Source organism: Sciurus carolinensis, chromosome 4, assembly GCF_902686445.1.
Source record: "Sciurus carolinensis chromosome 4, mSciCar1.2, whole genome shotgun sequence".
Taxonomy (NCBI): Eukaryota; Metazoa; Chordata; class Mammalia; order Rodentia; family Sciuridae; genus Sciurus; species Sciurus carolinensis.
Genome location: NC_062216.1, coordinates 78,601,789 through 78,870,514, shown reverse-complemented (window position 1 = coordinate 78,870,514; position 268,726 = coordinate 78,601,789). Strand labels below are relative to the sequence as shown.

Below are 268,726 nucleotides of genomic sequence, written 5' to 3'. Positions count from 1 at the left end.
CTCAAGTTTGCAACATGCAATAGAACTAATCTAAGTCTGTCTTTAGATAACACTACAGGACTTGATGTGTAGTATGGCCAGTTTATAACAGTTACCCCGATTTTTCCCTTTCACCTCATACATCAATGCCATTCCATTTATCCACATGCTATAATCATGCAATACATCACTACTATTATTTCTTTAAACCAGGAGTTATCTTTTCAGATCAGTTAAGAATAAAAAAAATAAACAATTTTATTTTATCTTCATGGTTTCTATCTCCTGTACTGGAGTATGCATTGACATTTTCAATACTGTCTTTCACCACTATTTCGTTTTACTTTTTGTTTGCATGTTTTCTGATCAGAAGTCCATTATAATTCTTATCATAATGCCTGTGCCTAAGGCATTACTTTCCTTCTGCTTTTTTTAAGAGTTCCTCTAATTACTTTTAGTTTTTCAGCAGCCTAAAAATGACGCTTCACTGGGGGAGGGGACATTTAGCCTGCTTGATGATCCTGAGCTTTGTGAATGCAGGGTTTCATTTCTGTTGTTAATTTTGGAAAATCGCAACCATTATTACCACAAATGTTTCTTCTGGTCATTATCTTCCCCTAATAAACACAATTATGTTTTTGTTGCAATTTCTCAACTCATTATACAACATTATGTCTATTATGCCATATTTTTCATTCTCTTATCTCTTTGTACCTTTGTTGGCAAAGTTACTTTGGACATATCTTCAGGTTCTGATTATTTCGTTGGCTGTGTTCAGTGTACTAATGAGTCTATCAAGGCTGATAGTTATATCTATTACAGTGTTTTTAATTTTTAACACCTTTGATTCTCTGAGTTTCCATCCTTCCTATGACACTCATTTGGTCTTGCAGTTGTCTATATTCCATTAGCTCTTACATATTAATTATAATTGTTTGACATTCCCAGTCTCTGTGTGTTTTTGAATCTGTATTCTGTGTCTTATGCTAGGTCATGGTGGAAGAGACAGGGCCTTCTCCATCACAGTCCATGCAGTACAAGGGATGGAAAGAATATACACAAAAATTGAAAGAATGTCCAGAATAAATTTTTTATCAATAACAAACTTGAAAACGAATAGCAAAGGAAAGAATCAACAGAGTCAAGAGAAAAATTTTTATAAATTATTCATCTGGCAAGGATTAATATACTAAACATATAAGGAAATCAAACACCAGCAGAAATAAAAAGCAATTTGATTTAAAAATAGGAAAATGATTTGAATAAATAGATTTGAATAGATATTTCTCAAAAGAAGATAGACAAATGCCCAACAAGTATATGAAAAATGCCCAAACTCACTAATTGGCATGGAAATGCAAATCAAAGCGGCACTGAGATTACACTCCTTGAAGAGTGTGGTATGAAATAAATCAATGAGCCTATTAAAAATGTTGTGTTTGTCTTGTGAAGATCTTTTACTTGTGCTAAGGAGTTTGAATGCTATAGTAAATAAGTGTAACAATGCTTCTATTTCATGATGAACAGAAAAGTTTAAAGATAAAACATTGATAAGAAACCCATATAAGACTTTGCTCAGACTCCTAGGTTACAGATTTAAGAGTGAACAATGGCAATAACTCAAGAGATATTTTCACTCCAATTCTTAGAACTTGAGGCTGTTTTGATAGGGAATTGAAGAGGAGGGAGGGGGGTAACTAACCCGGAAGGTGAACACTGTTAAAATTAGAAAGGACAAAATAAGCATAGATGAAGGGAGGATATAAATTTGGTATATATTAAGTAGAATCAAACTGCAGTACAACAGAGGTGATTGTCAGTTAATGGAAATACTTTGGTCCCTGGAAAGTAGATATGGATATATATTTGGGAGTCATTATAGTATATGAATGAGATTTATTATCATGGACATTGATATAATTACATGGGGAAACAATTTACAAAAGAAAGTTTCCTGAGTTGCCAACTTGGAAAAGCTATTTGCTCAAAAAGTTGTATCTGAATGAAAAAGAACAGACATTGTCCTAAGACTTCTCTGGAAAGTCTGTCACGGCCCCAAAGCGGTTTCATTAGACTTCTCAGAAGAGGCTTTGAAATTTCAGTGACTATTTTGACAAACTGAGGAGAATGCTGTCTCTAACTGAAGAATGAATCTTTGTTCTGATAATGTAGCCAGGTCCTAAATGGAACCATCAGAAGCTCTGGAACCTTCCTTCAGAAGACTTAATGAAGAAATACTTGGAATTATTTCAGATTCCTAATGGTAGGGCTGCCACCAGTCCCTGTAGCCATCTTTGTGTGATGAGAACAGAATCTCCTTCTCCAAGCAGAAGCAGATCAGTACCAAAGCACATTGCTTGCTCAGTAGAGCATAGGCGTACTTTCTGGGCCTTAAGGTCAATTTTTTTTTTTTTTTTTTTTTTTTTTTTTTTATCAATAAACACATGGCACACTTCAAATTTTCTGGTATTATAAATGTTCCATTGGTATTAAATTTTAACCTGATTTTTTTTTTTTTGTCATTTAAACATAACTTTTTCAGTGAAACTTCTAGAATTCAGTGTTTTCTGATTCAGTGTTTTCTAACTGGGTGTTCTTGATACAAGTAGTTAAGTATCCTTGGCTAAATTTTGGATGTTAAGTTCCATCTATTTTGCTGTAATTGTTTTAAAAAATATTTTTGTGAAATGTGCATGTGAAGTTTTCTTTTTCATGGTATTATACAAATTTCAAAGTGAATATCAGTGTATTATTTATTTAATCTATATATATGGATTAGTGTTGAAGACCATTTAATATATATTTCGCTTAAGAGAAGAAATAGATGTCTTTTTTTTTCATTTTCCCAGGGCTGAGTATTGAATCCAGGGACTTGCTCATGCTAGGCTGGTGCTCTACCAGAGTTATAATGGACATTTCTATTGAAAAACACTTGTTTAGTAAATATTTATTGTGCTGTTTTTCTCTGAAGACATGATCCATTTGGTTGTTCACAAGTATATTATTCCAGATCAGAGCACCATGTCTCAAATAGAAGATCAGAGCACCATGTCTCAAATAGAGTAAGCATTCAATAAGTCCATGTTAATTAAAGTTATAACTAGAAATTTCATTAATTGAAGATGATTCCTAAGAATAACAGGCCTCCTCAGCCAAGGAGACTTTCTCATGCCCTCCTTTCCTCCACCCCTCCAATTCTTCTTCACTCTGCTAAGCCTTGAAATCATAAAGCACATGTGTTTCAAGATGCTCTTTAATGCTGAAAGTGAAATGTTAAGTTATGTTAGGAGCAGCCTCCCTCATTACAGACCTAAAACCTGGCTGTTGCCAGAATTTCCTCTCTCCCTCTTGGGAGATGAGGAGGAGCACGGTGTACATGCAGCAGAACCTTTCACTTGCTGTTTCTCTGCATGGAACAATCTTTTGCATAGATCTTCAAGGTTCACACCCTCACCAGCTCTGGGTCTTTTCTCAAATGCCAACTTCTAGTGAGGCATTCTCTTACCACTGTATTTTAAACATTCTTCAGCAACTCCAATTCCTATTCATTGTTTTATTTTTCTTCAACACATTCCCATATGACAAACTGTATATGTATATTTGGTTTACTTCTTTGTTTATTTGCTTTCCCCACTAAAATGAGGGCAAAGAATAAATTTAGGAACTAATTTTGTACTTTCCTCGCTTTGACCTTAAAATCAGTTATTTCTCTGAGGAGTTTTGGTTTCTTTAGAAGAGGACAGTACTTAGCAGTTCTGGGGGCTGTATGTGTGCATTATTACTGGAATACCATTGTTTCTAGGGCCTATCAGTGAACAGAGAATCAGAAAAGGTAGATGATCATGAAAGAAAAGAAGACAAACAGAAAGGGAGAAATAAACATGTACACATCTATAACTATGAGTTCACACAGATAACTCATTTTAATCCAATACTTTAGGGTTATTTTGTGTACCTGTTTGTAAGTACATTTTGCAGTTGAGAGAAACTCAATTCTAATTGTCTGCAATGCTTTTATTAATTTGTTCACTAAATTATTTACTCAAGTTAATAAATCCTCAAGCCACCTTAGAAATATCCTCCCCCTCCAGTTCCTCATTCACCTCCAGTGTGCTTCTGTCTGGCCCTCCCTGCCTCTGCACCTGTGTGCTTCCAAGAAGAAGCCTTGATGGTTCTTCCTCTACAGACAGACCCTGACACCTCTATAGTAGGAGGAAAAAAAGAGGAAAAATGGGAAAGGAGGAAACAATTGGAATGTTGTATACAATAGAGCTGTTATACATTTTTTATTTTTTCCAGGAGCTTTAAGGATCATTTTTGCATGACAAATTATATTTTTTTCCTACTTGTCTTTGTAAAATGTAGGCATGGTTGTCTTCTAAAATTGTAATTTGGGTCACAGTGCTAAACATAAAGAAACAGTAAATGCTGGACACTTTCATGGAAAAGGTAAGGAAGAGTGATTTCCCTATATTGTAGAAGCTAATCAAGGTTGGGAGGAATTGAAAATGGAACCAAGTTCCTGATGAGGCCCTGTAAGACTGAATACTGCCTGCCTCTGTTACTCTCTGCAGGAGAGTTAAGTAAAACTTAAAGCATCATCAGGAAATTTGCTTCAATTCTACCTTTTACTTCTTAGCACCTAAACATTGACGGTTGGAGACTTTTATTCCTCCCCATCTGCCTACTACTTGGGTGACAGCATTTACCATCAGACCCCAGGAAGTGTTCTCATATTCCCAACCCCAGCTCATGAGGATTCTTGTGTGTGCTTCTGTTGGCACCCCATTTCCAGCCCCCAAACTGTCAAGAACTGTGAAGAATTTGAGTTTTTTTTTTTTATCTTAAGCACAAGTAAGAGTTAAACTGACTATTTCTTGACTACTAGTAGAACTGACTCAAGTCAGAGACAGAAAAATGGATAGCAGGAAGTGTGAATTACGTTTTGCTTTAGTTCCTCTTTTTCATTCAATTTCTGAATATTCATTTTATATTTCACTATCTTGTTGTATAGGAACATTTTAAAGTATTGAGTTTTCCTAATATGCAATAAAGTTATCTTGAAATAATAACAGTTTCTGATAGATATTTTCCATTTCTGTTTAGGGAGAAATTTTTCCAAATTGTAATTGCAGAATAGGAAACTCAGATTCTAATGAGTTGCATGAATTTCCCTTTTCCCTTGATTCATTAGTTCTAAATATCGGAGTGTCTTCTGTGTGCTAGAAATGGAGAAACATTTTAAAAAGTAGAAGGGGAAAAAAGCTGGAGTTTTGTAAATGTCTCTGGGAGAAAAATCATTCATTTTAAATTAAGGTTTATTGGTATCGACTGACTAGAAAATGGGGAAAATGTAGTATCAAATTTTTAAAAAAATACTTGTTGCAAATTTTGTGGTCCAATATATTTAATGTGTTTAGTGTGCAATATTTTATAAATACATTAATGATGATAACAGACATGAGAAAGGGATTAACCATTTCTCACTGATACAGTATTTATTACACTAGAGTAAATAAATTATACTGTAAATTATGTTGATAAATAAGATATTTAAAATATGACTAACAATTATGTTGATATAATGAAAATGTATGCAGTTTCACATGTTTGGGTAAATTGATTAGACAATATTTTTGGCTATAAAGTCTTAGAGAATAAGAACACATTGTGTTAAATTATGGGCTCTGAAGTCTGACAGGTTTCAAACCTGGGCTCCCTTAATTACAAATTCATATTGGGCAAATTGAAACCTTTCAGCAACCAATTTCTCATTTGTAAAATCAGAAAAATAGTAGTATCTACTGCATAGGTTCTTAGAAGGATTAAACGAGTTATTAAAGTACTTAGAACAATGCTTGGCACATTTTGAGAACTCAATACATTTAAGACCCATAAGGTCACATAAGAATTTGAACTTAACCTGGCTCCATTTCTGTTTGTGTAGAATGTGACCATTGTGCAAGGTGTAACTTCTACGATTCCATCTTGTGTTTATACATCCTGTCTCTGTGGTTAGCTCTGACATTTCAAGCCAGAGAAAGGATCAATTATTGAGAAAAGCCAGTGGTCATTGTCCTGTTACCAGGGCAGTGATTTGCACTGTTCCAGGAAGAAGGAAGAAGCATAAAGATTTTCCCATGTGTTGAACTCTCTCTAATTGTTCTAGCATTGTGAACATTATTAAAATAATATTTGGTTAATTTAGTCCAGCACATACATTGGAAAACTGCTATCTTGCCTACTTACTCTTTCTGGGTCCAAAATAAAGGCAAAACAAAAGCAATTAAAAATAAAACAAAACAAAACAAAACAAAAAACAAACTCCAAACACGAAATCCAAGTGTTACTCAGCTCTTTTAAAAGTCAGGTGTTTTCTTTTATGAACTAAAGATTGTACAAATAGGAAAGTACTTACTTGGAATTACAAAATAGTTTAGAGTCAACATAATGATAAGGTCTTTATTAAAAACCTTTTAAAGATCTTAACTGTGTTGATTTCCTTTTGATCATTGACCTGTGGCATCTTCTGTGCTGGCTTTCTGTCACTGTGACAAAATACCTGTGAAAAAACAACTCGAAGGAGGAAAGATTTATTTTGGCTCACAGTTTTAGAGGTTTCAGGCCACGGTCATCTGGCTCTAGGCCTGAACATCATGGAAGAAAGGCATGTTGGAGTAAAGCTGCTCACTTTATGGCAGCAGGGAAGCAGAGAGATGGGGGCTGGGGACAAGATATAGAGCCAGGGGCATGTCCCCAAGGACCTACTCCTTACAAGTAGGTTCCACCTCCTACAGTTTCCACCATTACCTCCCAATTGCCCTGCAACTTTGAATCCCTCAAGGGGTTAATTCATTGACAAAGTGAGGCCCTCATGATGCAGAGTCACTTCCCCCAAATCCCACCTGGGAACACGCTGCGCTGAGACCAAGCCCTCAACATAGCAGACAATTTATATCCAAAACATAACATCTTTAAAGTGTAATAGAGTAAAGGGAAGGGTTACCAGCACCATTATCTGATACAAAGGAAGAAAGAGAAAGAAATGGAGCTATCTTGAATAATAATAGGCTCTAATTTTTAATCATGATCTAGTTTTGAAGAAATAACACAACTGCACAAATGAATACTTTGTAAAGAAAGACTTCTGGCGACCCAGATAGGTAAGTTACTCCACATCACCTGCAAATCTTTTGACTTTTCCCAAGTTTAATTCTATTAAAAATTCAATAAAACAAAGAAGATGACATGATTTCTGTCCACTACTTCTCACAAACTTTCACATATGTTTGAATACATTTTTCATGAACTCCATTTAAAAACAAAAAATTATAAGGACACTTAATATCTATGCACTAGAGTACTCGTTAGAACTACCCCCTTATGAGTGCTCTAGTGTATATTGTATTATAAGCGCAATGTTGATCATTGTAAGTGTGATGTTACAGAGTCCATCTCTAGAACAACTCATAGTGTATTACTGAAACTTATACCCATGAACGGCAAATTCCCCCTCTCCTCCTCTCCTCCCATTCTACTCTGTTCTAAGTTTTACCTGTTTGCGTGCTACATATACGTAGAATCATGTAGCTTTTGTTTATAAGATAGTTCTCTTCTTCCCTTAAGGCCAATTTGTCCACTGGCATCCCATCCATTTCTTGAAAGTCTTGTTTCTTAAATGATCCATGGCTGAAAAAAGCTAACATTTTAAATCAATTAGTTTTTGTCTCACCAGACCTATGGTAATGCTCTTTCTTGATGGCTTTGCAATGTGCAATGAAACATGAAAGAAAGCCAAAAATAGATGAAAATCCTGTTTCAATAATTAAGTCAATTCACTTTCCTCTGTCTTACAATGCATAGAACTACTGACTTTAAGCTACTTAATTTATACTATCAGCATTAAACCTGAGTCAGGAGGGGCTGATTTTACTTGGGACCTGTGGAATTGATCAGAGTCAAGATTCTAAAACTGCAAAGGCTATCATTTTTAAAGTCATGAAGAACTAGTACTATATAAGAATTTCATTTACACAAGTTAAGAGTAACATGAACTTTCTACTTAGACTTTCATTATTCAAGCCCTAGTTTACAATAAGAAAGTTAAAGCCAGGAATGATGGTGCATGCCTATGATTACAGAAGCTAGGTAGGCTGAGGCAGGAGGATTGTGAGTTCAAAGCCAGCCTCAGCAACTTAGGGCCTAAGCAACTTAGTGAGAGCCTCTTTCAAAATAAAATACAAAAAAGGACTGGGGATGTGGCTAAGTAGTTAAATGCCCCTGAGTTCATTCCCCAGTCCAAAAAACAAAAAACAAACAAACAAAAGTTTAACTTCTGTAACAGAAATAGATACATAAATAACAAATGTTTAAAAAAAAAGCACACTTGCCTCTCTTCAGACCCAGTGATCTAATGGACTTTTATTTCTTAAATACAAAAGTCTTCGTTATGACAAGTTTATACCCATGCTCTGATCTATGATTGGATGCATTTATCTCTCATTTTCTTGGAAACTCCTACACTTGATTCAGGCATAAAATAATATGTTCTTAAACTTAATCTGCAAATTAGTATAGTCTTCCTCCTGTCATCAATTTGTAAGTTTTCCCTTGGTACCACCTATGATTTTTCCTCCATAATGCATTGCATTTGGAGTGCTGATTTAATATTTGTCTTTTTTATTTTAATGTGAGCTTGGTGAGAACAGAGACCAAAACTATGTCTTCTAATGTATTTTATATATACAATACATGGTAGTTACTCATGAATATTTTTCAATGACTTAATTATATTCTGGTAGAAATGACCAGGCATCAGTTATTCAGTTAATTGATATGAATAAATTTGATTTTTAAGAATTACTTTAGCTTCTTTGATAAGAATAGGTTTTAAATAATTAAAAATGGAAGCACACCACTGAAAGAGGCTGTGGAGGAGATAAACATGAGAGGCTAGGAGAGTTTTGTACTGGGACAGTAGCTGGAGAGTTAAAGAAGCAATATTCAGAATATTATGAAAGTAGAGCCACTTGAACTTGCTGGACAGAATAAAAAAATTAGTGAGAAGTCAAGAATTGTTGTTGTTAGTGGTATTGAGTGAATAGGTAATACCAGTTTTGTTTTGTTTTGTTTTGTTTTTGGAAGTACCAGGGATTGAACCCAAGTGTACTTGACCACCCAGTCACATCTCCAGCCCATTTTTATTTTTTATTTTGAGACAGTTTCCCTTAGTTGCTTAGGGCCTTGCCAAATTGCTGAGGCTGTCCTTGAACTTTCGATCCTCTTGCCTCAACCTCCAACACCACTGGGATTACAGGCATGAGCCACCACGCTCAGTTGTAAAATATCAGTTTTTTAGTGGTGTGTTAATGAGCACATCAAGAGTTCCACTTTACATATGTTATATATAACATGTAAACACCTTTCCTCAGACATCTTTTAGCAGGGTCAATTAAGCAATTAGAGAAATTGGTCAACCCAGTCTACATTATATTTGATAACAACTCTCCCTTCCCTGTTCTCAGATGAGAAAATCCTCAACTGTCCTCTCTCACTTCCCACCCACGTGCATGTCTCAGGAAACTCTGTTTGTTCCACGTGCAGTATATATCCAGGATCCAAGCACCGTTCACCATCTGCACTGCTATCACACTGCTCTGAGCACCCTTGCTTCCTTGTTTTATTACTGTGGATCCTCCTGACCTGTTTGCTGGCTTCTGACTTTACCCTTCGTGGCCTTTTACCAATACAGAAACCAAGGTGATCCTGAAAATCTAAAATGTAAGGCAAGTCAAGTCTTTGCTCTGAACACCATAATGACTTCCCATTTCTCACAGAGTCAAAGTCAAGTCCCTGCAGTGGCTGACAGTGCTATGTGATCTTGCCTTGCTATCCTGCTGACAATTCCTACCACTTGCCTTTGTTACCTTGTCTTCAGATGTTCTGCTCTTGTTGTTACTGGAACATACCAGCCATACTTCCTCCTTCCTGGGTCCCACTTCTTGTGGTATTCTGTTGGCTCTCATCTCCTTGACAATTATTGGCCAAGTCTTTCACCCCCTTCAAATCTTTGCTCGGCATATTCAACTTTCAACACCTTATCTCTGTCACCACCACCTCTTACATATTTTTTACTTGCATATATTTTCTTATTTTATTTTTTGTTGTCAATCTGACCAACAGAGAATGTGAGCTCTACAGGGTCCAGGATCTTTGCCTATTTTGATGACTGATGTATCCCAAATAACAAAAATATCACTGGGCATTGTCAGTCAATTGCTAGGTCTTTAAATTATTAGTCTTGAACTTTAAGGTACCACAGATACATTAAGAATATCTAAGGAAATGTTTTAAAATATATTTGAAATGTACAGAAACAAATTATAGTGAGAAGCTTTACCAGATCATACTCTATACTTGCTAGGTTTATTTGACCAAAGACCCATTAGGATATAGGAAACTATAAAACAGGCAATAGGGCAGATTCATGAGCTACTTAAATTATGTACCTCAGTGAATACACAATTTCTTTCTCAAAAAGTAGTAAATATTTTGTCATTATTTTAGAAATTATATCAAAACATTCTAGATAAAAAGAAAACCATTCTTGGAAGAAGGAGAATCAGTCTTCTAAATAATTCTTGCACCGAAAAATTTTTCAAACAATAATTATAGAGCATTTTTAACAAATGATATTGACAGTATTACATATATACATGTACAAAATGTTGCCAAAGTCCTACCCACCGAGATTGTCATTGTCTTTAGTGCTGTTGTTTTGGATGAGCAAATTAAACTTCCAGAGGATGAGCCACTTATTCAAGACCACACAATTCAGGTAGCCAAGCAGGGCTCTAGCCTATTCGATTTTTCATTGCATATGCCGTATTACACTCCTGTTACAAAAAACTTTTTTAGAATAAAGGAGTAGCTAACCAACGGACTTTCAGAGCTACCACCCCCATCATCTCTAAGGCAAACATAAGAATAAAATATAAGAAAGGAATTGGCACTAATATTAGATATCATATAGTAGTCACTTGAACACAAAGAAAAGATTTCAATGACTGACAGATTTTGTTGAAAACATCAAGTACTATTGAAATGAAAAAAAGAACCAAGTAATGCCATTTTGTTCTGACCTGACTCTGTTTTATTGCTTGCTTAAAATGTTTTCCTTTCAGCCTCCTGAAGCTGTATCTGTGTGACAGTAAAGTCCCTGACTATGGCCCTGATATATCACACAATGACTCTGAAATGTATAATCAAAACAGTTCTGTCATGTAATCAAACTATATGTCTCAACAGGGTCTTTCTGACCCACGTGAGACTCAATCGTTCTTGTGGTTTTCGCCTTTATAAACTCCGTACTTCCAAAATTCAGGTGTTGGGAGTTCTTTGGGGCTTTAGCCTGTTTCCAGCCACCATTGCCTGGCGTGCTTATTAAAGGACCCTTTGTTCCCTTTCAGTTTGGCTCAATACGCATGGTGGTTTGTAATTCTTGTGCCCTCCATAACACTATAACAAAGAATTAGGGTCATGAATCCCTTTGGAGCAGGAATTTCTCCATTCATTTTGTTTTATGAAAATGAAGATAATAGGTGGTTGTGATGAAGCATCATGAGTGCTACCTGCCTTGTCACCTGGAACTTTGGCTTAGATTGTTGACCAGAATACCTATTCATAACATCACTTCTCTTAGCTGAACTCTAAGAGCAAGCTCCCCACGAGGACCAGGCAGAAACCACACTAAATTTTGTGATCTGTCATGGATTTCATAAAACATTCTTCCCTCTGTACTCCCTTTTTATTTTTTAAATTATTATTATAGATGTTGTTATTGTTATTGTTATCATACTGGTATATGCTTTACCACTGAACCACAGCCCCAGGCTTTTTTATTTTTTATTTTGATGCAAGTTCTTGCTAAGTTGCTTAGGGCCTTGCTAAGCTGTTGAGTTTGGCCTCAGCCTGGCAATCCTCCTGCCTCAGCCTCTGGAGTTGCTGAGATTATATGAAAGAGCCACTAACCTGACTTACTCTCCATCTCTTGAAGAAGCAAAACCCTAAGCACATTTAAGAGCTGTAACACAAGCTCCTCTACCCCATGGAAAACTGTCAAGTAATTGGGTGCTCACAGTTTAAAACTGACAGTAAAAATTGAGAAAACAATCAGAAAAAAATCAGAAAAAATGCAATAAATTCTATAATGAAATTGGTCTAGACTTCATAAATGAATGCCATTGGGAAAAAGAAAGGATGAATGCTTCTTGATTAAAAAGAAACAACTGTGGCAGTAACCAAATGCAAAGTGTAAATTTTGATTGGATCCTGGATTGAAAGGGGAAGGCACTCTAAAAGATATTGTAGGAAAGTTTGGAAATTTGAATATAAAATGCATCTTATTTTAATTTTCTTAGATTTACTCCCATGTGTAAATTACTTTCAAATCATTCAGAAAAAAAGATAGTTGAGAAAGAGGTAAAGTATTTACAGAAAAATTCTAATAGTTATTGGATATAAATAGTGAAAATACTGGTGTTCAAGGTCAGGCACTGTAGTGCATGCAGAATCTCAGCTAGATGGGGAGACTGGGGCAGGAAGACCCCAATTTCAGGTCAGCCTTCAACTTTAGCCAACCCCTGTCTCAAAATAAAATAAAATAAAGGTTGGAAAACTAGTTCAATTGCAAGACACTAGGTTTAATCCCCGTACCACAAAGAAACAAAAACTGGTGTTCATCCAATTCTTCTTCTTCTTTTTTTAAATTTCTTTTTAATTTTTTACAGACTGCATTTTGATTTGTTGTTCACAATTGGGGTACATCATTTCATTCCTATGGTTGTGTACGATGTAGATTCATACCATTCATGTAATCATACATGACATAGGGTAATGATGTCTGTCTCATTCCATGATTTTTCATACCCCACTTCCTCTCATTTCCTTATATATAATCTAAAGTTCCTCCATTCTTCTCTCACTCCCCACTCCCCCTAAACCCATTATGTATCATCATTCACTTATCAGGGAAAACATTCTGCCTTTGGTTTTTTGGGATTGACTTATTTCACTTAGTATGATATTCTCCAATTCCATTCATTTATTTGAAAATGCCATACTATTCTTCTTCTTTATGGCTGAATAATATTCCATTGTGAATATATACCACAGTTTCTTTACCCATTCATCTGTTGAAGGGCATCTAGGTTGGTTCCACAATCTAGCTATTGTGAATTGAGCTGCTATAAACATTGATGTGACTGCGTTATTGTAGTATGCTAATTTAAACTCCTTTGGGTACAAACTGAGGAGTGGGATAACTGGGTCAAAAATGTGGGTCCATTCCAAGTATTCTGAGGATTCTCCACACAGCTTTCCAGAGTGGTTGCACCAATTTGCAACTCTATCAGCAAAGTAAAAGTGTGCCTTTTTCTCCACATCCTTGCCAACATCTATTATTGTTGTGTTCTTGATAATAGCCATTCTAATTGGAGTAAGATGAAATCTTAGAGTTATTTGTATTTCTCTAATTACTAGAGATGTTGAACACTTTTTCATGTATTTATTAATCATCTGTATGCCTTCTTCTGTAAAGTGTCTGTCCAGTTCCTTGACCCAGTTATTGATTGGGTTCTTTATATTTTTGGTATAAAGTTTTGTAAGTTCTTTATAAATTTTGGAGTTAAGTGCTCTATCTGAAGTGCATGTGGAAAAGATTTTCTCCCACTCTGTAGGCTCTCTTTTCACATTATTTATTGTATTCTTTGCTGAGAAAAAGCTTTTTAGTTTGAGTCCATGCCATTTATTGATTCCTGTTTTAATTTCTTGTGCTTGGGAGTCTTCTTAAGGAAATCTGATCCTAAGCCAACATATAAGGTGCAGGGTCTCTGGTCTGATTCCAAGGTCCTTGATCCATTTTGAGTTGAGTTTTGTGCAGGGTGAGAGATAGGGGTTTATTTTCATTTTGCTGCATATGGATTTCCAGTTTGCCCAGCACCAGTTTTTGAGAAGGCTATCTTTCTCCACTGCATGTGTTTGGCATCTTTGTCTAGTATAGAAAACTGTATTTAGTTGGGTTTGTCTCTGTGTCCTCTATTCTGTACCATTGATAAACCTGTCTATTTTGGTGCCAATACCATGACGTTTTGTTACTAGTGTTCTGTAGTATAGATTAAGTTCTGATATTGTGATACCTCCTACTTCACTTTCCTGCTCAGGATTGTTTGGCTATTTGAGGTTTCTTATTCTTCCAGATGAAGTTCATGATTGATTTCTGTAGTTCTATGAGGAATGTCACTGGGATTTTAATTGGAATTGCATTGAATCTGTATAGTGCCTTTGGTAGAATGGCCATTTTGGCAATATTATTCTGCCTATCCAGGAAACTGGGATATCTTTCCATCTTCTAAGGTCTTCTTCAATTTCTTTCTTTCGTGTTCTATAGTTTTCATTGTAGAAGTCTTTCACCTCTTTTGTTAGATTGATTCCCAAGTATTTATTTATTTTTTTTGAGGCTATTGTGAATGGAGTAGTTTTCCTAATTTCTCTTTCAGAAGATTCATTACGTATGATAGAAATGCAATAGATTTATGCATATTGATTTTATATCCTGCTACTATGCTGAATTCATTTATTAATTCTAGAAGTTTTCTAGTGGAGTTTTTTAGATCTTCTAAATATAGAATCATGTCAGCAAATAGTGACAGCTTGAGTCTTCTTTCCTATTTGTATCTCTTTAATTTTTGGTCTGTCTGATTGCTCTGGCTAGTGTTTCAAGGACATGTTGAATAGAAGTGGTGGAAAGAGGGCATTCCTGTCTTTTTTCAGTTTTTAGAAGGAATGATGTTGGTCATGGGTTTAGCATAGATAGCCTTTAAAATATGGAGGTATATTCCTATTATACCTATTTTTCTAGTGTTTTAAGCATGAAGGGGTGTTGTATTTACCAAACACTTCTCAGCATCTATTGAAATAATCATATGATTCTTAACTTTAAGTCTATTGATGTGAAGAATTACATTTATTGATTTCTGGTTGTTGAACCAAACTTTCATCCCTGGGATAAACCCCCCTTGATCATGGTACACTATCTTTTAAATATATTTTTGTATGTGATTTACAAGAATTTGTTAAGGATTTTTGCATCTATGTTCATCAGGGATATTGGTCTAAAGTTGTCTTTCCTTGATGTGTCTTTGTCTGGTTTTGGTATCAGATTGATACTAGCCTCATATAATGAGTTTGGAAGGGTTCCCTCCTTTTCTATTTCCTAGAATACTTTGAGGAGTATTGGTGTTAGTTCTTCTTTCAATGTCTTGTAGAATTTGGCTGAGAATCCATCTGGTCCTGGGCTTTTCTTGGTTGGTAGGCTTTGATGACTCTTCTATTTTGGTGCTTGAAATTGATCTGTTAAATTATGTATGTTTTCCTGATTCAGTTTGGGAGGATCATATGTCTTTAAAAATTGGTCAATGTCTTCCATATTTCTACTTTGTTGGAGTATAGATTTTCAAAGTAGCTTCTAATTATGTATTTCAATGTTGTCTTTCATGATCTTTCCTTTTTCATCACGAATTGTAGTAATTTGAGTTTTCTTTCTCCTCTTTGTTAGTGTGGCTAAGGGTTTATCAATTTTGTTTACTTTTTCAAAGAACCAACTTTTTGTTTTTTCAATTATTTGAATTATTTCTCTTCTTTCAATTTAATTAATTTCAGCTCTGATTTTATTATTTCCTGTCTTCTACTATTTTTGGGTGTTGATCTGTTCTTTTTCTAGGGCTTTGAGATGTAATGTTAGGTCATTTAGTTGTTGACTTTTTATTTTTTTAATGTATGAACTCAATGCAATGACCTTTCCTCTTAGTACTGCTTTCAGAGTGTCCCAGAGATTTTGATATGTTGTGTCATTGTTCTCATTTACCTCTAAGAATTTTTTATTTCTTTCCTATGTCTTCTGTTATCATTGCATCATTCAGTAGCATATTATTTAGTCTCCAGGTGTATGAGTAGTTTTTGTTTGTTATCATTGATCTCTAATTGCATTCCATTATAGTCTGATAGGATACAAGGTAGTGTTTGTATTTTTTTTATATTTATTAATGGCTTCTTTGTGGCATAGCATATGGTCTATTTTGGAGAAGGATGCATGAGCTCTTGAGAAGAAAGTATATTAACTTGACAATGGATGAAATACTCTGTAAATGTTCATTAAGTCTATATCATTGATTGTATTATTTAGTTCTATAGTTTCTTTGTTCAGTTTTTGTTTGAGGGATGTATCCAGTGGTGAGACAGGTATGTTAAAGTCCCCTACTATTATTGTGTTTTGGTCTATTTGATTCTTAAAATTGAGAAGGGGTTTGTTTGATGTACATAGATGGTCCATTGTTTGGGGCATAAATATTTAAAATCGTTATGTCTTGCTGATTTATGCTTCCCTTAAGTAGTATGAAATGTCCTTCTTCATCCCTTCTGACTAACTTATGTTTGAAGTCCAATTTATCTGATATGAGGATGGAGTCCCCTGCTTTTTTACTGAGTCCATGTGCAATGGTATGTTTTTCCTATCCTTTCACCTTTAGTCTATGGATGTCTTTTGCTATGAGATGAGTCTCTTGAAGGCAGCATATTGTTGGGTCTTTCTTTTTAATCCAATCTGCCAGTCTATTGTCTTTTGATTATTGAGTTTAGACCATTAACTTTCAGTGTTATTAATGTGATAGGATTCATATTCTTGGTCATTTTGGCTTATTTTTGTTTTTTACTTTACTTGGTTTCTCCTTTGATTTACTTTTCCTTTAAGGTAGTTACTCCCTTTGCTGACTTGAACTGTTGTTTTTCACTTCCTCCTCATGAAATATTTTGCTGAGAATATTTTGTACTGCTGGCTTTCTATTTGTAAATTATTTTAACTTTTGTTTATTGTGGAAAGATTTATTTCATCATCAAATCTGAAGATTAGTTTTGCTGGAATAGGATTCTTGGTTGGCATGCATGTTCTTTCAGAGCTTGAAATATATTGTTCCAGTTCCTTCTTGCTTTTAGGATCTGGGCTGAGATATCTACTGATTTCCATATTGGTTTCCCCTTATAAGTAATCTGATGCTTTTTTCTAGCAACCATTAAAATCCTTTTATTTCATATGTGAGTTATTTTTATTATAATGTGCCTTGGTGTAGATCTGTTATAATTTTGTGCACCTGGTGTTCTCTAAGCCTCTTGTATTTGATTTTCCATTTCATTTTTCAGGTTTGGGAAATTTTCTGATATTATTTTGTTGAACAGGTTGTTCATTCCTTTGTTTTGTATCTCTGTGCCTTTCTCGATCCCAATAATTCTTAAATTTGGTCTTTTCATGATAGCCATGATTCTTGGAGGTTCCATTCATGATTTCTTAACATCTCAGTTTGTTCAACTCTATTTTCAGATTAAATATTTTGTCTTCATTGTCTGAGATTCTGTCTTCCATGAGATCTAATCTGTTGGTGATGCTTTCTATTGAGTTTTTAATTTGGTTTATTGTTTCTTTCATTTCAAGTATTTTTTTTTTTTTCAGAATCTCTATCTCTTTATTGAAGTGTTCTTTTGCTTCCTGCATTTGCTCTTTTAACTGTTACTGGAATGATCGTGTATTGCCTGCATTTGCTCTCTTATCTCATCTTGTTCTTCATGCATGAGTTTTAATTATGCAGATTCTAAACTCTTTTTCTGTCATTTCTACTGCCATGCCATCATTGGATTCTATCAAAATAGTATCTTGGTTTGTTAGGGACACTTTTTTCCCCTGTTTTTTTTTTTTTTCATATTGTTTCTGTATATTTCCCTGTAGCAGCAAAGATCTGAGGTACTGAAGTTCCCCCCCTGCAGGCTTATTGTGACCCTGCATTTTCCAGTACCTCTCCTTAGAAGGGAAGATCAATATTAGCAGCACCCAACACAAAGAAAATGCAGCCCTGAACGAGATAGCCCTATAAAGACTTTAACATAATTGTGATAAACAGGATGAGTTCAATTATTATTTACAGTATTTCTAGTGGTGAACAAAGAAGATGGGGAAGGGTGTGTAGGATGTAAATGAATAAATAGAGGTACCTGTCAAAGGGCTGCGGTGGGGGGGGGGGGCGGTGTCTGTGGGTAGGCGCGGTGTCCCGTGTCAGTTACAGTCCACCCAATTATTTTTTTATTTTTTACGGTGCTGGGGACCGAACCCAGGGCCTTGTGCTTGCAAGGCAAGCACTCTACCGACTGAGCTATCTCCCCAACCCCACCCAATTATTCTTGAACCTTTGTTTAAATGTGAAATTCCTCCAACACTTTCAAAGTTGCGCCTGTGCATTATGGCCACATGGTGGCAGTAGACTCACTTTTGAACTTGGGTAAAATCACTCCTGCAGTCAAAGGAGTATTCAGAAACCAGTACTTCCTAAAACATCTTTCATCGTTGGCTGTAGGGCGAGAAATGTGTAAAACGTTTAGAAGTCAGGAATCATTGAGAAAATTTACAATTCGAATAAGTGGTTAACATTCAAATGACATAGTAAAACGCTAAAGAAACAAGGATTGGTAACTTGCAGAGATCTGGGTTCTAGACCTGGCTTTGCTGCAGATTAATTTTGTGACCAGGAAAACTGTGACTAAATCTCACATGTGAAATGAGGATCTTTGGCTTTCTTTCTACTTTTAAAAGATTTGCTTCCCTTTAATTTCTGCTTGCATGTGTTCATTGTCTAATAATGTGGTGTCCTCAGATGCAAGAATTAGAGAAAAAAAAAGGCTGATAAACATTTTATTAATGACTGGTAAACAATTTATACTCTGTTGCTGTAGGTATTTTATATATATAGATAGATAGATAGATAGATATAGATAAAATGTGTGTGTGTTTATAGATGCCTTAAATATCTCTATGAAATGAATCTACTTGCAAAACCAAAGATTTTCTACAAAAAAAAAAAAAGACAGTTTAATTAGTGAGTACTAAGTTCAGAGTAAGAAATCTGTTGTGCTGTTGCATAGTGGAGTGATTATAGATAAGGATAATATTCTGTATGTTTAAATAAAACTAGAAGAAAGGATATTGAATGTTTTCACCATAAAAATAATGCTTGAGGAGATAGATTAAATTTACCCTGATGTGAACGTCATGCAAAGTACACATGTATCTAAACACCACATGGCACTCCATAAATATTCACAATTTTTGTGTTTTATTTATTAGTTTAAAAATTACTGTAAAAATCCAACACCTGAATGTCTGCAATTTTTGAAATACAAGCCAGCTAATTAGGCTTCAGTAGTCTTGGAGGAACTTGATAATGCAGTGCTCTCCAAGAAAGCTGCCCCTCTAGGGTGGTGGCCTTCAGGTGGGGTATATTCCCTGCTAGCGGGCAGAGGCACCTCCACTTGTTGACCGATGGTCATCCAAAGGGGAACTAGGCTGCGGGCTGGGGCATGGCTGGTCTGGGCCTGTGTCTGGTCTTCCACCCTGGCCAGGGGAGCCTAGTTGTGCGCTGAAGCCTCTCGCTGGTGGGACCTGCTCCGAGAAGCTGCCTGCAGACCAGGCCTGCGCAGGAGGGAGCCCAAGCCAGCTAATTAGAACCAATTGCTCCTCCTCCTGCTGCTAATATCCTGGTCCTGTATAGAAAAGTGATGGGACCATGAGGGGGCAGAGTAGAGTTGCAAAGTAATGACAGATGAAGAGGCAGTGGGCAAGGGGACATGAGGAACCAGCGAGAATTAAAAGGATATGCTCCTTTGATGAGAAAAGGAAATTGCCCTGTGAACTTCATCTTTCCCAGGCCACAGGCAATTCATTTGTCATGACCCTCTCTCTCTCTACCCTGCCACTTCCAGGATCCTGCTGTCCTTTTACTGCCTTCTGGCAGCTTCAAAGACTTTCAGATCTTTCCCTCTTTTCTCAAGTCCCCTATTATAAAACTGATTTCAATTTCTTCTTAAAGTCCATTTGTAGTAAAACTATTTTCAAACTAGTTGACAATCATTTGTTGATTAAAATTCCCCTCCCTCAACGCCTCCTAATTTTTTGTGGGTTAAACGTAGAATTGTTGAATCTTAATATTGGAAAACATTTTTGAGGTCATGTAGTCCTAATGTCCCAATTAATAGATGAGATTTTTTCACATACATTATTGTCAGGGACCAAGAAGTTCTCATTCTGAGAACATTCTGACCTTTACAATAAGCAGCAGCGCCCCTCCCCCCTCCTGGCTGATAATTCTGACAGTATGGCGCCTATGGTGCCGTCCCTGCTTCTCTTCCGGGACTTCACCTTCCCGCCGTTGCGAACCTCACCTTCCCGCCGGCGCGAACTTGCAGCCTATCAGGAGCCCAATAGAAGAACACAGCCAACCAGGCTGCACCTCGTCATACCCCTCATTCCCTGAGCATATAAATACCCCTGTGTGAACAATAAAAATTTGCAGCTTGATCAGAATTCCTGTCTTGCTGTCTCTCCCTGTGTCTCTTGTCCCTTCATTCCTTCTCTCTTAGGTTTGCCGCCCGCGTTGATGTCCCGCGGGTCGGGACACATTATATGGTGTCTGATACAATAGGAAATATTTTGAAGGGTTTTATGTTGAGTTAAAAATTAGTTCCAGGTCTGCTTCTCTGCCCCCTCCTTGTATGTGGGTGCTTTGTAGAGACTTTGTGCCTAAAAGGCAACCAGTTTCCCTTGATCTGGGAAGACCTTTGGACTTGATTTGTTCAACAGAATGTGAGGAGAGTGAAAGTTCATTTGCAAGTCAAGGTCTTTCCACCCCTCTGAACTCTGCCCAGAGACCATGTGAACAACCTGTAATAACCAGATGGAGAATTAGAAATAGATGTTTGGTCAGCCACATGGCTAACTGTCCCCGTCTCTGACTCAGTCAGGCCTCAGAGGATCAGTCAACTGCCCACAGACATGAGTCAGCCTGGGAAAAATCACTTAAGACTTGACCAGTAGAAGTGTTGAGGTGATCTGTAGCCTCATGAGCAAAACTGAATCATTGTGATTTAAGCCACTGAATTTGAGGGTGATTAGTCATGCAGCAAACAACTAACCCAGATGGCAAAGTACAGTTATATCTCTGCTTATTTATTCTATTACAGTTCTATTTCAGCATTATTTTAATTAATTCCTTTAATTAAATCTGAAATGATTTTGAAGAATTTGCTACCAATTTGTTGGGTTTGATCCATTAGACATTTTGGAGGTTATTTGACTTTGCTTTAGCAATTATTCTTCTGGGTTGGTTTGGACTGTATTTAGATAGTAACTGCAATGAATCCTAATTTACAAAAGAACATGGATAAATGAAAAGCAGCTCAATTAAGTGCCAAACAAGTGCTTAATGGTGTAAACCCATGGCCCACAAACCTCAGATCAGCAAACTTTCCTTTATGCTGCAATAAAGTTAATTAATCAGACATAGGAGGGCTCATTTTCTGGGTATGGAGATAGCCCTCAGAGTTACAGAAGGAGTCTGGCTTTTATAGTTTACAGTGAGGGTGAATTAATCATTGGAGATTATGGATGTGCCATTTGGACAGTCAGGGACTTGATTTTGCAGGTTAAAATTTAAACTCTGGAAGGCAGTTGTAGAAAGTTTGAAACTCTTTGTCACTGGGAAAAGCTCACAACTCGGTGTTCACTGCTTATCTTCCTTCCTCTGAGACCCACTGATACCTAGAGCTTTACTATTTGCTTTTCTCCTTCCAGAACTCATCTGCAATAGGAAAGGGTAAAAGACGAGGGTCTAAAGTTTCAGATTTGCCTCTTCTCTTCAGATCCCATAGTGGTTGGGAAGGGGAAGATGTTTGCTTCGGGTGGAGGTGCTGGGATGAATCAGGGAAGGGATGAAAGTTTGTTTTTTCCCTCAGGGCCCTTTGTTACTGGAAAAGGAGGTACTGGGAGAGGTTTAATATTTGACTAATTTCCCCTCCCTTCATCCAAATCACACTGTCCCTCTGTTTTTCTCTGGGAGCTGTCTTGTAGGAATGTTATTTTCCATAACCCTTCAAGTGATGTGAAAATTTTAATATAAATCCAATAAATGGCTTTGAAGACCTGAATTTGTCTTAGTGCAGTGAAAATATTGATAGAGAATGAAATTGAGAATATATTTAATGCCAAAAGTATGACCAAGTTTGGAAGTGAAATAAAAGTTCAAAGAAAACAATATTTACTATAGTCTGAAACAATAACATGCAGCTCCAGAGAAACAGACTTAAGATTCTTAAAAATTACTGCAGTGGTCAATAAATAAAGAAGAAAATAAGAACATTCAGTCAGAAAAACAACACGAACAAAAGCATCTGGTCCCAAAATCATCTCCAAAAATTATCCTATTAATTACCGAAAATTTCCTACAGAGCTTAAACCCTAACATGAAAAAGTTAAAAGTTTTTTTTTTTTTTTTGTATATTCATTCATTCAATAATCACTGAGAGCTTACCATATGCTAGGCATTTTCCTGGGTTATTGTTATATATCAGTGAAGAAAAAGGCAAAGGTAATTATTATGGAGCTACTTCTATGTACATATGAATCCAAATATCCACTGTTGCTTAGAAAAAAGAAATACCTTATAAATTAATCATTTTAAATTATCTTGTATTCTTTAACCTAAGCCCCAAGCAAAAACTTTAAGTGCAATAGTAATAATTGGTATATTTTTCAAGTTTTAAGCCTGCAAATCGTGATGAATAAAAATATATGAACATAAATTTGTGAATAAAACAGTTTACCTAGAGAGCAATTTCAATCAGATTTGGCATTATATTTATTGGTCAGTTCCCAGTTGAATGCCTGTCTGGAAACTTTTAGCTATGTATAAATTTGGCAAGGTAGTATACTGAAGCATTTCCAGGAAATGCAAAGGACAAATCCAAAGTGCATTCTGACTTTACAGTATTCTAATTTTTATTTTGAAAAGGCCCTGAGCTGTTGAGACAGAGTGAAACTGAGTGCAGTCAAACTTGGGTTATAGTTCCACTAGCAGATTACCTCCAAAATGTTGACAAATCATTCTGTGCTTCTGTTTTACTGTTTGAGAAATAGTCCTTTTGGAAAAACCACTCTTTCCACACTGCTGAGGCTCCAGGCAAAGTCACATGTATGAGTGAGGAAAGTCTTGAGCCCGTCATCACCACGTGCTAACTGTATAGAGATCTTAAGCAAGAATCCCTGAACAGTTCAGTAGATAGATAAAACTAATTACATAACTACACATTTGTAAAAAATAGTTATTGAGCATCTATTGTGTGTCATAACCATTCATTGATAACAATGCTAAGAAGGACCTTATGTAACAGGAATTCGCTTCATGCTTTGACTACATCCCTTGTGACTTTGAAACTTACATGTTTTTTTTCTCCCCGCAACCTTCTTCTCCCTGAACTTTTACTACCTGATCTTCTTGTCCTTAACCTTCTCCTTCCTGATCTTCTCTTCCCTGATCTTCTTTTCCTTAACCTTTCCCCTGATCGTCTCTGATCTTTTCCCTAAACTTCTCCTCTCTGATCTTCTTTCCCTGATCTTCTTCCTGATCTCTCCTCCCTAATCTCATTTTCCTCTGAATCAACTTTGTAAACACCCCCCCCCCCCCCCCCCCCCCCCCCCCCCCCCGCTTCTTGCTGATGGCAGAATCACAGCCTTTGGGACTGGAGTCCCCTGTGTTTCTTCTTTGCTAGCAAAGCAACAACCCTTCTTTTCCCTTTTTCTCAAAATTATGTCCTTGTTATCGGATTGGCTTCAGTGACAAGAATCGAGGTTTTGGCAACACTTATTCTCATGGAAGTTACATTCCGATGGAGAGGATCTCATAATAATAGGAGCAGCAGCAATAATCAGAAAATAAGCAAATAAATAAGCAACTTAAGTTAATAAGTGATCCAATTGCATTTGCTGTATAGGCAGTAGATATTACAAAGGGCAAAATGGGTATACGGGTTCTGATTGATATTAATTTCTTTCCTTATTCTGTTTTGCTTTGGATGAAAAGGCACAAAAGCAGCCGCAAACAAAACAAAACAAAAATTAAAAAAAAAAATAAGCGAGTCTATAAGTTAGCAGAATGGAGTTCGTTACAAATAGCTGCAGAAAGTTAACTTAAATTGCTGCCAAAAAGTTGGCTAAAGTCTGACTTTTCCTATAATAAGGAAAAAATCAAATCATTTCAGAAAAAATGGGAAGAAATAGATTTTAAAAAGAGATTTAGAGAAAAATAGAATAAAAGAATTAACATTTAATTTGAGCCTTCTCCAATTATTAGCAGCAGTGGCTGGGCTCATGTGAAGGGATGGCTACCCGGCCATCCTGGAGTGGGGAGAGAGTGAAGGAACTTGGTGATAGAGGATCTTGGGTTTATGCATTACACTGTGAAATCAGAAAATGCAAGGATGTGTTTGGAGAATGATGATTCAGTGTCCCTGGACCATGTCTTTGTTGAATTCTTTACTGAAGTACTGTACAACAGTGGAAAGGGTCTCTATTCCTTTGAAAGGAAAATAGAGAGGTTCAGACTCCCTAATCTCGAAGCCAGAATTGAGGACAGGCAGTTAGTGTAGAATAGAGAATCTGGTCAAATGGAGGAATGAAGGTCATCTGAGTCTGAGAAGTTTGAGACCACCCCTGGGAGATTGGAATGTCAGTGTCTCCAATGCCTTTTTGATCACCAAGTTTACCTGCCTAACTACCCATCCCCCAAAAAGCTGCAGGCAGGGAATTGCTAATTAATGCCCCTTGGGCCCCTATCTGCCTGAATCCTTCCTGTGGCCCTTCCCCCTATCACCTGCTTCTCACCTTTTTGCCACGTCACCAGTGGGGCCTAGTCACATAAGCAGGAAGGAGAAAATAAGGCGGAAGAGAACAGAGAACAGAAGAACAAAGGAGATCCTAATCTATAAAAGATGCAGTGTGCGCTCACTTCTTGGGGTTCTAGAACATAGGCCATGGCCCCTTTCACCCTCCTGGGAGAAGTCTGTGTTACTACTTTTAAATAAGACCTTCTCTGATATTATTCTTCAACATCTGAGGAAGCAGAACTCATCATGTAAGAACCCAGAAACCACTCCAGACACGGGAACTCACATAAGAGAGTTTATTAAGCAAACAGGCAGAGTGTCTCCCTGCAGAGTAAGAGAAAATAAGAGGAACACAGAGAGAGAGAGAGAGAGAGAGAGAGAGAGAGAGAGAGAGAACGTGCAAGAGAGATAGTGAAAGCCAGGAGGAGAGAGCATGAAAGCCAGGAAGAGAGAGAGAGAAAAGGAAGGGGGGAACTATTCTTAAGTAGTGGAATTTCACAGGCTAACAAGGAACCAAAAACTGAGGATACTTGCAGGCTGACTGATGAACCGATAGCTAGCTAGGATGTGCACAGACTGACAAGCTACTTGGGAGGCGGAGAAATGGCTGCAGTGTAAAGGGTGGGGAAGCAGCTTTATATTATATTATATTCCCCCATTTATGTTTTTATAAGAAGATCTTTTGTTCTCCAGTTCTCTCCCCCCTTATCTCTCCTTCCTGCCTACATTATTAGGCCTGGTTTTGCAGGTGAGATGTAAAAGTAAGAAGCAGATGGGGGAGGGGGAGAGCCAAAGTAATTTAGCCAGGCAAGGGCCCAGGGGGCATTAATTAAAAATTGGGTCAATCAAGGGGTCCATGGTAGAAGTCTGCCTGGGGAAGGGCAGGTTGTAAAGGCATCTGGGGGTGGGTGCTTCTATGAGAGAAGAACAAAAAGACATGAGTATTGAAGTGAGATTAATACAAAATAAATATTGCAGAATCTGGAACATGTCAATGAATATCGTGAAGAAGATAGAAGTCAATAATCCCTCACCAGGAGGTGGAAGAACTGAGAAATTGTTCCCAGAACAAGGCCTAAAAAAGACTGGAGAGGACAAGGCCTTTATTTGGGAACTTTACCATTGTTCAGGTTATCGGGAATGTAAACACAACATTTAACTCTTAATGTCATTGATGTCCCCGGAAAATATAGTTAAGCTACTTAATGTCATCTGATTTTTGTAAAATATCCTTTTGTTGGTATAACCTGTGTTTAGTAGAGATCTCTATATTTCTGTTACTTAGAGCTGGATAATCATACTAGCAAACATAGATTAAGCCTACGTGTGTAGCTTAGGAAGGTCTGTAGGCCTTTAACTGACTAAAAACTTCTGACTCTGGCAGCTTCTCTTGATAGTTTTCAGGTACGTTTTGCCTAAGAATCTCTCTTTTGTAGCTTCCAGTCTTTATTCTAGCGTGTTAACACATGACTATATTTTAATTTAACTATTATTTCTTTTAAATGCCCAAGAATGGTTATATTTTGGTTTTAACTGTTTTGCTAGGTGTCTAAGATCAAGCTGGTCAAATTGACCTGTTCCTGTCTTGTTAAAGAGTTAGCTGAGTTCCCACAGGGGTCACTCATGGGGAACTGGAGAGCAGCTTCTTAGCTCCGTTAGTGCTGTCCATGAGGCAGGGTCTCCTTGATGAGGTGGGTTCCCTTGGAAGCATCAGGGATGTCTCCCTTTCCAATGACCCTCCTCTGCAGCATGTGCCCTCATTGACTTTCATCCTCCAGTGGTCTCATCAATCTCCCTGATTGGGAGGTTGTGTGGCCCAGAGTTGCAAAGCTCCTTAGAGAAGTTCTCTTGTTCCCTGGATTCAGGTTGACTTAGAGGGCAAGATCCAAATACTGGTTTTTCTTGGCCTCTGTATTTAATTTCAATCTCTAAGTTTGATCTTAACCATCCAGCAAGCCAGTCTTACCAGTCATAAAGTAAGAGTACTGGGCTTTAACTTCAATGTCTATAACTTTACAATTATTTACCCTTTTATTTAACTGGAGTCTGTATTAGTACTGGAAGTTACCACTATGTACTATCTGTTCTGTAGGTGATGGCTTATTATCACAAGTTACCTAGGTTCTGTGTTCTTGAAGTAGTACCTCTGTAAAACAGGTAACACTTTTACAAAATGAAATTAGCAAGAGTAAAAATATATTCAGCTTGTATAATAGCTATCTTGAATTTTTTGGCTGAGCTCTACACTGTATCCCATTTGAGATCACAGTAGTTTTACAACAAGAACCAATCTTTTGAATATAACTTTAAAGAAGCTGGAGTCTGGCTTATTTTGGAGCCACTCTAACATGCAGTAAGGTGGGAGGGGAGGAAGAGCCTTATCTCAGGTAAGGTGTGGCTCTTTACAAATCTTAAGTGAAGTGTTTTAATTCTGATGTTGATCTTTGCTTTTTTCTTAAATGTCATTTTAAGAAGTTTACATGTATTGATTCCTGAGTCTATATGAACATCAGTTAACACAATTTAACATTATATCTAACATGAATTAAAGAAAGGCTGAGATTCTTTATAAGTTTAAAATTACCATTACAGACAAGTTTAATTTGGAGAACAGCAGCTTGATAATGCTTTAAAGGCTTATATACCTGGAAAATATGAACACATTTAATATACAAAGAATAACCATTCTGCAATTACCTTGATCAGTTTTTAAAGAAAAATTTAGACTCTGTAATGCAGTACAATACTCTAACAGTTGTTGTTTAACCATAATGGTATATACCCCAATTTTTAAGACTAATTGTTCTAAAGAATAAAATTTAACAGAGACAATGTTATGAGTAAATTAGTGTTTCTATAGAATTGTACCTGTTAGGACATAACTCTTAGTAAATCCTTTTTTATTTACCAATCTATGAAAACACCAATAATGTTTAAGTATGTTACCCCATGGAATATAAGGAGTTAAAGAGTACTCGATGTTATTTAATAATTAGCATTTTAAATTTATAATTAATCAGATATCTCTAACAAACACATTTGAGTAATCCCATACTTGTCAACTTTAATTCACTCATCTTATTGTAAAAAAACCCAAGATATCAGACAAGTGTACCAACAGTATTTGCCATCTCTTTCCTGTTGAAGAAAAGTCCTAGAAAAATTGATGTTAGACATTTTATAAACATCAAATTTTAATAGTTTGACCACTTAGAGACTTGTAAGTTAATTTTAAAGACATTTTACTTTTATCAGTTTACACAATTTAAATTGAACCCTTTTAAGTCACGTGAATTAAAAGTATTTGGATCCATTTTTTAAATTTTAATTTCATACGCGCTTATATTTAGTTGCACACAGACAACACATAACAGAAAAGCAAAGGCCTTGTAACGTTTATCTCCATTGCAATATAAAAGATGTTCAAAAATAACCCTAGAGTTGGATAAAAAGAACTGATCAAAAATCATTAACCTAGGTATGTAGGATCAAAATTGTGAGCTCAAAAAATATAGCATTTAGGAACAACTCTTAAAACATTTAAGAGTCCTAGAAGAAAAATGATAATGGCCATTAATTATAGTATGAGAGAGTGAGAAAGAGAAGGGCAGAGAGAAGGGGTGAGAGGGAGAGGTAGAGTGTTCTGTGTTGCAGCCCAGGAGAAATGCAAAGTGGACACTTTTTTTTCCTTCAATCTCAGGTTGGTCCCTCACTGAGCCAGCTGCAGTCTACATTCCAATGTAGTTTCCAGCAAGACTAGGCAGGAGGAATTGCCTAGGGCTTTTAAACTATTTTCCTGGTTGGGAATCAGGTCAGGTTTGGATGCAGAAATTATGAAACGTTGTCTCCTGCTACTTTTGAGGAATGGGGCTGCTATATCATACTCCTTACTGTGACATACCACTGACTGTTGAGCTGGTTAGGGTTACTCCCTCCACACCGGCTACCTCCCATGGGGGGCTAGAATATGTGTGCGGGACCTCGTGGCAGGAGGACTGGGTAGACTGGGCAGGAGAACGGAAGCAGAAACAGAATGGGGCAAAGGAGTTGGACAAGCAGTGGCCAGAGGGGCCTCTGCTGCAGCGGACCAGTATGGGGGTGGTTTGCTAGCTGAGTTGAAGTTGGAGGAGGAGGAGGGATTAAGAGGGGGAGAAGAAGCCAAAAGGAGGCATTTGAGTTTGCAGGAAGAGCAAAGAAGCCCAAGAAAGAAAAGACTTGAAGATAAGGACTCCCTTTCCATCTGCCTGCTTGCTCACAGAAGCTGTGTACCATTACGTGGCCATTTTTGATTTATTACCTAGGCTGGGAGTCAGGTAAAGGGGTTTAAGATTGTCTAGTAGACACCCCAAGGGAGAATCTGCCAGAATGGAGGACCCAGATCCCATGTTGGAGACTGATACAGCCAAATCAGTGTCCAGGGCATCCCGAGGTCAGAGTAGTGGGTTGGAGATGAGAAGGCAGCACAGTGAAGGGGTCGTCACACAAGCATCAATGTGGGCCAGGCAAAAGCCGAGAGAGTAGAGGACCTGATAGCAGGATTTTCAAGAACAAGAGCGAGTGCTAAGAGGAGCCTCAACCCTGAGAGAGAATCTCCACCATAAAGATCAGGGTCCCACTGTCAGATAAGGTCAACTAAGGTGCCGGCCATAACTACAAAAGTCATGGATGGGGGAGCCCCCATCCCTCAACCACCTCGAGGGTACTGGACCATCAACGGTCACATATCAGGTCAGCAGAGGAGTGTTTAAGCTGACCTAGGGGAAAACTCACCAATCTGAAGGTTGGTGGTGGATGTGGAGAGCGTCCGGGTGAATGGAAGGTGAGACCAGTGTCTGGGGGCCTGGGGCGACAGATGGGATTCCACCCACCTAAGTGGTGGTAGAAGAGCCCATCCGGGCATGGCACCAATGTAAGAACCCAGAAACCACTCCAGACACGGGAACTCACATAAGAGAGTTTATTAAGCAAACAGGCAGAGTGTCTCCCTGCAGGGTAAGAGAGAAAATGAGAGGAAAAGAGAGGGAGAGAGCGCACATGCAAGAGAGAGTGGAAGCCAGGAGGAGAGAGCATAAAAGTGAGGAGGAGAGAGAGAGAAAATGGCGGTGGAGCTATTCTTAAGCAGTGGAATTCTGTGGGCTAACAGGGGACCAATAACAGAGAAGGATACTTGCAAGCTGACTGATGAACCAATGGCTAGCTAGGAGGTTCACAGACTGACAAGCTAGGCTGTTAGTTGGGAGGTGGAGAAATGGCTGCAGCGTAAAGGGTGGGGGAGCAACTTTATATTATATTACATCACTGATAAATGGAGGTATCAATCTGACAAAAAGTACTTACTAAAACAGGAACTGGTACCAGAAAATGGGGTTGTTGACCTGACCATGTGTTTCAGAAATCTTTGGAGCTTATTTGCAGGGGGCAGAGTTTATGGGATTTTGAATAGTTAAGAGATGCAAGCTGGCAAAGGCGAAGTTTTAGACTGTTGTAAGTGGAACTTAATGGGTGATTCTGGAGGGAACTCAGAAGACCAGAATATCTATAGGCCATACCATAAACAAAAAAAGTTGGGTTTGCGAGGTTTCAGAGGAGGAAGACTCTATTGGAAATTGGACAAGAGGCCATTTATGTTGTGTTTTGGCAAAGAAGTTATCTACATTTTGTGTGTGTCCTGAGACTTTCTGTGAGCTGAATTTAAAGGTGAGGGACGAATTCATTTGATAGAGGATATTTCAAGGGAGAACAGCATTCAGATGGTGGTGTGAATATTGCTGGCAGTTTTTTTTTTTTTTTTTTTTTTTTTTTTGCCAAGCTTACTGTTATATATGAAGCAGAGGGACTGGAGTTGTGACTCAGTGGTAGAGTGCTTGCCTAGCATATGTAAGGCACTGGGTTCAATTCTCAGCACCACATGTACATAAATAAATAAAAGTCCATTGACAACTAAAAAAAAAAAAAAAAAAAAGAATAAGAAGAAGCAGAGTAGAACAGAAAGATTTGAAAAAATTTCAGTTTGACCAGAAAAGTGTGAGTAAAACTGTGGCTAAAGAAGTCATAGTTTTCAAAGGTGTCGCAACCAGTAAAGAAATTATAATGTCAAAGTGGTATGTATATGTGCAGCAGCTGAATTTCTCAGGACAGATCCAATAGACAATAAAGATGGTCTCTTTATACAAGATAGCATTTATTCTAGAAATAATATGGAAGCAAGAGAAAAAGTAAAAGTGATAGATAAGAGAGAAAGAGAAGAAAATACATCACCAGATCAAGGGAAAAACCAACACCTCAAGTCATGCAGCTGGAGAGTCCTAGGCAACTTTTCAGGGTCCCAACTGGGCAGTCCTGGGCAGAGCATCCTCTGCATGGGTGAGACTCCAAATTCTTACTCCCAGTGGATCTCCTTAAATACAAGTTAGAACAAACAAAGCTCCATTCTAACAACATGCATGACCTAGTGATTCCCTCAAGGACACGTCATTCCTTCCAAGGACTGACCAAATCCCCAAGGCAGGAAGTGATAGCCTTGAGATAAGTGAATGACTAAATTCTCCTGAGTGAGAAGGCAGCATTCTTTAGATGTTCCATCAAGGCTGTGCCAAGGTCACAGCAGGCACATGGACAGGGAAGATCTTTACTATTTTCCTTAGACCTTTAGAAATGCTAAAGAATTTATCCAGAGACAACAGAAAAGATGGCTTGAGACCATCTCAGGAACTAAGACCACACCCATCTTAGGCTCAGTGATGTAAAACTTTGAGAAGAGATGAGTGGGGCACCCCGTGTGCACAGGGGAACTTAGGAAGCAGTTTCACTGTGCTCAGTTACCCAGGCACTCAGATCAGAGTCTCCTGCAGCCATGGTCCCAGGAAGCTTGGCTGCTGCTCCAGATGGTGAGGATCTTGGTGTCAACTTTGTGGTGCTGGTTCTTCAGAGTGCAGGATGCTGGAGTTACAGGGTCATGGAGACTTTACTAAGATTTCAAAGGAAGGTCTGGGAGAGCAGGAAAATTGCAGCAGGGTGGGAGTCCCTGTGGACTGCCTCTGAGACCATGAAGCCTGAAGATGTAGGAAGGAAGCCAAAGCTGCACTGGGGAACTCTGAGTTTAAGAGATGCCATTAACATGGGATTTCTCCTGAGGAAAGATGGGAGCCCAGGGCGCCAAAAAGACAGTCAATGTAGACAATTGGGTTCAATTGTGAAGATGGGGGTTGGTGGGAAGGGAAAGGAAATCAAATGCTAATGTCTCCAGAGCCCTTCCCCCTCCTCCCCTACCTGTTGTCAAAGTGACCTGCCTCTAGGGAATTGCCTTGCCTACAGGGGCTGCTAATGAACGCACTTTTCCTGCCTGGACCCCTGGGTCACTTCATTCCTGCCCTTGGGTCACTCCACCTTTGACCCACCTTTTGGTCATGAGGCACTTTGGTTTTGAGTCACTAATGCAGGATGGGGGAGGAAAGGCCATGAGAACAAGGAAATTTTAAAATGTGTAAAAGGGGCAGGACACCACCACTTCCTCTGATTCCCAGCTCTGGGGACCCTTCTCTGTGAAGTCTGTCTCTGTTCTATCCCTAAATAAAACTTGTTTTCTATGCATGCCTTGGCGTTTCTCAGGTGTTCAATCTTCACATCTGGAGAAAAAGAACTCAGCCCTGATTGATTTTCATCACTGATAAGAATTCAGCAGAAACAAGCCAAGAGAGGCCATGTGGGCTGCAACCAGCAAGGACATTGGGGCTGAGGTACACAAAGCCTTTGGAGAGAACATCACCATGTCGTGTGCCCCAGATGCTGAACTCAGAACTATAGGACTTGTTTGCAGTTGGATTTCAGTCTGCTTTGGTTCCATCCATTCTTTCTATGTCCCTATTTCTCCCTTATGGAATGGAAATATTTACTATGTACCTTAATATATTGGATATATGCAACTTGCTTTTGATTTTTACAGGGGCTTGCACTGAGAGTTTACCTTGAGTCTCAGCAGACTTTGGACTTGAATGTTTGAATAATGCGGGAACTGTTAAGACTATGGGAACTCTTGGAAATGAGTTTTGAATTGTGTATTTTGAATTGTGAGATGGGCATGAGGTTTTGGGGACCAGGGGCCAAATGTTATGGTTCAGATATGTGGTGTCCTCTCAAAAGCTCAGGTGTGAGACAATGCAAGAACATTCAGAGGTGAAATGATTGGGTTATGAGAGCTTTGATAGAAATGTTATGGGAATCACACAAGAAGCGGCAAAGGACACTGGAAGAGTGGGAGAAACCAAACCTTATTTTATGCAGGTGGGCCCAGAGGAGATTAGCATTCCAAATTCTGAGCACCCCTTACCAGTTTTTCACAACATTTATAGGCTATCTAGTGTTGAAGCCAGAATTGGGGACAGGCAGTTAGTGTAGAAATAGGAGATTGGGTCAAATCGAGGAAATGGAGGCCATGAAAGCCATCTGCTTCTGGAAGTCAGAGACTGCCCCTGGAAGAATGGAATGTCAAGGATCTCTGGAGCCCATTGATTACCAAATTTACCTGCCCTTATCAAGGACTGCAGACAAGGAGCTGCTAATTAATGCCCCCTGGGCCCTTGCCTGGCTGAATCACTCTGGTCCTCCCCCTGCCCATTCAATTCTCACTTTATGCATCTCACCTGCAAAACCAGGCCTAGTCACTTAGGCAGGAAGGAGAGATAAGGTGGGGAGAGAACTGGAGAACAAAAGAAACCTTAACCTATAAAGGATGTAGGGTGTGCTCACTTCTTGGAATTCTAGACCATCAGTCATGGCCCCCTTCTCCCTCCTGGGAGAAGTCTGTATTATTACTACTTTTAAATAAAACTTGCTTAATATGCTTGCCTTGGCATGCTTCTCTAGTGTTCAAACTTCGACATTAGAGGAAGCAGAATTTGTCACTGGTAAACAGCGGTATCAGTGTCATACATTTTTCTAGTCTAATATGGTACATAATTGGGCACAAGGTTTAATAAAAAACCACAATAAAAGATTGTGTGTAAGGGTTTTCAAGGCAGAGGTGTGTTTACAGAGAGTGCTGTAAGGTAGACTGGCTATCCTTACAAGGTCTTCAGTAAATCTCTAGCCTTGGGCCCAGAGCCTTCACAGGGGCATTTACACTTCAAAGGAACATGGTGAGATCCTAGGGAAAGTCCTTTACAATCCAAAGGTAAGGAGTGAATGGTGCTAATTAGGTTCCCTGAAACCCAACTGGTGGGAATGGGGAGGTGAACTCTTTCTACCTTTCCCAGGCACTAATTTTAACAGACAGCATCCTTAGTTTATAGCCAGGCTTGAGTCAGTTACCCACTACATAATCAGTGCATTAATCCACATACATGGATTCACTGAGCTGTAACTGTAGGCAGACAGGGTTTGGTTGAAGGAGGTAGGTCACTGGGGGCATGATTTTGGAGTTCATATTTTGTCCCTGGTAAGCAGAATGGTTCTCTCTCTCTCTCTCTCTCTCTCTCTCCTTACTGTTTGCCATGTCCTGAGCTTTCCTCCTCCACACCCTTCCACCATGATGCTCTGCCTCACCTCAGACCCAGAGCAATAGAGATGGCCATCTATAAATGGAGACCTCTGAAACTGTGAATGCAAATAAACTTTTCCCCCTCTAAAATTGTTCTTGTTAGGTGTTTTGGCCACAGTGGTGAAAAATCTGACTAAAATAAAGGGATAATGCAAAGCGGATAAAGTTTTGGGATTGGGTGGAAGTTCATAAGGAAAAGTAATTGTTGCTTCTGGTTAATTAGATTCAGTGTGGAAAGTTTATGTACAAACAATAGATGGTAGTTCCAGGAGTTGGCCACTAGGGGTCATTAGTCAAGGTTTTAACATATATTCAGGAAAGTGGAAGGTTTTTTATTTTTATTTTTATTTTTTGACTTTGGCCCATAGTTGTTCATTGATTAACATCCTTATCTCTTCCACCTTCTATCTTCCAACCTTTATAATTAGGTTTGGTACATCTCAGATTTTTCTGTTATATCCATATGTGGGTATTGCTGGATAAGATGATTGTTTATTTTAAACTTTTTTTTTTTTGTGCTGGGGATCAAACCCAGGGCCTGTGCTTACCAGGCAAGCACTCTACTGACTGAGCTATCTCCCCAGCCCTAACTTTTTTTTTTTTTTTTTTTTTAGGAAACTCCATCTTTTTTTAAAATAAAGATCCTATGAGTTTTCATTCCCACCAACAGTGTATAAAGCTTCTCTTGAATGACATACTAAGTATTGTTTTTCATCATGACTGAGAGTTTCAGTTAGTTCATATCAATAAACATTGACTTAAGTACTACAACCAAAATTTTTCCCCCTTAGACCTAATATTTTTTAAACCTCTCTAGAGATGGTTGGACATGACTTCCATGTGCAGCCTTTATTGTTTGACTCCCTTTGATGATTTAATCTCAGTGGTATCATATCTAAGTTTAGTTAATTATTTAATGCTGAAATAGAAATGACATTGATAAATTAATTAACTTCTTAGGGTTAGTTTCACTGGAAAACTTTCTTGTAGATGTGTACTTTAGGGGCACTTGCCTTCAGATCTAACAAGGAGGAGGACAAGGTCAATGTGTGGAATAAATGCTGAGCTAACTGGATGGACTTACAGAGTCTTATCCTGAATCATTTTAGAAGGTTGTTATGAACACATTCTAAGAGGTGTGACTATACATTGTCAGTTATGGAAATATTTTCTTCAGTTTCTATTCTGTTAGTGTCAGTACAGGTCTTTGCCCAGAAAAGTGTCGTATGCTTCAAAATATTGTTCTCCTTCATTCTTGCCTCACCCCTACCCCTGATATGTATCATCATCCACTTATCAGAGAAATCATTCAGCCTTTGGGTTTTGGGATTGGCTTATTTCAGTTAGCATGATATTCTCCAATTCCATCCATTTACCTGCAAATGCCATAATTTTATTCTTCTTTATGGCTGAATACTATTCCATTGTATATATAGACCACAGTTTCTTTATCCATTCATCTATTGAAGGGCATCTAGGTTGGTTCCACAATCTAGCTATTGTGAATTAAGCTGCTATAAACAGTGCAGTATCACTGCAGTATGCTGATTTTAAGTCCTTTGGAACATGTATGAATATGTAAACAGTGTGACTTTACTTTGTGTACAACCAGAGAAATGAAAGTTGTACCACATTTGTGTACTATGAATCAAACAAATAAAAAGAAGAAATTGGAAAAAAAAAAAAAAAGCAAAAGTTAAGAGGGTAGATCTTATGCAAAGTATTCTAGCACACACACACAAAATAATAGTAATAAAAAAAGTCAAGATGGCAAAAGGAAGATTTTGGAGGTGATGGATATGTTTATGGCATTGATTACAGGGATATTCCCATGGGGCAAGCATATCTCAATATCTGTCAATTTGTGTCTTTAAATATGAACATCTTTTAGTATGTAAATTAAAAAACAATGGATTAAACAAAAAATTTTTATTATGTATTGTTTTACAATGATGTTTTAATTTAAAATGTTTTCCTAGATAATTTATTTCCTATGTAATTTTCATGAAATAAATTATACTTAGATTTTTTTATATACTTATGGTATACCAGAACTTATATTAATAAGTGTTATAAATCTGGGAAATAAAAATTAAACTATTTGGTCATTATACTACTTGAATTTATATAATCCAATTTGACATTGAATGTTCAGGATAAGTATATGTCTACTTTTACAGAAATTTTATTATTATATAGTAAATTTAATATTATCACTTGTCTTCCTAGGAAAATTTGTCATATTTTAAGAAAAGTGGACATTCAAGAAATCTGTAAGAATACACACTTCTTTTTGGTTTTATTTTAATTTCCCCAACTGAAGAGCTAAAAAAAAATGTCATTTTTTTTCTATTAGAATAAGGAGAGGCTTATTTACATTTTGGGTATAGTTTCAGTGTGAGCCAAAGAAAGAGAAGGAGATGTGGAAGAAAAGCAGTATTTAGAAAATTAAAATGGGAGCCTGTGGAATGGTGAGAAGAGTCAAGGACCTCTCCTAGTCCATATTTTGTTGCTATAGCAACAAAATACCTGATGTGGTGGGCCGACAGATCTGGCTCCAGGAGAATGCTATAGGCCAGACTCTAAGGGAAATGACTAAACAGACTCCATTTTGCCCTGAGACTCCATGTTATGTAGGAAATAAACTTCTCCCATGGGAACACCCCACCTCTGTCCTCATCATCAGTTACTTAGTGTGACATGTTTAGCAATACAAAATGACAACTCTTATGTAATGAAACATTGCTCTCTTTTGATTCCTATTGCTCCTAAACAATGTACCATGTGAATGGTGATCGTGTAGATGTTAGTAACCATTCTTTAGTTTGTACCTAGGTAAGTGTTGTTTTGACCCACTTGCCCCTCTGTTGATGATCTTATGATGTTAGTTTGTAATTTCGAATCATAGCAACAGACACTTATGATTGATGTGATTTTTGGTATAAGAACCCCTACAACACTATGGTCAGGGCTGTTCTCCCAATAGCCATTTTTTGGGGCATTGTGTGAGATAGTCAGCCATCTGGCTTAACAAAGACGCTCAAATTTGAACTTCTCAGTGATGATCGGTCTGTTCTTAAGTTGCGCCCCATAACACTAAGAAGAAAAGAAATGTATTTCTCAGAGTTCAAAAGGCTGAGAATTCTAATACCCAGATTCCAGCGCCTGGTGAGGGCTTCTTGCTGTATTGTGACATGGTTCACATGCTGAGCTCACTTTTGGAATGGTACTGCTCTGATTTGTGATGGTGGAGCCTTCAGGGGCTAATCTCTCAAGGGCCTGCATTGTGGGTCCCCTGCTTGTGTCCACGAGCACTTTGGTCAGGCAGGAAGTGGACCTTGTTAGAAGACCCTCTCCATGCTCCTGTGTTCTGTACATCCCCCCACCTCTTCACTTGCCATCTTGCCCTGACGGCCTAAGCCCTTCTATAGCTACCTCATGACTGTGAGAATAATTTTGAGGTTTTTGAGACTTACCATTCATTCTAGAAAAGAACTGGGAATCAGTTACAAGTAATATAAGAGGATAAATGGAATTACCAAATATTAGAATAAGAAAATACCACCAAAATAAATAGCCACATCTTAATTTTTAAAACACTGAGGAACAGAAAATCTTGTTCAAATCCACCAGTCAGATAGTGGTAGAGTCGAAGCTGTTTCTCACTTTTCTTAAATTCGTCACCATGGTTTATTACACTAAATGGATGACAATATCGGATTCATCTAAAAAATGCTTAAACACAATACAAAATACAAAGTCAGTAATAATTTCACTAAATTCATGACAGATCTCAGACAAAGAAATTCTGAGTATGGAGCTCAGGCTGGGTCCTGCTCTGAGTTGCTTCATGATGTTTAAACCAGTGGTTCTCAGACTATGCCTGAGCCTGTGTTACTCCATTTTATAAGCTACCCCATTCGGAGTTTAAGTGCTGAGGTGGGATGACTCTATGTCTTGTGTGTACATGTAAGCAACCATCTGTCTAGCACAACCATAACATTTATTTATCATAAAGCCATTAAATAAATTAATCATGCTAATAAAAATGGCCACCTGTGGACTTACTGAATGAATCAAAAGCACATGGACGCATGGGCATGGCGAACTCATGGGAAAAAACAGGTCTGTGAACTTATCAAACACACCAAATGCAACCCTGTCACCCAACACCCATAAAGGGAGGAACTCCCTAAGACTGGACACAGTGGCACTTTGACTCTGTCATCTAGTCACTCATCAAGAGCCACAGCCAGGAAAATCACCATAGAGATGAGCTTCTGAATCTTTGTCCTAGGACTTCAGCACAGCGCATTGTCTTCTGCCAGTGATTTCTCAAACACACACACACACACACACACACACACACACACACACACGGCTCTCTCCAAGCTGACATCTGAAGATGACACTCCGAGATGACGCTCTAAATCTGCTGCCTATCTGGCCTTTGGCCTGGAATAATTCCTGCATTTTGACAACTCTGCAGCCTGCACAAGTTCTTCAGCAGGTCCATAAACTTACCTGATCCCCACCCTGACTCTGCATTCCTCTCTACGCTCTGCATTTGCTCTCAGTTCAGTCTCTGGAGCCCATGGGGCTGCCTTTACCCTTTCTTAGCCTTTCTGAAACCCATATCTACATATAAATATGTAGTTGTGTCAAGTGCGATTGCGGCTTGAATGTTGTGGATATTAGAAAGTAAGTTGGGAAAAAGAGTTTGTATTTGCCCAGATTATGACTACCAGGTGACCCACAAGTATTCAGCGAACTGCCACAGATAAAAGTGGTGTTTGTGAATTTATTGTTATTCAGTAAATTCTGACATTGGGGAAGGATAAACGTGTTTGGTCTATGTTAATGGCACAGCATAATCACAGTAATAAGAAAATTTCTAATTGTCAAATGATTTATTTGTCTATTTAATGTGACAATGGATAGCACTTTTAAAAAGGGAAAAATAACAGAATGAATCAAACACCATTACCTTATGTAAATGTATGATTACACAAATGGTATGTCTCTGCTTCATGTACAACTAGAGAAACAAGTTGTACCCCATTTGTTTGTAATAAAAAAAAGATAAGAAGAGAAAAAGAGACTATTCTGCATCTACTGTTTGTTTATGGAAACTCTAATGATTCCATAAAGGTCATGGTACAAAGGGGAGGAACATGTCGTATTGTATTTTTTCAGATTAAAGATTATTATGACATATTAAAAAAAAAGATTTATCTTCTGTGACAATGTGAATGCAAATCACATCCTGCCACAGTCACTCAACAGTAGTTGCCTTTAACAACACACTTTTATTAATACACACTAAAACAAATTTAATGCCACCACACATCAAGGAAACAAAATAAATAGTAAAGAATTCATTCTCATTATTTTTTTGAGTTTCTATTAATTTCAGGCCAAAACTAACTGACATGATCATTAAAAAGGTCAAATATTCTACTTAAATGCATATTTTGCTTTTTAACTTGATCTTTGATATTTAACTTTGTTTTTTTGTTTTGTTTGGTATTGGGTATTGAAGCCAGCGGCACTTTACCACTGAGCTACACTCCTGTCCCCTTTTATTTATTTATTTTTATTTCGAAACAGGGTCTTGCTATGTTGTTAAGGTTGGTCTATGAACTTGCAATCCTCTTGAGCTGCTGGTATTTCAAGCATGTGCCATTGAACACAGGTTAACTTAATAGTTTTATTACTTAACTTGATCAAATATGCCAGTGGCCTGGGGCAGCATGCCCAGAGGGTAAAGATCATAGGTTTTGATGTCTGACATCCTAAGGGGCCATTTCCAATACCATTTACTTTCTACACCTGTGACTCTCAACAAGTTGCTAATCCTTTTTATGCCTCAGTTTTTTCACACATAAAATCAACCTGGTGATAGTATTTTCCTGTGTGGGTTGTTATGAGACCTAATTCAGGTAACACATGCTATTTATCAAATATTAGCTGATATTCTTGGGAATAACACAAAATTAACTGTTGTATAATTCCTGTTCTCTTGAACATCCACACTGCTCTTTCTATTGGTGATTTTTGTGTTAAGGATATCACTAACAGAGAAGGGGGAAAACATGAAGAGATGAAGGAAACTCAACAAGCTAATGGGGACAGATGGAACCAATTGTAATGTGGTGACCAAGGGTCCTAGTTTGGAGACAGCATACTAAACAAACAAGAAAAAAAAAAAAAAAAAAACAGAACAAGTGGACTCCCACAGATATTAGGTTCCATATCATCTACTACCTAAGCCTGCTTAAGGGAATTATTTAAAACTGTTACATTGCTCATACTGTCGCCTGAACTCTCTCATCTTTAGAATGAGTATAATTACGCTATTTCCAAGGGAGGGTTTGTCTACTGCCATTGGAATTAAGTAGGTACAGAATAAAGTGTACATAATTAGAAATTTTAATTTTCTTTATCTTTTTTTTGTCTCACTTGTGACCTTTTCTTCTTTTAAGTCATTGGAGCACAGGTGTAATGCCCCCATAATGATGCTCAGAATAATTAGAAAGAGAAATGTGAAAGAAGTTTGAAATTTCCAATGCAGTCATGGGCTAAATGTTAAAAGTGCTGTCCTGTAACTTTTCATTTCATTGATCTTCCACTAAACTTGGAATAGCCAAGTAATCTTAAGATACTCCTATATTTATGTTGGAGATAGAGTAAATATTCTGAAGCAAATATCTTGCTTCACTTACCTAAAACACTCAACCCAATCACACTCAGAACAAGAAGAATTATCCCAGCACAGCCAAGTTTCAAAGCCAATTGGTGCCAAGGTGGACCCTGACAGACATCAGAGAATTAAAACAAACAAGCAAACAAAAAACTTGGTGAATTCAGTTGAGGACATCTGGCACAAAAATCAAAGGTGGTGCTTTGTATAATCCAACGTGCAAACAACAAGGTACAGCTTGGGGGTTTAGGGCAGGAAAGACCTTTATCAACCATCTTAAAAGTAGCAATCCACAGGATAGATTCTTAGATCCAACTGAGTGTTTGTTCATTGATAAAACAGGAATACTTATACACATTTTCTGTGTAAATGTTTAACATCAGAATCAAATAGGATAGATGTGAAGACATTTTGAAAATTCCCAAGTACTCTACAAAAAATAAACTGCAAATGCTATTGTAGCCAGTAGGTCAAAGTATTCTGTCTAAAGAGAGCATCCATTTACTCAAAATGTATTTTTTGAGGTTCCATTTTGTGCCAAGTACTATGTTAGGTGCTGGTGATATACAATAATTCTATTCTGCTTCACTGTTCTAGAACAGTCATCTCCAAGTTGTGCCAAATGTATGGCATTTGAGGGAGAATGTTTTGTTAGTGAGTTAATTATTTCAACTATTTCGACTACAGTAGTTCCCGCTTATCTGAGGGGATGTTTTAAGCCCCTTCAAAGATGTGAGGAGTAATAGGTTCTCTATTCACTGTTTTTTCCAACATAGACACACACACACACACACACACACACACATACACACAGAATTTTCCATGTTAACCAAGCCCTTACCACACATTGTGGCTGTAACTTTTGCTGTTTAGAATGAGACAGCAAAACAAGCTGAATTTCTTTTTCCTTCTTCACAACTTCATGGATAGGTTTGCTATTACACACGTCAGCAAACTCAGCACACAGAATTTGTTCTTGCCTTAAGTTGAGGACTTTCACAATTCCATTCGTAGGAGGCTCTTTATGTCTTGTCTTTAGTACAGCTGAATTGCCCACATCACTACTTTTGCATTTTGGGGCCATTATTTAGTAAAACAAGGATAATTCAAACACCAAACTCTAGAGACTAAAAGGTGGGTAGCAAAGGGGTGATTCGTGTCCAGGGGCAGGATGGTGGAAGATTCCATCCTGCTACTAAGAACAGCATGTAGTTTAAAACTTATGAATTTTTTATGTCTGGAATTTTCTGTTTAACATTTCAGACCAATGTTGGCCACAGGAAACTGAAACTACAGAAAGCAAATCTGCAGATAAGGACAGACTACGGTAGTTTGACAGGACATGTACTTACGTCTAAAACATTGCATGGTCTAAACATAATGCCAGTTGCCCTTGTTTTTCTCAGTAATCATATCAATGACTATCTAATAGTTCATGTTTATCAGACACTGAGATTGTTAATTAACTTATGAAATGAGGGATAAACTAATCATAATTTATTTTGCTCAAAGACAATGTTAAAAAGATGGATTTCATAGGGAAAAACAATAAAGAGGGTCCTATTTAAAAAAAAAAAAAAAAAAAAAAGGAAAGAAGCACTGGGTACAGCTCCCCAAATTAAATCAGGTTAGCAGAGAATAATTCTGATAGTTTACCTCTTAGTTACTCTGCTCAAACTCAGGCTTAAATACCTCTTTCACATGATTTAATTGTAAGGTCTCTTTTCTTCCTTTTGAGTTGTAATGTGTTACATGTGTTACTTTACTTATTGTTTTTTAAAACTATTATTGGGGCCAATGCCATTAGAAGTAAAGTTTCTCTAATTTATCTGTAGCTGTCAACATATACATTTTCAATATTTAAAATATTTTTCTAATATTTCTTAGTGTAAATGGTTACCTACTTTGAGTTAGTTGTTAAAAAATTTTAACATTCAATATGCTATAATACTTTTTTTTCCATTATATTAAATATTACAGAAAACCATATATGGCAAGTTCTACTTTTTTTATACTGTGACTGGGGAGAATTGAGTTGTATAACTCAGATTGTAGACAAACACTAATGATCTCTCCTATTAATTCTGACAGTCATACACATGAGTTAGCTCTTTTTAAATGTTCCTAAAGAAACAGAATTTAGTACAATCATCCCCCTTATCCTTGTGTTTCATATCTGCGGATTCAAATAACTAAAGATCAAAAATATTCACAGGTGGGCTAGGGTTGTGGCCCAGTGGTAGAGTGCTCACCTAGCATGCGTGAGATCCCGAGTTGGATCCTCAGTTCCATATTTAAAAAAAAAAAAAAAAAATTCACAGGCAAAAAATATCACACCCTTCCTGAAAATATATAGGTGTTTTCTCCTTGTCATTATTCCCTAAACAAAGCACCATAGCAACTATTTAAATAGTGTTTAAGCCATCTTAGTTATCGTAAGTAATCTGGACATTACTTAAAGTATACAGGAGTATGCACTTAAGGTATATGTAAATACTACAATGTTTTAAATGTGATTTGAGCATCCACAGATTTTGGTATATACAGGGATTCTCAAACCAGTCCTCTGTGGATGCTGAGGAATGACTGTAGAGTAAAATATGACAAAGGAATGCTACAGAAGGAAACAGTACATTAGACTCAAGGAAGTGGAATGTAAATTATCACCTGGCACTCTGGAACCTGTAGTATCAGTGGAGGGGGCAATAGGAATAGAAAACTGGAGGAGACCCCAAGACCCCAGGGATACATCTGCATATGAGGAAAGCAAGCATAACAGTATTGGTCTAGAATTTCTAGTCAAGCTTTAGTACACATATAAGAATCTTAAACTTTAGGATATATAAGAAACACCTGAAAACTTGAGTAATGCATAGTCTTGCTGAATAAGTCCATTCCCTTTCCCAATGTACTGTTATACTGAGGTGGAGAACATGCTCAAAATCACTCCCATTATTTCAGCTGGTTCATCAACCACACTTAAAAGAAGCAAGTGAAAATGGGGTCTACATTAGAAGTCTGATGATCTGATCAGGAGATGAAAACAATGCTTTTTGGGCACTGAAGTTAAACTTAAGTTTCTGAAGCATGATTGTGTCTTGTAGGAATTTAAAATGGACATATTCAGAATAACTAATGGGAGGTAAAATGTTCTTAAACAGATGATTCAGACAGACGATTTCTAATGCCTCTAAGCTCCAAAAATGTGAGCAAACTAGGAATATTAACCAATTCATTTGTCCATATGCAGCATGAAGCATATTAGATCATCTTGCCTTCTGCAGAATATGGAGAGCAACTATAACCAGAAAATTGCAGACCAATCTCCATGATAAATGGATATGTTACTACATTGTTATTACTACAACAAAATACCTGAGACTGGGTAAGTTTTAAAGCAAAGAGACTTATTTAGCCTATAATTCTGGAGGTTCAAGGGTTGCATTGGATAATGGTCTTCTTGTAACAAAGTATCAAAGTAGAACAGGGCATCATGTGATAAGAGGCAGGGAGTGTGCATGTGTATGTTTCTTCGGTTCTCTCTCCATCTTCTCATAAGCCACCACTAACAATCATGGAACCTCCACCTTGATGACCTTATCTAATTTTCATCATCCCCTGAATGGCCCACTTCTAAACCATAGTTGGATTAAGTTTCAATCCTCTTGCAATAGGTGTGAGTGAAATTTCAACCTACCAACATCTGAGGGAGCACTGAAACCATATCCAAACCATAGCCATGCTGATGCAAAAGTTCTCAACAAAATTCTAGCAAACCAAACTCAGTATCTTAATAAAGGGTTACACAACATGACCAAAATGGGATGTACTTCTAGAAAGCAAAGGTGTTCTGTCATGAAAAAGTTAGTGTAACACATGACATTAACAGAACAAAGAACAAAAATCACATTTATCTTGATGGATGCAGAAACACCATTTGACAAGATTAAACTTGTTTTCATGAGAACACTCAACAAACTCAGAAAATAACCACATATAAACATAATAAAGACCTTATGAAAGTCCAACAACTAATATTGATGGTAAAAGATCGATAGCTTTTCCTTTAAAAGCAGAAACAAAGTAAGAATGCCCCCTATCACTTCTGTTCAACCTGGCGCTGGAAGTCCCAGTCAGAGAAATTAGGCAAGTGGGGGGAAAAAAGACATAATATTGTAAAAGAAGAAGTAAAATGATCTTTATCACCAGAGATGATTTTATACATAGAACATGCTAAAGATTTCACTCACATACACATACACAAAACTTGTTAGAACTAAAGAAGAAACTCAATAATGTCACCAGTCTGCTTTTTCACTCCTGTGCCAAGAACAATTTTGCAGGAATAAAAGTTTATTTGGTGGCTCATGGTTTCAGAGATCTCAGTCCATAGACAGCTAGCTTTGCTCCTAGGGGCTCAAGGTGAGGCAGAACATCATGGTAGCAGAGTACAGTGGAGAGAAGTGACTTAAGACACCACATCGGGAAGGCGGGGGTGGGGGGGTTCCACATGCGAGATACACAATATATACCCCAAAGGCACACCCCCAAAGACCCATCTCTTCCAGCCACACCCAACCTGCCTTCAGTTAATCCCAACAGGGGATTGATTCACTGATGAGGTAAGGCTCGCATAACCCAGTCATTTCACCTCTAAACCTTCTTACGTTGTCTCACACATGAGCTTTTGGGATATACCTCACATCCAAACCGTAACAAAAGGACGCAAAGTCAACACACAGAAATTAAGTATATTTCTACACACTATTATATATAATTATAATGTATTTATAAAAAAATCAGCTAATGGATGAAAAAAAAAAAACCTAGAAGTAGAATTACCCCATGATTCAGGAATACCACCCCTGGGTATATACTCATAATAATTGAAAGCAGAGTCTCTGTGTTATGGTTTAAGTATACCCTGCCCAAAATTCATATTGAAATGTAATCCCACTATAGTAGTATTAAGTCATGAAGATAAAGTCATAAGGATCTTGCCTTCACAAATGGATCAGTACTTACATAAGGGCCAAAACTAGTTTAGGCCCTTTTTGCCCTTCTGTCTTTTGCCACATGATGTCACATTATTTATCCCTCATGCCTTTCACCTTTTCCATCAAGTGAGGATGCAGCAAGAAGGCTCTCAAAAGACACCAGATCCCACCACCTTGATCTTGGACTCATAAGTTTGCAGAACTGTAACAAATTAATTTCTTTTCTTTAGAAATTACTCATCTTGGAATATTTTGTTATCTGCAAAAAGAGACTAAGACAGTTTCAGAAAGGGAGTTTGATATCCTTGCTCATTGCAGCACTATTCACAAGAAACAAAAGGTGGAGCAACCCAAGTGTTCATCAGCAGATGAATGGATAAAATTTAGCATCTACATACAATGGAATATTATTTGACCTTAAAAAGAAAGGAAATTCTGACATATACTCCAATATGGGTGAATGTTGAGAACATCATGATAAGTGAAATGGGCCAGTTACAAAAAAGTCAAACACTGTATGATCCTACTTATATGAAATACCTAGAGAAATTGAATTCATAGAGACAGAAGGTAGCACAGTGGTTCCCAGGGTTTGGGTGCGGTGAAGAGGTATGGTTAAAGGTGCATAGCTTCAGTTTTGCAATGTGGAAGAGTTCTGGAGATGTGTTTTTAGCAGTGTCAATATACTTAATACTACTGTAGACTGAAAAGTGGTAGGATGGTAAATTTTAGGTTGTATATTTTTGACACAATAAAATACTTACAAAATAAAATTTTTGTAACTGAGGGAGATCTAGTGTTTAGTAATGACAAACAAGGTAAGACAGGCACATTCTCTGAAAATACTGAAGATGTAAGAACAGTGTTTTTGGTGGAATATCTTCTCTTTTCCTATCCACGTAATTGAAAAATGAATCATTGAAGGAATGCAATGGAACAATGGAGACAGGAGAGTGAGACTTTAATGATTAAGGAGTGTGTTGAAATCTCATCTTGCTCATGGCCTGCCTCATTTGACATTGACCAACGAGTCTATGTACCCCATAACTAGCTCATTCAAATATGGGATTATAAACAAATAATTCCTTCTCTGAATCCCGATATATTTTGCACATAAAACATAATATATTTGCAATATGGCAATTTCAATTTATATTCATTTTTGTTGTTACATGAAAATTTTCCCTTGACTCACATCTGTCTTTATAATGCCAAAAAATAATTGCACAAATCAAGTTGAAGGAGGAAGAATATGTGAGGGAATATGTGAAGGAGAAAGGAAGAAGTGAAAATATGAAGCATAAGATAAACACATATTATATATGGGGAGTGGATATAAAACATTTCTGGTTTCAGCTTGCTAGGACTTACATGAAAGTACCACAGATGGGCTGGCTCAAACAACAGAAATTCTCAGAGTTCTGGAGGCTAGAAGTCTCAAATCAGAGTGCTGGCAAAGTTGGTTTCTTCAGATACCTTTTTCCTTGGCTTGTAAGTGTCCATCTTCTCTGTGTGTCTCATGTGATCTTCCCTTTGTATGTCTCTGGTCCTGATCTCCTCCTTTTGTGTCAGGATGCCAGTCGTATTATGTTATAGCTCATCCTAACAGCCTCATTCTAATTTAGCTTCATTTTAATTTAATGAGACCATTAGGAGACAGGTTCTTTGAAGACTCCATCTTCAATACAGTCACATTCTGAAGCACCAACATAGAAATATGGGGGAATGTAACACAATTTGGCTCATAAAATATTCAAATAAATTTTACACACTTAAACCAGTCTAATGATTATATTTGTCTGAAAAAGCTGATTTCCTGTACATACATGATTGAGTATTATAACTGAATTTATAACTATTAATATAAGCAGATTTGTATAGCAAAAGTTCATGGTTTCTGGCTGGCTGTGGTGGCCACCGGCTTGGGAAACTGAGGCAGGAGGATTGAGAGTTCAAAGACAGCTTCAGCAAAAGCGAGGCGCTAAGTAACCCAGTGAGACCCTGTCTCTAACTAAAATAAAAGATAGGGCTGGGGATGTGGTTCAGTGGGGGAGTGCCCTATGATCGCCTACCGCCCACGGGGACAATCACAACGCGTACGCTTTTCTTGATCACAGGAACCAAAAGGGCTTTATTCCACAAGTCTCAGACTTATATTGAGAACATCAGCCTATCAGAGAGTAGACTACCAGGAAAGTCAGCCTATCAAGGAACAGTCTCCAGGCAGATACCAGGATTGCCTCACATACAACAGCCAACCAGAGTTACTTCCTAAAACTTGTATATGAGTGCAGCTATGTTTGGCAAGCTGCCAGGCGCCATCTTAGAGATCAGGCCACGGTGCGGCTCTGGGGCCCTCAGAGCCCGTCCCTGACAGTGCCCCTGCATTCAATTCCTTGTACCCCACCCAAAAGAGTTCATAGTTTCTAAACACCAGTTGAACATATTACCACAAGACTTCAAACTCTTACAAATTCTTTCAAATAGATGATCCTTCTTACACTTGTTCTGTAACAAATTATGCCAATATTCAGAACATTTCAAAATTATGATGACAGAAAAAAACATTCCCTAATTTTTTTTGCTGTTCAAGGTTCATAAGTTTGCAACTGTGAACAAAATTAGGTCACTTGCCTTTATGCAGGACAGGAAATACTTACCACAAAGGTCTCCCTAGAAGTCCCAGACCAAGGCACCAAGTGGCTTGGGTTTTCAACATCATGCAAGGCAGAAAATTACATAAAACAATTCTCTATGTTGTTTATCAGTAAATATTTATGGTAAATGCATACAAAGCAAGTCCACAAATAATATGTAAAAATCTCATATTAGATATTACTTCTGAGAAAAAGTAAAGGGAAATATCTTTATTTGGATCTATACATGTTATTTGTTCGTGTTCACCCTGACACATAGGAAACATTGGCAAGTGTGTTAATACATGTCGTATGGGGGAGCCATACTATTTTAAACCACTAATTTATCTGTACTTTATTTTTCTTCAAATCCCAAGTATGTACTTGGCCATAATTTTATTTTCAATATTTTTAGTGATTTGCTTAATGAGTTTTACAATCAATAGTGTCTGTTTGATATTAGCATCAATTTCAATTAATATGTGATTTTATTCCATTTACTGTTGTTGATATTTCAGCTTCCTCATTAATTTTATCACTATAGTTTGTGTGTGTGTGTCTGGGTGCATGTATGTGCTTGTGTGTGTGTGTTTTAGTTACCTTTGATGTATCATCTCTGTTCTAAATATGTGCATTGTGTGTAGGTTCCAAATACTTCTGGAAATTTGGAAAGTTTTGTGATCTTCTCAAGGTCTTTTAGTAGTAACTTTTATACCTTAAATTATTGTACTTAATCTTCTGTTTCTTGGTCTGTCAAACATGTCCATCAAGTGAATTTCCACCTGTCAGAGAAAAATTTAGCCACATTTACCCTTCCTTTAGTGTTCTTTTTTTAGGTAATGGTCATTTCAATCGTGGTTCAGCCTTAGTTCTGTTCTTCCTCATTACCAATGTACTATTAGTTGTGTGCTAGTCCATTTCATCCTCAATATCAAGTCAGCCCTTAGGCCTGGGGGAGAATGGGTAGATTCAGTTGTTCCATGGATGCTTTCTTTCCTGGGATATTTCCTACTGTCCGTTGGTTCACTAGATTTTGTTGCACAGTGTTTGATAAGTTCTCTACAGGAAGTGCTGATTTCACATTGGTCTGAGAACTGGATGGGCATAAGAACTTGGCTCACTCATTACAGACAACACTCCCTCTTTCCAGCCATTTCTCTGACGTGATGAAGTCTGAGGCACACCTGGTGTTTCCCCTGCGTGCAGCAGAGATTTTTATCTTATACAGAAAATAAGGAACTGCACCAGCGTCCCCTTCCCACACCCTCTACACTGGTCAAATTTAGTTGTCATATTATTTCTGTAACATTTAGCATTTAAATTCTGTTCTATTCTTGTCTAGTCTTCAGAAAAAACATTTTATTCATCTAGGTCTCCTTATTTCTTCCTCTCCAACTATTACCTTTTTAATTGTTTTTACTGTTTGGCAGAATCAATTTCATATTATACTTTTTCTAACAAAGTTTTTCTTTCTTTAGTCTTTTTGTCTTTGTCTGCTTAGCACTGCCAGCTCATTTTTCATCTATCACGTGTTATAATTTTAATTTCATCTTTTGTAGGAGTTCTTTGATCAGAATCTAAGCGTCCATAATTTGGGTATGAGGAAGTATTTATAGGAAATGATCTTCTTCATTTGTTTTTGGTTTTTCACCTTATATGGACACGGTGGGAAAGTCATGTGAGGTAGTGTCCATGCATAGGTCCCCCCATAAGTTATTTCTGGAAATTCCTCATTTTATATCACAACATTTATCCAGGCCAGAAAGTTCTTCAAAGATAGTTTGAGGAAGAATAGGTATAAAAATGTGGATGAGCCATACATTTTCAATTCTATACCAGGAGGAATACGAAACCATCAAAGAATTTTAAGAAGCGGACTGTATATGCGAACATTAGGAACAGTGTCAGTAGAATTAGTGTGAAATATAAAAGGAAAGATTATAAATTCACATGATACAATTTTCAAACAACTAATGAGCAGGAAAATCCATTATTTGACTTTAAACACACATGCAAAATCTTTGATTTCAACTGCTTTTCAGAAAAGACTTTTGTGATGAAATTGTTTCACCTCTCCAGATTACTTAGTGAATTCTTTAAGAATTAATATGTTGTCTATGAGAGAAGATCTTGAAGTAATAGTGATATTCTCATTATAATTTTGAAGCTTTAACAGACTAGCTCCTTACCGTCTATATTTAATCCTGTCCTAAACACACTCATTTCCTTCTATTGTTGATTCAGTTTTTTGAATTTTTTTAGTTGTCAATGGATCTTTTATTTTATTTATTTACATGTGATGTTGAGTATTGAACCCAGGACCTCGCACATGCAGGCAAGCCCTCTACTATTGAGCCACAACTCCAGCACTGTTGATTCAGTTTTGATGAATGTAATGGTTTTATTATTGTTGCTCCAAAATTTAGTGGTTTAATACAACAAACACTTATTATGTGACACTCTTTGTAGGCCAGAACTCTATCTGTAGCTTTTCTGGGCTCTGTGACCCAAGGATTCTCATAAGACCTCAGTCAGGCTGCTAGCTAGGGCTAGAGTCAACGGACAAAGAAGTTGGCAGGCCTAAGGTGTTAAAGGAATCCATCTCTTAGGGCTGGGGTGTAGCTCAGGGGCAGAGTGCCTGCCCAGTGTGTAGGAAGCCCTGGGTATGATTCTCCAGCACTGGAAAAGAAAAATCAATTTCTTGCCACATGTAAGGAAACTCACAGCATGACCTTGAGGTTTGCTGGAGGTTCTGTTTCGTGTCTACCTTTACTGTAGATCCAGAGACACAGGCACCAGGAACGCCTTTTGCTGTGGTAGGGGAAGAGAAAGTGGCAAATTACACTCTTAATAATAAAATTTAGTGGAGAAGAGCCCATCTGATGGCCATGCCTGAACTCAGAGAGGCAAAGAAGTATAACCCTATCATGTCCCTGCAAAGAGGAAAACAAGGACATGTTTTTGAAGAGTATCAAAACTTCTACTCCAAGAATTACAGAATGCAGAACAAGATAATACTATTCCTGAATGTATATTCAATAGATAACATTTTTTAACCATTAAGTAGAACGATCTATGTGCTATCTTTGAAACAAACAATAAATGGCTATTTTTTGGGGGTCAAAAAAATCTGAAAATTTTTAAGGTTCCTACCATCTTGCCAACTACTTCCCAAAAAGTTGCATTAATTTAATCAGATACTAAATACGTATTAACAATACCAATTCTTTTTATTTAATTGCAGTAACAATTACTGCAATTAATTACACATAAGATTACACATAAGATTACTCTTTGAACACATTTTTGAGAACAATATATTATTGTTGATGATAGATACAGTGTTGTACAGCACGTCTCTAGAGCTCGCTGAACTTTTGTTTGACTAATTTTATTCTTATTTATTAGTAATTCCCTACTCCTTGGGACTGGGGATGTAGCTCAGTTGGTAGAGTGCTTGCCTTGCATGCACAAGACCCTGGGTTCAATCCCCAGGACCACACACACACACACACACACACAAAAAAAAAAAAAAGAAGTAATTCCCTACTTTCCCCTTGCAAACTTACTGGTGACCACAGTTCTATTCTTTGATTTCACAAATTGAAATATTTTTGATACATCATAAGTAGAAGCATACAACATTTGTCTTTCTGTGACTGGCCTATTTCACTCAACATAACATCCTCCACATTCACCCATATTGTTCCAGAGGGTAGTTTCCTTCCTTTTAAAGACTTACTACTATTCCATTGCATGTGTATACAACATTTTCTTTATCCATTGACTGTTGATGAACATTTAGGTTAGTTCCCTCTTGGTTGTTGTGAATAGTGCTGTAGTGAATATAGGAATGGTGATATCTCTTCAAGATCTGGATTTCAATTCTTTTAGATAAATATCCAGAAGGAGGAGTGCTGGATCAAATGGTAGTCCTGGGTTTAATTTTTTGAATAATCTCCATATTGTTTTCCATAGTGGCTGTACCATCTTACATTCATGCCCACTGTGTTCAGTGGTCCCAATTTCTACACATCCTCTCCAACACTTATTGTCTTTTAAATTTTTAAAAGATAAAAACCATACTTACAGGTAGGAAGTGACATCTCGTTGTGGTTTAGATTTACATTTCCCTGGCGATTAGTGATGTTCAACATTTTTTTTCATATATCTATAGGATATTTATATGTATTCTTTGGTGAACTGTCTACTCAAGTTCTTAGCATATTTTAATTGGATCATTAGTTTTCTTTTCTTCTTTTTATATTTTACCATCATGTCATAGGAGTTCCTTGTGTATTTGAAGGTCAACCCCTTGTCAGATATATGGTTGGTGAATATTTTCTCCTATTCCATTTATTTTCATTTTACTCTGTTGATTACTGTAGCTGTGCAATATATTTTGAAAAGTGTGATATCTCCAACTTTGTTCTTCTTTCTCAGGATTCATTTGACTTTTGGAGATATTTTGAGGTTCCAGATAAATTTTAGATTTGTTTTTCTATTTTTATAGAAAATTCCATTGGGGTTTTGACAGAACTTGTATTAAATCTATAGATCACTTCCAGTAGTATGAACATCTAGCAAAGATAATTCTTCCAATTAATGAACAGTTGATATATTTTCACTTGTTGGGTCTGTTTACATTTCTTCCATCAATACTTTTCAGTTTTAAGTGTACGAGTCCTTCACCTACTTAATTCCTAGGCATTTTTATTCTTTTGGTGGTATTGTAAATGGGATCATTTTCCTAATTTTTTTTCAAATGGTTCCTTGTTAATATAGGAACACAAAATATATTTCTATGGAGATATTGAAGCAGTTTCACCAAATTCATTTATTAGTTCTGAAAGTTTTTAAATTGAATCTTTAGAGTTTTCTATGCACAAAATCATGTCACATCTCCAAAATTTATAAAGAACTTAAAAAACTTTACACCAAAAGTTCAAGGAACCCAATCAATAAATGGGCTAAGGAACTGGGCAGACACTCACATATGATATACAGATGATCAACAAATATATGAAAAAGTGCTCATCACCTCTAGTAATTAGAGAAATGCAAATCAAAACCACTTGAAGATTTCATATAACTCCAATTAGAATGGCTATTATCAAGAACATAAGCAATAAGTGTTGGCATGGATGTGGGGAAAGAGGCACACTCATACATTGCTGGTGGAGTTGCAAATTGGTGCAGCCACTCTGGAAAGCAGTGTGTAGATTCCTCAGAAAGCTTGGAAGGGACCCACCATTTGACCCAGCTATCCCACTCCTCAGTTTATACCCAAAGGACTTAAAATTAGCATACTACAGTAACGCAGACGTCAATATTCACAGTTGTTCAATTCACAATAGCTAGATTGTGGAACCAACCTAGATGCCATTCAACAGATGAATGGATCAAGAAACTGGCATACATACACTGTTGGGGGCTATGCCGTGCGGACTTGCCAAGATGGTGCCTGGCAGCCAGCCAGAAGCTGTTTTGATCACATGGGAGGTACACGTGCACAGGTGTTCCTGAGTGCTCCTGCTTGCGCCTGCTCATGATTGGACAGCTGGCTCCTTGCCTGATCCCAACTGGCGTGGCCCCGCCCCCTGCCTCCTGGAGGGAATATAAGCGGGCGGTGGGCGGGGGCTAGACGTTAAGAGCAGCAGCTAGCAGAAAGAAGCGGAGAAGCCATTAGCAAAAAGGAAGAAGAAGCGGCAAGCAGAAGCAGCGAGTAGGGGCAGCTGCGGAGGGCAGGTTGCAGAGTGGAGAACTGGGAACACATCTTTAGGTTGCAGATCACAGATCGCAGTGCGCGGGACACATCACTAAAGCACCTCATGATAAATGAACCCTTAGTTCACAGGATGCAGGACGCACCTTTAAGCAGAAGCAGCAAAACTAAGAAGACATGGATCTCTGAAAGTGTAGTCTCTCTCAAGCAAAGTCTCTCTTTCTCTCCGATAAGCAAAGCCTCTCTCTCTCTTTCCTCTTAAAGCAAGTAAACCTTATTTCCTCTATCCTCTATAGACAAGCAAGCAAGTAAGGAAGTAGCTCAGAAATAGAAGTGGCTCAGTTTCCAGTCCACCACCCATAGAGACCCGCGCAAATTGTTGCTGCAGGCGGTGGCAAATATCCGCGGATTTGGTACCGCAAAGAGCCAGTAACAATACACAATGGAATATTACTCAGTCATAAAGAAGAATAAAATTATGGCATTTGCTGATAAATGGATGGAGTTGGAGAATATCATGCTAAGTGAAATAAGTTGATCTCAAAAAACCAAAGGTCGAATGTTTTCCCTGATAAGTGGATGATGATACATAATTGGGGGTGGAGGGTGAGAAAAGAATGGAGGGAAATGAGATTGGGGAGTGGGCAGAAGTATGAAAGATGGTGGAATGAGACAGACATTATTACTCTATGTACATGTATGATTACATAAATGGTGTGAATATACATTGTGTACAACCATAGAAATGAAAATTTGTACCCCATTTGTGTACAATGAATCAAAATACAGTCTGTAAAAATAAAATTAAAAAAAGTAAAAAAAAAATCATGTCATGTGTAAACTGGGACAATTTCAATTCTTTCTGATGAGGAAGACTTTTATTGAGTTTTTTGTTTTTTTTGCACTGGATTACTATGATTTCCAGTATCCTATTTAATAAAATCAGCAAGAGTGGACATCCTTAGTTTTTTCTTAAATATAGAGGAAAACCTTTTATTCACCATTGAATATGATGTTAACTGTGGGGCTTCCATATATGGTTTTCTTATGTTGAAATAATTTCCTTCTATTGCTAGTTTATTGAGAGTTTTATCATGAAAAGGTGATGAACTTTGTCAAATACTTTCCTGCATTTATGGAGAAAATCCTGTGATTTTTGTCCTTTATTCTGTTAGGATGGCGTATGGCATCAACCGATTTTCATATGTTGAACTATTCTTCCATTCCAAGGTTAAATTCCACTTGGTCATGGTGTATGATCCTTGATGTGCTTTTGAATTTGGTTTGCTAGTATTCATTGACTATTTTTGCATCTGCATTCATCAAAGATATTGGCCTATATTTTTCTTTCCTTATGGTGTCTTTGTCTGGCTTTGTTAATAAGGTAATGACTACATAAATTGTTTGGCAGTACTCCTTCCTCTTCAACTTTTTGGAAAGGTAGGAGAAATATTGGCATTAGTTTATTAAATGTTTGGTAGAATTCACTACTGAAGCTGTTTCTGGAGTTTTCCTTGTTGGAAAGTTTTTGATTACTGATTCAAATGTCTATACTAATTGTAGGTCTGTTCTAATTTTCTATGTCTTCAAAATTTATTCTTATAGGGTTTATGCTTGTAGTGAGTTTTATAATTCTATGCTGCCTCAAGATTCTTTTTGGGGGGCCTTGGGGGGATTACTGAGGAATAATCCCAGGGGCTTCCACAAGCTAGGCAAGTGCTCTACCACTGAGCTACATCCCAAGTCCTTTTTTAATCTTTTTTTTTGCGGTGCTGGGGATTGAACCCAGGGCCTTGTGCTTACAAGGCAAGCACTCTACCAACTGAGCTATATCCCCAGCCCCTTTTTTAATCTTTTATTTTGAGAAAGGGTCTTGCTAAGTTTCCCAGGTTAACCCCAGGTTTGCAGTCTTTCTGCCTCAGCCTCCTGAGTAATGGGAACTTACAGGCGTGCATCACCTCACCCAGCTTCAACATCCATTTTAAAAAAATGTTTAACCTTCTCAGACCTGAAGCTGGGTTCACTCACTCTCCACACAGTTCCATGCTATGCCAATCCAAATGGCTCCATCTAGTGACCATAGATAAACAAACAAACAAACAAACTGGTGAATGTCTTCTACCTACCAGGCTGGGCTCCCCGCCTCTTCTCTGCTACTCCTTTAAAACAGACCATTCTGTCATTTGCCAGCAAACTTAAAAACCTCTGGATCACAGCATGATATCCTGGAACTAGTGACTGTCTGTTACAAACTCATCAGTTAGAGTGGGAAACATGTTTAGATAAGCCCCTGGATCCAATAAAGGTACTCCAATAAAGGACTGTCCTCTACACGTATGTGTGCACACACATAGCTGCATGCATGTCCTCTTTATGTGCTGTATACCCCATCTGTAAGGACTAAAACAAACATGAAAAGTCCTGTGGTGTGGCAGTGTCATGGAAGCCCCACCAGCAGCCTGACTCCTGACAGTGAGGCTGCTCTGAGGAGGTTCATATAGGTGAACACACTACCAATACTCTTCTCTATGGACCTCTGGTAGCTTCTGGGGACAGTTGCTATCAGCTAGATTGATAATGAAACTCAAAGAATTTCATTCAAAACAATGTTTCTTGGAATTTATCCATTTTTCAAAGTTATACATTTCATTGGCATATAATTTTCATAATAGTCTCTAGTGATTGCTTTTATTTCTGTGTTATCAATTGAAATATCTTTTTCACCTAAGATTTTGAGTTTTCTCTCTTCTGTTTTAATCTAGCCAAAGTTTAACCAAATTTATAAAAATGTTAATACTTGCATATTAGTCAGTTTTCTAACTTGTGTGGTAGTTTTTTTGTTACTATGACAAAATACCTGAGAAAATCAACTTAGAGAAGGAAAGATTTAACTTAACTCACAGACACAGAGGTTCAGTCCATGGTCAGATGGCTCCATTGTTTGGGTCTGAGGTGAGAGAGAATAAGAAGGTGCAGGAGTATGTGCTGGAGGAAGTTGCTCACCTCATGACATCTAGAAAGAGAGAGAGAGAGAAGGGGGGGCAGGAGGACAATATACCCTTCAAGGACACTCCCCCAGTGACCCATCTCTTCCAGCTAGCCCCACCTCTTCATGCCTCTCAATAGTACCACCAGCTGGGACCAAGGGTTTAGCACATGAGGGTATGGGGGACTTTCCACTTTTTTCCTTTGTCTGGAACATCTTTGCCTGGTTCTTAATTTTCCTTGATTCTCTGTGTTGAGGTCTTGCATTTGACAAAGCAGCACCTGTTCTGCTCCTCACAGACTGCCTTCATCAGGGAAGGCACCATTAGTCAGCCCAGCCAGAGATTCTGGGTCTCTACCAGTTCTTTCCCCAACTATAAGGAAGGACACAGCTGTGATTTTTGTCAGTTCATTCTTTACTGAACTGTAGTGGGGGAGGAGCTGTGGTGTCTAACAGCCCGAGATGTTGCTCCTTCTCTGTCTCGGGGTTAATATGTGCTGGACCCATGAGAACCCCAGGACTGGTGATACCCACACTTGTTCTTCACGTAGCCCCCGAGAAGCAGGAGTACTAGACACTTGGATTAACTCTCCCCTGGGGGTAAATTGACAGCTGGGATCTTTTCATGGACTTGCTCTGTGCTGAGCAAGGGGAAGGATCAATGGCATTTACCAGTTCAAGCTACTGCCTCTGTTCTCTGCAATATAAGTAGACTGTGCTGGAACTTTCTGAGCTCCAAGCATGGCAAGGCAGAAGGCAGTGCTCTAGGAAATTCAAAAGTGTTTGGGTCCTGGATGTACAAGTGAGCACCTTCTCTCTCCTGGATGAAGCTGTGGGTATGGAGTATCTTCCTGATCATGCAGCCCTGAGCCCTGGGCAGGGTTCTGGTTAGAAGGTGTTCTGAATTTCCATTCCTGCTTTGATGAGCCTGGTTATGCATTTTTTTGAGATGCAGGAACTTTTTGATTGGCTTCTAACTTCTCTAAAAGGGAATATGTCCATGAATTATTGCCGAACTGCTATATTTTTGGGTGGGGCAGGGAGAGTCCTGGGCTTCTTATTCCATCATGTTGCTGTTGTTACATCCCCTGGAACAGCATCAATTCTTATTACTTCTAATATTATGTTTGTATTTCTCTAGTTTTATAATTTAATCAGCAAAAATACTACTTACTAACTTTTGCATTTTAGTCCATGGAATCATACTTTTTTTAAGGTCAACTGCTTACATACTTTTGACTTGAACGGACTAAGCCATTCTAGGGCAAAGGAGTGAGCAGAGTTTTAGAAAGAGCCCTACACAATGGCTTGGGTTGCACCTTTTAGTGGTATCATAAGAATCCTCTGACCATGAATCTTCATAGACTCTAGAATCAGATTATATGGGACCAAGACCAAGTTTTCTCATTTACTTTTTCTGTTAGTTTGGGAAAGATATTAAAGTCCTTTAATCTGCTGTTAGTCAGAACAAGCTGAGGTAATAGTGCTCTGTGGAGACTGAGAATATTTGTAATAGGGTTAAGAGAGCTTCTGGTCTGTAGTAGGCCCATCTCTGGTAAGCTCACTGTATATTGGCTACACTATCTTAAGCAGTTGCTGTAAAATAATACATACATGAACAGAACACGAGGCACATTTTAGTCATTCAAAAATGTTAAGAAATTTGTAAAGTGGGATAGAAAATCATATTCTCATTTATTTTTTAATCTGTAAGGAGTTTTAGTTTTAGTTTTGTATAGGAAGCACTAATATTTATCACAGGACTTAAAACCTGGTTTGGACATTCAACAACTTGAGTCAACAACTTGATTTCTGTCTGCATGATATGGAGTCAAGGAGCTAAATAGACACATGGTCCTGGTTGCTAAAACTCCTGTCTTCTCCTGTAACCTGATCCTGGAGACACCATCTACTGAACATTCAGTAAACCTTTAATGCTCTCCATCTATTCTTGAAGTGAATTTCCCTTTATCTCTCGGCTACACCAGAGGCAGGAGGGAAGACCCCAAACAGTTTGCCACTCCTCCTGACCTAACGTATTTTCCTAAGAAACTCCAAGTCAGGGAAGTTTCTTCCCATATTTTAGTCATCTTTGAAACCATGCAGTTGCTCTGTTCCCTATCCCCAGTACCAGGCTCAGAAAAAGTCAAGTTTTAGGCAGAATAACTCTTCATCTTTGAGGAAATCTGAGTAAAGATTCTTCAATCTGTACCAGGTTGTTGGTCTGAGACCCTTCTTTGGCCTAATCATAAGCCCCAGGATGTGGGGTGTTGGGAGGGAGGTGAAGCCTAAAAACATGTCTTCATAGTGTGCTGTACCCCGTTTCCTTACCCAGAGCAAATTTCTACTGATCCCCCTTTCTCCTCCTGCACTGGGAGGTGATTCTTCTAGGGTCTATGGGAATTGGCCCCTTTTACCAATCTAGCTGCAAGTGTTTCTGTCTGTACTTCAAGATTGGGAGTTTTTGCAAGTTCTTACCAGCAGTATAGGCCTCACCTGGATGATTTTTTTGAAGCGTAGAGTTCCAAACTCCATGAATATAGATCTGCAGTAAAAAGAGCTCCAGGTTATTTGCAAGGTCAATAAACTTTCAGAACCCCGATGTAAATGATGTAAACAATCTGGCCCATTGTTTTCACATTTTCATTCAGCATATCCTCTGGCTGCTTATATGAGGAGGTGGGTGGGGGATAGAGGAGGAGATGAACACTGACATGCTTCTCAAGGGTTTGTGGTTGATGTTTGTCGGTCCATTTGAAAGTATTTGTATGTAGAGAAGTGGAGGAGTTATCCCCAGAATGAAATTTCTTTTATGGATATTCCAAAGATCTTTCTTTTCTTTTCTACAGAACATATATACCAATAGTTTCCAGCAGAGGGCACTACAATGCCCTTCTTTTTGTACACACACCTGTATACTGTAGTCAGAAAGTTGAAGTTATTGGTAAAACATTTAAATCTGCATACTTTTATTTCATGAACCAATATCTGCATTATTAATGAATTATTTTCTTGACTTTATCAGTGAGCAAATAACAACAGTAAATTCTGTTTTCTAACCCTAAAAATCTGGCTTGTTTTACAACCTACAGTACCTCCAAATACTCTTGGTTGCTCTCCAAATACCAGAAATACCAAGACACATGGAAAAAGAAAAACTGAAGAAAGACATTATTTACTTCTCAGATTTTCCTAAACCTGAGCTTAATGCTTAGAAAGGCATTTCTGCTTCTGGCTAAACAGTCTGCTTAAATTCAAGTAAATTAAAACAATATTCATTGTGTTGCTTTGCTAAGAGTCTTATGGCTTCTCACAATGCAGAAGGTAACCCATATATTTAGACTTTACAGACTTAAATAAAATACATCGCATCTTTAGGTAGAAACTTTGAGGGTCGTTAACATCAGGTTCACTCTGAACCACATTCATACATGTATGTGATGATCCGAATGGCCTGCGTGTACCCTTAAAGCTGACGTCATCGTAGACAGGTTTCCTCCTGACTACAGGCCTCTGAATCTCTTTTTTAAGAGAATTTACTTGAGAAAATTTGCTATTGTAAATTCTTTTCCTCTTATCCTTTGAGATGTAAATCTTCTTTAGCCTCTGGTCAGAAAGATTTCGGGAATCTTTCTCTGGAAGTCATTCCTTTGAAATATAATTGAACCAGGCCCAGCCCAGAACCAGTGGGTGAGATTCCCACGCTGGGGAGGCAAGGCCCAGAGACAGATACCAGGCCCAGGCCCAGCCCAGCACCGCCAGGTGAGACTTCCATGCCAGGGAGGCCTGGCCCAGAGAACCCGGTCCAGCCCAGCCCGGACCCAGCCCATGGCCCCTGTGTTGTGGTTGATCATCTATCAACACGAGGAGGTGCTCTTTCCCACTAGCAGGGACTATATCCCACCTGGAGGCCCCTCCCCTAGAGGGGCAGCACCCTTCTTGGGTTACCGCCTTATCAAGTTCCTCCCAGGCATCAGGCTAATGAAGAATAGGAGGTTTGAACAGTACTGTATAATTTTATTGTAGATTTTTTTATTAGTAGTAATATTATAATTATTCCTATTATACCTACTATTATTCCTACTTTTCTTTTATTCATATTTTTCTCATCCTATTTTCCTCTTATCTATCTATCTCCTTGGAGACTCTTTTTCCCTTTTCACATGCTAACAACCAATTTCTTTTAATTCTGCTTTCACTACTCCTATGACATAGTACCTCTTTAGATGTACTTCTTATCTCATTAACATTGTATCCTACACCCCTCTCCATCTTCTATGTCCACCATTAGAAATTGTGGTCCTTATTGCAAAACTATTGGCTAAGCTGTCAATAATAATTGAACTCATAATCTCTATTTATTAATAAAATATTATTAATATCTTAAAAGGGACTATTTGAGGTAAGGATGCATATTGTTTGTATGGTGTGCTGCTAATATTGATCTCTCACTTCAAGGTGAGGTATTGGAAACCTGCAAGGACACTATAAGTCTATAGGGGGAAACTGCAATACCTCAGATTTGCACTCCTAGAGGGGAAGATACATGAACAAAATGAGAAATCAAGGGAAGAAAGTGTCCCAAACAAACCTAGATTCTATATCAATAAAATCCAATGACAGCATGGCAGAAGAAATGTCAGAAAAGGAGTTCAGAATGTACATAATTAAAATGATCACAGAAGCAAACAATGAGATAAGACAGCAAATGTAGGCATTGAATGATTGCACCAATCAACAGTTAAAAGAGTAAATGCAGGAAGCAAAGGATCATTTCAATAAAGAGAGATTCTGAAAAAAAAAAATCCCTGAAATGAAGGAAACAATAAACCAAATTAAAAACTCAATAGAAAGCATAACCAATTGGCTAGATCACTTGGAAGACAGAACCTCAGACATTGAAGACAAAATATTTAATCTTGAAAACAAACTTGACCAGACAAGATGGTAAGAAATCATGAACAGAATCTACAAGAATTATGGAATATCATGAAAAGACCAAATTTAAGAATTATTGGTTTTGAGGAAGCACAGAGAAACAAACCAAAGGAATGAACAACCTATTCAAGGAAATAGTATCAGAAAATTTCCCAAATCTTAATGAAATGGAAAATCAAATACAAAAGGCTTATAGGACACCAAATGTACAAAATTACAACAGATCTACACCAAGGCACATTACAATGAAAATACCTAACATACAAAATAAAGACAGAATTTTAAAGACTGTGAGAGAAAAAATTCAGATTACATTCTGGGGGAAACCAATACTGAAAATCAGCAGATTTCTCAAACCAGACCCTAAAAGTTAGAAGGGCCTGGAACAACATATTTCAAGCTCTAAAACCAAATGGATGTCAACCAAGAATCTTATACCCAAGCAAAACTTGCCCTCAGATTTGACAATGAAATAAAATCCTTCCATGATAAACAAAAGATAAAAGAATTTACAAAAAAGAAAGCCAGCATTACAGAACATTCTCAGCAAAATATTCCATGAGGAAGAGAAGAAAAACAACAACATAAGTCAGTATAGGGAGGAAATACCGTAAAGGAATAGTCAAATAAAGAAGAAATCAAGTCAAGTTAAAAACCAAAAATTAGCCAAAATGACTGGGAATACAAATCATATCTCAATAATAACCCTGAATGTTAATGGCCTGAACTCATCACTCAAAAGACATAGACTGGCAGATTGGATTAAAAAGAAAGACCCAACAATATGCTGCCTGCAAGAGACTCATCTCATAGAAAAAGATACCCACAGACTAAAGGTGAAAGGATGGGAAAAAACATACCATACGCATGGACTCAGAAAAAAAGTGGGGGTGTCTATCCTCATATCAGATAAAGCAGACTTCAAGTCAAAATTAGTTAGAAGGGATAAAGAAGGACATTTAATACATAACAATCATAAATATTTATGCCCCAAACAGTGGATCATCCACGTACGTCAAACAAATCCTTCTCAATTCCAGGAATCAAATAGACCACAACACAATAATACTAGGTGACTTTAACACACCTCTCTCACCACTGGACAGATCTTCCAAACAAAAATTTGAACAAAGAAATCATAGATCTCATACCTGGAGATTAAATAATACACTATTATATGATGAATGGATAACAGAAGACATCAGGAGGGAAATAAAAAAATTCTTAGAAGTAAACGAGAACAAAGACACATCATATCAAAATCTCTGGGACACTATGAAAGCAGTACTTAGAGGAAGATTTATTTCATGGGGCGCATTCAACAAAAGAAGTAGAAATCAACAAATAAACGACTTAACACTACAGCTCAAAACCCTAGAAAAAGAAGAGCAGACCAATACCAAAAGTAGTAGAAGACAGGAAATAGTTAAAATCAGAGCCAAAATCAACGAAATTGAAATAAAAGAAACAATTGGAAAAATTAACAAAATAAATAGTTGGTTCTTCGAAAAAATAAACAAAATTGATAAACCCTTAGCCACACTAACAAAAAGAAAGAGGGAGAAAACTCAAATTACTAAAATTCGGAATGAACAAGGAAACATCACAACAGACACGAGTGAAATACAAAACATAATTAGAAGCTATTTTAAAAATCTATACTCCAACAAAACAGAAAACCTCAAAGACATCAACAAATTTCTAGAGACATATGAATTACCTAAACTGAACGAGGAGGACATACACAACTTAAATAAATCAATTTCAAGCAATGAAATAGAAGAGGTCATCAAAAGCCTACCAACAAAGAAAAGTCTGGGACCAGATGGGTTCTCAGCCAGTTCTACAAAACCTTTAAAGAAGAGCTCATTCCAATACTCCTCAAACTACTCCATGAACTAGAAGAGGAGGGAACCCTCCCAAACTCATTCTATGAAGCCAATATCACCCTGATACCTAAACCAGACAGAGACACATCGAGGAAAGAAAATTTCAGACCAATATCCTTAATGAACATCGACGCAAAAATTCTCAACAAAATTTTAGCAAATTGCATACAAATATATATTAAAAAGATATTGCACCACGATCAAGTGGGTTTTATCCCAGGGATGCAAGGTTGGTTCAACATTCGGAAATCAATAAATGTCATTCACCATATCAACAGACTTAAAGTTAAGAATCACATGATTATTTCAATAGATGCAGAAAAAGCATTCAATAAAATACAGCATCCCTTCATGCTCAAAACACTAGAAAAAATTGGGGTAGTGGGAACATTCCTTAACATTATAAAGGCCATCTACGCTAAGCCCATGGCTAATATCATTCTAAATGGTGAAAAACTGAAAGCATTCCCCCCAAAAACTGGAACAAGGCAGGGATGCCCTCTTCCACCACTTCTATTCAACATCGTCCTTGAGACAATAGCCAGAGCAATTAGACAAACCAAAGAAATTAAAGGGATACGAATTGGAAAAGAAGAACTCAAACTATCCCTGTTCGCTGATGACATGATTATATATTTAGAGGAACCTGGAAATTCCACCAGAAAACTTTTAGAACTCATAAGTGAATTCAGTAAAGTAGCAGGTTACAAGATCAATGCTCATAAATCCAATGCATTTTTATACATAAGTGATGAATCTTCAGAAAGAGAATTTAGGAAAACTACCCCATTCACAATAGCATCGAAAAAAATAAATACTTGGGAATCAATCTCACAAAAGAGGTGAATCCTCTACAATGAGAACTACAGAACACTAAAGAAAGAAATTAAAGAAAACCTTAGAAGATGGAAAGATATCCCATGTTCCTGGATAGGCAGAAAGAATATTGTCAAAATGGCCATACTACCTAAAGTGCTATACAGATTCAATGCAATTCCAATTAAAATCCCAATGATGTACCTTACAGAAATAGAGCAAGCAATTATGAAATTCATCTGGAAGAAAAAAACCCAGAATAGCTAAAGCAATCCTCAGTAGCAAGAGCGAAGCAGGGGGTATCACAATACCAGATCTTCAACTCTACTACAAAGCAATAGTAATAAAAACAGCATGGTATTGGTACCAAAATAGACAGGTAGATCAATGGTACAGAATAGAGGACATGGACACAAACCCAAATAAATACAATTTTCTCATACTAGACAAAGGTTCCAACAATATGCAATGGAGAAAAGATAGCCTCTTCAACAAATGGTGCTGGGAAAACTGGAAAACCATATGCAATAGAATGAAATTAAACCCCTATCTCTCACCCTACACAAAACTCAACTCAAAATGGATCAAGGACCTCGGAATCAGACCAGAGACCCTGCATCTTATAGAAGAAAAAGTAGGTACAAATCTTCAACTTGTTGGCTTAGGATCAGACTTCCTTAACAGGACTCCCATAGCACAAGAAATAAAAGCAAGAATCAACAACTGGGATAGATTCAAACTAAAAAGCTTTCTCTCAGCAAAGGAAACTATCAGAAATGTGAAGAGAGAGCCTACAGAGTGGGAGAATATTTTTGCCAACCATACCTCAGATAGAGCGCTAATCTCCAGAATCTATAAAGAACTCAAAAAACTCTACACGAAGAATACAAATAATCCAATCAACAAATGGGCTAAGGAAATGAACAGACACTTCACAGAAGAAGATGTACAAGTAATCAACAGATATATGAAAAAATGTTCAACATCCCTAGTAATAAGGGAAATGCAAATCAAAACTACCCTAAGATTTCATCTCACCCCAATTAGAATGGCGATTATCAAGAACACAAGCAACAATAGGTGTTGGCGAGGATGTGGTGAAAAAGGAACACTCATACATTGCTGGTGGGGATGCAAATTAGTGCAGTCACTCTGGAAAGCAGTATGGAGATTCCTCAGAAAGCTTGGAATGGAACCACTATTTGACCCAGCTATCCCAACCTTGGCCTATACCCAAAGGACTTAAAATCAGCATACTACAGAGATACAGCCACATCAATGTTCACTGCTGCTCAATTCACCATAGCCAGATTGTGGAACCAACCTAGATGCCCTTCAGTTGATGAATGGATAAAGAAACTGTGGCATATATATACAATGGAATATTACTCCGCAATGAAGAATGATAAAATTATGGCATTTGCAGGCAAATGGATGAAATAGGAGAATATCATGCTAAGTGAGATAAGCCAATCTCAAAAAACTAAAGGACGAATGATCTCGCTGATAAGGGGATGAGGACATATAATGGGGGATGGGAGGGGTTAGCATTAGGGTTAGGGTCAGGTTTAGGGTTAGGGATAAGGAGTGTGGTAAGAATGAAGGACTGTATAGAGGGAAAAGAGGGGTGGGAGGGGTGGGAGGGGTGGGAGGGGTGGGGGGGAAGGGAAAAAATAATGAATCAAACATCATTGCCCTATGTAAATTTATGATTACATAAATGGTATGCCTTGACTCCATGTACAAATAGAGAAACAACATATATCCCATTTGTATACAATAAAAAAAAAGAAACCATAGATCTCAATAACATAATTGGTAATTTAGACTTAACAGACATATATAGAATATTCCATCCATCAATGAACAAATACATTTTCTTCTCAGCAGCACATGGCTCATTCTCTAAAATGGACCATATGCTTTATGCCACAAAGCTACCCTTCGTAAATACAAGAAAATAGAAATATTACCTTCTATTCTATCAGATCATAATGGAATGAAATTAGAAATCAATGACAAAATGAACAACAGAAACTACTCCAATACCTGGAGATTAAATAACACACTATTGAATGATGCATAGATAACAGAAGACATCAGGGGGGAAATAAAAAAATTCTTAGAGGTAAACAAGAACAAAGATACAACATATCAAAATCTCTGGAACACTGTGAAAGCAGTACTAAGAGGAAAATTCATTGCATGGAGCACATTCCAGAAAAGAAGAAAAAGTCGACAAATAAACAACCTAACATTACAGCTCAAAGCCCTAGAAAAAGAAGAACAGATCAACACCAAAAGTAGTAGAAGACAAGAAATAATTAAAATCAGAGCTGAAATCAATAAAATTGCAACAAAAGAAACAATTGAAAAAACTGACAGAATAAAAAGTTGGTTCTTTGCCACATCTATTTCCTACCACTCCAACACTTGACACGGTTGGAGTAGAGGATTCGACACTTGACACGGTTCTGTTGAAAGATCATCCTCCCTCTTGGGGGCCATAGATGTGGCATGTCTCCATGTGCAGTTACTTTTAATACTAATAATCAATATATCCTTAGATTCAGATTATAGAGAATACTGGGGAAATTTCATGGTACTGGGACACAAAATAACATACAATAAAGTTTAATATTAATACTTAGATGAAAGCATAAATAAGCAATTATGATTTGCTCAAATTTGTAAGGAGCCTGTGATTTCTTTTAGTATACAAATTCTCTAAAAGTTATATGAGAGTGTATTCCTCTGAGCTTTTTTTTTTTTTCTTTTTGCGGTGCTGGGGATTTGAACTGAGGGCCTTATGCTTGCAAGGCAAGCACTCTACCAACTGAGCTATAACCCCAGCCCTCCTCTGAGCTTTGATGTGGTGTATGGTCTTCATTGCTTTCTTAGTGTTTATGATTAAGTTTAAGGATATTTTTACCACAATAAATAAATATGTTAATCATAAGTACAAGTTGTATACTTCCTATGTCTAGTTAGAGTTTTAGTCTGTCATTGAGTAATGAAATAGAATAAATATTAACTATAAGCTGATTCCTCTAGTCTCTGTTAGTAATAAAAAAAAATTCCATTGTTAATAACTAACATTAGAGTTCTTGGAAGGGGTAACTTCCACAGAAACTTAATGACTTATTCTTTCAGGGAAATTAAAACTAAACGGAACATGGTGCCCTTTACCTTGCTGGGAACTGTTTTTCTTTTTATTTAAGCTATCATACAGTAAAAACATGTTTCTTGAATAAGATCATTAATTGTACTCTTAAAGATTTTTTACTTAACATTTCCTTGTATTAATCATGAAATGATGTAATCAATACCAAAGAAAAAACATAAAAAGACTCTGTGTACAATAAAGATGCAGACTCAGCCTCAGAACACTTGGTGTCTCTGTGTGCTGTTTCTCCACAGTGCCAACGCCTCTCATCCACCTCGGACCCCTGACTGCTGCTAGGGCTGGACCCCAGCAGTTCTTTGAAAAAATAAACAAAATTGACAAACCCTTAGCCACACTAATGAAGAGAAGGAGAGGGAAAACTCAAATTAATAAAATTCGTGATGAAGAAGGAAAAATAATGACAGACACTATTGAAATACAAAATACAATTAGATTTTCAGCTGAGTTCTACAAGAGCTCATTCCAATACTCCTCAAAGTATTCCATGAAATAGAAGAGGAGAGGACCCTTCCAAACTCATTCTATTAAGCTAATATCAACCTGATACCAAAACCAGACAAAGACACATCGAGGAAAGAAAATTTCAGACCAATATCCTTAATAAACATAGATGCAAAAATTATTTTAAAAATCTTAGCAAATTGCATACAAAAACATATTAAAAAGATAGCACACTACGATCAAGTGGGTTTCATCCCAGGGATGCAAGGTTGGTTCAGCATTCAGAAATCAATAAATGTAATTCACCACATCAAAAGACTTAAAGTTAAGAATCACATGATTATTTCAATAGATGCAAAAAAAAAAAAAAAAAGCATTTGATAAAATACAGCACCCTTCATGCTCAAAACACTAGAAAAAGTAGGGATAGTAGAAACATTCCTCAACATTGTAAAGGCTATCTATGCTAAGCCCATGGCCAGTATCATTCTAAACAGAGAAAAACTGAAAGCATTCCTCCTCAAAACTGGAACAAGGCAGGGATGCCCTCTTTCACTACTTCTGTTCAACATTGTCCTTGAAACTCTAGCCAGAGCAATTAGACAGACCAAAGAAATTAAAGGGATATGAATAGGAGAAGAGGAACTCAAATATCCTTATTTGCTGATGATATGATTCTATATTTAGAGGAGCCAAAAAATCACACCAGAAAACTTGTAGAACTCATAAGTGAATTCAGCAAAGTAGCAGGATATAAAATCAATGCTCATAAATCTAATGCATTTTTTTATTCATAAGTGATGAATCCTCTGAAAGAGAAATTAGGAAAATTACCCCATTCACAATAGCCTAAAAAAAATACTTGGGAATCAATCTCACAAAAGAGGTGAAAGACCTCTACAATGAGAACTACAGAACACTAAAGAAAGAAATTAAAGAAAACCTTAGAAGATGGAAAGATATCCCATGTTCTTGGACAGGCAGAATTAATATTGTCAAAATGGCCATACTACCAAAAGTGCTATACAGATTCAATGCAATTCCAATTAGAATCCCAGTGATATACCTCATAGAAATAGAGCAAACAATCATGAAATTCGTTTGGAAGAATAAGAGACCCAGAATAGCTAAAGCAATCATTAGCAGGAAGAGTGAAGCAGGAAGTATCACAATACCAGACCTTTAACTATACTACAGAGCAATAGTAACAAAAACAGCAAGGTATTGGTACCAAAATAGACAGGTAGATCAATGGTACAGAATAGAGGACACAGAGGCAAATCCATATAAATACAGTTTTCTCATACTAGACAAAGGTGCCAAAAACATACAAAGGAGAAAAGATAGCCTTTTCTTTCTTTCTTTCTTTTATTTTTTTTTGTGGTGCTGGGGATTGAACCCAGGGCCTTGTGCTTGTGAGGCTGGCACTCTACCAACTGAGATTTATCCCCAGCCCAAAAAATAGCCTTTTCAACAAATGGTGCTGGGAAACCTGGAAATCCATATGAAGCAAAATGAAACTAAACCCCTATCTCTCACCCTGCACAAAACTCAACTCAAAATGGATAAAGAACCTCAGAATCAGACCAGAGACCTTGCACCTTATAGAAGAAAAAGTAGGTCCAAATCTTCATCATGTCGGCTTAGGACCAGACTTCCTTAACATGATTCCCAAAGCATAAGAAATAAAAGTAGGAATCAATAAATGGGATAGATTCAAACTAAAAAGCTTTTTCTCAGCAAAGGAAACTATCAGCAACGTGAAGAGAGAGCCTTCAGAGTGGGAGAATATCTTTGCCACACATACTTCAGATACAGCGCTAATTTCCAGAATCTATAAAGAACTTAAAAATCGTTTCACCAAGAATACAAATAACCCAATCAATAAATGGGCTAAGGAAATGAGCAGATACTTCACAGAAGATCTACAAGCAATCATCAGATATATGAAGAAATGTTCAACATCTCTTGTAATAAGAGAAATGCAAATCAAAACTACCCTAAGATTCCATCTCACTCCAATTAGTGTGGCTATTATCACGAATATAAGCAACAGTAGGTGTTGGCGAGGATGTGGGGAAAAAGGTACACTCATACATTGCTGGTGGAGTTGCAAATTGGTGCAACCACTCTGGAGAACAGTGTGGAGATTCCTTAGAAAACTTGGAATGGAACCACCATTTGACTCAGGTATCCCATTCCTTGGCCTATACCCAAAGGATTTAAAATCAGTATACTACAGTGATGCAGCCACATCAATGTTCATAGCTGCTCAATTCACAATAGCTTGATTGTGGAACCAACCTAGATGCCCGTCAATAGATGAATGAATACAGAAATTGTGGTATATATACACAATGGAATATTACTCAGCCATAAAGAATAATAAAATCATGGCATTTTTAGGTAAATGGATGCAGTTGGATAATATCATGCTAAGTGAGATAAGCCAATCCCCAAAAACCAAAGGCTGAATGATCTCTCTGATAAGCAGATGATGATACATAACGAGGGATGGGAGGGAGGCGAGATGAAGGAAAGATGGATTGTATAATGGAAAAAGAGGGGTGGGGAGGGGTAGGTGGGAAGGAAAAATAACAGAATGAGACAAACATTGTTACCCTATGTGTATGTATGATTACACAATTGGTGTGACTCTACTTTGTGTACAACCAGAGAAACAAGAGTTTTACCCCATTTGTGTACAATGAATCAAAATAAATAAATTAAAAAAAACCAAAAAAATAAATACATAAAATTTTGAATTAGAGAATACTATTAGTTTGAACCAAATGAATGTGATCATTTTGGTCATTGTTTCCCCTCCCACATTCTATTATGAAAATTTTCATATGTATAGCAAAAATGAAAGATTTTTCTTTTTTGGACAACATTATTCATTGGTTTTATAGTTACCAAACAAGAATTTCATTTTATTTACCTAGTGCACCTTGGCCAGGTGAACTTGGGCTGAGGGTGGTGACTGTTCTTTGGTCTCCTAAACACTACGAACTCCAGTGTCATGGCCAGTACCTGTGAATATGACTGGTTATGAAAATCACAAAGATAAGATCCTGAGGCATAACATAGGTATCCAAAAACATTTCATCCACTGTCACTATAAACCAGCAATAAAAATGCTTCATAAACAATGAAATACAAACCAAAAAAACAACTTGATTGTTTTGAGTGTGGATATATATTCTCTTATTCAGAAGTTCTGAGGATTTTATGAGAAAAACCTCCAGGAGATCATTACTTTAGACTTTTCTTCTTATTTGTATAGATCATATTCTTATCATTTTCACTTGTGAAAATGGTATTCCTAAAGGAAACAAATATAGTCTAACAATGAAATGGTAACTGATTTGAATGCAAAATAAATTTTGTGATTTTTCCCAAGCTGATAGATATTATTCAGTTTGGAGATTTTTGGCCCACAAAACTAGATTTTTGTATTTCTCCCTAGTCTACCAATCTCCCATATTAGTCAGCATTCTTTAAATCAGTTTAATCTTTTTCTATGCTTGCCTGAAGATGGTTGTTGAAATATAAAAATAATTAAAACATGACAAATAACCTGGTTTAAAAACAAAAATAAAGAAAAAAAATCACCCCCCCCAGAAAAAAGTAATATAATCTTCAAGAGAGAGAGTTTCCCTATCTGTCAGCTGTGTACGAGGGTAGGAATCTAATTTACGTCAGTCTCAGCCAGTCAACACAGATGCTCTAATCATGTCGACTTTCCTCTCCCTCTTAAGATTCTCCCAGACTTTTCCACTCGTAACCCCAGGGCTGTGAACTCTACTGTCGTTTGTCCAGTAGAGCTGAATTTCATCTTTCTCCCCGACTGCCACAGTCTTGACCTCATCACGACATTCTTGAATGAAGTCTTCCTTGCCTATTTAACCCTGTGCAGTGAAACTTTTTTGACAGCTGCCTAGATATTCTTCATGGCTCCCTATTGGAAAGCAGTAAGTGTAACTGGGGAATTTGGATAGTTTTCCCTGTCTTTCAAAGGGTGGAAGAGAACTGCAAAATAGCCCTGTCCAATGCTTTACCCTTATGGCTTCCCAAAGCACCACATTATTCTGCTGTTCTTTCCACTGGAAGGTCCACAGTTTTTTTTTTTTTTTTTTTTTTTTTTTTTTTTTTTTTAACTTATTGACTCTTGTTTTCCTCTAAATTTCAAAGAACTTGAAGATTTGATCCTTATTTGTGCATTTATGCACTCTAGTTGACAGTTCCCATTGTCCTCTACTTCCATCATTTCCCTTCCACAAATCATTTCCATCTAGCAGCTACAAATATATTCTACACTATAAAAATGTAAAAGTATCCTTTCTTTTTCTTTTTCTTCTTCTTCAAGTAAAACAAAAACAAACAAAACAAAACAAAACAAAAGAACTTCTCCAGTAGCTCCCTGCTGCAGTTAAAGAAAAAAAATTGTTCTGTTTCACAAGGTCCAACAGGATCTGACAACCTTTATTATAACCTCGGCATCATTTCTTATCACTCATCCTTCCCCACCTCTGCATCTACAGCTGTACTGATTGTACAATGGCAGAACTGTTTCCACCATGCTGTTTGACAAGGTCCGAGCATGGGGAAGGGTTTGGAAAGGCCACCATTCCAGGAAATTGCTGCTGTCATCTTTCCTAGGAATTGGGTGTTTCCTTATAATTATCATACTTATAACTATGCAACTGCAAATCATATTCCCTGGATTGTTGTAATACGAATTTAACCTCAAGGAGTCTGTGGAGCTTGGGGGAGGTTGAGGAGTGCTTTAAAAAATGTACTCTATCACACATAATAGGTCTAAAGGTACAGAGTTTGAGGGGTTCTTCAGAAAACTACAGTTACAGGAATTGCTTTCTCCTATGCTGACCACACCTGCCCCAGTTAATGCTTTACCAGTAAAATAGCCTGACAAACAGAACAGGAAACTTGTTGTCCCCACAGTGCAAGGACCACCCTACTTAGCTTACAGGATTGGGGGACATTTGTGGTATCCACCTAGAGGGAAACAAGCAAATTAAGTATAAGGACCCACTTCCCACAGATCCAGCTCTTTCATATACAGGAGTGTACAATGAAAATGGATAATTAGTATTAGTGGTAAATGGACAAATGTCCAACATTTATCCTTCCTTCAAAGGCCTGGATGTCAAGGGCCACCCTGAAAATGTAGGACTAAAGAACAAAGAAACAGCATATGCAAACAACTAGAAAAATATTACCTTAAGATCAAATGCCCTCATTGCATGTTAACTGGTTATGAGTAGTTTATGCTGGCTTAGGTCTCACATATGTATTGCAATAGGTAGAGGATAAATCAATAATAAAGAATATTAGGATAAAAATTAAGTACACTGATTGTTTGGCAGTAAATAACCTAACTTAGTCTTAACTGAGCTTGTTTAGGTAATAGAGTAGACCATTAAGGTTAAATAAAAAATATAATAATATGAGCTAAAGATTAAGTGCATGTTTTGCTTAACAGTTTAGTAAAATTAACTTAAAACAAAATAGAGTCATGCTGACAATAGGTCGGACACCAAAGGGTAAACAAAGGCCAGTAAGATGAAAAGAGGAAAATATCTCTCACTGTAATATGCTTATGTGAGTAAACTTAAGTAAATATAGGAAGTTGACCTTAATGTACCCGCTCTGTGTTAGACACCTGCTGGAAAGTGTGGTTAATGAAAAATCTTGTGGTAATTTTCCTATAACTTGTATCTTGTTTAATCCTGCCTTACTTAATACTATAAAAGAAGGTCTAAAATAAATCTGAGCAACACTTGCTTCAAGTTGCTCCAGGGGTTCATGTCGTTCCTCTGCAGTGCCTCCACCTATGCTCTGGGGGATCTGCAAGTTGCTGGGGCTGGCTCCTGGCAGTATGATATCCACAAAAACTTCTGTTCCTTGCACAGGACAACTTTTTCCTGCCTTAGGCCCTTTCCTCTAGCTGATTCTGAAGGATGGAATGCTCAGGCCTCCAAGCTTTACATTCTCAGGGAAGCTTTCCCCGGCCCTTCAGTCTAACATTGCTTCCAAGATAGTCTATCCTGTCAGGTTCATCATGCTTAACACTATCTGAAATCACCCTCACTTTGTTGTATTCTTTTTTTTTTTTTTTTTAGATTTTAATTTTTTACAGACTGCATTTTGATTCATTGTACGCAAATGGGGTACATCATTTCGTTTCTATGGTTGTACACAATGTAGAATCATACCATTTGTGTAATCATACACGTACATAGGGTAATGATGTCTGCCTCATTCCACCATTTTTCATACCCCCTCCCTCTCACTTCTTCTACATATTCTAAAGTTCCCCCATTATTCTTTCATTCCCCACCCACACCCCCATTATATAGCATCCTCCATTTATCAGGGAAAACATTTGGCCTTTGGTTTTTTTGGGCTTGGCTTATTTCACTTAGCATGATATTCTCCAATTCCATCCACTTATTTGCAAATACCATAATATTATTATTCTTTATGACTGAATGTGCATTCTTAATATTGATAATATTTTTGTAGGGGCTAGAATGAGAGTTCTAAGCAGCACATTTCCTGTCTTTTTCACAGCTCTTTAGAGCCTCGTGCCTAGCAGGCACATAATATAGATGAATCGAATAATTGAATTGCATTTCCAAGCAATGTGACAGCACATGATGCACAATAAGTAGTGTATTTTGTTCTGTGAGTGTTTGATATATTTCAGTCTAGTAACACAATTCTCATAGCTATCTAGACTTCTATTAACAAGAATCGATTTTATGAATGACCCATTTTTTTAATATATACATACAGCATAGTGCTCTGCAAAAGTTCTGCAGCCTCCAAGAAAACTATTCTTTCAGAACTAGTTTCAAACCTAATACACTAGCATGAAACTAAAGGAAAACAGAAGACTCCAATTGTGGTGGAGACAGTGAATCATATGACATAGTAGTGAATTCACATGCATTAGAGTCAGATAGACGCAAGGCTGAATCATACATAGCTGTGCTCTTAGTATCTACATAAGGAAGTTATTAAACATAAGCTTTAATTTCTTTCATAAAATGAGACTTTGTGTCATTGTTTTGAGAATTAACTGAGGTAAGAATATTATTAGGAACATCTAATAAAGACCAATTAAACTTCTATGTGTAATAAAAATCTGACCCCCCAATCCATCATTGGTTGACACTTTTATAAAATTCAATAAAAAGGAATTATTACAGAAATAAATTTTTCAAAAAAAGACCAAAGAAATAAAGATACAAATCCATTTTTAAATTAGATTCCACAGTCATAAAATTATATTTCAACAGATACCATCAGAATACACTAAAGGAAGAAAGGAATATGAAAACTATGTGCTCGTTGATAACTGTTATGAAGAATTACTATTACATTCCAGACATTGACATTCTAAAACTAACCGCTCCCAAGCTGAGGAGTAAAGTTTTATTTCTCATAATAAATGCATGTGTGTGCAGTTTGAATTAATTTATTTATATCAATAGGTGAAGTTTTAATGTGACAAATAAGTTTGCTACTTTGCATGGATGACAAGATTCTGCCCACAGAAGATAATAAAATTATTTTAACTTTTAAAAACTTTTAAAATATTTATTTTAAATTAAGAACTAAAACATGAAACTGTACATATTAGTGGGGTACCTTGTGATGTTTTGATACATGTATACAATATAAAATGTTTAAATCAGGTTCAACATACTTATCACATCAATTTTGTTGTGGTGAAAACTTTCGAAATACTTTTAGTTAGCTTTCTGAAACATCTAGTTCATTATTATTTTCTGTAGTCACTCTACTATGCAATGGCATCCATTTCATTTTAATACCACCCATAATAGAGGAACAAATTGCAAAGATATAAGTTCAAGAGACTAAAACAACGTTTTAAGGCAATTTCAGCAAGCTGAGCTTATTTATCTTTAAATCTAATTCAAAGTAATTCAAATAATACTGTGTATTCAAATTTTGTCTTGAATAACGCATCAGTTACCACTTCCGACAAATTATCTTTTGTGGGGTCCGGTTATGGACACATAGTGGGACCACCAGAAACTAAAGTAGGAAAAAAGTTTATTTTGGAGAAAGAGAAAAAAAAGAAAAAACAGACTGACGCGTCAGGACCACTACTCCAAGTGGGGCAGTCGTGGGAGTGACTTCAGTAAGCTCGTTTTTAAAGTGAAAACCATAAAAACATCCTGACAGGCTTACAATAGGGGCCTTTTTCCTTTTCTTCTCCAAGGAATGCAGCAGCCAGCTCCAGCTTATCTATTTCAGGCTGCACCTGGCGGGTTGGGTGGGGTGGGGTGGGGCGGGCGGAGTCAGCAGCTTCTGGGGCCTCCGAAGGGATGGGTTGCTTCACAGAAATGGTCACAATGTCCTGAACTCATGGCCATATTATTTTATCTTGGGTACTGTCCTTGTATTTTCCACAGTCAGCACAACTCAGTGATTTTATTCGCACCCACTGTGGTTTGGTCAGTCTTAACTAGTTATATTTGTTTTATATCAGAGGGTCTCTACCTTTTTCTTTTCATAAGGGGGTCTCTACTCTTTCACAATCTCTTAAATTTTATAATTAATTTTTACTGTCTTAAGAAAGTGAGAAATCAGCAGTCCGCGGCCAAAGCAGCTGCAGCCTGCGCCCTCACCTCCCCTTCCACCCGCCTGCAGGGCTGGGGTGGGGGAGGGGGGGAGCTGGGGGGCTCACCTTCCTGCCCACCCTGCCTGCCCCTCATTTGTTGCACCTCGCCTCCGGCCCTTCCCCTTCCCCTTTTGCCCTTGTGCCTGCAGTTTTTAGCTTTCGCTCCCATCAGTGACCAGAGACTTGACCACTCAAAGCCCAGCTCTCCATAACACTGCTCAACAAGGACATGGGTGTGATTGGTGGATTAAATGTCACTCTCACCATTCAGTTACTTATGCATGGAAAGGAAGAAAATATCATCCATAAAAAAGGAGTATCAGTTAAGAAGGTGCGGGAGGAGAGTGGTGCACGCATCCACATCTCAGAAGGGAATTGACCTGAGAGAACTATCCCTTTGACAGGACCCATTAATGCCCTTCAAAGCCTTTGCTATGATCATTGACAAACTGGAAGAGGATATCAGCAGCTCTATGACCAAAAACCAGCTGCCAGGAGACCCCCAGTCATTCTGAGGCTGGTGGTCCCCGCCAGTCAATGTGGCTCTCTCATTGGAAAAGATGGTTCAAGATTAAGGAAATAAAAGAGAGTACAAGGACTCAAGTTCAGGTGGCAGGGAATATGCTCCCCAATTCAATTGGGTCAGCCATCACTATTGCTGTCATTCCTCAATCCATCATTGCTTATGTCAAACAGATCTGTGAGATCATGTTGGAGACTCTCTTTCAGTCCCTCCCGAAGGGCATGACCATCCCTACAGACCCAAGTCGGAGACAGGCTATCAAATTCTCCAGTCATCTTTGCAGGTGATCAGACCTATACCATTCAAGGTTAGTATGCCATTCCACAGCCAGATTAGACGGAGCTACACCAGTTGGAAATGCAACAGTCTCATTTCCCTACGACGCACGACAACACTGGATTCAGTGGCATTGAATTTAGTTCTCCAGAAGTGAAAGGCTATTGGGTAGGTTTGGATGTGTCTGCTCAGGCTACTTGTCATGAACTCCCCATTTCAAATGACGAATTGGCTGCATAATTGGGCGTCAAGGCACCAAAATCAATGAGATCTGTCAGATGTCTGGGGTGCAGAACAAAATTGAAACCCAGTGGAAGGATCTTCAGATAGGCAGCTACCATCACTGGATCTGCTGCCAGCATTAGCCTGGCTCAGTATCTAACTAACGTCAGGTTTCCTGGGAGACAGGTGACCTGGGGAGCAGCTAGATCAACGCAGATTGATCCATAATCCCTTTCTGCTGTTCACCACCACCCATGATCCATCTGTGTAGTTTCTCAACAGTCAGTGATTCCAGGTTTTAAGTAGTTTGTAAATTTTCACCTTCTACACAGTTTATCATCCACTCGTGATTTTTAATTAAAACATTTAAATTCCTTTCTTTGTTCAGCTGTTAATGCTGAGATCCATATCCTTTTTTTGTTTTCATTTTTTGTTTTTGTTTGTTTTTTTTTTTTTTGCTCATGAATTTTTCTATTTGTCATGGAAATTTAAGAGTGAACTATTAATACATTTCAGTTTAGTTCTGTAATGTCAGGAATTTTTCAAAAAACTAAAAGATGGACTGGAGCTTCTTCTCTGTGAATAGAAACTGGAACAGTGAAAAGAAAAAGAAAATGAAATAAATGGACACCAGATTTTTGTGCATAGTTGGATTGCAGTTGGGAAAATAAGCTTAATAAAGCACACCTTTTAGTATGGCCTACTGCTCATGACTCATGAGCAGCTCATGCCCATGGTGATCCACCACTGACTAAGATGGCGTCAGTGAGTTGGTCATCATGTGTCAACTTGGTACTTAGAGTTTAAATAATTACTTTCAATTCTGTATTTAACTCACTTTAACTGGAAACACAGTTTATGGGTTGCTACTGATCCACAATGTTCAATTCAAACAAAACAAGAGAGACACAAGTTTTTCTTGCTGTGATGAAGATCTTATGATCAGAGAAACTCTGGATATGTCACTATAGGCAGATTGATAAAATTCCAGATTTTTTTTCATGCAATGAAAAACGTCTTAGTTTTTACTCTTTTGTAGGCCTTTTTATTGCCATGTCACCATCTAGCCCTTTACATAATGTATCACTTTTCACACAAGTTTGCAATTTGTCACTTAACTAGATCATAGTAAATAAAACAGATTTGAGCCATCTTCCACAACACTTTGCAAGTAATTATTTCACTCAAAATCCATTTACATTTTATGGGTCTGTCATAAAAAAACTATGGTCACATGCTTATTTATGTACCCTCCTCCTTGCATACAAAGGATTATAATACATGAGGAAGAATGTTGCCTTTCTTCTGAGGACAGGAGAATTCTGAATGCAGACCCAGGAAGTAATAGTGCTGTGCTCCTGAATTTTTTTCTGAATATATGAACTAGGCATTGATTTACATTGCCTTTCTTTCCCAATGATGTACCTAAGACATGTGATCAACATGCAAGGCTTGCAATCAGATCCTTTATGCCTGTCTTTTGGAGTTTCAAAAAGGAAAGAAACAAAAAGGGTTAACTTTAAATGGTTGTTATGCACTCAAAATCAGTCACTTTCCTTGGACACTCTCCTTTATAAAGGGTATATTATACTAGGTATACCTATCCAATTTCATTATTTTTACAGAGAAATGCATGAACTTTCCTATTTCTTGAAAAAAAATTCTTACTCAAAAATTGAAAAATCCCTAATAAGCAAGAAGTTATATTTACATGTATTAAATAATGAATAACTATCTTTCCTATTTCTAAAAACAACCAGAACAGAAAGAATAGCTAAATTAAAGTTTTTTATTAAAAACAGGGGCAAAAAAATCTATGTTCCAAGTAGCTAATGAGTTCAACTATTGGATAAAATTAATATTATACATACATATAAATAGTAAACTATTTCTTTTCTTTTTTTTCTTTTTGCAGTGCTGGGGATAAAACCCAGGGCCTTGTGCTTGCAAGGCAAACACTCTACCAACTGAGCTATACCCCCAGCCCAATAGTAAACTATTTCATAAGGAATAAACTAACAAATCTAGTTATTAACAGCATATTTACTTTCCTTTACCTCCTGGGAGAATCAATAATTAGAGGAACTCCTTGGGGTGCCACTTCTGAAATGTGACAGAAACCAATGCATCGTCACTGAACAAAATCATCACCTGACTGTACCCTGTGGCAGAGGACATCTGTCTTCTTTATTTACAAGCAGCAGTAAAACCACAAAGTGGTTTTACTGAGCTGAAAAAAACTCTCGGAAAGACATCTGCTTTTCTTTCTTGTTTAAAAGTTTAATAGGCTTAATTTAGAGCAGTGTTGTCGTTTGGATATGGACAGCCTCCTGTGTCGAACTGTCCCCAACACAGCAATTTTCAGAGTCCAGGAAGTGGTTGGATCATGAGGCCTCAGACTCCTCGGGTCTTTGCTCAGTGAAGACTATTAAGAGGGGCACAACTGCAGAAGGCATGGTCGGTTGGTCTCGCGCTCTCTCTCCTTCCTGTCAGCCACGAGGTGAGCAGCTGTGCTCCTCCAGACTCCTGGCTTCACTAAAGGCCCACAGCCATGGGGGCAAGAGGTTTCTGGTAAGCTAAAACAAAATTTTCCTCCTTTAAATGAATAGTGTCACGGCCTAAACATCCCTCATGCTCCCCCTATGCATCTTTCTCTGCCCCCAATTCAGAAATCTGGCCTGGGTCTAAGCTTCTGCCTGGTTTCCCTGATTTCCCGGGTTCTGCCCCCAAACTGGGACAGGGTGTCCCTGGCTCCTTATCACAGGGTTAGGGGGTCTGGCAGATCTAAGAGCAGGAGCTGCCCGACAGAGAAGGGTCGGGTCCCAGGCCAGCCTAGGAAGCATTGTCTTCCTGTTGTCAATCTCCAGGGTTTTCTCCTCAGCCCTTAACATTACAGAGAAACAAACACAAAGACACCTAACCCCAAACCCACCACGGAGTGCTGGTGAGGCTGGCAGGCTCAGCCCGGAGGGTGCCAGGCAGGGTGTGGACCAGGAGAAAGGTCAGGATGAGTGAGTGAGCTGGACACCTTAAGGCTTTCCTATGCCTCCTGCCCCAGGAGATGGTATGATACCTGTGCTTGAAAGGATACTTGTCCTTTTTCTGAAAGTTGATTTCAGTAGGAGAATAAAACTGGCCCTTATTATTTCATCTTGGAAGGAGAGAGGTCTGTGAAGCTAAAAAAAATTTAAAAACATTTTTAAAAAGTTTAAAAAATTTAAAAATCTTAAAGCATTTATCTGTTGAACTTATTTGTTTATGCTCCCCTTAATTTGGTTCCCTGATTCCCCTGTTTCGAAATGCTCTTTCCCTCAGGGGCCCGGATCTGTCAATTTAGTAAATCATTCTGAATATGTATGAATAGACAGTCCCGAGTTCACTCCCACAACTGAGTTTCATTTCTCAGTGCTCTTCAGCTTCCTGCTCAGCACTAGTGAACTCTCCTGTCTGAGCACCACGATGACAGAAGCAGAGACTTCAGTGGAAATGTTAAGGACAGACCTTGAATTCACAGGTGGCCTGGAGAAAGCAGGACGTGGTAAAGTAATTTGAAAAATCCTAAGAGGGGCATTTTTACTCCCCAGCCCCTGAATCACAAAGGGAGCTGAACTTCAGGCATATTAGTACTTTACAATCTCCACAGAAGGTGACATGTTCGGGGGATAGAGTGGGTGGGAGGATAGATAAAGAATTGTTACATTGGTTATTGTATTTTGGTATGTGTTACTTAAATATTTCTGGCGCAAGAGAAATGAATAGTGAATTTAACTGCAAGAGGGCGAGGGAACTGCTCCTTGCGTTCAGACGGCTTTTGCCCAAGTCTCTGGCGGTGTACACTCTGGCAAGTCACACTGTGACTTTATGTCCCAGAGTGATGGCAGACTCCAATGCCCAGGACTCTGTAATATGCTACTAAGAAAATTTACCCTGCAGAAGCTGGGCCTTTAAGTTTGCAGATCCTTTGTAATTAAAGAGAAATGTAGGAATTTCAGGGTGAGGGAGGGAGGGAGTCTGAACTGATCCACCAGCAAATCCTTTGTCATTTTTATTTTACGGTAATTGCAGGGGATGCTATGTGAGAAAGAAGAACAACATGTGGATATTTCTATTGTACAGAAAAAAGGACTTCAGAAAAAAGAAAAATGAAGTAAAATACATGTTTTTCTAAAAGCAGAAAATGAAGTACACATATGTATTTCCTTCTCCTCTCCCAGTTTAGCTTATTAATTTATTTTCTTTTTTTTATTTGGGAGCACAGGATATTGAATTTCCTGGAAAACAGGGTGGGTTTATATTTAAAAAAAAAAAAAGAAAATTCTTGAAGACCATTAATGTTTATCAGCTAAGCCCATAGTGTTCCCATAAGTAGAACTAAATATTTAACCAGCTGGCAAGTTGGTCAAATATTGAACTGGGTTAAACAATGCAAATTTGAAACTCATGTTTCCAAATACAGATGTTATAAAATTGCTACTAATTTGTAACTGCCCTATAACTAAAACTTAACTGCTTTTATAAGGTAAGTAAGTAATTTGGATCATGAAACTGAAGTTAAAATTAAACCAATAATATGGTGCATTTCTTTCTTCCTCTGAGAGATGAATTCTAATACTGTTTTCTAACTAAGAATTTGAAATTGTTAGCTACAAAGTATAATAGGCATATGATTTGGAGAGCGATAAGCAGAGTACACAGTAAAGGAAGGTAGAAGAAAAACGAATATGTACAATTACTATTTTATTACTTAAAATAAAAAGTCAGAGTCAAATATGAATATCAAGTGGTATAAATACCAAGTATTATAAATAGGTATCTTGCTAGCTGTTAGTAACATGTAAGAAAGTTCTGGTGTTGAGTCCTGTTGGATATTTGAAATCTCTAGTAGAAGACATTTTAGGTGCCTGTTTTTTACCTTCAAAGTCTCCAGCTTTTTGACTTTTTAGTTTTTTGACTGATCCATAATAATTATATGTACTTATGAGGTACAAGGTGCTATTTGATCCATATATACATTGGGTAGTAATAAAGTCAGAACAATTAGCATACCCATCACTTTATTTTTATTTATTCATTTATTTATTTTTTGTGGTGCTGGGTATTGAAACCAGCTGGGGATTGAACCCAGCACCTTATGCATGCAAGGCAAGCACTCTACCAACTGAGCTACATCCCCAGCCCATACCCATCACTTTAAACTTGGGTATTCTTTGTGGTGAGTGTATTAAAAATTCTCTCTTCTAGCTATTGTGAAATACACTGTGTGTCACTGCTCACTATGTCTACTCTGCTATGCCATTAAACACCAGCAGTTGTTCTCCTACCTGTATCACTGTACATGTTGACCACCCTTTTCCCATCTTCTTCCCACTGCTCTCCCCAGTCTCTGGTAAGAGACACCACCACTTCACAGTTTATTGCAGCATTAGTCACAATAGCCCAGATATGGAATCAGCCTAAACGTACATCAATGGATTAATGAACAGAGAAAATGTGACTTATACGCAACGGATTACTATACACCATCAAAAAAGATGAAATAATGCAATTTGTGACAATACAGAGGAACCTAGAAAACATTATTTTAAATGAAATGTCAGGCCCAGAAAGACAAACACTACAAGACCTTGATCATATGTGTAATATCAGACTATTTTGATTCACTGTACACAAATGGAGTATAACTTTTCATTTCTATGGTTGTGCACAATGTAAATTCATACCATTTTTGTAATCATACATGTGTACATGGGGTAATGATGTCTGTCTCATTCCACCAACTTTTATTCCTCACCCCTTTCCCCCTCTCATTTCCCTCTAAGTAACTAAAGTTCCTCCATTCTTTTCTGAGCTGTTTATCACTTTTGCATATAGTTTTCATCATACTGCTTATGAACATATTTTGATAGGTTTACATTTATTTTATCTTAACTGGTATTACTATAAATGGTACTGATTTTGCATTTTAATTTCCATTTGGTAATTGCTAGTATATAAAAATAGAAATGATTTTTAAAGATTAGCATTGTATCCTACAGATTTATAAATTCATTTATTACATCTAATAGCCTTTTGGTATATTCCTTGAAATTTTATATATAGACAACCATGTTATCTGTGAATAAAAATACTATTATCTCTTTCTAAGCTGTGTCCTTCTATTTCTTTTTCTTGTCTTAATATGGGATAGAACCTTTAACAAAATGTCAACTGGATTTGTGAGAACTGACATCCTAGCCTCACCCCAATTGGGCAAGGCATTTATTCTTTCACCATTCTGAATGAGTCTAGATACAGTTTATCTGTAGATGTCTTTTATCAAATTAAGGAAAGTCCTTCAGTTCATAATTTGTTGAGACATCTTATTATGGGTTCATATTAAATTTTTCACATGCTTTTGTTGCATTTCTTGAGATGCTCCTGTGTCCTGCTTTTCTTATTCTGTTAAAATGGTGCATTACATCAAGTCAGAATGGCAATTATCAAGAATAGAAGTAATAATAAATTTTGGTGAGGATATGGGGAAAAGGGCACACCCATACGTGGCTGATGGGACCGCAAATTGGTGCAACCACTCTGGAAAGCAGTATGGGGATTCCTCAGAAAACTTGGAATAGAACCACCATTTGATCCAGTTATCCCACTCCTTGGCATATACCCAAAGGACTTAAAATCAGGATACTATAGTGACACAGCCACATCAATGTTCATAGCAGCTCAATTCACAATAGCTAAGATATGGAAACAATCTAGGTGCCCTTCAACAGATGAGTGGATAAAGAAAATGTGGTACATATACACAGTGGAATATTAATCATGAAGAAGAATGAAAATATGGCATTTTCTGGCAAATGGATAGAACTGCAGACTATACTGTTAAATGAAATAAGCCAATCCCCACAAACCAAAGACCAAATGTTCTCTCTGCTATGCAGATGCTGACTCCAATAGGTGGGGCAAGGGAGTGGAAGTTCACTGAATTGGGCAAGGAAGAATTGGGGGAAGGGAGGAGAGATGGGAATGGGAAAGCAGTAGAATGAATTGGACATAACTTTCCTGTGTTCACAATCACTGTAACTGCACACCATGTACAACCACAAGAATGGGAAGTTCTACTCCATGTATGTATGGTATGTCTGAATACACTCTACTGTCATGTATAACTAAAGAGAACAAATTTAAAAAATTAAAAAAAAAGAAATTAGGCCATAAGTTGTTTTACTTAAAGGCATGTGAAAAGAAAATTTCTTTTTTTAAAATAAATATAACTTTTTAAATGGAAAAAAGGTGAATTACATTTGTTTATCTTCTAATGTATCCCTCCGTACTTCTAACCAGGTCATTTATTATGGAGGAAAATCTTGATTATTTATATGTCTCTTTTTCATCCTGATTTTTTTGTGTCTTATACTTTTATTGCCTATTATTCTAATAACTGGAAAATTCTGTAGAGGAAAATTTCCATTTCCCTTGTCTGTACACTCTTTCATGGATATTATTGATGGACAGGACCTTTTGTAAAAGAGACTTGCAGTAGGAGAGTGCAAACTAAGCTTGGAGTTGATTCTGTGACTAATTAAATTTTTTTCTCCTGAAGAGTTTCATGAGATTGTATTCTGATATTTATGTTTTGCAGGTAAAACTCTTCAAGGAAACTTTCCACCAGTTTCATCTCCTGTAACTCCTATCAGAGTTTATTATTGGTGCTTTATCATTATCTTAGTCCTAATTACAATTGTCATTGCACTTCCCATTATTTTGTCAGGTAAGTTACTTTTTCTCCAAACCATGCAATATTTTGTACACATTTATATTATCTATAAATATTCATTTAATTTTGAGCTCCATTATGCATCGGGCACTGTGTAAAGTGCTTGAGATGTATAAGCAAACAAAACACACAAAAAACAATCTCTGCTCCCTTCGAACTTAATTTCTAGCAGGCAGGTACAGGTAAGACTAAACAAGGTAAGAGTGGAACAGGTTGTAATATACAGAGTGTAGCAATGTGATCTTCCTTGGGAAGGTATTTAGCAACATTCTAAAGGGGATGAAAAAGTCATGGTTTCCTAGGGAAACTGTTCCAGACAGAACAAGAAAAGCAAAGCTCTAAGATTTCAGGAGCGTGCTGTAGATAGAGCAGAGTAAGAGTGGAGAAGAGTGATATAATAGTGACAGGGGAAGGTACAGCATCCCCCATTACCTATGGTTTCAGTAACACATGGTCAGCTGTTTTCCAAAAACATTAAATGGAAAATTTCAGAAATGAACAATTTATAAATTTTAAATTACACACTGCTCTGAATAATGTAATAAAGTCTTATGCCATTTTTCTTCATCCTGCCCAAAATTTGAATCATCCCTCTGTCTAATGTATCCATAACCTGCCCATCCATGGAGCTGTCTCCATTATCAGGTTGACTGTCTTGGTATCTGTGTTCTACTAATCCTTATTTAACAATGCCCCTAAAGCTCAAAAGCAGTAATGTTGGCGATTTGGATATACCAAAGAGAAGCCATAAAGGTTGTCTTTTAAGTAAAAGATCTTTTAAGTAAAAAGAACTTTATCAGTGGTATGTATGTATAGGAAAAAACAGGGTATATATAGGGTTCAGTGTTATCCATAGTTTCAGGCATCCTGAGGGCTTGGAATATATCCTCCGTGGACAGCAGGAGCCTTGTAAGTCATTTAAAAACTGGCTTTCACTCTACAATAGGAAGAAAGAAGTTGCCGCATTGAACTTTGATGACTAAAGAATTGACTTCCATAATGAGAATAGACTGTCAGGAGACCAGGATAAAAGCAGGAAGACTTTTTAGGGAAATCTTGTAGAAATCAACTTGAAGTGGTGATGGCTTAGACCTGATGATAAGTGCAGGTGTGGGCAGGGTGGATATTTTGGAAGTTGAACCAACAAATGGGATATAAAATCTTAGGAAGAGAAAAGTCAACAATAAAGAATTTTCTTTTGCGCTGTGGAAAAAATGTATTGCCATTCATTGATCAAGCAAAGCCATGAGTGTAGAAATTTCATTTATGTAACTATTTCCTGACATGTCCCAATCAGAAATGTCATTTCATTAAAGAATAAAGTGAGAAGTGTCCACTTGAAATATTCTCAGGTAGAGGCTTAGCCTTTGACCTAAGTATTTATATCTTATACTTAAGCAGATTGAAAATGCAGGAAAGTATAGGAGAACTACACACCTCTTTAAAAAATATTCAGCCTTTGTAGATAGAGGCAATACATCACCAGATTTCCTTGGAATATTAAAGGACTGCTCAGGTAGAGATGACTTAAAGCAAGAAAATATGTGTATTTTGATTTATAAAAGTGGTCTTCAAATTTTTGCTGTTCCTACAACTTCTATCCACTTTTTCAAGGAGGGGGAATTGAACCTGGGGAGCTCATCCACTGAGTCATATCTCCCTCCAGACATTATATATATAATATATAATATATATTATATATAATGTAATATATATAATATATATTGTTATTAAAATATATATTATATAATATATATTTCATTATTAAAAATGATGTTTTATTTATTATAATTATTGGCATATATGAATTGTAATGAATGGAATTCACCACGATAATTATCATACATGCATACTGCATTCATCAAGTCTTCTAACACTTCTTTATTTTATTTATTTAATTTAATTTAGTTTTTATAAAGAAACAATGTTTAAATTCTTTTTTAAAATATCTTTATTCATTTAAATTAATTATACATGATGGTAGAATGCACTTTGATACATCATATACAACAGAATATAATTTCTCATTCTTCTGGTTATATATGATATAGAATCCCACCCGTCCTATAGTTATATATGTACTAGGGTAATAATGTCTGATTACTCAGCCTTAAAGAAGAATGAAATTATGGCAGTTGCTGGTAAATGTATGGAGCTGGAGAATATCATGATAAGAGAAACAAGCCAATCCCCAAAAACCAAAAGCTGAATGTTTTCTCTGACATGTGGATACTAATTGACAATGGGGGTGGGGCTAGGGAAGAATAGAGTTACTTTAGGTTGGGTAGAGGGGACTGAAGGGAGGAGAGGGGGTACGGGGATAGGAAGGACAGTAGAATGAATCAGACGTTATTACCCTGTATACATAGATAACTATACAACCAGCGGGAATCTTTTATTTAGAGACAGGGTCTTGCTAAGTTGCTTAGGGCCTCGCTAAATTGCTGAGGCTGGCTTTGAACCTCACTGTCCTCCTGCCTTAGCCTCTCAAGTCATCCTACAATTCCTCAGCCTCCCAAGTCATCCTACAAGTTCTAAAACAATTTGAAAAACTATGTATTACCTGACATTTTTCATCAGATATTTAAATAGTTGTAAATGATGTAATTTCTAGCACATCATTAATGTTGGTATATTAAAATTCATCTATTATATTGTCCTACTGGAATATATTCCAATATATCTTTTGGAATATAAATTTTGTCATGATTTGAAACCCATCATTATTATTATTATTTTTTTTTTTTTTTAAATAAGGATGAACCATGTGTCTGGAAGCATAACTCAGTGGTAGAATGCTTGCCTAGCTTGCACGAGGACTTGGGATTGATTTCCCCACCAAAAAATTAACAAATGAATGAGTGAATGAAAGAATTAGTGAATAAATAAAAATTAACAATAAAAAAAGAATAGTTGGTTTGTTTTCTTCAAATGTATTTTCTACTCTAGAATTTTATTGTAGTGAAATATGAGACATCTTTATATTAAGTTGTGTATGTCTTCATGTTTAATATTTTTCATTTTTTCTTACCACTTAATATGTATATATACATTGAAATTTCATTTTTAAAAAATCATATGGTAAGCCCAAATAATTTTTCAAGATTATTTAGAATTATACTTTTAGTAATTCATATTTTAAAATAATTTAATATAAATTTTGATAATATCAAAAAAATATAATTTACATATTATCAAAATTTAAATTGTGATTTAATGCATATACTGCTTTAATAATTTGTCATAATGTAATTTTATGTATAATTCAAATTATGAGTATGTATTAGTTGGGGAGTATGACAAAAAGTATACTAATTCTTCAGTAAATACCTTCACATAGTATATTTAATTCTGGTATTCACCTGCTGCAGTAAATAAATTAAATTATTTAAAAAACTCAGAGACTTTTCCATTAAGAAAACTAATCCTCTGATGAAATTTTTTCTGTGAACAGGAGAGTTGTCTAATGTACTAACCCCTCTCCCAAGACTTAATTGGTCCAGCAGTTAGCATATAATTTTATTTTTTGTTAATAACAAAAGAATATATTAAACATTTTATGTGAGGAAATAAGATGAGAATTGACTATAGGTGGAGTGAATATTTCATAAAGCTATGTAATATGACAAACATATTATTTCATTAAATTAGCCTTAACTAGCTCAATTAATATGCACAAGTCTAGCCAGATAAATATTTTGCGAGAAACTTTTATTTAATGTCACCTAAAATACTTAGCAGTCTCTGAGAATAATTCTGTTATATTAAAATAAACCAATGATACTACTCTTTACAACTATTTGCTTTTATCCTCTTCCCTAAAGACTCATTCTAGGGAATGAGAATTAGGAATAGCTGTAAAGAATCATCTACTCTTAAATCTAAGGGTAAATAAGTCATTTTTGATATTCGATAGCTCTTACCTGATCTCTTTTTGTTTTGCTTTCACTAAACATTCCAAAAAGCAATGCATAATTTTTAGATGTTAAGGGAGGAAAAAGGCAGAGATATGGGATAAAAATATCTATTCTTCCAATAAGCTATACTCTGAAATCTTGTTGGTTTCAGGACATCTACCAATGGCCAATGGCCAAAATATTTTTACACACATTTAACAATACACACACACACACACACACACACACACAATCAGACAATACAGGAAGTCCCAGATCTTTCTTTTGGTATCAAAAGAAGCATTTTGAATGGTGTCATACTTTGTGTACTGGAAGCTTTTGCATCCCTCAAGAAATGCATGATATGCGGGCTGGGGAGATAGCTCAGCTGGTAAAGTGTTTGCCTCATAATCACAAGGCCCTGAGTTCGATCCCCAGTACTGCAAAAAATAAAAAAATAAAAAATAAATAAATAAGAAATGCATGATAGTAAAATATAGGACGAGTAAGGAGTTTTCCTTTCTGCTGTGAATAGCGGGGAGGACGACCCCAGAAAGGGGAGCAGATACCCACATGAATATCACTGGACAGATGATTATTATGCTTGAGATAAGACTTGGTGATGAGTCAGGAATGCAACAATCTATATACATACTTTAAAATGGACCACAGGATTATAAAATGAAAAAAAAGTAAATAAGAGAGATGAAAAGTTTACTTATTATTATTACTTGTGGTTGTCTCAATTTTAGCAAAAACGACCAAGCCAATCTTAGAGAACCCTGTGTTTGCTACCTGCCCAAAAGATTGGATTGGATTTGGAAGCAAGTGTTTTTATTTTTCTGACGATATAGGGAATTGGACATTCAGTCAGACCTTTTGTGCTTCCTTAGAAGCCAGTCTTGTTCAGTTTGAAAGCCATGAGGAACTGGTAAGAAAAGTTTTTGGATCACTTTTTTCTTTAGAATTCTTTGCCCCATGAGTGGTTTAGGCTGCATAAAGTTAAAGCTGAAATATGACAAAAGATTCCATTCAGAAAGAATTTGTGGCATAAGATACATATTAGCGTGTGCCATTTGTTGAGGGTATATTCTTGGCCTGGAACTCTGAGTCATTTCAGATACGTGGGCATACTAACCTGCAAGATTAGATATACTGTTCTCCTTCTACTCATAAATATGGTAATCAGATAATTTGTCATCTGCATTGATACATGTTGGATATTGAAAGTGGACACTAAAAACTTCGTGCTGGAATGACAGGCATTGGCTGTGATTTCCCCAAATTTGAATATATGGTCACTGACAAAGAAATCTAGTGTCATAGATATTAAATGACTTAACTGGGGATCGAGGACTAGTCTAACTCCAAAATCTATTCTCAATTATACCATGCTGCCACCTGCAAAAGAGAAGGCTGTAGGGAAAATAAACTCCAGAACTTTCTGAAATACAGAAACACATGTTTTCACTTTCTGTGTTTTATGACAGAATTTCCTGATAAGATATAAAGGCCTTTCTGATCATTGGATTGGCCTTAACAGAGAATCATCACATCACGTTTGGAAGTGGACAGACAAAACTGAATATAAATCCTCGTAAGTTTTCAGACTTCTTTTTCTTCTATCGTTTTCATGTGTGGTTATGTGTGTGACTTGTGTTTATGAGATGAGAAAAGGTATCCACATGGAAAGCGCATTGCACTAGCAGATAAGAAATATGAGTCCTGGACTCAGCAGTAGAGAGTGTGCTTAGTATGCTCAAGGCCCTAGATTCAATCCCCACTAAATTCCTAAATTCACCCCCCAAAAATATAAATATTTTTATGCTCTTCCTTGACTACCTGAGTCTTTAGAAAGAAGATCCCTTATTGTGATTTCACTTGACATCTTTAGCAGGATGACAGCATCTGGCATAGTTCTTGCAGTCACTTACACTGATTTAGAAATTTGCTGATACACAGGGAGGGTTGTAAAATCCTAGGAAGCCACTGAGGACTGATACCTGTAAAACTACACTCTTTACACTGCTGCATCCATTTATAAAAGCAAGTTTCCAGAGAAGCTTTGGGAATATCTTCTAAAATTTTATTGCCAGAAGGAAGTCAGTGGATAAATCCATTTGATGGGTTAATAATTTTAATGGATACTTGTTGGTAACTGTAGGCAGTTGGGGCATGGCTAGAGGAAGTAGATACACTGACATTCCAACCTGAGACATTAGATGCACTGTTATCCTTCTATTCAGAAAAACATAATCAGATAATTTCTCATCCACATTGCATATGTTGGATATTGAAAGTGGGCATTAAAAACATTGTGCTGAGTGACAGGCATAGGTTGCAACTTCCCCAAATTTGGATATATGGCACTCAGTGGGGGTGTGCCCTTGGGGACCCTACCTAGTTCCTGCCCCTTCCCTATGCGTGCCCCTGCTTCCTGAGTGCAGTGAGCTGAGTTTACCTCTGCCATGCCTTTCTACCATGATGCTCTTCCTCACATCGGCCCAAAGCAACAGAGCTAGCTGACCATGGACTGAAACCTCTGAAACAATGAGCCAAAAGAAGCCTTAGCTCCTTTAAATTGTTTCTAGCACTATGAACATTACAATGGTGGTATTTTGAATGTAATCATCTCATTGGAACAGGTAAAATATAGGGCCACGATCACTTCCATCAAAAAAGTTAAACTCTTCCAGGAACTTAGTAGTAAGTAATTTAAAAAACTTTTCATACATTTATGAAACAATTGGAGAGAAGACTAAATACAATCTTCAGGGAAGGCCACCAATGACAACAGTTTGGAGACAGCAGCAAGCATCAGTTAAATACCTAATCAATAACATAAATGGGTTTGGTATAGATGAATAATAAACCCATGTGATTCAAGCAAAGACCTTGAGAATGAAAGGAAACTAAATGCAAAAATAGCATATATTATCAATGACTGACACATTTCTCTTGTTCACATTAAAAAACATGGAGGGTTGATGCTGGACATTATAGTGGAGAAGTGAATGTCCAACCTATGCATATTTAATATTTTTGTGTCTGGTTTTAGGTTTTCCATCAAAGGAGATGGAGAATGTGCCTACCTGAATGATAATGGAATCAGTAGTGCCAGGCACTACACAGACAGGAAGTGGATATGTAGCAGACCAAACAGCTATGTCCACAAGTGTGGAATTATGTCAGGTTCTTCAAAATAAAGCAGGTTAGAGGGATGCTTTGTAACTTGTTATATACAGTTGCTGCTCCATTCTTTAATTTGCCCATCATTAAATTGTTATCTATATACATTCACAAATTTACTGACAACCAAGTTGCAAACTGTCCTGGCAATATCAAAGTACAGGAATCTGAAAGGGTATGATTCTAAACTAAACAGGTGTTTTGGTATGAGTTGATAACTTATATTTTGAACCTAGAGTATAATCCATATCAGTGAACTCCACTTCTTTGGACAGTTATAAAACTTTTCTTATATAGTCAGTACTTACTTTGAATGAATGGGACCATAGAAATGAGTAGACAACTGAAATCATGCAAATGATTTAATAGTCAATGAAAAATTATAATTGGCTTGAGACCGTTAACATTTTGTTAAGCCACCCCAAATTCTCTTAACAATAAATGAAAATTCAAAAAGTACTAAAATTAATATTTATTTTATATTCTAGAATATTACAAGCAGTGACAAAGTGTTTTTTACACTTTAATTTTCAATATTTGTGTTTTCGATTACAGAGTAATAAATAAATAACTACTATACTTTAAAAAAGGCCATTTTATCTTACCCTTTATTAGATTTAAAATCCTCCTTCAATTTAAGATCAAATGACAGATAATTACTTGAACTCTTCATTTATTGGATACCTAATCTCAATATGGCTTATTTATTATTGAGTTTTAAAAACAAAATGTTTAAAATTTTATAGCATTAGCTACACTGTACTGATGAGTCCCAAAAAGGACGAAATAACAAGTTACAATTCATCCCTTCCATCTTTCCTACTTTATTGATGTATTTGTCTATTTCTCCTTGTAATTCTTCTTTTTAAATTTTTTTATTAGTGCATTGCAATTATATATAATAGTGGAATTCATGATGCCACATTTCTTCAAGCATACACCACAAATGATCAGTCTCCTCCCCAGTCCCTTCCCTGCCCCTTCCCTCCTCCCTGTCCCTGGTTCACTCTCTCTACTCCAGGGAGCTCCCTTTATTGTTGTTGTGGTGTTATTATTGCTACTTTAGTTGGTGGTGCACTATAATCACATATAAAAGTTGGATTCATTGTGGTGTCATTGTATATGGACGTGACATACTCATTTGATTTCTCTTATATATGGAACCTAAAGGGAAAAAAGGAGTTAAAAAAAAGAGGATCATGAAAATAGAAGTGAGACCAATAGAGGAAGAGGATTGAGCGGGGAGGCGGGAGGATATGGGGAATGACTGGGGAATGAAATCCACCAAATTATGTTATATTTATGTAATCTTCATAAATGTATTTCTATATTTTTATAAAATATTCATTATATTTAAAATCTGCTATTGTTTATTATATGAAGGAAAGCCCATTTCATTCAGGAAACAAATGTTTCTTTTTTCCTTGTCACTGTAGATTTTTGCTTTGCAATTCATTTCATTTCAGGCTTCATAATCTAATGCGTGATGTACTTCTCTATCCCTAGAGACTAGCACAGTGTGTAAATAAAGATGTGTTCAAAGCATACCTGTGGAATGAGCAGTGCCTTCATGACTATGAGATTTTGTCCTATAGGCTTAGCATCAATCACTTTTCTCACAAAATAAGGTTAAGTTCCACAAAAATCCAGAAAGAAAAGATAAGCAGATTTTTATATTGATAAACTGTGTGTGACTAAGTCACAAATGAAATTTGAGTCAAATTATTACTCTTACTGACCTAGTATTCTTTATAAACTAGGTTCTAAACTATAAACTTAAAACATGGATTCCCTTATTGGCCACCTATGATCTTGGTAAATTGTGTAGCCCTCCTACCAGAGTTTTTTCATAAGGAAACTGAATATACTAATACCAGCACCACAGATTAGTTGTAAGAGTCAAATAAAATTGTACAAAGAACTCTCTTGCTAATCTGTGTATCTGACTTATGTAAAATTTTTGGTGAAAATGTTCTTCCATTATTGCTCAGTGGAAATAAAAGTAAAACTAACACCAAAAGTTCAGTCTTCAAAATGATCTTGCTATAAGCAACAGGAAGTCAGTGAGCTATTCAAATAAAATTTTATTACTTCAGGGAATTCACCACTAGTTGAATTAATCATTCAAAGCACATGTGGGAAATTCTTCTTTACAGGAGCTAATAAATGCTTTACAACATGTTACAGGAACAATGTCAGATAATTTGGGATTCACCCATTTCCCACATTAAATCCATTCTGATGTATTCTTTACATTGCAACTGAACCCATCATTCTAATCCAACATATAATCAGGTCATTCTCTGCATAGAACTTCAATGGCTCCAATTTTGCTTTTAGTGTGTACAACTTAAACCCCTAATGATAATTGAGGCCATATAATGACACTGCTTTCTTTTCCATCTTCTTCTCTCATTCACTCCCTTCATAATCTTCTAAATTTGACACAAAAAATTATATCTCTAGTTAATTTTCTGCTAGTGTACAGACTCCCACCTTTGGGAAGGGTCTCAGAAGAGGCAACTTTTTAAGTCAGAAACTCCATGGTGTTCATGTCCAATGAACCATCAAGTCTATTTTCTAGTGATGATTTTACAATTCTAAAAGCAATCAGGGCATGGCTATCCCAAAGTAATTGCATTAAAGCCCCATTAGCAGCTACAGTTTCAAAGACTTAAGTGCTAGTGTAGATGAGAATGGATGAGGGTAAGAGGGGTCAACTCTGGGTGTGGAAAATGGGTAGAGAGCTGCAAATATAGAGAAGTAGCTTGTTCTGCTCTGCTTGGTCTTTGTTTAATCAACAGTTCCCATGCATGTGCTTTATGACCTCTATGTTAGTTCATATTTCCCCATCCTTGTGTTGCTTCCCTAATCTAAACCTCAGTACATTGTTTCTCTTAATCAATTTCCTCATTTCCCAATCAGAATGCAGTTACAAACAGGAAGAGCCACTGTGGCTTTTCCTTCATTATGTTCTTAGTACTTTGTGTAGTCCCTGGGAGGTGGTAGGGACTCCATAAATGTCTAGTAAATGAATTAATCTATTTGTATACAGTTTTCTTCTGTCTTATTTTTAAAACATCATATGTAGTCTTAATAGTTTGTGGCAAGTTTTCTTAAAAAGATGTAGTTCTTGTGTGGCATGGAATATACTACATAGACTTCTGGGTGTCTTGCTTTGTGTAAAGGAAAGTACAGCAGTGGCACAAACTCTCCCCAAAATACCCAGAAATATTTAAGAGTTCCTGATATTGGGGGAAAGTTTCAGACTTCTCACCATTAAGTATGATGTTAGCTACAGGTTTTTATTTAACTTTTTTTTTTTTTTAACATATTCTTTGTCAAAGTGAGAAAGTTCCTCTCTATTTTTAGTTTCCTGACCTTTTTTTTTTTTTTTAATTGTGAATGGGTGTTGGGCTTTGTCATAGTTTTGCATTGGTATGGTTAAGTGATTTTGTTTTACTCAACTGTTATCATAGTTTCCGTTAACTAATTTTTGAATGTTAAACCAGTCTTGTATACTGGGGTAAATCCCACTTGACTGTGGTATATAATTCTTTCCATACATTTAATTTGCTAATTTGTCATGAGACCTGCTGGTTTGTAGTTTTCTTTTCTTGTAATGCCTTTGTCTGGCTTTAGTATCAGGGTAATGTTAAGCCTCACAGAGTTAAGGATTCTCTCTGTGTCTATCTTCTGAAAGTCCTCCTGAAGAATTCTATATTTTTGTGTCCTTTCTCATCCTCATCATAATTAAATATATAATAGCCCATCCTTTGTTAAATTCTGTTAGGTCACTAAGTTGCCAAATTCCATGCTAGTGATTATAGAGTTTAGCTTAGAGCACAGACTGAGTACAGAGTGAAGAGTGTGGATTTAGACTGCTTGGGTTTGAATGCCAGCTCTATTACTTATGAAGCCTTGGAACGTTGGACAACTCTAAATTGTGTATCACTTTACTGAGAGTTTGTTATAATGAATAAGCAAGTGTGTATATGGTTAAATTTTGGCAATATTTTTAGCATAGAAATAAATTTTATTTTTAATAAAATTAAAAAATTAGTTAAAATACAATATTAAAACTAAGATTATATTGCTAAAAACATCAAAATGTCCTGAAATATTTGTTTGTTGGGAGTTTCTTTTAAGGGAAAAAAATTTTCCCATGTTCTCAGTCCTTAGCCCAGTAGCTTGTACAAAGTAAGTGTTCTATAAATGATTATTGAGGTTTATTATAAAGGGCATATAGTCCAAAGGTTAGGTTCATAAACATATCACCATCAAGCTTTCTGAGCTTAAATCCCAAATCTGCTGGTGTGAGCTGAGGAACTGTGAGAAAATTGCCTCAAGTCTTGTTCCTAATTTCCTCATCTGTTACATAGACAGGATAAATCTACTTAGTGAACTTGTGAGGAAAAATAAGTTATTATACAAAAAGTATGTAGGCTATGACCTCTTTTCTGTGTCTTTTATATATTGTAAAACCACTGTCAAATATCTGAGGAACTACTTTTCAAAACCTCTGTGGTCCATTGTTTATTCTGTATTTTAAATTCTCAAAATATTTGGACAGAAAACTTATTTTAGGACTTGTATAAATCACTAAATATGAAGCATACATTAAAAAACTTCTTAGTAGATTTTGCCCTTGCCAACAACTTCCCTCATTCCCAATCAGTTGTGTAATTGGTTGACTCTACCCTCTGGGACCAAGAGATGATTTCAATGTTCTTTCACAACAGACTGCCTCATATGACCTGGGTTGCAAAAAGCCATGCATTATTGTACAAGACACACAGAATTTATACTTAACCCTATAGTGGAAAGGTCATAGAAAAATTCATTGCAAATTTACTGTGTAAAAGTATATTAAAGAATTTTACAGAAATAAAGTGTTTAGATCACATCTGGTGCAAAGGAAACCTTCACTATCAAAATAGGATTTTTTTATAACCAACATTATTGTCACCTTTATCATCCTTCATGGGAATGGCACCTATTACAGATATAGAATTCAAGGGTCAAAATTTAACCATCATGGTCACTCTGGGTTTAAATATTTCTCAGAGTAGTAATTGCTCCAAATGACCTCCTTTGAACAGAAATGCTCAGCAAAACAATAACTCCATTTCTCTACCTATGACTGAACTTTGCAAAACAAATATGAAGAGGAAAGAGTTGTTTGGTCTTAGGCAATGTTTGTCATCTGGCATTATTACCAGAATTGAATGTTTACCCTTTGCTGCTCAAACAAAACTCAGGAGACAAGTTAGTGAAATAAATAAAGCAGGCCTTAAGGAAGATGGGAGACTTTTCTGTCTCAGATCTCCATCCCTCAGGGACTCAGAAGAGTCAACAGATTTTATGAGATGATATGGAGTACTATGGGACAAAAGGCAAGAAATATACAAATGTAAATTTAGTTAGGCAGTGGAGCCAGAGAGTTGTGTATAATTCAGTTTTTTTTAACTGTTGTTGGTGTCCATCAGATTTTGAGAACAGTTTCATTTTCCATTCCGAGCAAAAGGAAACTGGGATGCATAAAAACAAAATACCAGGAAATCGGAAAGCAAAAAACATGTCCAGGTTTTTCATTTCTAAGGCGTCAAATTACAGGATGTGCAGTTCTTTCTTGTCTAATCTAGAGGCCTATATTTGGTTTTATTTGCGTAACACATCTGTTACCTAACACAGAACAGATGGTTCAAGGTATGGAGTATGAAATAGAACTAGATGTATTTCATGCTTTTTACAATGATATCAAAGTGGATTTTACTGTCATTTATAACTAAAAAGAACCAATTAAAAAATAAGAAAAATTACTAAGTGACTGTGTCACACTGCAGGCAGAGAAGGGTCAAGGACTCGTTTTCTAGCTATACTAGCATGTTTCAGTCTTTCTTTTTTTTTTTATTGTTGTTGTTGTTGTTTTTAACAAACTGATATACAGTATCAATTCTTGGTGAAAATTCCACAGAAGGACTTGAGCTGTAAAGATTCCTTTGGAGTTCAAAATATGTTTGCCATGCATCTAACTATGACATAGAAAACTACAAGAACCCTTCTCCCAATTCTAGTGCCAACCTGGGTAATAACCTGAAATCTACTCCCTGTTAATGTGTTCGGAATTAATATTATGAGGACCCTGTAACTACTGCTTACAAGTCTAAAAGTCAGCAATACTTGGAATATTCCATATCTAGATAATTCCCATTTCTCTGAAATTTTTATGATTCCACAGTCTTATCAGTCTTATCATTTCTTGCTATTTTGAACCTACAAACACTGTGCACATGTATATCTATATGTGCGTGTGTGGGTGTATGAGATGAAAATAAATTGTTAAGATTACAGAGATTTAAATCAATATGTATTTAAGAAAGGAAAAACTAGAAGGAGATTTTTTTTGTAAATGCATTTATTTTAATCAATAACATGAAACTTGAAAAATAATTTAAATTCACAGATCATAGTTCTTTAATTAATGCTAAGAACATAAGTGATAGTTATGACAGCCTTCCCCATCACCCCATTCTGTGCTTCTTTTTCTTTTAACTAGCATTTTAACTGAAAAAGTTTCCTGTCTGCAGCTATCTTCTAATTGGGACCTTATTTTTAAATTGGCTGCTATCAGAGCTGTGATAGCACAATAAATTGGAGGGTAGTCTGCCTTACGAACTACTCCCAGAAATCACAGTTCTCCTAGGGGAGGTATACCTAGGTTTGTAGTGAGTGCCTTTTTCCTGGTGTTAAACGATTTGACATCCAGATCACCACAGTTCTTATAGCCAGGAGCTGTTTCTCATCTCAGAAGTCAAATCTAGGGACGGTGGTGATCCATGGTAATGGTCCCGTGAACAGACCACATCCTAGTTTGTCATGGGATAGACATTTTGCCACAGATGTTAAGTTGAGGGGAGGAGTTGGTCATAGAAACTGAAGAGTCAGCGACTATTAGGCCAGTGGCGACCATCTATAGAATTTTTTCATTCTGAATCCTATCTTACCTGCGGAGATATGGGGAGTGGGTCAGAAAAGTCTATCCAATGAGGTACTGCTATCTTCAAGATATAGAGTATCTTACCAAACTTCAGAGTACATTCTCTTGACAGAAGAAAATTCAGAGCATGATTTTTTTTCTATCATCATCTGACTGTCCAGACATATATTTTGTCCATTTTATCTCAAAATTTTTTATACACAGAGGGTGTCTATACCCTGGCCCTCATTTGATTCATTAAGTCATCTAGAGAAGTTTTCCAAAACTTATCAAATGCTGCTATTGGTATATCTGATATTTTAAGGAAAGGTAATGATTGTTGAAATCCAAGAAGACAGGTATGTGACCCAGAGTTTATGGAATTAGTAACTCCTTTGAAAGTTGATCCAGTATAGAAGGTATTCGGTTGAATCTCAATTTTGCCATTTATTCTATAATGTGTGCAATGGTTTTCAGCATCATATTCCTCATCTGAAAAATAAGGATAAGTTATTAATACTTCACAGGAATTTGGAGGAGTATATAGGCACTTGGTATGCAGCACAACATAAAAGTAGGGTTTTTTTTTTAATTTTTAAAAGTAATTAGAAAGAAATTTCATTAAAAAGTAGTATGTCTTGAAGCTGCATGCCCAGAAATCTGGATTGGTTTCCAATGAAACTGGTTTCATTTTTGTTAACACGATGAGTTAGACACCAAGTCATAGATTTTGTGATTCACAAGATGATGATATTTCAGGTTGAAACCCTCCAGGAACTGGCAAGACAACAGCTCTGGCCACAATCAAGACCAAGCCCCACCGGGATGTGGTTCTATATGGGTATGTCAAAAAGACTGTTTTTGATACCTAAGTGCATACTGGTATTTTTTAGCACAGGGAGAGACGAATGCAGCATGTTTGTGGCAGAAACATGGCCAGAGCAAGCCAGAGCCTTTTTTGACTTTTGAGCCAGAACTATGCAAATAAGGATTAGAAAGTTACAGGTAAAAATACAACTTTAAATTTTGTATCAACTTAGTAACATTGTCTTAACATAAATCAAGCAGGAATGATGTCCAAGCAGGAAGCTTCAAGAATCTATACCTTCACCTAAACAACAATTGAACTGTCAGAAACTGTGAAGTAACTGCATATGCTCTTCAACTACAATGGGATTATTTTCCTAAAACTCATTGTAATTCAAATACCATAACCTGAATATGCATTCAATATAGCTTACCTATGGAACATTGCAGCTTAGCAACATAATATGCCCTGGAGTATTTTTTTTTTTCTTACTGTAAACAAAAGGGATACATGTTGTTTCTCTGTTTGTACATGGCGTAAAGGCATACCATTTGTGTAATCATAAATTTACATAGGGTAATGTTGTTTGATTATTTCTGTTATTTTTTTCCTTCCTCCCACCCCTCCCACCCCTCCCACCCCTCTTTTCCCTCTATATAGTCCTTCCTTCCTCCATTCTTGCCCCCCTCCCACCCGCCCATTATGTGTCATCATCCGCTTATCAGCGAGATGATTCATCCTTTGATTTTTTGAGATTGGCTTATCTCACTTAGCATGATATTCTCCAATTTCAACCATTTGCCTGCAACTGCCATAATTTTATTGTTTATGGTTGAGTAATATTCCATTGTATATATATATATATACCACAGTTTCTTTATCCATTCATCAATTGAAGGACATCTAGGTTGGTTCCACAATCAGGCTATTGTGAATTGAGCAGCTATGAACACTGATGTGGCTGCATCTCTGTAGTAAAGTTGATTTTAAGTCCTTTGGGTATAGACGGAGGAGTGGGATAGCTGGGTCTAATGGTGATTCCATTCCAAGCTTTCTGAGGAATCTCCATACTGCTTTCCAGAGTGGCTGCACTAATTTGCAACCCCACCAGCAATGTATGAGTGTTCCTTTTTCACCACATCCTTGCCAACACCTATTGTTGCTTGTATTCTTGATAATCACCATTATAATTGGGGTGAGATGGAATCTTAGGGTAGTTTTGATTTGCATTTCTCTTATTACTAGAGATGTTGAATATTTTTTCATATATCTGTTGATTGCTTGTACATCTTCATCTGTGAAGTGTCTGCTCATTTCCTTAGCCCATTTGTTGATTGGATTATTTGTATTCTTGGTGTAGAGTTTTTTGAGTTCTTTATAGATTCTAGAAATCAGTGCTCTATCTGAAGTATGAATGGCAAAGATTTTCTCCCACTCTGTAAGCTCTCTCTTCACATTACTGATAGTTTCCTTTGCTGAGAGAAAGCTTTTCAGTTTGAATCTATCCCAGTTATTGATTCTTGCTTTTATTTCTTGTGCTATGGGAGTTCTGTTAAGGAAGTCCGATCTTGGGCCGATATGTTGAAGATTAGGACCTACTTTTTCTTCTATAAGATGAAGGGTCTCTGGTCTGATTCCGAGTTCCTTGATCCACTTTGAGTTGAGTTTTGTGCAGGGTGAGAGATAGGGGTTTAGTTTCATTCTGTTGCATATGGATTTCCAGTTTTCCCAGCACCATTTGTTGAAGAGGCTATCTTTTCTCCATTGCATATTTTTGGCACCTTTGTCTAGTATGAGAAAATTGTATTTATTTGGGTTTGTGTCCATGTCCTCTATTCTGTACCACTGATCTACTTGTCTATTTTGGTACCAATACCATGCCGTTTTTATTACTATTGCTTTTTAGTATAGTCAAAGTTCTGGTATTGCAATACCTCCTGCTTCTCTCTTCCTACTAAGGATTGCTTTAGCTATTCTGGGTTTCTTATTCTTCCAGATGAATTTCATGATTGCTTGCTCTATTTCTGCAAGGTATGTCATTGGGATTTTAATTGGAATTGCATTGAGTTTGTATAGCACTTTGGTAGTATGGCCATTTTGACACTATTAATTCTGCTTATCCAAGAACATGGGAGATCTTTCCATCTTCTAAGGTTTTCTTTAATTTCTTTCTTCAGTGTTCTGTAGTTCTCATTGTAGAGGTCTTTCACCTCTTTTGTTAGATTGATTTCCAAGTATTTTATTTTTTTTGACGCTACTGTGAATGGGGTAGATTTCCTAAATTCTCTTTCTGAAGATTCATCACTTATGTATAAAAATGCATTAGATTTATGAGCATTGATCTTGTAACCTGCTACTTTACTGAATTCACTTATGGGTTTTAAAAGTTTTCTGGTGGAATTTCCCAGTTCCTCTAAATATATAATCATGTCCTCAACAAATAAAATAGTTTGAATTCTTCTTTTCCTATTAGTATCCATAGGATACTATTAGTATTTCTATTAGTATCTTTTGTCTGTCTAATTGCTCTGGCTAGAGTTTCGAGGACAATGTTGAATAGAAGTGCTAAAAGAGAACATCCCTGCCTTGTTCCAGTTTTTAGGGGGAATGCTTTCAGTTTTTCACCATTTAGAATGATATTAGCCATGGGCTTAGTGTAGATGGCCTTTACAATGTTAAGGAATGTTCCCACTATCCCTATTTTTTCTAGTGTTTTGAGCATGAAGGGATGCTGTATTTCATCAAATGCTTTTTCTGCATCTATCGAAATAATCATGTGATTCTTGACTTTAAGTCTGTTGATATGGTGAATGATATTTATTGATTTCCAGATGTTGAACCAACCTTGCATCCCTGGGATAAAACCCACTTGATCGTGGTGCAATATCTTTTTAATATATTTTTGTATGCAATTTGCTAAAATTTTGTTGAGAATTTTTGCATCAATGTTCATTAAGGATATTGGTCTGAAATTTTCTTTCCTCAATATGTCTCTGGTTTAAGTATCAGAGTGATATTGGCTTCATAGAATTGAGTTTGGGAGGGTTCCCTCCTCTTCTATTTTATGGAATACTTTGAGGAGTATTGGAATGAGCTCTTCTTTAAAGGTATTGTAGAACTTGGCTGAGAACCATCTCGTCCAGGACTTTTCTTTGTTGGTCAGCTTTTGATGACTTCTTCTATTTCATTACTTGAAATTGATCTATTTAAATTGTGTAGTCCTCCTGGTTCAGTTTAGGTAATTCAGATGTCTCTAGAAACCTGTTGATGTCTTTGGGATTTTCTGTTTGTTGGAGTAGAGATTTTCAAAATAGCTTCTAATTATGTTTTGTATTTCACTCGTGTCTGTTGTGATATTTCCTTGTTCATTCTGAATTTTAGTAATTTGAGTTTTCTCTCTCTTTCTCTTTGTTAGTGTGGCTAAGGGTATATCAATTTTGTTTATTTTTTCAAAGAACCAACTATTTATTTTGTTAATTTTTTTATTGTTTCTTTTGTTTCAATTTCGTTGATTTCGGCTCTGAGTTTAACTATTTCCTGTCTTCTTCTACTTTTGGTGTTGGTCTGTTCTTCTTTTTCTAGGGCTTTAAGTTGTAGTGTTAAGTTGTTTATTTGTTGATTTTTTTCTTCTTTTGTTGAATGTGCTCCATGAAATAAGTCTTACTCTAAATACTGCTTTCATAGTGTCCCAGAGATTTTGATATGATGTGTCTTGGTTCTCGTGTACTTCTAAGAAATTTTTATTTCCCTCCCAATGTCTTCTGTTGTCCATTCATCATGTAATAGCATATTATTTAATCTCCAGGTGTTGGAGTAGTTCCTGTTTTTTATTCTGTCATTTATTTCTAATTTCAATCCATTATGATCTGATAGAATACAAGGTAGTATCTCTATCTTCTTGTATTTGCTAACATTAGCTTTGTGGCATACAATATGGTCTATTTTGGAGAAGGATCCATGTGCTGCTGAGAAGAAAGTGTATTCACTCTTTGTTGGATGGTATATTCTATATATGTCAGTTAAGTCTAAATTGTTGATTGTATTATTGAGATCTATGGTTTCTTTATTTAATTTTTGTTTGGAAGATCTGTCCAGTGGTGAGAGCAGTGTGTTAAAATCACCTAGTGTTATTGTGTTGTGGTCTATTTGATTTCTGGAATTGAGAAGGATTTGTTTGATGTACATGGATGAGCCAATGTTTGGGGCATAGATATTTATGATTGTTATGTCTTGCTGATTTATGCTTCCCTTAAGCAGTATGAAATGTCCTTTATCCCTTCTGACTAGTTTTGGCTTGAAGTCACATTATCTGAAATGAGGATGGATACTCCAGCTTTTTTGCTGTGTCCATGTGCATGGTATGTTTTTTCCCATCCTTTCACCTTTAGTCTGTGGGTATCTCTTTCTATGAGATGAGTCTCTTGCAGGCAACATATTGTTGGATTTTTCTTTTTAATTCAATCTGCTAGTCTATGTCTTTTGATTGATGAGTTCAGGCCATTAACATTCAGGGTTATTATTGTGATATGATTTGTATTCCCAGTCATGACTCATTTTTGTTTTTTGACATGATTTGGTTTCTCCTTTATTTGGCTATTCCTTTAGGGTAGTTCTTCCCTTTGCTGATTTGCATCATTGTTTTTCATCTCTTCCTCATGGAATATTTTGCTGAGAATGTTCTGTAATGCTGGCTTTCTTTTTGTAAATTCTTTTAGCTTTTGTTTATCATGGAAGAATTTTACTTCACTGTCAAATCTGAAAGTAAGTTTCGCTGGATATAAGATTCTTGGTTGGCATCCATTTTCTTTCAGGGCTTGGTAAATGTTGTTCTAGGCCCTTCTAGCTTTTAGGGTCTGGATTAAAAAATCTGCTGATATCCTTATTGGTTTCCCCTGAATATAATTTGATTCTTTTCTCGCACAGCCTTTAAAATTCTGTCTTTATTTTGTATGTTAGGTATTTTCATAATAATGTGCCTTGGTGTGGATCTATTGTAATTTTGTGTATTTGGAGTCCTATAAGCCTCTTGAACTTGATTTTCCATTTCATTCTTCAGATTTGGGAAATTTTCTGATATTATTTCTTTGAATAGATTGTTCATTTCTTTGGTTTGTTTCTCTAAGCCTTCCTCAAGTCCAATAATTCTTAAATTTGGCCTTTTCATGATATCCCATAGTTCTTGGAGATTCTGTTCATGATTTCTTACCATCTTCTCTGTTTGGTCAACTTCGTTTTGAAGATTAAATATTTTCTCTTCAATATCTGAGGTTCTGTCTTCCAGGTGTTCTAGCCTATTGGTTGTGCTTTCTATGGAGTTCTTAATTTGGTTTATTGTTTCCTTCATTTCAAGGTTTTCTGTTTGATTTTTTTCAGTATCTCTAACTCTTTATTGAAATGATCTTTTGCTTCCTGTATTTGCTCTTTTAACTGTTGATTGGTGCGATCATTTAATGCCTGCATTTGCTCTTTCATCTCCTCCTTCAATGCCTGCATTTGCTCTTTCATCTCCTCATTTGCTTCCCTGATCATTTTAATTATGTACATTCTGAAATCCCTTTCTGACATTTCTTCTGCTGTGCTGTCATTGGGTTTTATTGATATAGCATCTAGGTTTGTTTGGGATATTTTCTTCCCTTGTTTTCTCATATTGGCTAGATATCAGTGGGACTCTGAGATATTGCAGATTTCCTCTATTGGCTTATAGTGTCCCTGTAGTTTTCCAGTATATTCCCTCTTAGCCTTCAGTAGCCTGAAGTCTTGGAGGAACTTGATAATGCAGTGCTTCTGAAGAAAGCTGCCCCTAGCCTGCTACTGGGTCCAGGGCTGGTGGTTGGCTCTGTGCGGAAAAGCTCTCACTGGGTGGTCCTGCTCTGAGAAGCTGACCTTTGGCCGGGCCTGCCGCCAGAGGGAGCCGGGCTGCTTGGGGAAGTCTCTCGCTACCCTGCCCTGCTCCAAGAAGCTGCCCACTGTCCTGGCCTGCCGCCTGGGCAGAGCTTCACCCAGTGGGGGAGACTCACCCAGCGGCTCTGTGTTGGTCAGTCTCTCTCAATACCTCCCATTCCTGAATCCTGAGTTCTGGAGCGACGGGAGATGCAGTCACCCTCTAGTCCGCCATCTTGGATCCCCTGCCCTGCAGTATTAGTCGGTTACTCTGGTGATCACATGACTGATATGAAGCTATGGCACAAAAGCACTGCCAGTGTCAATAAAAAGCCCAGAGGCAGACAGATCAAAGTTCAACACTTAAAGTGCAGTTTCTATTGTTTCTACACTGTCATAAAGTCAAAAAAAAAAAAAAGAAAAAAAGAAAAAAATCACTAAATCGAACCATCCTAAATGGGTGATTATCTGTATTTTGGAACTCTGAGTCTCACTGAACATTCACATTCAGAGGATCAAGCAGATAACTTGGTGAATCAACTAGAAAATTTTAGCCTTTTCACTCAGTAATAATGGCCACTGCACAACAGCTCATCATGAACTACTGAGACAGCCATCCATGTTTCTGGTGCAGTTTGCTTAAGCCAGAATGGTAGTAAGGACCTGTTCCTCCAAATATCACAGTTGTGTATCTGCTTGCTGATTGTTGCATTTGAAAGGTCAGGCACAGGCACAGAAGCAGGCTATCACTGTTTAGACTTCTGTGTGTTAGCTTTTTGTTGCTGTGACAAATACCTGAGGTAATCAACTTAAAAGAGACACTATTGAGTTTGGCTTATGGTTTCAGAAGTTTCAGTTCATGGTCCACTGACTCCATTTTATTTTTTTTATTTTAATTTTTACTTAAGGAAAGGCAGAATATTATGGCGTAAGGGTATGATAGAGGACAGCTGTCAGCTGGTGGTAGGAAGCAGAAAAAGGGAGAGAAAAAGAAGTTGGAGACAAAAAATACCTTTCTAGATCATGGCTCCAATGGCCTATTTATTCCAATTATGCCCTACCACGTACAGTTTCACCATCTCCCTCTTATTCATTCAACTATAAACAAATTAATTCACTGATGAGATCAGAGCCCTCATGATCCCCAAAGGCACAGGAGGTGTGTCCAACTAATAGAGGCCACTAAGTGAAGACAGAAAGGAAGGGACTGGGGTCTCAATAGCTCCTGAAAGGCAACTTCCCCACTGAACTAACATTCTCCCACTAGGCCCTACTTCCTAAATTTTCTGCCATCTACAACAGAACCATTAAATAACCAAACCTTCAATACAATGGACCTTTAGTAGACACTCCCAAACCACACCAAGTGTCAACTAAGAGTTTTATACTTGGCAAATGACCTTTATGATTTCTAAAAATACTTCACAAATGAAGGAGAAACAAAAACACATCCAGATAATTAGCAATTAAGATCATTTATTACCAGTAGAACTACTTAATAAGAAATGTTAATTACATTAAAATTCAGCAATTAAAATTGTAAAAAGGCCACTATATTGTAGTTATAGTTTGGATATGGGGTATCCTCAAAAAACTCATGTGTAAGATGTTACAAGAATGTTCAGAGTTCCAAGATGGCGAACTAGAGGGAGGCAGCATTCCTTGTCCCTCTGTGGCTCAGGATTCAGTCAAAGGAAGTATTATTTCTCTGAGAGACAACTGTTGCCGCCTACCTATACCCTGCTGTTTACCCCCATTCGTCTGCCGTGATTTCCCGCTGTATGCCAGCATATGGCCCGGCCTTTTGAGCACACATTGCTCACTGACTACCACCTATCATCTGCATTTTGCCCATTTGCTCACCTTTTGCCTGCCCATTACCAGCGTTTCATCTACCCATTGCCCTACATCCGCTGGGGTCCAGCCCCAGCAGTGGTCGGGGGTCCTAGGTGGATGGAGGCGTTGGTGCGGTGGAGAAATAGCACGCAGAGACACCAAGTGTTCTGAGGCTGAATCTGAATCTTTACTGTTCACAGAATCTTTTGTATATTTTTTCTTTGGTATTGATTACATCATTTCATGGTTAATATAAGGTTAATATAAGTAAAAAATCTTCAAGCATATAATTAATGATCTTATTCAAGAACCATGTTCTTATTTACTATGATAACTTTTTACTATAAAGAATCATTTTTTCAAATTAAACTGTGCTTGAAAAAGTTAATTTCAGAAGAGGAAATAATTTTTATTATTATTGAAAATGTAAATTTTATAATATATTTTATTAAAAATAAAAATGCAAAAATCTCAGCAAATTTTATAATATAACAACCTAAAGGGATATGTCTATTTTATATAATACTTTTTTACTCGGTTATTCTTATATTTGAAAATGAAAAACAAAGTGAAAATCTCACTCCATCTTTTATATAAAATACGACATACTTAATTCCATTATAGGTGTTCAATATGGGCATCATCAAGTATTGCTAAAATGTCTGAAATACACTGGTACCAAAATCAATAAAAATAACCAGATGGAATATAGAAATGATAGTCATAAACATTTGAGTTGTTCTTTGGAGAACACAAGTGCTCTGGTGAGTACTTTCTGTCCTGATGAGACTGTAGGTCTGCTGGTAATACAGTTTCTGCTTTGATATTTAATTATAACTATAATATCATTTCTCATATGTATCTTTCTATGATTATAAGAAACTAGATATATGAGGGGCCTTTTATCTATAGCATGACTCTGATTACATTCCTGCTTGTTGCCACAGAAACCCAGATCATGGTCATACATTTCTGTAAAAATAGGAAATACAAAGGCACTAAGACTTTTAGCTCCACTATTTAACTCTGGTTTTGTTTGGATACAAAGTCAGACCTTCACTTGATCTGAGGGCCTTATTTGTATCACATTTCAGATAGTACATCCTGATTCTTATTTTACTCCATAAAATGGGTGTCTTGGCAGTTTGTGCATCAGCAAATTGAGCTGAGCAAACGTGTTTCACAAATGTGTTGAATTTTCTTTTAAATATGTATGCTGGGCATATTCTTGTAAATCTAATGGCCATATCATCTATTGTAAAAATTATGGTGACTCTGTTTCTGATCTATTAACTGTATAATTATTCAAAGCTATCCGCTTAGCAGGTGTTTTTTTTTTTTTTTCCAAAAACTCTTATTGAAAATACCTTCAAATAGATTAAATTCATTTTTATTCCCCGTGGCAATAGTATGTTATGTAGGTCACAGTAACTGAATAACCTTTTCTGATTCATTTTAATGTACTTCACATATGCAAAAAAAAAAAAAGAAGAAAGAAAAAAAAAAGAAACATGTTCTTACTGTATGATAGCTTCAATAATAATAATAAAAAAAAAACCCAGTTCCCAGAGGGCACCATGCTTAGTTTAGTTTTAATTTCTCTGAAAGAATACGTCATTAAGTTTCTATAGAAATTACCCTTTCCAAGAACTCTAATGTTAGTTATTAACAGTGGAAAGTTTTTGTTATTACTAACAGAAAATAGAGGAATCAGCTTATAGTTAATATTCATTCTATTTCATGTACTCAATGGCAGACGAAAACTCTATTTTGATCTTTAAAGAACTAGACATAGGAAGAATACAAATTGTACTTATGATTAACCTATTTATTTTTATTAAGTGAGAAAAATGTCCTTAAACTTAATGATAAACACTAAGAAAGCAATGAAGACAAACACCACATCTAAGCTCAGAGGAATACATTCTCAGAAGAATACATTGCCCTAAGTAAATGTATGATTACACAAATGGTATGCCTCTACTTCATGTACAACCAGAGAAACAAGCTGTAGCCCATTTGTTTACAATGAATCAAAATAAATAAATAAATAAAATAAACAATTAAAAAAAAGAATAAAAAGTTAGACAAATGGCCTAACATTATATCTCAAAGCCCTAGAAAAAGAACAAATCAACACCAAAAGCAGAAGACAGGAAGTAATTAAAATATGAGCTGAAATCAATGAAATTGAAATAAAAGAAACAATTGAAAAATTGACAAAACAAAAAATTGGTTTTTTGAAAAAAATAAAATTGACAAACCCTTAGCTACACTAATGAAGAGAAAGTGAGAGAAAACTCAAATTACTAAAATTCATGATGAAAAAGGAAATATCATGATGGACACTACTGAAATAGAGAATATTATTAGAAACTATTTTGAAAATTTATACTCGAATAAAATAGAAAATCTCAAAGACATTGACAAATTTCTAGGGACATATGATCTACCTAAACTGAAGGAGGAGCACATATATAATTTAAACAGATCAATTTCAAGCAATGAAATAGAAGACACTATCAAAAGCCTACCAACCAAGAAAAGCCCAGGATTCTCAGCTGACTTTACAAGACCTTCAAAGAAGAATTAACAGCAATACTCCTCAAATTATTGCATGAAACAGAAAAGGAGGGAACCCTTCCCAATTTATTCTATGAGGCTAGTATCATCCTGATCCCAAAAGTAGACAAAGACACATCAAGGAAAGAAAAATTCAGTCCAATATCCCTGATGAACATAGATGCAAAAATTCTCAATACAGTTCTGGCCAATCACACACAAAAACATATTAAAAAGAGTGTGCCACAATCAAGTGGGTTTCATTCCAGGGATGCAAGGTTGGTTCAACATATATCACATCAATAGACTTAAAAACCAGAATGATATGATTATCTTAATAGATGCAGAGAGAGTATTTGGCCAAATACAGGACCCCTTCCTGTTCAAAACACAAGAAAAACAAGATAAAGTAGGAATATACTTTGACATTGGAAAAGCTATCTATGCTAATCCCAAGGACAACATCATTCTAAAAGGAGAAAAATTGAAAGCATTCCCTCTAAAAACTGGGACAAGACAGGAATGCCCTCTTTCACCAGTTCTATTCAACATAGTCCTTGAAACTCTAGCCAGAGCAATCAGACAAAAGAAATTAAAGGGATATGAATAGGAAAAGAAGATCTCAAACTATCACTATTTGCTGATGACATGATTCTATATTTAGAAGATCCAAAATATTCAACCAGGAAACTTCTAGAACTAATAAGTGAATTCAGCAAAGTAGCAGGATATAAAATCAATACCCACAAATCAAATACATTTCTATACATAAATGATGAATTCACTGCAAGAGAAATTAGGAAAATTACCCCATTTGCAATAGCCTCAAAAAAAAAAAAACTTGTTAATCAATCTAACAAAAGAGGTGAAAGACCTCTACAATGAGAACTACAGAACACTAAAGAAAGGAATTGAAGAAGACCTTGGAAGATGGAAAAAATCTCCCATACTCTTGGAAAGGCAAAATTAATATTGTCAAAATGGCCATACTACCAAAAGTGTTATACAAGTTTAATGAAATCCGATTAAAATCCCAATGATATACCTCATAGAAATAGAGAAAGCAATAATGAAATTCATTTGGAAAAACAAGAGACACAGAATAGCCAAAGCAATCCTTTGCAAGAAAAGTGAAGCAAGAGGAATCACAATACCAGTCATTAAACTGTATGACAGAGCAATAGTAGCAAAAATAGCATGCCATTGGCACCAAAATAGACACATAGGCCAATAGTAAAGAACAGAAGACACAGATACAAACCCACATAAATACAGTTATCTCACACTAGGCAAAGACACCAAAAACATACAGTGGAGAAAAGATAAACTATTCAACAAATGGTACAGGGAAAACTGGAAATCCATATGTAGCAAATGATAATAAACCTCTATCTCTCACCTTGCAAAAAAATCAACTCAAAGTGTATCAAAGACTTAGGCACTAAAACAGAGACTCTGCCCCTAATAAAAGAAAAAGTAGGCCCAAATCTCAATCATGTTGACTTAGGAACCAACTTCCTTAACAAGACTCATAAAATGGAAGAAATAAAATTAAGAATCAATAAATGGAATGGATTCAAATTGAAAAGTTTCTTCTCAGCAAAGGAAACAATCAATAATGTGAAGAGAGAGCCTACAGAATGGGACAAAATCTTTACCACATGCACCTCAGACAGAGCACTAATCTCCTAGATATGTAAAGAACTCAAAAATCTTAACACCAAAAAACCAAATAACCCAATCAATAAATGGGCTAAAGAACCACACAGACACTTCACAGATTAAGAAATACAATCAATCAACAAACATGAAAAAATGTTAAACATCTTTAGTAATTAGAGAAATGAAAATCAAAACTGCTCTAAGATTACATCTCGCCATGTTAGAATGACAAGTATCAAAAATACAAACAACCATAAATGTTGGCAAGCATGTGGGGGAAAAGGTACACTCATACATTGCTGGTGGAACTGTAAATTGGTGGCAACCACTCTGGAAAGCAGTATGGAGATTCCTTAGAAAACTTGGAAAGGAACCACCATTTGACCCAGCTATCCCACTCCTAGGTTTATACCCAAAGGACTTAAAATCAGCATACTACAGAGATACAGCCACATCAATGTTTATAACCGCTCAATTCACAATAGCTAAGCTATGGAACCAACCTAGCTGCCCTTTAACAGATGAATGGATAAAGAAAATGTGGTACATATACACAATGGATTATTACCCTTAAAGTAGAATGAAATTATGGCATTTGCAGGTAAATGGATGGAACTACAGAATATCATGCTAAGTGAAATAAGTCAATCCCCCAAAAAACAAAGAATGTTTTCTCTGATAAGTGGATGCTGATCCATAGTGGGGGAAAGGGGGTAGGAGAGAATGAAGGAACTTTGGATGGTTCACAGAGGGTCACAGGGAGGGGAGGGGCTGTGGGAATGGGAAGAACAGTAGAATGAGACAGACATTATTATCCTTTATACATGTATGATTACATGACTGTTGTGATTGCACCATGTTCAGCCAGAGGAATGAAAATTTGAACTCTATTTGTGTACAATGTGTCAAAATGCATTTATAACTAATTAGAACAAGTATAACTAATTAGAACAAAATTAAAAATTAAAAAAAAAACAGAAAAAGAGGGAAAAAAGACATTAAAAAGCAGGTGGAAGAAATTTGTTTGCTCTAAAGTATTAAATGTACACAAGTCATGTAATTAAATTACAAATCATTTTCAATGTAAATGCCTCAATTATTTATCAGGTTTTTGCGACTTACTTTTGAAATTCTATCTTAAAATAAGAAAGTCAGATGAATCACAGTATTGTACATCATCCTAGTTCATTAGACCATTCTATTTTGGGAGGGGTTAGAGAGATAAGAAAGCAATTAAAAGTAAAAATAATGAGAAATGGTAAATATTTTAGGGAGGTAAATATTTATAGCTGCTTACATAAAAAGTAAAAATAAATGTGAATACTTATTTTACTTAGATTTCACTAAGAAGAACTTTTTTAAAGTGTATGATTTGCTTTTTGTTGAAGGGCACAGAATTTAAGAATATATATAGATAGATAGATATATGAACATTCTTGTTAAAGCATTTGGAATTAAGATACTTAGCATTTCAGAGACTAACTATAGGTTAGTGTTAACAATATGTTCAGATGTTCATCAAGTCCTGAAGGGATTTCCTACATTGATGTCAATGTATTTCTGTGGAGAAATTAAGTCCTAAAAGCATGCAAACCACTTGAAACTAATTAAAGAATAACTGTGAGAGAAAAATGTTCAGAGGTGAAAAGATTAGATCATGAGAGCTATAATCTAATCACTGGATTAATCCACCTAAATGGGTTAACTGGGTGGCAACTGTAGACAAGTAGGATGTGACTAAAGAAAGGAGGTCACTGGGGTAAAGCACAGGTAGAGTTCCTCCTCCCTGCCAATTTGTATGCTACAAAGGATTTCTAAGTTCTTTTAACTATTCCAGGGCCTGTAATGGGAAGGGAGATGATTGAGATAAATTGACTTCAGTCACATCTACATCATTTATGAAGACAAATTATGAATTTTCTCACTTTGAGCAAGCCACACATCTTTAATCTGTTTCTCACCTCTACTACAATGTGAAGAAGGGGCAATAGCCTAGGCCCTGCAGTTTCATGGACCCAGGAATGAATGCTACTTTTGCTTGTATACAACATGGGGGGAATGAGTTTTCTTGACTATGAAAGGAGATAATAATTAAAGAATAAGTATTAATATTAAGTAGATGATGCACGTAATGAATTTCACATTTAGAGACTGAAGTATTGTTCATTTCCTTGTATTCTCACATTTGCTCCCTCTGCTTTTCCTGGCAGTCTTGAGTCCAAGTCAGTGCCTTAACATTTCCAGGCGCTGATAACACTGATAAGATCTTTAAATTGCTACCCAAAATACTGAAAGACACTGGTCCTGCTCAGAGCCAAAAATTCTTTCTTCCTTCATATAAACTCCATACTGACTTCCTTGGTGCAGTACAGCCAGGCAGAAAATCACTTTTCTCTTGCTATCCATTACAAGTACAGGCAAGTGCACTCTATGTTCCCCTAATGAATGCTCTGGCTGGTAACCCTGGAGTTGAGTGCTTCCTTCTTTGGAAATCCTACTGTATTATACAGTGTTCTTGAGAAGAAGAGAATCAACAAGAACTATGATTATAAAAAGGGGATTTATATTTATTAATCACCTATATGTCTTCTTCTGTAAAGTGTCTGTCCAGTTCCTTGGTCCATTTATTGATTGGGTTCTTTGTACTTTTGGTGTAAAGTTTTGTAAGTTCTTTATAAATTTTGGAGATTAGTTTTCTATCTGAAGTGCATGTGGAAAAGATTTTCTCCCACTCTGTAGGCTCTCTTTTCACATTATTGATTGTATCCTTTGCTGAGAATAAGCTTTTTTGAGTCCATCCCACTTATTGATTCTTGCTTTCATTTCTTCTGCTTTGGGAGTCTTGTTAAGGAAGTCTGATTTTAAGCAAACATGACAAAGATTTGGGCCTACTATTTCTTCTATTTGGTGCAGAGTTTCTGGTCTAATTCCTAAGTCCTTGATCAATTTTGAGTTGAGTTTTGTGCAGTGAGAGATAGTAACTAGAGAAATGCAAATTAAAACAACTCTAAAGATTTCATCTTATTCCAATTAGATTGGCTATTATCAAGAACACAAACAATAGTAAATGTTGGCGTAGATGTGGGGGAAAAAGGCACACTTTTACATTGCTGGTGGAGTTGCAAATTGGTGCAGCCACTCTGGAAAGCAGCGTGGAGAATCCTCAGAAAACTTGAAATGGACCCATCTTTTGACCAGTTATCCCACTCCTCGGTGTATACCCAAAGGTGTCCCGACCCGCGGGACATCAACGCAGGACAGTGAACCTAAGAGAGAAGGAATGAAAGGACAAGAGACGCAGGGAGTGACAGCAAGACAGGAATTCTGATCAAGCTGCAAATTTTTATTGTTCTCACGGGTATTTATGCTGAGGGAATGAGGGGTATGATGAGACACAGGCTGGTTGGCTGTGTTTTTCTTGTGGGCTCCTGATAAGGTGCAAGTTCGTGCCGGCGGGAAGGTGAAATCCTGGAAGAGAAGTGGGGGCAGGCCGTAGGCAGAACTATCAGCCAGGAGTGGGGAGGGGCGCGCTCCGGGAATCCGTCAGCCGTCAGCTGCAGGGTGCCTGAGTCAGTTGCAGGGTGTTTGCAGGGGAGGCAACCGCAAAATGCTCCCTGGGCTGCTGCTTATCTTAAAGGTCAGAAAGTTCTCAGAATGAGAACTTCTTCTCGGTCCCTGACACAAAGGACTTAAAATTAACATATCACAGTAATGCAGCCACATCAATGTTAATAGCAGCTCAATTCACAATAGCTAGATTGTGGAACCAAACTAGATGCCCTTCAATAGATGAATGGATAAAGAAACTGTGGTATATATATACACAATGGAATATTATTCAACCATAAAGAAGAATAATATTAAGGCATTTGCAGATAAATGGATGGAACTGGAGAATATCATGCTAAATGAAATAAGCCAATCCCCAAAAACCAAAAGCTGAATGTTTTCCCAGATAAGTGAATGATGATATATAATGGGAGTGCGGCGGGGGAGAGAAGAATGGAAGAACTTTAGATTACATAGAGAAAAATGAGAGGGAGGTGGGGTATGAAAATGGTGGAATTAGACAGACAACATTACCCTATGTATACGTATGATTACATGAATGGTATGAATCTACATTGTGTACAACCATAGAAATGAAATGATGTACCCCATCTGTGTATGATGAATCAAATGCAGTCTGTAAAAAATAAAAATAAAAAATAACTAAAAAAAGAAAAAAAAAAACAACAAAATAAACTTTCTTCTGAATATTATTTCTTAAAGTTAAAAAAAAAAAGTGGGGAATTTATTAGATTGGCTTACACAACCAGAAGCTGGATAGTCCACAATGGAGTAGAGGCTGGAGAGCTGGAAGAACCAGTAGCTCCACAGTCCAACAGGCAGAAGCCCCAGAACAAGAAGGATCAACAGTGCTACCCTAGTCCAAGACCAAGGCTAATGGAAACCACCTGGAGAATCACTGGCAGAGCCCACTCTGGAAGAGTGAAGAAGTGAGTATCTGATATCCTCAGATGATTGAAGCAGCAATCAATAACCAGATCAAGAAGTTCAGCTTGCATCTGCATCTGCTTCCTTGTTCTTCCAGCTTTTATTCCATCCAAGCCACCATCCTATTGAGTGGTGCTGCCCACCTTTAGGGAGGGTCTCCACTTTAGTTCACTATCCCATATTTCAGTCATTCCTAGACACGCCCTCATTGACACACCCAGAAGCCTCTTAATCTTAAGCACCTCTTAATCCAATCAAGTTGACAATTCAAATTGACCATTACACCCACCAATCCCATCTCAGGATAGTTTGAGGCAGTCCCTTGTGAGTATTCCCCTGCTGCCAGTTTTTTACGGTATTTTCAGCTTTAGGTTGTATGGGTAGAAACACCTTATTAAAGTTCAATTTTTGAGAAATATTCACAACTGTAAAGAATGTGAGTCTGTTTATCCAGATCCCAGTCTTCAGTGATGAAGGAAAAAGTTCAATCTAAACATTATTTACCTCAGACTGCAATACATTTGAATCTCTGAAAATAGGCCAAGAGAAACAGTGATAGAGAAAACAAAAATTTCTGAAAAAAGGCAGAGAAATCACTTCAGTAAACATAACTTGCCATTTAAATAAGTCCCTTAAACTTTCGAACTAAAAATCATGAATATGAAAAGAGAAAATAGTTTGCTTAACCCAGAACAATGACTCCTAGTTATAATATCCACTACCCTCAAGCAAGGCAACACAGTGTCTGTGTAATATTATTCGAAGACATTCATGCTTGAGATGGGAGAGGATTCTTTATGACTAAAAATAAAAGCTTCAAGAGAGCCAAGTTTTTTCTTGTTGAAAAACTTGGGAAAGATACATTTTCATACCCCACCTCCCTCTCATTTTTCTCTATGTATCACACAACCTCCTTCAGGGGCATGCCCCCAGTGGCTATATGTGGAAGTGGGAAACATGTGGAAGTGGGAAATCTCTAAGGCTGAGCTCTGGTGGGTGGAGGGGAAGTTAAGGAAACGGTTGTTGCTTTGCTGTAAAGGAACACAAAATGCCACATGGAAGATATTTCTAGAGAAATCATGCATCCTATACTGTGAGCCTCCCCTTCAAGCTTCTCTAGAAATCTTTGGTAGCATGTGTTTATGTGCACATGCTGCTGATGCTCTGGAATGAATCAATTTGTTATGGGAAATCAGATTGCTGTTGAGTCCTGCTTTGAGGATATCACAGGGTCAAAGTAAAAACTTCTCACAGGAATAGTCAAGAACCAATTTCAGTCAATATTTTGTCATAGGATCAAGAAGATACAAATATAAGCCCTGTGTGAAGAGCAGATCACTCCTTGATCGAGAAAGAAAAAATAATCTCCTAGACTTAAAAACAAATGTAAAGTGATACTTTTTTCCCTTTGAATAGTATACTTAAGCAATTTTGCTGACAGACTTTTGAAAGCAAAAGTTATTTAACATTCCTGCTAATAGAACCCTAGAAGACCTAGGAAAGACTTTTATGATACCTCTATTTCATACATCTGTGGAGTTAAAAGCTTGAGAATTTCCTTTCAAGAAAAAGAATGAAGGAGATAATTCTAGAGAAACAGTAATAAGACAGGAAGACAAGGAATTTTTGTCAGAGGAATATGGGGTAAGGTTATTTGGAAAAGGAGGTTGGGTTAGCTTTCTATTTCTATAACAAAATACTTGAGACAATTAACCTTAAAAGAGGAAAGGTTTATTTTGACTTGTGGTCTTAGAGGTTTCAGATTATGGTTGGGTGGACTTCTTTGCTTTAAGTCTTCTGTTAAGGCAAATCATCGTGACTGGGTGCTTGTGGTGGAGCAAAGTTTCTCGCCTCATGGTGGCCACGAGGTAAAAGAGAGAGAGCATGAGATCTTCATCACACAACCTCCTTCAGGGGCATGCCCCCAGTGGCTAACTTCTTCCCACTGGACCTACATCTTAATGTTCACCCATTATACCACAGGATGGGGACTAAGCTTTTAGCACTGGGTCCTTCAGAGATATTTAAGATTCAAACTATAGCAGAGGTTATTTGGAAACTACTTGACCTTCTTCTGACTGCAAAACCACTTCCAAACTCTTCTCACAGCTTTTTTTTCTTTTCATATTTAAAAAAAAATCTACTTGAAGCTAGATTATGAGTGATAAGACATAAATTCAGTTCCCACTACTTAGAAAACCCTCTTCTACTTGCTCTACGCCCTCAAACTTCCTCTCAAATTGTTCTGTGGCTAATATTCACTTGTTACGCTCATTTTAAATTCATGTCAGGCATTTCTTCTTCAGATAAACCTTCCATTCTAAGCACTTTGATTGAAGGAAACTGTCAGTTTTGTTTCCCAGAAACCAAGAGTAGCAAGGATATAAATCACTCATGGAATAATTCAAAATACCATTCTGTTCCAGGATAAACATGGTCCTGGGGAGTAAGAACCAGCTGACACAGGCAGAGGGTGCTTTGTGACTGAAGAAAGAGACAAATCTGGGACTGCTGAAAGTGCAATTTATTGTGGACTTATGGACAGAAGCATGTCTGGACATGGGGCAAGATACGTATATTCCTGCATCTCAAGCCAGATGGAAGGAATTTATATGCTAAGCTAAACATAGGTAAGCCTGGCTAACCAGGATGTATCTGACCTTTCTCAAATGTTATTAACAGATTCAAATGTCAGTTAAGAAACATTCCTGGCATTAGTTTCCAGGACACCAGGCTTTGCTGACTGTCTTAATGACTTTGTTTGCTTAATAGGGCCTGGGATAGGTGCCAGAGTCAACTGGAGGGCAAAATGCTTATTATAACCACTGTGGCTACAGTCATGTCAAGCTGGATTGCTATGCCTTTTACTAACACATTTTTTTTTTTTTTTTTTTTTTTTTTTTTTGCGGTACTGGGGATCGAACTCAGGGCCTTGTACTTGCAAGGCAAGCACTCTACCAGCTGAGCTATCTCCCCAGCCCTGCTATGCCTTTTAAAAATGGATTCTTTTTTATGTCACAGAAAGGAATAACATTAGAATATAAATGCCAAGAAAATTCCTCTTCTAATTAGTAAATGGAGATTATGGACATTTTCTTTGTGTAATCAAGTCCTCACCATCTCATTTGGATGGTAAGTAGCGATCACAGCTGCAAGTTGTTCTTTGCAGGTTGTCTGGCTCATATTTCGTTTCTTTGAAAATCACTATGAGGCTTCTCATAAACTTTATCTCTGACGGACAAAACTGAGCTCTAGAGACCTCTGGTGGGAAAAGGCAAATAAGGCAATGAGAAGACTGTCCGCATGTTGTGCCCTGGAAACTGTGAAGAGCGTTGTCTGTTTCTGCTGCCCTCTGCACCACCTTTCAGGGTCCTCTCCACCTCCCGGTCCATACCGGAAAACCTTGAGGCTTCTGACCTGATCTGTTGTCCTCTGCCAGGTTTGTCCTTTCTAACAATATCACACATATCATATTTTTCTCTATCACTTATTCCACCCAAACTCACTAGTCCTGTGTTCTTTTTCCTAAAAGCTACTCTAGAAGGAATAGAACAATCAAGGTTTTTAGGCTAATTTAAATTCTAACTAAATCAACCTAAAAGAAGCATCTAGAAAAGTTAAGGATTCCTCTGGGTTAAAGACACACAAGCTTTAATCATAATTGCACCTTAACAATTAAAATTATCAGCCATTTCTATGCTCCTTTTATAGCAAAGAGCAAACATTTTCAAAAGCATTGCCTATCATATTCCCCTTTTCACTTACTCTCCTTCCATTGTGTGTGTGTCGGGGGGTGGGTACTGGCACTTTACTGTTGAACTATATTTGTGGGCTGTTTTAAGACAGGATTTTGCTAAATTGCTGAGGCTGGCCTCCAACTTGTGATCCTCCTGCCTCAGTCTCCAAAGTTACCAAGATTACTGGTGTGCACTATTGAACCAGCTTCCTTCCATTCTTTGTTGAACAGACCTGGGTAATTGTTTATTTTCTTTCTACCACTTCTTCAGAATTGCACCTGTCAAAGTCACCAGTGATCTCCACTTAGTCAAAATAAGAATCAGAATGCCTCCTACCTCAGCCTCTTTCTGGCCTCTGCCTCCCTCGCTGAGAGGCAGCAAGCCTCACTCCCACTTCCAGATGAAGGTTGGGAGGAGGTAGCAAGAAGTCTGCACTCCAGGAAGGAAAATGGGTCACAGTTGGGGAAAGAATTCACAGCTCAACGCTCAGGAAACCCCACCTGCAGGTGAGGAGCAGGCACTGGATTGAGATGAGGCCATTTCCTCCTCTATTCACACCCTGGTCTAAAGGTCCAGTTGTCAGTGCACTGAGATGGGTAGGGACGAGTGGACAGAAACACGTGGGAGGGCTCAGAGCTTGCTGTGCTTTTGCTGCAGGGAGATAGAGCACTGAGTTCCCGGAGCGGGGGATGTGTGTGGAAGGGTCGGGGGTGAGGGGAGAAAAACAACTACAACTTCTGCACCACTTCCTCCAGCTTAAACCAAAGGTTTCTTCCGTTGACTGTTTTGCAGAAACCTCTACTTTCACATCGTGAAACAGAAATAAACGTGATGAAGGTATTAATATCTTGGTGGTACTGGGGGGACCGTTTTCGTATCTACCACAATCTAAAGTAAACTTCTGCTGGACCTAATATTCCTGTGTGCACAATACCCTTAAATCCATCGAGCTGCAAGTTTGATCTGCAGTCAGCTGTAAAGATGATACCATTACTTCAAAACTAAATTACAGCGGAGAAGATAATTTTCAAGATAAAAAATAGGTAATATAAAATCTACCCCTATAATAATAGAAAACTATTTTTAAGAAAACGCAGGGTTCTGCCTCTTGGGTGGATTGAGGTGGTGCTCCCTCCACCCAGGAGAAGGATCGCCTTCTGTAATTCAACATAGGATGGTGCCCTATTTGCCAAAAGTACCCTCCCAACACGCACACAGGCACCCAGGGGTGCTTTTTCTCATTTGTACAAAGGACACCAGAGGGCTAGCAGAGAGCTTCTCCCCACCTCTCAGAGTTCACGGAAGCAGGGATCCAATTCTCTTCAGTCATATCTGGCAAGACGCCTGCAAACCATAGGCCCCAGAGGTTTACTTGAAGAGGATGCCTAAATGACAGACTTTAAACTGTGGAAGGGTCATGGGGCTGGTTGGTTATATAAAGCTCAACTTTTCAAGCCTGGAAGGCCTCTTCTGACTTTGCTGAGAAAGGAAGTGAGTTTGCCAAGAGCATCCAGTGCACAGGCCTGAGGATTATGATGCAGGGCACAGGCTGCCTGGTGGGAATCCTCAGCTCTCTTTGACCCTAGGATGCTATTCAACTTCTTTGTATTACATTTTTGTCTTCTATAAAATGAGCCAAATAAATAACTGTAGCTATCATCTACAGTTTTGTTTTGCTCTCATGCTTGTCCAAAGGGCTGAAATCACCCAGGAGTCAGAGTTTGTGCTCCAGTGAAGGACTACCTCAGAGTCCCGTGGGAAAGGAGGTCACCAGTCACCTTAGACTACTTGCACCTCAAAGGCTAGACAACTGGATTGATAAAAATCCATTTGCTTCTTAGATAAAAAAAAAAAAAACATCCAATTTACAGATGATTACAAATCTAAGCAAAAACCCTCAACTGAAATTACAAGAGCATATATACTGAGAACTGGAATTACTCATTTTAAACAAAAAAATCTCACTATGGGAATGAAGCATCAGGGGCACAGAGCAATGGAGAGTTACATTATTAGACCATGCAGTGGCTGATCTTCTGGAATCTACTCCAGATGGATTAGAGATACTGGTACAACTCTATCTGTGCCAAATTTGTAGATACAACCAATACCTCAGAGCTAAAACTTAAAGATTTGAAACCTCCTCCTTCTGACAAAAACAAAACAAAACAAAACAAAACAAAATCCCAAAATTTAAGAACCATCTGCATCCACCAAGAGAGTCAACACTGCTCCTAATCCTGTGAAATACTGTGTAGAGGTAGAAGGTTATCATGCTGCTTCCTCCAAAGCAATCTCTGTCTCTTTTATGTGGAATAATTAACTTTGGTCCACAATCTCATTTTAAAAAAAACAGTGATGACATCTGTCAGAAACTTGTACACATTTCCACTCCTCCAATAACTAAAAATGGCCTCTTCTCAATTGTGCTAAATCTGGACACTGAAAATTTTCAGTTCCTCATTAGTGTACCTGGGTTCTGTTTCTTCTCCTTTTATTGTAGGGGAAAGGTCACAGTCTTACAACCTGTGGTGCTCCTTGTGAGTCACCCAGTGACTGCCAAGCCTCCTGTCAGTACAGAGGAAGGGCAGAGTAGTTCTGTCAATAAACTAAGAGACATCCCAAAACTCAGGAAAATAGCTCCTCTTATAATGAACAGTAATAGCAACCACTGCACCCTGCTGCTTGACCACCATTTATCCAAACTTCTTTTACATTCCCAAGGTCCAGCCCAGAACAGATGTGATAGTTTTCTGCCTGCAGTCCACTCTGGAGAGGTTGCTGCCAAACTGAGTACAGTTACTCTTCCTTGAAATATAGTATCTCTGAACCGATGATCAAGATTAATATCCTTTGATGCACAGGGCGGCTATTAAATGTTGACTCTCCACTTCCCTAACCAACTACACACACACACACACACACACACACACACACACACTGAATTAAAATATAAGAATTGGTGCTAGGTCTTTTAATACCTAAAGAGTAATTATCACTATTGGTAATTAATAGTCATCCTGCTTTAGAACTTCATGAAAAGGTATAATTGACTTTCTTTTCCTTAAATGAGAAATAATCACCTGTTGTTGATTTCATTTGCTGCTTTATTGATCACCTTGCATGTTCTACAACAGTGACTTCAACAAAAGGATAAAGAAAGATTTTAGTTGTAAGGTTCATTAATAGCTAAGTGAGCATACATCCAATGTTTGCTAACTCATTCCCATTCCTTAAGTACAAATGCTTATAAGTATGTTAAAGATTATTTTATGGTGAAATAAGGATCTGGAAAACCACAGATGCAAAATGACGGGTTTAGTTTAACTCTGTTTCAATGATGAATTATTTAGTGTGGAAGATTTATTTTATATTTTATTACCAAATTAATGTCTAATTAATGGAAGTTTTAGAGTTCTTTAAAATATTATTAGTTTGTAATATTTGATCTTTATAACTTTAGAACTTGAATTGCATAAGGAGAATTTCAAATTAGTATTTTCTGTATTTGACTTTCTTTTTGATAAATTCTATGTCAAAAGGTCTTAAAAGAAATGTCTGAAAATTACTCTATTACAATAATTATTTCACAGTTGATATGTAGAAAAGAATAAGGGTTATTTTTTATCCATCTGAAAAAATTAAAAGACTATTTGGGGTTTCAGAAATTCTGATTTTGATTCTAGTAAAATGATAAAGTAAAATCATTTTGTAGGTATACAATGAATACCAGCTCTTCCTGGCAAATGTCACAAACCTAGATATTATAAAGAACAAAGAGAATAAATGTTTTGCAAATTAAATTTTTTAATATTAGTATCTGGTCCTACATAATAATGTCATTTTATCACTTCATTAGAATGAAAACCAAATTTTTTGCAGCATATTTACAGACATACATTAAAGGTAGAACTGTTAAGAAAAACAATTCTTGGCTAGGGTTGTGACTCAATAGTGGAGCGCCTGCCTAGCATGTGGAAGGCCCTGGGTTCGATCCTCAGTACTATATGAAAATAAATAAATAAAATAAGGGTATTGTGTCCATCTACAAGTAAATATATTTTTTTAAAAAAGAAAGAAAAACAATCTTAATTGGTTGGTTTATAATCACTCTGGCATCTCGTTCATGCCTTGGGGATTGCATTGATTACCTAATGTCAGAGCTTTGGTCAAACAAGCAGGCTGGGAAGTTAAATGTAGTACATATACACAATGGAATATTACTCAGCCTTAAAGAAGAATATAACTATGGTATTTGCATGTAAGTGGCTGGAACTAGAGAATATCATGCTAAGTGAAATAAGTCACTCCCCCCAAAAAACAAATGTTTTCTCTGATAAGTGGTTTTATCTGATAAGGGGAGTAGGTAGGGAAGAATGAAGGAACTTTGAATTATACAGAGGGGAGTGAGGGGAGGGGTGGAGCAGTGGGGATGGGAAGGACTGTAGAATGAGACAGACATTATTACCACATTATTACCCTATATACATGTATGATTACACAACTGGTGTGACTCAGCACCATGTACTGCCAGAGGAATGAGAAGTTGTGCTCCATTTGTGTACAATGTGTAAAAGTACATTCTACTGTCATTTATAACCAATTAGAAAAACAGCAACAACAACAAAGAATGGAAAATATGAAATGAGCATCCCCCTTAGGCTAATGGGGAAACTGAGTCTTTGCCAATGAGCCCTTTCTGCCTTAAAGAGTGACAGAACTGGGATCTGATCCCAAGGCTCTGAGGCCGGTGGGTTCTACATGACAAGGGGGGAAAAACTCTGTGCCTTGGTTTGAACTTGTTGGATCTGCACTTCCAAGAAGCTTTGGCTCCTGGTGCCTGGAGAGGAGCCATGTCCTGCACACAGATAGGCTGGTTCTGGTTCATGGAGAGTTGGGGGTTCAGGATGGCCTATCTCCACCCAGTACCAGTGCAGGAAGTCTTGATGGTTCTCAGTGAGGGAAGAAAAACCACAGTTTGTTTTTTTTTGACAAAACATTACTGTTTGTAAAACCATGCTGTTGAGGCATGGGGTTCACAGTTTGAGGAGAGTAAGGAGTGAGGAGAAAATGCATGTATAACTGTGCAGGTGAAAATTTCCACTCACAATAGGAGACTTCTTTATACCAAGAAAGCAATGGCTTGTGTAAATGCCTGTCACGTGGCCTGCAGGTTCTGCATGAAGGTGCTGTTCTCAGCCATGGCAAATTTGAGCTTCTGTACAGAGGCTGTTAGGTGTTTCAGCTTGGTTTCCTTGATCCTAAGTCAGAGCACCATGGCAAGTTAAAAGGTATGATGGTGATGTGAGGGCCCACAATGACTCCTGTGACCAAAATCAAGTAACTCAATGCACTTTTCATCTTCCCAAAATTAAAGGCTTCCAACAAAAGGGGAAGTTGTCCCATTAATAGCTTTATATCTTCAATACTCAGTCTTCCCTGAGGTCTCCCATGTCTGGAGTCTGTCTCAGGATGGAATGAACTTCCAGGCATGAACAATGAACACTCAGACTTTTAAGTTCCCTTTCTGAGGGACATAGCAAATATAAATACAAGTAACATGAAACCCAGCTCCCATTCATTCGTAGGGCCAAAATAGGGAAGACAAAGCTTCAGTTTCAAAACAGCACAGCACTGGCCTGTTCCCACTGAGGCCATTTCCCAGGGTTCAGTTCAGAAGTGTGGCCACTGGTCCTGGGCCCACATCCCATGTGTCACCTTTAGCAGTAAAGCTCTTTTGCTAAATGCATGATGCTTTGGGCCAGGTATGGTGGCTTCTGCCTGGAGTCATAGTTACTCAGGAGACTGAGGTAGAAGGATGGCAAGTTCAAGGACAGCCTGGGCAAAGCAGCAAGGCCTGGTAAAACACATCAAAGTGGTGGGGCAGCTTTTTGTGGTAGAGCACCTCTGGATGAAAATCCCACTACCTCAGTAAACAAAATGAAGCAGAAGAGAGAGAAACTGCACTGATGCTTTGGGAAAACACACAAGCAAGAGTGAGAAAGTGGTAATAAAGAATTCATTCTTTATGAGTTTAAACTCATCAGAAAAGGCAAACCACTCTACACGGGTCAGCACTGAGTACACACCACACTAGGGCTGGGGAACAAAGTAACAAATGCTAAAAGTGAACAGATGCTGCCTGCGAACACAAGTCCCCATTTGACACAAATACTCTAACAATGATATTATTTTGAATGTTTCAGAGTTGACTTTCTTTTTAAATAAAGATCCAAATCTCGCGCTGGAAACAAGGTGAATCCCACTCATACCTATGTCCTCACTCACTCGTGCATCAGTCATGACAATCAGACCCTCATCAGAGGCGACTGCTTCAGCCAGAGGAGCCCTTGCCATTCAATGGTCAAATCTAACCTGAGGAAAAAGAGCTCTCAGACAGCAAGGAATCCCAGCCTCTGTTACTACATACTGCGCCATGTACAACTTCAACTGCCAGTCTTCATCAGTCTCCATCTGCCAAGATTTCTCTTGAGTTAACACAGCAGCCACCATTTCCATGCAGTCCATAAGAGGTCTTGGTGTTAATGTTTTTCAGACCAAGTCTGATACACTTTCTTGGGTACAAAGCACAGTTATTACCCCTTTCCCAAACTAACAACAACAACAACAACAACAACAACGAGAACAAAAAGTACCTTCCACTGTATGAAGAAAGAATATTCCCGTCTTCACCCATCAGTCATCACAACCTAGGTGTATCCTGGGAGTTGCTGAATTTTGCTCCAATAATGCAATCTTAGTGTGGATATAACTGGGAGTTCACTTTAATTCAGGGGATGTTTTTTCAATGTTTTTAGTATTTTTAAGTGACAGAAATGCCTTTGCTAAAGATGAAATTCTTCCTCCACTGCAAGACACTTAACACACCTAAGTCATGGGGACTCTGGTGCATTCAGCAGAGCACATTCCTCCTGACCTCAGCTCTCAGGATCAGCGTCACCTGCTGAGGTGCCCCAAGCTGCCTTAGCATTAGAGCCCAGGTTCGTTTTCTAGCAAGTTCGTTAGTGTGCTGACACATAATTAGAATAGGGAGTGTTCTCTCTTTGTGATGATCAGATTTGTACAACTGGGAGTCAAACAAAATAAACATTTGCTGAAGAAGAAAACAAGACTGATTGTCTGAGGTGATCACACTCAAGTCAACAGCATAATGTTGCCACATGAATAGGCAAATGCCTCAATGGTTATCTTCAAATCTCATTTTCTTCTACCTCCGGTATATTCACCCTAAAACAGCTTGTGACAAAAAACAAAGTTCATAAACAAGAATTTTGGTACTTTCCTATATTAAAGAGGTAAATGGACAAAAAATAGAGAATAGGAGGAAAAGGAAGTACCAGACCAATTCTCAGTGCTAAATGAAGAAAACCAGAGCTACAGCAAGCAGAGTTCATAGAACATCATCCAGAAAAAGAAAATACCTGAGGTAAATGTAACTTACTCTTCAAAATAACCAATTAAGTTCACTATTTTTGGAGAGCTGAGACCATTAATGTCAGTAATAAATTAGACTTTAACAAACTAGGTAGATGAGGCCTAATTTATTTGAATTATTATTTGAATTATTTGAATAATTATTAGAATTGTTATGATTATCATAACTTAGAGCTGGGAATCAAACCCAGGGCCTCACTTACACTAGGCACGTGCTCCCCCACTAAGCTACATTCACAATCATTTTATTTTATTTGAGACGGTGCTTCCCTAAATAGTGAGGATGGCCTCAAACTGGCAATTCTCTTGCCTCACCCTTCTGAGTAGCTGGGATTACTGGCTAGAGTCACTGAGTCCCACTTGCATGAGGCTATTTAATCTATAAGAAGAAAGAAATAAAAGACTATAGCCACAGAGAAAATATAAGGCTAAGCAAAAATGAATTCTTTTTCTTTGGTGCTAGCAATAGCTCATGTGCATAAGAACTTAGTGATATGCTTTTTTGACTGAAAATATCAGAAATAAATGGACTTACAGCAACTTTTCACAGAGAAAATAAAACAAATGACAACAAACATATATACCACACATGATGAACCTGTAAGTCACAAAACAGTCAGATCTCTTCCTGACCAACTTCTAAAAATACTGCTTTAGAGATATTTTGTTTAAAAAACAAAGTTGTATTTTCAAAAATCTTGGCAATTTGGTTCGGCAAAGAATTTTAGTGTAAATTTCAGGACCTAAAAAGTAATTTGTTGGCATAGGAAGTAGAACAGCAGAATACCTGGAATCCATTGGGGCCGCTTCCTTGGGCTGTCCCTAACCTCTCCTATGTGTGCTCTGATCCTGTGGGATGCAGCAGGGTCTGTAGCAGCTAGTCTAGGCAGTCCTGGAACCTTCACCCAAGCCCAGGTCCAAAAATACTACCCAGGAGGCCCAGTAATAGAGTCCCACTGCTGAAGTGACAAAGGGCCCGATGCTTGTCACCTACCCAAATCAGGCTGCTTCCTGAAACCTCTGGCTCCCCCAGAGGGTGCAGACACTGCTATTCCCATGGACATAGCCCTGGAGTGGAAGTCCTGGAGCTGCATGCTTTGGAGTCAGTGATCTTCTGGGACATAGCCATGCACTTGTCAGGGGAAGAGTGGAAACTCTGACCTGGACCACAGCATACTCTACTGGCACCTGATGCTGGACAACTTCAGAAGTGTGGCTGCTTTGGTTTTTGAAGCCCCAATCCGGACCTCATCTCTCACCTGCAGCAGTGGAATGAGCCCTGAATTGGAGAGACCAGAGTTTGGGAAAGCAGGGAGGGAACTGCCACCCAGATCCTCTGGAATCTGAGGTGGAGCAGCTGTGTAAATCTGACACAATCTTGGAGGTTCCTGTAAGGATCTTGTGGAGCCCCAGGTTGGGGAGGGTGTGGTGTCTCAGATTGGAAGGAAGCTTATCCCAAGAAGGGGACAAGAAAGCCTGTTGAGAAGAGATGCTGTGATTGACTGGCCTAGGCTCACGAGACAGTCCACCTATGGAGAAGATCCCAGAGCAAGGCAGGCTCAGGAAGAGCTTCCTCCAGATTGATGCAAATACGTGGCTTCTCAGAGTTACTTTAGGGAGAAAAATGGACAAGCCCATGGCTCTCAAGGGCCAGGTGTGTGATAAGTCCTGCAGACAATGGCCCAGCCCCAGGAAGAAACATAAAGCCTCTCATGAGGCTAAGGATCATAAAATTATCCATGGCATAGTATGGGAAGTGGCTAAGTTGCCTTAGTCAACTGGTCAATTACCAAACAGTGCACACAGGGACCAGGTCCTTTGAGTGCTTCAAACGAGGACAGACTTCCTGGTAGTGTTCCAGCCTCCTGTGCCACCAGAGTAATCATGTGGTGAGAAGCTCACCAGCTCTAAGCTGGGTGGTTGGACACATCACGGCAAAGTCCACACAACCCTGTACCTACATGTGCAGTGACTGGGCAAAGGCCTTCAAGAAGAAGTCCACCCTTCTCCAGCACCAGCTGGTGCACACTGGGACAGCCATTCTTTTGTGATGATGATTCAAGCCTTTCTTGGCTGGCAGATTCACAGCAGAGAGAAGCTCCAAACCTATGCCCACTGAGGAAAGCTTTGGGGTAGCCCAAGGGATCCAGCATCCACCAGACACTGCATGTGAGAAAGAGGTTCAGTGCATAAACTGTGGGAAGGCTTCTACCACCTTGGCTTCTTTTTGTGGCATCAAAGAAAGAAGTCAAGAGTCACCTGGGCCTGTTGGGCCAGTTGGATAGTTGCTGGATAGTTGGGTCTTGAGGAGTAGCTGCACAGGCAGATGCTCTTGAGTCTGGAAGGAAGCCTTCTTGGTCCTCCAAGCAGTCATTCGGAGCTCCCCTTAATCCCATAAGTCATTCAACCAGGTGAACTGCCAGCTGGAGAAAGGGAGCTGAGTACAACAGCAGAGCCTGCAGTGGCTGCTCTCTAGGTATCCAGACCTCAGGGATGTGCAGAGGGCATGTTCAAAGAGCACGTTCAGCTACCATGTGTCCAAGATTGTCTCAGCCCAGGAATTTGAATTCGCTCCCCGACCCAGTGTCATTGCTGTGCCCTTTTACTCTCTTTCTTTCCTGGCTGCTTCTTCCCTCTTCTTACCCACGTGTCTTTCTTCCATCTGTCCTGTACAAGGCAACTTTGAGCTTTGCAGAGAAGCAAAGCCTCTTCTGGGACCTTAGGAATGAACTTCTGTGTGGATTTGCAAACATAATATGGAGTATAGAGAGACCTGATTTTCAGGGCAAGATGTGGTTAGAACACTGTATTTGGGAATCTATCTGTGTGGGTGACAAAACACAGGATCCAGGGGCTACAATTATATTAAAACCACATTCATAGCACCGTTCAGTAGGTACAGCTTCTCAGACTACAAGGGACTTGGGGTCAGGAGTGGTGACAGATGCCTATAATTTCAGCAGTTTTGGAGGTTGGCACAAGAGTATAGTGAGTTCAAAGCTAACTTCCGCAACTTAGTGAAGCCATAGCAACTTAGAAGACCCTGTCTCAAAATAAATACATAAAAGGGGCTGGGGATTTGGCTCAGTTGTTACGTGTCCTTGGGTTTAATCTCTGGTACCAAAATAAGTAATAAGTAAATAAGTAAAGAAAACTGACTTGGGTGTTGGGTCTTTGGAAAAATAGTATTGTATCTTGCTTCCATAGATTTCTGCTCATAGGATGTGCCTAAAAAGTCTGTTCCCTAGGTCATGGTCAGGGCCTTTGCTCCAGGTCAGAGCTGTCCCCTAGAGTTGCGAAGCAGTTGAGCCTCTGCTTGTGAGACTGAGGGTGAGGAATGTGAGAGTCTCATCAGCCCTGCATCCCCATGTGGGGTCAAGAGTCATAGAGATGCTGGCAATTTGGGACTCCTTTGCTCTGCCCTGGTCCCTTTGCTTTTGGGGCCCTTCAATAAACAAGGTCCCATAGCACTGCCCTGTGTCATGGACTTTGCGACTGCAGGGTAGCTCCACTTGCCTGACTGGTTTTTGGGTGGGACCTGGCTGGGTTGGGTTGGCCTGCTTGCCTTCTGGGAAAGCAGTTGCCAAGCCACCTATCATCACATCAAAAGTTCTTCCTACCCAGTTATCTCATCAGCACTTGGTCATAGCTAGATTTGGCAAGTAAAGATGAATCTTAGAACACCTTCTTAGGGTGGCTTTGATTACCCAGTCAGAAACACATGTCTGCCAGGTGAAGCTCACAGAGGCAGCCCCATATTCTAAGACCTGATCGAGGTATCAAGTACTTACCCCACTGTTTCTCAGGTCATTGTAATATCTGATGGAGGGTTTCGGTTTTTAAAAGTTCCAGCTAACATCTGAGCATAGTATCATGCACCTATAATTTCAGCTACTAGAAGACAGAAGCAGGTGGATCACAAGTTCAAGGCCAGCCTCAGGAACTTAGCAAGAATGTCTGGAAAAAAATAAACGTCTGGGCATGTAGCTCAGTGGTTAAGACTGAGTTGCATGAGACTCTGCGTTCAATCCCCAGGACAAAAATATGATGAGTCTAGTTAACAAGACCACGTGGAATTTGAAATGAGTTCACAGGAAACAGGTACTGAGAAGTAGCTCCGCTCACCAAGAGGTCTGGCCCCAAGCCAGACCTCTGAGAGAGGCTATCAAACACCATTCTCCAGGAAACCAGAGGTTTTGAGAAATGTCAGAGGATGGGGCTGGGGTGGCTATGATTCTAGCAAAGCAACTATAAAAAGGCATCTTTGAGACACTCATGAAAAACTGAAACAGGGCCTGGGTATTAAGTGGTAGTACAGAATTTGCTATGATGATATGCTGTTGAGAGGAACTCTGACACATTTATAGGAGAATTGACAAGGTATCTCAGATTTGCTTTGAAGTTCTAATAAAAAGAGAAAAGAAAATCAAAAGTAATTTTTTACATTGACTAAGATAAATCTGAGGTGACCTCTTATCAGCATTTGTGCTCTGCAGAGTGACACCTTGTTATTTTGGCATGAAAAGGTACGATTCCACCTCTCCCTGAGGGACAGAATCAACCTGAAATAATTAACACAAAACATCAGAAAACACAAAAGTCAGGCCTTTTACTCAGGGAACTGATCATTTAATAGGGTAGAAAAATAGTTCTATGCCCTATTCAAAGTGTCAGTAAGAGTGCAGGTGGGAAAACAAGTTCTTTTGGTGAAGAAAAAGAGAACGTGAGGGATGACAGCTGCATGGAGGAACCTGGAGGTATACTGAACTCTGGAGAGTGGAAAGGTTTTGACAGCAAAGGTCAAGTTGAAGACACACCAGCAGCAAAAGCCTAGAGCTCTGAGAAAAGCAGCTAGCTTATTTAGTGCACCATGTACATGAAGAATAGAAAGCTCAGTTGGACAAGACCATGATTATGAATGACAGAGACCAAGAAACAGGGACTTTATTTAATAGGCAATGGTTAGTCACTGAAGTCTTTGAGATGCAATTTAGGATTAGAGTGCAGTTTTAAAATTGACTGCAGGGAGCTGTGGTATACTTCAGCATTATGTGCCCATAGTCCAACACTCAGGAGGCTGAGGCAGGAGGATCACCGGAACCCAGGAGTTGAGAATCATCTGGGCAATGTAGTGAGATCCCACTTCAATAAATAAATACATAAGTAAACAAATATATAAAAGGAAGTTAAAAATAAGAAACCAAATATAACTAAAAACTATTTGAAACAATGCTGTTTTATTTTTAATGGTACTGATGACTGAAAACATACATTTTCAGCTATATTCTTACTGGATTACACCTCTTCCAAACTCTCTTAATTTTCATAAGTGCATTGGTGATAGAAAATCAGCCTACATTTTCTGAACTATCATAAAAAATGAATATTAATAAAGAGCCCTTCAAACCAAATGCAGCACATAAAGAGTGTCTTATACTTGTCAATAGCAGAGCCCTTTGGATAAGATAGTCAGAAGATAATGCTGACCTATGAAGAAAAAAAAAAAAAAACCCACTAATACCAATTCAACATCATTCCTGTCTTATCCCATACCTACCTAATACTATTTTATTTTTCTTGACTTATCTTTTCAGCTTCCCCCCCTTTATTTCATTGTCAAGTACCCGCATCTATCTCAATATAGTTATTCTTAAACACATTTTAATATATCTAAATATATCTCTTCCACTCTGCCAACATTTTCTGCTATTACTCTAAGATTTTACTGCCTTTCATTAGATTTAATGCAAAGAGTCTTTTGTTCCTCTGATCCAAGGTGGGACTAAAATGTACAATTTCACCAGTCTGCTAAGACAAAAGTCTAAGAGTCATTCTGGATTTCTGCTGGTACTGAAATAGTTGCTTCCTATTGCCAGGAATTGTGCCACTGAGGGACTAGTAATCAAACTGTCTCTGCCCAAGACTTTAGTGTTAAATCTTAGTAAGAGACAAATATGAAAGCATATTGGGGATTCATGGAAGGCTTCCTGAGAGAAAGAAAGACAGAGCTGGATCTTCAAGGGTGAGTAAGAACCTGGAGATCAGAGAGAGGTGCCCCAGGCAGCAGGTAAAGCACCAAAAAAACCAAGAACTGCACTATATAGTGTGCAGGCTACTAGTTCTTCAGGATTCCAAAGCATAAGATAGAGAGGAAGGAAAGATGGAGCTATGAAGTAGGGAAGGTTGAACTTGATGCAGATGCATGGAAGGTCAAATGTCAAAGTCTGTCTGGATAAAAAACATTACCTCGTCTCATAAATGTTTTCTTCTGACACTCCCTGAGTCCAGCAAAGATTTGAACTCTACTGAGAAATGAAGTCAACTTCCTGCCCTCGATAATTTCCTGTTATGCTTCATCAACATATCACAACCAGAAGATAAGACTCCAAGATACCATCTGGCCAAGTCTCACTTGAATTTTACAAGAGTAGTGCTACATTTGAAAACTCTTTCTAATTATCTGTCTCTTCTGTTACAAAGCAAGAAGGAAAAGTCGTATAATATCTAGAATAACTTTCCCCTTTTGAGCACATTAATGTTTTCCTAGGAAACCAAATATAAAATTTTATTTATATTTTATTTCATTTTGCAGGGGCACTGGGATTGAAACTAGGGCCTTGTGCAAACACTGTAACATCCCCGGTCCTTTCTCATTTTTATTTTGAGACAGAGTCTCACTAATTTGCTCAGGCTGGCCTCAAGATTGGGATTGTCCTGTGTCAGCCTCCTGAGTAGGTGGAATTGCAGGCATGTGATACTACACCTGGCCGAAAGATAAAAATTTAAAAAGCCACAGCACATTGTATTAGTGTTAACATTTTTTGGGAACAAATATGAAAAAGTGAAAGATGTCTTCCTTAAGGTTTTGTATTCATGCAAGGCAGCATATCATTTTAGAGAAATTTCCCTGAAGCCTATCCAAGGACCCCCTATTCTGGCTCCATGAGGGTCTGGTCTAAATTTCCACCCCCACTAGAACAGTGTATCCAATCATCTTTTATTTCTCCTAAGCTCCTAGATTGCTCTGGGTTTGAACCACAGAGTTTATCATAATTGTACGTCTGGCAACACATTTCTCACTAACTTTTTCACAAGTATGTATCTTCTCTCCAACTACAGATGCTCCTTGACCTATGATAAACAAATGATCTGTAAATATCTTAAGCTGAAAAGGCGTTTAACATACATAATCTACTGAACATCTTAACTGAGCCTTGCCTATCTTCAATGTACTCAGAAAAAGTATGTTAACCTCTAAATGGGCAAAATCATCTAACAACCTATTTTATAATAAAATGTTAAATATCTCATGTACAATTTATTGAACACTATTTTGAAAGTAAATGCAGAAGAGTTTTGTGTGCACACCTTTGCACTCATATACAAAACAATATAAAAATGTGAAATGTGAAACCATCAGGGGTCATCTATAAATTATAAGTACTTCTATTGGGGTTCAATATCAACCCATTTCCAGAAAGTCAAAGTGCACACACGGCAATGCAAATCACACAATGAGGTTTTATTGAAAGCTCGAGCCTGGACCGCAACCTGCCTCTCAGACCACTACCATGGCTGAGTGGGGAGCGGCCCCAAGGGATGAGAAAGCACTCTACTTAAGAAATTTCCAATCATTCACATACAAAGACCTGTACATTATTGGTTAACATTCAAACAGCTAAACATTTGTTCTCTTTTGGTTGGGTCTTGCCAATTTATTTGAATCTCATTGGGTCCCGCCAAAACTGAATGGTCCTGGAGGAAGAAGGGAGGAGGGAGGGGGTGAACTATGCAGGAGATGAGTCAGAGTTAGGCCCCATCCCCTGTCCTTGATAGATAAGGTTTCGGGCAGCTGCCCATTTCTCGGACACATGTCTCTTAACAGCCTTGATAAACCTCGGGGGCCCAGTTTGTCCTGTTTGTCCTGTATTGGCTCTTGAGGGTAGTACCTGTGTGCCCTTCCCTGGGGGGAGGTTTTACTGGCCAGTTCCCGAAATGGCTTGTTCATACAACATGGCTGCACAGATGTCACCTTGTTCTCAACACTTCAAGGAGTGAAAACCTACTTGTGGGAAGCTGTCCTTACTTAGCAGAATCAGATTAGGTTGAGCCATGGGATGCAGATGCCTGGCTTCTAGGAACTGCCTGGAAGCATGTGGCACTGTGTGGGAGTGGTTCCCTGTCTCCTGGAATTTTCCCCTTAAGAGAACTGCTCCTCTAACTCCACCCTATCCTGTCCATCACAGAAGAAGCTCCTCCTGGTCTTGGCCCCCTTTTACCTGTGTGCTATAAATAAGAGAGAGTTTCCATGTTGTTGTTAGAGGCCAGAGCTGGTATAGTTGGACTCATCATGCCTCCTCTAGTTTAAAAAGAATATTGGCTCTTGTGTGTTTATTGAGTAGTTTATGGGTAATTGATTGATAAAAAGTCAACACCATCCCCTGGCAGTTAACCCTTTTCGCATCCATGTGGGGTGAGGCTGAGAGACCCCCACATTTGGTGCCCAAACAGGGACTGTTCAAGAGGATTTTAGAAGAAAGAATAAAGGAAAGTTGTTGGCCCCTTTCCTGTGGGAAGCACACACGTGTGAATAAGTTTAGTAGTAAGAAAGGAAAGGGAGTTTAATTGTGAGATGTTAAGAATGGGGAATTCTCTCTCCGTAGAGAGGGAAACTTACTTAGCTGTCCTGAAAACCATCTTAAAACAGAAGGGACACTATGTACAAAGAGCTGATCTTGCTCATTTCTTAGAGGTGATTCAGGAAATTTGTCCATGGTTTTCTGAGGAAGAATAGTTTTTTTCACATACTTGTGAAAAACTAGACAAGGAATTGTATGTAGGTTGTATTTCTGCTAACATACCTAGGAGTACAATTCAAAGTATAGAGAGAGTTTGGACTGTAATAGAAACTTGCTTGTATTTGGACCCAGATGTTGATTTGTGGCTTTTGGAAGATTTGATCACAGGACTTAGAAATGCTGTTAAGAGTTTTAGATCTAAGAGTCAGAAATATTGGTCCTTCAGGACCTCTTTGTCTTCTGGGGACATGTTGAATGATAAAAAAGAAAAAGATTCAGAAACTAGCCCCAAGCATGTTTCTGTAGACAGAGGGACACCTGGTAGTAGGGGCAGGGCTTCTATTTAGAGGACTAGAAGGTATTTAGATGTAGAGGAGGATGAGTTAGCATGGGACTTCTGCAATTTACATTTGAAAGGTAGTGCTTCAGTGCCCCCTCTTGCTCCTAGGGAAGGACTTCAAGTCACAAGGCCAAGAATTTCTACCTCTATTAATATGGCAGAGAAGGAATTAGCAAAATTTGGGTTCTACCCCATTTTTGAGCAAAATGATTCTCAAAGTTCTGAGGGACCAAAAAGAACTCATGTGCCTATTTCTTTTACATTAAGGGAGTTAAAATCTGTATGCTGTATGTATGGAGCAAACATCCCGTTTGTACTAAGTGTCTTATAATCAATATGTAATGAGACCCTACCACCCAATGATTGGCTCCTGCTAGCTAGCTTCTGCCTTTCTGAAGGCGAGTATTTAACATGGAAATCCAATTGGATAGAGCATTGTTCAGATCAGGCAGAAATTAATAAATTGAATGGAGTTCAGATTATGTTAGATAGGCTTACCAGATCAGGACAATTTGCTGATTTGGGACAACAATTGACTTATGATTTGCAAACTTATGTTCAAATAAGTGCATGTGTTCAAAGAACACAGAGAGAATTACCTGCCCAAGAAGAGAAAACTCTAGTCCCCAGTCAAATTCAGCAGGAACCAGAGGAAAATTGTTCAGATTTTGTAGCACATTTATATCAAGCAGCAAATCATCTGGTTGATGATCCATGTACCTCTGAGACTTTAGTTAGACAACTGGCTTTTCTAAATGCTAACAAACCTTGCAAAGAGGAGATTCGGCCACACCGTAAGAAAGGGAAAATACTAGATTACATTTGTCTTTGTTCTGATGTTGAATTAATGTGCTCAGAAGATGTAGCAATGGCTGCCTCTGTAAAATAAATCATACAGCCTGCTTTAAAGGAGGCAAATTCTAAGAAACAATGTTTTATCTGTGGCAAAAAAGGGCACATAGCTAGAGACTGTAAACTGCCACAAAAGTCAAAGAATGTTCCAGAGATTTGCCCTCTCTGTGGAAAGGAATGCCATTGGGCTAAGGAGTTCTGCGTCCAGATAGGCATAACGGAGCAACCTTGGTTAACAGAGACTGGAAAATGAGGCCGGGCCAGCCCTGGCCCCATCAAACAATGAGGGCATCTCTTTCTATTCCGGAGCAGTCATTGGTTCCAACTCAACTGTCACTCGATCTAGCCCAGCCTCCTTATGCACAGGCCCAGTCTCAAAATGCTGCCTTCTGCTGCAGAGCAAAAATGCTGGACCACAATCCCAACTCAAAGTTTATACTGATTCCAGAATAGGGTCAACAAATGATTCCTATGGGTATTTATGGCCCTTTACCACCAGATATCCTAGGTGTAATACTGGATAGGGGAAATTTAATTTCAAAAGGAGTTCAAGTGTTACTAGTTATTCTTGAAGAAAATTTTAATGGAGAAATTAAGGTCACTGCTCAAAGGTCACTGCTGGATTCTATTATCTAGCTTTCTCCAGAGGATATATTATATGGTGTATTATAAATACACTATCAAAAGAATTATTCCAATTTGTCTTTCTACCCTGTGAGTCTGCGGGGAAATCTTTATCCCGTGGAACACAGGAAAGCCGAACTGTCCTTGGACAGAGCACATTGGGCTCAGTTAATTAGGCAAGAGCACCCTCTATTGGATCTTAAGATTAATTACAAATCTTTCAAGGGAATTATAGACACTGGCGCTGACATATCAGTCATTTCTGATAAATTTTGGCCACTGGATTGGGTTTTACATACAGCATCTAATAACTTTAGAAGACAATGGTCAAGTCTCAGCCTGCCCAAAGTGCCTAATACCTCTGATGGGAAGATAAAGATGGCAATACAGGACTCTTCAAACCTTACGTCCTTAAGACCTTGCCAGTAAATCTATGGGGGTGAGACATTTTGAGCAGCCTGGGAGTTTATTAATAACCTCCAACTCCATGATGTCATCGCAGATGCTTAATCAGAGATCTAATGCCACTAAAGAATTCAAAAGGAATCAACAAGGAAGGCATTTACCTATGCCTCAGTCTTTTCAACAAAGACAGTGTGGGTCACTTAATACATTTAATCGGCAGAAAAAAATAATTGGCTCTCCGATGATCCTGTCTGGGTTGACCAATGGCCCTTTACAGGGGAAAAGCTTCAAACAGTCCATAGTTTAGTTCAAGAACAACTTCAAGGTGATCATATTGAGCCTACTCTTAGTCCATGGAACACTCCAATTTTTTTAATAAAGAAAAAATCTGACAAATGGAGATTGTTACAAGATCTCAGAGCCATTAATTGACTATGGAATTAAAGGGGACTTTACAATCTGAACTTCCTTCTTCTACAGTTATATCTTCTGATTATCATTTACTAGCAATAGACTTAAAAGATTGTTTTTTCACTATACCATTACACCCAGATGATTGCAAGAGATTTGCTTTCAGCATCCAAGCTATAAACTTTAATAAACCTGTGAAGAGATTCTGCTGGAAGGTACTACCTCAAGGTATGACCAATAGCCCCACATTATGTCAGAATTTGTGGCACAAGCTATCCCTCCAGTACAAGAACAGTTTTCTGATGCATAAATAATTCATTATATGAATGATATTCTGTTAGCCTATGCTGACTCAGATATACTCTTAAAGGTTTTTGTTGAATTAGAAATTTCACTTACTACAATGGGTTTATGTATAGCACCTGAGAAAGTACAAAAGGCCTCTCCTTTTCAAAATTTGGGCAATTTAATTGAAGGACATACAATTCATCCACAAAGTTTATAAATCAAAATTGATGGTTTACATACTCTTAATGATTTTCAAAAATTACTGGGGGATATTAACTGGCTGCAGCCAATTTTAAAATTATCCACTGCAGATTTGAGTCCTTTATTTCAAATTTTACAGGGGGATCCTTCTCCAACTTCTCCTCATCAACTTAAAGCACAGGCAAGGGCTGCATTAACAAAAGTTGAAGTTGCCATTAAAACTGCACAACTTGTTAGAATCAATCCACAAGAATCTATATATTTGTTAACATTTCCTATAACTCATACCCCTACAGGAGCAATATGGCAGTCTCTAGGAGTTATTGAGTTACTCCACCTAGCTAGCTCACTCTCCTCAAAGATCCTTAACTCCATTTCATGATCTTATTGCTCAATTAGTTATTTTTTTAAATTATTTACTTTTATTTATTTTTTACAGACTGCACTTTGATTCACTGTACACAAATGGGGTACCTCATTTGGTTTCTATGGTTGTACATGATATAGATTCACACCATTTGTGTAACCATACATGTACACAGGGTAATGATGTCTGTCTCATTCCACCATCTTTCATACCCCCTCCCTCTCATTTCCTTCTACATGAAGTTTCTCCATTCTTCTCCCACTCTGCACGCCCCTACCCCCATTATATATTATCATCCACTTATCAGGGAAAACATTCAGCCTTTGGTTTTTTAGGATTGACTTATTTCACTTAGCATGATATTCTCCAATTCCATCCATTTATCTGCAAATGCCATAATATTATTCTTCTTTATGGCTGAATAATATTCCATTGTATATATATATATACCAGTTTCTTTATCCATTCATCTGTTGAAAGGCGTCTAGGTTGGTTCCACAATCTAGCCTATTGTGAATTGAGCGCTATAAACAATGATGTGGCTGCATTATGGTAGTATGCTAATTTTAAGTCTTTTGGGTATAAACCAAGAGTGGGATAGCTGGGTCAAAAGGTGGGTCCATTTCAAGTTTTCTGAGGATTCTTCACACTGCTTTCCAGAGTGGCTGCACCAATTTGCAACTCCATCAGCAATGTAAAAGTATGCCTTTTTCCCCATACCCAGGCCAACATCTATTATTGTTTGTGTTCTTGATAGTAGCCATTCTAAATGGAGTAAGATGAACTCTTAGAGTTTTTTAAATTTGTACTTCTCTAATTACTAGAGATGTTGAACACTTTTTCATATATTTATTAATCACCTGTATATCTTCTTCTGTAAAGTGTCCAGTTCCTTGGCCCATTTATCGATTGGTTCTTTGTATTTTTGGTGTAAAGTTTTGTAAGCTCTTTATAAATTTTGTAGATAAGTGCTCTATCCGAAGTGCCTGTGGAAAAGATTTTCTCCCACTCTGTAGGCTCTCTTTTCACATTATTGATTGTATCCTGTGCTGAAAACAAGCTTTTTAGTTTGAGTCCATCCCATTTATTGATTCTTGCTTTCATTTCTTGTGCTTTGGGAGTCTTGTTAAGGAAGTCTGATCCTAAGCCGACATGATGAAGATTCGGGCCTTCTTTGTCTTCAATTTGGTGCAGGGTCTCTAGTCTAATTCCTTCTGACTAACTTATGAGGATGGAGACCCCTGCTATTTTACTGAGTCCATGTGCATGGTATGTTTTTCTCCATCCTTTCACCTTTAGTCTGTGAATGTCTTTTCTATGAGATGAGTCTCTTGCAGGCAGCATATTGTTGGGTCTTTCTTTGTAATCCAATCTGCCACTCTATGTCATTTGATTATTGAGTTTAGGCCATTAAAATTCAGGATTATTATTGTGATATGATTTGTATTCCTAGTCATTTTGGCTTATTTTTGGTTTTTAACTGCCTTGGTTTCTCTGTTGATTGACTTTTCCTTTAGGGTAGTTACTCCCTTTGCTGACTTATATTGTTGTTTTTCACTTCCTCCTCATGAAATGTTTTGCTGAGAATGTTCTGTAGTGCAGGCTTTCTATGTGTAAATTATTTTACCTTTTTTATTGTGGAAAATTTTTATTTCATCAAATCTGAAGGTCAGTTTTGCTGGGTATAGGATTCTTGGTTGGCATCCACGTTCTTTCAGAGCTTGAAATATATTGTTCCAGTTCCTTCTTGCTTTTAGGATCTGAGCTGAGAAATCTGCTGATTTCCATATTTTTTTCCCCTTAAAAGTAATCTGATGCTTTTCTCTTGCAGCCTTTGAAATCCTATCTTTATTTCGTATGTGAGGTATTTTCATTATAATGTGACTTGGTATGGATCTGTTGTAATTTTGTGCACCTGGTGTTCTGTAAGCCTCTTGTATTCGATTTTTCATTTCATTTTTCAGGTTTGGGAAATTTTCTGATATTATTTTGTTGAACAGGTTGTTTATTCCTTTGTTTTGTATCTCTGTGCCTTACTCAATTCCAATAATTCATAAATTTGATCTTTTCATGATAGCCCATAATTCTTGGAGGTTCAATTCATGATTCCTTAACATCTTCTCAGTTTGTTCAACTTTATTTTCAAGATTAAATATTTTGTCTTCATTGTCTGAGATTCTGTCTTCCATGAGATTTAATCTGTTGGTGATGCTTTCTATTGAGTTTTTAATTTGATTTATTGTTTCTTTCATTTCAAGTATTTTTTTTTCAGAATCTCTATCTCTTTATTAAAGTGTTCTTTTGCTTCCTGCATTTGCTCTTTTTACTGTTTATTGGAGTGATCATGCATTGCCTGCATTTGCTCTCTTATCTCATCTTGTTCTTCATGGATCATTTTAATTATGCAGATTGTAAACTCTTTTTCTGTCAATTCTACTTCCATGCTGTCATTGGATTCTATCAAAATAGCATCTTGATTTGTTAGGGACACTTTCTTCCCCTGTTTTTTCATATTGTTTCTGTATATTCCCCTCTAGCAGTGAAGATCAGAGATACTGAAGTTTTCCCCCTGTAGGTTTATGTGACCCTACAGTTTTCCAATACCTCACCTTTGAAGGGGAGATCAATATTAGCAGCAGCCAATACAGAGAAAATGCAGCCCTGAATGAGATAGCCCTATAAAGACTTTAATATGATTGTAATAAACAGGATGAGTTTGATTATTATTTACAGTATTTCTAGTGGTGAACAAAGAGGGTGGGGAAGGGTGTAGGCTATAAGTGAGAAAATAGAGGTACCTGTCAAAGGGCCTCCAGTGTTCTGTGTCTCAGGAAGGGAGCCGTCCTTCCAATGATGGTGGCCATGCCCTCAGGAATTATTCAAAATACTTGCCAAGGCCCAAAAGAAGTTGGGGAGCCCCAGTGAGGGCATGCTGAGTCAGGGGGGTGTGCAGGTGGGCTTGGCATCTGCTGTCGGTCTATGGCAGGAGCTCAATTAGTTATTAAAGGTAGGAACAGAAATCTTACAATTGGTTGGATCAGAGCCTTCTATTATTGTAGCCCCTTTTCCTACCTAATGGCATACTTGGCTCTGGAAATCTTCCAATGGTTGGCAAAGAGCCTTTGCTAATTTTTCTGATCAAATAGAAAGTCATTATCCTCATGATAAAATTGCTCAACTCATTCTTGTAACTTCATTTATTTTTCTGAAAATTGTACATGCTCAGCCAATAGCTGGAGCTATAACAGTGTTTACAGATGGCTCAAGTTCAGGAAAAGCAGGTTTTTATAGCCATGCTCACACAGAGTTAGTTCAAACTTCAAATACTTCTGCACAATGAGCAGAACTTTAAGCTCTCATTTGTGCTCTACTTCATTTTGCTGATGAACTGGTTAATATTCATAGTGATAGCTCAAGTTCATCAATATCCTTGTTTAATTGGTCATATCAGAGCACATTCTAATCTCCCAGGACTTTAGCAGCAAGTAATGATAAGACTGATAAACTTGTGGTTTGTCAACAAATGTCTTTGTATGATTGTGCACAAGCCTCACATTCTTTCCATCATCAGAATGCTTCTAGTTTATATAAAAATTTCATATTACTAGGCAAGAGGCTCGTCAAATTATTCGCCAAAGTCCACAAGGTGTTACGCATGTTCCATCTTTACCAACTGGGGTTAATCCCCATGGTTTACAACCAAATCAGTTATGGCAAATGGAAGTAACCCATCCCTCAATTTGGCAAAAGTTGCTATACTCATGTTACTGTTGATAGGTATTCTCAATTTATTTTTACCACTACCCATGTAAATGAGAAAACTCAACATGATACTTCTCATTGTCTAACTGCTTTTGCAGTATTAGTCCATCCAGTACAGATCAAAACTGATAATGCTCCAGCTTATACTAGTTCTTATTTTTAACAGTTTTGTCACCAATTTTGTAAGGAACACAAAACAGGTACTCCTTATAATCCTCAAGGTCAAGTCACTGTAGAACAAGCTCATTTATATATTAAGCTACAATTACAAAAACAAAAAGAGATAAGACCCCACAAAATAACCTTAATCAATCCTTGTTTGTTTTAGATTTTTAAATTGTGATTCTGAAGGTCACACAGCAGCCGAGAGACATATGTCTTCTGCTGTGACAGGTCCATTGGGTCTAGTTTGGTGGAAAGATTTACAAAGAGGACAGTGGAAAGGACCAGATCCAGTAATAATGTGGGGTAGAGGCCACGCTTGTGTCTTTCCAGAAGGAGCATTCCTATTTGGGTACCTGAACGTACCATTGAGCATGGAGGACCTGGAGCTAAGGTTCAAATGGCTGAAGACTGAACCAGAGACATTAGCCCTGACCTCCCCCGACAACAATCAGTGAGAAGAAGGAGAAGGAAAAACCAAGTGAACCAAATGCTCCACCTACCAACATGGGGACAAATGAAGAATCTGATTCAATAGGCTGAAAGGATGACTGAACAACGAGGAGAAGTTAAATCTCCAATCGCAATGTTTGTAGCCATGTTAGCTTTATTGAGCTGTCAGGTAAATAGATCCATAAGGACACTAAGTAGGCCTGTTTCCCAGATCCACCTTTAATACACCATGCAATGTGGACTGGAGAATCAATTCTGGTTTTTAATGATAGTACCCATGGGATGGGAGGTTTTACAGATAACTTTACAATCATTCATATGACTAAATTTAATTACACTAGCCATAATGGAAGACCTAAAAAGAATGTATTCTTTTAGGTTTCTATCTGTTCCCATATTCATTATATCTAGGGGCATGATTCCTTCTGTTAAGATGCTATGGCCCCTAAAAGTTAAGTATTAAGGAAATGATTGAGATCAAATTAAATGCTTTAATAACTACTATTAAAAATATCAGTAATGAGCCTTTGGCTCTCCAACTTAAACAAAGGCTTAAATGCCATAATGACTATAAGCATGTCTGTGTTGTCATGCCCCCTCTCATTTAAAAAGAATGCTAGCTCTTGTGTGTTTATTGAGAAGATAAGTTTATGATTGATAAACAGCCAATACCATCCTCCAGAAGTTAACCCTTTTCTCATCCATGCAGGATATGACTGAGAGACCCCCACACTTGCTTTCCTCAGTTTTGTCCATCTGATCCTTCTCATCACCTCTAAATTCTAAGGATTTACTTACTGCATTTAGCTTTAAGACATTCGGTAAATAGTGTCTCCTTGACTATTGCCTTGTGCCTTTTTATCTATTATCTTTAGTATATCAAATCAAATTATATTGTACAAAATTAGTATAACTCTATTAATATAACAGTTAACATTAAAACCTTTGCAAACTTGGAAAAGTTAGGTTTTGTTCTTGATTTTAACGTCTTTTCCACTGAAATAACCATCATTATCTTTCTGCAAGACTGCCTGGATGTAATATTCAGTATGTGCAATAAAACAGGTGCCATAACCAGTGATTCTAGTCCTGCATGTCTCCCTGAAAAGGAAATACATCTGTATTCCAATTCCTACTATATATAGATAAAAAAGATGTTCAGTAGTGGTCTGAACAGAACTAAGTGATTTTTCCTAACCAATGCTCAGTTCAGGATATCTCATAACTGGCTCAAACACAGAAGACTCAGAACATACTGAACACATTCCACATCCTCATAGAGATCTCTTGACTATGAGCCTTGACCTCTTCAAGGTACTGAAGCTGGATCTCCAAATTCATCTACTTAATCCTCGATGCTTTCCAACAAAGGCCCTTTGCTGATTTCTTTGATGAAGCCCTTCCTGAGGAAGCCTACTTGACCATACAATCTTTCCTTTTCTTTGCATTCTATATCTACTAAAATATCTGCATTTTACCAAAGATTTTTGATAACTGTTTTGGTGGAACCACTAAATAACTGACTCCTCTATGTTTAGAGTGTGTTTAACCACTAAGGATATAATAAGTAATCTTGTAAATTCACAATTGTATTGTTATATTGAAGATAGACATTTAAATTTATTATATAATCTCTTTCGAAGTGTTTATAAAATCTAGTTGAGGAGGTGACTAAGCTACAGAGACTCTCAGACCTTGCTGCTTAATTAGAATTCCCTGTGGATCTTTTAATTATTCACTGTTAAAGCCGCAACCCAGAACAACTAAATGAGACTCTTTAATAAAGGTAGGACCTAGGTATCACATGTTGATAAATACAAAAAGTTACAACTCTGCTGAAGCATGGCATCCATGCTCAGAGATATTCTAGCACATGAATGGTAGAGTTAGGATAATTGAGACTTTTCAGTGATTGTGACGGTAACTACTTCATAATTATAGTCACATTGTAATATACTAAGCTTTGCTATTTCTTGGAAAATGACTACTAATAAAAAATGATATAGTAACATGAATGAAAACAGCTGCTATTTACTGGGGGACGATTTCTGTATTCTTCTTGAAAGACTGGAAGGCCAAAACTGGGGGCAACCAAGTCACAAACTCCAATCATTGGTAAAGCTCAATTGTCCTGTGAAGTTATAGTTATGCCTTTATGCTAGAAGACAATTTTAATTCATCATGCAGATCCTTGAAACCTATTACAAAGGGATTTCTCTGTGTAACATAACTTATATACTCAAAGGTGTGTCTCTTTATCCAAACATCTCTTCCAGAAGCACCATTTTATGAAGATCAGAAGGCCAGGTGCATTTGTGGAAGGATTTTACAAGAAAGAAGAGAAAGGCAGAAAAGAAGAGTAGTAGCAGTAACAGTGCAAAGTAGCTTCAAGTTCCTATTTGTTTCTTGCCTACCTTTGCTTTGGTACACTTTCTTTTTTATTTCTGTTTTCAAAGTCTCCAGATGAGGAACTAATCAAAAGGCTTAGTAGCCTTTGAATGGTTGAATATAAAGTGTCCCCCAAATGCCAAATGCTCCTGTGTTAAAGCAGGAATGTTTGGAGGTGAAATCAAGAACTGTAATCTACTCACTCGGTGAGAGTTTGAATGGAATCAAGAACTACTCACTCGGTGAGAGTTTGAACGGACTAACTGAGTGGTAAGTGTAGGCAAGTGGGACATGGCTGGAGGAGGTGGGTCACTCGGGGCATGCCCTGCATCGTTTCTCTTCCCTATGACCACTTCCCCCTCTCCCTCTTGTCTCCTGGTTGCCAGGAATGGAGCAGCACTCTTCCACCACAACCTTCCACCATGACATTCTGCTCACTTTGGGACTAGAGCAATGGAGCCAGTTCACAATGGACTGACCCTCTGAAACCATGAGCCAAAATAAACCTTTCTTCCTCTATGTCAGATATTTTGGACACTGAGATGAACAAATGACTGACAAAACAGCTGGAGAGTCCTCAATTTCACATTCCTACAGCAGTGTTAGATTAATTTTTTCGCTTCATATTGGAACTATAGATATTTAAAAACTGGGCGAATAATTTTTAAAAGAGGAGAAAGTAGAAAAAGGCTCCTGCATATCAGTCTAACACCTCAAGAACAAGTAAAAGCATGTAATAATTTGCATGTCAGAGTTATGTCAAATGTCAAAGAACATCAGTTACCTCACAATGAGGGACTTTAAACAATATATTCTTGTTAGTTTTCTTGTCTTTCATGTGTATTTCAGACTATTCATAAAAAGTCTCAAAAAATGTAATTAATCACTCCCACCTCATATCTCAGGTATTTAGAGACAAGAAAAGTAATTTCTTATGTTCTTGCTTCTTAGTCTCGGAATTTCATCTGCTTTTACTATCTGTTTATGCTGTTTGAATTTTGCACTCTGCCTTCCCCCATTTCAAAAATGTAGTCTTTTGTAGTTCTTCAAACAGAAGACCATCTGGGGGCCACAGAGGTCCTAAGTGCATCTCTGAAGAAACTCTCAACAGATTACTTATTGGAACTTCTAAAAATGGAAGCTCTATTAGCAAGAACTGAATAAAAGACAAAAACAAAAATAAAAAGAGCTATAATAAAAAAGTTGGAACGTAAATTATTAGAAAGTAGAACTTTAAGTCTCTATGGAAGAAAAGAGAAGTAGGAATTTCAAAAGCGCTACTGTAAAGAAAAAAGGGAAAAGTGGACAAAATGACCCAGAATTTCTTGTAATACATCCTTTCCCATCATCCTCATCATCCTCATCATCCTCATCAGTATCTAATGAGCTACACACATGTTCTCTCATCATTTTAATAGCTCCAAGGAGACATTAGATTTAAGAGCATCCTTTGCTCTACAACATGAGGATTTTTTTTTTTTTTTTTTTTTTTTTGTGGTGCTGGGGATCAAACCCAGGGCCTTGTGCTTGCAAGGCAAGCACTCTACCAACTGAGCTATATCCCCAGCCCTAACATTAGAATTCTTGATCTCATCTAAGATATTAGAACAAGTTCATCCAATTACAACTCTGGAGGACCACAGTGCTTAAAAACCTATTCAGATTAAATATCTTTTCTCTTTATTATAATGTTCTCTTTAACTTAGAACATATTTCTGTATTTACTTCATGTGTCATTTTTCAAGCAGATTCACCAGACATTTTGTTCTCTTACATAAAGGTTTTAAAGAAAAAGAGATGACCACTGAAACTTTTACTCCTGGGACCAATTTATATAAAGCAAAAATATAAAAATAACTACTCCTCTCTTAACAATTGGTATACTTAATGAAGAAGAGGCTGTCACTAACAGAGGAAGAACTATTTTGGAAAATACATTACCTAAAACCTATCATATGAGAAGAATGACTTCTAAGTAGCCCTAGAGTCATTGCCAATTTTTTTCTAACACAAAATATGTGTATTGTGGAGGTATCCATCTTTTCAGCTCCACTTATTTGAAAAACACAAAGTAGTAACTTTAAGGGCTCAGAAGGGTTAAATTAGCTGTGATACACCATAACAGCTTAAATGTGCATAAAGAATCAGGGAAATGTATATATAAATTTCATTAATGAAGACCAAAGAGAATAAGTGACTTCCAAAGTTCCATATCTTAATATAAGTATCAGATGTCCATAACAGGAAGTAAACCCTATAATTCCTATCATGTGCCCTTGTAAAGACTTTACTGAAACTAATCAATTTAAGCCTCACAACAACGCTGAGAGGGAAGTCTTATTGTTTCCATTTTACAGATAAGGAATCCAAGCAGTTGCCTCAGACCCAGACAGTGTCTCTCAGGCTTGACCTTCTCTGCTATCCTGACTCTGGTCCCTGATCTCCATTCTGCTGCTTTCCCCACTGTATCTCAGTATCTCTTGAGTTTATGGAAAAAGCAGACAGAACAGGCAATACTTATTTTCTTCAGGAAAACACACCAAGATATGTGCATACAACTCTGATTAAAATGGGAAGCAGACAAGAAACACATATTGAGATAAAGGGAATATTTTAAATAAATGTAAATGAAAAATACAGGCTTGTGCCATAGGACTAGCCCCTCCCCCCATTTTGATTAGTTCATCATCTTCTACTTTTCCTATTTTCACTAAAGCTGCAGTCTTACTCTCAACTGCTCTCATGCTTCACCTACTCTACCCAAACTTCAAAACACAAAATTGAGAAAATATATTCAGCCAGACATTTCCACATTTATACTGTCTATCCAACACTGCAGTTATCTGCAAAGATAATCCATTCATCCTGTTTTCTATTCAGGAACTCAAATGACCAAATATAGGTATTCATGTTAAGATCCATGTCTTAATTTCCTCAGTGGTGATTTTTGAATGCTGTTTTTTCTTACATCTATCCTTTTTTGATAATGTTTCTCTAAAAGAGGAAAGTTTCTATTTTTCTTCCTTTTTCTTCATGTTTCTGCTGCATTAGCACTCATCCTGAACCATACTGGCATCAACCACATCGTCATTAGACTCTGTAATAATATGTTTTGCACATGAAAAGACTGGCAATTTTCTCACAACTTTTAAATATCCCATCATTGACCTTATATTCCCTCCACAAAGATCTTATTTCCCCCATGTATTCTCATATCCAGGACTTGCTATAATTCTTTTTCTTTCTTTTTATTTTGTTTCTATTTTATTGTTATTTCCTTTTTTTCCATTTTTTTCCCCATAATTCTTTCAGTTAAGTATTTAAGCCAAAAAAGTGTCATTAAACATAATAATAATAAGGGCAGAGGCAGGGTGGAGGTGTGGTGGAGACTTGGGCTCTGCGGGGTTGTGTCTCCCTCTGCGTCTCTCATGGCAGTTTGTTTGGCTTCTTTGGATCATTCTCTCCAAGGGCCAGGGGGCAAGATCTGAGTGGCTCTGTGATGGACATGGGCAAAGAGTCAATGCCCTGTCACCCAGTGGCCCTCCAGGGCTCACACATGTACCTTCAAATACAACATCATCCACCACATAGGAGCTGATAAATCATGGTTTCAACAGTCACAATTTATAGACAGGAGGTTTCAGCCAGTGGTCAACCTCGTTACCTGTGTAAAGTGCAGGGTGCAGATGATAACCAGTGACAGAAAACCGAAGATACTTCAGATATGAAGTAATCAAATTAAAACAGGCTTCAAAGACTGTATTCTTATTGTCTGCATTAATTTCTAGGTCAACTGATGTAATTATGGTGGTCAAATGTTGTGCCTTTAACTGAACTAAAGTGAACTGAACACTATGAATTTAAAAACTAATTGAGATTTTTTTTTCTACCACATAGAAAATTAAGCTCTGGAAATAGATCAGGTATAGGACTAAATCCTGAAGGTATGAATTTTTGAGTTTATTACATTTCTGAGTTAGGTACTTTTATTCTGATTTTGCAGATGAGGCACCAGACAGTCAGATGACTTAAGCGTCTTACTGCCTCCCTGTTTGACATAACAGAGATGATACTGAACTCACCCAGCTGGGTCTGACTCCATTGCCTGTGTTTTCCCCACTGTCCAGGATTTATTGGCTAGTCACTTACTCTGCTACCCACTGTGGTCAGAAATCCACTGAAGATCACAGGTCACCTCTTAAATGCTGAATACAGAGCACTCTGTTCAAGTCTTTCCTTCAAAGTATTAGACATTTTTGAACATTCTAGAAAATTGAAGTTATCCCTGTCTGTCACCCTCCTGTTATCTTGCATAGTTGTCATACTCAGCATTGCCCTCATGTCCCCAACAATTAGAGACTATTCTGCCCAATGTCTTCACTAGCTCCTATCATTTAGCCCAATCACTAAGTGTAGGTGTCCCTTGAATTCTGTCATTGGCTATTTCTTTTCTCATACACATAATAGTCAAGCACTGTATAACTGAGTTTGGTCAATGACAAGCCACATGTAGTACAGTGGTCTCTTAGAATAGGATCATATTGCCTGGTGACACTGTAGACATCTAGGTTTGTGGAAGGAAACCAAGTTCACACAACAAACTCCTCCAAGGACACATTTCTCAGAGGATATCTCTACGGTTAAATAACATGTAACTAATAATTATCATTCTGATCTTTTACAGGCCTCATTTTTCTCCTGAGTCCGGCTGTAGTTTTCCTATAATTGTCCAAAGAAACCTCACAATCTCATGTTGAAAACATAAGTTAGCATCCCTACCACCAGGGTTGGTGGCACCCACCTGTAACCCTAGCTACTTGGATGTCTGAGACAGGAGGATGAAAAGTTCAGTGGCAGCCTGGGCAACTTAATGAGAAACCCTATCTCAAAATAAAAATGTAAAAGGGACTAAGGACGCAGCACAGTGGTAAAGTGGTTCCCAGCTTTTGTAAGGCCCTGGATTTGATTCCCAGTACTGCATTAAAAATGATAAAATAAACCAGCACTCCTTTTTTTTTTTTTTTTAACTAAAAAACCTACAACCTCTTTTTCATTTATTTTTCAGTGTTAGGAATTTAACCAAAAGCTTTAAGCAAGCTAGACAAATGCTCTACTGTTGAGCTCTGCCCTGTACCCAAAGCCACTCTTCATAATTTTGACTCTGCCTTGTTTATCTTCTGTTATTTTCTGTTAATCACCATGTTGTGTTGACTCTGCTTTCCAGACACTTCTCCAAGCCTCTTCCCTTCCTGGTCCTCATTCACTGACATTGTTTAGACCTGGGTGTCTTCCTACTTACTCTTACTATGACAGCTGATACACGCTGGCCCCACACTGGATATGGTTTAACTGTCCCCCAAAGGCTTCATGTGTTCAAAGTTAATCTCTATTGGGAGGTGTTAGAAAGGATGGGAACTTAATCTGACTGTAGTGTTTGGAGGTGGGACTTTTAGAGGGTGATGAAAATTAGATCAAGTGGCTGGGGTGACTGGAAGAGGGAGACTGACCAGTAGAGGCATACACTCTTGAGCTCCTATGTCTTGACACTGGGTGTTCTATGCCACTTCAGGACTCTTCCAGCAAGCAGGCCATCACCATGGGCCATGCCTTGACCTTGGACCTCTAGAACTGTAAGCCAAAACAATCTGTCTTCTTTGTGACTTAGTCTGTGGTACTGTGTCATTAGCAACAGAAAACAGATTCATCCAAAGGCCCAGTTAAGTCATTGCCAGTCTTGTCCTCAATTATATTTTCCCCGTACTCCTTAGGAGTTTTTTTTCTTTTCCCTAAAATACAAATCTGACCACAATTTTCTTCTCTCAAAACTTAAACTCATTTTTTAAAAGACCATGTTTACATTTTTATGCCAACTTGTTCATTAATAAACAAAAATCCCAGGTTTTGCTGGTTAGTATTTGACAGGAGGAAAATGTGGTTCAGAAATAGCTCCAGTGTGCTGATCACAGTGGCACTCGCCTGTAATTCCAGCTACTTGGAGGCTGAGGCAGGAGGATAACATGTTTGAAGCTAGTCTGGGCAATTTGGTGAGACCTTACCTCAAAATTAAAAATAAAAATTTGGATAGGGAGTAGATCAGTGGTAGAGTACATCTGGGTTTAATACCTGGTACTGCAGGAAAAAAAAAAAAAAAAGAATAAAGAAACAAATGGCTACTCTATTAACAGTTCATTTGTTTTATCACTTTCTGGAAGTTTCTTTGTTTTGTTTTTGTTTGTTTTGTTTTGTTTGCAGTACTAGAGATAGAACCCACGGATGCTCTATATCACCGGCCCTTATTACTTTTCGTTTTTTAAATTTTAGGCCAGGTTTTGCAATTTAAATTGTCAAGGCTGGTCTCAAACTTGTGATTGTCCTGTTTCAGCTTCTTGAGCCTCTGGGCTTTCAGGCATATACTACTGCACTCAGCACTTTCTGAAATTTTCTACAAAAAATAGCATGAAAAAAATTTATGTCATTAGTAAACCAGTGACTGCAGAATCTGTGGAGGAAATTGACTGGTTTTTGTTTTGTTTTATTTTGATGGGATGAAAATTGCACACAGGGCCTTCTTCAAGATAGGCAAGTGCTTTATAATCTGCCTTTTCATTTTTATTTTGAAACAGGGTCTCATTTCAATGACAGTTTGGCCTCACAGTTGGGATCCTCCTGTCTGAGCCTTGGAATAGCTGAGATAGAAAGTATGCACCCACTTATACTCACCTTAGATAACTTTTGAGCAAAGTCAAACACAAATATGTTAAGTCATCACTCTTTGAAATTTTTACATTAAAATTTGTTCCAAGGCTGGCACATGCCTGTAATCCCAGTGTCTAGGGAGGCTGAGGCAGAGGATTGCAAGTTTGAGACCAGTGTCAGCAATTTAGCAAGGCCCTAAGCAACATGGTGAGACATAAAATAAGCCAAACTCTGTCCCTGGGTTCAGTCCAGAGTAATAAAAAAATTAACATAAAATAGAATGCACTTTTTGGGGGTTGGACTGGGGATTTAAACCAGGGGTGCTATTTCATTGAGTTACATCCCCAGTCCTTTTAATTTTTTCCACATTTTTAAATATTGTTGCGTTATAGTTGTACATAACAATGGCATTTGTTGTTATATATATATTCATGTAGGCACACAATATAACAATAAAATTTGGCCAATATCACTCCCTAGAACTTCTCCATTACCTCCCCAACTCTTATCCCTGGTCTTTTTCCTCTACTATTCTCCCTTTGATTTTCATGAGATCCCTGCCTTCACTTTTCCTTTTTCCTCTCTAGTTTCCATATATGAGAGAAAACATACAGTGCTTGACCTCTGAGTTTGACTTACTTTGCTTAACATAATGGTCTCAAGGTCCATCCATTTTCCTGCAAATGGCATAATTTCATTTTTCTTAATGGCTGAGTAAAACTCCAAAGTGATATATATATATATATATAAAATACATATATACACACACACACACACACACACACACACACACACACACACATATATAAAACTTTTTTGTACTAGGATTGAACCCCAGGGACTCTCTACCCCTAAGCCATATGCTCGGCCCTTATATATTTTCTTTTCTTGCTAATTATCCAGGCTATTCTTAAATTTAAGATCTTCCTGCTTCAGATTCTCAAGTCATTGAGATTGCTGAGATTATAGGTGTGTATCACCATGCTCTGCCTTTTTAAAAAATTCATTTAATTTTAAGTGTTATGCATGTACTGGGATTTGAATCAGGGGTGCTTTACCACTAAGCTACATTCCCAGTCCTTATTTGAGAACAAGGTCTCAGTTGCTGAGGTTCTTGATAAATTGCTGAGAGTGGCCTAAAATTTCAATCCTGCCTCAGCTCCTAGAATTTGCAGTTAATCCTTCCTCAGCCTCCATGGTTGCTGGGATTATGTGCCATCATGTGTAGCCTGACTTTATTAAAAAACAAAAACAAAAAGAAAAAACAAAACAAAACAGGGTCTCTGTATGTTGTCCAGACTGGCCTCAAACTGGTAGTTATGCCTCAAACTCCCAAGTAGCTAGGATTACAGGCATATGCCAGGGTGCCCAGCTCCTACCCTCTTTCTTAAGAGTGGTGGTGCTATACTGAAGAGCAGGGGGGCTTCTAGGCAAAGTCTGCATGTGTTTCACTCTCAGGCCCGAAGCTCTGCTCCACTCACTGTACCTTCCACGCCGCTGTTCAGTCCTGTGTCCCAACTCTTGCTGTCAACTACCCAGTCATTTCTCTCTCTCTCTCTTTTGGTACTGGGAATTGAACCCTGTGGTGCTTAAACACTGAGCCACATCCCCAGCCCTTTTATTTTTTCTTTTGAGACATGGTCTCACTAAGTTGCTGAGGTTCCCCTTGAACTTGTCATCATCTTACCTTAGCTTCCTGAGTCACTGGGATTAAAGGCATGTGCCACCACGCCTGGCTACTCTGTGATTCCTTAGGAGACTGATTCCTATCAACTAACATTCCTCATCAGTTACCAAATGTACCCCCAGTAGAAAACATCTCCCCAAATTTCAAAATGTAATCTGGTTGGTGCCTTCCTAGCCTGCACTTGTAGGTAGTTGATTAGGACCAATGTAGGAGGTTGGACTGTCCAATAGGGGACATTCAGCTTTGTTTGTGTGTGTGGGGGGGGGAGGGGGCATTTTCCTAGGCATCAAACCCAGGGCCACTTGCATGCAGGGTGGAAATTTTTTTTTATAGCGAGAGTAGCTAAATTGTACCAATTGTAAACAGGGGAAGAAATTTATTTATTAATTTAATTTATTTCTTTAAACAGGGCCTCCCTTTGTCATTCCAGGCTGGCCTGGAACTTGTGATCTTTCCACCACAGACTCGGATAGTTGGGATTACAAATGCATGCCACCCAACCCAGCTTGGACATATATATTTTTATATATATATTAATATATATATTATTTTATATATGAGGATTAAATAATTCAGGGCCTTGTGTATACTAGGCAAGGACTCTGCCACTGAGCTAAATTTACTAAACCTGGAAGTAAATAAATATATGTATATATGTGTATTATGTACATATATACATGTATACTTATATATGTGGGTATTTGTATATATATATTTACACACACATACACACACACACACACACAAATATTTTTCTCTTTTTCTGGTACTAGAGATTGAATCCAGGGGTACTTTCCAATGAAGCAACATTTCCAGTCCTTCCTTTTTTTTTTTTTTTTTTTTTTTTTAATTTTGAGGCAAAGTTTGACTAAATTGCCCAGGCTGGCCTCTAATTTGCGATCCTCTTGCTTTAGACTCCTGAGTCACTGGGACTTTAGCCAAGTGCCACCACACCTACTGGATATATATTTTTAAACTTTGGAAGACAGTTTATGTTTTATGGAAACCCCAAACCTGGAAAATATCAGGTCTGCTACAAATGTATTAGCAATCTCAAACTATCTATGCAAAACTCCTATTTGGTCTCTCAGCTGGCCTGTGGAACTTCCTCTGACACAAGCATCTGCAAGTCAGCGTCCCTTTCAAGAAGAGCTTCTGGGACCTGGCATGGTGGTGCACACCTGTAATTCTAGAGACTTGGGAGGTTGAGACAGGAGGATTACAAGTTTGGGGCCAGCTTCAGCAACTTAGTGAAGCCCTAGGTAACTTAGCAAGACTCTGTCTTAAAAATAAAAAAAATAAAAAAAAAAACAAAGTGTTGGGGATGTGGCTCAATGATAAAGCACCCCGGGGGTCAATCCCTGGTATCAGGAAAAAAAAAAAATGCTGCAGAGATGAATTGCCTGTAACACTATAGGCAGCAACTCTCAGATGCTCAATGGCAGCACCAATTCAGCTCCTTTCAAATGATTACACACTTGGCTTACATATCAGCCTGCCAGCAAAGCCACTATCCTCAGCAAATTGTGCACATTCAGTTATCATGAATTACCCAGTTGCATTAACAAGCTGGAGTTAGTATCCTCACACACAAAAGTCAATCTCTTATACTAGTTCTGTGAGACTCTCTGTTCACTTAGCTGGATGGAATCAACATGACCAATCCCTTCTTCCACCAGAGTGTGAGGTGTGTGTAGTGGGTAGAAATCACAACTCACCATCAATTTTCTCTAAAGAAATTCCATTACCTACTGGGTGTTGTGACTCATGCCTATAATCTCAGCTGCTAGGGAGGCTGAAGCAGGAGGATCTCAAGTTTGAGGTCAGTTTAGGCAATTTAGTGAGACCCTGTTACAAAAATAAAAAATAAAAGGGTTGGGTGTATAGCTCAGTGGTAAAGTACCCCTCAGCTCAGTCACCAGAACAGGGGGGGAAAATATTATTACTTTTCTTGATTGATTATTCATCTGGAAGCTTATAAATATTTCTGGTAGGTGTTATGCTAATAATAGCAAAAGTTCTTTCATAATCTCTTAGCATATCCCACATAAAAGCATCTGCCCACTGCTGGTTTATGATTTTGGGGTTCTCTGATAAAATTCCGAAAAAAAAGTCAATGTAGTTAATATAGTTTGCAATAAATATACATTATTATAAAAACTAGAAGAGAGTGGCTGGGGTTTACTGCAGTGGTACGGCACTTTCCTAGCACGTCCAAAACGCTTTTCACTTTTTTACATTTTGAGACAGATTCTCCCTAAGTTGCTTAGGGTTTGCTAAATTGCTGAGGCTGACCTCAAATTTGCAATCCTGCCCCAGCCTCCCAAGATGCGTGGATTACAGGCATGCTCCACTGTCTTGGGAGACCCAAACTCATAAAAACAAAATTAACTTTTGCTCTGTGACAGACCTTATTAATAACATGAGAAGAAAACGAGTGGAGAAAGTATTTGTGAACCACATATTCCACAACAATGGTATCTTGACTACAGAAAGAATTACCTTTTTCCGTGTTTCCGGCTTTATTTGAGGTTTCCGAGAATAAGCCAAAATGTGACCGGCCGCCGCTGCCGCCTAGCACGCCGAGCGCTGTGAGGGCCGCGCCCGAGCGGCCGGCGGCCCTGAGGTCCCAGCAGCTGGCGCGGAGGGGGCCCAGAGCAAGCGTCAGCGGCTGCGGCAAGCGGGGCGTCCCCACCAGCCGACGGAGCCCGCGAGGCCTGTAGCAGGGGTGAGGACCGGCGCGGCAGAGCCTAGGCTGGGGCCGGAACTGCCCACCTTCCGGGGAAGCCTCTAGCAGTGGCCGAGGAGGCTGCGCGGACAGTGGCTGGGGAGCCGCGGGACCACGCCCAGAACGCACCGGCCGGCGGGGAGGAGCGCAAGCTACCGCCCCCGCAGCGTGCGGAGAGAGAAAATGTGGGACTGTAGATTTGGAATATGAATTTATTTGAAAACCAGTGGAGGTGTAAACGTGCTTCTGATGAAACTGGTTTGGAATAATTTTCATGATCTTTGTATATTTTATATGTATATTTTAAAATTTTTCATTTGACTCACAGTGCCCGGAGAAAATTCGCATATTGCAAGGTGGTCCTAGCCACCTTCTTAATTTGGGTTCTATTGGATATGTTCTTGTTATTTTACTTAAGCGAATGCACAGACGTGATGAGAATAGGAGAGAGGACTTCCTGCCTGCCGGGGATGTTCTGGGAGTCAGTACAAAAACCTCATGAAGGACCTGGAGAAATGAGGAAACCAGTCTCATTCCTAAGAGGATCAAGAAAACTTGAAAGAGATGTTAAAATCGGTCAGTTCAATTAATGACTAGCAAGATGATTGCACTCAACAGATTACCAGATGTTAGATTAGAACGGTGTAACACAGAGGTGTATCCAGATAACTTCCACAACAAGTGTGATTTATTTCCACAATGAGACTTGGAGCACACTTATGCGAACTGTTCATGGTGTCATAAATCGCTCACCAAGATACATGATAGAAGAAATAATTCTAGTACTGAAATAATTCGGCCACTGAAAGAGACTTTTTAAAAGACCTTTAGAGAGTTATGTGAAAAAAGGCTAAAAGTGCCAGTTCATGTAATTTGGATGGAACAGCGTTCTGGATTGATCAGAGCTAAATTGGAAGGAGCTGCAGTGGCCAAAGGCCAGGTGACCACCTTCTTAGACCCTCACTGGGAGGGCACAGTGGGATGGCTGGGGCTTCTCTTGGTAAGGATCAAACATGACAGAACAGTGGTATGTCCTATCACTGATGTGATCAGTAATGATACTTGTGAGTACATGGCAGGTTCCTATGTGACCTATAGTGGATTCAACTGGAAGCTCAATTTTCACTGGTATCCTGTTCTCCAGAGAGAAATGAACAGAAGGAAAGGTGTACCCAGGGATGCTCTACCACTGAGCTACATCTCCCTTTCTTACATATTTTTAAATTTGAGACAGGGTCTCCCTAAGTTGCCCAGGCTGTTTTCAAATTTGCCATTTTTCTGTCTCAGCTCCCTTGAGTCTCTGAGAATTACAGGAGGGTGCGACTGTATCCCATTTTGAAAGGATGACACCCATCCCTTTTTGAAGTTTTATTTTGTGACAGGGTCTTGCTAAGTTGTCCAAGTTGCTTTGAAATTGTATGGTGGTATTGAAGCAATATGTCTCTGCATGCATTTGGTGGGGGGAGTTGTAAAAAATATCTTCAGAAATGATCACACAAAAGCTGAGTTTGGTGGCAATCACCTGTAATCCTAGCAACCTGAGAAACTAGGAAAGGAGGATAAAAATTTGAAGTTAGCCTCAACAATTTAGCAAAATCCTACTTGAAAAAAAAAAAAACAAAACTGAACTAAAGAAAAAAACTGGAGATGTAACTCCTTCCCTAGAAAAGTGCCCCTGGGTTCAATCCTCACTATCAAGAAAAAGTAGGGGGGTGGGGGGGAAGGAAAGGAAAGGAAGGAAGGAAGAAAGAAACAAAGAGTGAGCTGGTGGGTTTAGTGGAAGCTTCCTTGCCTAGCATTCATGAGGCCCTAGATTCAATAACCAGCACCACGGTAGATGAATACCAAAGAGGAGGGGAACGTGGTTAGCATAATGGACAGCAGAGCTAAAGTCATCATCAGAATGACTTGATGTTTGGTATTTGCTAATTTATTCTGATATCCTTTAGGACTAAAATAAATGGACAGTCTTCTAAAATCTCAAGTGATTTTCAGGAACAAAGAAAGCTGTAGGAGTTGAGTAGAGAAATCTGAGTTAATCTCATAAGACAATCCTAAATCCTCAGTTTATTCCCAGACCAGATTCAGTTCTTAGAGCCCCTCAAATTAAGTGGATACAAGGCCCCTTTAAAGAAGAGTACCAACAATGAAAACTGTAAATCTTCCTCCTGCCCTTTCCCAAGTGGACTGTGGACACTTAGCAGGGTGATCATACGATGAAGGAGGAAAAATAATCTGAACTGGGGGAGGGGGATACCTGCACACTCAGCTCTGAACTGACACTGATTCCTGGAACCTGGAAACATCAGTGGAGCACGAGTCAGAGTAGGCCCCTAGGAATTCAGGGGGTAAGTGCAGCTTTGCCTTGAGCTCACCTCATTCACAGTGGGCCTGATGGATATCTGAACCCATCCCATGGTTATTTTCCCAGTTCTGAAATGCAAAGGTGAAATTTTCATATTCTGCAAGTGGTAGAAAGAACAGATTGATTCCCCAAATTAGGAAGTGAGGACTTTTATGTTACAGAAGGCCAGGAAGAAGTTCCTAGAACTGCTTCTATTTGTCAAAATAATAAACTAAAGGCAAGATAGAATTCTTGGAGTGATTATAGAGAAAAGTGCTATGGTAAAGGGCTTAAAGAGTGGACGGTAAAGACCAAAGAAAGCAGTAGGGCCTTCATGCTCACACCTCAAGCCTGGATTGAACCAAGTACGTATGCAAAGACTAGGGGAGAGAAGCTAGATCTGGTAGGAAAAGTCAACTATGTGACACTGGGCCAATTATCTGACATCTCTTAATTTGTGTCTTCTAGCTTTCACAATGATGAGGTTGGACTAGATTATTTCTAAGTATTCTTCCATCTTTTAAAAAAATTTTTTTTAGTTGTCAATGGATCTTTTCATCTTTTTATTTATTTATATGTGGTGCTGAGGATCAAACCCAAGGCCTCACACATGCCAGGCAAGTGCCGTACCACTGAGCCACAACTCCAGTCCTATTCTTCCATCTTTAGTGTTTCATAAGTAATAAAAGAGGGCAATACATAGAGTAAGTACCATGTTAGGATCCAGTACTATGATCTGAATTATGAAATTTCTTTTGTGTGGACCTCACTTACTTTCTTCATTTGTACAATTATGGGATTGGCCTCTCTGTTCCATATTGTCCCTTCAAGCTCTAATGTTTTGTAGTTTTCCTCAGGATGGAAACATGGCCTTCCCTTCTCTTCATACTATTCCCATGCTTCAGGGAGAAAGGAGGAAGTTGGGCAAGGCCTGATGTAATCATTAATCATTCTGAGTCTTTTTTCTGTTTTGTCCTCACTGTTTTCCCCTTCCTTTCTCTTTGATTGTTCTTTGAGAAAACTGGAAAATTTTCCTTAATCATTCCCCAGTACTGGGGGGAAAAAAAAGAAAGCCTTACCTCTTTACCTTTCTTTTTTTTCTTTTGGTGGGGTGATCTTTTTTGGATTGTTCCTTTTAGTTATACATGATGATAGAATATACTATGGCATAATTATAAAAGCATGGAATATAATTTGTTCTAATTCAGTCCCCAATATTTCCCCTCCCCCTCCCTTCCTCTCACCCCTTTTCCTTCCCTCTACTCTATTGATCTTTCTATTTATGTATAGTATTTGTTTTTAAACTAGTGTCTTGTGGATGCACATGTCGGTGAGATTCACTGTGGCATATTCATATATGTACAAAGAAAGGTTGTTGTTTTAAGACAGTTTGCTGGAAGCCCTATGGTTCTCTAGGCTATGAAAACTTTGAGCTCTGTACTGTTTAGGAATGTAGAAAATTTAAGGAATGATATTAAAAGACAGAAGTTAATATCTTTCTTAGACAACAGTCCAGAGTTTGCAGTCAGGCTTATGTAGCAGCTCTGTGCCAGGATGTTCTTTGGATCCCCGTTCCACCATCCCTAGGATGTGGCTGTTGACTTTTGATACCAATTAGATAATGAGGAAGAAAAGGAAGGAGAGGCCTGGAAACCACCACACCGTGCTCATGTTTACATCCTGGCCCGAACTGCAATGGAGGCTTGGAATTGAAATCTCTTTTCTGGATGGTCATGCATTTAAAAAACAAAATTGAGGACTCCATCACCTTGGAAGAAGGGGATAATGGATATTGGGAACAACTTAGCTATCTGTACTGTCATTCCCATTTGGACCTGATATGCTTCCTCAATAGTTAGAAACCACAAAAAAGGAAGCTGAGTCTTAGGACTTCCAACACCCACATTCTCTTTTTTCTATTCACTTTGTCTTATCCTTAAAGAATCTTCCTGGCCACTTTCTCTGGACTTTGTCCCTCTCTCAGGAACTCCAAGTTGTTCACAGATTCACTCATTTTACAAATGCACCTGTTCTATGTTAGACACCATACTAGGCAAGAGGACCAAGAAGATCATTGGGGAAGTCTTTTCCCTAAGTAATCTGCAGTTATTTAACATAATTATTTGTTTTTATTTTTATTTTTTATTACTGGGGATTGAATTCAAGGGCACTTTTCCACAGTGTCAGCCCCTACTCCTTTTAATTTTTAATTTTGAGACAGGAATTTACTAGGTAGCTTAGGGTCATTAAATTGCTGAGTCTGGCTTTGAACTTCCAATCCTCCTGCCTTAGCCTCTGAGTCACTGGAATTACAGGTGTGTACCATTGCATGTGGCCACCATCATTTTTTAAAACAGGGAATATGTGGAGAAAAATCAGATTACATAACTGATATTTTCAAAATATTGTTTAATCCAGGTGTAGTGGTGCACACCCATAATCCCAGCAATTGGGTGGCTGAGACAGGAGGATCACAAGTTTGAGACCAACCTCAGCAACTTGGTGAGTCCTTAAGCAACTTAGCAAGACCCTGTCTCAAAATAAAAAATAAAAAGGACTGGGGATGTAACTTAGTGGTAAAGTGCCCCTGGATTCAATCTTTTCTTTGTGGGGTGTGGGGGTACCAGGGATTGAATTGAGGGGCATCCAACCACTGAGCCGCATCCCCAACCCTTTTTTTTTTTTTGTATTTTTTGTTTTAGAGACAGGGTCTCACTGACTTGCTCAGTGCCGTGCAGTTGCTGAGGCTGGCTTTGAATTCTTGATCCTCTCGCCTCACTGCTGAGATTACAGGCAAGTGCCACCCCGCCCGGCTGTGGGTTCCATCTCTAGTTCTTTTGTCCTATATATGGGTGAACACATACATACACACACATGCGTATTATACAATTTTGTGAGTCATTAATAGGAAAAAAAATGTATGGGCGCGGAGTGGAAGCTCTGTTTATGGAAAAGCACACCAATTCATTCAACAAAGAAGTGTGCAACATCAGAGATGGTGGGATAAATACAAGGATCATGGCCAGGCTTCAATTAATGAACAAATACGTACCACCTACCATAGGCTAGGAGCTGGGAGTGCAGCTGTGAAGTGGGAAGGAGCTTACAGTTTTGTGAATGTAAGTGAATACTAACTGAAGTGCATGGGCAGGACCCACACTTGACCTTCTCAGCAGAGTGAGGAAACTTAGGTGAAGGAATAAATTCTAAACCAAAGCTGGCACAACGGCATATAGTGAGGAGCAGAAGCAAGGCGCAAGGTATGTGGAAGAACTGCCCGGGCCTCGGTGGGCCCACAGTTTGGGTTGTGCGCCCTGGGGGCTGGATGTGGAGATCATGGTAGTAGAGGGCCAAAAAGGTTTGGTGACCAGAAACCAGTTGAGGGAAGTCACCAGGTATTTAAAGTCTGGGCTTTATCCTGAGGGCAATGAAAAAAACCCTGAATGTGCAGGACTGTGGCAAATAATGATTGGTTCTTTAGAACATGGAGTCACTTCCTTTGAACTGTGTTCACCAAATAGCGGGGCAAGATGGAAGGCAGGAAGACCAGGTAGGAGGCCAGTGCAGCCCTGGGAATAGAAGAAGCCACAGACTAAGCGCGGCCTAAGTAGCAATCAGCAGGATTGATCTGCTGGGTAAGAAGACAGGGCTAAGATGGACGAGGTTTATCCCCAGACTGGCAGTAGAGATTCGGGGTAGAGACAGCAGTAGAGAAAGAATAGTGGAGATTAGGAACATTCCCTAGGTAGGTGACACAGGAGCCAGGTGGTTTGTGGGAAAGGAGTTTTATTTTGATCTGGCTTGATTTGAAGTTCTTGGAGAGGATCCCAGTGTCCATCAGACTGTTGGGCAATAAATCTGGAGTTTGAAAGCAAATCTGGAGATTTGCTGTAAGGGCATAAAAACCTCTGTTAAAAAGATAAAAAATCCCACTACTGAAGCAAACTAAATCTCTCCTCCTTAAACTGTAGGGTACCTGTAATAGGAATGCTGTAATGTCCTGGGTAGAAGAAATACAAAAGCTTACTGCCCTGGGAATTGGTTCCAGTGGGAAATCTACCTCTTAATAATGTTGCATGTGGAAAATCCCCTCCACCAATGGAGATCAGGAAATCTTTTGAAATATGAAATTTATGGAATTAGTTTAGAATAGCTTATAATTAAAATCTTTTCTGAACATGGGTTCTCTAGTTTCTTTTTAAATTCTTCTAAAAATAAATAAATAAATAAATAAAATCTGCCTGGCAGCAGGAAATAGATATTCTATTTTTTTTCTCCATCCCTTTCAGACTCCCTTTAAAATTCAAAGCAGGAGAGTTTCACAAACAGTCAAATTTAGATTCCAGGTTAATTTAAACAAATGACACTTTATAGAGGCATAAAATAATCCCAAGGAATCAAAGTTATACTGAAATCCACAAAACCAAAACATAAAAAGGGAGCAAAATAGAAAAGGCCTCTGTAGGTCTATAGGAAAGGAAAAATTTAACTTTCTTGTATACCTACTATGTGCTAAGCATTCTGATATGTGTTATATTTTGTTATTTTATTTACCTTTCATGGTAGTTCTAAGGGGTAATATCATTTCTATTTTTAAATATAAGGGAACAATTTCAGGAAGAATAAATACCAGTAGATTTGAAAAATATAATCACTTTCTATTTTAGCTTTTCACAAATAATCTGGTTTTTTTTGCCCTCATTATCAGATCACTTTGACCCTGCACAGAACATGAATTTTTACTTTCAAGTTTTGAAGTTTGAACTTTCCCTGCTTAGGCCAGTGGTTCTCAAGCAGGGGTATTTGTGACCCACAAGGGAAATTAGTTAATGTCTGGAGACATTTTGTTTATCACAATGTGGGGTGGAGGAATGTGCTATTGGTATTGAGTGGGTAAAAGGAAAGAATACTATATTTTGTAATTCCTGGAGCCCCTACAATGCAGAATCATCCAGCCCACAGTATCAGTGGTATCAAGGATGAGAAATCTTGATTTAGCAGAAAGCAAAGTCATCAAAAATATAAACTATTAAACAAAATGTCACATTTATCAGTATGTGTGCTCTCGTGTAATTATATTTAAAAATAAAAATAATGCCACAAGCAGTCACATTTCTTTGCTTTTGCTTTGGTAATTAAAATAACTTAACCTCAGTTTAATTATAAGATAACTGGATTCCCAATTGTTATACTGCTTAAATTCACCCAAGAGGAAAGTATGATCTATTAGGGGACTTGTTGGTTGCAGTGGAGTATGTTTTTCAGATAACTAAACTGTTCTTTTAGCAATTTCCTTGCGTAAAAAGTATAAGGAACAAGGCTGTAGCTATTTTCTTCCCTGATTCTGCCCCCTCCCCACACACCATTTTGTAATCTAGATTGTTAACTTGTCAATCATTGGTCCAATCAGTCCTCGGGTTTTCACTATTTAAGGGTAATTCTCCTGTTATTTGCTCTCTTTTCTCTCTCTCACTCTCACTTACTCTCTTACTCTATCATTCTTTCTTTCACTTTCACCCTTAAGGGCAGACACTCTGTTCATCGCTTATTAAAATCTCTTGTGTGAGTTCCCGCGTCTGGAGTGGTTTCTGGGTGCTTTCAAAAATTTGAAGTTTCTGTTAACATACAAGGCCCTAATAAATGTGAATGAGTGCTCAATCCTTCACTTTTCCAGTTATGTCATCTATAAGAAGGATGCTTGATGAGGTAATGGCCTGGACACTTCCTAAATTGCTTGCACATGTCAGAAACATTTTATTAGAGACTTCATCTTGTACAAGAAATACTGCTAACGAAGTGAGCTGAACGGTGGCCCCCTCCCAAAGATACACTCACTCCTTAACCCCTAGAACCTGTGAATGTGACCTGCTTGGAAAAAAGTCTTTGTCATTTGGCCAATAGATATAATTAAATGAAATCATCTTAGATTATCAGGGGAACCTCAATGTAGTGCAAATGTCCTTTTCATAAGGGACACATAGAGAGGAGAAGGCTATGTGAAGAACATGCAGAGGTTGGAGTCATGTAGCTAAAACCCAAGGAATGCCTAGAACTACTAGAAGCTGGGAGAGGCAAGGCGGGATTCTCCCCTAGCAACTGTGGAGGGAGCACAACTCTACTGACAGCATAATTTTGGACTTTCAACCTCCATAACTGTGAGAGAGTGAATTTCTGTTTTTGTGATCCCTCAGTTTGTGGTAATTTGTTATGGTATCCTTTGGAAATTAATTTTTTTCTGCAAAGAAGAGTTTATGAACATCAACAGTATCAAAGAAAAAAAGAATGTAATAGGAAAAATTCAAAACTTATTAAGAAGAGTATCTTTTCTCCAGATACTAAAAGAAAAAAAAAAAAAAAAACAAAACCAATGCAAATGATATGTCTACTGGAAATTGCTTAACCAAGAGGGAGAGAAATTCTATTAATAGATTCTATTAATCAGTCACTTACGTGGCTGTTATTTTTGCAGCATGGTATTAATAAAGCATGCTAAATATATGAGTGCTGCATGAGACCAGGCAGATGGTAGAGGAAGGAACCATTTCACTGTTGCAATTCTTCTCTGCACAATTAGGAGAGTAGCCAGACAGTTAATGAATGATGTGGTGTAAAATATTTCTTTCAGAGGGCATCAAGGAGAACTTCACACAGGAGGTGACATTTAAGTTGAATAATGAAACAGGAGTAGGAGTTTTCCAGGCAGAGAATAGTGTGGAGTTAGGGTAGTTCATTCAGGGCAGAAAATGCAGCTCATGCAAAGGCACCCAGGTGTAAGTGTGTGGAAATGTATGTTGGATATTGTGACTAAGAAGTGGTTTTGAGCCTTTGCTGCTTCAAGAGCACAGGTGGTGGCCAGGCGTGGTGGTACATACCTCTAATCCCAGCAACTTGAGATACTGAGGCAGGAGGGTGCAAGTGTGAGCCCAGCCTGTTTCAAAAGAAAAAATAAAAAAGTTCTGGGGATGTAGCTCAGTGGTAGAGTGCCCCAGTGCTCAATCCCTAATATTAAAAAAGAGACAAAGAGCAGCAAATTAAATATACCAATCAATAGAATTTCCTCCCTGCTGGTTGAGCAATTTTTAGTAGGGTCTGTTATTTGCATTAGTTTGCTTTTCATTTTAGTATCTGGAGAATAGAAGCACTTCTTAATAAGCACAGGTGGTACTAGTGAAAAAAAAAAATTGGAAAAGTAGGTAGGGACCACAATGAGAGGGCTCTTGGTGACCTCTCAGCATTTGGCCTTATGTGTGTGGGCGGTAGAAAGCCATTAAAGAGGGAAAGTGTATGATTACACATAGCAAACTGAAGGCTGTGATCCTTCAACACTGAAATGTCCCATCTCTAATTTCTTAATCTTTTAAACCCAAAAGATGCTTTCTCTAATACAAGTTTTCCAATTCCTGATTTCAGTCATATGCCCCTCTGAGTTCCCATAGCCTTATCTTTTCCTTTGTTACCTACCCATTTCCTAAAACTATCTCGTAAAATGAAGGCCTAGGACCCCATGTTCTTTCTGACTCCTGTGAGGATGGGAGAGAGGAGAACTATTATTTCCTCTTAATTTTATGCGTGATTAATGCTCAACGAACATTTCTTTCTTTCTTTTTTTTTTTTTTTGGCAAAAAAGAAAAGTAAAAGAAAAAAAGAAAGACTATGGGCAGTATTTTGTGTTATATTACCTGGTTCCAGCCTTGGGAGTGGCCATTATTTTGTGAAGGTGGACTTATAACTGAATCAAGCTATAGGAAATAATTAGTATTAATGTTCTAGTTATTACTACTTTGACTAGAAGAGGTATAGAGACTTGCTGAGCTGAAGAATATGTTACTAGGGAGAGCTAATCAAAACTTGAATATGGGCTGGGGTTGTGGATCAGTGGTAGAGTGCTTACCTAGCATGTGTGAGGCACTGGGTTCCATCCTCAGCACCACATATAAATAAAGAAAATAAAGGACCATCAACAACTAAAATTATATATATTAAAAAAAATACTTGAATTATGTCAGGAGCTGTAGGTGTAACTGGAAGAGTGCTTGTTAGCACACATGAGGCCCTGGGTTCAATCCCAGTACAAAAAAAGAGGCAAATGGACTCGATCTTTGCAAAATGTTGTAGATTATGATATCTTTATGAATAACGATATCCATGGGATAAGTTTAGCTTTGTTGCTTATGCTCCTAGTCTTTTTACATTATAGTCTTTCTGGAATTCAGTTTCCTTAGGTTCTTGCCTGATTCCTCTCCACTTTGTTTCTGTTTTCTGTTGCTTCCCTGGTAGGTTCTTTCACCACCTTCTCTGGCTTCATTTCTTCCTGCCCTTGGGGAGTATGTTTAACTTTTTTCCCTAGACTCACTTTGCATTCTTTCCAGCTTACCTCAAAAATACTGAAGAATGCTTAGTGATCAATCAACAACTCCATTAGTATTCACTTCCTGTTGCTTTCTGCATCACTTTGGGTCTCAGTTCTTTGTGTTAAGATTTAACTGCTTCCTTTACTCACCAGGGCTGTTTCTAAACCTTCGTGGAGGTCCCACAGTACCTAGCCTAGGAACACAAGACAGACTTGCCTCCATAGGTAAGTCTGAGTACCAGGCATTGTCTGGTGAGTCTTTTGGAACTTTCTTGGTTCTGATCATAAGCAGAACAATGCTGATTTGGATTGGGGCTACCTACCCAACCAAAGGTGTTCATCTAAGGTAACTTGGGGCAGTGGGATCTGTGGAATTGTGGAACTACTCACCTGATTAAAACAGTAATATTTGTGAGCCTTTATGAATAAACATTCTATAAACATCTAACACCTAAGTACTAATTAGACATATCATGCTAGCAATTTTGTTTATCTGTGTGGTTTAAGTAAAAATGTGACGTATAGGTAAATACATAACCATGAACCATAGCATATGTAAGCATATTATGTTAAAAAAAGACCTTGTTGGGTATCAGGACACCTGAAACCTGGCTTTGGGCCATACATTCTATGTCTCCAAGATCAGGGATGTGATAAGATTTCTGAAGGCATTCCAAGTTCTAACATTGCTTTATTCTAAGTCATCCTTATTTCACGGTGAGATTAATTGTTGATCAGTGTTTTCTTTGTTCTGGCGGTCGGAGCAGGGTGGTACAATGCAATGGTTCCAAGCTTGCACCCAGACATCTGGTATCATGGATTTATGTTCCAGGTTCAGCTTCTCAGAGTGACCTCAGATAAATGACTTACCTTTCATTTAATTCATTCATTGTGTTCATAAATTGGGACTACTAGGATCTACTTCACCATCATTGACCAGATAAAAATAAGTTTTATTTATATGAATTAAATATACATACATTTAGTCCCTGGAACAGTGACTGGGGCATAGTATTCTTTAGATGTTAGCCACTCTTCTAGTAGATTTGCTTCTTTAATAATGTCATTAATTATAAGCAATGTGTCCTTTCCTCTTTTCGATTCTCAGGATCTTTCTAGGTTCTGTGGCTCTTTCCCACCAGCACACTCTGCTCCTGCCCCTCTTCTGTGCCTTGCTTTCCTTTCCCTCTGATCACTTGCACTGTACAGCACACTGTGCATTTTTTAAACTTCTTTTACTTGCTTTCCAGTCCTCCCTCTACAATATTATGCTTCATTAGGACCAGGAACTTTGTTTTGGACTCTGTTTGACCCCTGGCACCTAAGATACTAGAATACTGCTTGACATCCTATAGACACTCAATATAAATATTTGTTGAATAATTTGGTCTAGTGTATGTGTATTTGCCTCATGAAAATTTCTTTCTGATGACTTTTAATTGTACTCATCCTATATGGAGAGAAGACCAGGAAATAGGGCATGAAGAAAATCAACCCAGCCCATTTCCATGGGGCCTTAGGACCTCTGCATTTGCAGTTCTTGCTATCTGGAACACTCTTTCTCCAGATAGCACAAGTCTTTATCCCTCACTGTGTTGTGCATCTTTCTGAGAGAGATCTTCTGGGAACCTCTATATAAAATAACATACCCAGTTGGGTGCTGTGGTGCACACCTGTATTTCCAGCGACTTGGGAGGCTGAGGCAGGAGGATCACAAGTTCAAAGCCTCAGCAACTTGACAAGACCCTAAGCAACTCAGTAAGACCCTGTCTCAAAATAAAAATAAATAAATAAATAAATAAATAAATAAATAAATAAATAAATAAATAAAGGGGTGGGGATATAACTTAGTGGTTAAGTGCCCCTGGATTATCCCTGATACCAAATAAATGAATAAATAAGCAAAAAATGATAAAAAATTAAACAGCATACCCAGAACCCCCTCTTGATCTTACTCAGCACTACCTATAACTCTCTCTTGATGACCTTTTTACATACTGCTAATCTCATCTAAATTTTTATATTTACCTATTTACTACATCTCTTTTTCTTTACCATGATGGCAAAGACTAAGGTCTGTTTAATTACCTGTTAGTACTTAGTGCTTGGAACAATGCCTGATACTCAATACAAACTTGTTAAATGAGTTAGTATACATGTCAGAATATGTTAAAAGGATGGCAATACTTGTATTTTCTTTTTTAATTTTTGTGAAACTTGGGACAGAACCCAGGGCCTTGTGCATGCTACCTAAGCACTCAACAACTGAACTACACCCCAGCCCTTTATAGCATTTACATTTTTTTGAAAACAAATTTATCTCTTGTATAGGTGAATAGTGCTCATTGGGCATAATTAGTAATAAAATAAATAAGAACCATCCATAGTCTTATGGCTGTTTATGCAAGTAGAATTGCAGAGTAAACATTTCAAAACTGTTTCCTTCAGAGTTTTTCATAGATGTTTATTTTTAAAAAATTCAATTTCAGACAAGTTGTATGTATAATTTTGCATTTCGCTTTTCCCTTACTACACTATTTTGTATTATAAGTATTGCCTGCGCTGCTTTTAAAATCAGATGGTGTATTGCTAATGCAATGTTAAAGCACAATTTGGAAATTATTTTGCTGTGTTTTCTCTGCCATCCCTTTGTGTATTCTTTTTTAAACCCTGAAGCATATGGCAGAGATGAGAAATAAACATCTGGGACTAGAAAGGAGACTGATAAGAATTACCTTCTTTTCTCCTTCCAGGAATTTCTCCCTATAATGCTGGTCCCCTTGGTGGGATGACACTCATCCTCTGAGTTTCATGTCTTTCCTGAATTCTTCTAACATCAGGGAGTGATCCCATGCCAGCTCTTCTTAAACAAATGGCTTTAAAGTTAGTTACCTGCTTGCTTCTCTTCCACCCTGGATTGCACATTCCAAATGAAGATGATCATGTTTTATGCACACTATTTGCTTAGCACTGACTCTAGGACCTAGGATGTGTTTTGAAGAGTGAATGGATGACCAACTTAGACATTCATAGTCTCATATCTTAGTCCATACTTGCTTTAAGTGTTTTCATTCTGTTCCTAAAACCCATTCTGTACGTGTTTGTCTTGACTGTTTGATCATGGGCTCATTGAGGATTGGGAGGAGGAACCAGGCCACTTTGGTGCCTAGGACAGTGCTGGGCTCATAACCTGCTCCATCAATGGTGTGGGAAGATTTCAGAAACTGTGAAAAGCTAACCACCTTCTTTCTCCTCCTCTTTATCATCATCATCATCATCACCATCACCATCATCATCATCATCTATGTGTTTTTTTATGGCCCTGGATATACAAACAGGGATAACTATGTGTTTCTGCCTGAGAATGATTATGAATTTAGCCTTGGAAAGGAAAACTTAAAAAAAAATGACAGGCTAAGTAACAAATTCGTGACACAAACTTCAACAGCTCTGGGTAGAACATATTATGGTTTTGACTGGTCAGAAGCAGCTTCCTGGGATGGGCTGAGGCAAAGGGAAGGAGGAGTCCTCGGGTAGAGGAGCGGAGGCTGAGGACCTGAACTGAGCTATATACTGTAGAAGTACATGGGTGCAGGTCCTGGTTTTGCATTGGGTGCTGAGCACCAGTCAGCCTTAGGCTGCACTCAGGAGAGTCTTGGGAACTCCACTGGGGAGCACTGCCACTCAGGGTGCAGCAGGATGGGAAATGGGTGGAGGGGATGGGTGGGTAGTTGAAATGATGGCCAGGACCACTGTGACTGCTTTGATTACCAGGACTGTGGTGGGTGTACTGCACAGAACCCCAGGCTATTCGAGGATTGATGGCTCCTCCTGAAGTGCCCCCATCAAGGAAGGTGCTGCACCTTCATCATGGAAGGTGCAGACATCCAGGGACAGAGGAAGAATCCTGTGAGATGGGGGCAGTGACTTTATTGTTTTCCTCTTCTTACCTCTCTTTAACTTAGGACATGGGTGAGGAAAAATACAATTTGAGAAGGAAGGGAGACATTGACCTCTGCTTTCTCTTGTCTGCCCCAGGTCTGCTGTCCCAAATGACTCTGGTGCACGTGGCCAACTCAATATCCAGTGGTTCTTTGAGATTTCAGGACTCATACATTTTAGTTCTGGTTTCTTTTTCACAGAGACACTTCAGTCTTCACTGGACTCTGAAAATCCCTAATTCTGGAATCTTTTCCTATCCCTCAATGTGTTTTTATAATTCTACCCTGCTTTTGATCTGTTCACTTATAGTGGCTAAGAAGCAGCACCATTTAACCTTTGGCCTGTGGGCCTGGCATGGTTAAGGGAGAAGAAGGCTCCTGGCCCAGCACCCTGGACCAAATAGGCAATAGGCTTATTTCCTCTACCTCTTCCCTTTCTTCTAGCTCCTACTCATTCTGCAGTAGAAACAGAGGGAAGAGCAATTAGGGACACTGACTTGCTTCCTACCACCAGGGTCAGGCGCTTGTCTATATGTATTTGTTTGTTTCTGAATAAAGATCATGGTTAGGTCCCCTTAGTAATGGTTAGGAGACTGTGGAGTGAGGTAAGGAAAATTGATTTGAAAGTGGACAGCTGGGCAAGGTCTGGTTTATGAGACTTGAATCAGCTTTTGTGATTCTCTGTTGGAGCTGTGGCTATCTCACCAGTCCTTGGACAGACCATTAGCTAGCTGTGTGCTGGGACAAGTGACTTAACCTCCTGTACCTGGGCAACCTCATCCTCTGGGGCACCTGTAGACACGGTAAACACTCCCTTTATCTTGTTGCCTCTCGGGCTCTTTTCAAGGTCCTGCTTTTTTTCATCCTCTTATCTTCCAACAGACACAGAGTTTATCCAACAGAGTTTATCATAGATTTTTCTGTTTACCTTCTCTCTTTTCTTGCAGTACAGGTTTATTTAAGCAGCATTCTGATCTCCCTCTCATCTTCACCTGCCCCACCCCCCTATTTCCACAATGCAGTAAAACAATTTTAATGATAAAACAGGACCTGAAGAGTTAACCAGGATTTGCCAGCACGCACAGGTTTTCAGAGTATGCTTTGCAGCTACGGAATATATTTTGTATTTCCCTACACCTGTGGATATGTTTTCTCCATTCATGTTTTATTTTTCTTTAAGTTTCATTGACTTCAATTATTTCAGTAAATTTCAATAAATTTTCATCAGATTGGTATCTGTTTTGTATTTGCCATGCCTTACAAACCCTCCCATTGATTTACTAAACTAGTCATCTCTGCTCAATTCTTAGCTTGTGCTCAATATTTTTTTAAAATTAATTTTTATTTGTTTTTTTAGATATCATGATAGCAGAGTGTATTTTGACATATTATAAATATATGAGTATAGCTTTGCATTCTTGTGGTTGTACATGATGTGAAGTTTCACTGGTTGTGTATTCATATATGAATATAGGAAAGTTATGTCCCATTCATTCTCTCTTTCCCATTCCCATCACCCCCTCTTCCCTTTATTCCCCTTTGTCTAATTCAGTGAACTTCCATTACCCCCCCCATACTTTTTTTTTATAGTGATGGCTACATTTAAAGTGATTTCAAGTTACTTCCAATTTATTATCTACCTCTTTGTAATTTTCTTTATCAATTATTATCATTATTGTTGTTGTTGTTGTTATTACTAATGGTGCTCGGGATCAAACCCAGAGCCTCGTGCATAGTGAGCAAACATTTTACCACTGAACTACATCTCCAGTTGTCTTTATCCATTAATTTGCTTTGAAATATTTAATTTGACTTCTTAGGCAATAATTCCTACTCATTCAGCCCTTGGCAACTGTCCCAGTGAAATTTATCAGATCATCTATCAATTCTCTTCCTACCATAAGGAAACTGGAAACTGGGGGAAGAGCTAGGGCTGATCCCTCTGATTTTGCTTTAACTTGCAGTTGACCTCTGTGAACTGTCTTGCTTTGTTTCTCAGTGTTTTTTCCCCCATTGGAGATGGAAGGCTGCCCACCATGAGGAAGTTGTCCTAGATCCTCTTTCACCTTTTCACCTGTTACTCTCCTGCTCCAAGGGAGTCTAGTATCAACCCAAGGTAACTCATTTGCTCCCTGGACCTTGTAAATTCTGCTTTCCTGCTATTTCCTCTGCCCAGGGCTGTCTTATTATCTCCTTTAAACATTTCAGTAATAGTTGCATGGTATTGGATCAAGTTTCCTGGAAGTCATGGGAATAACTCGGATTCCTCTCACTCACCTGATCGTTTAAGGAATCTCCATGAATTCCACCCTGTCTTGGTCTGGATGAGCTTTTTGATCTGCCATCAATTATTTCATTCATATCAGAAATATTTTTTGAGCATTTGTAATGCATCAGACACACATTCTGATTAAACACAGCCTACTAGGATCATACTGGGTGAGTTACAAAGTCCTGGAACAAGAGGAGGGTAACTGAGTTAGAAAATCGTACTATTAAATCTGCCACGAAGTTCTGTCAGTGTAGGGGAGGCTGTGAGAATTTGTTTGCCTTCCTAACTACAGCAAACTCAAGCTGTTTGGGTGCTGAAGAATAATAATAGCAATAAGAAACATTTGCATCTCCCCTCCATATATATCAGCATAGCAATCTTTGGGGGTTGCAGGGAAGCAGTTATTAGGCTTCTCCCCCAACCCCACCACCCCAGAGGAAACTGGCTTAAGGTTACAGTTAGTGGCAAAATCAGAGATGAAGTCCAGGTCTTAAATTTACCAAGTTTTGGTGAGTTCCTGACTGTGCAGCATGAGAGTCTGCTGTTGGATATGTGGAGAAGGGAGGGAGGCAGAGCCAGCTGTGATGCATAGACAAAGCAGTGTGGGAATCACTAATGACTCTTGAATTATGGTGAGATGAAGAGGAGATAAGAGGCCCTGCATACACTCTTCTTTAATTTGCTTAATGCTGCACTTGGCCAGCTGCAGCCCTGAATAAATATAATAATAATAATAATAATAGAGTTTCTCCAAATGAGATGGCAATGTGAAAGCATCTAGAAATAGAACAAAGTTCTGTGCCATAAAATGTTCTACACCAATACCAGGAATGATTAGTCTTCTTCCCTTTCCTCCCCTCCCCTCCCCTGCCTTCCCTTCCTCTTCTCGCTCTTCTTTCTTTCTTTCTTTCTTTCTTTCTTTCTTTCTCTCTTTCTTTCTTTCTTTCTTTCCTCCTTCTTGGCATTTTAACACTAAGCTACATTCCCAGTCCTTTAAAAAGTTTTTTTTTTTTTTTTTTGGTGGTATTGGGGATTGAACCCAGGGCCTTATGAATGCTAGGCAAGCACTCTACCAACTGAGCTATATCCCCAGTCCCCAATCTTCTTTTTTAATATCAATAACTATAAGGATCAATTAGGATTGGGTTCACCAATTTGATCTGTGGACAGTACATACCATAAGAATGGTTTTATAGAAGTACTAGTGAAGTGCCAATGTCTCATATATTTCTAGTGTTTTTTTCCTTTTTTTCTAAGGAAATTCTCATAACTGACAAGGGACGTTAGAATGAACGAGGAGACAGTAAAAGTCATCTGTTGCACAATTTAGGAGAATGAAGTCTCCCTGCCACCCAAGAAATGTGGTGAAGACAGTGCTCTCCACAGCAACAGATAAGTCGTGGTTGTATGTGAATGCAGTCCCAGCCTCTCGCAGGCCAAGGCAGGAGGATGGCTTGAGCCCGGAACTTCCAGACCAGCCTGGGTAGCAAAGTGAGACTCCATCTCAACAACAATGAGAAAACTGAAACTAAGTGAAATTAAAAATTCAAGTGCTCACTAACACTTGACTAGTAGGTATGGATGTGCAGGTGACTAGTAGGTATGGATGTGCAGTGCAGACACAGTATTCCCACAGTTGTGGAGATGACTAGTGGGTGTGCTGTCCCTTCCCCCATTTGAGGAGGAGGAGGCTGACAAAGAGGCCAAAACAGACTCTGCTTTGGCTACTGAAAAACTCAGCCTTGGATGTGGGAAAAAGGGTATGCTCATACATTACTGGTGGGATTGAAAATTAATGCATCCACTCTGGAAAGCAGTATGGAGATTTCCTCAATGGAATGGAATAGGAATGGAATCACAATTTGACCCAGTTATCCCACTCCTCAGCATATACCAAAGGACTGAAAATCAGCATACTACAGTGACGCAGCCACATCAATGTTTAGCTGCACAATTCACAATACCTAAGCTATGAAACCAACCTAGATGCCCTTAAACAGGTGAATGGATGAATAAGTTATTGTATATATACACAATGGACTAGTATTCAGCCATGAAGAAAAGTGAAATTATATCATTTGCAGGAAAATGGGTAGAACTAGAGACCATTATGCTAAGTGAAATAAGTCAGTCCCAGAAAACAAAAGGGCAGATGTTTTCCTGATATGTAGAAGCTCACATACAATAAGGGGGGAGGGGGGAACAAAAGTTCAGAGGATTAGGCAAAGAGGAATGAAGAGAAGGGAGGTGGGATAGGAATAGGAAAGACCATGGAAAGAATCAGACATAACTTTCCTATGTACAAATATGAATATGCCACATTGAATCCCACTGTTGTGTACATCCACAAGATTTGGGCTCTAATTAGAATAAGATATTATCCATGCACGTATAATTTTATCAAAATGGACTCTACTGTTATGTATAACTGAAAACAACAAATTAAAAAAAAAAAAAAAGAAAACTCAGTCTCTTTGGCTTGCATTTGCTCTCCTCCTTTTATCTATTATCTTCTGTATGGGACAATATCCAGAGACGAGGTTCAGTGGAGAATGTAGTCAAACTTTGCAACAGAAATTCAGTTGGAAATTTATCGATGATTTAATAAACCATTTAGTGAAGAATCTTGGGGGTGAAGGAAAACTCATGGGGAAAGCCAAGAGAAAAACAGTGGGGAGTGTATCCTCAGGGTCAATACAGGCAGGACCACAGTTGGGAAGGCAATTTTCATTGTAATTGGGATATGATATACATCTGGCTTTCAGTATGCTTTCTCTTTTAAGATACACGCTATGGCCTTTTGTGGGATTAGGACATCATCATTGTTCTCTGGGGGTGCTAACCCTGGTGACATTCTGAACAGTTTAATCATGGAACAGTTGAAAATGTGACCTTTGTCCTGCCTCCTCATACTATCCCAGAGTCTGGGGAGGGTCACCATGCTGCACCAGGTAAAGCAAGGTACCGCACTTTATTCACATGGCAATGCGGTGACCAGGACTTGTAAAGGAGGGGACTGTGATCAGCAGGCTCCAGAATCTCCTGGGTTGTCTAGTTGTCAGGGATCCCAGTGCCTCACAGGACAAATGGGGAGTCTTATTTTCATTCCAGAATTTATCTCATGGACATTCTGCCCCAGCTAGTCTCTCCCTGTTCTTTTCTGTGTTCTAGGCTTTATGGTTAAGGGCTGGGGAAGCCCGGAGGGGTTGAACTGATCTCCTGTTCTAGGTGTTTGTTGCTGATATTCTTGACTCCATGTGCTTTTGTGGCAGGGTATTTCTGGGGTGGTGGCTGATGAGACTCTCCTGTCATTGCTCTGATTTTTTTGTGGCTCTCCAAGAGCAGTTGTTGTCTCTTGTTTGTATTGATTCCATCGACATCTGTCTTTGGGATGGAAATAGCCAAAACTTTGTCTAGATCTGTAAATTTATTTTTCTTTGCACTAACTCTCAATTATCAGACTTTATGATTTTGCTTTACCCTTTTTTCACATAAAGGACACTTGGAAATCAGTCACTTGAAGGAGAGGGCGAGTTCCACAATCTCTGATCCTATCACTGCAATTACTCTTCCCTCCCAATTCCTGGGGCATACATGTCTGAAACTCAAAACTTTATAAATGACAGATTTCAAAACAGGTAGTGATTTTCTTCAGGGCTATGGTGGATGTTCTCATGATACCACTTTTCTTTCCCCTTCTTTTCTTTTCTCTTTCAGTGCTGGGAATTGAAACCTGAACCCAGGGCCTCCCACATGCTAGGCAAGTACTTTACCACTGAGCTATATCTGCAACCAATGATACCACATTTCTTAAATACTTACTTGCCTCAAGGTTTTTTTGAATCCAGTCTCTGTAATGCATTTAGATGTGGAGAATAGAATTTATTCTTTTTTTATTTTTTATTTTTTTATTATTGTACACAAATGGGATAGGGGTTTAGTTTCATTTTGTTACATGTGGATTTCCAGTTTTCCCAGTCCCATTTGTTGAATAGGCTATCTTTTTTCCAGTGAATGTTTTTGGCACCTTTGTCTATCATGAAATAACTGTATTTATGTGGGTTTGTCTCTGTATCTTCTATTCTGTACCATTGGCCTATGTGTCTGTTTTGGGGCCAATACCATGCTATTTTTGTTACTATGGTTCTGTAGTATAATTTTAAGTTCTGGTATTGTGATGCCTCCTGCTTCACTCATCTTGCTAAGGATTGCTTTGGTTATTCTGGGTCTCTTATTTTTCCAAATGAATTTCATGATTGTTTTTTCTAGTTCTATGAAGAACATCATTGGGATTTTAATTGGAATTGCATAAAATCTGTATAACACTTTTGGTAGTATGGCCATTTTGACAATATTAATTCTCCCTGTCCAGGAACATGAGAGGTCTTTCCATCTTCTAAGGTCTTCTTCAATTTATTTCTTTAGTATTCTGTAGTTTTCATTGTAGAGGTCTTTCACCTCTTTAATTAGGTCAATTCCTATCGCGCTCCCTCTGGCCGCAGAGAGAGACATGACAAATGTCTGAAGCTTTGGAAGTTTATTATGCACAGTACCTCTCCTACACTTCTCTTACTCCCAGCTTCCGCGCACTCCCAGCTTCCCTTCTCCCAGCTTCTTCTTACTCCCAGCTTCCGCGCACTTCCAGCTTCTCTTCTCTCGGCTTCTTCTTACTCCCAGTTTCCGCGCACTCCCAGCTTCCAGCTCAGCTTCAGCCTCCGCCCCCTACTCTCTCACCCACCAGGCTTATATACACTTCAACCAATCAGGGGAGAGTACACGAGGTAAATGCGGACAGCTGCAAGCATGGGATAGGTACACGAGAGGGGCATGCTCTAATCACATCGTTAACTAGCCAATCATTGGAATTCGCTGGTTGTTTACTGTATAGCTGGCCGCCTTTGGCTCAGCGTCAGGCGCCATCTTGACCATGCCCAAGGCTGGGGGTCCCGGAAACCCCGACAAATTCCCAAGTATTTTATTTATTTATTTATTTATTTATGGAACCATTGTGAATGGGGTAGATTTCCTAATTTCTTTTTCAATAGATTTCATTACTGATGCATGGGAATGTGTTTTGATTTATGGGCATTGATTTTATATCCTGCTACTTTGCTGAATTCATTTACGAGTTCTAGAAGCTTTTCTGGTGGAATTTTTTGGATTGTCTAAATATGGAATCATGTCATCAGCAAATAGTGATACTTTGAGTTCTTATTTTCCTATTTGTATCCCATTAATTTCTTTCATCTGTTTGATTGTTCTGGCTAGAGTTTCAAGGACAATGTTGAATAGAAGTGGTGAAAGAGGGCATGTAGTGAATGCTTTCAATTTTTCTCCATTTAGAATGATGTTGGAAGGAAGGACTGTATAGAGGGAAAAGAGGGGTGGGAGGGGTGGGGGGAAGGGAAAAAATAACAGAATGAATCAAACAACATTACCCTATGTAAATTTATGATTACACAAATGGTATGCCTTTACGCCATGTACAAACAGAGAAACAACATGTATCCCATTAGTTTACAAAAAAAAAAATAGAATGATGTTGGTCTTGGGTTTAGCATATATAGCTTTTCCAATGTTGAAGTATGTTCCTATTCTACCTAGATGTTCTATTGTTTTGAACATGAAGGGATGCTGTATTTTGTCAAATGCTTTTTATGCATCTATTGAGATGATCATATGATTTTTGTTTTTAAGTCTATTGATTGATGTGATGAACTGTTTATTGATTTCTGTATGTTGAACCAAACTTGCATCCCTAGGATGAACCCCACTCCATCCTGGTGCACTATCTTTTTAATATGTTTTTGTAGGTGATTTGCAAGAATTTTATTAAGAATTTTTGCATCTATGTTCATCCAGGAGTATGGTCTGAAGTTTTCTTTCCTTGATGTGTCTGTCTGGTTTTGCTATCAGGGTGATACCAGCCTCATAGAATGAGTTTGGAAGGGTCCCTTCCTTTTCTATTTCACGGAATAATTTGAGGAGTATTGGTGTTAATTCTTCTTTGAAGGTCTTATAGAACTTGGCTGACAATGCACCTGGTCTTGGGCTTTTCTTAGTTGGGAGGCTTTTGATGGCATTGTCTATTTCATTTCTTGTAATTGATCTGTTTAAATTGTGTACGTCCTCTTTATTCAATTTAAATCATGAATATTTGTACCCCAAACAATGGAACATCTACAGACATCCTAGCTTTGAGGGTCTGGGTTGAGAAATCAGTTGAGATAATAGTAATATTTACTGCATATTTCCCTTATTCAAGACATTATATGTGAACATATTACTTTAATCCTCACAATTCAATGAAGGAAACACCTTCTCTTATCTCTGTTACATGGAAGAATAAATTGAGGTCCTGTGAGTTAAATAGTTTGCCCATGGTCACCTAATATTACTGGAAGAATCAGGGTTTACAGTCAGACTATTGGACTCCAGGATAGGTACGTCTAAGCTGTTAGCCTAGTATTTCTCCTGCTTCAGTTATTGTACTTCACTGACCTTCTGTAACATTTGTTAAAAAAAAAAAAAAGGGTTTTTTGTACTATTGACCCATGATTAGATTTCCCAGCATATTGTAACGAACTGCCTTTGTTTTATATATATATTCTTACTCCATGGTTATCATTTGAAGGAAGGAATCAATTTCTGAGCTTTCTTTGAATTGCCCAAGGTACTTAGTATAATACCTAAACAGAGATATTTTTTAAATGTTTGATCTAAACCTAGAAGATGGGCTAATCTGTATCCATATGTAATGTAGGAGGACAGATGGTCCAGAACATCTCAAGTTTCTATTCCACCTATTAGAAACTTGAGTCTTGGCTTCTGCAAACTGCTCCCTTGGAAGGAAAGATTATTGGGGTCTGAAATGCAGGAAGCACCTTGCCCTGGGTCAAATGCTTGGCTGCATGTGAGCTGGGTCTGTAGGGAGCAGAAGTCAGGGCGGTACAGAGAAGCATACCTCTGCACAGCATTGCCCAGCTCAAACCACTTTCCAAAGAGCCATCTCACTCTGGAGGAGGTAGATGAAAAGTCTTCTGAGTGTCTTTAGTACTGTCAGGACATTTTCTGCAGTTTCTGCCAGGCCCACCTTTTAATGATAATGTGAACATCAACTTAATACAATCAAATTAAAGTCTCAGATTTTTCAGAAAGAAGGATGGTGGAAAGTTTTTCTTTCCTGTTGTAACTGAATCAAACTTGTGAAAATTTGTTTTAATTCTGGAAAACAGTAGACAAATGAAGTCACGGATTAGGGACAAGAAGCCATCTAGTCATTAATTAATTACTTTTTTCCCCAATACTTGGAATTGAACCCAGGGGTTCTCTACCACTGAATTGCATCCACTGAATTTTTATTTTTTATTTCGAGACAGGGTTTTGCTAAATTGCTGAGTCTGGCCTTAAACTTGTGATCTTCCTGCCTCAGCCTTCTGAGTCACTGGGATCACAGGTAGGTACCACTATGCCTGGCTCGTCCTTAACTTATTAAATATTTATACTTACCTCCTGTGTGTCAGGCACCGTGCTGGCTCCTGGGAAAATTTCAGGGAAAAAGTAGGAGCAAACTTGTATTTTCTTTTTAGGATGGTGAAGAAATTTGAAGGCAAAATAACAGCTGCCTTTGACATTGGAAGAGAGAAGAAGGAAAACTGGAATTAATGGGTTGAAGTTACAGGAAGGCATATTTCAGTCACTGGAAGGAACAATTGTCCAAAGATGAACTGTTCTCAAGGCAACTGAGTCTCCCACTGTTGGGGACGACAGGCTATTTGACGGGCATGTTACAGGAGGGAAAATGCTCTTCTAGTTAACAGAGGACTTAGGATGTCTGACTGAGTTGGATACATTTGAAAATATCTTCAGACAACACGATTCTATAACATGTGAGAGCATAAAAAAGAAGCCAAAAAAAAAAAAAAGTAGAAGTACTATTTGAATATAATTATAGAGCCATAACCCCTTTTAATAAAAACCCTATAGTTATAACCTTACAATTTCCTTGGCTCTCACTGGCATTGTCCTGGTTCCTCTCTGGGACCCTCAGTGTCAATTACTCAAGGATGATTGGGGGCAGGAAAGCAGCACATCTCTGTCCCCAGGACTGGAGAGCAACACGGGCCCCGTTGCAACACAGTGGTCAGCAAGCAGTCACTCTTGCCCACAGCGGTGGGACCCGAGGAAGAACACAGCGCTGTGACCTGTGGGAGCAAGACAAAGCTGCTAGACGGGGAAGGTCACTTTGCCCTTCGGTTCCCTTTCACTCCTTAGTCTGGCTCTTCTCAAGGACCTCAGAGTCAACCTAGCATATGTGAAAGTTAATTCTTGCACATATCTGTTGCAGAAAATAGTCTCATCGTAAACCCAATGCAGGGAAAATGTCCCCTTTTTCTGCTGGCCTGTGACTTTGTGGGTTATTGTCATTTTTGAGTCCTATTGTTGATTTATTTGCCTGTAAGTTTCTCATGAGCTTCTTGCTTCCCAAGCTCCTATTGTGTTGGGGTTGCACTCCATTGCACAGGGCTGGCCAAGGAAATTCAGGTTGCAGAAAAACAAAATGTTCTCTGGTATGTGTGTATTTTTTCCTTCATTAGAGTTAAATCTCTTGTAATGCCATTTTTAACAGGACAAAACCAGCAAGCAGAAGAGCAGAGAGATAATTGGGCATGGTGAGGAATTTGGGGGCACAAGTGATAGAGGGGTTGAGAACACAGGCTCTAGCTTCAGAATGCAGTTAAATTTGCTTCCCAACTGTGTAACATTTACTGTGTGACTTTTCCTAAGGTAACTAACCTCTACATGCCTTGGTTTTCTTATCTATAAAAGGAAGATAATGAGATTATCTTAGGGTTAGTATTAGGATAAATTAGTATATGCCCATGGTATTCAATAAAATTTATCCCTTATTATTACTATTATTGAGTTGTTTCTCTCAATATGGTCAACCTTTCGATTTCTGAGGGGCAAGAATCAGCTGTGCACTTTTACGTAAAGACAACTGAAATATAAGGTTCTTATGGGAGTGTCATGGGAATTGTGCATATCAGTTAAAGACCTCCTTTCCAGGTACAGGTGGTGGCTTTTAACTGAGCAATGAGGCTCTCCTACACGAGCTGGTCCTTTACCCTGGTGTTTCTCATGAATTTTCCATGTTTTCTGAGGGTTGGAGTCAGTGCTACAATCAAAGACATGTCTCAGCCTAATACTGGACCCTGGGGAGAAAGTCTGTAACAGAATGCAGGTCCACACAGTCAAAAAGTTCTCCATGTTCATGACATCCTTGCAGAGAGAGAATATCTTTAATGAATCTGGAGTCCTTTAATCTCTCAGCCTGAAAGTTCCCTACAGAAAATGGGATAAATAATGTCAACCACATAGGCTCATGATGAGAATCAAATCAAATGATAGCATATGTGGAATCATAATATAATTTGAGATATTTCTGTTTTTATTATGTAGCAGTGGTACTGTTACCCACAATTCTCTTTCAGGGATCTGCTAGGGTGAGAAATCTGCAACAGCAGGTGCTCTCCAGAAGCGGGGGGTGCATGTCTATAATCCCAGCAACTCTAGAGGCTGAGGCAGAAGGATTGCAAGTTCCACTTCAATTTAGAAAGGTCCCATTTCAAAATTAAAATAAATAAATAAATAAATAAAAATAAAAAGGGCTGGGGAAATAACTCGGTGGTAGAGCACCCCTGGGTTCAATTCCTAGCACCGGAAAAAGAATAAGGTGTTCTCTTAAAGTCAAAGAAGACTTGATTCTGTTCTCTGACACAAAGGAAGCTTTTGGGGTCCCCGCAAAGCAGTATGTGGCTCCAGCTTTGATGACAAAGTTGCAGCCACGGACCAGGAGGGGAGTCTCCTCAGCAGCAGGCGGAACAGGAATTTCTTCTCCGCCCTTCAAGGAACCTTTAACATCGGTTAAAGGTAAGGGGGCATCGCAATCTACTTGCAATCGATCTTATCAGCTGTTCTCCAAATGTCCTCCCAGATTTTCCCTCCCACTCAGTTCCTTTCCCGCCTTCCCCCAGGGACATTCTCTGAACTGGGTGAGGCTCCCTCCACTCCAATGGAACTGGGGAATGCCTCCAGCAGGGGCCAGGGGAGGCGAGGTCTATAAAAGTCCAACGCAGCTGTCCGGGTGACGTCTGCCTCCTGTGCGCGCTTGGTCAGCCGCCGGTCCTCCCGCCGCACCAGAGCCATGCTCCGCAAGGTCCTGATCCTCCCGGTCCTGTGCGCCCTGGCTGTGGCGTTCCCCTCGCTGCCCCCAGGCGAGTGCAATGTTGGAGGTCTTGGTCCTGGGGAATGGGACTAAATTAATTCTGTGGTGTTTGAGTGTGAGAGGGAGAGGGGAGGAGAGAAAGGGGGGAGGAGGAGAGAGCTCCCTGGTGAAAGCTGTAAAGTGGAATTGGGGGAAACGTACTTAGACTTAGGTGGCGATGGATGGGCGTCTAAGCTCTGAACCTGGGTAGCTGGGGAGCCATGGTTTAGGTTGTGGGTTCCAATCGACCTCAGGAAAGTGACCAGGCTGGGCCAGCTGGGGTGAGGCGGGTGACTGGAGCTGCGGAGGTTTGCTGGGTGCCTTTCCCGGCTGGGTGTTAGCTCTTATTCTAGTTAATTCAGGCGGAAAGTCTTGTGGTGGGAACCTCGTTTCATAGTGGAGTACAGTAAATTTTGGAGAGATACAGCAACCAGCCGGGTCACAGACTGGAAATCAGTGTGTCTGGAAAGGAAGGGTGAAGCATGTTGAGGAAGGAAAGAAACAGTTGTCTTCATGAGCAGAGAGAAAGGGAACCTCTCACCCCAAAGCTTTCTTGTCCATTTCTTCCTGCTTTCAGGACCATTCTCTGGAGGAGAGGTGTGTGCTTATTTGCATTAAAATGGTCACTGTCCCTGACCCTCTTCCTCCCAGTTCCCCCTCTGGTGGCTGTTTCTGAGGGGCTGGTCTTTACTGCATTTTGGCTGTGTGGTAAAGCAAGGTGAGGACAGTGGAGAGCTAGTGATTTAGGCCTCTTGGGCAGCTGTGCACATCTGCCACAGTGACTGCACATCTGTCTCCACCGCAGCCAAGGACACCAGCTTGTTGCCCAGCAGACCTACTTGGCTACGATGCTTATGTGGTTAACAAGCCCCACCACTGAGCACATGCTGAGAAAAGGGGCCCTGGACATGGTCCATTAGTTAAATGCAAACCTGTTGGGAGTTGCCCAGTGTAGAGGCCCTCACCCTCCTGCTTGTACTTAGCAATAACCATTCTCCTTGCTCCTTATCCCCTCTCAGCTTTTGTTTTTAGCTTTCAGGCTCTGGGAAAAACTGTAGAGGGGAAGTCTTCTGTGCCTGTCTGTCCAGTATAGTCAGAGGACAGTATCTGGGAGTGCTGATCAGCTCCTGGGCAGCAGCTGGCCAGAGGACTTCCTACCCTGGGCAGGAGGGAGATTTGTGTGGGACCAGGACTTAAGCGGCCACCTTGTGTTCCATGCTTACCCTATTTTAGGAAAGGTCTAACTGGGAACAGGCAGGTGTGGAAGCGGCAGAAACATTCAGACAGGAAGGCACTTGAGCTGCTGTTTTTTTTTATTTCTGGTTCCACTAGAATTAACCACTGACCTACTAGAATGGATCCGTGATCTAGAGTTAACCACTGATGGAGCCGTAACCAGGGACCAAGATTCAATCACTGATCTAGACCAGACCACAGACCTAGAGTCAACCACAGATCTGGAGTCAACCACAGACGTGTACCTGGATGTCACACAGACTTCTGGTGATGCTCTTGCTTTAAGGAGGCCTCAGCAGGTGTTTCTGGACCCCTATCTGCATTCCTGAGAATGCTCGTTTTCCTTCTGTGTACTAGATTCCTGCCATTGCTAGTGACCACACCTGTCTTCCATTTTATTTTCCCAGAATTCTTTGTTGACCTTGAAACAGCCACTGCCAGCTCTGTGGAAGAAGCCAGTGAGGCCCCAGGTAAGGATTCCTGTCTCCTGACAAGAGACAGGAATTTTCTTCCTGACTCTCTACCTCATTACTTAGGAATGTCCTGTGGTAGCTAATGTTTGGGTACCAGCTCTGGTGTCTCCTTGGGGTGGACAGATGTGGCAACAGGATGGGGCTAATCACTTCCTTTCCTTTTCTAGATGATTACAGTACATTTCAGACAGAGAGCTTTGTGTGAGTAAAGATTTTGGTAAGTGTAAATGTCATCTGAATTTAGACTGAACAGAAGAAAGAGGGATTTAAAGGCTTCATGAATTGAACAGTGGTCCTATCTACCCACTCCCTCTCATGACTCCATGTTTCTTCATTTTTCTTTTGGTCACTTAGTGAAGGAACCACAGCACTTCAGTGCCTTCTGCCACTACCAATAAACCTCACTAGTTTGAAGAAGTGTGAGATTTTTGCTAAAAAAAGGGTCTTGGGCTTTACCTCTAAGAGTAGACTTTTAAGTGATCTCATTATGTCTACAAAAAGCAGCTAATCTGTATTCTAGCACTGCTGTATTGAAGAATTGCTGGTAGTAGTTGGAAGAGTGCAGAAAGTGTATTTTTGGGGTGATGAAGAGCCTATAAAAATGGGGTTGGCTATATGACTTTAACTTTCTTCTTCATATAACATACCTTAATTTCTTAACGAGTGGCACCTCGGCATTGTACTCCAACTTCCCTACCTCTAGTTGGTTAATAAGTTAATGGTGTCCCATGTCCTGCAATGCATGGAGCACTAGGGAAATTCTCATATTTGACTGCAGCAAGAAGCAACCTCATGGCCCAGACCCATGTGTCATTTCTGAAAGCAGGACCCCACTTGTTTCTACCACTGCCTACTGAGAAATTATTTCTGACCATGGCAATTACCAACTAAGAAGCTTCTATTTTTAGTAGGAGGAGAAAATCCTGAAGGTTTCAATTTTTTAGGTTACTAAATTTTTGCTGTTTCCAGCACATGTATTTCCTTTTGCTGAGCCAACTGAATTAACAGTTAAGGTCAGAGATTTTTGTTTTTTTCCTTCATTCTTTTTTTTTTTTTTTTTTTAATGTATGTACTCTTGTGGAGAAGAGGATATGAAACTGGCTGAGGAAGATATGTCCAATTCATGTGATACTTTTAGGAACTTCTGGTTTTATATTTTTGTATTGTTTTTGTTTTTTGGTACTGGGGAGTGAACTGAGGGGAGCTTTACCACTTAAGTTATGTCCTTAGTCATTTTTTTAGATTAAAATTAAAAAAAAATATTTTTGAGGTAGGGTCTTGCTAAGTTGCTGAGGCTAGACTTGAATTTGTGATTCTCCTGCCTCAGTCTCTCCAAGTCACTGGGATTATAGGCATGTGCCTCTGCACCCAGCTATTCTTAGGAACCTGTGTGTGAGCGGAGAAACCTTTCACCAATCTTTCTCATGGAGTGCAGGTACGTCCACTTCCACCGGCATGCATTCAGCCTTGGTAGAGTGTCTTGGCAATTAGGAGAAAGGAGATTTTTGCCACAGATTCAATGTATTAAAGCTACTGGAGGCTCTTAAGAAATTAGATTCTGTTAAAAGAATTCAATGTAAGTGCCAGTTGGAAGTGACTGAAAACCATTTCTTTGCTTAATTGCAGACCAAAGCAGCACTTCTGTGGGAAGAAATGAGTCTACCTTGGTGCAACTTTGTAAGTTCCTTCTCTCTTACTTCTGATGCTTTTAGAGAGATCTGATAATCCTTTTAATGCCAGTTTTAATCCTTTGGGAAAGAATCTCAAGCTTAATATTTCCCAGATGCTGAGATCAACTACAAAAACCTAATAAAGTGGTTGAAAATAACCCCTCTCCTTCCATGTCCAGTTACCTGGAACATTAGCAACCAAGTAGGATAAGCAAGGTCTCTTCCTTGATTTTTTAAAATTTAATTTAATTTTTTTTTTTTTTTACTGTCAAAATTCATTCTTCCTGTCTCTTTTGGATGTGAGTTCCAGTCTACTCCATGAAATTTTATCAAATGAGTAGACTGAAGAAAAGGCATCATGTTTTCTGATGCATAGGACATACCACTCCTGTAAAAATTCTGGAGGCTCTGCATAAGGATATCCAGTTTTAATACTTCTTCTTACTCTTGGCTGTTTGAAAGTCAATAAAGTAGTTTCTTCATGCATTAAAATGGACATCAGAACAGTATATAAAATCTCATTTGAAGTACAAGGGGAGGAAGGGAGGGTAAGGAATTACATCTAAAGAAATTAAGTCCCATGCCCAAGATCACAGTGGTAAGTGACAAAAAATGGATCTGATCTTTTGAGTACTAGGTTATCTAGGTAACTCCGGTGTTTTTGTTATCCTTTTTAATTTAGAAAATGAAGCAAAGTCTTCATTAGCTGTGATGGTAACTCTGCTGTTCACCGCTCTCTGAGAAGACTTGAACTTTTGAAACAGCTGACTACTTCACTTATTGGATATTGCTTGATTGCAGAAAGCTAGTAAAACATGGCACATGCCCAGCTGAGGAGAAATGGCAAGGCACTGGTCCCAGGGGGGTGTTGTGAATTCTATAAACTGGAGAGGGTCATTTCTTAGCTCTGTCCTTTTTAATGCAGGTTTAATAAATTTTCATTAGAATTGAATTTTGAGAGTGGTTTATTTAGTTGTCATGTGTTAACACCTGTGTAAATTTTGTTCTTCTTTGATGCTTTATAAAGAGGATCCAACACTTGTCAGGCTTTGCAGGAGAGCCTGAAATGAATCTATGGGAAGTGCATTAGTTTTCCCATGGCTGCTATGACAAATTGCCACAAACAGTGACATTAAACAACATGATTTATTATCCTTGTAGTTTTGTAGCTCAGAAGTTTGAAATGGTTCTCACTAGGTAAAGTCCATGTATCAGGGCTGAGTTCCCTTCTAGAGGCTCTGGGGAAGAATCCCACTTCCATCTTCAGAGCCATCAATGACTGGGGGAATGTCACATCCCAGGCACACCCTGGCTCTTCTGCCTCCCTTCCCACAGCACTTTCTAGATAGCACAGACATCTCACTCCTGTGCACCCAGTATGTCTCACCCAGGTTCTTTGGGATGGAGCCAGTTACCAGGCAATTTTTATGATTACACTAGATTTTTGCAAAAAGATACATAGAAGTTTATGTAAAATTAGTTGGTGTTGCACATGTTGGTACTTAGGTGGTGTGGACTTGCAAGGGAGAGAAATGGGTTCTAATTGTAGCTGTGCAGCTCACTGTTGTCCACCTCTTATGAATCCAGTTTCTTCTTGTAACATGAATCAGTTATACCAAATCAACTAGAAAATCCTTTTTTGTTCTTCATTATAGCAAAGAACCCACTAATGTTTGGAATCACTAACTTGTATAATTATTAACTGGTCTCAGAGAAAGTCTGTGTTCTCCAAGTGATTATTTTTTGGTGGTGCTGGGATTGAACCCAGGCCCTTCAGCATGCTAGGTAAGCACTCTACCAACTGAGCTACAGTCCCAGCCACCAAGTGATTTTTTATACAATAAGTTCTCTCTTTTTATAAAGCCCTCTTATGATGAGATTGTACAGAGCATATTGTATTCTAGGATCCTTTATTCTGTCTCTGTCAAATTCTTGTCTTAGGAATTTTCTAAATAGAAAATAGTTCTAAGTCCTCCACTGATTTTTTAAAAATTTCTGTTCTGTCAGTCACTACTTTTCCTTTTTTACTCCCATTTTATAAATTTTTCTTGTAGATTTCAGTGCAGAATTTTATCATGGGCCATGAGAATGATTTATGAAATTTAGCCAGGAAAAAGGGCTCTCAAAATAGGCAACCAATAATATCTATCTAGGATGGAAAAGAGATTTCACTTCAAGTTCGAGTGCCTCAACTCAAAGTGACATCCTACAGAACAATGGACTGATGGTGTGCATGCCATGCAAACAGCTGACAGTTAAAGCCCTGGGCTTAGATGAAGTCCCTTAGGAACAGTGTAGATTTCAGGAGGAGTAAGGCCCTTGAGACAGGCCTGTGGAAACTTCATACACAGAGCAGAAGGTGAGGAGTGCCAAGCACGTCACTGCACTCAATAGCAGTTTCTGTGGAAAGCCCGAGCTGAGAGCTTTTTGTAGGTCTTTCTACAATATATACACATTTTTCACAGTATTACTGATTGTACAAATTAATTGCTACTAAAAACTAATTGCACAAAACATAATCACATATTTAATATAAAATATGTACAGTTTATATGACAACATAAACATTCTATAAATTTTGACAATGGTATTCTGTTTCTGTAACCAAGGAACTTCCCAATTTTCAAGGATTTGTTTTACTTGAAACAATTTACATTTTATGTAATTATTGATATGTTAAGGCTTAAGTCTGTCACTTTAATTTATGTTTTCCACCTACTTTATTTTTTTCCTGTTTATGCCTAGGCTTCCTGTGTTATTTGAAATTTTATTTCGTTCATTTTGTGGGACTGGGATTGTGGCTGAGTGGTAGTTGGTTTGCCTAGCACACGTGAGGCACTGGGTTCAATCCCCAGCACCACATTTAAAAAAAAACAAAAACACACAAAAAATCTAGATAAACAAAATAAAGGTATTGTACCAGTTTATCTATCTATCTATCATCTATCTATCTATATCTATCTATCTATCTATCTATCTATCTATCTATCTATATATATATATTTTTTTTAGTGGATGCTATAGATTTTTGTTATGGTTGGGATGTGAAGTGTTCCCCCAAAGCTCACGTGTGAGACAATGTAAGAAGGTTCAGAGGAGAAAAGATTGGGTTTTGAGAGGCTTAACCTAATCAGTGAATTAATCCCTGATCGGATTAACAGTGGTAACTTGAGGCAGGATGTGGCTGGAGGAGGTGGGAATTGAGGTGTGGCTTTGGGATATATATTTGTATCTGGCCAGTGGAGTCTCTCTCTGCTTCCTGGTGATGTGAGCTGCTTCCCTCTGCCACACTTTTGGACCATGATGTTTAGCCTCACCTCCAGCCCTGAGGAATGGAGCCAACTGTCTATGGATTGAGACCTCTGAAACTGTGAGCCCTCAAATAAACTTTTCCTCTTTTAAAATTGTTCTGGTCAGATCATTTAATCACAGCAGTGAAAAAGCTAAGACAGTTTTATAACCTGTCACTTATTTAACTTAGATAACTTATGACTTAAAGTCTAAAGTAGTACTAATAGAACTTCCTGTAATGACATAATATTCTATATTTGTCATTCAGTATGGTAGTTACTAGAAATGTGGCTATTTACTGTTTGGAATGTGGCTAGTGTGATTGAGAAACTGAAATTTATATAATTTTATTCATTTAGATTTAAGTAGGTACATGTGATACAGCACCATATTGAACAGTGTAGAACTGAAGAATATGGGGCTATAAGTCAGATAAACGCACTAATGGATGGATGCATAATCACACATGGAGGTAGAAATTCTGAAATGAACATGATGCATGCAAGTTTATAACAGAGGAGTGTGGGTAGGAGCTAAGTTGGCCAAAGGAGGTAAGTTGGCTGAAGGGAGCAGAGAAGAGCATTCTAGGGTGTGGGAAGAGGATATGTTCTAAAGGGAGGGATCCAGAAGGACCCAGGAAGGCCATTCTACAACAGAGAATAAAAGGGTGAGACTTGAGGTGTGTCTGGAGAGGGAGATCAGAAAATCTTGTTGGTTGCTTTCAGAATTTAGTCTTTATTGGAGGGTGTTTGTTTTAAAGCGGGGTGAAGAGAGAATTTTTTTTTCCTTCCTTCCTTCCTTCCTTCCTTCCTTCCTTCCTTCCTTCCTTCCTTCCTTCCTTCCTTCCTTCCTTCCTTCCTTCTTTCTTTCTCTTTCTTTCCTTCCTTCCTTCCTTCCTTCTTTCTTTCTTTCTTTCTTTCTTTCTTTCTTTCTTTCTTTCTTTCTTTCTTTTTCTTTTTTTTTATTTTTATTATTGTAAACAAATGGGATACATGTTATTTCTCTGTTTGTACATGGCGTAAAGGCATACCATTTGTGTAATCATAAATTTACATAGGGTAATGTTGTTTGATTCATTCTGTTATTTTTTTCCCCTCCCCCCCCACCCCTCCCACCCCATTTTCCCTCTATACAGTCCTTCCTTCCTCCATTCTTGCCCCCTCCCTAACCCTAACTCTAACCCTAACACTAACCCCTCCCACCCCCCATTATGTGTCATCATCCACTTATTAGCGATATCATTCGTCCATTGGTTTTTTGAGATTGGCTTATCTCACTTAGCATGATATTCTCCAATTTCATCCATTTGCCTGCAAATGCCATAATTTTATCATTCTTTATGGCAGAGTAATATTCCATTGTATATATATACCACATTTTCTTTATCTATTCATCAATTGAAGGACATCTAGGTTGGTTCCACAATCTGGCTATTGTGAATTGAGCAGCTATGAACATTGATGTGGCTGTATCTCTGTAATATGCTGATTTTAAGTCCTTTGGGTATAGGCCAAGGAGTGGGATAGCTGGGTCAAATGGTGGTTCCATTCCAAGTTTTCTAAGGAGTCTCCGACACTGCTTTCCAGAGTGGCTGCACTAATTTGCAACCCCACCAGCAATGTAAGAGTGTACCTTTCTCCCCACATCCTCGCCAACACCTGTTGTTGCTTGTATTCTTGATAATCGCCATTCTAATTGGGGTGAGATGGAATCTTAGGGTGGTTTTGATTTGCATTTCTCTTATTACTAGAGATGTTGAACATTTTTCCTTATGTTTGTTGATTGCTTGTAGATCTTCTGTGAAGTGTCTATTCATTTCCTTAGCCCATTTGTCAATTGGATTATTTGCATTCTTGGTGTAGAGTTTTTTGAGTTCTTTATAGATTCTGGAAACTAGTGCTTTATCTGAAGTATGATTGGCAAAGATTTTCTCCCACTCTGTAGGCTCTTTCTTCGCATTGCTGATAGTTTCCTTTGCTGAGAGAAAGCTTTTTAGTTTGAATCTATCCCAGTTATTAATTCTTGCTTTTATTTCTTGTGCTATGGGAGTCCTGTTGAGGAAGTCTGGTCCTAAGCCGACATGTTGAAGCTCTGGACCTACTTTTTCTTCTATAAGATGCAAGGTCTCTGATCTGATTCCGAGATCCTTAATCCATTTTGAGTTTAGTTTTGTGCATGGTGAGAGATATGGGTTTAGTTTCATTCTGTTGCATATGGATTTCCAATTCTCCCAGCACCATTTGTTGAAGAGGCTATCTTTTCTCCATTGCATATTTTTGGCCCCTTTGTCTAGTATGAGAAAATTGTATTTATTTGGGTTTGTGTCCGTGTCCTCTATTCTGTACCATTGATCCACCTTTCTATTTTGGTACCAATACCATGCCGTTTTTGTTACTATTGCTTTGTCGTAGAGTTGAAGATCTGGTATTGCGATACCCACTGCTTCACTCTTTCTGCCAAGGATTGCTTTAGCTATTCTGGGGTTTTTATTCTTCCAGATGAATTTCATCATTGCTTGCTCTATTTCTGTAAGGTACATCATTGGGATTTTAATTGGAATTGCATTGAATCTGTATAGCACTTTTGGTAGTATGGCCATTTTGACAATATTAATTCTTCCTATCCAAGAACATGGGAGATCTTTCCATCTTCTGAGGTTTTCTTGAATTTCTTTCTTTAGTGTTCTGTAGTTCTCATTGTAGAGGTCTTTCACCTCTTTTGTGAGATTGATTCCCAAGTATTTTATTTTTTTCGAAGGTATTGTGAATGGGGTAGTTTTCCTGATTTCTCTTTCTGAAGATTCATCACTTATGTATAAAAATGCCTTAGATTTATGTGCATTGATCTTGTAACCTGCTACTTTACTGAATTCACTTATGAGATCTAAAAGTTTTCTGGTGAAATTTCCTGGTTCCTCTAAGTATACAATCATATCATCAGCAAATAGGGATAGTTTGAGTTCTTCTTTTCCTATTTGTATCCCTTTAATTTCTTTGGTCTGTCTAATTGCTCTGGCTAGAGTTTCAAGGATGATATTGAATAGAAGTGGTGAAAGAGGGCATCCCTGCCTTGTTCCAGTTTTTAGAGGGAAGGCTTTCAGTTTTTCACCATTTAGAATGATATTAGCCATGGGCTTAGCGTAGATGGCCTTTACAATGTTAAGGAATGTTCCCACTATCCCTATTTTTTCTAGTGTTTTGAGCATGAAGGGGTGCTGTATTTTATCAAATGCTTTTTCTGCATCTATCGAAATAATCATGTGATTCTTGACTTTAAGTCTATTGATATGGTGAATGACATTTATTGATTTCCTGATGTTGAACCAACCTTGCATCCCTGGGATGAAACCCACTTGATCATGGTGCACTATCTGTTTAGTATGTTTTTGTATGCGATTTGCTAAAATTTTGTTGAGAGTTTTTGCGTCGATGTTCATTAAGGATATTGGTCTGAAATTTTCTTTCCTCTATGTGTCTCTGTCTGGTTTAGGTATCAGGGTAATATTGGCTTCATAGAATGAGTTTGGGAGGGTTCCCTCCTCTTCTATTTTATGGAATACTTTGAGAAGTATTGGAATGAGCTCTTCTTTAAAGGTTTTGTAGAACTCGGCTGAGAACCCATCTGGTCCTGGACTTTTCTTTGTTGGTAGTCTTTTGATGACTTCTTCTATTTCATTACTTGAAATTGGTCTATTTAAATTGTGTATGTCCTCCTTGTTCAGTTTAGGCAATTCATATGTCTCTAGAAACCTGTTGATGTCTTCCAAATTTTCTATTTTGTTGGAGTATAGATTTTCAAAATAGCTTCTAATTATGTTTTGTATTTCAGTCGTGTCTGTTGTGATATTTCCTTGTTCATTCCGAATTTTAGTGATTTGGGTTTTCTCTCGTCTTCTCTTTGTTAGTGTGGCTAAAGGTTTATCAATTTTGTTTATTTTTTCGACGAACCAACTATTTATTTTTTCAATTTTTTGTATTGTTTCTTTTGTTTCAATTTCGTTGATTTCAGCTCTGAGTTTAACTATTTCCTGTCTTCTACTACTTTTGGTGTTGGTCTGTTCTTCCTTTTCAAGGGCTTTGAGCTGTAGTGTTAGGTCGTTAATTTTTTGAGTTTTACTTCTTTTATTAAATGCGCTCCATGAAATAAATCTTCCTCTAAGTACTGCTTTCATAGTGTCCCAGAGATTTTGATATGATGTTTCTTTGTTCTCATTTACCTCTAAGAATTTTTTAATTTCCTTCCTAATATCTTCTGTTATCCATTCATCATATAATAGCATATTGTTTAATCTCCAGGTGTTGGAGTAGTTTCTGTTTTTTACTCTTTCATTTATTTCTAACTTCAATCCATTATGATCTGATAGAATGCAAGGTAGTGTCTCTATCTTCTTGTATTTGCTGACATTAGCTTTGTGGCATAATATATGGTCTATTTTAGAGGAGGATCCATGTGCTGCTGAGAAGAAAGTGTATTCGCTCTTGGTTGGATGGTATATTCTATAAATGTCTGTTAAGTCTAAATTATTGATTGTGTTATTGAGATCTATGGTATCTTTGTTCAATTTTTGTTTGGAAGATCTGTCCAGTGGTGAGAGAGGCGTGTTAAAATCACCAAGTATTATTGTGTTATGGTCTATTTGGTTTCTAAAATTGAGAAGGATTTGTTTAACATACATGGATGAGCCACTGTTTGGGGCATAGATGTTTATGATTGTTATATCTTGCTGATTTATGCTTCCCTTAAGCAATATGAAATGTCCTTCCTTATCCCTTCTGACTAACATTGGCTTGAAGTCCACATTATCTGAAATGAGTATGGATACTCCAGCTTTTTTGCTGAGTCCATGTGCATGGTATGTTTTTCCCCATCCTTTCACCTATAGTCTATGGGTATCTCTTTCTATGAGGTGAGTCTCTTGCAGGCAACATATTGTTGGATCTTTCTTTTTAATCCAATCTGCCAGTCTATGTCTTTTGATTGATGAATTCAGGCCATTAACATTCAGGGTTATTATTGAGATATGATTTGTATTCCCGTTCATTTGGTTCATATTTAAAATTTTATTTATTTATTTATTTATTTTTTGACACATCTTGGTTCCTCCTTTATTTGACAGTTCCTTTAGGGTAATTCCTCCCTTTGCTGATTTGCTTCTTTGCTTTTTATTTCTTCCTCATGAAATATTTTGCCGAGAATGTTCTGTAATGCTGGCTTTCTTTTTGTAAATTCTTTTAGCTTTTGTTTATCATGGAAAGATTTTATTTCATCGTCAAATTTGAAGGTAAGTTTTGCTGGGTATAAGATTCTTGGTTGGCATCCATTTTCTTTCAGAGCTTGAAAAATGTTGTTCCAGGCCCTTCTAGCTTTTAGGGTCTGGATTGAAAAATCTGCTGATATCCGTATTGGCTTCCCCCTGAATGTAATTTGGTTCTTTTCTCTCACAGCCTTTAAAATTCTGTCTTTATTTTGTATGTTAGGTCTTTTCATTATGTGCCTTGGTGTGGGTCTGTTGTAATTTTGTGTATTTGGAGTCCTATAAGCCTCTTGGACTTGATTTTCCATTTCATTCTTCAGATTTGGGAAATTTTCTGATATGATTTCATTGAATAGATTGTTCATTCCTTTGGTTTGTTTCTCTAAGCCTTCCTGAATCCCAATAATTCTCAAATTTGGCCTTTTCATGATATCCCATAGTTCTTGCAGATTCTGTTCATGATTTCTTACCATCTTCTCTGTTTGTTCAACTTTGTTTTCCAGGTTAAATATTTTGTCTTCAATATCTGAAGTTCTGTCTTCCAGCTGTTCTATCCTATTGGTTATGCTTTCTATGGAGTTCTTAATTTGGTTTTTTGTTTCCTTCATTTCAAGGATTTCTGTTTGGTTTTTTTTCAATATCTCTAACTCTTTATTGAAATGATCTTTTGCTTCCTGAATTTGCTCTGTTAACTGTCGATTGGTGCGATCATTCAATGCCTGCATTTGCTCTTTCATCTCATCATTCAATGCCTGCATTTGCTCTTTCATCTCATTGTTTGCTTCCCTGATCATTTTAATTATGTACATTCTGAACTTCCTTTCTGTCATTTCTTCTGCCACGCCATCATTGGATTTTATTGATGTAACATCTAGATTTGTTTGGGGCATTTTCTTCCCTTGTTTTCTCATATTGTTCAGGAATCAGTGGGTCATTAAGATATTGCAGATTTCCTCTTTTGACTTATAATGTCCCTGAAGATTGCTAGTATATCCCCTCTTATCCTTCAGTAGCCTGAAGTCTTGGAGGAAGTTGATAATGCAGAGCTCCACGAAGAAGCTGCCTCTCTAGGGGTGGTGACCCTCAGGTGGCGTATATTCCCTGCTAGTGGGCAGAGGTGCCTCCACTTGTTGACCAATGGTCATCCAACGTGGAACTAAGCTGCAGGCTGAGGCAAGGCCTGTTTGTGCCTGTGTCTCTGGTTTTACCGTCCCTGTGAGAAAACCTCTCCCGGCAGGGAAGAGTCACTCGGTGGGGACGTCTCGCTGGTCAGTTCCCCTCCTAGAGGTTCCCCTCAATCTACAACTACCGCCTGGGCTGGGTTGTCTTCCTCTGCAACGTTCCCAGGGGCCCGGACCTACCTCCTGGGCCTGGGAGCCTCACCCTCTGCAGGCGAGTCTCCTTAGGCTGCCTCTCCTGGAGAATCCGCCCGCAGTCCTGGAAACTTCGCTCCGCCCCTAGGTGTGTCTCTGTGCGGCTCTTCCAGCAAGAAGCCACCTAGCTCCTGGGACCCTGCTCTGCACCTAATCGCCTGACTATGCGGCCCCTCCTCTGAGCCGCCACCTGGAGCCCTGTACAATAGCTCCGATACCCAGAGACCCGCCACACACCTCCTCCTCTGGACAGCAGCCCGGTTTCCGACGCAGTCTCTAGGAGTCCAAGCAATTCACTTCGCGTCTCCTCCTCCCGCCAACCGCCCGTAGCCCTAGGCAGTCACTCCAAGCCCAAGTGACCCGCCCTGTTCCTCCTCCTCCTCCTCGGGGTAGCCCCCCGGGTGTTCAGGAGCGGTGGCTCCGAGACCAAGCGACCCACCGCGCTCCTCCTCCAGGCAGGCCACCGGTGTTCAGGAGCGGTCGCTTTGAGTGCAATCAACTCACCACTCGCCTCCTCCTCTGGCAACCGCCTGTGGCTCTGATGCAGTCACTCCTAGACCAAGCGACCCACCGCGCTTCTCCTCTTCCTCCGGGCAACCCCCCCGGTGTTCAGAGTGGTCGTTCTGAGTTCAAACAGCTTGCCACGCAGCTCCTCCTCTGGCAACCGCCTGTAGCTCTGATGCAGTCACTCCTAGACCAAGCGACCCGCCGCGCTTCTCCTCTTCCTCCGGGCAGCCCCCCGGTGTTCAGAAGCGGTCGTTCTGCTTCCAAACAGCTCGCCACGCAGCTCCTCCTCCGGCAGCCGCCCGGAGCCCCAGTGGTTGCTCTGAGACCAAGCGCTGTGCTGAGCCGCCTCCTCTACGATGATCCCAGTTGTCCGTGTTTACCGCTCCAGCAGGGGGAGGGGTGTCTCGCTGAGCAACTCTACTTCACAAAGGTCCCTGCTTTCTGGGGCTACCGCCCCATCCGGGACGCCTCCCCAACGGGAGAGACTCACCCGGTGACCTTGAGCTGGTCCCAAGTCTCTCACTATCTCCTCTTTTGAATCCTGCGTCCTGGAGCAACATGAAATGCAGCCGCCCTCTAGGCCGCCATCTTGAAACTCCCCAGAATTTATTCTTAATACTCATGACACCTCATGGATAGAATGGCTCCCACAAAGCAGATCATGTCCTGGGATAGAATATTGGATTTAAAGTAAGATTTTAGTTTCAATTCCTCCCTGTTTATACTTGGTAGATGATGACGGTAATTGCAGGATTGGCTATTTATTATTTACTAAGTACTCAGTACTTACTAAGTGTAGGGATTGATTAACCTTCACCAAATATTTAAGCATAATAACATCTTTTCAGATAGGTATTATTATTCCCATACTACATATGGGAGTGTTAGGAAGTTTGGCAAGAGTGACAGAATTAGAACATAGATAAACTAATCTTTCTGAACCCCATTTTTATCTCATTGAAAGAAAGGTTTTGAGCTGATCTCCAAGTTTTGATTACTATTTTACCAGTTTAAATTTCTCAATCTCTATTTGTTTCTATTCTTATTTTTTTCTTTCTAATATTGTAGATTGAACTCAGTGATGCTATGCCACTGAGCTATACCTCCAGCTCTTTTCATTTATTTTTTTGAAACAGAATCATGCCAAGTTGCTCAGGCTGGTCTTGAACTAGCAGTTCTGATAACAGGTGTGTGCCACCATGGCTGGCCAGTTTATTTCTATTCTATAACTCTCTGAGTCACTGATATTTGACACATGAAGACTCCACCATGACAATTTAAAGGTGGTTTGGTGTAGTAACCATGAAAGGGGGGATTGACTTCCCCTCATAGCTGCCTTTATCAGGACTGCAGTGACTTTACTTTCCGACTCCTCATCTTTCTTGGTCCCTCCCTTCCTGCCACTGTCCCTTCCTCGTAGAGGGGATTGAATCTGGGAGTGCTCTACCATCTACCATCAAGCTATATCCCTAACGCTTTTTATTTATTTGAGACAGGGTCTCACTAAGTTCTCCAGTTTGGCTTCTGACTTGTGATTCTCTTGCCTCGCTTCCTGAGTCCCCGGGATTAAATACAGGTGTGAGTGACTGTGCCAGGCTTGTTTTATTTTTTTCCAGGCATGAAGTGGGCATCAATGGAGACAATGGTGGCAATATTTGTCCTTGAAGGGAGGCATAAATTGACCATTCCTCTCATCTCCAAAGAACCAGTTATCAAGTCCTGAAGAAAATCAATAAAATTGGAATAGCATAAGGAATTATTGGCATTGTCCTGAAACACTAAGCCATGGTTCCCAATAATGGGGGAACTTGTTTTCCCCTTTGATTTCTATGCAGATTCCACTTAAGAAGCCTAAATGGATGTTCTGCCTGCTCTGGTTAGGGACGGTCGATGAAGGGCAAGATACCCTCCACTTTGTTGTAGCTCTTCTTGGGTCAATACACGGTAGCCTGCAGAAACCCTTAGGTTATTTGCTCATCACCCTGAGTTCCCAGGTGCACCACATCCCTAAGCTTTCCACTAAATTTCCCTAACTGGTGAAAAGTAAAAAACGTAGGTCAGATAAACTTTCTTTTGGTTTCATCTGATTTTTTACTTGCTTGACTTGTGACATTGAATTCCACTGTATTCTAGGTTTCTCCCCATCCTTATCACCAATCTTTAATTCTTGCATAGGGAAGTAGAACACATTTCTGAATTGCCTAGTTTCCCTTCCTGGATCTTTTGGTTTGTGCTACACAGAGTGTTTGTTGCTGTTGTTGTTTTGAGAACACCCATTGCTGATCGCCAGGATGATTACATGGGGACGACTAACTGAACTAAGAACGAAGAATATCTAAAATGTTTACTTGCAAAAATTCATTTCATTTATTGACTTACTTATTCAGTATTAATTAAATAATTAATTTTCGCAGGGCTGGGGATTAACTGAGGGTTTCACATGTGCCAGGTAAGAAAGTGTTCTACCACTGAGCTACACTCCCAACCCTCAGTATTATTTTATTGATCTCCCGTAACATGACACATGTGGCTGTAATAGGGAAAATGGAAGTGATGTCATTGGGTGAGATCTTAGCTTGCAAGATGAAGGAGTGCTGAGGGCGTCATGGTAAAGGGTGCCTGCTTCTGCCCTCAGTCAGTCTCTGCAAGCCCCCTCAGGCAGCAGGACACGTGAGGAAGACCAGTGGTGGGGTCAGTTCTTACTCTTCTCAAAGGTAAAGAAATCTCACAGATAGCGTGGTAACCAGCCCAGGGGAGCAGGTGGCTAACCGTGGGTGTCATTTGCAACAGCACACGTAGAGAAGCCAGGTTGAGACGTGGCAGGTGTGCGATCACTGTTCTGTGGAGGGACCAAGAGTAGGGGTGAAGTCAATGACCTGTGTATCCTTCAACATCAGTCATAGGTAAGAACTGGGAGCAGCTGGAAAGAATGTACCCAGACTGCCGTTAGAAAGACCAAGGAAGTTCCCATGGGAAGAGGAAGAAGTGGAGCAGGATTTTGAGGATCAAGAAGCAGATTTGGAAAGAATTTGGAAATTTCATAGCCCCTGGGCACACTGGAATTTTCACACGCAGCTGTACTCTGACTGTAGGGGATTGGAGGGAACACAGAAAATGTTCTTTGTTATTAATGTCAAGTAAATTTCCAGCTGAGGCACCTTAATCAAAATCACAAAGCCTTGGGAGGCAACAAAACTGAAAATAAAATCCCTAAAAAGCCCATCTTGCTATCTTCTCAAGAACTTGTATGATTGAATATTCTGTAGACTCTTGTTGATTTTCTTAAAAACAAAAAACAAAAAACAAAAAACTTTGATGTGTTAAACGTGAAGTATTTTTCAGTGCCTTAACCAAGAGAAGGCTCCAGCTCCTGTGCTTGCAATAAGATTTCTAAGCTAAAGATAGAAAAAGAAGATGAACTTGGGTGACTTTTTATGGACGCAAAGAGAGGAACAAATTGAGAATATATTGGTCTAAGTTACTTAAAAACAAGTTAATGGAGATGTAGCTCTGTGATAGAAAACTCATACACAGACCTTGGGTTCATCCCCAGCACTACAAAAAGACAAAACAAAACAAAACAAACAAAACAAATCAGGACCGGGCATGTTGGTGCTTGCCTCTAATATCAGTGCCTTGGGAGGCTGAGGCAGGAGGATTATAAGTTTGAGGCCAGTCTCAGCAGTTTATGGAGACCCTAAGCAATTTAGCCAAACCCTGCATCACACTAAAAAGCAAAATGGACTAGGATGTAGCTCAGTAACAAAGCATGCTTGGTTTCAATCCCTAGTGCCCCCCGCCCCAAAAGTCAAATTTTCCTAACCTTTCCCCATTTCCCACTGTTAGTATAAATACATTAGGAAAATATGCTTGAACCTATTTCCCCACAAGTGGTAGTAGAAAACAACAACAACAACAAACCCAATCATGAAATATTTTGTGTTTCAAACAGAAAAAGATGAATTGGATGCCTCCCAATATTTCCAACCAAGGTTCTCCAGAAGTTGTTGTCCATTAGGTTTGGTATGTTAAGATGTGGAAAGAATTTGGAGGCCTCATATCCACTAACCCACTGAGATTGGGGCAAGTTATTTCCCACTTTGGATTTCCATTTCCTTGTTTAGTATTCTGTACTTCACTGTTTTTGGAGCCAGAGATGTGCTAAATGCTCACTTATGAAATGATACTAGGCAGGGGTATAGCTCGATGGCACAGTGCTTGTCTAGCAGGTGGCAGGTCTTGAGTGGCCCACACTGCAAAAAAGTAAGAAATATAAATAAAATGATATTGACATGTGTTCTGCCCATTTGAAAATCTTTAAAAACATTTGTGAATATCATGCATCTCAGAATAATAGTATGAAAATCAAAGAGGGGAATTCTTGCTCCATTTATGATCAGACTTATAATAACAAAGACTTTAATTAAAGTAATGACAAAGTAAAGCAAGACCAACTTGGGTTTTTGTCATAGCAAGACTGAGTGGGTACAAAAAAATGAAAACACAGGAAACAAACCTCTTGTGTTGATTCACTCAAAGCAAAATAAAATACATCCCCAGCCCTTTTTATTTTATTCTTTTATTTTGAGACAAAGTCTCACTAAATTGCCTCGATTGGCTTCAAACTTTTGATTCTCCCACCTTAGCCTTCTGAGTAGCTGGTATTACAGGTGTGGGTCACCTTGCCTGACTGAAGCAAACATTTTCTTTGGTTCCTAAAGTCTTGCTATCATTTAAAAAATCTCCTGAGTGATATAGACTTAAGAAATATTCTCCCTTCTTTATGGAGCAATTGATAGGAGACATGGCTAGGTGCTGAGATGTAGATTAATTTGGGCTACTTGTCTCCCATGAAGCTCTGTCCTTGTCCCTGGTGCCAATTCATGCCAATATAATAATTAGGACTTAGTTTTAAGAAAAAGGGAAAAGAGGCTTTATTGCTACGCTAGCAAAAGAGAAACAGTTCCAGAGGCTGTGGTTCTGACCATCCGGTAAAACAGAGGACTTTTAAAGAAGCTCTTCGAATGTTATATTCCAGGCGTGCCCTGACAGGGGGTCCCAGGAGTCCCCTGAAAGTGTATTGAAATTCACTTGTTAATTTGGGAGATAGTTACTTCCTAGAACTTCAGGTGACATCTCCTTCCTGTGGAGGATGGATAACTGAAGGTAATCGGTAATCTTGTTCCCTGTCCCCAGGTTAGGAAGGAGGAGAGGGAGAAGAGGAAAAAAACGTATATCCTTTTTAAAATAAGAAGCAAGGGCTATATTCAAAAGGTTGACCACTGTTACACCCTAACAGTGTCGTAAATATCATAGAGGTTTATTTCTCTGGCCTGGGATGATGGCTTTCTTATGCATCTTTGCAGGGACACGGGACCCTTTCCTGGCCCCTGTCTGCCACACCTACAGTGCTGTCCTCTTCACAGAGTGAAGGGTGTGCTTCTTTCCTTCAAGGATGAAACCTAGAGGTTGCACATATTAGTTCTACTCACGTCCTCTAGAGGCTGGGAAACAGTCTTCACATTGGGCAGCCATGTGCTTGGCCAGCCATCGGGGATGCTGTTCAGGGGGACGGGGAGAATGCTTAATAGGACAGCAGTAATCAAGGATGCTGACACGGTGAGTCTCGGTCCCTTCCTAGGCGTTGCTTACTGTGGCTGGAAAAAACAGAAGCTAGCTGAACATACTTTTTGCAGCCCTGAATCGTTGCTTATCTCCACACTCACATCATCTCACACTTGGCTTCACTTTTCTCTGATTGTCTCTTTCCTCTCTCCCTAAACCACATTTTAGTCTCTAAAAAACTATATAATTGCCTCTTCCCTCCCAAGAGAGCGAGAGCTCTCACTTTCCCTTGACCTTCTTGCCCCTCTGCTTGCTTCCCTAGTTTTCTTTACTCTTGACTTCTCTGTATCCAATGCTGTACTCTGAATTCTTTGAATTCTGCCTTCTTTGTCTTCTGGGTCCATGCACATTCTGATTTTCCTAGTTCTAAGTTCTGTTTCCTTTGCTGACTTCCTGTCCATTGCCCTACGTGTACAGATATCCCTAGACCAAGGTTTGCTGGGTTCAGGGAAGGACTGACTCTCCTGCCCTTCTACTTCTTTTTTGGAATCACATCCACAGCTCTGGTGGCAGTTAGCCCTTGTACGCAAATGACGCATACATCTCTAGGCATAAAGCAAAACCATGATCACAACCCCAGATCCCCTGAGTTCCAGCCTCATATTTTCTGCTGCCTGTGGTGTATTCCATCAAGATTCTCTTACGGCACCGTCATTGCCAGCAACCAACCCCATCTTGCCTACTGTTTCCAATCTCCTCTCTACCTTCTCAAAAACTGTCTCCTGGTTTGATCCCTTTTATGCCACTGGGGTCATTAGGCTTTGCATCCCGGAGTCTTCTCCTTTCCCTGGGTCCTGACTCTCCATTTCACTCGTGTAAACATAATTTGCTGATCACAGTGCCTGCTGCCGACATGGTCATCTGCCTCTCAATGTCCTGCCTGTGCTGTTGCAAAGGTCCTTTTCTCTCCTTTCCTTTCAATTTTTGTTCACTGTCTGTCTTCATAGCACATGACTTGGATCAACTTCACTTTTCTCTGATTGTCTCTTTCCTCTCTCCCTAAACCACATTTTAGTCTCTAAAAAACTATATAATTGCCTCTTCCCTCCCAAGAGAGCGAGAGCTCTCACTTTCCCTTGACCTTCTTGCCCCTCTGCTTGCTTCCTTAGTTTTCTTTACTCTTGACTTCTCTGTATCCAATGCTGTACTCTGAATTCTTTGTTAAAACTGGTGTTAAGAACCAATATCTCCTGAGATTATATTTTGCAACATTTCCATCCCTCAAATAGATTGTGTGAGTCTTGGGGTAGGGTCCATTCAGCTCCCTCTGTATCCCCAGTACATTTTCTGGCACTTAATATTCACTCAATTAAATCCTGGCTTAACAGAATTGTTTGGGTAATGGCAGTGGTGATCATCCTCTAAGGAAGGAGTGGAGGACAGGTTAGGAGGTCAATGGAACTGTAGCCTATTAGGAGGAGCCACCATTTCAAACTCTTCTGGAGAGACAAAGGATGATCTTGTTCATAAAAGGAAGTCTTTTGGGTATAGACTTAAACCCAAAGGACTTAAAATCAGCATAGTACAGTGTTGCAGCCACATCAATGTTCATAGCTGCTCAATTCACAATAGCCAGATTGTGGAACCAACCTAGATGCCCCTCAGTTGATGAATGGATAAAGAAACTGTGGTATATATATACAATGGAATATTACTCAGCCATAAAGAAGAATAAAATTATGGCATTTGCAGGCAAAATGGATGAAATTGGAGAATATCATGTTAAGTGAGATAAGCCAATCTTAAAAAAGCCAAAGGACCAATGATCTCACTGATAAGTGGATGATGACACATAATAGGGGGTTGGAGGGAGGCAAGAATGGAAGAAGGAGGGACTGTATACAGGGAAAAGAGGGGTGGGAGTGGGGGGAAAACAACAAAACGAATCAAATACTATTACCCTATGTACATGTATGATTACACTAATGGTATGCCTTTACTTCATGTACAGAGAAACAACTTGTACCCATTTGTTTACAATAAAAAATAAATAAATTTAAATTTAAATTTTTGAGAAAAGCACCATAATAAAAATAAATTCATACATAAAAAAGAGGGAGTCTTTTAATATGCTCATTTTAGGAAAGTAATATATGTCTAGAAAACAATATCCCTGGAAGAATTTTCAGTGATCAAGAGACAAAAGACATTTGTATATAAAAGATTTTGTGACTTTTTTTTGGAATTTGCAGGATTGCCTTATTAGATCTAATGGGCTCTTCTCTAGGTCCCCTTGTCCATCCTTGAACCTCTGTTCAGTTTGAACTGAATGAGTGTTGAGGTGGGAAAGGGGAGACTCATTTCTTTCCCCATATTTTTTTAATTGGTGCACTATAGTTGTACATAATGGTGGGATGTATTGTTACATATTCACACATGCACACAATATAACAATATAATTTGGCCAATATCATTTCCTAGTATTTCCCTTTTCCCTTCCCTCCTCCCTCTTACTAGTCCCTTTTCTCTGTTGTACTGATCATCTTTGGATTTTTATGATACCCCTTTTCTTTTTCTTTTTCTTTTTCCTCTCTAGCTTCCATCTATGAGAGAAAACATATAACCCTTGACCTTCTGAATTTGGGTTTTATCGCTTAACATGTTCCTAAGTTCCATTCATTTTCCTGCAAGTGACATAATTTCATTTTTCTTTATGACTGAATAAAACTCTATTGTGTTTACCACATTTTTTTATCCAGTCACATGTTGATGGACAGCTGGACTGGTTCCATAGTTTGACTATTGTGAACTGTGCTGCTATAAACATGGGTATGCATGTATCACTGTAGTATGATGATTTTAAAGTCCTAGGGATAAATAATGAGGAGTGGTATAGCTGGGTCATGTGGTGGTTCCATCCCTTGTCTTTTGAGAAACCTCTATACTGATTTCCATAGTGGTTGCACTCATTTACAATCCCACCAACAGTGTAAAATTGCTCCTTTCCCTTCACATCCTCTCCATTATTTATTATTGTTTGTATTCTTGATGACTACCATTCTGACTGTTGTGAGATGAAATCTCAGTGTGGTTTTGATTTGCATTTCCCTAATTGCTAATGTTGTTGAACATTTTGTCATATATCTGTTGGCCATTTGTATTTCTTCTTTTGAGAAGTGTCCATTTAATAATCACTTGTCCATTTCTTAATTGGGTTATTTGTTTTTGGTTTTTTTGAAATTTTAAAAATCTTTTCCAGATGGTAATGCTGTGTCAGAAGAGTAGCTAGCAAAGGTTTTCTCCCATTCTGTAGGTTTTCTCTTCACATTCTTAATTGTTGGGAAGGCCCATTTGTATAGGGGTGGATAAAATTCCAGAGTGCATGTCTACCAGACCTCCTAGAGAGGTCAACAGAAGATACTTGAACCATTTTCCCATGTAACCCAATATGTGATAAGGAAAACTGAAGTTTCTTTTATTTATTATCTCCAGCCTCCCACTATGGTCCCTATCCCAATCTGGTGATAGAGAAGGAACAGCTATTTAGTAATGTATCAGTGAGCAGAGTGGACAAAATTTCCCAGCTCAAATCTTACATGGATGAGATTTTCTTAAACTTCAATGTCTGATTTGAAAATGTATGTGTTAATTGGGATCAATAATTATGGGCAAGGCACCTAATTGGAGAACATGATATCATAAAGTTGTGCCTGAACTTGATGCTTTCATAGTTGGGGCACACACATAAGGACTAACCAAACCATCAGAGTAATTACCCTAAACTTCAAGATGAGGGGCAGAGCTGAGTGTGTACAGAGAGAAGATGGGGATTGACTCAAAACCACACTGTTTATTGAGTCCAGCCTCTTCTCTTCCCAGCTCTGTAACTTTGGGCAAGTTACATTCTTGTGCCTCAATTACCTCATCTGTAAATTTGATGCTGTGATCATTTACAGACCCTGGAGGATTGTTGTGAGGTTTCAAATGAGTAAATAAAGTCACGTGCCCAAAATGACCTTGAAATCAATGATGGATCACATATTCAACTACAGCTTCATAAGATTATATTACCTAGTGGTGTTCTGGCTATTTTAGTTTGTTAACCATATTCTATAATGTTTGCACAGTGACAAAATTGCCAAACCATGCATTTTTCAGAACATATTCCTACGATTAAGTGATGCAATATTATATTTGTAAAGTGCTTACAATTTGTGAAATACTTAGAATTGTGTCTGACACACAGTGATTGCCATTTAGCCATTATTAGCCATCATGATTATTTAAAATTTTTTAAAAATTATGGTAATAATGAAATCTACTTGTTTTCAAGTGTATAGTTAAGTCATGTTAAGCATACTCACATTGTTGTGTAATGATCTCTAGAAGTTTCTCGTTTTGCAAAACTGAAACTCTTTACCCATTCAACAACAATTTCTCTGCTCCTCCTCCCACTAGTCTCTGGTAACCCCATGCTGAATTTAACTGTGTTAGACCACTTACAAAAGTGGAATCATGTAATATTGATCTTTTCATGACTGACTTATTTCACTTAGCTTAACATCCTCAAGATTCATCTGTGATTTTGCTTGTTCTTCCGTATAACATTGTTCATAGCATAGGACAGGATTTTCTTCCTTTTTGAAGACTGAATTATACCCCACTGTATGCATACACAACATTTTTTATCTATTCAAATGTCCATCAATGGACATTTGAATTGCTTCCACCTCTTGGCCATGGTGAATAATGCTGTAGTGAACAAGGATATGTAAATATTTCTTCAAGATCCTCCTTTCATTTCTCTTGGATATACATCCAGAAGTGGAATTGCTAGATCATATGGTAATTCTATTTTTAAGTTTTTGAGAAACCTGTATCTTATTTTCAACATATATTCTCACATGGTTGCAACATATATTCTCACAACAGTGCATGGGAATTTCAATTTCTCCACATCTTTGTCAGTTCTTGTTATTTTCTGATCTTTTGATGTGGTCATCATAATGGGTGAGAGTTGACATCCCATTGTTAGAACTATCTCATTTCTTATCAATTAGCTGATGGAAACAGCTCCTCTGGCTGCCCTGTCTCACTACCATGGCCTAAAAGGGTCTGAATTTGAGTTAAAATGTTTAATCCATGAAGATGCTGGAGTCAGTCTCAATTTTCTCCTAGGATGTGAGCTAGTGCCAAAGAAAACATGGGCCCTGAAACTCCACACAAGTGAAATCAGTGTTGGTTACCACAGTGTGTTTTTTGATCCCAGGGATTGAACCCAGGGGTGCTCAACCACTGAGCCACATTCCCAGCCCTTTTTTTATATTTTATTTTGAGACAGAGTCATGATTGCTCTGGGCCTTGCTAAATTGCTGGAGGATTGCAAGTTTAAAGCAAGCTTTAAAGTTTGCTTTAAACTTGCAATCCTCCTGCCACAGCCTACCAGGCCACCGGGATTACAGGCATGCACCACCGCACCAGGCCACCGTGTGTTTTCTTCAGTGCTTTTCAGTCTCAGCCAAATCTCAGACATCATCGTTCTCCTCAACCTTCACTTCCCTCTCCTTTTTTATTTTTAGCACAGGGATTCTAACTCTGAGAATTCATATCCTGCAGGAATAAAATCCTAGAAAGCCAACATTTGTGGGCATGTATGTATCTCACAGTGGGGGTACCTTGTTCTCTGGGTACCTTTAACGTCCTCTTGATAATGTCTTTCATACCTGCATCCTTTTAATGCCCAGGGTCACACACTGTTCAAACCTCAGTCATTCCTACAGTGCCATTGCTGACCTGTGTCCTGCCTGCACTGGTTGGGTTAGTCTTCCTAAAGTTCCTTCATGCTAGCCTTACCTCCAGCATCAAGGGAACAACCTTAATGCCTCCATTCTGCTGGCAGAATAAATACTCCTTTCTTTAGCTTTGGAAGCACTCTCACTTTTGACATGTTTTTGGTACTGGCGATGGAACCCAGGGCCTCAAGCATGGTAGGCAAGTGCTCTACCACTGAGCTGCACCCTCAGCCTAATGTGAAGTTTTGATTCATGTGTATACATTGAGTAGTGATCAACTCAGGGTAATTAGCAAATCCATCACCCTCATTTCTGTATGGTAAGTATATTCAAATTTATATTTTATAAATATTTTGGGATATGTAATACCTTACTGTGAAGGATACTCACTCTGCTGTGCCATAGGGCACTTATCAAATAGTAACATCATGCCGGTTGACTGACTTTCCCCCTCCCTCTCCCCACTCCACCCTATTCTCTCCAGTCTCTAGTGACCACTGTTCTGCTCTCAACTTCTCTGAGATCCACTTTTTTAGATTCCACTGATGAGTGAGATCATGTGATTTTCTATCAGTGTCTTGCTTATTTCATTTAACATAATGTCCCCCAGTGTCATATCCTTTTCTTTAATGAGGGTATTTACTCTTAGAGATGTAATTCATTCTTCAAGGTCCATTTCAAGTTATAATAATGAGAGCTGTCAATCATTGATCACGTGCCAGTTACTGATTTACATGGACCAGTTCATTTTATTCTGACAACCACACTATGAAAGGATTACCAACATCACCTGCATTTTGCAGGTAAAAAAAGTTGAAGGGCTGAGAGCCTCAAGGAAGTTCAGGATTTCACAAGCATCTGGATTCACTATACAAATGAATAATCATTTATTTGCCATCTTTTCTTCATAAAGCCCTATAAATAACTCTGTGGGCAAAGCAAAGTTGATTAATATGTTTTCTGCCTTCAGCAGTTTGTGAACTAGGAATTAACACGTTCCTAACTTTATTATGGTTCACATGATGTGACTTTTTTAAAAATTAAATTTAAATTTTTTTGTTTCAATTAGTTATACATGACAGTAGAATGCACTTTGATATGTCATATATAATGGAGTATAATTTCTCATTCTTATGGTTGTACATGATGTAGAATACCATCAGTTGTATAGTTATATGTGTACATACGGTAATAATGTCTGATTCATTCTACTCTTCTTCCTACCCCCACAGCCTCCCTCCCTTCACTCCCCTATACATAATCTAAAGTAACTCTATTCTTCCCTAGCATCCCCCCTTATTATGAATTAGCATCTGCATATCAGAGAAAACATTTGTTCTTTGGTTTTGAGGGTTGACTTATTTTGCTTAGCATGTTATTCTCCAGCTCTATACATTTACTGACAAATGCCATAATTTCATTCGTTTTTAAGGCTAATATTCCATCAAATATATATACCACATTTTTTTTAATACATTCATCTTTTGAAGGGCACCTAGGTTGGTTCCATAGGTTAGCTATTGTGAATTGAGCTGCTATAAACATCGATGTGGCTATATCACTGTAATATGCTGATTTTAAATCCTTTGGGGAAAAATCAAGGAGTGGGATAGCTGGGTCAAATGGTGGTTCCATTCCAATCTCCATACCACTTCTCATAATGGTTGTACCAATTTGCATTCCCATCCAGCAATGTATGAGTCTACCTTTTCCCCCACATGCTCACCAACATTTATTGTTGTTTGTATTCTTGATAATTGCCATTCTGACTGGGGCGAGATGAAATCTTAGAGTAGTTTTGATTTGCATTTCTCTAATTACTAAAGATGGTGAACATTTTTTCATATATTTGTTGATTGATTCTATTTCTTAATCTGTGAAGTGTCTGTTCAGTTCCTTAGCCCATTTATTTATTGGGTTACTTGGTTTTTTGTTGTACAGTCTTTTGAGTTCTTTATATATCCTGGAGACTATTGCTCTATCTGAGGGCAGGTGACAAAGATTTTCTCCCATTCTGTAGGCTCTCTCTTTATGTTATTGATTGTTTCCTTTGCTGCGAAGAAGTTTTTTAGTTTGAACCCATCTCATTTATTGATTCTTGATTTTATTTCTTGTGCTTTAAGAGTCTTGTTACGGAAGTCAGATCCTAAGCCAACATGGTGAAGATTTGAACCTACTTTTTCTTCTATTAGGCACAGGGTCTCTGGTCTAGTGCCTAAGTCCTTGACCCACTTTGAGTTGAGTTTCATGCAGGGTGAGAGATAGGGGTTTAGTTTCATTTTGTTACATGTGGATTTCCAGTTTTCCCAGTCCCATTTGTTGAATAGGCTATCTTTTTTCCAGTGAATGTTTTTGGCACCTTTGTCTATCATGAAATAACTGTATTTATGTGGGTTTGTCTCTGTATCTTCTATTCTGTACCATTGGCCTATGTGTCTGTTTTGGGGCCAATACCATGCTATTTTTGTTACTATGGTTCTGTAGTATAATTTTAAGTTCTGGTATTGTGATGCCTCCTGCTTCACTCTTCTTGCTAAGGATTGCTTTGGCTATTCTGGGTCTCTTATTTTTCCAAATGAATTTCATGATTATTTTTTCTAGTTCTATGAAGAACATCATTGGGATTTTAATTGGAATTGCATAAAATCTGTATAACACTTTTGGTAGTATGGCCATTTTGACAATATTAATTCTCCCTGTCCAGGAACATGAGAGGTCTTTCCATCTTCTAAGGTCTTCTTCAATTTATTTCTTTAGTATTCTGTAGTTTTCATTGTAGAGGTCTTTCCCCTCTTTAATTAGGTCAATTCCCAAGTATTTTATTTATTTATTTATTTATTTATTGAACCATTGTGAATGGGGTAGTTTTCCTAATTTCTTTTTCAATAGATTTCATTACTGATGCATGGGAATGTGTTTTGATTTATGGGCATTGATTTTATATCCTGTTACTTTGCTGAATTCATTTACGAGTTCTAGAAGCTTTTCTGGTGGAATTTTTTGGATTTTCTAAATATGGAATCATGTCATCAGCAAATAGTGATACTTTGAGTTCTTATTTTCCTATTTGTATCCCATTAATTTCTTTCATCTGTTTGATTGCTCTGGCTAGAGTTTCAAGGACAATGTTGAATAGAAGTGGTGAAAGAGGGCATGTAGTGAATGCTTTCAATTTTTCTCCATTTAGAATGATGTTGGAAGGAAGGACTGTATAGAGGGAAAAGAGGGGTGGGAGGGGTGGGGGGAAGGGAAAAAAATAACAGAATGAATCAAACAACATTACCCTATGTAAATTTATGATTACACAAATGGTATGCCTTTACGCCATGTACAAACAGAGAAACAACATGTATCCCATTAGTTTACAAAAAAAAAAAAAATAGAATGATGTTGGTCTTGGGTTTAGCATATATAACTTTTCCAATGTTGAAGTATGTTCCTATTCTACCTAGATGTTCTATTGTTTTGAACATGAAGGGATGCTGTATTTTGTCAAATGCTTTTTCTGCATCTATTGAGATGATCATATGATTGTTGTTTTTAAGTCTATTGATTGATGTGATGAACTGTTTATTGATTTCTGTATGTTGAACCAAACTTGCATCCCTAGGATGAACCCCACTCCATCCTGGTGCACTATCTTTTTAATATGTTTTTGTAGGTGATTTGCAAGAATTTTATTAAGAATTTTTGCATCTATGTTCATCCAGGAGTATGGTCTGAAGTTTTCTTTCCTTGATGTGTCTGTCTGGTTTTGCTATCAGGGTGATACCAGCCTCATAGAATGAGTTTGGAAGGGTCCCTTCCTTTTCTATTTCACGGAATAATTTGAGGAGTATTGGTGTTAATTCTTCTTTGAAGGTCTTATAGAACTTGGCTGAGAATTCACCTGGTCTTGGGCTTTTCTTAGTTGGGAGGCTTTTGATGGCATTGTCTATTTCATTTCTTGTAATTGATCTGTTTAAATTGTGTACGTCCTCTTTATTCAATTTAAATCATGAATATTTGTACCCCAAACAATGGAACATCTACAGACATCCTAGCTTTGAGGGTCTGGGTTGAGAAATCAGTTGAGATAATAGTAATATTTACTGCATATTCCCTTATTCAAGACATTATATGTGAACATATTACTTTAATCCTCACAATTCAATGAAGGAAACACCTTCTCTTATCTCTGTTACATGGAAGAATAAATTGAGGTCCTGTGAGTTAAATAGTTTGCCCATGGTCACCTAATATTACTGGAAGAATCAGGGTTTACAGTCAGACTATTGGACTCCAGGATAGGTAAGTCTAAGCTGTTAGCCTAGTATTTCTCCTGCTTCAGTTATTGTACTTCACTGACCTTCTGTAACATTTGTTAAAAAAAAAAAAAGGGTTTTTTGTACTATTGACCCATGATTAGATTTCCCAGCATATTGTAACGAACTGCCTTTGTTTTATATATATATTCTTACTCCATGGTTATCATTTGAAGGAAGGAATCAATTTCTGAGCTTTCTTTGAATTGCCCAAGGTACTTAGTATAATACCTAAACAGAGATATTTTTTAAATGTTTGATCTAAACCTAGAAGATGGGCTAATCTGTATCCATATGTAATGTAGGAGGACAGATGGTCCAGAACATCTCAAGTTTCTATTCCACCTATTAGAAACTTGAGTCTTGGCTTCTGCAAACTGCTCCCTTGGAAGGAAAGATTATTGGGGTCTGAAATGCAGGAAGCACCTTGCCCTGGGTCAAATGCTTGGCTGCATGTGAGCTGGGTCTGTAGGGAGCAGAAGTCAGGGCGGTACAGAGAAGCATACCTCTGCACAGCATTGCCCAGCTCAAACCACTTTCCAAAGAGCCATCTCACTCTGGAGGAGGTAGATGAAAAGTCTTCTGAGTGTCTTTAGTACTGTCAGGACATTTTCTGCAGTTTCTGCCAGGCCCACCTTTTAATGATAATGTGAACATCAACTTAATACAATCAAATTAAAGTCTCAGATTTTTCAGAAAGAAGGATGGTGGAAAGTTTTTCTTTCCTGTTGTAACTGAATCAAACTTGTGAAAATTTGTTTTAATTCTGGAAAACAGTAGACAAATGAAGTCACGGATTAGGGACAAGAAGCCATCTAGTCATTAATTAATTACTTTTTTCCCCAATACTTGGAATTGAACCCAGGGGTTCTCTACCACTGAATTGCATCCACTGAATTTTTATTTTTTATTTGGAGACAGGGTTTTGCTAAATTGCTGAGTCTGGCCTTAAACTTGTGATCTTCCTGCCTCAGCCTTCTGAGTCACTGGGATCACAGGTAGGTACCACTATGCCTGGCTCGTCCTTAACTTATTAAATATTTATACTTACCTCCTGTGTATCAGGCACCGTGCTGGCTCCTGGGGAAATTTCAGGGAAAAAGTAGGAGCAAACTTGTATTTTCTTTTTAGGATGGTGAAGAAATTTGAAGGCAAAATAACAGCTGCCTTTGACATTGGAAGAGAGAAGAAGGAAAACTGGAATTAATGGGTTGAAGTTACAGGAAGGCATATTTCAGTCACTTGAAGGAACAATTGTCCAAAGATGAACTGTTCTCAAGGCAACTGAGTCTCCCACTGTTGGGGATGACAGGCCATTTGACGGGCATGTTACAGGAGGGAAAATGCTCTTCCAGTTAACAGAGGACTTAGGATGTCTGACTGAGTTGGATACATTTGAAAATATCTTCAGACAACACGATTCTATAACATGTGAGAGCATAAAAAAGAAGCCAAAAAAAAAAGTAGAAGTACTATTTGAATATAATTATAGAGCCATAACCCCTTTTAATAAAAACCCTATAGTTATAACCTTACAATTTCCTTGGTTCTCACTGGCATTGTCCTGGTTCCTCTCTGGGACCCTCAGTGTCAATTACTCAAGGATGATTGGGGGCAGGAAAGCAGCACATCTCTGTCCCCAGGACTGGAGAGCAACACGGGCCCCGTTGCAACACAGTGGTCAGCAAGCAGTCACTCTTGCCCACAGCGGTGGGACCTGAGGAAGAACACAGCGCTGTGACCTGTGGGAGCAAGACAAAGCTGCTAGACGGGGAAGGTCACTTTGCCCTTCGGTTCCCTTTCACTCCTTAGTCTGGCTCTTCTCAAGGACCTCAGAGTCAACCTAGCATATGTGAAAGTTAATTCTTGCACATATCTGTTGCAGAAAATAGTCTCATCGTAAACCCAATGCAGGGAAAATGTCCCCTTTTTCTGCTGGCCTGTGACTTTGTGGGTTATTGTCATTTTTGAGTCCTATTGTTGATTTATTTGCCTGTAAGTTTCTCATGAGCTTCTTGCTTCCCAAGCTCCTATTGTGTTGGGGTTGCACTCCATTGCACAGGGCTGGCCAAGGAAATTCAGGTTGCAGAAAAACAAAATGTTCTCTGGTATGTGTGTATTTTTTCCTTCATTAGAGTTAAATCTCTTGTAATGCCATTTTTAACAGGACAAAACCAGCAAGCAGAAGAGCAGAGAGATAATTGGGCATGGTGAGGAATTTGGGGGCACAAGTGATAGAGGGGTTGAGAACACAGGCTCTAGCTTCAGAATGCAGTTAAATTTGCTTCCCAATTGTGTAACATTTACTGTGTGACTTTTCCTAAGGTAACTAACCTCTACATGCCTTGGTTTTCTTATCTATAAAAGGAAGATAATGAGATTATCTTAGGGTTAGTATTAGGATAAATTAGTATATGCCCATGGTATTCAATAAAATTTATCCCTTATTATTACTATTATTGAGTTGTTTCTCTCAATATAATATGGTCAACCTTTCGATTTCTGAGGGGCAAGAATCAGCTGTGCACTTTTACGTAAAGACAACTGAAATATAAGGTTCTTATGGGAGTGTCAAGGGAATTGTGCGTATCAGTTAAAGACCTCCTTTCCAGGTACAGGTGGTGGCTTTTAACTGAGCAATGAGGCTCTCCTACACGAGCTGGTCCTTTACCCTGGTGTTTCTCATGAATTTTCCATGTTTTCTGAGGGCTGGAGTCAGTGCTACAATCAAAGACATGTCTCAGCCTAATACTGGACCTTGGGGAGAAAGTCTGTAACAGAATGCAGGTCCAACAGTCAAAAAGTTCTTCATGTTCATGACATCCTTGCAGAGAGAGAATATCTTTAATGAATCTGGAGTCCTTTAATCTCTCAGCCTGAAAGTTCCCTACAGAAAATGGGATAAATAATGTCAACCACATAGGCTCATGATGAGAATCAAATCAAATGATAGCATATGTGGAATCATAATATAATTTGAGATATTTCTGTTTTTACTATGTAGTACTGTTACCCACAATTCTCTTTCAGGGATCTGCCAGGGTGAGAAATCTGCAACAGCAGGTGCTCTCCAGAAGCGGGGGGTGCACGTCTATAATCCCAGCAACTCTAGAGGCTGAGGCAGAAGGATTGCAAGTTCCACTTCAATTTAGAAAGGTCCCATTTCAAAATTAAAATAAATAAATAAATAAATAAAAATAAAAAGGGCTGGGGAAATAACTCGGTGGTAGAGCACCCCTGGGTTCAATTCCTAGCACCGGAAAAAGAATAAGGTGTTCTCTTAAAGTCAAAGAAGACTTGATTCTGTTCTCTGACACAAAGGAAGCTTTTGGGGTCCCCGCAAAGCAGTATGTGGCTCCAGCTTTGATGACAAAGTTGCAGCCACAGACCAGGAGGGGAGTCTCCTCAGCAGCAGGTGGAACAGGAATTTCTTCTCCGCCCTTCAAGGAACCTTTAACATCGGTTAAAGGTAAGGGGGCATCGCAATCTACTTGCAATCGATCTTATCAGCTGTTCTCCAAATGTCCTCCCAGATTTTCCCTCCCACTCAGTTCCTTTCCCGCCTTCCCCCAGGGACATTCTCTGAACTGGGTGAGGCTCCCTCCACTCCAATGGAACTGGGGAATGCCTCCAGCAGGGGCCACGTGGGGCGAGGTCTATAAAAGTCCAACGCAGCTGTCCGGGTGACGTCTGCCTCCTGTGCGCTCTCGGTCAGCCGCCGGTCCTCCCGCCGCACCAGAGCCATGCTCCGCAAGGTCCTGATCCTCCCGGTCCTGTGCGCCCTGGCTGTGGCGTTCCCCTCACTGCCCCCAGGCGAGTGCAATGTTGGAGGTCTTGGTCCTGGGGAATGGGACTAAATTAATTCTGTGGTGTTTGAGTGTGAGAGGGAGAGGGGAGGAGAGAAAGGGGGGAGGAGGAGAGAGCTCCCTGGTGAAAGCTGTAAAGTGGAATTGGGGGAAACGTACTTAGACTTAGGTGGCGATGGATGGGCGTCTAAGCTCTGAACCTGGGTAGCTGGGGAGCCATGGTTTAGGTTGTGGGTTCCAATCGACCTCAGGAAAGTGACCAGGCTGGGCCAGCTGGGGTGAGGCGGGTGACTGGAGCTGCGGAGGTTTGCTGGGTGCCTTTCCCGGCTGGGTGTTAGCTCTTATTCTAGTTAATTCAGGCGGAAAGTCTTGTGGTGGGAACCTCATTTCATAGTGGAGTACAGTAAATTTTGGAGAGATACAGCAACCAGCCGGGTCACAGACTGGAAATCAGTGTGTCTGGAAAGGAAGGGTGAAGCATGTTGAGGAAGGAAAGAAACAGTTGTCTTCATGAGCAGAGAGAAAGGGAACCTCTCACCCCAAAGCTTTCTTGTCCATTTCTTCCTGCTTTCAGGACCATTCTCTGGAGGAGAGGTGTGTGCTTATTTGCATTAAAATGGTCACTGTCCCTGACCCTCTTCCTCCCAGTTCCCCCTCTGGTGGCTATTTCTGAGGGGCTGGTCTTTACTGCATTTTGACTGTGTGGTAAAGCAAGGTGAGGACAGTGGAGAGCTAGTGATTTAGGCCTCTTGGGCAGCTGTGCACATCTGCCACAGTGACTGCACATCTGTCTCCACCGCAGCCAAGGACACCAGCTTGTTGCCCAGCAGACCTACTTGGCTACGATGCTTATGTGGTTAACAAGCCCCACCACTGAGCACATGCTGAGAAAAGGGGCCCTGGACATGGTCCATTAGTTAAATGCAAACCTGTTGGGAGTTGCCCAGTGTAGAGGCCCTCACCCTCTTGCTTGTACTTAGCAATAACCATTCTCCTTGCTCCTTATCCCCTCTCAGCTTTTGTTTTTAGCTTTCAGGCTCTGGGAAAAACTGTAGAGGGGAAGTCTTCTGTGCCTGTCTGTCCAGTATAGTCAGAGGACAGTATCAAATGCTTTTTGTTGAACCTGGCCCCTCAAAGGAGGCTGTGTGGGGGTGCTAATCAGCTCCTGGGCAGCAGCTGGCCCAGGGACTTCCTACCCTGGGCAGGAGGGAGATTTGTGTGGGACCACCAGGGCTTCAGCGGCCACCTTGTGTTCCATGCTTAACCCTATTTTAGGAAAGGTCTAACTGGGAACAGGCAGGTGTGGAGGTGGCAGAAACATTCAGACAGGAAGGCACTTGAGCTGCTGTTTTTTTTTTTTTTATTTCTGGTTCCACTAGAATTAACCACTGACCTACTAGAATGGATCCGTGATCTAGAGTTAACCACTGATGGAGCCGTAACCAGGGACCAAGATTCAATCACTGATCTAGACCAGACCACAGACCTAGAGTCAACCACAGACGTGTACCTGGATGTCACACAGACTTCTGGTGAGGTTCTTGCTTTAAGGAGGCCTCAGCAGGTGTTTCTGGACCCCTATCATCTGCATTCCTGAGAATGCTCCTTTTCCTTCTGTGTACTAGATTCCTGCCATTGCTAGTGACCACACCTGTCTTCCATTTTATTTTCCCAGAATTCTTTGTTGACCTTGAAACAGCCACTGCCAGCTCTGTGGAAGAAGCCAGTGAGGCCCCAGGTAAGGATTCCTGTCTCCTGACAAGAGACAGGAATTTTCTCCCTGACTCTCTACCTCATTACTTAGGAATGTCCTGTGGTAGCTAATGTTTGGGTACCAGCTCTGGTGTCTCCTTGGGGTGGACAGATGTGGCAACAGGATGGGGCTAATCACTTCCTTTCCTTTTCTAGATGATTACAGTACATTTCAGACAGAGAGCTTTGTGTGAGTAAAGATTTTGGTAAGTGTAAATGTCATCTGAATTTAGACTGAACAGAAGAAAGAGGGATTTAAAGGCTTCATGAATTGAACAGTGGTCCTATCTACCCACTCCCTCTCATGACTCCATGTTTCTTCATTTTTCTTTTGGCCACTTAGTGAAGGAACCACAGCACTTCAGAGCCTTCTGCCACTACCAATAAACCTCACTAGTTTGAAGAAGTGTGAGATTTTTGCTAAAAAAAGGGCCTTGGGCTTTACCTCTAAGAGTAGACTTTTAAGTGATCTCATTATGTCTACAAAAAGCAGCTAATCTGTATTCTAGCACTGCTGTATTGAAGAATTGCTGGTAGTAGTTGGAAGAGTGCAGAAAGTGTATTTTTGGGGTGATGAAGAGCCTATAAAAATGGGGTTGGCTATATGACTTTAACTTTCTTCTTCATATAACATACCTTAATTTCTTAACGAGTGGCACCTCGGTATTGTACTCCAACTTCCCTACCTCTAGTTGGTTAATAAGTTAATGGTGTCCCATGTCCTGCAATGCATGGAGCACTAGGGAAATTCTCATATTTGACTGCAGCAAGAAGCAACCTCATGGCCCAGACCCATGTGTCATTTCTGAAAGCAGGACCCCACTTGTTTCTACCACTGCCTACTGAGAAATTATTTCTGACCATGGCAATTACCAACTAAGAAGCTTCTATTTTTAGTAGGAGGAGAAAATCCTGAAGGTTTCAATTTTTTAGGTTACTAAATTTTTGCTGTTTCCAGCACATGTATTTCCTTTTGCTGAGCCAACTGAATTAACAGTTAAGGTCAGAGATTTTGTTTTTTTCCTTCATTCTTTTTTTTTTTTTTTTTTTTTTAATGTATGTACTTTTGTGGAGAAGAGGATATGAAACTGGCAGAGGAAGATATGTCCAATTCATGTGATACTTTTAGGAACTTCTGGTTTTATATTTTTGTATTGTTTTTGTTTTTTGGTACTGGGGAGTGAACTGAGGGGAGCTTTACCACTTAAGTTATGTCCTTAGTCATTTTTTTAGATTAAAATTAAAAAAAAATATTTTTGAGGTAGGGTCTTGCTAAGTTGCTGAGGCTAGACTTGAATTTGTGATTCTCCTGCCTCAGTCTCTCCAAGTCACTGGGATTATAGGCATGTGTCTCTGCACCCAGCTATTCTTAGGAACCTGTGTGTGAGCGGAGAAACCTTTCACCAATCTTTCTCATGGAGTGCAGGTACGTCCACTTCCACCGGCATGCATTCAGCCTTGGTAGAGTGTCTTGGCAATTAGGAGAAAGGAGATTTTTGCCACAGATTCAATGTATTAAAGCTACTGGAGGCTCTTAAGAAATTAGATTCTGTTAAAAGAATTCAATGTAAGTGCCAGTTGGAAGTGACTGAAAACCATTTCTTTGCTTAATTGCAGACCAAAGCAGCACTTCTGTGGGAAGAAATGAGTCTACCTTGGTGCAACTTTGTAAGTTCCTTCTCTCTTACTTCTGATGCTTTTAGAGAGATCTGATAATCCTTTTAATGCCAGTTTTAATCCTTTGGGAAAGAATCTCAAGCTTAATATTTCCCAGATGCTGAGATCAACTACAAAAACCTAATAAAGTGGTTGAAAATAACCCCTCTCCTTCCATGTCCAGTTACCTGGAACATTAGCAACCAAGTAGGATAAGCAAGGTCTCTTCCTTGATTTTTTAAAATTTAATTTAATTTTTTTTTTTTTTTTACTGTCAAAATTCATTCTTCCTGTCTCTTTTGGATGTGAGTTCCAGTCTACTCCATGAAATTTTATCAAATGAGTAGACTGAAGAAAAGGCATCATGTTTTCTGATGCATAGGACATACCACTCCTGTAAAAATTCTGGAGGCTCTGCATAAGGATATCCAGTTTTAATACTTCTTCTTACTCTTGGCTGTTTGAAAGTCAATAAAGTAGTTTCTTCATGCATTAAAATGGACATCAGAACAGTATATAAAATCTCATTTGAAGTACAAGGGGAGGAAGGGAGGGTAAGGAATTACATCTAAAGAAATTAAGTCCCATGCCCAAGATCACAGTGGTAAGTGACAAAAAATGGATCTGATCTTTTGAGTACTAGGTTATCTAGGTAACTCCGGTGTTTTTGTTATCCTTTTTAATTTAGAAAATGAAGCAAAGTCTTCATTAGCTGTGATGGTAACTCTGCTGTTCACCGCTCTCTGAGAAGACTTGAACTTTTGAAACAGCTGACTACTTCACTTATTGGATATTGCTTGATTGCAGAAAGCTAGTAAAACATGGCACATGCCCAGCTGAGGAGAAATGGCAAGGCACTGGTCCCAGGGGGGTGTTGTGAATTCTATAAACTGGAGAGGGTCATTTCTTAGCTCTGTCCTTTTTAATGCAGGTTTAATAAATTTTCATTAGAATTGAATTTTGAGAGTGGTTTATTTAGTTGTCATGTGTTAACACCTGTGTAAATTTTGTTCTTCTTTGATGCTTTATAAAGAGGATCCAACACTTGTCAGGCTTTGCAGGAGAGCCTGAAATGAATCTATGGGAAGTGCATTAGTTTTCCCATGGCTGCTATGACAAATTGCCACAAACGTGACATTAAACAACATGATTTATTATCCTTGTAGTTTTGTAGCTCAGAAGTTTGAAATGGTTCTCACTAGGTAAAGTCCATGTATCAGGGCTGAGTTCCCTTCTAGAGGCTCTGGGGAAGAATCCCACTTCCATCTTCAGAGCCATCAATGACTGGGGGAATGTCACATCCCAGGCACACCCTGGCTCTTCTGCCTCCCTTCCCACAGCACTTTCTAGATAGCACAGACATCTCACTCCTGTGCACCCAGTATGTCTCACCCAGGTTCTTTGGGATGGAGCCAGTTACCAGGCAATTTTTATGATTACACTAGATTTTTGCAAAAAGATACATAGAAGTTTATGTAAAATTAGTTGGTGTTGCACATGTTGGTACTTAGGTGGTGTGGACTTGCAAGGGAGAGAAATGGGTTCTAATTGTAGCTGTGCAGCTCACTGTTGTCCACCTCTTATGAATCCAGTTTCTTCTTGTAACATGAATCAGTTATACCAAATCAACTAGAAAATCCTTTTTTGTTCTTCATTATAGCAAAGAACCCACTAATGTTTGGAATCACTAACTTGTATAATTATTAACTGGTCTCAGAGAAAGTCTGTGTTCTCCAAGTGATTATTTTTTGGTGGTGCTGGGATTGAACCCAGGCCCTTCAGCATGCTAGGTAAGCACTCTACCAACTGAGCTACAGTCCCAGCCACCAAGTGATTTTTTATACAATAAGTTCTCTCTTTTTATAAAGCCCTCTTATGATGAGATTGTACAGAGCATATTGTATTCTAGGATCCTTTATTCTGTCTCTGTCAAATTCTTGTCTTAGGAATTTTCTAAATAGAAAATAGTTCTAAGTCCTCCACTGATTTTTTAAAAATTTCTGTTCTGTCAGTCACTACTTTTCCTTTTTTACTCCCATTTTATAAATTTTTCTTGTAGATTTCAGTGCAGAATTTTATCATGGGCCATGAGAATGATTTATGAAATTTAGCCAGGAAAAAGGGCTCTCAAAATAGGCAATCAATAATATCTATCTAGGATGGAAAAGAGATTTCACTTCAAGTTCGAGTGCCTCAACTCAAAGTGACATCCTACAGAACAATGGACTGATGGTGTGCATGCCATGCAAACAGCTGACAGTTAAAGCCCTGGGCTTAGATGAAGTCCCTTAGGAACAGTGTAGATTTCAGGAGGAGTAAGGCCCTTGAGACAGGCCTGTGGAAACTTCATACACAGAGCAGAAGGTGAGGAGTGCCAAGCACGTCACTGCACTCAATAGCAGTTTCTGTGGAAAGCCCGAGCTGAGAGCTTTTTGTAGGTCTTTCTACAATATATACACATTTTTCACAGTATTACTGATTGTACAAATTAATTGCTACTAAAAACTAATTGCACAAAACATAATCACATATTTAATATAAAATATGTACAGTTTATATGACAACATAAACATTCTATAAATTTTGACAATGGTATTCTGTTTCTGTAACCAAGGAACTTCCCAATTTTCAAGGATTTGTTTTACTTGAAACAATTTACATTTTATGTAATTATTGATATGTTAAGGCTTAAGTCTGTCACTTTAATTTATGTTTTCCACCTACTTTATTTTTTTCCTGTTTATGCCTAGGCTTCCTGTGTTATTTGAAATTTTATTTCGTTCATTTTGTGGGGCTGGGGTTGTGGCTGAGTGGTAGTTGGTTTGCCTAGCACACGTGAGGCACTGGGTTCAATCCCCAGCACCACATTTAAAAAAAACCAAAACACACAAAAAATCTAAATAAACAAAATACAGGTATTGTACCAGTTTATCTATCTATCATCTATCTATCTATATTGATCTATCTACCTATACACACACACACACACACACACATATATATATATATATATTTTTTTTTAGTGGATTCTATAGATTTTTGTTATTGTTGGGATGTGAAGTGTTCCCCCAAAGCTCACATGTGAGACAATGTAAGAAGGTTCAGAGGAGAAAAGATTGGGTTTTGAGAGGCTTAACCTAATCAGTGAATTAATCCCTGATCGGATTGACAGTGGTAACTTGAGGCAGGATGTGGCTGGAGGAGGTGGGAATTGAGGTGTGGCTTTGGGATATATATTTGTATCTGGCTAGTGGAGTCTCTCTCTGCTTCCTGATGATGTGAGCTGCTTCCCTCTGCCACACTTTTGGACCATGATGTTTAGCCTCACCTCCAGCCCTGAGGAATGGAGCCAACTGTCTATGGATTGAGACCTCTGAAACTGTGAGCCCTCAAATAAACTTTTCCTCTTTTAAAATTGTTCTGGTCAGATCATTTAATCACAGCAGTGAAAAAGCTAAGACAGTTTTATAACCTGTCACTTATTTAACTTAGATAACTTATGACTTAAAGTCTAAAGTAGTACTAATAGAACTTCCTGTAATGACATAATATTCTATATTTGTCATTCAGTATGGTAGTTACTAGAAATGTGGCTATTTACTGTTTGGAATGTGGCTAGTGTGATTGAGAAACTGAAATTTATATAATTTTATTCATTTAGATTTAAGTAGGTACATGTGATACAGCACCATATTGAACAGTGTAGAACTGAAGAATATGGGGCTATAAGTCAGATAAACGCACTAATGGATGGATGCATAATCACACATGTTCCGAAATGAACATGATGCATGCAAGTTTATAACAGAGGAGTGTGGGTAGGAGCTAAGTTGGCCAAAGGAGGTAAGTTGGCTGAAGGGAGCAGAGAAGAGCATTCTAGGGTGTGGGGAGAGGATATGTTCTAAAGGGAGGGATCCAGAAGGACCCAGGAAGGCCATTCTACAACAGAGAATAAAAGGGTGAGACTTGAGGTGTGTCTGGAGAGGGAGATCAGAAAATCTTGTTGGTTGCTTTCAGAATTTAGTCTTTATTGGAGGGTGTTTGTTTTAAAACCGGGTGAAGAGAGAATTTTTTTTCCTTCCTTCCTTCCTTCCTTCCTTCCTTCCTTCCTTTCTTTCTTTCTTTCTTTCTTTCTTTCTTTCTTTCTTTCTTTCTTTCTTTCTTTCTTTCTCTCTTTCTCTCTTTCTCTCTTTCTCTCTTTCTTTCTCTTTCCTTCCTTCCTTCCTTCCTTCCTTCCTTCCTTCCTTCCTTCCTTCTTTCTTTCTTTCTTTCTTTCTTTCTTTCTTTCTTTCTTTCTTTCTTTCTTTCTTTCTTTCTTTTCTTTTCTTTCTTTCTCTTTTTCTTTTTTTGTAGTCCTGGGAACCAAACCTGGGATCCTGTGAATGTTAGGCAAGCTTTCTGCCACTAAGCTACATCCCAAACTGTTGGCAGAAGATTTTTGCATGAACACAATGTGGCATGAACAGCTTTGACTGAGGACTGTAGCTTGGAGAATTTGGAGGGAAGGTTAGAATGGGTGTTGCAAGGTCACTAAATAGGGAGGACACTGCAGTAGAGTAAATGAACATGGCAGTGGAGATACAGTGGATGGAGTTCAGAGACAGGAAATTTAAAAAGAGGACAAATTGGTATACTTTGTATACAGAATGAGACAGTCAAAGCTATGACTTGTGTATTGCATGAATGGTTGGATGACAGTCACTAGGACTAAGGTTACCAGATTTAGTTTTGTTTTGGAAACACTGAGTGGTACATTTAGATTATTTAATTGAAGATGTTAAATATATAAAGGTGTGATGTTCAGGGTAGTAGTCTTAGCAAAAGATATAATTTCTGTCACCGGTACATTATGTAATAATTGAAGCCATAGAAAAGGTTAAGTTTTTCTTTTTCTTTTAGAAAAGAAAATCTCAACTAGAGATTGAACCCAGTGGTATTTCACCACTGAATTACATCCCCAGTCCTTTTAAGTTTTTAAATTTTGAGACAGGCCCTTTCCAAGGCTGACCTTGAACTTGGGATGATCCTCCTGCCTCAGGCTCCCAAGTCTCTAGGATTATGGGTGTGCCACACCATGCCCAACTCAGAAAGTTTAAGTTCTTCTAAGGAGATAGTATATAGCAAGAGGAGACAAAACACTAAAAATGAAAGGATTTTACAATTCCTTGGCTAGGTGGAAGCAGATGTGTCTGCAAAGGAAACAAAAGATGTTAGCTCCTGGATGATGGGAACTGTGACTTTGAATTCATCACTGCATCCTCAACTCTTAGAAAATTTCTGATGCAGGCAAGGCACTCAATAAATATTCGATAAGTGAGAAAAGTGAGGGGTGTATCAACCAGAGAATTAGAACATAAAACAGTTGCATGTGGTATCTTGGAAACAAAGGAAAGAGAGGGGGTTCTTTTCCTCTCCTCCTCCTTCCCCTCCTCCTTCTCCTCCTCCTTTTTCTTCTTTTGATTGATCCTAGGGGCACTTAACCTCTGAGCCACATCCCCAGCCCTTTATATTTTTTATTTAGAGATAGTACCTCATTGAATTGCTTAGGGCCTCACCAAGTTGCTGAAGCTGGCTTTGAACTTGTGATCCTCCTGCCTCAGCCTCCTGAGTCTCTGGGGTTACAGAAGTGGGTCACCACAGCCGACAAGAGAGTGTTCTGAGAAGGACAGAATTGTAAGCCACGTCTCCGTCATTGCTGAGAAGCAAGCTCAGAAGACTGGAAAATGTTCATTGGCTGTAGCAAGCTGGAAGTCGTTGGTTACCCAGATGTGAGCTGTTTAAGTGGAATGGTGTTTAAGTGGAGCTGTTTAAGTGGAACAGAATTGTTGGTTTGATTCCTTAGCATGTTGGCAAATTGCTTTCCTAAAATACCAAGGGTGACACAGATTCAGTAATAAAGGCATTTTTAAATAAATATCTTTTATTCTTATAGACTATCTCCAAATAAAATTAACAGGAAACAAAATGCAAATATAATTTCCAACAAAAATGTATAGGGCAATAATCCACAATATATTAAGACTGCAAAGCAGGCAGAGAAATGGCGACTGGCATGGTAAAAGGGGAATGACAACAAGTACTTGCGAAGGTCTGCCTGAGGGAAAGTGGCACCAAATAAAAGTGTAGTAGAGAAGAGAAGGTTTCTTTAGAAAAGGTGAACCAGAGAGGCTCTAGACTGGGAGCACCTGCCACTTACAGGGTGTGAGTGAAATGTTATTCTAAAAATGAGGGAATGAGAGCCTAAGGTGGCTACATCATTTTTTTTTTGGTACCAAGGATTGAACCAAGGTGTGCCTAACCACTGAACCACATCCTCAGCCCTTCTATTTTTTTTTTTTTTTTTTTTTTTTGAGACAGGTGATTCTCTTGCCTCAACCTCCTGAGTCCCTGGGATTACAGATGTACACCACTGCGTCCGGTTCTTGTAATCTTGTAATTTTGTCTCACTGACCTCTTGAGGTGGGTTTAGTTTGCTTAATTTAACAAACAGGTCACTAAAATGGAAGGAGCTGACCAAGCTGAAAACAAAACAGAGCATGAGCAGAACAGCACAAAGCAGCACCCCTTGCCCAGTACCCAACAATATCAGATGTCCTAAAATCTCCCCTCCCCCTGCAAATCATGCATTGCATGTTCTGGAAAACATGAGAACATAAAAACTCTGTCCCGCTGCCTCTCCTTACCACTTTGCTGTGGAGTTCCCTCTCTTAAAACCCCATATAAATTAACAACCCTTTGTCTCCCTTGAATTTAGAAACTTTCTGTCCTGAGACCACCCAGTTTTCTTATGAACAACTCAATGAAGCTCCTTTCTGCTGGGCTGCATCCGGCATCAGTTTCTATTGGTACACACCAGAGACAAGCACCTAGCATCTATGGGGTGAGGAGAACAGGGCAACTGAGGGAAAACTTTAACAATGAACTGAGCGTCCAACCTCCTACCTGGCCAGCTCCACTGTGCCAGCAGTGAGCATAATGCTTGATGATCAGGAGACAGAAGGGACCTTCTGAAGGATCAGAGCATCTGCCAGATCACCTTACTGTGAGACACAATTCTCCAAAACTCTTCTAGCTGCAGAGTTTTCTGATCATTCTAGTGTCAAACTCTTAAACATGAACAGAAAACAAAGGATCGCTACCTATTTGAAGAAGATCTCCATTAAATTAAAGAATCAAAGAAACCAAAAAATGGGGTTCAGAGGAGAAGATGACATGAGAAGAATAAAATTAAGAAATGATAATAAGTGGGTGCAGTGGGTCAGGCTTGTAATTCTAGCTGTTGGGGGGGCGGGTTGAAGCAGTAAGATTGCAAGTTTGAGGCCAACCTGGACTACTTGGCAATACACTGTCTCAAAATAAAATTGAAAGAAAAAAAAAGTTGGGAGCGTAGCTCAGTGGTAGAGTGCCCCTGGGCTCAATTTCCAGAACTAGGGAATAAAAAATGATAATACATTCTCAGGGATAAGTTTAGATACTGCATCTTTGTTTTTTTCTCTCTCTCTCTTTGGTACTGGGGATTGAACCCAGACGCACTTAACCGCTGAGCCACATCCTCAGCACTTTTTTTGTATTTTATTTATAGACAGGGTCTTGCTGATTTGCTTAAGGTCTCACTGAGTTGCTGAGGTTGGCTTTGAACTTACAACTGTATCTCAGCTTCCCAAGACATTGGGATTACAGGTGCATGCCACTGGCCCTGGTTGGATACTGCATCTCTAAAACAAGAACAGGATGCTATTAAATAAAAGATGACACTCACACACACACACACACACACACACACACATATGTTGGTAATTGTCAATTTGAATGATGGTAATTGTCAATTTGAATGATGATCAATTCTAGAAGTTAAGAAACTCCACCATAAAATTGAACAGAAAGGCAAGGAAATGTATACAGGTAAGAAAAAAATTTAACTAACAAGAATTTCAAACCTCCCCTCCCCAAAGTTCAGAATATATTGGGTAAGAAATGATCAATAAAGCACTATGTTTTAAGATGTATTCAATGAGAAGTCTCCATATTGACACTTATATTTGTAGCCAGTATCTTTTGCAGGAATATAAAAGAAGGCTCACATTCTCTAAATATTGACAAGGTTATAAACCAAGCTAGTCAATAGCTAGTCACTAGGTTACACCCAAGACCTGCAGACTGTTTCTTGGAGATTGCTCTCTGACGAAGGCTAGACTAAAAGGAGCCTTGTGTTTCCCTGCATCAATCTGACCATGAATGCTGAGGTGTGAGGAGGAGAGGGGGCTGGGATTTTGCCAGACTAGGAGATAGGAATCTGGGTTAGGCCTCAAGACTGATCTGGTCAACCTCTCAAGAGTCTGTAGGGCAAGTTTTCCTCATTTGCAACTCACTTCTGATTTAGGATTTCCAGGACTTTCTAAGTACCTCCTTAAACCATACCACTGAAACAGGAGTTGGGGGTGGGTGAACCTGTCTGCCTAGATGTCTAGATGTGCATTTTTTTAGATATCAGGTGACTTACTTTAAGCAAAAGCACCCATTTTATCCCCCTCTGGTGCCCCAGGGCGGAAGGTGTGAATTCATTCTTTCCGTACATTCTTATCTTGCATATTCAGGTCTGGAGGGCTACAGTTCAGCCTGCAGCACTGTATTATAATTTCTTGCTTATTAAATTCACTTGATATGCTTTTAAAATATCTTCTAATGAGAGTAAAATTAATATGCCATCCTTTGGTTTTGGTATTTGTGTGGTCCTCTTCTAAAGTGCAGAATCCAGGACAGGGCCCTGGAATTCTGAGTGCCCAGCACAATAGAAGAGACCCACATCAATGTATGTCAGATTACCTGATGTTCTCCAGTTCCATTCATTTACCAACAAATGTCATAATTGCATTCTCTATTATGGCTGAGTAAAACTCCATTGTGTATATATACTGAAGTATATGGAAAATATGCCCCAGGGAACTTCCCTTATCTATGATGCTCCCATTCCCGCCCTCCTGCCCTGTGTGTGTAGATGTCTGTGGTTAATTGGAGCTTTTGTCTTTGTTGCAGGATAAAATAGAAGCCCAGGCCTCAGGGAAGGCAGGAAGGGAAAATAGGGAAAGCAATGAAGGGACTCGCACTTGGTCCCCACCTATAGCTGAACTGGCTGTCCCCAGTACTGAGCCCCTATGATCACTATCCACACCCTTTCAAGGACATGGAAAATAACAAACCTCAAGGAGAAAGGAAGACCAATGGGCTCTGAACTTGTTGCAATTTTTCTTATCTACAACCTTTCCCCTGACAGAAAGGCTCCCTCCAGCTATAACCAACACATTTCCTGCCAAGACTCAGACCCTCTAAACCCTATAAAACTCAGACCCTTATTGTAGCCATTTGACATTTTTCCCTCTTGAAAGTTTGTTCCTCTGCTGCTGAATAAAGTATCACTGGTTCTTTGAGGTCTGCCTCCATTTTCTTTTTCCTTTTGTATTTTCTTTCATGTGCTTTCATATACCAAAATTCATTCATTCCTTTCTTTCTTTTCTTTTTTATTTTGCTATGGGGATAGAACTCAGGGGTGCTTAACCACTGAGCCACATCCCCAGCCATTTTCAATGTATATATATTTTTTTATTTTTGAAGCAGGGTTTGGCTAAGTTACTTAAGGCCTCACTAAATTGCTGAGGCTGGTCTTGAATATGTGATCCTCCTGCCCAGACTCCCATGTCGCTCGGATTACAGGCACCACGCCTGGCTATACCACAATTTCTTAATACATTAATCTATTGATGGGCATCTGGGTTGATTCTATGATGTGGTTATTGTGAATTGTGCTGCTATAAACATTGAAGTGAATATATTGTTATAGTATGCTATTTTAGAGCTCATATACTCTTGTACTACGCTTTCCTAAAATAATTATAAAGAAGTAATAAAGGCAATCTCTGTTGTGTTTTAAAAATGAGTGTTATTTCTTTAATCATCATTCCTTAAGGAAGCCACTGTCATTATCATTATTATTCTCATTTTAAAGGTGAGGAAACTAGACTCAGAGTTTTAAGAAGCTTGCTCAAAGTCCAAAGCTGGCAAGAAAAAAAAAGACATAGGGCTTAAACTTAAGCATGAAAGATTGATTCCATATTTTTTGCCTCTTAAAATCTAGCTGCCTCTTTTATAAAATCCATTCAGATATTAATTTCTAAAAAATGGTGGGTACATATAGGAAGGATGATAATTGAGCAATAATAAAAAAGGAAAAAAAGTATTGTGTGTTCCAGGTAGATGAGGACTAGAACTACATTCATTTCCCTCGAGATCAGGATCAATGATTTTGGAAATGTTAAGAACTCCTCAGTTTGTGCAACTTCCTCACATTTGTTTTATTTTTGTTGTTTTGCTAAAATTAAGAGATCTGAAAATAATAAAACAGTTTGCATCTGTGCTATAGAATCGAGGGAAGGGAGAGTGGGAGAGAACATTGGGCGTCTTTCACTAAGCAGACAGCTTTATCCAAAGGAGGAGGAAAGCCTTCTGGAAGCATCCATGAGAAGGGGTCCTGGATGGTCTTATATTGTATCCATGGTCCTCAAATTCCAGACTCTCCAACTCCTAGAAAGAGAGACAGCAATCAGAAATGGCATGCTGCTTATTTTATTGGTGTACTGAAGATACAGTTATGATCCTATCATTCCAATGGCACGACTTTCTAAAGGACATTATCATCTCTCCTACTTTCTGAGTCAAACAGGGAAGGTTACAGGGGAGACACGGTATGAAGGAAGTTTCTATACTTCTCTGGTGCCACTGAGGTGAAGTAGTAAGAGCCTAACTCCTTTCCCCTTCACTTTCCACCCTTTCCTTCCTGATTTCTTCTTGTTCATTCTGACTATGCATCTAGCAGATAATGTGCTTTAAATTGTTTATTTTGAGAAGAAGGAAAATATATTTTTCTTAGGTTATTATTATTATCATTATTTTTGGTATTGGTGATTGAACCCAGTGGTACTCTACCACTGAGCTACATCCTACCCCTTTTTAATTTTTATATTGAGACATGTTCTTGCTAAGTTGTTGAGGCTAGCCTCAAACTTAAGATCCTTCTGTCTAAGCCTCCTGAGTTAATGGGGATTACAGGTGTGCACTACTGAGTTGAACTGAGCATACACTAATTTAAAGGTAAATATTTAAAAATCCTAGATTACATTTAACAGCATTATGTGAAAGAATCATTTAGGAGGGGTACTCATTCCGAGAGTCCTGCCGTGAGACAGAACTGAACAAAGAGTGATTAGGTAGAAACATGAGATAAGAAGTCACTGAGTCTGAGCAAGAGGGTGGAGGACTGAAGGGAGAACACTGCTCTATCTCTGCAATGAAGCACAAGAGAGAGAATCACAAAAAAAGAATTTGGAGACAGTGTTTCTCAGTATCAGAATTACCTTGGAGAGGCTGATTGAAAATCAGTGTCTTCCTACACTCTCCCAGAATGTCTGAATCTAAATCTCTGAAATGGGGTTTAGGACTATGTCATTCCACCAGGTTTCCAGTTAGTTAATTTGTACACTATAGTTTGATAAATGTAGGCGTTAGGGTCGTTTATGGAGAGTAAATTTGAATCATACCTGTCACGGACCTTTTGTTTACTGGAGTTGTTGGTCTTGGGGAGGTCCTTGTGGTCTGTGGTCTGCCCCCAGTGGGAAGTGGGTGGTTACCAGGATAAGGATGGCAAGGATGCTGCTGCTGGCCACCTTGTGGTACTGGTCCTTTTTGGGGTCCAGGACAAGGAGGATGAGGGTGCTGTTGATTGCCTTCTTGTGGTAGTGGTCCCAGCTGTGAACCACCATCTTCATCTTCATCTCCATCATCAGCAGGGGCTGCGGGTGAGTGTCCTCCAGTAGGTGGTGTCTGAGGCTCTTGAAGAGGGCTCTGGCTTGAATCCTCAATTTCTGTGTGGGTGCAGCACGAGAACAGAGGAGCATATGGTGGAAGACTCTTTTTTCTCTTTCCCTCTCTGACCTCATCACACAGTTCCTTTCTCCCAGAACCTGCCTTTCAACTGCCAACATCTCTCATGCCCTATGCTTCCTTATGCTTGGCTCCTCTTAATCTATATTGATGGTTAAGAGTACGTGGCCTTAAATTTGGCAAAAAATAAGGTTTTAGATGCCATAGATTTCACAGAAGATGTCTCCAAAGGCAGAAAGTGAACAAAGCAAAAGGACTATTATTAGTTATGTTGCCAGTCATAGTTCAGGACACTGTGATAACTTGCTGCTTATGAATTAAAGTCTGGGCTCCGGAGCCCTGTGTTAAAACCAGAGGTAGCTGCTCAGGGCCCTTGACCCATGCAGAGCAATACTAAGGAAAAGGGGAGAAAGACAAAGTGAAGGCCCATACAGGTTTCACTGATTTCCTGGGGTAATTTTTTTTATATCAGTGACAGGGACACAGTTGAGTGGAGAAACAGAGAAAAGGTCCACAGACACTTATTTGTGTGCATTTTACCATGAAACCATATACTTCTAGAGAGAAATACTGGGGAAGAAGGAAGCCATTGAACCACTCTCAGCACCATGGAGGAGTCAGAATTAGAACACTTCCGATTTGTGTGTCATCTCTCAGCAGTCATATCACCATAGGAGAACACAGAAAAAATAACCCTGTCATCATCAAAGCACCCTGTTATTCAAGTTGATGTCCCTGCTCCTGGTTCTGAAAATCAAGGTTGGGGAAAGTTTATCTACATCTTTAGGGAAACCAACATTCATTAAGTGCTAAAATAAAAATGCTGGTAATAAGACATTGCAGAACTGAAAAATTCCCAAGAAAATGGACAAGCAGGAAGTCCACTAAGGATGAATTGGGCCTTACCTGACACTGAGGAGAAAGAGTCTTCATAGTTGACCTCTAGGAAATGAAGCACAGGATGAAGTAAAAAGTTAATCGCCAATTTCTCAGAGTTCACAAGAGTCACACAGGGAAAGGTGACTTCCAACCACAAGCTGTACAACCCCTAAGTGAACTATTAACCTCTCTCTGGGCTGCTGTTGGAAAAGGAGGAAGACATGAGGGAGTGATGGGTTCTTGCTGTGATGAATCTCAGCCACCTGTTCCAAATTAAAAAAAAAAAAAAAAAAGCCTTTTTGTCCTCCCTAGATTCCCTCAAAAGTTACTGCTGATTGTTCTTAAGCATTCTAGGTATTTCACTGTCATATTTTAATATAACTTTTACAATTTTTCTTCATTAAATCCTTTACTTCAATCACACTCTTTCTTTTTTTTTTTTTCAATTGCTATGAAAACACCTGAGTAAAACAACTTGAGGATAGATTTGTTTTCAGTCCTGGTTTCAGAGCTTTCCATCCATGGTCAGCTGGTTTCATTGCTGGGGTACTGAGATTAGACAGGACATTATGGAGGAAGAGTGTGGTGAATGAAATCTCAGTCCAGGGAAGGCAGGAGATGAAGAGAGAGGAGCAGGAGAGTAAGAGAGGGAAAGAGGTGAGGGGGGGGGCACAGAGGAGGGGAGAGGGAGAGACAGAAGAGAAAGAGCTCTAGCTCACAAACTTTCTTAAGAGGGGAATCCATCAGTAAACATTTAGATACAAGATCACATATATTACTTATAGTCCATTGAAATATTGAATATGGGTTGGAGTAAAAAGCATAAATTAGACCCTAACATTTCCATCTCTCCATGTAGAAAGAATCAACTATATTACCTGGTTCTCAGTCTCTGAAGTAGCTCTGATGCATGTTAATCTCCTCCTCTGCCCTGTACCCACTGTGTAGTACAGCTACTGGCACACACTGTCTAGTTTGATTACAAAAATGTCTTCACAATCGGCTTCCCTCTACCAGTCTTCCCATCTTTCCGTGCATCCTTTGCAGCACAGGGAGATATTTCTACAAATGCAAAACTTACCTAAGCATTCCTCTGGTCAAAAATTTTTATGGCATTCCCAGTGTACATTAAATAATAAGACCTTGATGTGGAATGAGGACATAATTGGTCTTGCTCTTGTTATGAATTCTGCAGTACCTTTCATCTCCTGTACTCCTTCTCTCCTCCCTCTCTGCAGTGTGGTCTCCCAAGCCCAGGAGAGTCCAATCACATCCTTCCCCCTTCTTATACCTTCATTTGAGCTCTGAGCTGGACTCAGGGCCAGCAAGGCTGCTGCGAGCAGGACCACCAGCATCTTGGAGGAGGCTCTGGTGTTGCTCCCACGTTTGTGCTGGGAGAAGAAGGGCAGCTTCCTTTTGTCAGAAGGGAAACAATGGTGGCTTTGAGCTCCATGCTGGGTGACCTCACACCTGACACACTAGGCTGCCTTGCATCCCTCACTTATCTTTGGGACCTCAGCCCAGAAGGATGGGTGGGGAGGAGGTTGTGAGTGTCTCCTTCCTAAAAAGTACAACATGTTACTCAGGCAAGAGTTGAAGGAAACCAAACATTCAGCACAGACATTAGAAATGAAATTCTCTCATTATTTGAATTTCAGTATATTTGATAAGACTATCTTTCTACAGAATTTTGTGTGTAGGTTGTGTGTGTGCCCATATGTGTATATGTGTGTCAGCAGTGATCCTATAGTTTAAAATGGAGATGATGAATATCCTGATAATTATTACACCCCAAACTCCATCAATCATGATGTATATGTCTCCACAAGCATGTATTTAGCTAAGTTTGATGATATAGGGGTTACTTCTGCTCAAATCTATAATGGGTTAGGACGTGGAATTTGAATTTGAACATATGCTAATATAAGGTTGATGCTTGTCCTGCTCAGACCCACAAAAATTGTCTGGATCTGGCCCTAATCAGGGAAGACATGGTGTTGTAGAAACAAATGGCCCAAGACATTTGTTAACCAAGATTTTATGGAAGAGCTAATATAAATTTTTCTCAAAACATTTCAAAAAATTGAAGAGGAGAGGATTCTTCCAAACTCATTATATATGACCAGCATCACCCTGATACAAAAACTAGAGAAGGATATAACAAACAAACAATTACAGACCAAAATGAACTTGGATGCAAAAATTCTCAACAAAATACTAGCAAACTGAATCCAACAAAATATAAACAAAAGTTTTACACTACGATCATCAAATAGAATTTATCCCGGGAGGCAAGGACAGTTCAATATACACCAGTAAATAAGCATAATATTTCATATTAAAAGAATAAGCATAAAATCACATGATCATCTTGATATATGCAGAAAAAAGCATTGGATAAAATTCAACATCGCTTCATGGTTAAAAAAAAAAAAAACCCTCTCAAGTTAGGTACAGTTGAAATATACCTTAACACAATAAAGCCATGTTTGACAAACCCATAGGCAACATTACACTGAATGGGGGAAAAAAAATCTATAATCATTTCTTCTAAGGTCAGTAATAAGACAAGGATGTTCACTTTCTCCACTCCCCCTACTTTTCTTTTTGCAGTACTGGGGATTGAACCCAGGGCCTCACAAATGCTGGGCAAGTGCCCTACCACTGAGTTTAATCCCCAACCCTTCACTTTCACTGCTCTTATTAACATAGTATTGAAAGTGTTAGCCAGAGCAATAAACAAGAGAAATAAATATAAAAAGCATATAAATAGGAGAGGAGGATGTCAATTTATTCCCAACATTACTTTATACATAGATAACTCTAAAGACTCCACCAAAAAGCCATTAGAATTAATAAATGCAGTAAATTTGTAGGATACAAAATCAACATAGGAAAATCAGTAATATTTTAATACATCAATAATGAACTTGTGCAGAAAGAAGCCAAGAAAGCAATCCCTCCTGAAATAGCTACAAAAAATACTTAGGGGTACATTCAATCAAGAAAGTGGTAATCTCTACAATGAAAATTGCAATGATGAAAGAAGTTGGAGAGGAAACACACACACACCCACACACACACAACATGGAAGATATCCCATGTTCATGGATTGGAAGATATGTTTTGCTAAAATTTCCATATTACTCAAAATAATCTATAGATTCAATGCAACCTCTGTGCAAATATCAATGTCATTCTTCCAAAAATGGAAAAAACACTCCTAAAATTCACATAGAATCATAAAGTTCCCAAATAACAACAACAAAAAAATGTGAACACACAGTAACTTATCTCAAAACATACTACTCAGGCTACAGTAACCAAACAGCATGGTACTAGCATAAAAACTGACAAATATATCAATGGAAATAAATCCATGCATTGGTATAGTCAACTGATTTTTGATGTAGGTGCCAAAAATACACATTGGAGAAAGGAAAGTTGCTTCAATAAATGGTGCTGAAAAAGCTGTATACCAACATGCAGAAGAATGAGATATCTTATATACAAAAATCAACTAAAACTACATCAAGCTCCTAATTGTAAGACCACTATGAAGTTTGAAGAGAGGACATGCAAGAGACATTTGAAGACATTGGGTTAGGCAATGATTTTTTTTTTTTTTTTTTTTGCTAAGACCCTGAAAATAGAAGCAACAAAGCAAAAAATAGACATCTGTGATCATATCAAACTAATGAGCTTTTGCACAGCAAGAGAAACAACTGAGTTACACTGACCAGTGTAACTCCACATCATGTACAACCGCAAAAATGGGAAGTTACACTTCATGTACAAAATACATTCAACTGTCATATATAGTTAAAAAGAACAAATAAAAAACTAAATTTTGAACATGGGGAAATAAAAAAGAACTGGGTGAAGAGACAACCTTCAGGATAGGAGAAAACATTTGCAAACCATTCATCCAAAAAGGGATTAAGATTCAGAATATACAATAAACTAAGAAAACTCAACAACAAACCACTTCCTAAATAACCCAATTAAAAATGGGCAAATGATCTGAATAGATGTGTCTGAAAGAAGGTGAACCAATGACCAAGAAATGTATGAAACCATGATCAACATCACTAGTCATCATGGAAATGCAAATCAAAACCACAATGAATTATCATCTCAACTCCATTAGAATTGCTATCATCAAAAGAATAAAAAATACAAGTTCATGTAAGGATGTGCAAAAGGGTAATTCTTAGACACTTCTGGTGGAATTACAAATTAGTAAAATCATTATAGAAAACAGTATGAACATTCCCCCAAACTAAAAATAGAACTACCCTGTGATCCAGCTATTCTGTTCTACATACCAAAGGGAATGAAATCAGTATATCAAAGTGATATCTGCACATACACATTTACTGCAACATTATTTACAATAGCCAAGATATGGAATCAATCAAAATGTCCATAAGTAGATGAATGGACAAGGAAAATATCCTGTGCACCTGCACACACACACACATACACACACAGAGAGAGGAATATTCAGTCTTGAAAAGAAGAATAAAGTCCTGTCATTTATGGCAACATGGATGGAACTGGAAGACATTATATTAAGCAAATTAAGACAAAGAAAGAAAGACAAATACATATCCTCCCTCATGTGTGGATAGTAAAAATGTTGATTTCATAAAGTAGAGAGCAGAATAGTGGTCACTAGAGGTTAGGAAAGTTAGTGGGGAGAAAGTAAAGGAATATCATATACTAAAATGCAATTATATGGGAGGAATTGTTTCAAATGTTCTATAGTATAGTAGGGTGACTATAGTTCACAACAATTTATCATACACTTTATGAAAAACTAGTAGAGAGGAATTTGTAGGTTACCAACACAAAGAAAGAACTGCTTTTTATGGACAGAGAACTCCTAACTACCTAGATTTGATAATTACACATTATATACATGTGTTGAATTATCAAACTGGACCCCATAATATGTACAATTATTTTATGTTAATAAAAAAGAAAAAAAACTCATGAATAATCTTTCTAATGTGCAGTGTTAATCCTGTTTCTTCCTGGCTTAATACTCTGTTGGCATTCCAATATCCTTAGGTTAAAATGACAAATTCCTTAGCCTAAAAAGATCTTCTAAAAATAAATGACTCCTTTGCTATTTCTTGCTGAAAAGAATTTGTTCAAGTTATTTTTACAAGGCAGATTGTTCCTATTGGCCTTCCTAAGTTTAACAGTAGATCCCTCACAGTCCTTTTATACTGACAGAACTAAATATAACATGATCATGAATTCATAATCAGATAGTTATTTTGCATCACTGGAAATAATTTTAAGTGAACAAACACTGTTTCCTATTTTCGTAGTCTAACAAATGCAGTTTCCTGTAACAAATGTCTATAGTTTCACATCTATCAGAGAATCATCCTTAGAGGTACTAAAATACTCCTCAATATTATAGAATAATTCTTTATCCATTTTAGTAAATAGATATGGGCAGAGTGCAAGTTTGTTAGAAGATACAGAAAAAGTTTGAATTTATCTCAAAAATTACCTTAAAATTTCACTAAATTTTTATTTTCTGGTTAAATTCAGTCTACACATAAGTGTTCTTGATTATCTTTAAAATATTCTTAAATTTTTGTAGACAAATGCAGGTTCATTTTAATTAGGATCCAAACAAGGTTTGGATATTTCACTTGGTCAGATTTGAATTTTCTGTAAAGGTAATGAAGCTTGAGATTTGGGGTCTCTCATTTTCATAGTGATGCAAAATAACTGTCTGATTATGAATTTGTGATCATGTTATATTTAATTCTGTTAAAAGGACTGTCCCTAGGAGGAACCTAGCAAATCTGTATTCATAATTTTGTATTATGTTTCTTAAGAAGAGTGAAGCAAATTTTGTCAACTCTAAGCTTCACAAAACTGGAAACTTCCTTACATTTGGTTGCTACATTTTTTAATGTAGAGAAATTCATCTTTGTTCTTTCCTTCCCATTTCATTAACTTACTGACCTAAGATATTCTACCTGGATCTGTGTTTTAGTCAACTCTGCTACGCACTACTGCATCTCTCTGTCCAAAGGACTACCAGTCTTTCTGGATTGGCCATCTTCTAGTCCATATTCGTGGACATTTTTGTTACTTGGGAAAACAGTTTTCCCTTGACTGTGCCATGTTGGATAGACAGGAACCATTTATCTAAGCATCTTTATTCAGTTTCTTTCTTCATTCCTTTGTTCCTTCATTCCTTCTTCCCTCCCTCTCTTCTTTCCCCCTTCTCCCCATTCTTTCTCTGTCTTTCCTTCATTGAGGTATAAATGATATACAAAAACTGCATCTTGAGTTTTGGCACATGCATACATCTGTGATACCATTGCCACAACCAAGGCTCTGAACGTATCCTTACATCAATTGTGTGATGTTTTGATGGAAAGAAGTTACTTCCACTGGGTTTGCTGCCTCCTTGAGCTTCACCAGAAGACACAGGTGTGTTTTTGTTTCCTTTCTCCAGGCTTATTTGGGGGTCCCAGACTCTCTCCTGGGTGCTTCAAATCTAATCAAGGTTGGAGGTGGCCCTTTGCAGAGGTCAATGAAATATCTATCTCCCTTGCTCTCCTCTTAGGCATTCTTTTCTACCCTCACTCCCAGGGAATTTATCTGTGGCAGGAAACTGTTGCTCTCCAAGGATTAAAAAAACAAACTTGTAGTTTAGGTCCAGATTTTGGTCAAAGACTAACTTTATGTTTTTCTTTGTAACTTTTGCAATTTGGAGTACCTTCGACAGAGGGAAAACTGGAATTACGGTCAATAAGAGGAGTTGACATTACAGCTAAAAATATGGAGCTAATTATTGCATCAGAAATAGCAGGGAAGATGCAAGTGAAGTATAAGCAACAAGCTCAAACACCAGGATGATGGGAGCTGGATGAGATAAAGAGTAAGGATACCAAGACTTGAGGTGAGAAAATGGTGAGATGATATTGAAGCTTGAAGTACCTGGGATGCTTCATGAGGAGAGAGCTAATCTGAGGAAGATTTATATTTTAAGGGACTATAGGAAATAATAGAGGTAAAGATGCTGTTGAAGCTCTTAGAAAAAGCATAGTGAAAATAAGGACCTCACAGAAATATTGAGGCTCTCGAGATGGCGGAACAGAGAAGGTTGCTTTCCTGGCTGCTCTGTGGTGTGAAACCAAGAAAGCAGATAGGCAGCTTCTCAGCAAGGAGGGTGAGGAAAAAGGCGGGGGTGGCAGAGACTTTACTGGGATTTAATACAAAACCATTGAGGCAGAATTCAGTATATTTACTGCTTCTTCCCTCTCTTCTATGTCTCTGTTATATTAAAGACCAAGAGAATGGATTATTAGGATGGAACACGGTTTTTCAATCTGAAAGACTTTCTAAAGGACAGAGGTAAACATGGGAGATACAGAAACTATAACTTTAATATAACAGAAATCAGGTCTTTGGGAAAAAAAGCATCCTGCAGGAACAATTCCTATCTTTCTTAATGTCATGGGATTTACCCCCACTTCTCTTCCTTATATGTTCTTCACATACTTCCCTGGGAGAACTCATCTGTCTTTATAGAGGTTAGTTCTGCTTTAGATTTGTTGTGGCCTGTGAACTGGATACCCCTCATATTTTAGCTGGGTGCCAAGAAAGATCTGCTGGATAGTAGAAACTCAAAGAAACAACTCTTGTGTTAAAGAGAGCATAGCTAGTTCCTCAGCCCGGATCATATTATTAGAGTCACTGCATAAGAGGAAAGTTTGTTGTTATCTGTGGTAGATTCTCTACTAACGAAGAGAGTTATAGGGCTCCCTGTTTATTCCAACAGCAGACTATCTGTCATGTGTAGAAAAACATTTTTATAAAGAACTGAAAATTCAAAGTGTGTAACATATGAGGAGAACCCATAAAACTTTGAATACATATATTTATATTCCTAGAGGCAGATCAATTACATCTTGGGTTATAGAGAACTTGTAGATGTGACCTTAAAGTCAGAAATTTTTGAGATAAGGAAGTTACAGGAAAGATGAGAACATAAGGACAAGTTTTTAGAACCCCTGACTAATTGAAAATAGAACAAATAACAAAAGGGAAAGGAAGAAGAGGTAGATGATGATCCATATTAAAACCATAGGAGAGATGTTTTTTTGACTAGCCTGCCAGGATATCTTTCTTATAGAACTCTACTTCAGTTCTTGTGGTCCCAGTAAAGTCCCAATCATAGTTGCCCAAACCCCAGGCCACTGGTGTTAATATACCATCCAGCCTTTACCATAGTAACTGCTTGAGAAAATGCCATGTGGCAAAAGGAGATCCAGCCAGTGCCATGCAAGTGTTGGCTGTATGAGTGAACTGCTAAGTGGAGGAATTATACGGAAGCTGGCAGTCATTCTGGCAGTAGATGGAGAGAATTGAGAGATCGATAAAAGCATTTAAAAAATACTTTTTAGTTGTAGATGGACAAAATACCTTTATTTCACTTACTCATTTTTATGTGGTATTGAGGAATGAGCCCAGTGCTTCACATGTGCTAGGCAAGCACTCCATCACTGAGCTACTACCCCTGCCCTGACAAAAGGATACTGGGGACTGAACTCAGGGATTCATGCTTATGAGGCAAGCACTCTACCAATTGAGCTATATTCCCAGTCTACCTGATAAAGGCTTTTGTTAAGATATTTGAATGTCTTTTCTATAGGATCTAGTCATATTAATATCCAATTATTTTCATCAAATATTTCCTTTTTTGTGTAAGTAGGATTTATTTCGTTTGGAACCAAAAGTGATTCTGGTGGGGGAAAAAGTGCTAATTGCAAAATATGAACATTGAGATATTTCTGCCAGAAGCAAATAAAAGAGCAACACATCTTTCATGAAACAAGTGGGTGCATTTCTGTCAAATTCCATAAATTTGAACTTCCTAAAAAACTGTAGAATTGGGTGAAAACCCAAGGAAGAGTCATTTTCTGCCCCTTTGGGAACCCATTTTCTGACACAGACCAGTAGTATTTAGAAGTATAGCAGTAAAGCAGAGTGGGATATATTGGGAGGGAGTTGACTATTCTTTTTTTTTTATTGTAAACAAATGGGATACATGTTGTTCTCTGTACATGGAGTAAAGGTGTACCATTTGTATAATCATAAATTTACATAGGGTAATGTTGTTTGATTCATTCTGTTATTTTTTCCCTTCCCCCCACCCCTCCCACCCCTCTTTTCCCTCTATACAGTCCTTCCTTCCTCCATTCTTGCCCCCTTCCCTAACCCTAACTCTAACCTCTCCCACCCCCCATTATGTGTCATCATCCAGTTATCAGCGAGATCATTCGTCCTTTGGTTTTTTGAGATTGGCTTATCTCACTTAGCATGATATTCTCCAATTTCAAATGCCATAATTTTATCATTTTTTATGGTGGAGTAATATTCCATTGTATATATATATATATATATATATATATATATATATATATATATACCACAGTTTCTTTATCCATTCATCAATTGAAGGGCATCTAGGTTGGTTCCACAATCTGGCTATTGTGAATTGAGCAGCTATGAACATTGATGTGGCTGCATCTCTGTAGTATGCTGATTTTAAGTCCTTTGGGTATAGGCCGAGGAGTGGGATAGCTGGGTCAAATGGTGGTTCCATTCCAAGTTTTCTAAGGAATCTCCACACTGCTTTCCAGAGTGGCTGCACTAATTTGCAGCCCCACCAGCGATGTATGAGTGTACCTTTCTCCCCACATCCTCGCCAACACCTGTTGTCGCTTGTGTTCTTGATAATCGACTATTTTTGATACTTGTGAGTATTCTTAGCACTCCACTTTTTAAACCAAGCTACACATTAGAATGACTTTGGAATTAAAAAAAAAAATACCTGTGGCTAGATCACATCTCCAGAGGTAATGATTTAATTAGAATAGAAAATGGCTTAGCCAATGGGAATTTAAAACTAAAAAAAATTAAAATTTAACATTTTGAAATAATTTCAAACTTACAGAAAAGTTGCAAGAATAGTACTGGGAACTCTCATTTTTATGCTTCATTCAGATTAATAAATTTTAAACAATCTACTACATTTTCTTTTAAAATTTCTCTGTATTATACACAAACACACACACATATGTAGTACATATAATTTTTCTAATCAATTTGAGTGTAAGTGGCAATCTTGACCTCTTACTTCTTTTACCTCTTTTTTTTGGTGCTGGAGAATGAACTCGGGGTGCTTAACCACTGAGCCACGTCCCCAGCCCTTTATATTTTATTTTATTTTTTACTTGAGACAGAGTCTCACCAAGTTGCTGAGGACCCTGCTAAGTTGCTGAGACTGGTTTTGAATTTATGATCTTTCTGCCTCAGCCTCCCAAGTCCTTGGGATTACAGGCATGTGCCTCCATGCCTGGTCCCCTTATTTCTTAATACTTCAGTATTTCCTAAGAACAAGAATATTGTCTCACACAGTGTAATGTAGTTATTAAATTCTGAATAGTTAACCTTGATATATTACATTTTATTTAATATTAACTCTCTAAGAGGAAGAAATACACACATTGGCACTTCATATTTATAAGGAACATGCGTAAATTCTTGATAACTTCTTGATAATCCAGATACGAGTATCCGTAACAGAATATCACACACTTTGTATGTGTGCTTGTCATTTTAATCTCTGTATCTTTAGGAACATGTACAATTCCTGATACACCCTAGGTGACAGATGAAAGCATAAAGCATAAAAGCTTAAATAAATAAAATAATGTAACATAATATTTAGAAGTGTTCATTATGTAAATAACTTGGTATGTCGGTGAAAAAATATTATAAACACTTGAATCCAGGATAGTGTCATCAAGACCTGCCAAATTAAATTAAGTATCTGTTTTGAAAACAGAATGTATTTCTCAATTTGAGGATGTAAAACTGACCATTCATTAGATTTGATGATACCACAACCAGATTTGAAAGGCCCTCAGTTTCTTCTGTCGTTAGCTATTTTTGTTGAGATGAATATTTATTTTCTATAATCCGGAATTGATTTTCTTATGACAAAATAGGAAGTTAACTTTTTTTTATTCTACTATGTGTGAAGTTCTGTGTTTAGGTTTAAAAATCACTCAAGTAGCAGTTTAAGAAAAATCTGTTTCAGTTAGTTTAATTGTATTTAAAAGTGTGAACTGAGCCAGTTGGTTAGAAACTGAACTGAACTTAGCATTCATTAACCAAAGGATACTGACTATATCCATTAAAAATCATTGTGCATGAGATTTGATCAAGAAAAAGAAACTGAGCATTTTTACATTACTTTTTGACCTCAATTCTCTGAAACAATAGCACTTTTAAAAGAACTTTCTGAAAAATTTGAGAGGGTGTTAACTGTGGATTAGAAATTTATGAAAAATTCCTAAAGGTAGAACACATTTAGATTAACAGAGAAACATGGTGAAAGGAAGCACAGCTGGATGTGCACACAGGAAAAGACAGCTAAGGAGGTGAGAATGGTTCTGTCTCCCAAGCATGGAATCAGTTCTTATCAGGTCCTGTGGAAAAAAGTGAAGATGACTAATTGAGATAAGTTGCATTTTTGAGAATTTGGGTCTTCAACATTCTGCCTGCCCTTCTGATGCTGAGCAGCAGGCCTAGTGCCTTGGTTACCAGGTTAAAATGGTGAGCATAAGTTTTCTGTCCTAACTCTTAAGAGGCAGTATAGTGTCTAGATACCTAAAACCACCAGTCCACAGATGAAGGCAATTGTTTTGCAGACAATGATCATAAATATTTTAGGAAATTATTTGGAATTAATATACAATTGGTAAACATAAATGAATGTGGATATTCAAAGATCATCACCGCATTTGTGAAAATCAGTGGATGGTGCAAGACAACCAGAAGTGACTGCTAACCATTATTTGTAATACTCCTAGGAGGAAGATAGTGAGTGTCAGAAAATTCAGGAAGAGAATTGACAGGGTTTACAGAAAAGACTCATTTTCTTATGATTTATAGTAAAATATTAATAAAGAGAAGGGTATAAATAATAAAATCTTAAGCCTCCTATCTCAGATTCCAAATTTATTAATGTGGAACTTTTTGCATAAAATGGTGCATCCCATAACTGATAGTGTTGTAGAATTGAGAACAGAAATATCCTTTATTCGTCAAGCTTGGACATGCCAGCTAAGCTTAGGTTTAAATATTGAAGCAGATCAAAGGAAAGTCCTTCTGCCAATGGTGGTTACAGTCAACTGTAAGAAACAAGTGTGTTTCTAAGGCGTGACATTTCCTTGTTGGGGAAAGACAATCCTAGATCTTGGGCTTGGACATATGGTTGAGAGGCTGCATAAGTGACAGGTATCCATGGTCAAAAGAAGTACATACCTGATTGCATTGGACCTTGAAGTTGTTGATGTCTTCAACTAAACCATGTAATAACTGTGGTGTCCTTGGGGCCCATTGAAAACCAGAAAGCAAAAATTGTCCTTTTAAAATAAGCAATGAGGTGAAAATTTTAGGACAGAAAAAGTCCTGCAGACTTTAAGTAGGTCATTCAAAGGGTTTTTCTATCACCTCTTTGTTCTCTACTCAAAGAAATATTACACAATATTAGTCATTATCATTTTAGGGTCATTGCATTGCCTGTGAGAGATATATTTGTTAATACCTGAGAACAGATAGATTCTTGAGATTGGAAAATCTAAAAAATGGGATGATATCAATGTTAATAACAATATTAATACTACCACCACCAATACAACTTCTGAGAGCAGTTAAATTTTATTTTTTGCATCCCCATTTTTTCCTCCTACTTTTAAGTGTTTTTTTCATGTTTACATTGTCAGATCATAGAACCATCACATACTGTTTTCTTTTTCAGTCTTTGCTCAGTCTTCACTTTACAAGTGACTATGTTTAATGGTTTGCTAATTCAAGCATACTTTGGAAATATTTTGAGTTTTGTTCTATATCACTGCAGTAAAGCAAATATCAAAATAAAGTGAGTCACAGAAATTCTTTGGTTTCCTAGTGTGCAACTTAATTAAATTGAGTTAATTATACATAGCTTAATTAAAAATGCTTTATTGCTTAAAAAGTGCTAACAACCATCTAACTGTTCCACAAGTCATAATCTTTTTGCTGGTGGAGGAGGGTCTTGCCTTGATGTTGATGTCTGCTCACTGATCAGGATGCTGGTTGCTGAAGGTTGGGGAGTATCTGTGGCAATTTTGTAAAATAAGAGCAACGAAGTTTGCAGCATCAATGGTCTCTTCTTTTCAGGAGGTATTTCTCTGTAGCATGAAAGGCTGTTTGATACCATTTTACCCACAGTAGAACTTCTTTCAGAATGGAGTGAGTCCCCTCAAACCTTGCCACACTGCTTTATCAACTAATTTGAAATAATATTCTAAATCTTTTGCTGCCATCACAGTGTCTTTATCCCAATGACTATTAATTTAGATATTTTGACCATCTCCCACGAATCATAAATGTTCTTAAAGGCATCTAGAATGGGGAATCCTGGTACCAAAAACAAAACAAAACAAAATAAAATAGAAACAACAACAACGGGATCCAAGATGGCGGACTAGAGGGTGACTTCTCAAGAACTGCTTTCTTTGCTCATCCATAAGAAGCAAGTCCTCCTCTGCTTAAGTTGTATTATGAGATTGCAGCAATGTCCTGGCTTCACTTCTAATTTTAGCTCCCTTGCTACTTCCCCCATGTCTGCAATTGCTTCCTTCGCTGAAGTCTTAAATCCCTTGAAGTAATTTGGAAGAGTTGGAACCAATTCCTTCCCCATGACTCTTAATTTAGATACTTTGACCATCTCCCACGAATCATAAATGTTCTTAAAGGCATCTAGAATGGGAAATCCTTTCCAGAAGGTTTTCAATGTACTTTGTATAGATCAACCAGAGGAATAACTATCAATAGAAGTTACGGCCTTACAAAATATATTTCTTTAAATAATAAGATGTGAAAGTCAAAATTATTCTTTGATTCATGGTTTCAGAACTCCCTGCTGAGTTGCTGAGGCTGGCCTCAAATTTGTGATCCTCTTGCCTCAACCTCCCAAGTTGCTGGGATTATAGTTGATGCCAGGCTACCACACCATTTTTTAAAAAGATAATCCTTTGTTCACTGAATTACCCTTTTCATCAAATTGACCACATTATCTGCACCTATTTCCTTTCCACTGATCTATTTGCCCATTCATTCAAAATCAACATACAAAAGTCAACAGCTTTCTTATACTTCTAAAATGAATCTGCTGAGAAAGAAATAAAAAAAAAATTCCCAAAAACCAAAAGCTTCAAAAAACAAAGCAAAATAGAAGAAAACAGAACAACAACAACAAACCAAACAAAATTTGGAATAAATCTAATAAAGAGGTGAAAGGTCTCTACAATGAAAATTATGGAACACTGAAAAAAATTAAAGACCTTAGAAAATGGAACAAGTTCCTGTGTTCTTGGATAGACAGAATTAATATTGTGAAAATGATCATGTTACCAAAAGCAATATACAGATCCAATACAATTACCATAAAAATACCAATGACATTCTTTACAGAACTAGAAAAAGAAACAGTCCTAAAATTCATATGGAAGACAAAGAGACCCAGAATAGCCAAAGCAATCCTGAGCAAGAAGAGTGATGCTGAAGACATCACAATACCTGATCTCGAATTGTACTACAGAGCTATAGTAATAAAAACAGCATGGCATTGGTATAAAAACAGCATGGCATTGGTATCAAAACAGACATGAAGATCAAGGGAATAGAAGGAACAGAGACAAACCCACATTGATCCTTGAAAAAAGTGCCAAAAATGTACATTGAAGCAAAGATAGCCTTTTTAACAAATGGTGCTGGGAAAAATGGATATCTATGTGCATAAGAATGAAACTAGGTTCCAGTCTCTCATCCTGCACAACAGTCAACTCCAAATGGATCAAAGTCCCAGGAATTAGACAAGAATCACTAAAACTGCTAGAAAAACATAGGGTCAACACTCCAATATATTGGCACATGCACTAACTTCCTTAATAAGACCACAAAAACTCAAGAAATAAAACCAAGAATCAGTAAGTGGGATGGCATCAAATTAAGAAGCTTCTGCACAATGAAGGAAACAAGAGCAGGAGAGCCTACAAATGAGAGAAGAATTTGCCAGTTACTTTTCCTATAGGAGATTAATATCCAGAAGATATATAGAACTCAAAAAATACAAAAGTCAAATAACTCAAGCAATAGATGGACAAATGATATACAGATATTTCTCAAAAGAAGAGGTAAAAATGGCCAAGAAATATATGAAAAAATATTCAATATCTTTATCAGTGAGAGAAATGCAAATCAAAATTACACTGAGATTTTATCTCTGGTTAGAATGGCAGTCATCAGGAACACGAATAATAATAAATGCTGCTGGGGAGAAAGTGGGAAAAGGTACACTCATACATTCTTGGTAGGGCTGCAAACGAGTACTACCACTCTGGAAGGCAGTGTGGAGATTTCTTAAGAGACTAGTAGTGGAATCAACATATTCCCTAGCTCTCCCACTCCTTGATATTTATCCAAAAGATCTAAAATCAGCATACTATAGTGATACAGCAACTTCAGTGCTTTTAACATCACAACTCACAATAGCCAAGTTTTAGAACCAGCCTAGGTGCCCATCAACAGATGAACAGCTAAAGAAAATGTGGTATATATACAGAGTGACATTTTACTCAGCTATGAAAAAGAAAGAAATGATGGCATTGACCAGTAAATGGATGGAACTGTAGAACATTATGCTAAATAAAATAAGCCAAACTCAGACAGTCAAGGCGCTGAATTTTTTTCTCACTTCTCTCTAGAGAGAGAGAGAGAAGGAGGGAGAGAAAAAGATTTAATTAAGGAGATCTCATGAAAATAGAAGGGAGAACAATTGAGTAGAGGATGGGGATTGATGGGGAGGGAAGGATGGGGGCATGGGGAAATACTGGAGGACAAAATCTACCAATCAGGATATGTCCATGTATGAATATGTCTCAAGAATCCTCTTATATATTATAATTATAATGCACAAGTTAAAATAATAATAATAATAGGGAGATCAGTAGAGTAGAACAAGAGGATCAGGGAGATGGAGAAGGGGAGGGACAGGGAAGGTATTGGTAGATATCTTATCAAATTATAAGATATGCATGTATGAATATGATATAGTAATTCCCACTATTACGTTATAACTATAATTATAAGTATAATGCACAAATAAAAAAAAGAGGAGTCAGAAATTTCCCACCCAAGGAAGGAAATAATTATTACATTACACCTGACCTTGGACCTGGACAGTAATGACTGTTAATATGACTAATATCTGTATGTAGTCTAAAAGCGTTCAAGCATTTTTACCTGTACTATCCTTTCCAATCCTCAGTTGTATGACATGAGATTTATGTGCTCTATTTTCAGAGGGGATGCCCATAACACCTACTTATAAGCAGTTCAGTATTAAATGCATTTTATTTTTCTTAAGGGAAGAAGTTGAGGTTCAGAGAAATAGGTCGGTTACTGAGGAAGCTGGTCTCAATTCCGGTGCACTCAGTGCTTTCCATGGTACTGAGCATCCCGCCCTGCCCTTTACTGGTGTGCCTTTGAATAGAGAAATGATGTCAGAACTTCCACAAGAGGAGTGAAAAAGGCAGAATGCCAATGGAGATCAAGATCTGGAGGCACAGAGGAGAGATGCAGCTCACTGACTGTGACTGACCTGATGCTGCAGGAACCGGTCTGTTGGATTCAACTCAAAGCACATTGTGGAAGTGGCATTCCAGATTTATGCTCCCCCACTAGAAGGAAAGAAAGAAATTAAAACATTTGACTGCAAAGCTTTTGGGTCCCTGTGGAATATAAAGAAGATCACACATAAGAGGTCTGAAAAACCCAGATTCCAGAGCAAGAGGATCTGTTTCAGTCTCAGCCCTGAATTTGCAGGTTTTGGAACCTTGGGCAGCCTACTAAATCTTTTGTGCTTTGGTTTTTCTCTTCTATAAAATATGAATTCTAATAAATCAATGACATAATTAATATGATAATTTGTTAATTAGTACACACAGACACTTAGAACATACTATTTATTATTATTGTTCTTGGTTATTTTTCTATCATGGGGTTAAGGAGAAAGATTATTATGCTAAATGGAAATACTTGATTTGAGATTGAAAAACTAATCAAGCAATATTCTCATCCTGGGCTCCATTTACATTTATGAAAACCTCAAGTGTTTTTTTTTGTGTGTGTGGTGCTGGAGACTGAACCCAGGGTTTTGTGTTTGGGAGGTAAGCACTCTACCAAATGAGCTATATCTCCAGCCCTTTAGTTTTTTAAATAAAATATTTCTTGTTCACTTCTACATGTACATTGTATATTTCATTGGAATTAAACCATTTATTCTATAGGATTGGGGTTGGGGAAAGAAAGAATTTTCAGTGAAGGGAAAGGTAAAGTATAGCACATAAAGGCTTTAAAGCTATGATTGTTGAAGTTGAAGTCAGTTTTCCAAAGTATGGTCCTTTGTGCCAGTGGTTCCTCCTCTAAAAGTAATTATAACAGAGGCAGGAACTATATTTAGACATTATACCCTTCATAGCTATTTAGGATAGTATAGTAATAGGCCACAATTTCAAAATCTGTGACATGCTGAATTCATGGAATAGAATATAAGAACAGAGAGTTTTGTCATTCTTAGGAGCGTATTTGTTGGAATTAATGCTTGCACTGTTTGGTACACTTGCACTGACTCCTTTTAGAAAAGGGAGGTAAAAATCAGAATCCTAACCATACATATTTTAATGAGAGGAAGAATTATAGCAATCATTTTGTTAGTCATGTTTAAACAACTTTTTGGGGCATCTTTTCAGATATTATTTCAGATTTACAGAAAAGTTGCAAGAATAGTAGGAATAACTCCTGTATACCCTTTTGCTTTCTTGTTTGTTTCTCTCTCTCTCTCTCTCTCTCTCTCTCTCTCTCTCTCTCTCTCTCTCTCACACACACACACACACACACACACACACACACACATACACACATGCACACAGAAGCATTTTGGAAGAAGTTACAACATGACTATACTTTCTCCTGAATACTTCAATGTGTGTGTGTGTGTGTGTGTGTGTGTGTGTTTGTGTGTATATGTATATACAGACATAGATATATAAAGGACATTCTCTTCCATTACTACACACAATGATCAAAAGCAGGAAATTTAATGTAAGTATACCCCAATTATGTGATCCATAGTCACATGTAAATTTAGTTAACTGTTCCGATATTATCCTTTATAGATAAATGTTTTCCAATCCACAATCTAGTCCAGTCTGCATTTCCTTAATGATTAGTTACATTAATCATCTAAATTTGTAGTAATTTGTTTCAGCAGAAAACTAGCATAGCAACCCAAAAAATAAATTCATGCTCAGTGTGTTCAGTGGTTTAATTAATTTTTCAAAATATCACTTAAAGATGGAAGACACAAACTTTTCGTTGTTGGTATCTGTGATTTCCCACCTGTCTCTCTCTGTCTTCCTTTCCCATCAAAGTGGAAGAAAGCCAGGGATCCTAAGAGCTTTGCCTCAGGTCTCAGAGTTGTTGGAGGCAGGATGGGATCATGAAACCTCAACTAAGAAGACAGAAAAGAAATTCCCAGCCCACCCACAGAATCATAAGAAACAGCATGTGTTTGTTATTTTAAGCCTCTAAAGCAGGGCATAGTGGTGCATACCTGTAATCCCAGCGACTCAAGAGGTTGAGGCAGGAGGATTAGAAGTTCCACATAGCCCGAAAAATTTAATGAAACTTTGTTTCAAAAAGAAAAAAAGTCACTAAGCTTTATATTCTCATATTCTCTATTCAAAGAGGCCCTCTCTGACCACCTTAAATAAAAAGTCCTCTGGCCCTCAAAATCAATTCAATCAGTTATTCTGCTTTGTCTCCTTCAAATCCTTGCTATTATCTAAAAGTTTACTTTTAATTTCTTTTTTAAGTTATTTATGTTATACATTCATTAAGCAGAATAGAAACTCTAACAGAGTGGCGGAGTGGGGGGCGCTGATCTGACCTGTGCCTTTTGAAGCCTCTAGCAATTGGCATCTTCCCATTCTGCAGGTGCACAGTAAATACTTGTTTAACAAGTGCTCCAGGGCTGGGGATATAGCTCAGTTGGTAGAGTACCTGCCTCGCAAGCACAAGGCCCTGGGTTCAATCCCTAGTACCACAAAAAAAAAAAAAAAAAAAAAAAAAAAAAAAATCAAGTGCCCGAGTTAATAACATGTGCTCTACCTCTTTTCAAATTGTTTCTATTAAGGTTCTGAAACATAAATATATAATAAATTATATTTTTAAGTCAATGAATTGTTATTATTATCAGTAAAACTTACTCTTAAATTTTTTGTCATTTGTGCTTTTATTGTGATTTTTATGAATAAATTTGTTGAAGATCGTAAAAACTTATCAGGAGTTGCTTCTCAGGTACAATTTTAAGTTAGAAATCTAATTATGACTCCTTGAGATAGATTGTTTCATCATTTATTTTGTTTTATAGATTCAAACTTGGAGAGTTTCCCTAAATCTAATCCAATACTTTAAAAAGTCTTGCCAGTAGGTGGCACTCCTGACCACACCTACTGCTTCAGATTGAAACAAGGCACTATTGCAGGCTCGTCCCACTTGAACATCAACTGTGCCTTTGCAGACTCAGATGAAGCCGTTTGCTCGGGAAGGCTTCCTGTTTTGTATTTTGTGATCTAGTTTCTGATTCCAGCTCTCCAGACCTTGGAGACTTTGGGGAATACAGGAGTGATCAGAATGGACGATCTGCTCTCATGGAGTTTGCATTTCAGAGCTGAGAAGGACAACAAACCAAACCAAACCAAAACAAAATCTAATATATGTTTGATAGTAATAAGTACCAGGGGAAAAACAGTGGGGAAAGGATATATGAATGATCAGGGAGGGGTGGCCATGGAAGTCCTCACTGAATAGGGGTGAACCATGTGGATTGAACCATGAGGATTTTGTTTTGTTTTTGTTTCTGTGTTTTGTTTTTTTGGGTTTGTTTGTTTGTTTGTTTTTGGTCCTAGTGGGGATTGAACACAGGACTACTTCATACCACTGAGCTATATTCCTGACCCTAACCCTAACCGTACCTCAGTCTCTTGATTTGCTGGAATTACAGGCACTGCCACCATGCTCGGCAACCATGTGGATATGAGTCAGAAGGAATATCACTCAAAGCCCCTGAAAGAGCCTGTTTGAGAAACAGCTCTGAGGAAACAGATCAAGAGAAGCACAAGTGAGGGGTGAGGAGTGGCTAGTGGTGAAGTCAGACAAGGGGCTGGGCCAGGGGTAGACAGATGGGGCTGGGCCTGATACGATTTTACTATGAGTGAAGTGTGAGCCATTGGAGAATTTTGAGCAGGGTGCTGACATGATATCTGACCTGCACACTAATGGGGTCACTCTGTCAGGGCTAGAGCAGAAGCATGGAGACCAGTAAAGAGGCTAACAATGACCTTCCAACTAGAGTTTCCTTTATGTTTTCTATCAATGCTGATCCAAAAATAATTTGATCTGTCCATCGTTGAAATTGTGAATGTATGTATAGAGAAACAAGTTGACCATTAAGAATATGAAAACAGGTGAGGAACAATGACTGAGACCAGTCACATCCCAACCTGGCGACAGTGGGAAGAGTGAAAAGCATTCAAGTTGGAATGTATTTGGAAAAGAGAGGAAATAAGTTTGTTGGTGTGCTATATGTAGGATATGAGAAAAAAAAATTCGAACTCTGAAGATTTTGTCTTATACCAACAAGTATAACTCACATTTGTGATTTATTTTTACTTTGTATATCATTAACAGGTAACATGTGGTTATTTATTTGATGCTTAGCACAACCCTTTGGAGGCAGCAAATATCTTATTTTACTAATGTCGAAATAAAGATTTAGTAAAACACAGCCTTTTAACAACTCTTGTGAAGCATCTTGGGTTTCTGGCTCTCTCCTTAATCTCAATCTGGAGATGCTATACAGCTCAAGAGAGAGGATTTATATCTTGAGAACTAAACTAAAAGCTGTGAGAAATCTTAAAAAGGCCGAAGGTGGTTGTGACTGTGTAAAAGGAAATAACAGCTCGAGGTTGAAGCAGGACAGAAAACCTGGTTGGGGGAGATATTTTGATTTATATTCTCTTCTCTCTACCATATTGCAAGATCAATTGCTGGGCTGTGCATAGGGGTAGACAAATAGCCCTGACAGCTCAGAGCTGTGGAACATCTGGGAAGGGAAGATATGGCCACAGGAGACTGATTGACCTTGAGACATTCCACTTTCCTCTTCAGACCTCAAAGTCTGGGGAGGTACAAGGGAGTGAGAAAGATCCTCCATATTTCATTAGGTTCCTCATCCTCTACCATCTATCTGCCAGGTGATGTCTGATCACTCTGGTCTGACTTCAACAAGAATTCTGTTTGACCAAAATCTCAGTTACCTGTGATGTTTCCTCTTAGTAGTTTTCTATCCACTGACCCTGACACTGCTCCATGGTTATGAATTCCTGCTTTTCATGCTATATTTGGAGTTGACCCACTGTCTTTCCCTCACTGCAAGACTCTGTCTCAGTGGTCACTGTACCTATCACAGTGGTTCTAAATCTGTCTGTCTTAACATACTTTAACAAATGATCACTGAGTTTCTTCAACAAAGATCATGTGTAGAGCTTGGTTTGGGAACTATTCTGAGCTCTGTGAATACACAGAAATGTATGCTGATCAAAAATCCAGTGATAAGAGTGATAGAAGAAAAATTTATGAATACCAAATAATGGTGTATATATTAACTTTTAACAGATTATTGGTAACTAATGGAGTTATTAGTAAATAATCAGATTCAAACTCAAGTGGGCCCTTCTCTCTGGAACTAGGCCAACGGATGTGGAAAACATCTTCATGACTGAGACTGGTGAAGTTTCAGGAAATGGACTGATGGGACCAGGAAACATAATTGAGCTACGAACTAGATCTGTTTGGTTTCATCCTCTCAAGTTGGCAATATCTAGAGTACTTGGTTATGGGTGTTGCTGTTAGATGTACTTATAATGATTATCTATGTCAATATAGATGCCATTAGTAATCTAATTAAAAATCATTAAAATCTTGATAGTCTCAGAATAGTTTCAAAGTTTCAAGTATCTGGTTTGCCTCACGCCTCAGTGTTTCTTATTTGCTTACAGAGCACTTTCCCACCATGCCATTTTCCTTTAGCTGAAGTAGAGGATTAGCAGGGCTATTTTTATATTCTTAAGAGTCAACTTGTTTTTCCATATATCCATAATTTCAGTGATGAAGAGATCAAATTATTTTTAGATCAACATTGATGGAAAATATAAAGGGAACTCGTTGGAAGGTCAGTGTGAGTGGAACCTACTGTTTCATTTTTTGTTGACCAGATTCTCATTATGGTGCTGTTTCTACTCACTGTACCATTTCTCTAATCTCATATTCCTTATGAATTATGTCCCTGTGGAGAAATCCCTGCAGGTCTGGTCCTGTGGCTAGAGACCCCAGGCAGAGGCCATGTGACTATGATGACTTTCTCCTTCCTCTTACTCTCTATTTAGAACTTCTCTGTTGTCTTTCTGTTACACCATGAAGAAAACATTTTCAACCCTGAAATAAAAATAAAAAACAATATAGCTGGCAGTAGCGGCACACAGCAGGGGTTCAGGAGGCTGAGGCAGAAGGGTCGCAATTTCAAAACCAGCCTCAGCAACAGGGAGGTGCCTAGCAACTCAGTGAGACCCTGTCTCTAAATAAAATACAAAATAGGGCTGGGGATGTGGCTCAGTGGTTGAGTGCCCAAGTTCAATCCCTGGTACCAAGAAAAAAAAAAACCCAAAACAAAAAACAATGTAAAATACTAGTCAATCCAGCAAGCAATCAGGAAAAAATTTAAATATGAAAAGTAAAACATTGCTGGTGGGGTTGCAAATTAGTGCAACCACTCTGGAAAGCAGTGTGGAGATTCCTCAGAAAGCTTGGAATGGAAACACCATTTGACCCAGCTATCCCACTCCTTGGCCTATACCCAAAGGACTTAAAATCAGCATACTACAGAGATACAGCCACATCAATGTTCATTGCTGCTCAATTCACCATAGCCAGATTGTGGAACCAACCTAGATGCCCTTCAGTTGATGAATGGATAAAGAAACTGTGGCATATTTATACAATGGAATATTACTCCGCAATGAAGAATGATAAAATTATGGCATTTGTAGGCAAATGGTCGAAATTGGAGAATATCATGCTAAGTGAGATAAGCCAATCTCAAAAAACTAAAGGACGAATGATCTCGCTGATAAGCGGATGAGGACATATAATGGGGGGTGGGACGGGCTAGCATTAGGTTTAGGGTTAGGTTTAGAGTTAGGCCAAGGAGAGCAGTAAGAATGAAGGAAAGAAGGACTGTGTAGAGGGAAAAGAGGGGTGGGAGGGGTGGGAGGGGTGGGGGGGAGGGGGAAAAATATAATAAACATCATTACCCTATGTAAACGTAAAAAAAAATAAATAAAAAAAAAAAAAGTAAAACAAACAAGGAAAAACAAAAATAAAATCAGTCATAAGAGCAAATGTAGTCACTGCTAGAAATTGTTTTAATTTCTTTAAATTTCTGTCATAAATAACTTGTAGGTAGAGTTGTGTGACAAAGACAAGCTCATCTATAAGGTCTTTATAACAAAACGATGCAAAAGGATAAACAATTCGAGAGATGGGAACTACATATCAGATATGTTGCACATAAAAATAATATACGACTGAAAGTTTTAATAGCAAAGCAACTAAAAAGCAAAGGATTTTAGTAATGCAATTGACAGTTATATAAATGTCTGTAAAATGTGTGAGTATATATATTATTAAGCCATTCCAATTACACACTCTGCATTTGATAAAATTTCATGTAGTCTGTTGATGTAATTGAAGGAGAGCCGTGTGCAGGAGTGTTTGTGCCCATCTGTGTATTGACTTGTGCCACGTATAACATTGCTTCTGAAAAAATGGGGAGTAATTCTAAAATTCTTAGATATAAATGTAATTTCTCATAAGATACAAAGAAAAGAATAGGAGATATAATTTCATAGATGGAAAGGGAGCATGGTTCTTTTGGGGCCATTTTAATTAATGTATATAGCAAATTACATCACAGAAGAGTGAATGTATAATATTAAGAAAGTAAATTCTGTATGCATCTCAGATGGTACCAGCATACATTAGCTTCATTCTTCCTCACTGTATTCACTAGGAAATTCTTGGCATGTTCAATCATGGGTTTATCTGACTGAAAACCTACCAAGCTTCTCATTTTGATGAAAGCTGTAATCAATTTTTACCTGGAACAGCAACACCCTTCTGCCTGGCACACCTGCTATCAGTCTGGTGACCTCAAAGATCCAGTCACAACCCTTCAGCAGTCGCCTTTTAAAAATGCAATTCATATCATCTTGTTTTTATCCTTAAGCCCACCCATTCATTAGTTTGACAATAAAGATTAAAATTATTTATATCATTTCCATGGTCTGACCACTGCCAGAGAAGTTTGTTCTCATCTCACACAGCATTCACTCCCTTACTTTTAAAATGAGAAAGGAATCTATCTCATTCTGCTTTGACAGGTTTGGACCTCTCCCCCTACCTAGAAAACTCTTTCATTTCATCTTGACATCCTCAATTCTTTTTGTTCCCCAGATTTTTAAAAATCATTTATTTATTGATTTAGTTTTACAGACTGCATTTTGATTCATTGTTCACAAATGCGGGTACATCATTTTGTTTCTATGGTTGTACCTGATGTAGACTTATACCATTCGTGTAATCATACATGCACATAGAGTTCAATTCTTAGTCTTCATCAAGTCTCAGTTCAAATGCACATCCTCAGGAAGTTTAGAGACAATCATTTGTTTTATTTCAAATGACTCACTTTGGCTTATACTTCCACCTCAGTATAATCTCTCTCTGTCTTCCTCACTACGTGTGGCTTCTAGGAAACAGAACCCTGTCTACCATATATCTCCAGACCTGCCATTGTCTATCACTTTGTAGATATTCAAAAAGTACTGATCTGATGAATAGATTTTTAACTCTAGAGGGTTTTGTAGGGCTTGGTAAGTTAAATTAAACATAAATGGATCAATGTTGACTTTGAAAATTTATATCTGTTTCTATGTTCACTAGAATAATCTGAGAATAAAAATAAGAGTTAACTGACAATATTTGGCACGATAATATGAAATTCAATCTCAGATGTGGATGGGGTGATCGAACATGTAGAAAATGCTTCTCCTCCTTGGGATGCATTTTCTGAAATAAAAGAACATATAGAAAATGCTTCTCCTCCTTGGGATGTATTTACTGAAATAGATATTTCCAGTCTGAATTTGGCCTATTTATACCAGCTTGATGTTTTTCTAATTCTTTAAAAAGTGAGTGTCTTTGCCTGGATCACACATCTCATTCTCAGTTTTCACCTTTGTCTCTTTAAGTATCCTTCACACAATTAATTGTTATCAATATCATGGATCTAGAGGCATTTGAGTGTGTGACCACTGATTATATTGCTCAGGATTAATGCCAGAAATGGGAGTGAAAAGAGTTTATAGGTTGCCCAATAATGACAATGCTGAACTTCTGGGCTTTTAGTGGGAACCCAGGGCAAGCTGTGGTAAGCTGAGTCCCCTGTCATAAGGTCTCAGGTTGCATGTTGAACTTCAAACTGGGGGTCTTCCTAGAAGCATGTGTGGGAGTCCCTTTTATTTTCTACTTATGCTGTGTGGAGGCTGAGGGAATGGTGGTGACCACTGAGGCATACTGAACTCTGAGTCCTTCTCTTTATTCCTAATGCAACACGATACAAAATACCCAGAGGTATTCTTGTAAAAGAAAATGACAAACATCTTTGCTTTATGAAAAAATGAGCAAAAATCCTCAAATAATAAATTTAACTATATGGCAAGTCTTTAAAGAATAGTACTGTAACTACTTATTACAGAATATTACTGTAGTAGTACTTAAAAGAATTGTAATACTGTTATAAGTACTATAATTATAGTATTATAACACAGTACTATAACAGTACTGTAAGTAATTTTTATTAATTAATTCTAACTGCTTGAACATTTAAAACTTATTAATATAAATAATCTCATTATTCCATTAAACATAAAAGCCATATTTATCATTTGTGGATATAATATAAATGTACTTGACATAATTCAGGGTACATTTCTGTGAGATACTAACTTTAAAAAGGGTCACCTACAAAAAAAACAAATAAGAAACTTCATACTTAAAATTGAAACCTTTTTAAATATTATCATTAAATTCACAATAAGTCAAGGATATTTTAAATATCCTATATTCAGAATTTTTCTAGAAATAATGAATAGTGAATATGAAAAATAAACATGTTTAATCATTATAACAGAAGAAAAAGAATGTCATTACTTGCTAATGTTGTAATTGTCTGCCTTTAACATGGTAGAATATAAAGAGAAACATTTTTGTGGGTGGGTACTGGGGATTGGACCCAGGGGTACTTAATCTCTGAGCTACATCCCCAGTTCTTTTTATTTTTTACTTTTTGGATACTGGGGATTGAACCCAGGGGTGCTTAACCACTGGGCCACACCCCCATTCCTTTTTCTTTTTTATTTTGAGAAAAGAAGTCTTGCTAAGTTGCTGAGAATCTTGCTAAGTTGCTGAGACTGACCTTGAACTTGCCATTCTCCTCGCTCAGTCTTTTGAGTTGCTAGGATTACAGATGTGTGCCACTGCACCTGACTCTAGAACTTTTTTATATCCAAGAAAAACAATGTACTTCAGAATAAGATAAACATAAAAAACTATCTTTTCACAAAGATAATAATAGTAAAATATATGAAATAAATATCCATAATAGAAACTAACTTATAAAAGTCATAAAATAATTCTTATAAATATCATTAGAAAAATGCACTAGTTACATAAAAAAATATAAAACTTTGTTGAAGGACATGGCAATCATGAACAAATTGAGGGCTATAATGATTAAATTTATGTTTTCACTTGACTGGGCTAAGGCATGCCCAGATAGGTAGTAAAAAAATATTTCTAGGAATTCTATGAGGGTTTTTCTGGAAGAGAATGGCATTTGAATTGGGAGACAGAGAAAAGATCACCTTCACCAATGCAGGTGGCCATCCACTCATCTTTAGAACCACTTCTGGGTCTGAGGCTCATCCTTGAAATAGACATAGTTTAAAGTTGTCCTAGTGTTAAATGGCTGCACGAGGACCATGTCTTAAATATTTCAGATCCTTGCCTTCACCTCTGGGAAAATTGCAAAAGTAGAGCGAGGTCTCAGAGTTTCTTTCTAATGAATTGTTTTAACATCAACAGTTATATCCAGTGAATGGGAGGGACTCTTTCTATCTCCATCTGTTTCTGTTCATGGAAACCAAAATAATTTTTCTCTGGTCTCTTTCTCTAAGGTTGTGTGTGTCGTGTGCTCACACATAGTAGGGCTTGGGAGAGGGTTTGCTTCCATTGACTCAGTTCTTTTCACTTCACAACATGGGTATGTATGTGGGGAGGGGCTTATTACTATTGGCTGGGAGCCATATTAATTAATTTATTTTTATTTTTTACTTGTTTGCAGTGCTGGAGATTGAACCCAGAACCTTGTAGATGCAGACCCTGTGCTCTCTCACTGCCACTATACCCCCAGAAAAAGACCATATTTAATAAGTCAAACATTTGTTTTCTGCCTGTGTCATTCAGCCAGCACACAGTTGATCTTAATTCATTTTTTAAAACAGAGACAACTCAACCATTATTAAATCCCAACTATTTTCAACGAATACCAAGATGCCCTAGAAGGAAATTCAGTTATTTGGGTTAATATCTATTTTACTTTTCCTCCTAACCAAGTTTTCATAGCAAGGGTCCACTTCATGCTTTGAATATAACCCTTGCTGATTTGCCACTGAAGCTTATTTTACGACTCAATTTTTTCTTTCTCTTCTCCCTCCCCCTCCCCTTAAGCACAGGGGAAGCAAGATTAACCTTTCTGCCATTCTAGGTATAGTTATCTGTCCTTCCCGTCATGGACCACAGGGGTGAAGGAATCCAAATTTTGGGGCTAGTACCAGCAGGTCTGAGAAATGGCTATCTCTCAAGGCTATCTAAGAATTATGACTCCTGACCAGTCACAACTGAAGGGTGTCCTTTGTGGTCCCCTCTTTAAATGTCTACTGTTGCACCTGGCAGGCAGAATCACAGCCTCTGGGGTAAGAGTCCCTAATGTTTATCCTTTGCTAGCAAAGCAATGAAACTTCTTTTTCCTTCTTCTTAAAATCTTGTCCTTGTTTTTGGATTGGCATCGGGGACAAGGGCTGAGCTTTTGGGATCATTTTGATAAACACAAATAGAATTTGGGAATTTTCTTTTATTGTGAATTGAGAGTATAAAATTCTACTGGCTACAGAAAATTTAAAAAAAACTTTATCATAACTTCCTTGGAAAACTCAGTGTGTGGGATCTCTAAAACAAGACTAGAATCTGTTATTGAGTATTCAGTAAGTGCCAGCCACAGTGCTAGGCTTTTTTAATAGTTTATCTTGTTTGGCCATCAGAATAAACTTCAAAGCAGTGATCTTGCTGCTGTTTTACAGAAGAGACATATAACACCGTCAGCACCACAAAAGCTCTCTTCCTGTCCCTTCCCAGTCACCCTCACTACCCACTTCTGAAGGATAACCACTATCTTGATTTCTAACACTATGACTTTGGCTTTTAGTAAAAATGTATATGTAGACTTTTGTCTTTGTGTTTGTAGTATTCCTCTACATTCACTTCTCCAAAGCTTATTTACATTGTTTTACAGTATGAATCATACCACTAGGCATAGTCTCATGTATAATCTTAGGGGAATATATGCACAAATGTTAATAAATAATATTAATCTGAGCTGCACATATGATACTACCTATTCTTATTACTGTTGTTACAATTTTTTTATATAATTAGTGAAATATACCCTTAAAGTTGTTTGTGATTTCCCCACAAGATAGAAATTGTTTGGTTTTTTTCTCAACTAACTTGTGGACTCACTTTAAAAAAGCATTTAAATATTAAAAAAATACTTGAACAAGTGAACATAAATCACGTATCAGTTACTACACTGAACTTCAGCAAGAGACATTCTAATTAGCACAAACATCCTTTATGTTAACAAGAAGAGCACATTCTGGTAAATTGTTTCCTTTGGGTTCAGGTTTTTAACCTATTAGGTAAGAGAATATTATAGATGAGGACACTAGTGATGTTTCAGACATAGATCTTCCAGCTCCCTGTGGGCAAAACAGAACAAGGCCTACAGTGCAGTGTAACTAGGTGTATATATTTATAAATGATCAAATCACATCTTGATGGCAGATGATAGGGCGTACACCAGACACAGTTCTTCCTATGCTGGGACATATTCTAAACAATATTTTCTCACATACTTGGATGAAGGTATATTTAGATTGACCTTTAAATTTAAAATCTGTAAATATTTTCCCTAGATCTTCCATAGCTACAGTTACAGATGCAAATTTGTTAGGCAAAGAAAATGCAAAGAATGATGGAATATCAGTTTGCATTTGCATATAACAAAAATGAGTTTATCTTGTCATCCATTTCTTCACATGGAAAACTAGGCTATAGTATGGTAGGAAGGAAAACTATCAAGTGATGAGACCAGGTTAATTTGTAGAAACCTTACTAAATAATCATATTCTAATAATACATTAAAGGATATATTTACATTTTCTGTATGATTTCCATTATAATCTGTGAATAAAATGTTTGTATTTTACAACTTTTTATGTTTTAGGTCTTTTTCTTGCCAAACTGCAATTGGTGAAAACCTCCAAAAAGTAGGTGTGGTAAGATGGTTATCACTGACTTGGTCCCAAACTCAAGAGGAATGATTTCAATGGGTCATAGATTGGTATAATACTTATTCCAGGTTTTTGTAGGCAACTTTTTATCAGAAAGAAAGAATAATTCATTCTATTCCCTGTTTGCTAAAATTGTTTATTATGAATAAATGTATAATTGACTAAATTATTTTTTCTGGTGTTTCTCCTTTAATCTGTAAGTGTATTGAATTACATTAACTAGGTCTTTTATTTATTTATTATTATTATTTTTTGTACTGGGGATTGAACCTGCAGGTGCCTTGGCATTGAGCTACATCCCCAACTCTTTTTATTTTTTATTTTGGGATAGGGTCTTGCTAAATTGCTGAGGGTCTCACTAAGTTGCTAAGGCTGGCTTTGAACTTGCGAGCCTCCTGCCTCAACCTCCTGAGTAGTTGGGATTATAGGTATGTGCCACCATATTTGGCTCTTAAATACTTTTCATAGTCGTGGATTTCTCTCCTTCTCTGGGCATGAATCTGGCCAAAGCTATTATTCTCCTTTCCAAAATACTATCACATTTCTTTATTTTCATTTAGCCTTGCTGTAATAAATTCAGCTTTCTTTCTCTCTTCCTTCCTTCCTTCCTTTTTTCTTTTTTACTGCTTCTTTGTTTTATCTGAAACACTTTCCTCCCTCCCTGTGAAGGCTAAATTGTCTGTATCAAGGCTGGATCCAAAATGAATTTGACATGTACAAAGGCAAAGAGCAAATCTGGGGGGGGCATATTTAGCCGTGAACATGTTGCCCTGCGATACCCAAGGAACTTTTAGAATGAAATCAGAGAAGATTATCAGTTATAGGCTTTAATTTCAGAAGAGTAGTTTCAGTTTTGGTGTCTTTTTTTGCATATTGTTTAATCAGTCCAAAATGTGACTTGTCAGTTTCTTTATAAATTCTAAATATCTTCAAGATTCAAGGCAAACATCGCTTTCCTTTTTCTCCCCCAGGATAGTGTTTGTGGTGAATTTTTCTGTGTTCATTTTTCATTTTATTCTTGGTTCTAATTGTTTCCATCTGCTGTCACTGTTTTATGGATTTCTTAGTGCTATCTTTTCTGTGGTAACATACATTGCATTTGGAAAAGGTCAGATGCAGATTATCCCAAAATGTGTTGATTGCATAGCTAAATCGTTTAGTTTTTTTTCCTAGTGCTTTCTATGAAAAATAACAAAGATATGTGGATCCAAATAGCGTAGTATTTCATTTGACAGGAAAGTACAAATTAGTGAAAGGGAATCTGGCCCAAATTTGCATGTTAACGTACTTGATTTTAACCTTTTAAACATTGAAAGCTCAAGCCAGGGACACAAAAACTGTTTGGTTTAGAATTTAGCAGTTCTTTCAAAGAAACAGAAATTTTTGCATGGAGCTATGAATGACTGCATTCCTTAGCAGATCTTTGTGGATTAAGATCAGGATTACAATAAAAGCAGAGAAAAGGATTTTCTATTCTTTCTTTTTTTAAGATAAAAGAATTTTCTTAAGCCTATTGAGATTGTATCCAACAACAAGCAGTTCTGATCAAGACTGAAATTGCACTAAAGCAATGAAGACAAGAACCAGAAATGAATGCTGTTCTGCAAAAATTTGATTATAAATTGACCAATGAGATGAAGTATTAGAAGTTTGGATTTTTTCCTAAGAATATGTTCACGGAATTGGGTTCAATGTACCTGGTGTTGTCAGTAGTAGAACTGGTCGTTGGAATGCTGGGGAACGTGTTCATTGGAGTGGTAAATTGTTTGGAGTGGGTCAAGGATCGAAAGGTCTCCTTAGCTGACAGCATCCTCACCTGTTTGGCTGTCTCCAGAATTAGTTATCTGTTGGTGGTGTTGTTTGATTCATTTATAACAATACTATCTCCACATTTTGGCTTTTATACAGCAGCAAGCTCCATTGCTAAACTTTGGAATGTGACCAATCACTTTACCACCTGGTTTGCCACCAGCCTAAGCATTTTGTACTTCCTCAAGATAGCCCACTTCTCCCACCCGCTTTTCCTTTGGCTGAAGTGGAGGATGAACAGAGTGGTTTTTGGACTCCTTGTATTTTCTTTGTTCCTCCTGACTTCTGATGTGCTATTGCTAGATAGAATTACTGATAGCATAGTGTTTATGTATGCAACAGGTAAAAGTAATCTAACTTTATATTTAGATGAAAGTAAAATTCTTGATGTTAAATCCCTGATTTTTCATTGCTTGGTTTCTCTGATCCCCTTTGTTCTGTCTCTAGCCTCATTGTTCCTATTATTTCTGTCCTTGGTGAGACACACCAGAAATCTGGAACTCGGCTCTGTGGGCTCTGGAGATGCCAGCACCAAGGCCCACAAGAAGGCCATGAAAATGGTCTTGTCTTTCCTCTTCCTCTTCATAATTCACTTTTCATTCACACAAGTGGCACCTTGGCTGTTTCTTTTATTTCATAAAAGCAAGTTAATTATTTTTTTTATGTTAGCATTAAATATCTTTCCTTCAGGCCACCCATTTATTCTGATTCTGGGAAATGGCAAACTGCGACAGACAGCCTTGCGGGTTCTGTGGTATCTTAAATGCCACCTGAAAAGAGCAAATCCCTTAGCTTTCTACATAGGTTTTCCAGAGTCCTTTATGAGAAAGTAACTTCATGAGGCACTTTGGAGGATCACTTCTACTTTTCTTCTTCTGGGTTCCTTTAAATATTGAACATGCCTGAACTCTTCCCCTGACTAGACTGCTTTTGATGATAATTAACATGGTGAGGAAACAGAATTTTAAAGAAATAATTTTTGTTTAGAGCATTGGCAGGTGATATTTAGTCTCAAGTATTATTTCAAGGAGTATCTAAACTGTTTAATTTTATAGACAAAAGATGTAATTGCAATTCATGAGGGAAGAAACACATAATTCTTTAGGTATCAAGATAAATTATAAACTTCAATAGTAGAAGATAGATAAAATGTTGATAGAAAATTAAATTACAAAACTAAAGCTGTGGGAGGGGTAGAACTGGAATTGAAATGGAGAAAACTGTGTTATACATATTTATAAATATGTCAGAATGAACTTATTATGTATAACTGTACTACACTAAAAATAAAAAATTAAAAATAAAAACCCTAAAGTTGTAATGGGAAAAACGTAACCTTGCAACTTAAATTCCTAACTTATTTTTTACTGTAAAAAATAGTTTATCTTTGTTATTAGCAGTCTTGTAAATTTTGGAAAGCAATGAGATGCTTATGTGAGAATAGGAAAAATACC

The 268,726-nt window shown here is 38.2% G+C and overlaps 2 protein-coding genes, 3 long non-coding RNA genes and 2 pseudogenes across 14 annotated transcripts; 6 read left to right on the top strand and 1 right to left on the bottom strand.

Moving 5' to 3' along the window:
• Nucleotides 1–46,086: 46,086 nt before the first annotated feature.
• Nucleotides 46,087–71,674, bottom strand: LOC124982296 (uncharacterized). Its single transcript, XR_007108243.1, has 6 exons — nt 71,581–71,674; nt 59,865–59,913; nt 57,284–57,395; nt 51,382–51,468; nt 48,682–49,439; nt 46,087–47,717 (listed from the first exon to the last, which is right to left on the bottom strand). It is a non-coding gene; the product is annotated as an uncharacterized LOC124982296 (long non-coding RNA).
• A 5,874-nt stretch (nt 71,675–77,548) lies between these two features.
• LOC124982810 (poly(rC)-binding protein 2-like) lies at nt 77,549–78,546 on the top strand (annotated as a pseudogene).
• A 2,034-nt stretch (nt 78,547–80,580) lies between these two features.
• Nucleotides 80,581–148,700, top strand: LOC124982295 (C-type lectin domain family 2 member D11-like). Of its 10 annotated transcripts, none has more exons than XR_007108241.1 (10): nt 80,581–80,911; nt 81,747–81,878; nt 85,974–86,102; nt 90,757–90,935; nt 91,495–91,601; nt 100,932–101,013; nt 119,844–120,047; nt 120,587–120,856; nt 121,425–121,660; nt 121,947–125,015. XR_007108241.1 is itself a non-coding variant. In XM_047548678.1 (7 exons), the coding sequence occupies exons 2-7, from the start codon at nt 81,800–81,802 to the stop codon at nt 147,633–147,635; spliced, it is 663 nt and encodes a 220-aa protein (XP_047404634.1). In that variant the 5' UTR covers nt 80,581–80,911; nt 81,747–81,799; the 3' UTR covers nt 147,636–148,700. The 10 variants fall into 10 exon arrangements, 4 of the variants coding, with proteins under 4 accessions (XP_047404634.1, XP_047404636.1, XP_047404635.1 ...); XR_007108242.1 differs by lacking the exon at nt 120,587–120,856 and adding an exon at nt 120,439–120,549; XR_007108240.1 differs by having other exon boundaries at nt 120,439–120,856.
• An 8,998-nt stretch (nt 148,701–157,698) lies between these two features.
• Nucleotides 157,699–161,609, top strand: LOC124982809 (polypeptide N-acetylgalactosaminyltransferase 1-like; annotated as a pseudogene).
• Nucleotides 161,610–187,279: 25,670 nt separating this feature from the next.
• On the top strand, nt 187,280–190,276 carry LOC124983486 (uncharacterized). Its single transcript, XR_007108448.1, has 5 exons — nt 187,280–187,448; nt 187,589–187,651; nt 187,822–187,871; nt 189,281–189,331; nt 190,007–190,276. It is a non-coding gene; the product is annotated as an uncharacterized LOC124983486 (long non-coding RNA).
• Nucleotides 190,277–220,597: 30,321 nt separating this feature from the next.
• Nucleotides 220,598–223,582, top strand: LOC124983511 (uncharacterized). The gene is made up of 5 exons (XR_007108454.1): nt 220,598–220,748; nt 220,892–220,954; nt 221,125–221,174; nt 222,586–222,636; nt 223,313–223,582. It is a non-coding gene; the product is annotated as an uncharacterized LOC124983511 (long non-coding RNA).
• Nucleotides 223,583–267,133: 43,551 nt separating this feature from the next.
• Nucleotides 267,134–268,105, top strand: Tas2r42 (taste 2 receptor member 42). Its single transcript, XM_047549726.1, has one exon. It carries the CDS (start codon nt 267,134–267,136, stop codon nt 268,103–268,105), a length of 972 nt encoding a protein of 323 aa, XP_047405682.1.
• The last annotated feature ends 621 nt before the right edge of the window (nt 268,106–268,726 follow it).

What these genes read in the sequence shown, in the direction of transcription:
- LOC124982295 (XM_047548678.1), top strand. Translation starts at nt 81,800, where the DNA reads ATGACAGAAGCAGAGACTTCAGTGGAAATGTTAAGGACAGACCTTGAA. An exon ending in ACTTCCCATTATTTTGTCAG is followed by an intron (nt 86,103 to 90,756) that starts GTAAGTTACTTT and finishes TCTCAATTTTAG; the next exon opens with CAAAAACGACCAAGCCAATC. An exon ending in CGGGATGTGGTTCTATATGG is followed by an intron (nt 101,014 to 147,548) that starts GTATGTCAAAAA and finishes CATCTCTTCCAG; the next exon opens with AAGCACCATTTTATGAAGAT.
- Tas2r42 (XM_047549726.1), top strand. Translation starts at nt 267,134, where the DNA reads ATGTTCACGGAATTGGGTTCAATGTACCTGGTGTTGTCAGTAGTAGAA.